The 231,336-nt window shown below is 45.2% G+C and overlaps 1 protein-coding gene across 4 annotated transcripts; it reads left to right on the forward strand.

The window, feature by feature from the left end:
* The first annotated feature begins 28,363 nt into the window (after positions 1-28,363).
* DEPDC1B (DEP domain containing 1B) lies at positions 28,364-217,879 on the forward strand. 4 transcript variants are annotated; one of them, XM_068271827.1, is made up of 12 exons: positions 28,364-28,467; positions 66,763-67,028; positions 70,016-70,151; positions 80,248-80,375; positions 88,182-88,312; positions 102,211-102,258; positions 105,334-105,474; positions 125,523-125,689; positions 126,919-127,095; positions 130,060-130,242; positions 133,450-133,646; positions 201,910-202,064. In XM_068271827.1, exons 1-11 carry the CDS (start codon positions 28,420-28,422, stop codon positions 133,609-133,611), a joined length of 1,587 nt encoding a protein of 528 aa, XP_068127928.1. In that variant the 5' UTR covers positions 28,364-28,419; the 3' UTR covers positions 133,612-133,646; positions 201,910-202,064. The 4 variants fall into 4 exon arrangements, with proteins under 4 accessions (XP_068127928.1, XP_068127930.1, XP_068127929.1 ...); XM_068271829.1 differs by lacking the exons at positions 133,450-133,646; positions 201,910-202,064 and adding an exon at positions 217,809-217,879; XM_068271828.1 differs by lacking the exons at positions 133,450-133,646; positions 201,910-202,064 and adding an exon at positions 135,126-135,356.
* The last annotated feature ends 13,457 nt before the right edge of the window (positions 217,880-231,336 follow it).

Raw genomic sequence — 231,336 nt, forward strand, 5'->3', positions numbered from 1 at the left:
CCCTCCGGGATCCATGCCTCATTCATTTTGATAAAGGTGAGGTACTGAACACTTTTGTGACTTAGGCGGCTTTTCTTCTCAGTGATAATGCCTCCAGCTGTGCTGAAGGCCCTTTCTGACAGGACGCTTGAGGCAGGGCAAGACAGAAGTTGGATGGCAAATTGGCACAGCTCTGACCACGGGTCAAGCCTGCGCACCCAGTAGTCCAAGGGTTCATCGCTGCTCAGTGTCTACATCCACACTTAAGGCTAGGTAGTCGGCTACCTGCCAGTAGAAGCATTGGTAGAGGGTGGATTTGGAAGGGCTAAGGCGAGGCATTGGACTAAAGAATGTCTGCATGTCTGACATCACGATGAGATCGCTGGAGTGTCCTGTCCTTGCCTGCGTGGACATGGGAGGATTACTGGCAGTGGTACCTTTTTATTCCGTTGTGCTGTGACATCACCCTTAATTGCACTGTAAAGCATAGTTGCCAGCTTGTTCTGCAATTGCTGCATCCTTTCTGCCTTCTGGTGACTTGGAAACCTCTCCGCCACTTTGTGCCTATACCGAGGGTCTAGTAGCGTGGCCACCCAGTACAGCTCATTCCCCTTGAGTTTTTTTTTTATGCTGGGGTTCCTCAACAGGCTGGGCAGCCATCTGCACAAATTTGGATCCAGCCGTATCATCCATCTCCTCTTGCTCTTCCTCAGTGATGTCAGGTAAGTTCTCCTCCACCCCCCAGCCACGAAAAATACCACGGGAACTTTGAGCAGCACAAGGATCTCATGTGGCATCCGTATCATCATAATCCTCCTCCCCAGCTTCGCTTGCTTTAGACACCTCATAAACTGCACCAACAGCAGGTACTTCATCATCATCCTACTCCTCCTCCATATTGTCGCCTAACTCAGACATATGAGGTGGTGTAACTAGCGCCTTTATCTTGTTGTAACAGTAGAGGCTGTGAATCCGTTAATTCCCCACCAAATAACTCCTGCGACGTGTCAAATGCAGCGGATGTGGTGCTTGTAGTAGCGCTGGTGGCTGCGGAAGATGAGGCGTTCTGTGTTAGTCAACCACGTCCTGACAATCTTGGGAGTTGATGGGACGTGCCTTCTTCTGAGCACTGTACTTTGGTCCAGGGCCACACGAAATCACATCAGCACGACCTCGAACAGACCTGCCGGGTGGCCTTCCTCTGTTCCTGGTTTGTCCATATTGAGGGGGATGAAGTGAAAGGTATGCACTGACTTGACTAATACAATGAGCAGTCACATAGGTGCAGTGAAAGGTATTACAATACAATGTGCAACTGTCACACAGGTGCAGTTAACAGGTATGCACGGAGTGGTATATTACACATAGATCGCAAGAACACACAGATCACAAGAACAACATTAGCTCTCAAAAGAGCTGTTGAGGATGAGGAGTGCTTTTTAGCAATAAGTATCTGCAAGAAAGAGCAACCTAACAAGCCTAACTGTAGCCTAACTAAGCTTTTTCTAATGTCTATGCAGCACCTCTCCCTTCTCTAATTACTGCAGCCACACGAGTGAGTTAAATGGCAGACGCTGCCTGCCTTTAAGGTGGGGGTGGGGGGGGCTCCATGAGGGAGTGTAGCCTGATTGGCTACCCTGTGCCTGCTGACTGACGTATAGGGTCAAAGTTGACCCTAATGATGTAGTATAGGGGGCGGGTTGAACCGCCATAAAGTTCGCGTTCGTTACCACCGAAGTTCGCGCGAATAAATTTGCACGCGAACCGTTCAGGCCATCTCTAGTCTCAGCATGAGGGGAGAACATTGCACATCTGTGTGGAGGGGGGGGGGGGGGGACAGTCTAAACCCCCCTCCCCCCTCTCCTCACCTCGTGCTTTCCCCTCTGCACTCCTCTCCTGCATCTATTACTGGCATCGGCAATACATATATCTCCATTCACCGCTGGAGGTCTCCGATCTGTAAGTACTTCACATTACTTCACTAAGAGATTGGAGACCTCCGGCGGTGAATGGAGGTATTGATTGCTGATGCCGCCAGTAATAGACGCAGGAGGGGAGAGCCCGAGGTGAGGGGGACTGTTCCCCCCCCCCCCCCCCCCCCCCACCGATGTACAATGCTCTCCCCTCATGCTGCGACCCCTGCTGCCCCCCCAAAATGACCCTGAGTGGGCCCCAGAGGGGGCAGGGGCTGCATCCCCGATTGTTACGCCCCTGGATCAGTCATGGTAATGAACTTCAAGATAAGCTATTGTGCTTGATCATAAAAGGCCATAATGTGCGAGACCGCAGTAATCCAGCTTGGATCTATTGATGCTCTACTAAAGGTAACCGTAAGTGACATGATGAGATAGAAGAGTATGTACAGTGCAGAGCGCACAAATATGTTATGCTTTTCTTATTTCTCTGCCTGAAAAAGTTATTATTCAGCTGTGCAACTGGCAGTTTTTCTCTGGTCAGAACCCAGTCGGACTACTGATGAGGAATTACAGCCGAAAAATCCAGTTCTCTACCAGGAGAGGATAGATAAACATCAACAATTCATATTTGAGCAACTGAGACACAGACTGTTTCATTCAGCTGAGACAAAACAATAAATCTGCTTTTTATGTTTTTAAACGTAACACAAAGCTGTGGTATCGTAAAGTCATAGTTAGGAGTGGAAGGATAGAGTACGAATTAGATCGCTGGGAGACTTGGGCGCAGGATACAGCCGATATACGACTTACCCTGCTGCAGCACATGTCCCGGCGGTGTTAAATACTATTGCCCCCCCCCAGGTCCTCTTGGATGATGGGGAATGATGTAATTCGGCTTCCAGCCACTGCTGGCGGCCGAATTACAGGGTTTTAAACGTAACTTCAGCTCCATCTTCTGACGGCACTGAAGTAACTCCCTGTGCGCCGCTATAGCCGTAATTCCTATGAAGGTCTATGGTGGCGCCGGCTGCGATCCAACGTGTTTGATAGATACAATTATTTCTCATCAATTTGTTTTTACTTAAGTTTCACTTCAAAGGGGCACTATGGCAAAAAATTGTAAAATTTAAAATATGTGCAAACATAGACAAAACATAGACTAGAGATAGACAAATAAGAAGTACATTTTTCCCAGAGTAAAATGAGTCATAAATTACTTTTCTCCTATGTTGCTGTCACTTACAGTAGGTAGTAGAAATCTGACATTAGCGACAGGTTTTGGGCTAGTCCATCTCTTCATGGGGGGGATTCTCAAGGAATTTTTTATTTTCAAAAGCACTTTGTGAATGGCCGTTGCTCTGTCCAACTGCCAAAACACTGTGTAGCGAGCAGGGAAACTGGCCAGCATCATTGTTTAACTCCTTTTTAGGGAATATCTTCATAAAGAATAAAAGTCTTGCTGAGAGTCCCCTATGAAGAGATTGGCTAGTCCAAAACCTGTTACTTCTGTCAGATTTCTACTACTTACTGTAAGTGACAGCAACATAGGAGAAAAGTCATTTATGGCTCATTTTACTCTGGAAAAAATGTACTTCTTTGTCTGTTTGCACATATTTTAAATTTTACAATTTTTTTTGCTGTAGTGCCCCACTGCCCCTTTAAGTTGATGAGCAGCATCAAAGAAAATGTCATAAAGGGATGCTCCTGAACCGTAGCCAGAGTGATAGACAGCAACAGTGCTTGAGCTCAGAGTCTCTGGCAGTGGTAAAAGTGAAGTCTGGTGTGATATGTTTTAAATATTGTCAGCTTCTATCATTGGTCACAGTGCAGTCACAATTTGTCATTGGTCAGAATCTTTGTCAGGGGTCACTGCAATGTAATGGAGACAAAGTACATGGGGCACTACAAACTTGGATCATCATATCGGGAACTGGAAAGGCATTAAATCCTTGTCACACACTGTGGGAGCACATTTTATCTGATTTAAGCGATCTAGCCAGATGCTTCTTTTGACCACTTTACTTCTCATGCCATTGGCTCCCTCGCCATCCTCCCGGGCTGCCTCAATCCTCTGCTAGCCGGTAAATCCGCATGACTGCTTCGGTCGGACCCGTGCTCAGTCCGGTCGTGCGTGGGCCGGCACCACGCTCCCATATCAGTAGGCTCGGAACCCTCCCGGCCACGGGAGCATGACAAAAGCGCACACAGCTAGCCCACGCATGCACTGCAGATTGCGGCTTCTCAAATGTAACGGGCCGTCCAGCAAAGGAGGATAGCAAGAGAGACTACGTCCTGAAGGGGGCTGAGGGAAAACCCAGGTACGTATCGATTTTGTTTTTCCCATCTCAGATTTTCTTACAATTCACTAAACGTCACTTTTATAACGGTTCTGTGCTGCTTTTATTGTTATCACCATGGTGATAAATCATGTAGCCATGCCTGGCTACAAATCCTTAGAGAGAGCTCATTTTTCTCTTGGATTAATCATAATGGTACATGCTAGTCTGGCTTCAGCATGTAGTGTGGTTGGTGGTATAGGGGTTAAGTCAGATACCTACCACACACTGAGACCTGGGTTCAATTCCCAGCCCAGCCTGGGTTCAATTCCCAGCCATGATATGTAAGCTGGCTTTTGAAATACTACAAATCCTTAAGCACGCTACTTTTTCTTTTGATCATAATGGTACATGCTAGGCTGGCTTCAGCATGTAGTGTGGTTGGTGGTATAGGGGTTAAGTCAGATACCTACCACACACTGAGACCTGGGTTCAATTCCCAGCCACGGTATGTAAGCTTGCTTTTGAAATCATACAAATCCTTAAGCATGCTACTTTTTCTCTTGGATTGATCATAATGGTACATGCTAGGCTGGCTTCAGCATGTAGTGTGGTTGGTTGTATAGGGGTTAAGTAAGATAACTACCACACACTGAGACCTGGGTTCAATTCCCAGCCACGGTATGTAAGCTGGCTTTTGAAATACTACAATTCCCTGGAAGATGAGACCTTCCTCCCTCCGGGAGGAGGGAGGAAGGGAGGAAAAAAGGACTAAGTGAACAGTTAATGGGGACTATGGGCTACCATATAGGATAAACAAGGTCACTTTATCGATTTTTTTCAATTTTTCCGACGGAATCCGGAATCCCGCGGAATTTTGTAGAAATCCGGCAGAATTTTCATAGCGACGGAATTTAACACTGACGGAATCCGTGATTTCCGGCGGAACGGATTTTGCTGGTTCCGATCATCCCTACTCTCAACCCCACAGCTTGGCAGTGCGGCGGCAGCCATGTTTCCGAGGAATGACAAAGGACTTTGGAAACCTCACTTGCGTGGTTGTGGCCCTCTACCAGCTCAGCTAGGGGTGGGCCATGGCCACACTGGTGGGCGTGATCAGTGCCCGGGAGGTGTTTTTTTTTTTTTTTAAATCATCACGGCCTGTTCTGATAGGGAGGTGGAGCGATCACCTGCCTGGATGAATGACATCAGGACAGGTGAGCATTCCCCCCCGACCCCATCATCCTCAGTCACTCAGATGGAGCCTATCATTACAGGCTCTGTCTATTAACCCTCCTGGCGGTCTAGGAAAAACTGCCAGGGGCAGCGCAGCCGTTTTTTTGAATTTTTTTTTTTAAATCATGTAGCGAGCCTAGGGCTCGCTACCTGATAGCCTCTGTGCAGCGGCATCCCCCTACCCTCTTCGATCGCCTTCGGCGATCAGGAAATCCCGTTCAAAGAATGGGATTTCCTGGAGGGCTTCCTCCGTCGCCATGGCAACGGGGCGGGGTGACGTCACCGACGTCATGGACGTCGTGACGTCTAAGGGAGTCCCGATCCACCCCTCAGCGGTGCCTGGCACTGATAGGCCAGGCAGCGCGCGGGGTCTAGGGGGGGGGGGGGGGTTCCGGCACGGCGGATAGCGGCGAATCAGCGCGGGCGGCGGCGAAAATTACGCAAATCGGCCCAGCAGGGCCTGAGAAAACCTCCTGCGCGGCTCACCCCGAACTACGTTCGGGGTTACCGCCAGGAAGGTTAGTACTGTGGGGGGGTAAGAGTTGAACTTACCTGGGGTTTCTAATGGTCCCCCGCAGACGTCCTGTGCCCACACAGCCAGTCACCGATGCTCTGGTTCCCGCTGCCGGTTCACTTCCGGAGTTTGGGACTTTAAAGTTGCAAACCCACTGCGCCGCATCCTCATCCCCGCTAATGTCAAGGGGAGTGTACCGCACAAGCGCAGACCAATCCGATGACTTCAGCGGGAGTGAAGACGCGAAAACTGCTGTTGAAAACAAAGAAAACCCTGAAAATCCCCCATGAGGAGATAGACTGGCCCAAAACCTGTCGCTTCTGTCAGATTTTAACTGCCTACTATTTTCACAATAGTGGTTCTTTAAGTGAGAAAGTGTGGTTTCCCATGATGCATCACTGCTGAATATGTACAGTAGAGGGTAAAGAGGCGCCCAATGTATACAAAAAACACTTTAAAATCAATAAAATGAAAAAAGATTGAGGTGGCTTACCTCACAGATGACAAACTCACTTTAGGTAAGGAGGTTTGATTGAATATTAAGCAGAGGCAACGCGTTTCGTGGGACCACGCCCACTTCCTCAAGCCAAATAAAAGTGCCCTAGCAGTCTGTATGCCGCATTCGGGGTGCCTCTAGCTAGAGTGAGTTTGTTGTCTGTGAGGTAAGCCACCTCAATCTTTTTTCATTTTATTGCGCACCTATGCATAGGTGAGTCTTGCGCACCTATGCAAGGGGCGCAAGGTTTTTTTGCTCAGAGAGCGACCGAGTCCAGGACTGCTGGTAGACTTGAGTGGAATCAGGTTCAAAACACTCCATCTGCCTGAAGTGGTCGGTTGCCCCTTTTGCAACCCACCTTTGTGAGTACCCTTCTATAGAAATATTTTTTAAACCCAATACTTGTGACATACTGCACCATTTGGGCTCCCGTTTGTCTTTGTTTCTTTCCCTCCAGTATTGTACATGCTGAATATGTAAATCATCTCTTTATGCCCCTGAAAGTCAGGTACACCTCCAGAATAATACTGTTCTCAAACATGCCCATACCCATGTCTATACTAATCTTCCCCACAGCAAACTATCCTACAACCTGTGCGTTTGCTAGTTCTATTAATAAGTTGTGAAAGAGAATTGAGGTTATTGATACCAAAATGTTACTTTAATTTGAATATGGCAAGTATTTGTAGCAAATATAATTGTACTTGATGGCTATTATGACCTGCTTCAGCCTTGGTTTGATGAGGCTCATTGTCCTCAGTAACTGAGCTGGAAAGCATTTGCACAGCACTCAGCTTTTGCCAAGTACTCTAACTACTGTCTGCTGTCCTGATGCGACCTCCAGTGGACTTTATTAGTTATTGCAGGGTTTTCTGCTATGATGCTGTAAAAACAGTTTACCTTTAGGAAGTACAAAAACAATTGTCCACAACACCAGCAGTATAGGCAATGAAATCGCCAAACATCAAAGGGATACTGTAGGGGGGTCAGTGGAAAATGAGTTGAAGTTACCCAGGGCTTCTATTGGTCCCCCACAGACATCCTGTGCCCCCGCAGCCACTCACCGATGCTCCGGCCACGCCTCCAGTTCACTTCTGGTATTTCAGACTTTAAAGTCTGAAAACCACTACGCCTGCATTGCCGTGTTCTCGCTTCCCCTGATATCACGAGGAGCGCACAGGGCAGACACAGACTATACTAGGCCTGTGTAGTACGCTCCTGATGACATCAGCGGGAGCGAGGACACGGCAACGCAGGCGCAGTGGTTTTCAGACTTTAAAGTCTGAAATTCCAGAAGTGAACCAGAGGCGGGGCCGGAGCATTGGGGAGTGGCTGCACGGGCACAGGATGTCTGTGGGGGACCATTAGAAGCCCCGGGTAACTTCAACTCATTTTCCCCTGACCCTCCTACAGTATCCCTTTAAGTGTGCTGAGGCTCAAAATATATATGCACATAGTAAGAAAAAGAAAGCCCCCATAACAAGCACCACTTAAGAAAGAACAAAAAGTTTATTCAATATTCAACATCAATGGTTAAGGACACAATAAGATTCATGAATCTTATTGTGTCCTTAACCATTGATGTTGAATATTGAATAAACTTTTTGTACTTTCTTAAGTGGTGCTTGTTATGGGGGCTTTCTTTTTCTTACTATGTGTTTACCTTTAGGAAGTCTGAAGGGAAACAAAACAAAACAAAAAAACAGATAGTTGCCTAAGGAGAGGGAAGGCTCTGGGTCCTATAGAGCCTTCCTGCTCCTCTCAGAGTCCCTGTGTTCCACTGCTGGCTCACCCATTTAGCAATCTCCGACCGATGGCATGTGCAGTACAGACAGAGTACTTCCTCAAGTGCAGTGGGCAGCATTGCAGGGAGTGACGAGTGGTGGAACGCAGCGCTGGAACATAAGGAGGTGAGTCATCCCATTGCCTGATACTTGTACACAGTATTAACCCCCCTGGCGGTATGATTGCTGCGGCTGCGCGGCCGCCAGGGTTTTTTTTTTTTTTTTTTTTTTTAAGCATGTAGCTAGCCTAGCGCTAGCTACATGCTTCCCCCCTCCCTGCGGCATCCCCGCGTTACCTCCGATCGTCACCGGTGCCGCTTGCCCATAAGGAAATCCCGTTCTGAACAGGATTTCCTTGAGGGCTTCCCCCGTCGCCATGGCGACGACTGGAGCGTCACTCGGAGTCCCGATCCACCCCATAGTGCAGCCTGGCGGCGATTGGCCAGGCTGCCCAAGAGGTATGCGGGGGGCCCTGTTTAGCGGCGGGTAGCGGCGCATCTGCGGCGGGCGGCGGCGATCAGGCCAAACACGCAGCTAGCAAAGTGCTAGCTGCGTGTTTGAAAAAAAAATTATGCAAATCGGCCCAGCAGGGCCTGAGCGGCACCCTCCAGCACGGGGTTACCGCTGAGGAGCTTAATAGCTGGAGGGGGAGCGCAGACCGAGGCGACCCAGGTGAGGGAGCGGGGGTCGCTGTGCCCGCTGCCCCCCTTCCTGGCTGCTACCCCCTCCAGCTCGGCGGTAAACCCACCCACCCTTGGTCGGGCGTGCGTCAACCCCACCACCACCACTACCGACGCCTGAGGAACATGCCTCATCCTGCTTCAAGGGTGGCCCGGGGCTATGTTTAGTTTTCAGGGACAACAAGGGAATGATTTGAATATTTAGCAGAGATGCATTGTGGGACACATCATATGCTGACTCCAACCTGAATAATATCAAGTGCCTTCTGTTTTTACAGTATCAGAGCAGATAACCATTGCAATAACTAATATTGTCCACTAGAGGTCGCACCAGGACAGCAGACTGTACTTGGCAAAAGCTCAGCCTGTTATTATTATTATTTATTGTATTTATAAAGCGAAAACATATTAGGCAGCGCTGGACAATGAATTGGGAAACATACAATGTAAAGAAGGGGTGACAGAGTGGTAGCAAATTGTTATACAACATAGCACAAGGTTATACATGCAAACGGTATAAGATGCATGATCATGTGATTTTACAGAGACCCAGCAAAGTCGGAAGTCGTTGGGAAGGGTGTCATTGCTGGGGATGCAAGATCAAGAAGGACACACTGGAGGAGTGAACACAGTGAATTCCAACGCAGGAGACTTGGGTGCAGCCAGCGCCACCATAGGCCGTAATAGGAATTACGGCTATAGGGGTGCACAGGGAGTAACTTCTGCGCCATCAGAAGACGGAGCTGAAGTTACTTTTAAAACACTATAATTCAGCCTCCAGCAATTGTTGGAAGCCAAATTATTTAATTCCCCACTATCCATGGCGGCCTGGAGGGGGAATAGTATTTAACACGGCCGGGACTTGTGCAGGAGCAGGATAAGCCATATATCGGCTGTATCCTGCGCCCAAGTCTCCAGCGCCGATACCTCTCGTATGCTGGAGGAGGGGCGATGAAGACCCTGCCAATGGCTTACGATCTGAAGGGTGGGGGAGGGACACATAAGGTAGTACTGTGGAAAAGGTGCTCATCTGAAAAAGTTAAAGTGTGGTAGATGGTTCCCAGCTCAGTTATCAAGAAGGCTGCCATATTTATTTCTACAGTGACTACATGTCCCTGTTTACCCAGGACAGGTCCCAAGTACAAATATGTCCCAGCCAATGTCCCAGATGGGGACACCTGACTCTGTGGCCGCACAATTGGCTCCAGTGCTCAGTGCCCGCTTTTTGAAAACATTGATCCACCCACAGATCAGAGACATATCTGGGAGGGAGGAAAGGGGGACATCTGTCCCTGGGCACAGCATCTGGGGATTAGGGGGCGGCGCAGGACAGTCATTAGAGGGTCTTCTTCGATCCCTCCTCCTCCTCCAATCATGTGCAATAAGTGGCTGTGCCCCCTAGCCAATCACCTGGTCACTGCAGGGCAACAGGCCTTGCTATTTGCTGCCCGCTGTCCAGGGGGCATGGCTTATTCAAGGTAAACCATTGAGAGGGATCAGTTTATGCAGGGGTGCCTCTAGTCATTTTGTCACTCCAGGCGAGAAACCCCCCCCCAACCCCCCCCCCCCCCCCTTCCCGGGAAAATAATCATAATGCAGCATCGTTTCACCAGAAAAGAATCATAATGCGGCAGTGTTTCATCAGAAAATAATACTAATTATCGTAATTTAGAATTGTAATTCACCAGAAAATAATCGTAATGTGGCAGTGTTTCACCAGAAAATACACTTATTGCAGCAGCAGTTCACCGGAAAATATTCGTAAGGTGGCAGCGTTTCACCAGAAAATACACTTATTGCAGCAGCATTTCACCAGAAATTAATCATAGGGCAGCAGCGTTTAACCAGAAAAGAATCGTAATGGGGCAGCGTTGTCAGAAAATAATCGTAATGTGGAAGCGTTTCACCAGAAAATACACGTAATCCGAGCAGAGGGAAAGAGTAGAGAGGGAGAGGCAGCATAAGATGTAAGAGGGGGTAGAGGAACAGAGAGAGGGAGGGATAGACAGCATAAGATGGAAGAGGGTGCAGAGAAACAGAGGGGAGAGGGAGAGACAGCATAAGATGGAAGAGAGTGCAGAGGAACAGAGAGGGGTAGAGACAGCATAAGATGGAAGAGGGGGCAGAGGAACAGCGAGGGGAGAGACAGCACAGCACTAAAGCACAGGTTTACAGCTTTACAAGCCTACAGCCTAACCAGCTTTCAAAGAAGACTCTAGTATCAAAAGAGCAGGGCACATTCTAGCAGTTATAACAGTACTAGGAGTCTGCACACAGGACAGGAAGTGTTCTTAGCAGCCTGCCTGCATACCTTCTCTTCTGCCTGTGCATGCAGCTTATCATCTCTGGAGTAGTGATGGGTCGTTCGCGAACGAGCCGGCTCTAAGAGCCGGCTCTTTGCTGCGAACGACAAGAGCCGGTTCTCAGTTTTGAAAGAGCCGATGCCTCAGCCGCCCCACAGAGCTCTGCTTTGCTCTGCAATAAAGGGCGCTGAGGCATGTTGGGAGATGTAGTCCTCCTCTTGCAGCTTGTAGGAGTGTATGGGGCAGAGAGCAGTAGCAGGAGGGATTGCCCCAGTCAGAGAAGCAGTCTGGAATTGTCATGGAGACGGGGGCGGGGCTTTTACTCCGATTCTGAGTGGCGTTTAGTGATATTTAATGAAGAGCCGATTCAGAGCCGTAAGAGCCAGCTCTTTAATGGGAGCCAATTCAGAAGAGCCGATTCTCTGAAAAGAGCCGGAATTCTCATCACTACTCTGGAGCAGAAACTTCCCTTCTCCCGGGCTGTGTTGCTGTCTTGTGCGGGGGCGGGGCTCCAACACGGACACATCACATTCTTCTCTCTGTGACTGCATCTGTCCCCTGGCTGTCTCGCTCCAGTGTCTGTGTGCAGCCAGTGACACAGGTGGGGGGGTCAGACTGTCGGGGGCATTAGCTGGCTGGCCGCTGGCTCCTGGTTTGACTGGTGTGGGGCGGAGTTAAAGGCTGGGCCACACGAGGTAAACACTTTACCTGTGTGGCTACTGAGAAGAAGGGGCGGGCTTTAAAGAAGGAGCCTGGCAGAGAAGAGCAGTATTGATTGCTCTATTGGCTGGGGAGAAGTGGAGGTGGAGGCACTGCTGAGCACATGGTAGCGTGCCGAGCACCGGAGACTGAGTCGGGAGGTAATGTAATATAAAAAAAAAACAAAAAAAAAACATGGTCACGGTAGCAGCGGCGGGGGAATGCGCCTCACCACCTCATGGCGCCCCAGGCAACTGCCTATACTTGCCTGGTGGGTGAGACGCCCCTGAGTTTATGTTTGAAGCTCTGTGCCCTGTGGAGATAATGCCTGGCACCAGTCAGCTATATGGTGAGGGACCCTGCAGATAATGTCTACCTTTTGCTCATAAGCTAGATGGTGAGGGACCCTGCAGATAGTGCCTGTCAGAATCTCCCCACCCATCCCTGAATTAGCCAGGTAGCCATGCATATGTGCACATAGCACAGGTAGCCAGGTATAGGTGCCTTTAGCATAGGTTAGCCTGGTATAGGTGCCCCCAGTAAAGATAGCTAGGTATAGGTGCCCCCAGTATAGGTTAGCTTGGTATAGGTGCCCCCAGTAAAGGTAGCCAGGCATAGGTGGCCCCAGTATAGGTAGCCAGCCATAGGTGCCCCCGGTATAGGTTAGCCAGGTATAGGTGCCCCCAGAATAGGTAGCCAAGCATAGGTGCCCCCAGTATAAGTAGCCAAATATAGGTGCCCCAAGTACAGGTAGTCAGGCATATGTGTCCCCGGTATAGGTAGTCAGGAATAGGTAGCCAGGTATAGGTGTCTCCAGTATAGGTAGCCAGGTATAGGTGTCTCCAGCATAGGTAGCCAGGTATAGGTGTCTTCAGTATAGGTAGCCAGGTATAGGTTCCACTTGGTGGGAATAGGTGGGTGACACTGCATGGAGGGGGGCTGACATAATTCCTCCCTCCCTCTCCATAGGTCCCTCCTGTCAGTGGTGCAGTTTGTAATTCATTCAGCTGCTTGCTCGCTCCATGCGACGTGTCCACTCTGGCAGCTGCTTCCTCTCTGGCAGCCCGATCTCTGTATGCATGCAGGGGTATAGGAAGTAGAAGAGAGAGCTGACTGCTGGAGCAGACACATCCCATGGAGCAAACAAGCAAGTGAGTTAATTAAAAACTGCACTGCTTGGTGACTCTCTGTAGGGGGGACAGGAGGAGGGGCCATGGAGAGGGATGGAGGAATGATGTCAGCCCCCCTTCCTGCAGTGTCACCCACATCCTCTCACCCAGTGGCACCTATACCTGGCTACCTATACTGGGGACACATATACCTGGCTACCTATACTGGGGACACATATGTCTGACTACCTGTACTCGGGGGAACCTATACCTGGCTACCTGAAGAAAACCCTGACACCCCACCCCCCATGAGGAGATGAGCTAGTCCAAAACCTGTTGGTTCTGTCAGATTTATTCTACCTACTGAAAGTGACAGCAACATAGGTGAAAAGTAATTTATGGCTCATTTTCCTCTGGAGCAAGCATACTGCATGTTTGTATGTGTTTTAAATTTTATGATTTCCCGATAGTGGTCCTTTAAGGTACTATGAACAAGCAAATTTGTACTGGGCATGTGCAAGTTCATGAACTGCGTACACCCAGTTAAACAAACTGCTGGTACATCAAGGAAAGAAGATGTGCGCGAGTGACTCTTGTTATTAGGCATACATTGTCTACAACTCACGCATGCTTGGCTACATAAGGGAGGGCTTTTCTGGGCAAGTGGATTCAAATGCCCGGCAGTCAAATAAATGAATGACAAATAATTAGGAACAGGAAGAAAAAAGAAAGAGTACAGAAAAGTAAGGTAATGGGACAGGCCAGTACAACATAATTACCGGTACATCCTTAGAACAGGTACCAACATGTTTTGTCTGTATAAAACACAAATCCAGCCATAGGGAAAAACTTCATCTGCTCTAATCTTTCATAAAACAAAAAAGTCCTGTGACGGGTGAGGATAAAAACATAATAATACAGTATTACTTATAAAATAAGCTAAACTGTGTGCAAAGAGCAACTTCAACATTTTTTGACAAATACTACAGGCAGTTTTGTATAAAGTCCGGTCGTAAACTAGAAAAATATTCCCTGCCCCCACTACGCTCATAACTACAGGGGTGCTGCTAAGGTTGTTTTTTTTTTTTGCCCAAAATAGCATATCATTTTGCATAACTTGTCGTCTTCGGGCGCACTGCAGAATGGCAGAATTAAGGCAGTTCTGATGGCAAAAATGTCCAACTCAGTACTACCAAGATGTACCTAATAAAGTGGCGAACAAAATACATTGATTTTCTGTTCATTGTGTTTCTCTTAGTTAATGTATTACAAATGCATCAAACATTGCAGCCTATATGAAATGCAGCAAACATTATGCTCCATATGAAATGCAGAAAACATGACACAAACATTACTTCACATAGGAATTGCATGAAAATGCAGTAAACATATGAAATGCAGCAAATATGACACCACATGCGAATGCAGCAAACATTACCCCAAGTAAGAGATGCAGTAACATGACCCCAGATATGAAATGCAGCAAATGTTACCCCACATAGGAAATGCAGCAAATATTACCCTAGATAGGCATAGGTAGCCAAACATGTACCCCAAGTATAGGCAGCTAAAGATGTCCTCCCCCCGTATAGGTAGCCCCCCCAATACAGATAGCCAAAGGTGTCCCCCCCATAGGAAGCCAAAGATGTCCCCAAGTGTAGATAGTCCTCACAATATGTAGCCAAAGGTTCCACCCTAAAAGGTAGACAAATGTGTCCTCCAGTACAGGTAGTCCTCCCACCCATGGGTAGCCAAAGGTCTCCCCTAGTAAAGGTAGTTCTTCCCACAGGTAGCCAAAAGTTTCCCCCAGTATATGTAACCCCCCCACCCCCACCCATAGGTAGCCAAATATGTCCCCTAGTATAGGTTTTCTCCACACCCATAGGTAGCCAAAGGTGTCCTCCAGTATACTCTCACCTAAAGGATTATTAGGAACACCATACTAATACGGTGTCTGACCCCCTTTCGCCTTCAGAACTACCTTAATTCTAAGTGGCATTGATTCAACAAGGTGCTGAAAGCATTCTTTAGAAATGTTGGCCCATATTGATAGGATAGCATCTTGCAGTTGATGGAGATTTGTGGGATGCACTTCCAGGGCACCAAGCTCCCGTTCCATTACATTCCAAAGATGCTCTATTGGATTGAGATCTGGTGACTGTGGGGGCCATTTTAGTACAGTGAGCTCATTGTCATGTTCAAGAAACCAATTTGAAATGATTCGAGCATTGTGACATGGTGCATTATCCTGCTGGAAGTAGCCGTCAGAGGATGGGTACATGGTGGTCATGAAGGGATGGACATGGTCAGAAACAATGCTTAGGTAGCCCGTGGCATTTAAACGATGCCCAATTGCACTAAGGGGCCTAAAGTGTGCCAAGAAAACATCCCCGACACCATTACACCACCAGCCTGCACAGTGGTAACAAGGCATGATGGATCCATGTTCTCATTCTGTTTTGACCCAATTCTGACTCTATCGAGAATCATCAGACCAGGCAATGTTTTTCCAGTCTTCAACTGTCCAATTTTGGTGAGCTCGTGCAAATTGTAGCCCCTTTTTCCCATTTGTAGTGGAGATGAGTGGTACCTTGTGGGGTCTTCTGCTGTCGTAGCCCATCCGCCTCAAGGTTGTGCATGTTGTGGCTTCACAAATGCTTTGCTGCATACCTCGGCTGTAACGGTTATTTCAGTCAACGCTGCTCTTTTATCAGCTTGAATCAGTCTGCCCATCTCCTCTGACCTCTAGCATCAACAAGGCCTTTTAGCCCTCAGGACTGCCGCGTACTGGATGTTTTTCCCCTTTCACACTATTCTTTGTAAATCCTAGAAATGGTTGTGCATGAAAATCCCAGTAACTACACAGATTGTGAAATACTCAGACCGGCCCATCTGGCACCAACAACCATGCCACGCTCAAAATTGCTTAAATCACCTTTCTTTCCCATTCTGACATTCAGTTTGGAGTTCAGGAGATTGTCTTGACCAGGACCACACCCCTTAATGCATTGAAGCAACTGCCATGTGATTGGTTGATTAGATAACTACATTAATGAGAAATTGAACAGGTGTTCCTAATAATCCTTTAGGTGAGTGTAGGTACCCCCACATAGGTAGCCAAAGGTGTACCCCAGTATAGGTAATTCCCTCACCCCCCCCCCATAGGTATCCAAATATGTCCCCCAGTATAGGTTTTCTCCCCAAACATAGTTAGCCAAAGGTGTCCTCCAGTATATGTACCTCCACATAGGTGGCTAAAGGTGACCCCCAGTATAAGTAGTTGCCCCCATAGGTAGCCAAGGGTATCTCCAGTATAGGTAGTCCCCCAAAGGTGTCCCTCTTTCCCATGTCCCCATTATTTACTAAGTCATAACTCAATGACACTGTCAGTCATACCAACAGAACAGCACGGCGAGTTGGCGATGGACTTGAAGATCAGTGCTAGACCTGAAGGGAAAGTGGTGCACAGTTACTGTGCAATCTTCAAAAATGATTGGGACGTCAATTCTGCACCTGAAGTCCATGGTCACTGTACGCTACTCTTCTCCTCTCTGCACTGATCTGCTGGTCTGTCGCCAACTCGCAACTCAGATCTACAGGTCTGTACAGGGAGGGCATCAGCACCGGAGGGAGGCCCCTGTAGTCGGCGGGGCCCCAATCGACCACTTGGGTCGCTTGTACCTAGCATGGCCTTGTATAACTATAGATCAAATAGAACCCTTAGGCCAGTTTCACACTGGAAACTGGTGGTTTTGTTGCGGTGCGATGGCAAGATTGCATCGCACCACAAGGCCAAAAAAAGCTTTTGGGGATTATGGCGGCAGCTTGTGGTAATCTCTATTCTGGCTGCAGGCCAATCAGTAAGTGCGGCTCTCTAGCGTTCACTTCCTGTGGCCGAAATAAGAATTGCGCAAAAGTGTATTGAAAAAGTACGCATCCGGGCATTCACATCGCAATAAAATTGAAAATAAGTGTCGTCATCGACTTACATGATTTCTGGTCGCCGCGCAGGTTGCTCGACAACGCACTATTGCTTCCACATTAAATCAGGCACTTCCAGTGGAGCGCATTGCACCAGGTATGAAATATCCCATAGACTTTCATATCATTGGTGTAGCTGTAGCATTACCCTACGGCAAAACAGGGTAACGCAACGCGCTAAAGGGGCCTCAATCCAGTATAAATATGATCATTTGCTCACACACCAATGCATTTTTTCATTTAGGCTTTTCTAAATCAAACAAAATCTGATCTAGTTTGACCTGTGATGATGTCTGATTACCGCTTAATGTAATCTTGAAAAATGAAAACAGGCAACACGAGATAACTATCTAATCTATTTAATCAGCAAACTAGAGAGATATAGCTAGATGAAACAGTTGTGTCTTGGAGGCATCAGGATGGGATAACCTCTCTGACCTCAATATGGCAGTGTGATTGCTGGGAGATTAATCTTCCATGCCTTGACCTGTAGGGGGAAAAGGTTTCTAGGTCTGTGTCTGGCTGTATTAAACACAGTGACCTTGACAGTAATTGTCACAGAGCGTTTCTCAAACCTTATTCAGTGTATTTGGCAGAAATGCCTTCTTGCACCTTGTTAAACTACTATACTATACAAGATGAAAAAAAAGACACAGGAAGCTCTGAAACAGGAATTGGTGGTAGCTGCGTACCTATGCATTGCGTCAAAACCACAGAATAGGGGATCGGCTGCTGCCGGATAAGTGTGGTTTCTGATTGCTTGAGACTCAATGTTAATAGGCTTAGCTAATACAGTACTATATACCCCACCCTATATACATACCATGAACTCTGTATGTTAACCACGTCACCTCCAAGAGGTGTTCCCCTTAAAAAACCAGAGCAATTTTCACCTGTTAGCGCTCCATCCATTCATTCGCCTATAACTGTATTACTACTGTAAACCACTAAAAGAGGGTTCCAAAAGTTTTGCTAATGTATTTCTATGTGTGAGGTAACTTTAGCATCTAAGGCTAAGTTTCGCCTTAGATGTTCGCCTGTGGAACCAAAACGGTGCATGGGAGAGGAGAGGAGGCGCTGTAATGGTTGCATAGACGGTTGCTAAGCGACCAAAGCACACAAAGCAGTGGAACTTTCCAGAAGCCCCGCGCAGCCTGTCAGACACTGCAGTACAGACGCGAAGGGGCATAGCTGGAAGGTTGTAGCCAGAGGGAACTGGCTGAAACTAGCCAGAGCGCGCCAGAGAGGGGAAGAGAGCAGAGCTTAGCAAAAGTCAGGAGGCGGTCGGAGAGAGTGGGTAAGAGGCCACGAGGAGGGCGTCCGCAGCAGTCACCCCAGAGCTTAAGAGGGGACCCGGTGCCCACGCAGCTACCTGAGCAGAGCAGAGAGACAGCGGCAACCAGGCCAGACAGCGACTGGAGACCAGAGGCAGTGTACACAGAGCCAATCTGAGCTAGCCCCGACAAAGGAAATCTGGCAGTCAGATGAGTATGGGCCCTAGAGCCAACTACAAGTACAGTGTGTGTTCAGTTAGTAGCCAGTGTCCAGCGGAGGCTTACTGAGATAGAAATATAGCAACTCTGAACCTGGAGAGGCCAGGCCTGTTCATATTGCTGTTACTAGAGACTGTCTCTGTGCAAAAGGCCTTGAATATACCGACACATTGCGTTGATGATACAGTTGTTGCTGCCATCTAAAGTGAAGGAATCTGCCTCTGACTAAGTGAAGTGTATTGAGTGTGAAGTATTTTCTGTTACAAGAGACATTATCAGCCTCCATTAAGTACCCCGCTGAGCTGACACAGCCACCGCTTGCTTAAGGCCTGATTCAGAGACAGTGTGCCTGTCAAGTCCGTTTCAAGTCAAGAGTTAAAGTTCAAGTATTCTTCTGTGTTATGTTCTGAAGTGTTACAAAGAGAGTGATAGAAGAAGTGAACCAAAGTGTGATTTATGCATATTACTTAAGTACACGGTCCTAAAGAAACCGGAAATCACTAAGTTCATGATAGTAAAGAGAACCTTTCAGTATTAAAAGAAGATAAGTGAAAAGGGAGGAGTTGCATTGCGTCTTGTGATACTAAAGTGTGCTACAGTAGGTAGTGAACTGTCATCTGACCAAGATACAGAGTTAACTCACTTGGAGTACAAGTTTTGCATCAACTCTAAATTAGAGCTTATTCAGCCTAAAAGTCAAAGTGCACTAAAAGAGAGTTATATTGTGGGAGAGTGATTTGGGTGGCATAGCTAGGTGCATTGGTCACTTTATATTTTATTTTGTTTACTTTTATTTTCCTAACCTTTTTGTTTATTTGATTTATATTTGATTTTGTTTGTTATTTTGGGAGGCCCTATACAGACAGGTGTGTTAAAAGTAAAGTGGGTTTGAGATGAGATCTTATCAAGGGTAAAGAGTCTGAGAGATCTTTGAGCAAGGTGAACATCCTTTTGGGATCAACCAACGAACTGTGCAACTATACAGTACCATTTTGAGAACTGTCACGAGTTCCCCCAAGGTTTTGCTGAGCAATATAGCTTGGACTTGGTTGCAAGGGACTGAGAACTGTTTAGGAACTGAAATTGCTCAGTAGACCATCCCCTTTCCCCAGCCCACGCCCCAACAGTGGTACTGTGATGTAAACATGCTGTAAAGTGATTGATTATTGTACAAGGAGACCTTTGTAGCTCAAATTTCTTGCATAATTTGTACGTAATTTAACCTTTTTATTCCACAGCTTTTACCGGTGCACCGGCTGTGAAGACTTGGGAATTGTGTATGATGTGCAAAGGAGGTGTATTGAGTTGTTGAAGTGTTACAGGTTGATTCAAGCTGACAGTGACCACCATTAGGTCACAAATAAATCTTTGATAATTTCATCTGAGTCAGTGTCTGGTGGATTCCCCTCAGCCGGGGCCTGGTGCTAACGTTTAAATCGGGTTACACTACTTATCGGAACGAAACAATCTATATATTGAGGTTTTTTTGCCACCAATTAGGCTTTCTTTGGGGGGAGGGTACTTTTTGCTAAGAATTATTTTATTCTAAATGTGTTTTAACAGGAAAAATAAGAAAAAAAATAGAAAAAAATATTATTTCTCAGTTTTCGGCCATGATAGTTTTAAAATAATACATGCTACTGTAATTAAAACCCATACATTTTATTTGCCCATTTGTCCCGGTTATTGCAACATTTAACATTTTTCCCTAGTACAGGGTAGGGCGCCAATATTTTATTTGGAAATAAAGCTGCATTTTTTTCGGTTTTGCATCTGTCCCTAATTACAAGCCCATAATTTATAAAGTAACAGTAATATACCCTCTTGACAAATATATTAAAAAAAGTTCAGTCCCTTAGGTAACTATTTATGTATTTTTTTTATTGTAATTTTTTTTATTTAATTTTTTGTTGTTTTTTTACAAAAAATGTTTTGGGGTAACTATTGGGGAGTGTGGGAGGTAGGGGTTAATTTCAAATGTTTGTCTTTTAATGAAAAAAAAAAGTGAGTAGATGTAATTTTACTATTTGGCCACAAGATGTCCTCACAAGATGTACGCAATAAATGCGTGGATGTGTAAATATCGTTTTTTATGAATGGTGGCGCCATCTAATAGATGGCTGCGGTCATTCACACAGGGACTTAGATCAATGAATGAGAACTGTTACCGCCAGCTAACGATTGGCGACGGTAAAGTTTGCGGGAGCGTGTATGTGTGTGTGTGGGGGGGCGAGCGGGAAAGGACATAGTAGCTACGTCCCTGCAAGGAGATATGGGAATTTGCAGGGACGTAGTTGCTTGTCCCAGGGGAGGGGAAGTGGTTAAAATACAGTAATAATAATTTTAATGAGACAGCGCTCCTCTTCTCATAGCATGCCACCTGTAAATCAAGCAAAACTGCACATAGTGTATTACTGATACAATGACAACATAATAAAACACCCAAAAGTGCCAAAGTGCTCCGTTAGTGCTCCACTGCAAGTGCCAATAATCCACGAAATCCCCTTAAGAATTGCACGCTCACCAGAGCCAGGAGCGTCTGATGTCACAGAAAGCAAGGAGGACATCGCTCGGAGGAAAGTTTGAGTGTACAGCGGAAGAATCACAGCGGGCACGGGACGCCGGTAGCCGCAACAGGAGGAACACCGCTGGGTATTGGACCCGATAGGCGCTTGATAAACTTGGATGACGTGAGTGCGCACTCAGCGCAGGGCAATTGATTTTATGTCAAAGATTTTATGCTATTTTCGATTTTACTGTTTTTTTTATGAGGTATTGGATTAAAACCTTTGGATTTCATCTGCTGCTGAGTCGTTGGTTGTTAAGCCTAAGCTCTAGATCCACCTGGATTTGAGGTGGTCTGAATCTGGTGAGCGGGCAATTCTTAAGGGGATTTCGTGGATTATTGGCACTTGCAGTGGAGCACTGACGGAGCACTTTGGCACTTTTGGGTGTTTTATTATGTTGTCATTGCATCAGTAATACACTATGTGCAGTTTTGCTTGATTTACAGGTGGCATGCTATGAGAAGAGGAGCGCTGTCTCATTAAAATTATTATAGACTTTCAAATGTGGACTTGATAGATAGCGAATACTCTGAGTTCCTTATATATATATATCTATAATACAGTGTGCGGAGTAAATTTAGTGGGCGCAGTTTGCGATAATATTAAGGTTAAAATACAGTACTTTGGGGGAGCCGTGGAACCCAACCATGGAACCCAGTATTTAAAGAGACTCTGAAGCCACATAAAAAACGGGTTTTTACCTTTTATTTAGGTTAAGCATGTTTGCCCCTGCTAAAACGCCACTATCCTGCAGCAGAACGAGGGTTTTTTACCTTCCAAATCCCCTGAGGCACATTGCGGGGCTCCTTCCGCATAGAGGCAGAGCTTTGGGCTGTAGCTCTGCCTTCATGCGCGTCAATGGGCGCTGATCGCCGCCTCTCCCCACCCCTCTCAGTCTTCTTACACTGAGAGGGGCGGGGAAAGGCGGAAATCCACGGGCAGATTGACGCGAATGGAGGCAGAGCTACAGCCCAAAGCTCTGCCTCCCTGAGCAGCAAAATCCACAACCAGGAACGTCGTGGATTTGTGCCCTAGGATTTGGGGGGTAAAAAACTGTTTTGCTGCAGAATAGTGGCGTTTTAGCAGGGGCAAACATGCTTAACCTAAATAAAAGGTAAAAACCTGTTTTTTAAGTAGCTTCAGAGTCTCTCAAGCTAACTATTTTGTTCTAACAATGATCCCTTTCAGTTCTGATAAGATTTTGTCAGAACCGAAATATATCAGTTGCTGTCAGTTATATATCATTTGGTGTCAGTTAAAGCGGTCGCAGTGGTGTAGCTAAGGAGTTGTGGGCCCAGATGCAAGTTTTACAATGGCCCCCCCCCAAGCACTCTATACATAACAATTGATACAGTGCACCAAATCCTGCCAATGGCAACTACAGTGTCAGAGGTGCAAGAAGGGGATGGGGAACAGCTTGTTGATGATTACCACTATTCAAAGTATCTATAGAAGTGTTTATTATGAACACAGGACCAATAGAGAGCTAATACTGTAGTTGAGGGAGGCCTCTGGCCCAAGGGCCCTGATGCGGTCGCTACCTCTGCAACCCCTATTGCTACGCCCCTGAGCTGTCGTCATCGGCCGCCTCAGCCAGCTTTACTTTAGCGTGTGTACAGGGCTTTAGACTTCATTTTAGATTGTGTCGCCTTATTTGACACATTTACTTCACACCAATGAAGCTGCAATGAAACAATATAGACCCAGCAGAAAGTGAAAGTTTCCTGTACCCATGAGCAGAAATGTCTCCTGCCTCTTGCAGCTGTGATCTCTGTCATATGGCAACACAGGAGAAGTGTAAAGCCTGAGGAATGAACTGAAAGCTAATGACATCATCTGGTAGGCAGGAGGTCCTTGCATACGTTTTCTCTCTGTAGTACCTTCATCACCAAAGGCTTTCATCTCCACACAACTGTACATTTGCACAGATGATGGTGACACTTGGCAACCTTCTGAAAAAACAGCTTAGTGACAATGTGTGACAGACCGCTTAGTGGTTATGTGTGACAGACAGGTGGAAAGTTGCCAAAAAGGGGTGTGCTTACTGATGACTGCCACTGTGACTTCAGATATCAAGTGTTTTCAATTAAAACCTATGCTAGCCTAGCAGTGGCTGATTGTAATGGTTGATTTGGGGTAGATGGTGTTTTTTTTAATCATATAAACTATCAATATTTATGTGATATTGATTGTTTATGTGTTCTACCATTTTGCACTAGTAGCTATGATAATTGCTATTCTGTATTTATATAGCGCTGATATAATTCACGGTGCATTACAGTTTACAGCGGTTCAGATGGATAGCGTACTGGTTAAAGGGACTCAGAGTTCAGGACAAGAAAAAGATGTATGCATACCTGGGGCTTCCTCCAGCCCCATTCGCTCGAATCGCTCCCACGCCGCCCTCCTCGGCTGTCCGCAGCGTCGATACCAGGTCCCCACACTTCCGTCAGTCGGCTCCAGTCTATGCAGGAGAAGTGCGTTTTTTGCATAATTCTCCAGCAGCTGCTGGAGAGGTACGTAGAGGGCGCACTTCTCTTACGCCAGACTGGCTCCGACTGATGGAAGTGACGGGACCCGGTACCGGAGCTGCAGACATCGGAGGACGACGGCGTGGTAGCGATCCAAGCGGATGGGGCTGGAGGAAGCCCCAGGTATGTATAAAACTTTTTCTTTTACTGAGCTCTGGTACACTTTGGCCTCAATTCACTAAGCAGTTTAGACTAGTCTACTGATGGTTTTTAGTCTACTGATGGTTTGGTCAGTTGCATCAAAGGGGAATTCACTATTACCAAATGTTTTAGACCTGTTTTTAGACCTGGTCTAAACCATTTGGTAATTAGGTGGGTAAAGCAGGGGAAATTATCAAAAGATGCAATTCACAAACGAGTAGCTATGACTGACATCCTTCTCCTTTGATGAGCTCTCCTCTGCATACAATTAAACTCCTGCATAATTAATTCAAAAGGTTCCATCCTCACATCTAATATACCTCACAGAATTATTTACCAACAAGAAATCAGCTGGTCTAATCTGTGTCAGAAAAAGCGGGCGTGGTTACTCCTTGTTTGCCTTTGTGAATTGTGTCATTACTAGTAGTGTCTGAGTCAAAACCCTGGAACAAGAATAAGGCTAATCCAGTAAAAGCTTGAGTCAGCTGAGTCAGAGTGCCTGATCTGCATATGCTTGTTCAGGGTCTATGGCTAAAAGTATTAAATACACAGGATCAGGACAGCCAGGTAACTAGTATTGTTTAAAAGGAAATAAATATGGCAGCCTCCATATCACTCTCACCTCGGGTTCCTTTTAAGGATATTTCCTTTGATGTGAGATTTGAGCTTTTGACCAGGGTTTGAATCCAGGCTCAAGCCAGTATGTAAAAGAGTAAGGGGTCCCTAATGGTTATGCTCACCCGTGGAGCATGTCCTAAGTAGCTGCTGCCCTAATGTGCTTTAAGTCCACCAGGAGAAAGGTGAGATATAAATGTTCTGTGTCATGGCCCTTAGCGTGCTTTGTAAAGCAGCTTACTGAAATGCACCACCTATGTGACAGTCACAATGTGGCCGTGGCGGTTGCGTTGCAGTATAACAGCGTGCACCATCATAACACAGTGCGCTATGACAAAACGCAGCCAGTGACAGTTAAGGTGGATCGGAGATGGAACACTAACTATAACAAGTAACTTGTCTATATATCTAATCTAAAGTGTATTCCTGTGATACATTGAGGGCAGCCATGCTCTGTTTGTCACAGGCTGAGGGCTGGAGATGCTATCAGCTTGCCTGTGTGTAATGTGACAAATTCAGTCCCCTCTCCTCCTACTTCCTCCCCACTGCCTCTGAAATCTCTGGCTAGTAACCTCCTCCTCCTCCTGCCCAGACTGAGCTCCCATAAGCCCTTGCTACAGTGCCAAGGCACTCTGAAAAAGCTGTGGGCAGGGCTTGTTTAGTTTATAGAGAATTACAAAAAAAGTGTTTGGCTTGAGGAATGCCCTATAAACTATATGAAAGGAACACAATTATGCAATGAGTAAAAGTTTATCTCGGATCCACTTTAAAGAGAACCCGAGGTGGGAATTTATCATGCTAGTGGGGCACAGAGGCTGGTTGTGCACACTAAGACCAGCCTCTGTTGCCCCATGGTGTGCCTCAAAGACCCCCCTGCACACCGCTATACCCCCGCAGTGCTGGCGACACGCAGTGTGTCGCCAGCACAATGTTTATCTAAGCGCTGTCTGTCAGCGCCGCTCCCCCGCCTCCTCCGTATCGGCGCTACCCGCCCGCGTCACTTCCCTCCAATCAGCGGGAGGGAAGGGACACAGGCGGGTAGCGCCGATAAGGAGCAGGCAGGGGAGCGGCGCTGACAGACAGCACTTAGGTAAACATTGTCGCCAGCACTGCGGGGGTATAGCGGCGCGCTGGGGGGTCTTTGAGGCACAGCATGGGGCAACAGAGGGTTCTCTTTAAGCATACTTTTTATTGACTGTATACTTCACTGTATGCAGATAACGAGTAGTGCCGCTTTCCTGATCTGTTGCTTTTCGTTCCTGCAGTTGCAAGGAATGCAACAGCCACTGTGAACCTAGCCTCAGAGATTGTTTCCACTTGTGCTGGCATCCATCTCCATGATGTACACCACCAGTCTGATGCAATTACACATCTAAAGATGCCCATAGATCTAGCAACTATGGGCAGATTTGACCAAGAGACAGATCTCTCTCTGATTGAATCTGATTAGAGAGAGATCTGCCGGCTACCCCTACACTGCAGGCCGATTCCCAAATAATTTCAGCATTAAATCTCTCAGGAATCGACCCAATCCGCCGCTCTCACCTCTTCCCACCTAGTGTATAAATGTGACCCTTGAGTGTGCATTTATACATTACCTGTCCTATGTCGCCCACCCACAGAGCCCATCTTCAGAATACCGCTCCTCCATTGGCGTATAGCATGGGTGATGACACACACAAGGGGGGGGGGGGACATTTGTACACTAGGGACAGGGCCAGTCCGCCCATGAGGCGGGGTGAGGCGGGTTACTCAGGTGGCAGAGTCGGGGGGCCGCCGAGCTGGAGGGGGTAGCGGGCAGGAAGGGGGTATTGGGCACAGTGGCGGGGAGGGGGGGTCGGACCTCCCCTCCCTCACCTGGGTCCCCCGATCTGCGCTCCCCCTCTCTCATAAGTTTGCCTCAGGCTGCAAGAAGTCTAGGACCGGCCCTGACTAGGGAGAACAGCACCAGGGGTTTTGTCGCTCGTCTCTATATCGCTTGCCGTTACCACCGTGCTTCCAATTGACCATGACAGCCCAACATCTTGCAGTATGTACGATCAATACATGCGACCAATTTCGGCCTATTGTGATTTGCTGAATAGTGTGGCTGTAGTTTACAAGCATACCTCCAAACTGTTTTAGATAACAAAGAGGGACACCCCTAACCTCGCCCTTTGCACAACCCTAATCACATAGACCGTAAAATATGTTGTGTTATAATTCAAACCACACCGGTCCTTTCTATCCTTGTTCATTGACCTTCATATTAACATGTGAAAATATGAAATACATCGATTTAAAAGATGGGAATAAAGTTTGCAGTCAATTAAACACATTTTGCAGTAGTAAAATACATATATTTACATAGATCTGTACATCAGCCCTAAAAGAGGGACAAATGAGGAAGAAAGAAGGACAGTGGGGCAGGGCAACTAGAAATCACTGGGCCCCCTTGCAAAACTTTGGATGGGGCCCCCCTACCTCCTGTCATACTGAGTAGGGACTGTCTACAAATCTCTATCTGCAAAACTTTGTATAATTCGTTATCAGTGCCTGTGCAGATGCCGTCATTAGAACAATTGTGCAGAGATTAGAAAGCTTTTTTTTCTCTTTGTGCCCTTAATGTAAAGGTCCAAGGAGAATTAAAAAAAAAATCCACTTACCTGGGGCTTCTTTCAGCCCCTGGCAGCCGTCCTGTGCCCTCGCCGGAGCTCCCGGTCTTCTCCACTGCAGAACTCAACCTCGCCAGGTCGAGTTCCGGGTCGGCGTCTTCTGCGCTCCACCGGTCGGGTCACGTGGTCCGGCCGACGTCATCAGGACGGTACTGCGCAGGAGCAGTTCTGCGCTTGCACAGTGCCATCCTGATGACGCCGGACGGACCACGTGACCCGAGCAGTGGAGCGCAGAAAACGCCGTCCCAAAACTCGATCTGGCGAGGTTGAGTTCTGCAGTGGAGAAGACCGTGAGCCTCCGGAGCTGCAGCGAGGGCACAGGACAGCTGCCACGGGCTGGAGGAAGCCCCAGGTAAGTGGATCGTTTTGTTTTTTTATTATTATTTTTCTTGGATGTTTCCTTTAACTTTCAGTCTCTCAGGACAGGGAAAAGAAACTTCTTCCCACACAGGAACCCATGCAGCTTCTGTGGCTGCATCTCTTGCAGGGTCTATTGTTACACCCCTGCAGTGGGGCATGGCTCCCAAAGAGGGACTGTCCCTCCAAAAGAGAAACAGTTGGTAGGCAAGCTACAAGCTAGCAGTTAGAGAGAGTGCCTTCCACCCAATCACTTTAGCTGAATTTCCCTACAAGGTTTCCCGCTGGGTCCCCTACTGTAGACTAGTTCCTGCTCAGTGGCTGAGCCTTATCACAACCCCTTGGTGTTGGGGAAGTCTCTGGATTATGGACAATCTGGATAGGTAAATACCCACTTGGGGCATATATTTCCCCTTCAGGTACATTAATACTACTTTTATTGTCTGTGCAGCCAACACAAACCTGCATGCATGAAGACTAGAATGTAATGGAGAGCCCTGGCTGTACTGGGGTGTAATGGGGGAACCATGGCTGTACTGGAATGTAATGGGGAACCCTGGCTGTACTGGAATGTAATGGGGGAGCCCTGGCTGTACTGGAACATAATGGGGGAACCCTGGCTGTACTGGAATGTAATGGGGGAACCCTGGCTGTACTGGAATGTAATGGGGGAACCCTGGCAGGACTGGAACGTAATAAGGAACCCTGGCTGCACAAGAAACAGGACTATCGCCATGGCTGCGATGAAAAACAAACCCCCAGGCGATTTCAGCAGCCTACTACACGGAATGGGAAATAATATTAAAGTGACCTTATAATATAATACAGCCTGTGTAATAGGAAGGTCACAGTCACAGGGGGTTTGGGGGCTGCACAGGGGGAGTATCGGAATGCAGTGTGAGGGCAGGTGACCCCTGCTGGCATCACACGCAGACGCTCCCTGTACAGAGGAAATCACTGTCACCCCGTCCCCTCCCTCCTCCCCAGGGACGCCGTCACGTGGTGCCACATGCTGCCAATAGCCGCCCAGCATTCAACAGGTACAAGATTCAAACTCCTCCGTCTCCTGGAGTACCGGAGAGAGCGGCATGGAGCACCGCATCATAGGACCGGGACCCTACCGGGCCACCAAGCTGGTGAGGAGGGGTCTGGCTGCTAACTGCACTCTCTTATACTATACAGAGTTTACGTTGTCATGCTACTAATCTATTACATAGAGAATGCAGTTATATAGATGTGCATGTTACTGCTTCTCTCTCTCTCTGTTTCTCTCCACTCCCCTCATTCTCTTCTACTCTCTCTCTTCTACTCTCTCTCTCTTCTACACTCTCTTTCTCTCTCTCTCTCTCTTCCCCCCCCCCCCCCCCTCTCCCGCCCCCCTTCTCTCTCTCTTTCTCTCTCCCCCACTTCTCTCTCTCTCCCCCCTTCTCTCTCTCTCCCCCCTTCTCTCTGTCCCTTCCCCTTCCACTCTCCCTGCTCCCCCCCCCTTCTCTCTCTCTCTCTCTCTCTCCCACTTTTCTCTCTCCCCCCCTCTCTCTCCCCCCCCCCCCTCTCTCCCATCTCCCCCTTCTCTCTCTCTCTCTCTCTCTCTCTCTCTCTCTCTTCCTCTTCTACTCTTTCCCCCCTTCTCTCTCTCTCTCTTTCTCTCTCTCTCTCTCATCTCGCCTATCTCTTCTCTCTCACATCATACTATTAAATAAAACTGAGAAACTGTACATATTCATGTAACTGCTTAGAATATTATGCATATTACTTCCAGGACCCAGTCCTATCTATATCTATTTGTCTATCCAGATTCTACTTTTTAATATTTCATTTTAGTTAATGATCAGTCCCTGATCAGTCCAATACTTTTCTGTAAGTCCCCCTAGTGGCACTGCACAATTCAGAACTGCGCAGTTGTGAGTTCCGAACTGCACATGGACAGCGAACGTAAGCACTCCTGCACAGCTCACATAGGCTTCTGGGGGCGACGTGTTTAGCTAATGCTAAAAACTTTTCTGCAACTGGGCAGAAAAATGGCATCAGCTCCTGTTCCATTGTCTTGACATGTTTTGAGCCCTGTCGGGGACGCGGGACCACTGAACACAACCGCCTCAGGATGCTACATGCAGCGTTCCAAGAGTTTTGATTAACCGCAAGCGAAATTGCATTGCGTTCAATTCCATTCATCTCAATGTGGGTGGTAAACGATAACTGTGCAAACCCGCAGAAGCCTGTGTGAACTCAGCCTGACACTAACCTTACCCTCTTGGACTCCAACACCAACCTACCTCCCCCCCCCCCCCCTGCTTTCTGATGCATAAATGTGCGTACACTCCTTTGATGGATGATGCCCATTGGGGATTGGGACCTGAGCCCCTTGGGTGACATCACTGGGCCGGGCTGCACAGACGCGTGTCAGCTGTGTGGCAGACGACATGCTCTGTTGCTATGTAGCGGGCAATGGAGCGGCTCATGCATGATGTCATGTGGCGGAGCGGCGTAGACAATAGAATCATCCATCGGCCGACTTTAGTCAGGCATGTGTACGAGCCTTAAAGTGAGTGTAAAGTTCCCCCCCCCCCCTCAAGTTAGATACTTACCAATGGACAGGGAAGACTGGATCCTATAGAGTCTTCTCTCGTACCCCTCGTTCCAGCGCTGTCACCCCCATGTCATTTGCCGACTTTGGAAGCACTTGTGTACCCGACCGCTTCCGAAGACTGGTGGATCCGTACTGCATGTGTGCGCTCTTACATGCTCGATACGGAGCCACCCATCTTCCGAAGCACTTGTGTATATAAGTACCATACCGCAATGCTACCATCACACTCTGGACTTTACATAGGTGGTGTGTTGCAGTGCGGTAAGCCACATTACAATGTGGCTTCTGCAACGCATCTCAATGGAGGGTAAAAATCATATTGCACTTTTTACGTGTGCTGCGACACATACGGTACATACAAAGTAAGCTTCACTGCAAATCCCGCATGTTATGCGGTACCAAACTGCATGCATCACATTATGGCAACACACTGCTAACGTCTTCATAGATGTCAGCATACTATTGCAATATAATTGAATCGTGTAAGCAATGCGACTGTATTGTGTGACTCAACGCACTCCAACTCCCCACTGTAAATGTAGTTTAACCGGCCCTCTTTAAAGTGAATGGGAACCGCATTTTAAAAAAACTGAAGCAAATACTTACCTAAGGAGAGGGAAGGCTCTGGGTTGTATAGAACCTTCCGTCTCCTCTCTCGGTGCTGTCTATCCTGTGCTGGCTCCCCCCGTTTCAATCCCCCGCGAAAGGGTATTTGGAAGTCTTCGGGAGCCGTGTCCTCCCGAAGACGTGCGGCTCCATACTGCACAGGCGTGAGTGTGCAAGAGAGCGTGCTTGCGCAGGCGCAGTACAGGGCCGCCCTTCTTCAGCAGCACTCAGGCTCCCTGAAGACTTCTGAAGCCTCCTTCGGCCGGATAAAGCAGTATTTGACTAATTTAGTCAAATACTGCTACCAGGCGAGCCAGCACTGGAACGAGGGGACCAGGAGAGGAGCCGGAAGGCTCTATAGGACCCAGAGCCTTTCCTCTCCTTGGGTAAGTTTCTGTCTCATTTTTTTAAAGGCGGTTCCCATTCACTTTAAAGGGAACTCATCTCAAGTTCCATATTTGCCTTTGGCTTCCTTAGGCCCCCTTAAAGTGAACCTTAAGTCAGAAAAAAAATTAGTTTTACTCACCTGGGGCTTCTACCAGCCCCCTGCAGCAGTTCTGTACCCTCGCAGCCACTCACTAACCCTCTAGTCCCCCGCTGCCAGCTAGTTTCGTTTTTGCCGACAGGCCCGTCAGGACTGGCCACGCATAGCTTTTTCCGCATTCCCGACTGTAATTAGCGCTATTGCGGGCCGCAACGCGTACAAAAATACTTGTTGCTACATATCTATTCATTCGTAATGCGGCAACGCATATTTTTGTTCGCATTGCGGCCCGCAATAGCGCTAATTACAGTCGGGAATGCGGAAAAAGCTACGCGTGGCCAGTCCTGACGGGCCTGTCGCCAAAAACGAAACTAGCTGGCAGCGAGGGACCAGAGGATTAGTGAGTGGCTGCGAGGGCACAGGACTGCTGCAGGGGGTTGGTAGAAGCCCCAGGTGAGTAAAACGCATTTTTTTTCTGACTTAAGGTTCACTTTAATGCCGCTCGTCCTTCGCCGTCTCCCCGTGTTGCTCCTGTCCCCGCTTCTTGTCTTAGGAACGCTTTAACCTACTGTTATGTGTAGTGTGTTTCCATGTATGCAAACTAGTAGCTTTTGCAGTTTGTTTTGCTGTTTGTTTTGGAGCTTTAGTAGGAAAGCGTCTCATTGCTTTAAAACCGGTTACGCTGTTCTAGACTTTGATCTCTGTCCAAGAACTATTGTTCCTGCCGGCGTTTACATGTTTGTCTGTCCTGATTTAATAGCTGTGGTTTGATTGTTTTATTTAGTAATAGTTGGGGTTAGTGTTTGACAAAGTGAAAAGCCCCTGTAACACATTAGTGCTGTGGGATTTTACCTCCTCCTATGCCCTCTTTAGGATGTAGGTGGAGGTGTGGTCTGCCTGCTGCAACCTGTTTGGAATACAACTGGAAAGAGTTATTTACTATGACAGTATTTGTATGTTTCTCTGTCTATATTGTGTTTGGACTCTTACCCTGGCTATCGGAGTAACATCTTTTGATATACCGCTGACATAAACGTTAGCTACTATTGTTGTGTTTTTTCCCACTCATTCTCCGTGTTTACCCAGCTTAATGCTAGATGTTTAAAGTGGATCTAAACACAGAACTTCCTCTCTGCTCTAAAAGATAAGCAACAGCAGAATAACCTTTACAGAAAAACATTTCTTTGTTACAGCTGATACAAATCCTGCAATAAATCTGCAGTTTGTCTTCTTCCTGCTTTCATGGAAGTAGACAAAGGGTTAACATGCTGTGTTTCCATATTAGCTGTGTCTGCTGAGGACTGCCACATTTCTGGGCTGACACAGCTGAGAGATTAAATTACACTTGTGATTACTTACAGATGAGAGGGAATTAGACAGGCTCTTCTCTCTAAAAACGCACAGGTTGCATTTCTCTCTGTTTTCCTTGTGTCCTGTGCAAGAGTTCAGGTCCACTTTAATCTTAGCTCTTCTCCTAGGTCCAATGCATTAAAGAGACTCCGTAACAAAAATTGCATCCTGTTTTTTATCATCCTACAAGTTCAAAAAGCTATTCTAATGTGTTCTGGCTTACTGCAGCACTTTATACTATCACTGTCTCTGTAATAAATCAATGTATCTTTCCCCTGTCAGACTTGTCAGCCTGTGTCTGGAAGGCTGCCAAGTTCTTCAGTGTTGTGGTTCTGCTATGAACTCCCCTTTCCAGGCCCCTCTATGCACACTGCCTGTGTGTTATCTAGGATTAGAGCAGCTTCTCTCTTCTCTCTTATCTTTTACAAGCTGGATAAATCGTCCTCTGAGCTGGCTGGGCTTTCACATACTGAAGAATTACAGACAAGGGCAAAGCTGTTTGCAGGAAGAAACGAGCAGCCTGAAACTTCAGTGCATGAGAACAGGGGGAAAGAAACACACAAATGATCTCTTGAGATTCAAAAGGAAGGCTGTATACAGCCTGCTTGTGTATGGATGTATTTTCTATGTGTGGACATACTGTACATCAATCTACTTCCTGTTTTGGTGGCCATTTTGTTTGTTTATAAACAAACTTTTTAAAACTGTTTTTAACCACTTTTAATGCGGCGAGGAGCGGCGAAATTGTGTCAGAGGGTAATAGGAGATGTCCCCTAACACACTGGTATGTTTACTTTTGTGCGATTTTAACAATACAGATTCTCTTTAACCACTTCCGGATACCGGGTGGTTTGGCTGATCTGTGCTGCGGGGGCTCTTCAGCCCGCAGCACAGATCAGAAATCGTGCAGGGCGATCAGACTTCCCCCCTTTTTTCCCCACTAGGGGGATGTCCTGCTGGGGGGGTCTGATCGCCGCCGCGCTGCTGTGCCTAGCAGGGGGGGCTCCTCAAAGCCCCCCTCCGCAGCGCTAGTCCTCCCTCTGCCGCCTTCCCTCCCTCTCCCGTCCCCTGTGTGCGGCGCAGGACGGAAAGCCGTCCTGCGCCGGATAGGATAGGCTTTAGCCTATCAGATGCCGGCGATCCCCGGCCAATCAGAGGCCGGGGATCGCCGATCTCCGTCACGGCGCTGCTGCGCAGCAGCGCCGTATGTATGTAAACAGCGGGGAAGATCTTCCCCGCCTGTTTACATTTACCCTGCGAGCCACGATCGGAGGCTCGCAGGGTGTTCACGGAGACACCCTCCGTGAACTGACATGGAACGGCCGCTCATTCGAGCGGCCGTTTCCATGGAAACCGCTTCAGGATTCAGGGGCGTACATATGCGTACGCAGAATCCTGAAGTGGTTAAAGGACAACTGAAGTGAGAGGTATATGGAGGCTGCTATATTTATTTCCTTTTAAGCAATACCAGTTGCCTGGCAGCCCTTCTGATCTATTTGGCTGAAGTAGTGGCTGAATCTCACCAAAGAACAAGCATGCAGCTAATCTTGTCATATCTGTCAAAATTGTCAGAAAAATCTGATCTGCTGCATGCTTGTTCAGAGGCTATGGCTGAAAGTATTAGTGGCAGAGGATCAGGAGGATAGCCAGGTAACTGGTATAGCTTAAGGCTGCTTTCACAGTGGGACGTTACAGGCGCACGTTAGTGCAGCCTGTAACGCTCCCCAACGCACAGCAATGTAACTGCAATGGGCTGTTCACAGTGCCCACTTTGCGTTACATTGTAACGCTGCACGTCAATCTAAGGTGCAGCATGCTACGGCGTTAGAGCGGCTTTGCCGCATTAGCCTGCTTGCACAGGCGCAGTGATTAGCCACATGGCTAATCAGTATTCACTGCACTGTGCTGACATCACTGGCAGGACCACGTGATGCGGAGTGTTCCGCTCACGTGGTCTCCACCAGCGCATGCGTACTATAGTACGCATCACGGACACATCAAAGAGCCGCCTAACGCGACTCTTTGCTAACGTCCTCTGCCACCACCACCATGCGTTGCGTTAGGTGCACGTTATGCGACCTTAACGTAGCACCTAACGCAACGTCTTAGTGGGAAAGAAGCCTAAATGGAAATAAATCTGGCAACCTCCATTCACACCTCTCTACAGTTCTCCTTTAACCAGTTCGCATTCAGTCGTTTTTCGCTTCATGCATCCGAACAATGTTCACCTCCCATTCATTAGCCTATAACTTTATTACTACTTATCACAATGAACTGATCTATATCTTGTTTTTTCCGCCACCAATTAGGCTTTCTTTGGGGGGTACATTTTACTAAGAGCCACTTTACTGTAAATGCATTTTAAAAGGAAGAATAAGAAGAAAACGGAAACAAATCATTATTTCTCACTTTTCGGCAATTATAGTTTTAAAATAATACATGCCTCCATAATTAAAACCCACGTATTGTATATGCCCATTTGTCCCGTTTATTACACCATTTAAATTATGTCCCTATCACAATGTATGGCGACAATATTTTATTTGGAAATAAAAGTGCATTTTTTCCGTTTTGCATTCATCTCTATTTACAAGCTTATAATAAAAAAAAAAAAAGAAATATTTCATCTTTACATAGATATTTAAAAAGTTTAGACCCTTAGGTAAATATTTGTGTTTTTTTTTTTTTTTAATTGTAATGTTTTTTTTTTTTTTTAATTAAACATTTTATGTGGGTATTTTTGGGAGGGTGGGATTGAAATTGTATTTTTTTTGTAAATATATGTGTATTTTTATTTTTATTTAACATTTAGATGTAGTTTACTTTTTGGCCACAAGATGGCAGCCATGAGTTGTTTACAGTGACGTCACTCTAAGCGTACCACGTACGCTTAGAGCGACATAGGAAGCAGAAAAAGCGTAGCTTCCGAGAGAAGCTGTCGCTTTTTCTGCGGGGGAGAGGAATCAGTGATCGGGCACCGTTGCCCGATTCACTGATTCACTGGCTAACAAACCGCCGGCCGGGAGCGCGCGTGCACGCGCGCGATCGGCCGCGTGGACGCGCAGGAGCGCACATGGCTTCCTGGACGTGAGTTTCACGTCCAGGAATGTCAAATAGTTAAAGGACAACTGAAGTGAGTGGGATATGGAGGCTGCTATATTTATGTCCTTTTAAGTAATACCAGTTGCCTGACAGCCCTGCTGATCCTCTGCCTCTAATACTTTTAGCCATAGACCCTGAATAAGCATGCAGCAGATCAGGCGTTTCTTACATTGTCAGATCTGACAAGATGATTCAGACACTACTGCGGCCACATACAGTGATGTGAAAAACTATTTGCCCCCTTCCTGATTTCTTATTCTTTTGCATGTTTGTCACACTTAAAAGTTTCTGCTCATCAAAAACCGTTAACTATTAGTCAAAGATAACATAATTGAACACAAAATGCAGTTTTAAATGATGGTTTTTATTAATTAGTGAGAAAAAAAACTCAAAACCTACATGGCCCTGCGTGAAAAAGAAATTGCCCCCTAAACCTAATAACAAAGCACTGGATGAGTTGAGGGAGGCACCGGGCATCATTATTAGGCCCAGTGATAAGGGGGGCAATGTGGTTCTCCAGGATGAAAAAGACTATGTGAAGGAGGTGGTGAGACAATTGGGTGATGTTTCTACTTATCGAAAGCTTATTGGGAATCCTTTCCCTGAGATTGTAGCAAGGGTGAACTCACTTCTTGATGATGGACTTCATTTACGGGTCATCACTAAAGAAGAGTGGGAATACCTTCGGGTTGTCACCTATAACATCCCCTTCTTGTATACGCTGCCTAAACTTCACAAGTCCGCTACGGAAGCATCGGGGAGGCCCATTGTCTCCAGCATCGCTGGGCCTACGGAGAGACTTGGAAGATTTATTGATAGGAAGCTCCAATCTCTTATGCGTGGTCTTCCATCTTTCGTCCAGGATTCGCGGGATGTTCTACGGTTTGTAAGTGATCTAGTGATCCCACAGGGGTCTCTCCTAGTGGCTATCGACGTAGAAGCATTGTATACGTCGATCCCACATGAGGAGGGACTTCGGGCGATCTCCCATTATCTCGGGACATGTTTTCCTCAGGCACATGAGCACAATGACTTCATTGCTCAAGCAATGAAGTTCATTTTGGAATTCAATTGCTTCACCTTTGACGGACGCTTTTACCAACAAATACGGGGTACCTCGATGGGGGCGGCGTGTGCCCCGGCATATGCATGCCTTCATTTGGGACTCTGGGAGCACGAAGTGGTGTCCCAGAATGCACAGTTTCGGGCTCGCGTCGCCCTCTGGATCCGTTTCATTGATGATGTGCTGGTGGTGTGGACGGGGTCGCGAGAGGAACTTGACTCCTTCATAGCAGTACTTAATGATAATCAGAGGAATATTAACCTCACTTACTCTGTAAGTGATGAGAGTCTTCCGTTCCTTGATCTACTAATAGGAATAAGAGGTGATGGGCTAACTACCTCCTCTTATAGGAAACCCACTGCGGGCAATACTCTGCTCCATGCCACCAGCCATCATCCCGGATCCCTAATTCGGGGTATCCCGTATGGACAATTAATCCGCCTGCGACGGAATTGCTCACGTGATGAGGACTTCAGGCGTGAGTCTTTGGAAATGTATAAACGTTTTCGGGCAAGGGGATATTCTCATAGGATGTTGCGAAGTGCTTTGAGGAAGGCATGGGCCTGTAACAGATCTGACCTGCTGGGAAATGACGCTGGCAATATGAATCATAAGGAAACTAATATTACTAAGATTAATGATGCCCCTAATCAGTATGTGCGCTTGGTTACTAAATTTGGTGACCATTGGGATGAATTACGGGACTTACTGACCCGCTTCTGGCCTATTCTAACGTCCTCTCAAGAAATTGGTGAAATAGTGGGCCCTCGCCCTCTACTCACAGCAAAACGAGCTACAAACTTAAGGGATCAGTTGGTGCATGGAGAGTTTGTTCTATCACGAACCACATGGTTGAATAAATTTACCTCGCCCGGGATGTACCGGTGCCCAGGTTGTAAAATGTGCCCATATGTTGATAAGACAAAGGTTTTTATGATAGCTCGGGAGAAAATAAATTTACAGTTAATTCATTTATAAATTGTACTACAGAGCGAGTTGTCTACATGCTCCAATGTCCATGTGGACTTAAATATATTGGAAAAACCATCAGACCCCTAAAGGAGAGAATTTTGAGACACTTTAGGGATATTGAAGGAGGAGAGGCTAATACATCCGTGGCTAATCACTATAGGGAAGTCCATGATAATAAATTACAGGGGACTCGGGTTAAGGGTATCTATAGGCTTGGCATCTCGGGACGTAGGGGAGATTTTGATGATATATTATATTGCAAGGAAGCAATGTGGATCTATAAGCTTAATACTGTGGCCTCAATGCGGAACTGGATCTGTCACCATTCCTGAGATGCCAGGTCTATGGTACCTGACCTGATTTGGTTATCCCCTGCGTTCGTGTCCATCCTTGACACTAGTTGGGCTACTCTTTATGTGTTGCTAGGTCCCTTTGAGTAATTAAGTTTGTTAAAATTAATGGCTGCTATTGGTATGCCTGCTAGTAAGAGTGATGTGCTGTATGTTTGGCATAAATTTGCTTAATAATGCTATTTGTTGTGAGGCCTTACCTAAAACCTGTGAATAATGGAAGATGCCCACTGATCTAAACATCGATGTGACAAGTAAAAACGTTTCTCCCTAAGATAAGTAATCCATGCGCAAGGCCAACCTGCTGCTCTTTGTTTGCCTCTGACATCTGAATGCTTTTTCCTCTTGGAGGGCGGTACATGTCACGGAAGAATGGTGAGGCGGGCTGAGGGCCGCCCCCAGGGATAATTTAAATACACGGTTTTGACGCTACCAAGTAAGCCACACCCTGAAGAAACGTCTGCCCTTGACGTGAAACGCGTAGGGGGCCTAGCCTACGTGCTGTCATGGCTGCTAACTAACTACAGCCCGCATGGAATGCTGTTGCTGGCGTCCTGAGCCGCTGACCGGTTTGGCTGGAATTTTAACTGCATGCTATCTATTGACACACTACGGGATCCCTTCTTGCTCGAGTTGTAGTCCACACCAAACGGAGCCTGACGGACAGTGACATCTGGGGACATCTGTGTTTGGAAGAAGCGTGGGTGAGAGCTTTCCTGCTTTGCCTCTGCCTGTCATATATGTCGCCTTGCTTGCTTAGCTGAACTTGGCCTCCCCCGCTCCCTAGCATTGTCCTATGTGCACAACAAGCCTTTGCACGCTCTATTAATGGCTATGCAATTTGCCTGAGAGCCTGGGAACAAATGTGCTTTATCAACCGGCTCATGTTCTGTCTGTGGATATGTACTGTGCCTGTGATCTCCGGAAACAGTGGTTTGCTTTAAATTTTTCATGCAGACAATAATAATTTTCCTTTAGGAGAGCAAAGGAATCATACAAAATAGACATATAGTCTCTCTACTTCCTCCATTGACTCTTAATTTTTTGCCGGCCTAGGTGATTTGGGTGAAGTATGTATGTACAGGATGGTCTGTGTGTGTACAGTGGCCACTGTATCTTACTATAGCAGCCATTTACATATTGACAGCAGGGATAGGCTGAGGCCTTTTAACATTGTTTTATTGTATTTTGTACCATTTTTGTATGCATAGAGATTATCTTTATCTCACCAACTTTTCCAATTTAATAAAGTGATTGAATTTAAACAGTGCTATAAACCAACATTTCTTCATATGCGCTAGCACGGTTGCACTGCCCCCCATGTGGAGGGACACAACTTGGTCAGATTCTTAATCAGAGTTGACAGTTGGAGGGTTTTGGAAGTTTTTTTTTGTTTTTTGTGTATAAACCTAATAACTGGTTGGGCCACCCTTAGCAGCAATAACTGCAATCAAGCGTTTGCGATAACTTGCAAAAGTCCTTTACAGCGCTCTGGAGGAATTTTGGCCCACTCATCTTTGCAGAATTGTTGTAATTCAGCTTTATTTGAGGGTTTTCTAGCATGAACCACCTTTTTAAGGTCATGCCACAACATCTCAATAGGATTCAGGTCAGGACTTTGACTAGGCCACTCCAAAGTCTTCATTTTGTTTTTCTTCAGCCATTCAGAGGTAGTTTGCTGGTGTGTTTTGGGTCATTGTCCTGCTGCAGCACCCAAGATCGCTTCAGCTTGAGTTGACGAACAGATGGCCGGACATTCTCCTTCAGGATTTTTTGTTAGACAGTAGAATTCATGGTTCCATCTATCACAGCAAGCCTTCCAGGTCCTGAAGCAGCAAAACAACCCCAGACCATCACACTACCACCACCATATTGTACTGTTGGTATGATGTTCTTTTGCTGAAATGCTGTGTTACTTGTACGCCAGATGTAACAGGACACGCACCTTCCAAAAAGTTCAACTTTTGTCTCGGCGGTCCACAAGGTATTTTCCCCAAAGTCTTGGCAATCATTGAGATGTTTTTTTTAGCAAAATTGAGACGAGCCTTAATGTTCTTTTTGCTGAAAAGTGGTTTGCGCCTTGGATATCTACCATGCAGGCCGTTTTTGCCCAGTCTCTTTCTTATGGTGGAGTCGTGAACACTGACCTTAATTGAAGCAAGTGAGGCCTGCAGTTCTTTAGATGTTGTCCTGGGGTCTTTTGTGGCCTCTCGGATGAGTTTTCTCTGCGCTCTTGGGGTAATTTTGGGCGGCTGGCCGGCCACTCCTGGGAAGGTTCATCGCTGTTCCATGTTTTTGCCATTTGTGGATAATGGCTCTCACTGTGGTTCACTGGAGTCCCAAAGCTTTAGAAATGGCTTTATAACCTTTACCAGACTGATAGATCTCAATTACTTTTGTTCTCATTTGTTCCTGAATTTCTTTGGATCTTGGCATGATGTCTAGCTTTTGAGGTGCTTTTTGGTCTACTTCTCTGTGTCAGATAGCTCCTATTTAAGTGATTTCTTGATTGAAACAGGTGTGGCAGTAATCAGGCCTGGGGGTGACTACAGAAATTGAACTCAGGTGTGATAAACCACAGTTAAGTTATTTTTTAACAAGCGGGGGGGGGGGGGCAATCACTTTTTCACGCAGGGCCATGTAGATTTGGAGTTTTTTTTCTCATTAAATAATAAAAACCATCATTTAAAACTGCATTTTGTGTTCAATTATGTTATCTTTTGACTAATAGTTAACGGTTTTTGATGAGCAGAAACATTTAAGTGTGACAAACATGCAAAAGAATAAGAAATCGGGAAGGGGGCAAATAGTTTTTCACATCACTGTAGATCAGCAGGGCAGTCCAGCAACTAGTATTGTTTAACAGGAAATAAATGACAGCCTCTATATTCTTTTCACTGCAGTTGTCCTTTAAATGCAACACACAGTTTCTGAATGGGGATTATGTAGGTCGCCGGATAATTAATACAAAGAATAAATTCAGCGGTTGACTATAGCTGATGATTCGCGCTCTGACAAGTGGCAGGGATAATTGAAGCCTGTCTGGTCAGATAGTGCCTTGTAATAACAGGAAATGTATTTTATTTTTATTTTTTTGCTCATATTACAAAGAGCACCAGTCGTGAAGGTGGAATATCTTTTTGTTTTAGTCCTGTGTGTGTGTGTTTGTGGCCGGGATACCACCCAGTTTTATTGGCTGTGGGCATGAGTGATAATCATGTTGGAGAAAAGCATTTTATGAATGAGGGTTTTGATAAATGAGGTCACACTGCACAATTCCACGCTGATACAGTAGTAGCATTGTCATTAGCACGCATTGCACCATGTTGCACTGATGCTGTTATTATGGACACTGGTGGTGGCTTGCTCTGCCGATGCAAAACGCTTTTCTGCTACCACCGTCCTGACGTCTGTTGTGGTTTGGCCTACAGAACCATTGCATTTGGCCCTCAATTGGTTTACCCCTCGTTGCATTATGTTGTGTTCTAGGTGAAGACCTAGAACACTAGGGAAACCATATGGGGGAGGTAGGGGAAAAGCCGTATACACCAAGGACCTGTATAGGGAAAGGATGACCACTAGACTCCAAGGAACTGTATAGTAGTTGGAGAGTGGCCATCAGACACCTGGGAACTTTATAAGAGAGGAAGGTGGCCAGTAGACATTGAGGTTGGCCCAGGACTAGGTCCCAGTGTACAATTTTGGCCCACTTTGTATTTGAGTTTGACACACCTGCCTTAGGGGGATAAGAAACCGTGAACGCAACTGTTGCTAGAAGGTACACATAGCATCTCGGTAAATTCGATCGACCACTGCGTTTGCATACAGTCCACCATCTTCTTCAGAAGACCTGCAGTTTCAAGTTCCCGGGGCTGTGTCGAACTCTTCCTGACCGCCGTAATGCTGCATGCCGAGAGATGTAGTTCATTTTGATGGGAGTACATTAACTGGCTGGGAAATGTACTCACGTTGAAGTACTACATCTCTCAGCATGTATAACAGCGGGCAAGAAGGCACAACACTGCAGTGGGCACTTCAAGCTATTGCACCTGCGGGTCTACCTAGAGAAGATGGAGGAGCCGTCACAGCTAGGGAACTATAGAGCGCTGTATAGAGAAACAAGCATTCGCACATAAAAATACAGACATTGATAAATCATGTAGAGCTGAAACAAAATATAAATATAACCGTGAACAATATAGGGAGAGAGCCTGCCCTTGTGAGCTCACAATCTAAGGCCTGGTACGGACTAGAGCACTTTCAGCAGCAATTTATGCATGCTAGGAATCTCAGGCGATTCTAAAAGTGCTTTGCTACTGAAAGCCTGTAGACATGATCGCACAGGAGAGATTGCAATATACTAAAACCCATTCGCCCTGCATGCAGTATTTTCATAGCGATTTCATAGGGAGAAGCAGGGCTCAAAATCCCTTTCCCTAAAATGACTCCAGAAATCACAAATCACTCCGCTTTTAAGCAGGACTGTGGAGTCAGTACAAAAATCTTCCGACTCCAACTCTGACTCCTCAGTTTATGAAACCACAACTCCAACTCCGACTCCGGATACCCAAAATGGCTCAGACTCCTCGACTCCGACTCCTTAGTCTAATACTTAACAGGGCTGTGGATTTTGTACAAAAATCATCCGACTCCGACTCCTCAGTTTATGAAACCACAACTCCGACTCCGGGTGCCTCAAAATTGCCCCAACTCCTCGACTCCAACTCTTGACTCCACAGCCCTGCTTTTAAGCAGGGCTGTGGAGTCGGAGTCATGGAGTCGGGCAATTTTGGGTGCCTGGAGTCGGAGTCGGGAAAAAATGCACCGACTCCGACTCCTAATGAATTTGTAACTGTAATTAAAATAGAAAATATGATAAAATGTTCTATTTCTCAGATAATAGTCATTAAAAATAATGTATATATACAGTATATATACAGTAATAGCTGTGCTTAGTCCACAAAAATGAAATAAACCAATCAAAATGAGTTACTTGTGCTGCTTCAATAAAGCAGTCCCCGGGTTTTTAAGGTCAGATATACAGATCTGATTGTGACTGTATATATGATGTGTACACAGGAATCTCTTATATATACTAAATAACATCTATGCTGTAAGAATAAAGCCTGATGTGTAGCTGTGTCACTAATAGAGATGGTCAATGAGATGGAAATAATTCTGCATTGATGCTGATTTATGCAAATGTATGCACTCCCTTTGCTGATGAAATCAAATAATTTGATATGTTGTTAAAATTTGGTTTGGTGACTACAAATTAAAGGGTACCTGAGACGGATGAAAAGTAAAGTTTTATACATACCTGGGGCTTCCTCCAGCCCCCTTCAGGCTAATCAGTCCCTCGCTGTCCTCCACCACCCAGATCTTCTGCTATGAGTCCTGGTAATTCAGCCAGTTAGCGCTGTCCGGCCGCATGCCGCTCCCACAGCCAGGAACATTCTGCACCTGCGCAATAGTGCTGCACAGGTGTAGTATGCTCCTGGCGGCGGAGTGTGTGCATGCGCACTACGCCCGACTGGCTCAAGTACCTGGACTCATAGCAGAAGATCCAGGTGGTGGAGGAGGACAACGAGGGACTGATTATCCTGAAGGCGGCTGGAGGAAGCCCCAGGTATGTATAAAACTTTAATTTCATCTGTCTCAGGTTTACTTTGTTACACAGTAGTACTATACTCTACATATGCACTCCCCACAGAGCTGCAGGGAATCCACTGAGAATGCTGTGCACATTGAACACAGAGGTGTTGTCTGTCACCCATAAACCTTGTTCAGATTGTGCATGAAGAATGTGTAATAGAGGAAGAATCTCCTCATTCCCCTGCAGAGTACCTGCACATCATTCTTACATGTATCCACACTTACATTGCCTAGGGCCTGATAGATGTTCTTTGTTCCGGTTTGTACCTTTTACAAGTACTCTTACCAAGGACTAGTTTTAGTCTAAAGGGAATAAATATAGTAGTCTACATATCCTTCTCACTTCAGTTGTCTTGTAAAATTCCTAAGCGTTGGCAGTTAAGAGACGAATTTCATGTTACATACTTTTAATCAACAAAATTGTAATATGCAAATTAGAGGAGTTGGAGTTGAGGAGTCGGAGTCGGTGGAATCCTAAACTGAGGAGTCGGAGTCGGTGGATTTTTGGACCGACTCCACAGCCCTGCTTTTAAGTTCCAAAATCGCTCTCAAAAATGTTTTTGTTTTTTCTTTTTGAAAGCATTTGTAAAATTGAAAGTAGGTGCCTGGCCTAAAGTGTGTGTGTGTGTGTATAGATAAATAGATAGATAGATAGATAGATAGATAGATAGATAGATAGATAGATAGATATATTATATATACTTGTATAACTAGCATCATTATTTGAAATGGCTCAGTGTTTTCCCCAGAATTTTTTTCCAGGCAGGTGGCATGAAAAAGTAGACGGGTGGGGCGAGATGAGAATGCAGGGCCGGCGCTACTCTGCTTACAGCAGGGGACGAGTTGGCCAATGACAGCCGGGTGGTCAACAAAACTAGCCGGATGGAACACCCAGCTAAAATAGCCTGGAGAGAACACAGTGGCTGTATTGTCCTGTATCTATCTTATTTAAGAATTATTAATTTTAAAGAAAACCCGAGGTGTGTTTAAAGAATGTTATCTGCATACAGAGGCTGGATCTGCCTATACAGCCCAGACTCTGTTGCTATCCCAAACCCCACTAAGGTCCCCCTGCACTCTGCAATCCCTCATAAATCACAGCCGTGCTGTGAGGCTGTGTTTACATCTGTAGTGTCAGTCTCAGCTGCTCCCCCGCCTCCTGCATAGCTCCGGTCCCTGCCCCCATCCTTTCCCTCCAATCAACAGGGAGGGAAGGGATGCAGGCGGGGACTGGAGTTCTGCAGGAGGCGGGGAGAGCAGCAGACTGACACTATAGAGATAAACACAGCCAGCTCTGACAAGCTGTTTGTCAGCAGCGTGGCTGTGATTTATGAGGGATTGCAGAGTGCAGGGGGACCTTAGGGGGGTTTGGGATAGCAACAGAGGCTGGGCTGTATAGGCAGATCCAGCCTCTGCATGCAGATAATATTCTTCAAACCCACCTCGGGTTCTCTTTAAGAGTTGGGGCTGGTGCACACCAGAGCGGTTCTAAAGCGTTTTTTAAAATGCTTGCAGGGGGAAAACCGCTTGGCTAATGAAAGTGAATGGGATGGTGCTCACCAGAGCGATTAGTTTTTTCCACAAATGCAAACTCGGGGCTGCAGCAGTTCTTAGATTTCTGAGGCGTTTCTTCCTCAATGTTAAAGTATAGGAAAGTGGAAAACCGCTCTGAAAAACACTACATCAGAGCGTTTTTCCAGGCATTTTGTTACAGAAGCTGTTCAGTAACAGCTTTACTGTAACAATATTTGTAATCTGCCACACAAAAACGCTCCAAAAACCACTACGCATGTATAGAAAACGGTCTCTAAACATGCCTAGAATCTCTCTGAAATCTGCTTCAAAAACCTCTGGCGTTTTGCAGATCTGGTAGAGGTTTTTGGTGTGCACTGGGCCTCACAGATTGCCCAGCAAACTCACAGTGAACCAGAACTTCTAGGAGTGTGAAAGGGATCAAAATGTCTCCTAAGATGCTATGCAAAACTCTGGGTGTTTCAAGTCCCACCACATAGAGCCACATTAATCAATGCCATGCACTGATGAGGATCAACTAGTCTGAAACAGTCTGTATGCATGTTGGATTATTGTGGCTCTGTACAATTAACAAGCTGACACATCATTGCATCCCAGAGGTTTTGAAGGTGTGTTTAGCTATCAAGGACAATAAAGGGATGATTTGCATGTTTATTTATTTTATTTACTTAAAGAGAACCTGAACTGAAAATAAAAAGTCAAAATAAACATACACAGGTCATACTTACCTCCTGTGTAGTCTACTACTCAACCTCTTTCTCCTCTCCTGCGTCCCATTCATCCACTGTGATCAATGGATTTCTCCGTCCTCCATTTTAAAAATGGCCATTATCCCATAACAGCTTCCTGGTCAGCACACTGTTAAACTGTAATATCACCCACTTGAGCCATAGGGAAACATGGACATTACCTTGCACATTCAGTTGTAACTGACAGCTGCTGATATATACGGTAACTGACAGCAACTGGTATATTTCTGTTCTGACAAAATATTGTCAAAACTGGAAGGGATCACTGTAAAAAGAAAATGGTGAGCTTCTGAGAGGAACTGACGGCGAGGTAAGTATGTACTATTCATTTGCAGCTACATCATGTGTTTATTTTAAATAATTGACCTCGCTTCAGGTTCCCTTTAAGTATTTATATAGCGTCGACATATTATGCAGCGTTGTACAGAGTGTATTGTCCTTTCACATGTTCAGCAGTGATGCATTGTGGGATATCGCATATCCTCACTCCAACCTAAATACTGTATATACGCGCAAATAAGCTGACCCGTGTATAAGCCGAGGTACCCACTTTTCCCTCAGAAACCAGGAAAAAGTGATTGACTCATATATAAGCTCCTCCCCAATATAGCCCCCTTCACAGTAGTCAGATGTTCCCCCAGTACAAGTCAACCCCCTCCCCATAGCCAGATGTGCCCCAGGATCAAACAGCTCTCATGAGGCTACTAGATGGTGTCATAGATATGAAAAACAGCGATTGCCACAGTAGAATCCCCAATCATTGCACCACTTACACATTACTTGCATGCTCTGCTCCACAAGCCAGGGGACACGGGTAGTCTTGAGCAGTGCACTCTGCACACCATGTTGCGGGGGATGGGGGGCATGGACACTGCAGGGCGCAAGCTGGTAAGAGCAGGATCACTAGTGCACAATCATTGCGCTCCTCTGCCAGTAACAAAACCTGCTCCACTATCCGGTGTGCTCCACTGATTCGCATTTAAAGGAGTTCTGTGGACTGTTTAAACAACAACCGCCTCTTACTTGGGGCTTCTATCGACCTCCCTACAGCTGCAATGTCCCGCGCCGTCCTCCTCCGATGCTTCGCTCCCCGCCACTGGTCCCGTTGTAATATACGTCTAATAAGACGAATAATGCTCGCTCCCGAGCATGTCATCGGGAGCTTACTGCACAGGTGCAGAGCGTCGCGGACAACGTGGCCATGATTGACAGCGGTACCTGGCGCAGTAAGTACCGTGCGGGGAGCCCGGGACGGAGGGGTCGGCATGTGACAGTCTGCTGAAAGGGGCTGGAGAGAGCCCCAGGTGAGTAAACCTCGTTATTTACATTTTGCCTGATGATTCCTTTAAACGAAGGGGGTAACTTTTCAGCACATTTTTTATGCTGAAAATTTAGGCTGATATGTGAGTATATACAGTAATCGCAAATACTTTTTGTTTTAAAGGGAAGGTCCAAGCAAAAAAAAAAATGAGATTCACTTACCTGGGGCTTCTACCAGCCCCATGCAGCCATCCTGTGCCCTCGTAGTCACTCACTGCTGCTCCAGTCCCCCGCTGGCAGCTTTCTGACCTCGGAGGTCAGGGCCAAATTGCGTACATTTTTACACATTCCCGCTAGTGCAGGAACATTAACACATACATTTTTACGTGTTAGTGGTGAAACGCGTAAATTTTTGTTCCTGCACTAGCTGGAATGCGTAAAAATGTATGCAATGTGGCCCTGACCTCCGAGGTCAGAAAGCTGCCAGCGGGGAACTGGAGCAGCAGTGAGTGACTACGAGGGCACAGGATGGCTACATGGGGCTGGTAGAAGCCCCAGGTAAGTGAATCTCATTTTTTTTTTTTTGCTTGAACCTTCCCTTTAAGAAGGCAAACTTATGTTTTGCTTAATTTTAAAAGCCAGACTAAATTTATCTTTAAAATAGGTTCTATATGTAAAGAGCTGTGACCTTTTGAAGTAACCCTCATTTGTCACTCGTCTTGTGACAAGCTGCAGACAGTCTGAGTATACACAAATCCGCAACATCTCCAAGCACTGTCTGGCACAACGCATATCCGACACTAAACAATCTTTAACGGTAATCCAAGTCCATTATATGTGCTCTTATCTCTATCATACTTCTGGCGTCTCTTCCAACAGGAGGATGTCTTTAAAACTTGACAGTCTGCTAATATGCACTTAATATTATGTATACTAATCTATGCTATTGAAAACATCTGGGTTTGTATGAGGAGGGCGGGCACATCCTATTTGCTAGTTTAGAGTTTAGCAATTATTATGCTCAGCCAAAGTTCCTGTTCAGACCAGCTGACTTTCGAAATGAGAAGTTAAAAAGTTCCCCTTTTATAAACCTTTGTTTTTCAAAATGAAAACTGAAGAGTGACTAGGCAACAAGTGCTGTCAAAGTTTAACAAGCTTATCTTCAGTATTCTGTACTGTTCTGCCGACAAAATCATCAGGCTGAGGTGCTTCAGGGTAAAGCTTTACAAAAGTCGTTGGAAATGTCCAAACGACCGATTTTTGCCATATTGGGCGATTTATATCGGGCATTTTGTCTTATCCAACCGACGGATCAGCTCAGACTGTTGAGTAGATATCGTGAAGTCAGCCAGGGGTGTACAAGGCTGTTCAAACATTGTTCTACAGCATGTCACTTGTGTGCAAAATATTTACATGACACAGTTGTTTGAAATATCTGAGTGTGGAAAACGTTTAAAAGTCTCGCTCTTTATGTGGGGTAAAGTCATTTGCGTATCATTGTTTATTTGTTCGCATCGACTTTAATCTAGCATAATTGGAGACCTTAAAGGACCGCTATCGTAAAAAATTGTAAAATTTAAAATACGGTACATGTGTACACATACTTATAAGAAATACATTTCTCCCATGGTAAAATGCAGTATAAATTACTTTTCTCCTATACTCCTGACACTTACAGTAGGTAGCAAAAAATCTGTCGGGTTTTGGACTACTCCAGCTCCTCATGGGGGACTCTCTGTGTTTTCTAAATTTTTAAAAGCACTTCCTTAGGCTACTTGCACACCAAGACGTTGCGTTAGGTGCTACGTTAAGGTCGCATAACGTGCACCTAACACAACGTATGGTGCTGCAAGAGCCGACGGTAGAGTGAGCCGCGTTAGGCGGCTCGATTCCTATAATGTCTCCTAGAGTGGCGCTGATTGGCCAGCGGGTCCACGTGATGCGGAGCGAGACACTCCGCATCACGTGGTCCCGCCGGCCAATCAGCGCCCGCCAGTGCAGTGAATATTAAGTAGCCATGTGCGCGGCTACTGTAGCTGGCTCTCCCCGCCTCCTCTCCGCCCCCCACTGCGCAGGTGCAAACAGTCTAACGCGGCTATAGCCGCTCCAACGCCGTAGCATGCTGCACTTTGCGGAGAACGTGCAGCGTTACATGTAACGCAACGTGGGCTGTGTGAACAGCCCACTTGTGTTACATTGCTGTGCGTTGGGGGAGCGTTACAGGCGCACTAACGTGCGCCTGTAACGTCTTGGTGTGTAAGCAGCCTTAGTCTAACTTCCAAAATAGTGTACAAACGAGTAGGGAGGCTGGCTGACATCCTTGTATAGATCCTTTCCAGGGAATGCTTTTTGTAAAGAATGAAGGAAATACTGAGAATCCCCCCCATAAGGAGATGATGATGTCACTAGTCCAAAACTGACAGATCTGTCAAAATTTTTATTACCTACTGTACATGACAAAAACATAGGAGGAAAGTAATTTATAGTGTATTTTACTCCAGAAGAAATGTTTTTCCGTAAGTATACATTTTTAAATTTTACAATTTTTTTTTGCGATAGTGGTCCTTTAACACCTGAACTGAAAAGGATATGGACGTTGCCATATTTATTTATTTTTTAAACAATACAAGTGTCCTGGCAGTCCTGCTGATTTTTTAAATTTTTTTTTGGCTGCAATAAGTACCCGGATCCCAAAGCCTCATCTACACGATACGATTCTTTGTGCGATTCGATTACGATTCTATTTACGATCTGAATAAATCCCACATGTCCGATCGGGATTCGATTCAATTCGATTTGCCATTGTTTTGCAATGGCAAATCGAATTGAATCGAATCCCGATCAGACATGTGGGATTTAATCGGATCGTGAATAGAATTTTAATCGAATCGCACAAAGAATCGTATCGTGTAGATTGGGCTTGAAACAAGCATACAGCTTGCAACTGAAGTCCTACTAGATTAAAGTCAGAAACATCTGATCTGCTTGCTTGTTCTATGGCTAAAAGTATTTATTAGAGTCCGTTTCCACTATGTACAGATTTGCAACGTTTCCCTACTTGCGAGGTGCATGGGGAAAGACAGCCAATCTGTAACATGGCTTGCTGTCCAGATCGCACTTTGGGCTGCAGCTGATTCTAATGGCAATAAGCCCTTAGAGCACAGGTGTTAAACACAAGCCCCGTGGGCTGAATTCGGCCCTCTTTGCCATTTTATCTTGCCCTCCAGACCTTCAAATGTGCATCCTTGTAAGCAGTAAAACAACACACTGCCTTGCCAACCAGAGGAGCACAGCGGAGACATTATTTCTGGTTAAAACATCGTCCGGTTGAGCTGGGGTGCAGCTCAGCAAAATGAACTTGGAGCCCCCTTGGGGATCCAAACCCCTTTGTGTGGCTGGTAACCCCCCCCCCCCCCCAACTTACAAATACCACTAAGGCTAGCAACTTGCCTTGGGCCACATTTCATCTTGATCCTTTTCTGCCAAAGCAGCAGTGGGGCAGGTAAATATTAGACTGCTCCGCTGCGCTACTCTGCTGCAGAAGGGGGAGGAGCTGTTTGCTATAGTAACGCCACTTAGTTTGAGACAGTCTAATTTGGAGCCCAACTTAGACAAGGTTTTAGATTTTGGCCCCTTACGTGATTGTTTGATACCCCTGGCTTAGAGGCAGATGATCAGCAGGACAGCCAGGCAATGTGCATTGTTTAAAAGTAAGTAATTATGGCAGCCTCCATATCTATCCAGCGTTAGACTGCAGCCTCCTGTTGTATGATTCCGTTATGCTGGGAATACACGTTACGTTTTTTTGCGGTCGATTCTCCGTGCGATCTATTAACCTTTCGATTCTCTGCTTGGTTCTCTTATCTACTGCTCATTTCTCCTATCTTTTTTTCCATTCATTTCTATGAGAAAGCAAGCGGAGAATCGGACGTGACGACATTGTAACTATCGAAGGCATCTATCGGAACGATTCTGCTGCGAAAACGTAACGTGTATTCCCAGCATTATGCTGCACTGCTTGTGCCTCAGTGGGCTGAAAGCTAGTGCCAGGGTTCAAGGCCATCCGGTTGATAAGAGCTGCAGGGATGGATCTATAAGGGCACCCAGGTGCATGACTGAATGTTCAGTATACACAGCTCAGCCTCTTGTGCCTGGTGAAGTCTAATCTTATGCAGCTGTTCGTTTCCCCGCTGCTCCTTCTTCAGAACCATTTTAATAAACTCCTAAATAGACAGGACAACTCTCACTGAAAAACAACTACTGTATCTTCTCTGGCTACAATACTTTTTAGTTTTTTGTGAGGCTTCAAATATTAAAATGCGATGTAAGTGTGGTAATATGTTATCATGTTCAGGGCCCGTTTCCACCTGTGCTGTACGAATTCATTGCGGAAAACGCAATTCGTACCCGAATGTTAACGTGAATTCGCGTACGTTTTCGCGTTTGTTAGGCACTGACATGGTTAAATTCATAAACTTACTGCGTGCTTTTACATTGATTTTATGCAAAAACGTACGCAAATTCGCATGGAAAATTTGCATAGTGAAAACGCATGTGAATTTCCTATTAATTACATTGTATGCGAATCGATGGCTCTGCTGTGCAGATTTTTCCCACACAGAAAAACGCTGTTTTCCTGACAAGTGGAAACAGGCTAACCAAGTTGTATTGGTTGTGCGAATCTGCTCGATAGTGGAAACGGACCCTCACTGAACTGGAAATGCTCCAGCATCTTCATTATAAATCTGCAAGCGCTGAGCGCTTTTGTGAGTACTTTTTAAAGCGCTTTTCCCGATGATTGTTGAGCAATTAGCGATTTTCTAAATCGCTTTTGTTTGGCGATTAGCATTAAACAGAAAAGACAATCAGGAAGTGAACTCTGGAACTGAATCAATTTAATGTACTTTATGAGGAAAAGCGCTCACAAGATTGCTTAGCCAATCACTTTTTCAAGTGTTTTGCGCTTTTCCCATACTGTGCATTGAAGTGCAAACATCCAGAAAATGGTGCACGTCCTGCAGTTGGAAAGAAAGCTCAACGCTCATGTGAGAATACTCACATAGAAAATCATTGCACAAGCGTTTTTAGAGATTTACAAAATCGCCAACGCTTAAACACGAAAATGCTCACAGTGTGGACAAGCCCTTACACATTGTGACATGCTCAGTTTGCACTGTGTTCATGTAAAAAGGATACAGACTGAATACATTTAAAGCAAACCTGAAACGAAACAAACCTTATCGTATGCAATAAAACCCCAACTGTCCCTGCGTCGTCATCCTGTCCCTGTGTCCCGTTTGTTTTGGCTACTGTGCATGTGTAGCCATTGGGACAGGAGGAGGATGGGGCTCGGGGGTGCGGGCGGAGGGCGGCGGGTGAGTGCACACTGACACGTGTCGGCGGTGAGAGAGACCTAGAGCCCGTTTTTAAACGGGCTTAGGTCTACTAGTGATCTAATGAATTGTATGTGTAGTACGGATAATGAATAGAACATTGCGGACGATTGCTCCGATCCCCATAGACTCCTGCTCTAACTACCACAATTGTTTAAAGTCGTGTTGGTGCACGTCATTTGTTCACGCAGTACTTGATTGCGGAAGATGGATCAGGAACCGTTCGTATGTTGCGTCACCGTGGATCCCCCGATCCATCTTCCGGTGAGTATGTAGCTTTAGACAGCTTGTTGTGTTTGGTAACATGTCAGTGTCAGTCCATTCTGTGGTGTTCTCATGTGACATTGCAGAGTACCGTTAAACACAAGGCAAATATGGTATTCACACAGCACAGGCTGCTAAGTGCTATTGTACCATTTTTGAGAGCGATTCTGCTTAACCACTTCAGGACCACAGTGCTAACCCGTGGCGGGTTAGGCCAAGCTGCAGGGCCAAGCTTTAAGGCCAAGTTGCAGGGCCGCACAACCAGGGCTGTGGAGTCGGAGTCGTGGAGTCGGGCAATTTTGGGTGCCTGGAGTCGGAGTCGGGAAAAAATGCACCGACTCCGACTCCTAATGAATTTGTAACTGTAATTAAAATAGAAAATATGATAAAATGTTCTATTTCTCAGATAATAGTCATTAAAAATAATGTATATATACAGTAATAGCTGTGTTTAGTCCACAAAAATGAAATAAACCAATCAAAATTAGTTACTTGTGCTGCTTCAATAAAGCAGTCCCCGTATTTTTAAGGTCAGATATACATATCTGATTGTGACTGTATATATGATGTGTACACAGGAATCTCTTATATATACTAAATAACATCTATGCTGTAAGAATAAAGCCTGATGTGTAGCTGTGTCACTAATAGAGATGGTCAACGAGATGGAAATAATTCTGCATTGATGCTAATTTATGCAAATGTATGCACTCCCTTTGCTGATGAAATCAAATAATGTGATATGTTATTAAAATTTGGTTTGGTGACTACAAATTAAAGGGTAACTGAGACGGATGAAAAGTAAAGTTTTATACATACCTGGGGCTTCCTCCAGCCCCCTTCAGGCTAATCAGTCCCTCGCTGTCCTCCACCACCCGGATCTTCTGCTATGAGTCCTGGTAATTCAGCCAGTCAGCGCTGTCCGGCCGCATGCCGCTCCCACAGCCAGGAACATTCTGCACCTGCGCAATAGTGCTGCACAGGTGTAGTATGCTCCTGGCGGCGGAGTGTGTGCATGCGCACTACGCCTGACTGGCTCAAGTACCTGGACTCATAGCAGAAGATCCAGGTGGTGGAGGACAATGAGGGACTGATTATCCTGAAGGCGGCTGGAGGAAGCCCCAGGTATGTATAAAACTTGAATTTCATCTGTCTCAGGTTTACTTTGTTACACAGTAGTACTATACTCTACATATGCACTCCCAACAGAGCTGCAGGGAATCCACTGAGAATGCTGTGCACATTGAACACAGAGGTGTTGTCTGTTTACAATCTCCTCATTCCCCTGCAGAGTACCTGCACATCATTCTTACATGTACCCACACTTACATTGCCTAGGGCCTGATAGATGTTCTTTGTTCCGGTTTGTACCTTTTACAAGTACTCTTACCAAGGACTAGTTTTAGTCTAAAGGGAATAAATATAGTAGTCTACATATCCTTCTCACTTCAGTTGTCTTGTAAAATTCCTAAGCGTTGGCAGTTAAGAGACGAATTTCATGTTACATACTTTTAATCAACAAAATTGTAATATGCAAATTAGAGGAGTCGGAGTCGGTGGAATCCTAAACTGAGGAGTCGGAGTCGGTGGATTTTTGGACCGACTCCACAGCCCTGCGCACAACACAGCACAATAATGATTCCCCCACCCCCCTTTTCTCCCCACCAACAGAGCTCTCTGTTGGTGGGGTCTGATCGCTCCCCCAATGCTTTTTTTAAATACATATTTGTCAGTATTTTCTTATTATTTTGTACTTTTTTTTTTTTTTCAAACTCCTCCCCTCAGCTAGCCAATCCTGGCCATCAGCTGTCATAGGCTTCTGCCTATGAGAGCCGATCGCTTTCTAGTGTCCCAGGGGGACAGCTGTGTCACATGGCTGCTGCAGATCGCAGCGCTGTACTTAGTAAAAAGACAAACGGCGATCGCCGCTTGGAGACTGAAGCGCAGCATGCTCTATCTCCTGCAGTAGCCGACCCCAGGACTTGACGCCAATTGGCGTTAGGCGGTCCTGGGGCTCCCGCCGCGGTCACGCCCATTGGCACATGACATGATGAGATGGATTTGTGTACTATGCCAACCACACAAATAAATAGGCTGTGTTCCTTGTTTTTCTTTCTCTGTCTGAAAGAGTTAAACATTGGGTATGCAAGTGACTGTTTCTTATTTAGGGACCTGGTTGGGCTATAGCATAACCCTCACTGATGAGGAATTTTTAGGAGTAGGAGGATAGATACAACTGTCTATTCTATAAGTTCATTTCCACCTCTTTGATAGAATAGAAAAAGGGACGGGAGGAAAAACCAGGAGCCCAATCAAGTGCAGTATTGTGAGTTTTAGATGGTTATATCAATGTAGGCCTCTCATTTTAAAAATGCCCAATAAAGTTAATTTCGCTTTATACTGCATAATGGATGGACTGCTTCATTAAGGTAGGACCATCCTTTACTTGTCATTACCAGATTTTTGCTGGCAATTAATGCTTAAAGGGATACTGTAGGGGGGTCGGGGGAAAATGAGCTGAACTTACCCGGAGCTTCTAATGGTCCCCGGCAGACATCCTGTGTTGGCGCAGCCACTCCCCAATGCTCCGGCCCGCCTCCGGGTCACTTCTGGAATTTCAGACTTTAAAGTCAGAAAACCACTGCGCCTGCACGCCCGTGTCTTCGCTCCCGCTGATGTCACCAGGAGTGTACTGCGCAGACACAGACCATACTGGGCCTGCGCTGTGCGCTCTTGATGACATCAGCGGGATCGAGGACACGGCAACGCAGGCGCAGTGGTTTTCAGACTTTAAAGTCTGAAATTCCAGAAGTGAACCGGAGGCGGGGCCGGAGCATCGGTGAGTGGCGGCGCCAACACAGGATGTCTGTGGGGGACCATTAGAAGCCCCGGGTAAGTTCAACTCATTTTCCCCCGACCCCCCTACAGTATCCCTTTAAATAGTCGTACAACACAACATTTGTTCATCACGGGGGCCTCCTACCCTATCCTGTTTGACACTCACCTCTTTTTTACTTTAAGGAATGTGTAAAAACTCACACTCCTTTTAAAAATAGCATTGCAAAATCGCTCAGCAATTGCGTTTTGCCGTTTGAACCAAGCGTTTCAGTAAAGAGCTCTTTAACTTCTTAACGACCGCTCCACGCCAATTGGTGGGGATGCAGCGGCAGCCCCAGGGCCACTCACTGCCAATTAGTGTGAAGTCCTGGAGTGGGGTTTTGCAGGAGATCGCTTGTGCATCTCCGCTTCAATGAGCTATGCTATGCTATCAGTCTCCCAGCGGCGATCGCTGTTCTGTTAGACAGCAAAACCGCCGTCTTACACTGTACATGTACTGGGGACAGCCGGGTGACACGGCTGTCCCCCTGGGAGGCAGGAGAGCGATCGGCTGTAATAGGCTGTTGCCTATGACAGCCGATCGCTGTGATTGGCTGGTGGGGGGAGGGATGTAGAAATATTTTTTTTAAAAAGGTAAATTTATTTAAAATAGAAACAAATATTTAAAAAAATAAACAAACATGCCGGCAGACATCAGAGAAAAGGGGGGGGGGGAATCACTTGTGTGCTACTAAGTTGTACAGCCCTGCAGCGAGGCCTTAAAGCTGCAGTGCCCAAATTAGTAAAAAACATAGCCTGATCACTGGGGTGGGGGGGGGGGGGGACTCTAAAGTCTCTTAAAAATCAGCTTTTTGCTTCAATAATCTGTTTCTCATCCCTGCCCTACCTAAAACGCTGCATCCCCACGACTGTAATCTAACTAAATCCCCCCCAAACTCCCCGGAGGGCAATTCTGGGCAGCGCTTCCATGAGAGGCAGAGCTTTCAGCCGCAGCTCTGCCTCTCGGTGCATCTATCAGCCCGGATCGCCGCCCCTCTCAGTGAAGGAAGACAGAGGGGCGGGGGAGAGGCGGAGATCCGCCGCTGATAGACGCGAATGGAGGCAGAGCTGCGGCTGAAAGCTCTGCCTCCTCCAGCAGCAAAATCCACGACCAAGAAAGTCGTGGATTTTGCGGGGGAGAGAGAGGGGGGAGTTAGGGGGGATTTAGTTAGATTACAGCCGAGGGGATGCAGCATTTTAGTTTGGGCAGGGATGAGAAACAGATTTTTGAAGTAAAAAAAGGATCTTTCCTTCAAGCCTGGTGTGACAGACCAAACTCTAACTATAAACGCCTGCTTATGTGAACTACAGCAATGGATGAATGACAACTGTCTGAAACTAAATGCAGACAAAACTGAAGTCCTTCTGATTGGAGGGCAGAGCATGACAACAAAACAACTTCACTTGCAGTCTTCACCACTGGAAATAGGAGGCACAGATTTACGCAGCTCTAATCATGTGCTTAGCCTGGGAGTTCTAATTGATGAGGATTTAAACTTCAGAACTCAAATCTCTGCTGTGGTGAAATCATCCTAATTTTACTTTAAGAACATCGCAAAAATCAAGCACCTCATCCCCCAGAAGATCTACCAACTTTAGTTCATGCCTTTATTACTTTCCAACAGGACTACCGCAATACTCGCTACACTGGCCTTCCAAAAAAGGACTTGTACAGCTGATAAAGAATACTGCTGCCAGACTGCTAACCAACCAACCCCGTCACTGCCACATAACGCCAGTCCTGCATTCCCTTCACTGGCTACCTATAGAATGGAGGGTCCTATTCAAGATCGACCTACTGACATTTAAATCCCTGAATAATCTGGGCCCTGGATACATGAAAGATATGTTACAGCTGCGTAGCAATCCCCGCATTCTCAGATCCACAGGTTCTAATAATCTAGTCATACCCAGAGTCCACTTGGAAACTATTGGTCCCAGAGCCTTCTGTCATGCTGCCCCTTCGTTTTGGAACTCCTTACCTCAACAGATCAGGATAGCTCCATCCCTGGACGTGTTTAAATCCAGACTGAAAATCCACCTGTTCAGTTTGGCATTTGCAGAAATATAACTTTTGTTGTGTGAATACTTCATCCTACTACCAATTACTGAATCTGAGAGAGCCTAAACGCTTTGAGTCCTATGGGAGAAAAGCGCTATAGAAATGTTATTGTATTTATGAGACTTTAGTGTCTCTTTAAGTGGTTAAGTCAACCTTGGTACAGTGGTGCAGACTATATACAGTGCTGCCCATAATTATTCATACCCCTGGCAAATTGTGACTTAGTTACTTTCAACCAGCAAGTAATTTTTGTTGGGAAATGACTTCGGTGTCTCCCAAAAGATCTGCAAAAAAACCTGAGAAATGTCTTTTTCCACTATAATGCCTTTTGTACATCGTCTTATTATCTTATGTCATTTCCCATCAAAAAATTACTTGCTGGTTGAATAAAAGTAACTGTAAGACAAAATTTGCCAGGGGTATGAATAATTATGGGCAGCACTGTGTGTGTATATATATATATATATATATAATTATTTAGGCTACTTACACACCAAGACGTTGCATTTTACGGGACGTTATGGTCGCATAACGTGCCCCTAATGCAACATATGGTGGTGTTGAAGTTGGACGTCAGATTGAGCCGCGTTATGCACCTCTCAAAGCAGCCGCTCCAGGTTAGTAGGAAAATAAGAAAAAGACACAGAGAGCCCAATATGGTGTAGTATGCTCAGGACAATAGTGGATAATGTAATGTGAGAAGGTTATACTCACAAACAAGGGTTACCACTGAGGCAACTACTGTGAATGCAGGTGAGGAGATTAGACCTGTCCTCACTCAGGGTTAAGAAGTCGCTCTCTGTAGATAGAAGAAAGGTAGGGGTGGGTCCCCCTTCCACCAAGGGAGGACACTATAATGACTTTGATGAACAGAGGCGCCAGCAGAATAAAAACAACAATTAAAAGTTTTAAAATATGCTGGGGAGGCAGTGGTGGACTTACCTCCGAAAGCAGACTAGACTACTTGTCTGACATAAATAAACAATTTATTAGTACCCCAATAGATGCAACGCGTTTCGCAGGACCAAGCTCGCTTCATCAGGCAATAAAACAGGGGACAAAACAGTAGCTCTCAGGTAGCACATATAGCGCCTCTGGGGCTCCAGGTTAGTGATAGGAAGTCCGGATCTTTTTAAGGATTCGGATCATTTGAATCGGATCATTGAAAAGATCTGGATCTTTGAACCGAATCATTTGAATCATTTTACTAGGGAAGCAGACTTAGTGAAATGACTAGCGGGACAGGACTTTCCCTGCACTGTACATTCTGTATGTTCCTGTTTCTTCCAGACAGACTTCCACTGTGAACCGAATCTTTCATTGTGATGATCCGGATGATTCGACTCACAAAAAAGATCCGGATCAAATGAACGATTCGTTCATGATCCGGACAACACTACAGTCCTACCACGAGTCTCTGCAGTGCAGTGAATATTAATTAGCCATGTGGCTGGCGGCGGAGGAGGGGAGACCTCCTCCTCCAACATTACTGAGCATGTGCAGTCTAACGCTGCTTAGCCCAGTATAACATACAGCATGCAGCACTTTGTTTAAACGTGCTGCGTTACTATGTAACGTAACGTGGGCACTGTGAACAGCACAATTGATTTTACAGTGCTGTGAGTTAGGCTGCGTTAATGGCTGCTGTAACGTGGGACTTTAACGCCCCACTGTGAAACCAGCCTTACCGTACGTGTTGCTTCGGTGCTGCTTTTCCTGAATTACTGAAAATTTTGCAAACAAAACCGATTCTTAAAAATGTCACATTTACAGTGGTTTGCAAAAGTATTCGGCCCCCTTGAAGTTTTCCACATTTTGTCATGTTACTGCCACAAACCTGAATCAATTTTATTGGAATTCCACGTGAAAGACCAATACAAAGTGGTGTACACGTGAGAAGTTGGACGAAAATCATACGTGATTCCAAACATTAAAAAAAAAAAAAAATAACTGCAAAGTGTGGTGTGCTTAATTATTCAGCCCCCTGAGTCAATACTTTGTAGAACCACCTTTTGCTGCAATTACAGCTGCCAGTCTTTTAGGGTATGTCTCTACCAGCTTTGCACATCTAGAGACTGAAATCCTTGCCCATTCTTCTTTGCAAAACAGCTCCAGCTCAGTCAGATTAGATGGACAGCGTTTGTGAACAGCAGTTTTCAGATATTGCCACAGATTCTCGATTGGATTTAGATCTGGATTGAGACTGGGCCATTCCAACACATGGATATGTTTTGTTTTAAACCATTCCATTGTTCCCCAGGCTTTATGTTTAGGGTCATTGTCCTGCTGGAAGGTGAACCTCCGCCCCAGTCTCAAGTCTTTTGCAGACTCCAAGAGGTTTTCTTCCAAGTTTGCCCTGTATGTGGCTCCATCCATCTTCCCATCAACTCTGACCAGTTTCCCTGTCCCTGCTGAAGAGAAGCACCCCCCCCCCCCCCCCCCCCCCCGAGCATAATGCTGCCACCACCATATTTGGCAGTGGGGATGGTGTGTTCAGAGTGATGTGCAGTGTTTTCTGCCACACATAGCATTTTGCATTTTGGCCAAAAAGCACCATTTTGGTCTCATCTGACCAGAGCACCTTGTTCTACATGTTTGCTGTGTCCCCCACATGGCTTGTGGCAAACTGCAAACGGGACTTCTTATGCTTTGCTGTTAACAATGGCTTTCTTCTTTCAATTCTTCCATAAAGGCCAACTTTGTACAGTGCACGACTAATAGTTGTCCTATAGACAAATTCCCCCACCTGAGCTGTAGATCTCTGCAGCTCATCCAGTCGCCATGGGCCTCTTTACTGCACTTCTGATCAGCGCTCTCCTAGTTCGGCCTGTGAGTTTAGGTGGACGGCCTTGTCTTGGTAGGTTTACAGTTGTGCCATATTCCTTCCATTTCTGAATGATCGCTTGAACAGTGCTCCGTGGGATGTTTATGGCTTTGGAAATCTTTTTGTAGCCTAAGCTTGCTTTAAATTTCTGAATAACTTTATCCCTGACCTGTCTGGTGTGTTCTTTGGACTTCAAGGTGTTGTTGCTCCCAATATTCTCTAAAGCCGCATCTACACGCGTAGATGTGGCCGCGACGTTCCTTATCAATCGAGCCGCTGATGCGGCTCGATTGATAAGATCCGACAGGACGGATCTCCCCACCGCCGATACCCTGCTCGCTCCCCGCGAGGGGACAATGGCAGGGAATCGAGCGGAAGATAAGTGGGGACGAGTGGGGAATCGAATCCGGCGCACGAACGTGGACGCGGCGGGTACGTGCGGGGACGCGGAAGAGGCGATCTGGCGGCTAATCGAGACGTCGGATCGCCGCCTCATCTACACGTGTAGATGAGGCTTTAGACAACGTCTGAGGTCATCACAAAGCAGCTGTATTTGTATTGACATTAGATTACACACAGATGCACTCTATTTAGTCATTAGCACTCATCAGGCAATGTCTATGGGCAACTGACTGCGCTCAGACCAAAGAGGGCTAAATAATTACGCACACCCCACTTTGCAGTTATTTACCGGTATTTGTAAAAAAAAATGTTTGGAATGAAGTATGATTTTCGTTCCACTTCTCACGTGTACACCACTTTTATTGATTCATGTTTGTGGCAGTAATCTGACAAAATGTGGAAAACTTCAAGGGGCTGAATACTTTTGCAAACCACTGTATTGGGCATGCGGCGGGAGCCTCCGGGTTCAGTTTCATCAGGCTACTAGTTAACAATTAAACAAAAGGAAGAGGTGACACAGTGACCCTTGACAGAAACTAGTGCATAGAGCAGTCTTTAGTATTCATGGCTCAGTCTCATGTCACACTAAAAGACTTCACTGTTTGTCCTACAGGAAATGAATCGTGTGGTGCTAATGCTGGTGTCGCTTATAGGAATACTGTTAGCTCAGCAATGAAACTGTCATAGTTTAACCACAAAATGTAAACTGCACAAACAAACAAAACCTTAAAAGGAACCTGAACCGGGTAAAATTATCCTACTAATATAATAAATGGGAAAGTTCGGATGTTTGGATGTTTGTTACTCGATCACGCAAAAATGGCTGAACGGATTTGAATGAAATTTGGCACACACATAGTACATTACCTGGAATAATAGGATACTTTTTATTCCCATAACAAAAAAGAGACAAATACAAATTTCACTGGAAAATGTAAACTGCAGCCATTCTTACACTGTTACACTGGAGGTGTGTTTAGCTTCTAAGGGTACAATGGTTAATTTGCATATATTCAGCAGTGATGCTCTGGGAGACATCTCAAGCTCACTTCAACCTGAATGATCACAATTTCTTTCTGTTTTAGGAAAGCAAACTTTTGTTTTTCTTAACATCTTAGTAAGGGGGCTTTTAGGACCATTGTAGTCCCTTACACACTCCAATGAGTTCTGGGTCACCATGAGCTTGCTGGTTAGTCTGTACCTCTCGGTGTTACAAGCCCTACTGCATAGAGCCAAATTAATCCATGCTATGCACTGATGAGGATCAAACAATCCAAAACAGTCTGTATGCATGTTGGATTATTATGGCTCTGTACAAATTAACAAGCTGACACATCATTGCATTCCAGCGGTTCTGGAGGTGTGTTTAGCTTCTAAGGGTAACAATGGTTAATTTGCATATATTCAGCAGTGATGCACTGGGAGACATCTCAAGCTCACTCCAACCTGAATTATTGCAAATTCTTTCTGTTTTTAAGAAAGCAAACTTTTGTTTTTCTTACACTGTTAATGGTAGGGCTCTCAAACTTTGCACAGTTGGTCGTTGGGTGACTGACTAGGATTATTATTCAGAAAAGTGTTTGGAGCCTTTAAAATCCAATCAAAATTCACCTATTGATTTTCAAGGGTAATATTTACATTTCTGCCATTCTTGCACTGTTAATGGCACAAGCCTCAAACCTGGTATAGTTGATCATTGAGTGACTGGGGTTCAATTTCAGAAAGGGGGTGGAGCCACAAATAGCCAATCAGATTTGTTTCATTCCAATGCAAATTATTGTTGCCAAACACCGCAAAGCTCACAAACTTGGTAATTGAGTAATTGATTAATTGTGTGTTAGGGTTAGGAAAGTGGGCACAGCCAACACCAGCCAAATACATAAGCGGGCAACGCAGGGTCATAAGTGGGCAGAGACAAATACAAATTTTACTGGGAAAATGTAAACAGCAGCCATTCTTACACTGTTAATGGTAGGGTTCTCAAACTTTGCACAGTTGGTTACTGGGTGACTGGGGTTAATATTCAGAAAAGTGGGTCGAGCCTACAAAAAACAATCAAAATCCACCTATTAATCTTCAAGGGGAATATTTAATTGATTCCATTCTTGCACTGTTAATGGCACAAGCCTCTTGCACTGTTAATCACCTGTACCTGGTACAGTTGGCCGTTGGGTGATTGGGGTTCAAATTCAGAAAAGGGGTGGAGCCACAGCCAATCAAATGTATTTTATTTCAATGCAAATTATTTGATGCCAAAGACCGCAAAGCTCACAAACTTGGTCATTAAGTAATTTTGTGTTAGGGTTAAAAAAAATAGGCGGAGCCAGCACCAGCCAAATACATACCTGGGCAATGCCGAGTCTTCAGCGGGCGGAAAAAAACAAATTTCACTGGGAAAATGTAAACTGCAGCCCTTCTTACACTATTAATTGTAGGGTTCTAAAACTTTGCACAGTTGGTCACTGGGTGACTGGGATTAATATTCAGAAAAGTGGGTGGAGCCTACAAAAACCAATCACAATTCACCTATTGATTTTCAAGGCAAATATTTAATTGCTGCCATTTTTGCACTGTTAATGGCACAAGCCTCAAACCTGGTACAATTGACCATTGGGTGACTGGGGTTAAATATTTAGAAAAGGGGTGGGGCCACAAACAGCGAATCAGATGTGTTTCATTTCAATGAAAATTATTCATGCCAAAGACCACAAATCTCACAAGCTTGGTCATTGACTATTGACAATTGTGTGTTAGGGTTAGAAAAAGTGGCCACAGCCAACAGAAGCCAAATACATACCCTGGAAACATTAGGACATCAGTGGGTGGAGAAAAATACAAATTTAGCTGCCAGAATGTAAACTGCAGCCATTCTTACACTGTCTGTCAATGGCAGGGTTCTTAAACTTTTCACAGTTGGTCACTGGGATTAATATTCAGAAAAGTGGGTGGAGCCTACAAAAGCTAATCAAAATTCACCTATTGATTTTCAAAGGAGTGGAGCCACAGCCAATTAGATTTATTTCATTTCAATACCAATTATTGATGCCAAAGACCGCAAAGCTCACAAACTAGGTCATTATTGAGTAATTGTCTGTTAGGATTAGACTAACCAGCAAGCTCATGGTGACCCAGAACTCATTGGAGTGGGTAAGGGACTACAATGGTTCCAGCGGTTCTGGAGGTGTGTAACGGTACAATGGTTAATTTGCATATATTCAGCAGTGATGCACTGGGAGACATTTCAAGCTCACTCCAACCTGAATTATCGCAAATTCTTTCTGTTTTAGAAAGCAAACTTTTGTTTTTCTTAACATCTTAGTAAGGGGGCTTTTAAGGACCATTGTAGTCCCTTACACACTTCAATGAGTTCTGGGTCACCATGAGCTTGCTGGTTAGTCTGTACCTCTCGGTGTTACAAGCCCTACTGCATAGAGCCAAATTAACCTATGCCATGCACTGATGAGGCTCAAACAATCCAAAACAGTCTGTATGCATGTTGGATTATTATGGCTCTGTACAAACTAACAAGCTGACCCATCATTGCATTCCAGCGGTTCTGGAGGTGTGTTTTGCTTCTAAGGGTAACAGTGGTTAATTTGCATATATTCAGCAGTGATGCACTGGGAGACATCTCAAGCTCACTCCAACCTGAATTATCGCAAATTCTTTCTGTTTTAAGAAAACAAACTTTTGTGTTAGGATTAGAAAAAGTGGAGAGAGCTAACACTAGCCAATTACATACCCGGGCAACGCCGGGCGACCAGCTAGTTTAAAATAAACACATGATGTACCTGCAAATGAATATTCTATAGTTACCTCACTGTCAGTTTCTCTCAGAAGCTCACCATTTTCTTCTTACAAGATTCTGTCAGAACTGAAATATATCGGTTGCTGTCAGTTGTATATCAGTTACTGTCAGTTATAACTGAAATGATAACTGATTAGCAAGGTAATGTCCATGTTTCCCTATGGCTCAAGTGGGCGATATTACAGTTTAACAGTGTGCTGACCAAGAAGCTGTTACACGGTTATTGCCATTTTTAAAATGGAGGATGGAGAATTCCATCAATCACAGTGGACAAACAGGACGCAGGAGAGGAGAAAGAGATTGATGAGTAGACAACGTGGGAGGTAAATATGACCTGTGTATGTTTATTTTTGACTTTTAATTTTCAGTTCAAGTTTGCTTTAAGGGTATGTTTCCACTAGAGATGTGAGTTTTCATGCAAAATTTGCATGTGAAAATGCAAATTTTCTTTACCGTGCATTTTAACCCTTTCAATCACTAAATGATGCAGGAAGGAAGTCAGAATATGTAAAACACACAAAAAATCACACTTTACAACATACACAAATTTCCTATCAAAAACATTACGAGCGATTCACATTAACCTGCAGCGTTTAGAAATTAGCAACAATGTTGTGCAGATTTTTTTTTCTGCATGCAAATTCTGGATCCAATGGAAACTGGCCCATTGAAAGTCATTGCTATTCAAATTCATGTGCAGAAAATGCACACTAATTTGCATGTACTAGAAACAGTCCATGAAAGCCAATTGCAGGTAAAGCAGTTTTCCCAGTCCTGTGAAGGCACCATGTGACCTGCCTTGTTTATCTGTGTAGAAGCTCATTCTTTAGTTGGTCTCACATAAATCACTTTTTGAAGTATTTAAGCAGGAGCTACTTCCTGCAGGAGAGACTTCATTGCTGCAGGCTGCACATTTCTCAGAGTCCAGGGTTTACCACATAGCCTTGCAGTGTGAGGAGGTTGGTGATGCAAGCCGACTGGCTTTCCTATAGAACCTGCTTTTAACATCTTAAAATTGTAACATTCTCCCCCCCCCCCCCAAATAGCACCATAAATATATATGTTAACCCCCCTCACCCTTTGCTTTACCTGGTCTGTGTGCCTACAGGCCCATACACACGTCGGATTTCAGCGAACGACGGGTCGTTTGAACGTCCCGTCGTTCGCCCGCTAAATCGGGCGTGTGTACAGGCTGTCGTTCGCTTGATAAGGGTGAGTTTGAGCGATCCGCCGGGCTGATCGCTCAAACTCGCCCTTATCAAGCGAACGACAGCCTGTACACACGCCCTATTTAGCGGGGGAACGACGGGACGTTCAAACGACCCGTCGTTCGTGGAAATCCGACGTGTGTATGGGCCTTTTGCCTTACTTTTAGGACCTGTGCAGTGCCGCTGGAATTGTGGGTATATTTTCATTTTCTTATCTCAGCATGCAAATAACAGAAAGCTTCCCATTTTGATTAGATAATGATACTATGACCAGAGGGTAATATAATCAATCCTCTTTTGAAGGGTTTACACAGTGATGTAAGCATATTGTCTAGGTGACGTTTGCTGAAGCTGAAGCCTATGACAGCTGATCACAGTGATTGGCTAGCGAGGGGAGGGAGGGTTTAGTGAAAAGAAAAATAAAGAAAGAAATGTATTTAAAAATAAGTGAAAAAAAATACAAAATGAACACTGTGGGGGAGGGGATGGGATCAGACCCCACCAACAGGAAGCTCTATTGGTGGGGAGAAAAGGGGGGGGGGAATCACTTGTGTGCTGTTTTGTGCTGCCCTGCAGCTTGGCCTTACAGCTGCAGTGGCCCAATTAAAAAATGGCCTGGTCACTAGGGGGGTTTGACACTACGGTCCTTAAGTGGTTAACCTGTGGTCAGCATTTGTATCCATCATCAGTTGTAGTATAGCACGGATATTTTGTTAGACAAAGCTCTGTGTTACAGCCTGGTTCAGGCCATTTGATAATCCAGGGTTCTGTGTGAACAGGGCTCGTAGCAGCCGAGTCTCGGGTATGTCATGGTTTGGCCCAAGGGCTCTTTATTTATGGAAGCATGTAAATGCCAAACACCTTCTTGCTGTTTTATTTCAGTGGAATGAGACCATTGAGCTGTTCCGTGCCGGCATGCCACAGAGGAGACATCGGGTGCACTTCAAGACCTATGATAACTGTTTCACAGCCGCGGATGCCGCGGACTGGCTGCATGAGCTGCTCCAGTGCAATCAGAACTTTGGGCCAGAAGTGACCCGAGCCCAAACCATTCAGCTGCTAAAGAAGTTCCAGAAGAACCACGTCATAGAGGATGTGAAGGGCAGGTGGGGGAAAGAAGACTTTGAAGATAACGGCAATCTTTACAGGTGAGCTCTACAAATCACAGTCCCGTTCTGTGTGGTTGTCATTCATCATTAGCGATGGGCTGTATAGGTTAGGGAAATTCTCCTACTGGAGAAAAAACAGAGAACAATGTGATTGATTTGATCAGATTGATTTAGCTGGCCACAGTCATGTCATCTTGTCCTTTGCCTGGTTTAGCCTATTGAAAGAACATAATCAAGTGAACACAATCAGCCAGATGTAAATGTAGCCAGTATATGACCTTGTCAGACAGATCACAGGCCTCTCTGTGTATCCTTCTTAACCGCTTTTGGGCAGCATTAGTTGAAATCTACACCCTGTTTGTGTCCATCTAAGCCTGTCAGGGCGTAGATTTCAACTTCTGCATTCTGCAAGGACCCGCCGCTACTGCCATTTGCGCTGCTGTCCCACAACTGCAGCTGACTCACCCTGCTGAGCTCCGTGAGACGTTCAATAGCTGATTTAATTGGCTCTTAACTCCTTGATCAGTGTGAGCCAATCTTATTGGCTCATAGTGATCACAGGGTCAGGAGCCAATGAAATCGGCTCCTGACCGGCTAACAAAACTCTGCTGTCATAGCGATGGTAGAGTGAGTGAGCTTTAGTGATTGGTGACGTCAGTAAGCCCGGTTTTGGTACCAGCGGTCTCTGGTACTTGAAAGGCCAGAGACTGCTGGTACTGAAGTGGCTAAAGTGGTCTAAAACGCTGACATAATATTAAATAAAAAACAGGTTTTCTTACTTTTTATATACCATAGAGTTTTAATACTTAGGCACAAATGCAAATATGATTATTCATTTAGAAATTACAAGTTCCCAAAGTACAATTTTTTTGCTCTAAAAGCTGACATTGCATTTTATTCATAACTGGTGTATTCATATTGTAATTTACCGAGCAATGTTTTCTGAGTAGCTGTCTGTGTTCTGGAGTGTCTGAATTGCCAGAGAATGTTTACATTCCTCACCTGATACAATTAAGTAAACGCAAGATAATGTTATCTCCAGTTAGGATGTGTTCAGCTTTCCCTGCAGGGAGCTTGTAAGTCCTGCAGGGAGCTTCCAAATCTTGTGTTTAACTAGTTGAATGCTGTAGTAAAAAAAAATGGTGGTAGTATATAATATGCTGTAAATAATCTTTTAGAGCAAAGAAGAATTGCTGTGTTTCATACCACTTTAATGTGGGATAAAACTCTGTCATAACATTCAATAAAAATGTGTTTCCTACTTTTTATTAACCTTAAAGAGAGACTGAAGCCAATTTAAATAGCAGTTTTTACCTCTTATTTACTTTAAGGATCATTGCCAGGCCTAAAACGCTGCATTACCTCACCCGAACGAGGCTTTTATAACCCCCAAATTCCTCGGGGTAAAAACCAGCTTGCGCTTCCTGGTAGAGGCAGCGCTTTCTGCAGTAGCTCTGCTTCTCCTCGCATCAATCGCTGCCTCTCCCCGCCCTCTTCTTTCACTGAGAGGGGCAGGGGAGAGGCAGAGATCTGCGGTGGATTGATGCGAATGGAGGCAGAGCTACAGCGGTAAGCTCTGCCTCCCCGGGCAGCAAGATCCATGATTTTGAAAGTCGTGGATTTTTGCTATAGGATTTGAGGGTTACAAAACCCTTGTTCTGCCGCGGGATAGTGGCGTTTTAGTTCTGGCAATGATCCTTAAACTAAATAAAAGATTAAAAACTGCTTTTTAAGGTGGCTTCAGAGTCTCTTTAAAGTTACCATATTTGGTTTTGTGCACAAGAAATATTGTCTGTTTACAAATTATAAGTTCCCAAAGTACCGTTTATCTGCTCTGCAATCTGCCACTCCATTTTATTGCATAGCTGCTGTATTCATACATTCAAATCTATCTAGTGATCATTTCTCAGCTATTTTCTGCTTTTACTATGTATGGCAGCTCAGTTACAGCGCACTGATGTGAACTGACCGCAATACGTGTTAGGCTCAGGCTGTCTGCATGTATAGATTCCTTTGTCATGCACACCTGTAAACTCACCTATTGATTGCTGGGTTTGTGCTCCCGTCTACTCCGTTATGTTATTGCCATGTGAGCGCATGTCAAGGCTATTATTCTCTTCCTTACCCCTCCTAATTCATCATGCACTGCACCATTGTCCCTCCCCCAAATCACAGCAGAAGGCTCTGTCTTAATGATGGGGGGAGTTGCAGGTTAAAATACACGCCTGTCTTGACTTCTTTGGGCCACAGGTGACTCCACCCCCTCCTTTGCAGTGCATGTTTCTGAGGATTGCCAAAGCTCTAGGGCAGGAGTAGGGAACCTATGGCTCAGGAGCCAGATGTGGCTCTTTTGATGGCTACATCTGGCTCACAGACAAATCAGTAGGGGTTGATTCAGTCACTAGTCACTAAACTACACTGCTCAAGCAGCACAGCTTGGTGTGGCAGTGCAAGTGAAATTTTCAATGTAGGCACGCTACTGCTGTAGCATGCCCTACTAACTTACTTGCGCCACCCCAAAAAGAACAGCCGCTCCAATTGACCCACTCTGGACCTGTCAAGTCCAGTGACTTTGTAGGACGAGATCCCCACACTTTGATTGGCTCAATAGGCTGCCTGTCACTTGATGGCAATGGCAAATCGAATTGAATCGAATCGAATCCCGATCGGACATGTCGGATTTAATCGGATCGTAAATAGAATCGTAGACGAATCGTAAATAGAATCGTATCGTGTAGATGGGGCTTTAAACAATACCAGTTGCCTGTCAGTCCTGCTGATCTCTTTGGCTGAAGTGGTGGCTGAATCACACACCTAAAACAAGCATGCAGCTAATCCAGTCTGACTTCAGTCAGAGCACCTGATCTGCATGCTTGTTCATGGTCAGTGGCTAAAAGTATTAGGCTGAAAGACACAGGATCAGCAGGAGAGTCAGGCAATTAGTATTATTTTAAAAGGAAAAATCCATATCCTTCTCAATTTAGGTTCCCTATAAGACAAGTATAACTCTCTGACTTTCTTTGCAGGTTTCCACCAACTTCTCCACTTAAACCATACCCCAAAAGACCCCCACAGAAGCTGGAGCCGCTTCCATTTCCAGGGTGGAGTGATTTGGATTCGCTACCTTCCCATGGTCATATTCCAGTGAAACCCCTCGTCATGGTATGTGTTGCTTTTTTCTATTTAAAGTGAACCCAAGGTGATAATAAACTGATTATAAAAGATTTTATTTATCCTCCTACTCCTAAAAAATGACTTGTTTTAGATATCCCACGGTTTTATTTTATATGTAAACATTTACAAAGTAGATTTTGTTGTCTCTGCTCACTGGCAGCCTATTAAGTGTCCCATGGTTAAAATACATGAACTATTGACCTTTATCTCCTGCTCTCAGAAGTTGTATTCTGCCAGGAAAACTTTTATGGCTGTAATCTGCTTATTAGTAAGATTTACTATTTCCCTACACGGTACCCAGAAGACAGAAGCTGTCACATTGCATGCCTACAAATTAACTTTCAGGCAGCAAAATACAACAAGTAAATCAGCCTGGCTATTAATGTTTTGTACTGTATATACACATGTTTATCTCATCGTGTCACCTCGGATACACTTTAATGTCTTCTAACACAATCAAATAAGTTGCTAGATTTCCTCCCCATCTCATACAGTTGCCATTTGCATTCCTTTGTAGTTGTCAGATGGCAGTTTAGTAGGGAGCTCACTGTAGATGCTGCTTGGTTCTTTGCTGAACAATCCATTCTGTTCTGTGGAGGAGGCGATGAGTGGAAGGCTCCGCCCTGCAGGGTCTTCAGTATAACTTCCAAAACTGCCATGGCAATTTCCATATGTAGGTCATTAATGATACTGTTGACGATATCAAACACAGGTACCAGTGCAAGGTTTTCACCTGAGCCCGTCACAAATAATATTCCGAGGTGGGGAAAATCTAGTTTGGGTAAGCTTTAGGCTTTTTTCACATATAGGGCTTGATTCACTAAACCGTGATAACTCATAGCTATGGCTATGATATGGCTGGATAGTGTAATGGTTAAGCGTTCTGCCTCTGACACAGGAGACCAGGGTTCGAATCTCGGCTTTTCCTGTAAGCCAGCACCTACTGCCTTTCCCCTAACATAAGACCTAGCTGCGCTCCCCCATTCTCCCCCGCCCGCTGCTGCTGCAGCCGATTTACCCCTCCTGCTTCTGCCCCTATTCTCCAGAAAGTTGGATCCCCCTACGGGCCGCGGCTTACGCTGTGCATAATTCAGATGGATCAGCAGTTAAGGCAGCTAAACTTGGACAATAACGGAGTCCGTGTACAGGAAGTGATCTCTGTTTACTTCCTGTAGAAGGCAGAGCTGTTACTGTATAACTTTAGCAGCCTTCACCGCTGATCGGAGCCCGGGCTGAATTATGCACAGCGCTAGCCGCAGCCCGCAGGGGGAGCAGAGTTTCTGGAGGAGAGGGGCAAAAGCAGGGGCAGTAAATTGGCCACAGCAGCGGCTGTGTGGTGGCGGGGATGGTTATCTGCTACTACTAACTAGGGGATCTGGCTATATACGTGGGGTGAGGGGGATCTGGCTATATACGTGGGGTGAGGGGGATCTGGCTATGTACTGGGGGATCTGGCTATATACGTGGGGTGAGGGGGATCCGGTCTATGTACTGGGGGATCTGGCTATATACGTAGGGTGAGGGGGATCTGGCTATGTACTGGGGGATCTGGCTATATACGTAGGGTGAGGGGGATCTGGCTATGTACTGGGGGATCTGGCTATATACGTGGGGTGAAGGGGATCTGGCTATGTACTGGGGGATCTGGCTATATACTGGGGGGATCTGACTAAAGTGGGATCTGGCTACCCCCACATATGTAAGACCTCTCAAAAATAAGCCCTAGCACATATTTTTAATGAAAAATTAATATAAGACACTGTATTTTTTCGGGGAAACACGGTATTCAGTGAGAACAAGACTCCCTGCTACTGGCACTAGAGCGCACCCTGGTGGCTGCAGCTCTGGCACTTTGAGTCACCGAAGCCACTGTGTTGTGTTAAAAACAGGAACAGAATGGAAAGAAGAATGGCGCAGTCCTTTGCACGACTATTGTGAAGCATGCAGTTAATGAAAAGTATGCGTGCATTTTGCAGTAATGCAGTGCATTGGGATGCCGCACACCATTAGGCCGCACTGTGAACATCATGTAGGTTTTGCATTGCAGTGCGACTTTCCGGGCTATAATGCGGCCATTACGTCGCACCACTGTGAACGTAACCTACATCTTCTGTCTCTTGCCTTATGATTACCATTAGTGATATCCTAGGCCTTTTTAATATGCCTCACCTCCTGTCATTTTTATTATTAGTCTGTGATGGTGATAAATATTTACAGTCTTCCTCTTTCCACTTATTCATGCAAATGTTATACTTTTTTGTGTTTGTATAATTTTCCAAATGTATTCTAATAGGCCACCTGCTGCACTTCAGTCTCCATGGCTGATGTGCTTTTATGCTAATTTATTCCCAGGTTGCATAATGGAGAAATGTTAATTAAGCTTGCTTCCTCTTATCCTGTATCGCCAGCTCTTCAGTTCTCAAGCACTGTAAGAATTTCTGCAGCCGAGAGTCGAATTTTTGGCTCGAGTGTTTGTCAGGCGGTATGTGAAGGCTGCTCCTCAGTGATTGCTGGAGATGCTGGCTCATTAAATGAAATGAAAAGGGAACCAGAGACGAAGCACCCTTGTGTATTTTACCATATATATCAGTAAGAACATTAGAGAAAACACTTGCCCTGCTCTCTGTGTCATCCTCCCTGCTAAAAGTGTCCGTTATCAGCTGTGATAAGAATCCCGGACAGAGCATTCAGTCTGGCTTTGCAGGAAATAATTATAGCTGAGTCATTATAGCGGAGCCACAAGGGGGCAGGCTTGGGCTTGAAAAGACACCAGAGAAGACAGACTCAGCTATAATCTTTCCATAGCAAAGCTAGACTGAGTGCTCAGTCTGGGATTCTTATCAGAGGTGATAACAGTCAGATTAAACAGAGAACAATGAAACTAAGAGCAGATTAGGTGTTTACTGTCATGTTCCCACTGATTTATAAGGTAAAATACAAGAGGGTGCTTCATCTCTGGTTCTCTTTAAGCAATGCAGATTGTCTGGCTGTCCTGCTGATCCTCTGCCTTTAGTACTTTTAGCCATATACTCTGAGCAAGCATGCAGATCAGGTGTTTGACTTAAAGAGAATCTGTATTGTTAAAAATCGCACAAAAGTAAACATACCAGTGCGTTAGGGGACATCTCCTATTCCCCTCTGTCACAATTTCGCCGCTCCCCGCCGCATTAAAAGTGGTTAAAAACAGTTTTAAAAAGTTTGTTTATAAACAAACAAAATGGCCACCAAAACAGGAAGTAGGTTGATGTACAGTATGTCCACACATAGAAAATACATCCATACACAAGCAGGCTGTATACAGCATTCCTTTTGAATCTCAAGAGATCATTTGTGTGTTTCTTTCCCCCTGAGGGGGGAGTGCAAAGCAGAACCACAACACTGAAGAACTTGGCAGCCTTCCAGACACAGGCTGACAAGTCTGACAAGGGAAAGATACATTGATTTATTACAGAGACTGTGATAGTACAAAGTGCTGCAGTAAGCCAGAACACATTAGAATAGCTTTTGGAACTTGCAGGATGATAAAAAACAGGATGCAATTTTTGTTACGGAGTCTCTTTAATGGGGTCCTAAAGAGGTACCCACTTTTTCCTCAAACCAAGAAAAAGTAATTGACTCATATATAAGCTTCTTCCCAGTATAGCCCCCTCCACAGTAGTCAGATGTGCCCCCGGTACAAGTCAGCCCCCTCTCCATAGCCAGATGTGCCCCAAGAATGATTAGCTGTGTCTCAAGATGCCGCTAGATGGCATCATAGATATGAGGCACAGCAATTGCCACACAGGAAGAATCAGGTTGCTTGCACGCTCCACAAGCCAGGGGACACAGGTAGTCTTGAGCAGAGCACTCTGCACACCGTGTTGCAGGGGATGCGGGGTACGGACACAGCAGGGAGCCAGCTGCCAAGAGCAGGATCACTAGTGCACAATCATTTCGCTCCTCTGCCAGTAACAAAACCTATTCCACCACCTGTTCTGCTCTACTGACCCGCATATAAGCCGAGGCATTTTTTTGTTCTGAAAAATTAGGCTTATATACGAGTGTATAAGGTAACTAATCTTGGGCTTCATGCAGCCCCCTGGAGTCATCCTGTGCCCTCGCCATCCTTCCGAGACCTTGGGCCAGCAGTGGCCACCCCTCCAAAGCTTGCTGGTCACCACCAGTTAGCAGCTACTGCACCCTGGTGGGAGCGCCTGGCCCACTGCATCCTGCCTGACCCTGCCCACATATCTGGGTGCTGAAGTGTGGTGACGGGCGAATTCGAGCTTCCAAATTTCCATAACTGGAATTCGAACACCAACAGTAATACTGTCCGAATTTCACCGGCATGTGATTCAGATGGCAAGGCTATTGACGGAATAGGCAGCATTTCCCCGCTAGAATCGCATGCGGGGAAATGCTGCAGATTCAGCAGTGGTGGAAACAGGCTCTCAACGGCCCTATAAAGTCTGCATATTATCCTAACTGTGGGCACTTATTCTGTGTCTGTACACAGCTTAAAGAGAAACTCCAACCTAGAATTGAACTTTATCCCAATCAGTAGCTGATACCCCCTTTTACATGAGAAATAGAATGCATTTCACAAACAGACCATCAGGGGGCGCTGTATGATTGCTTTTGTGCTGAAACCCCTCCCACAAGAAGCTCTGAGTACCGCGGTACTCTGGGCAAACTGCCACAATGTAACAATGTTCACAGACAGGAAATGGCTGTTTACAGCTGTCTGTAACAGCCAGAACAGCTAGGAGCAGCTACATAACCTGCCCACAGTAAAAATGTCACCATGTAATAAATGTCAAAATGTAAATCAGGGATTTTAAAGATTTTACAATGAGCAAACACTGACTAAATCATTTATACATAATTATGGTAAAAATGAAGCACTTTTTTTACTACATTATTTTCACTGGAGTTCCTCTTTAACATTTTACAGTGGTAGGCCCAGGCTTCATGGATTATGCATGCTTTCTGCTGATCTCCAACCTGTATTAATCCAGGCCATATGTCTCACTGGGCCAGATTTATCAAAGCATTACTGACCTTTTTTTCTTCTTAAACAGTTCTAACCGACAGGGTGAACTGTTCTGCATGATAATAAGAAACTTTTAAAATCCGCCTTAACCTCCTTGGCGGTAACCCCGAACGTAGTTCGGGGTAAGCCGCCGGAGGGTGCCGCTCAGGCCCTGCTGGGCCGATTTGTTTAATTTTTTTTTTTGCTGGACGCAGCTAGCACTTTGCTAGCTGCGCCAGCACCCCGATCGCCGCCGCGCGCCCGATCGCCGCTATCCGGTGCGGCGCGTGGCCCCCACCCCCAGACCCCGTGCGCTGCTTGGCCAATCAGTGCCAGGCAGCGCCGAGGGGTGGCCCAGGACTCCCAATGACGTCCCGACGTCAGTGACGTCATCCCGCCCGTCGCCATGGCGACGGGGGAAGCCCTCCAGGAAATCCCGTTCTTTGAACGGGATTTCCTGATCGGAGATCGCCGAAGGCAATCGAAGAGGGCGGGGGGATGCCGCTGAGCAGCGGCTATCATGTAGCGAGCCCTGGGCTCGCTACATGATATAGAAAAATTTTTTTAAAAAAAAACTGCTGCGCTCCCTCCTGGCGGATTTTTTTATACCGCCAGGAGGGTTAATAGTGGCAGTTTAGTGTGAATTTCTAGAACTGCACTACAGTTAAGAAAAGTGCAAATCCATTCCTAAACTGCTGCAGATTTTTGCAGCAGTGCAGGCTAGGAAATTATTTGTGAAGTGCCCCCCCTGCTGAATTCCTCACTCAGAGCCTGCTAGTATCAATACAGCCGATGTGTTGGTTACCTCAGCAACAGCAATTTCCCTCACACACTGCACTGTCTGAGAAACCTTCTTAAAGTGGTTTAAAACCCTGACATAATATTCAATATTTGCACGTGCCGTCCTCTCACCCCCTGGTCACACTCCCGCATCCGCCCTCCACACAGGTCAGAAAGATCTACTGCATGTATGTATCAAGATATGTGACGTATGTTTTCTTGCCGTAATGGTGAAAATCTATGGGAAATAAAAGCGTTCTTAGGAAGCTGTGCGCAGACTGTCTTTCATGTACTGTGGAACCTGTTTGTCTATGCCATAGTCTGGATGCACGCCTCCCTGCTTGTGCCATAGTAGCAGTGAAGTGGATCAGGACGGAGGTCCTACATTGAGGTGCAGATGACCTATGCTGAACTCCCCCTTTTGCTGAGTGCCAGGCAAATCAGTTTCTTTTGTGTACATTAAAGTGGTTTAAAACCCTGACATAATATTCAATAAAAGCACGTTTACCTACTTTTTATATGCCATACGGTTATCATATTTGCATTTGTGCAGAAGTATTATTATTCATTTAGAAGTTATAGGTTTCCAAAAGTACAGTTATTTTGCTTTGTGAGCTGACTTTGCATTTTAGTAATAACTGGTTTTATCCGTTGCTGTTTTGCAGGCAGACATGCTTTCAGTGTCTCTCTGTCTCCAGCAGCTCCTGCACAGTCAGAGAATGTGTCACATTCCTCACTTGATACATTTAAGTAAACACGAGATAACATTATCTAAAGTTCGGATTCGTCTGCAATTCACTGCACTCAACTTTTAAGCTCTGTGTGTAACCCTTCGAATGATGGTCTAGTAAAAAAAAAAAAAATGCTGGTTGCATATAATATGCTGTAAATAATATTTTAGAGCAAAGATTAAATGCAGGGTTATAGTCCACTTTAACTCCTCCTATTTTAGAACAATTTAAGAAGGAAACTGCACTGTCTACTGGTTTCTTAAAGAGAACCAGAGACGTTGGTAAAAATTTTTTATACATACCTGGGGCTTCCTCCAGCCCCATAAGCCTGGATCGCTCCCACGCCGCCGTCCTCCGCTGCCTCTATCCGTCGGTACCGGGTTCAGTTCGGCCAGTCGACGCACGCGTAGTGCGTCACTGCCGGCGGACACGACCAATTTTCCGCATGCACAGGGGCTCCCTCCATACTACGCAGGCGCATGATTAAGGATATGGAGGGAGCCCCTGTGCATGCAGAAAATTGGTCGCGTCGGCCAGAAGTGACGGGACCCAGTACCGGCGATAGAGGCAGCGGAGGACAGCGGCGTGGGAGCGATCCAGGCTTATGGGGCTGGAGGAAGCCTCAGGTATGTATAAAAGCTTGTCCTATTTTGTAATTTGCCTCGTCTCTGGTTCCCTTTAAAGGACTTCCGAGTCCTAATAGGAGACCTCATTCTTTTTTTCTTTTACTCACCTGGGGCTTCTACCAGCCCCTCTCTGCCATCTCAGTCCCACGCTGCAGCCCCAGTCCTCCTCCATGTCCCTACTGGCCACTCGCAATGATGGCGACTCGCCGGCGGGGTTGGCCCTTCTGTGCCTGCGTGTCCACTTCATCTGGCGGGTACTGCGCCTGCACAGTAGGTGTGTGTGCAGGTGTAGTACATGCCAGATGATGTGGACGTGTGGGCACCAGTGCAGGTGCTGAAGAGCTGCCCCCGCCGACAGGTCACCATCATTGCGGGCGGCCAGAGGGGACAACAAGGAGGACTGGGGCTGCGGCGAGGCACTGAGGCGGCCAGAGGGCTGGAAGAAGCCCCAGGTGAGTAAAAAATATGATTTCCTATTTAAACAGAGGAACACCAAGAGCCCCAATAGTGTAGTATGTATTGACAAAGGGGGTAATGACAAAGAGTAATAGTTGTTATACTCACAAACATGGGTCACCAATAGGCAACCACTGTAAAGGCAGGTGGGGAGATTATCCTGACCCCACTCAGGAATAAGAAGTCGCTCTCTGTAGATAGTAGAAAGGGTCGCAACCCTCCACCAAGGGTGCATACAATATTATATAAGAGAGAACAGAGGCGCCAAAAGGCGCTGAGTGTCGTTTGTTTTGCTAAATGCTGTAACTCCTTTTTCTATTGTCTGAGGAAGCGGGCGCTGACCTGTGAAACGCGTTGCTTTGTTTTATCTGGAGTTCGTTAATAAATAGACTGAATGTACAGTCGTGTTGTGCCTGCTTGGAGGGGGTAAGTCCACCACTGCCTCCTCTAATTACCAAGTTTTGGCTTTTAAGCTCCTTTAAAACCCCTTTTATCCTTTTGGCGCCTCTGTTCTCTCTTATATAAGATTTCCTATTTGGCCTTGGAAGTCCTTAAAGATGTGTGAGACAGTTCTGCAGGGATTTCTAAAAACCTACCAATATTTTGTCTGACACTCTTGATAAATGTCCCACGTGAAACCAGATGTGTCTCAGGTCATCTGTGTGTCTTGCTATTTACAGTTTCTGGCAGTAATGGTAGTAGCTAATAAATCAATAAATCAATAAAACATAACTTTTATTGTGCATTTGTAAAGTCCCACATCAATCAAACATTCTTCATATACAAATCGACATCCCTCTTGATGCGTAACTCTGAATTTGTTCTTACAACTGTTAGCCCTACACATCAAGATGTCTGTTCATCTTATATGAACAATGACTGATTTTTTTATGGGTGCGCAATAAAGTTATGTTTTATTGATTTATCTGATACTGTCTTGTTAACCTCAGATGTTATATGCAGCTACCGCTGCCAGTTATCTGTGAAGGGGCAGACTCTTGTCTGTATATGTAACTGCTGGTTTTTCTAAATATGTAAGATGGCTACAGTTTATACGACGCTATTTACAAAAATAGGGCTAGATTCACAGATTAGGCTACAGAGTTGAAAAGGAATAACCGCAAACTCCCCTCCTCCCCCAAAATGTAACAAATAAGAAATAAAAAGTGCTAAAATAAATTGGCTTGGAGCACTTTCAAGCCTCTTAATAAATTGGCTGGCAAAGGGTTAAAGATATAATAGGTGAAAATGTATATTTATTTATTTATTTTTAACTTTTTTCCTTATTTTCCCTTTAAAATGCATGGAAAATAATGTAATCACTCAAAAAAAAAAAATAAGAATCACCCCACAAAAAGCCTAATTTGTCCTGAAAAAAAAAACAATATATAGATCATTTAGGTATGATAGATAGTGATAAAGTTATTGCAAAGGGGTAAATCTACTTTGCAAACATTTATAGAGACTCTGTAACAAAATCTTCAGCCTTATTTCTTTTATCCTATAAGTTCCTATACCTGTTCTAATGTGGACTGGATTACTGCAGCCTTTTCTAGTTGCACTGTCTCTGTAATATATCTAATCTTCTTTTCTTTGTCAAGCTTTGTCGACCCAAGAAGGAATGTGCTGCCTCTGCTGTGATAGGGAGAAGTTATGCACTCCCCCTTCAGGCTCTGTGTGTGTGCTGTGTGTATGAGTCACAGGCAAGGTCTCTGCTCACAGCTAGCCTGTCTGAGGCTTAGGGAGCTGTGACCTTGTGAACAACTGTGAGTGCAGAAAGATCAGTTCAAAGCCCAGACAAGCAGCAACACTGGGAGTAAGTGTAAGCAGCAGTCAAGTCAGGCTTGAGAGGAGCCACTGCAAACGGGCACCTGCTCTGATGATGTTTATCCTGTTTGACGGCCATCTTCATTGTTTACAAAAAATAATGAATAAAACAGTTTTATCACCAAGAAAGCAGCGGGGAGTGGCGAAAATGTCACAGAGGGGGCTAGGAGAAGACAACAAACAGGCTGGTACGTTTATTTATGTAAGATTTTCACAATACAGATTCTCTTTAAACATAAAATAAAACTATGGTATATCTAAAAAAACAAACAAAACAAAAACACATTTTAAGAGTAGGAGGATAGAAGAGGATAGATACAATTGTTAATCTCATCCGTTTATTTTCACCTCGGCTTAACCTTGGTAAGCAGAATAACGTGGGTAAAGTCTTATGCACGATGAGTAGAGTAATGCATTGTATGTAATGTATTTCATTACGCAAAGCTTGACTCATTGTGCGGTAAGACTTTACCCATGTTATTCTGCTTACCGCAGCGCAGTGCATACTTCCCTTAGAATGGTAACTACACTTCAGGTAACATGTTATGCACAGACATGGCTTATGATATGAAGTCCATGTATAATATAGAATATAAAGTTACCGTATTTGAAATATCTTAACCTTTCTATGATTTGCTTTTCTACTCTCCCAGAACTCTGAGCTGTGGTATAAACGTCACAGCATTGCTATCGGAGAGGTCCCCACCTGCCGCCTCGTGTATCGCAGAGAGCTGACTGCAGCCAACATTGAGGAGATCTGGAAATCTAAGACCCTATCACGGTAAGTCTGTTCTAACCTCTGTACTAAGAAATTAGTGTACCTGAAGTGAATTCAGGGGGCCATATTGGAAATAGAGGCATGTTCCCTGCTCTATGCCATGCCTCTCTGCCCCCCCCCCTTCCACACTGCGCTCTCATCCCCCTCCCCCCAATCTGCGCTGCAACCCCCCCATGCAGCTTGTTTGTAACCTCTAGGGAAAGGGGCGTCCCTTGCAGGAGAGGCACTCCCTTCCCTCCTCTCATTGGCCCTTCGCCGCTTACTCCCCTCCCTTTTCCCGCCTTTCTGAACTCCAAGCTTTCAGATGAGCGCACAGAGCTCTATCTGCAGCGTCATGACCCCTGAAAACAAAAGTGAGCTGTTACAGGCTTCGGGGGGGTCAGGGAGCGGCAGTGGTGGATGCAACCTGATCTGGATTGTGCCCCCGAATACTTAAAGATGCCGCCAGGGGTTCACTTTTAACACTTCCTTTTTATACCTCAGAGTGTGGAAGATCAGTGATATGCTAAAAATTCTGCGAATATGCAAATGTTATGCAAATTGATGCTGCTTAGTAAAACATCCAGCAACTGCTTTTGATTGGTCCATTTACAAGCTATGTAAAATTTAAATCTCATGAACCATCCCTACAGCTAACACATTTACTGAGCATTCTTCAGTATTGTGTGTGTGTGTGTGTGTGTGTGTGTGTGTGTGTGTGTGTCTCTGAGCGCGCGCGCGTGTGTGTGTGTGTGTATATATGTGTGTGTGTCTGAGCGCGTGTGTGTGTGTGTGTCTGAGCGTGTGTGTGTGTGTGTGTGTGTGTGCGTGTGTGTTTTCTTAGCTCGATCCCTTTTTATTTCAGATTTTGATTCGTACTGAATGAGTACAGGAGAAATTGTTAGGAAAATTGTCCCCAACCAGATAGTAGCTGGCAGTCAGCCATTGTATGGCACACAGCAGCCTCAGAAGAGGAGCAGCAGATGCCAGGGAGGCTGCATTGCAATCTTTTGCCCATCAGAATTACTTTGTCTCGTTTCACACTGAGCATAAAAATATTATCAGAACTGAACAGAACAGATGCAAACTGTCCCAAAGCAAAAGTCCACATCAGTCCATTAAGAACATCTCCGTTTGACCCATCCTGATGAACGGAACGTTAGTGTGGGTCCTGCACAATTTTTCTGGAACGACCAGATGAAGTAACGGCTACAGACTCTGTGCTATTCTATGACACTGGACTGGTGGAAAGCTATAAAGCTGGCCATACTTCAGGCAACTTGGCGGCTGATTGACCATCAGATGAAAATGTGTGCCGCCAAGAGTATGCCTGATCAAGGATGGAACCGATTTGGGGCTGAAATTGGTTACATGACATTGGACATGCTGCAAGATGTAGGGCCGATTTGCTCGATCGAATGTGCGGCGGTAACGGCGAGCGATATCGTGATGATCGACAAACGCGATGAAACACGCGCATGGGTTACTCAGGCAATTACGTGAGGCACGTGTATGAACAAAGGACAGAGCCCAGAGCCAGCAGAGGACGAGCAGCAGCCACGGACAGGTATAGTGCACCTGGGACCAGGGGGGCACATTGACCATTAGGGGGGACAGCGTCTGGCCAGCGAGGTGCCGGATGCGACATCACAAGGCAGATTCCGGATCGATTTCAGCATGAAATTGATCAGGAATTGGCTTGCAGTGTATGGGCAGCCGACAGACCTCTCTAATCAGATTCGATCAGACAGAGATTTTTCTCTTGGCCGACTCAGCCCAACATCGCTAGATGTATGGCTAACTTTATAGATTTCCACCCAATGTTACAAAATAATCGATTCCTTTCTGAATGGAATCGATTCCCACCAAACACTGTACATCAATTTCCATAAGATTCCAGCAGATAATCTGTTGAAAATCGATCGAACTGCAGAGCTCCACTGTTCCATGCAGTGCAAAGCTATGGGCGATTTCCAACCAATTGATCAAAAATCGATCGATCTGACATTTTGGGGTATTGATTCCCAAAAAAATGAATCAAATCTGCAAGGGATGGAATATGAAAATTGATAAGCGTGTGGCCCGTTTAACTTGTATGGATTTTAGAAAGAAGTTAAAGAATGTGCTACCATGAGGGGTGAAATCAGTTTATCGAAAATGATAGAAAACAGATCTGTGCCTGCTGGTATCAACAATGCGTAGTTCAACAATGACTTCAATATTCGAGAGGGAAAGCTGGTATAAAGCCCATCCAACGGGCATAGCTGATTAATAAATCATAGTCGCAACAACATGAGAAAGAGAACAGGGCTACAAAAAGTGCACTTTACAAATGCCAAGTATAAAGAATCCTTTTGTAATGAGATCCACAACAATACTACAAACAGGTCATCGTAACCCCCAGCATGATACCATAAGAACAAACCTTGATTTATAAGTTACAAATATGAGCTTCTCTATGGCAACCTAGCTTATAAAGAGAGGTACTGACTGTATGCATGGCTGCTGCCAGGGCTGTTTCTGCGAACACGGTAAATCCAGCGCTGGAGACTTGGGCGCAGCAGCGCAGGAGACTTGGGCGCAGCCGGCGCCACCATAGGCCGTAATAGGAACTACGGCTATCGCAGGCACATGGAGTAACTTCAGCGCCGTCAGAAGACGGATCTGAAGTTGCTTTTAAAACAATAATTCGGCTTCCAGCTATTGCTGGAAGCCGAATTATTTCATTCCCCCACTATCCATGTCGGCCTGGAGGGGGAATAGTAATTAACACGGCCCGGACTTGTGCGGCAGCAGGATTAGCCATATACTGGCTGTGTCCTGCGCCCAAGTCTCCGGCGCCGTTCTCTCTCGTACGCTGTTTCTGGCCATTTTCGCACCCCAGGCAAGACACCTTTTGTCTCCCTACGCCAATCTCGTGAACAAGAAGATCATTTCCTACATGGAAGATCATTTCCTACATCACGTTTTGTGGGCACCAATAAGACATTGATAGTTTACATAATGTTTTTTCCCCAAAATAAGTTTATAAAGGATACACAAATTATGAACAGGACATATACAGGTAATCCACGGTTAATGAACGAGATAGGAACGGTGGGTTCGTTCTTAACCTGAACCTGTTCTTAAGTCGGAACACTGTGCCATCTCTGTCTCCTGTACCTCCTCTGTGCCTCCAGTGTCCCCCTCTGTGCCACCTCTGCCCTCTGTACCTGCTTATACAAGTTTTAAAGCCATTTTTTCCAACCAATAATGGTTTTAAAGTGGATCCGAGATGAACTTTTACTCATTGCATAATTGTGTTCCTTTCCTATTGTTTATAGGGTGTTCCTCAAGCCAAATACTTTTTTGTTTTTGTTTTAATACTCTAAAGCCCAATCTACACAATACTTTGTACGATTCGATTACGATTCGATTCAATCCGATCGGGATTCGATTCTATTCAGTTCGATTTGCAATTGCAAAACAAAGGCAAATCGAATTGCATCGAATCGAATCCTGATCGGACATGTTGGATTTAATCGAATCGTACAAAGAATCGTATCGTGTAGATTGGGCTTAATTCCCTATAAACTAAACAAGCCACGTCCACAGGTTTTCAGAGAGCCAAGGCACTTTCAGACAGTAGCAAGGGCTCATGGGAGCTCAGTCTGGGCAGGAGGAGGGGGAAGTGTTACTAGCCAGAGATTGCAGAGGGCGGAGGAGGGGGTATTAGGTTTTTTTTGCTCAAGATACAGATAAGCCTGCCTCTGTGTAATGTTTACAAACAACATGGCTGCTGTTATTGTATCACAGGAAGAAATAATCATATTCTATTAAAGCTGTTTGCAGTAGATTTGCTGTGTAAAAATCTAAACTTAAGATAAGATATATAGACAAGTTACTTCTAGTTAGTTTTTCATCTTGGATCCGCTTTAACCCCCTTGCCGGTCCAATTCCCGCCGGCAAGGGGGCGGGGCAGCGCAGCACTTTAAAAAAAAAATTAAATCATGTAGCGAGCCCAGGGCTCGCTACATGATAGCCGCTGAGCAGCGGCAGCTCTGCAGCCACTCCGATCGCCTCCAGCGATCGGAGAAAGCAGGAAATCCCGTTCAGAACGGGATTTCCTGCTGGGCTTCCTCGGTCGCCAGGGCGACGGGGCGGGATGACGTCACCGACGTCATGGACGTCGGGACATCAGAGGGAATCCCGATCCACCCCTCAGCGCTGTCTGGCACTGATTGGCCAGGCTGCGCGGCGGATCGGCGACGAGCGGCGGCGATCGAATGTTACAAGCAGCTAGCAAAGTGCTAGCTGCATGTAACAAAAAAAAATTATGCAAATCGTCCCAGCGGGGCCTGAGAAATCCTCCTGCGCAGTTTGCCCCGAGCTGAGCTCGGGATAACCGGCAGGGAGGTTAAGGGGCATGTATCCACTTTATAAACATTATACTGCTTATGTACAGAATGGGCCTTTACAGGTTAGAACGTTGTACTGGAAATCCTGGCTACCTATAGGGAAGGGGGGGGGGGGGGGGCATCTGTCTACCTATAGCAGGGGGAGAAGCATCTGGATACTGCAAGAAAAGGGGGGGAGCACTTGGCTAACTATACTCCGAGGGGTCGCTATCTATACGGAAGTAAGGAGCCCTCTGCCTACCTGTATTGAAAGGAAGGAATGGGGAAGGGGGGTGTTAGTGGAGATGATGTTGATCAGGGGGCGGCTGGTGACAGTTGGGGTTGGGCGGGAAAAAGTAGAAATCTGGCCTTATGGCTACCATAGACTGTTAGGTTGTTGCATGATATGTACATCTTGCTGACTTGGCTTGTCCCAGTCTTGAGCTACAAAGAATTTACATGAAATTTGCATACAAGCTGGAATTGGTAGCTTCTCATTGGTCATTTCTAATTATGAGTAAGAAGTGACTTCAGATATAGTTACAGTAGCTGAGAGTCCTTCCATCCTGGCACAAACCGAAAACTGGTAAAACTATCCAGTTACTCTATATACTGACAGATAAGCTAAACACTTTGAATAAAACCTGAGGTGAGAGGGATATGGAGGCCGACACATTTATTTCCTTTTAAACCATACCAGTTGCCTGGCAGCCCTGCTGATCCTCTGCCTCTAATACTGTAAGCCATAGACCCTGAACAAGCATGCAGATCAGATGTCTAAGGCAAATCTGACAAGGTTAGCTGCATGCTTGTTTCAGGTGTGTGATTTAGACACTACTGACCAGAAAGATAAGAAAGACTGCCAGGCAGCTAAAACATAATATATATGGCAGCTTCCAAAGCAGGGCTGTGGAGTCGGAGTTTGAGTCGGAGTCGGGGCAATTTTGGGCTCCCGGAGTTGGAGTCGGAGTCGTGTTTCATAAACTGAGGAGTCGGAGTCGGGTGATTTTTGCAACAAAATCCACAGCCCTGTTAAATATTAGACTAAGGAGTCGAGGAGTCGGAGTCGGGGCCATTTTGGTTACCCGGAGTCGGAGTTGGAGTCGGAGTCGTGGTTTCCTAAACTGAGGAGTCGGAGTTGGAGTCGGAAGATTTTTGTACCAACTCCACAGCCCTGTTCCAAAGTCTCACACCTCAGGTTCCTTTTAAGCTTAAAATTCGAATTTAAAAATGAAGGTCACCTTATCTGTGAGTAGAGCACATGCACACCTTTCTCTGAGTCGCCGTATGCAAAATGTGTTAAAGCACATGACCTGATGCAGAGCTCTGATTGGAGGGTGAGTCGGTAGACTAGAATTATCTACTCCACATGATAGCAGAAGTTCCAGTTTCTTCTGAGTAATTGTAATAGCTCCAGCACACTTGCTTTGGTCATGTGTCAGGACATCATGCCGTTCTCCAGGATATTCACAGCCAAATCTTGAGGTCACCTTCTCCGCTACTGACCTTTTTCAAGAGTTCTGTAAATATTTCTCAATAACGAAGCAAAACGCAGATCGGGGTTAGTAAAATGTACTAGTTACATCAGTGCTGTCTGTCAAGAACCAGCCCCACGGCACGCCTGCAGAAACGGTTCCCGACTGGGGGTTGGACCAGATTGAGAGGGGAAGCAGCCTTATTCAAGCTAACACAAGGCTGTCACCCCACAAAACACTTCTCACTGCCACCACTAGCTGCTGCTAGACACCTCAACAATTCCCACTCTGCTGTTGAGGGGCCTGCACTCAGTCCAGCGTTTTCGTATTTGGGTCAGCTGTGCGCTTAGGCCAAAATTCGGGAACGCCACACACACAATACAATCACACAGTAGAAAGGCACAATCAGGCACTGAACTTGTAACGCAAATTACACTGCAGTCTCTCCAAGACTATAAGCTGTTAGTACATCAGAAGTCAAACTTATTAAATAAATATTTAATATTCCAGAAAAAAAGTGGAACAGTGCAGACAGGAATATATGCAAAAGATTTACAAAAACAAAGTAAAAATGACAAAGACACACAACAAGACAGTTTGCTCATAAACCAAATAAAAACGGGAATAAATCGTTACCAGCATGAAGGTCTGAACGTTGTTTGCGGGAGCATGCAGTCGCTGGTCAGAAACCAGGATGGTCCTAGCGTCTTTGCTAGCTCCTGGGAACTACGAGGTTTGAGTGTTCTATACTGGCTCTTATAGGCCGATTGGTAGCCCGGGGAACTTAATGTTCAGTCCCAAAACTAGTGCAATTTCCCCCAGATTGTGACATTACCGTCTGCAGAGCCCCCTTTCACATCTGGGCTTGCTGTGACATGCAAATTTCAAGGGTTTCCTGTCCCACTTTTGAACTTTGCAGACTTAGTCAGTCCAATTGTATATTGAGGACAGGTAGCTGTTTACATGCATACAAAGTTCAAAGCAATGCAACACCTTTTCAGCAGATTCAGGATAAAAGAGTGGGTCGTCGTCTAATTACCTGTTTTGTTGCTGGATGCCACGGTGTCCAGAGGAAACTGAATGCAAATGTACTTTACACTGCCATACAGACAATCAAATTAGCAGCTTCCTTCAGCCTGGTGCCCAATTATACCCCAAAGCCAGCTTAACATACATACACATCTGAAATAGTAAACAGCAGATAGAAAAATGAAAAATATGGCTTCTGTATTATATGCAATATCACAAATGGCTACTATATTATGATACTGTCCAACTGGCAGGCGGCATTCACTTGCCCGGACTATTTTTTTGTCCCACCTCCTCTCACAGGCCCACCTTTTGTCCATGCTTGGTTCCGCCCCTGAAGCCAGGACATTGATGCTCTACCCCCTGCAGACAAAAAAAATCTAGTGCTGGCCACGCCCCCTGTCCATGAAGTTGGACAGCACTGCTTTTAGATCAACTTTAGAGCGGTAGATTCTGAATAGTTCAAAGGCATGTTTGTGACAGGTACTCGTTTTTTTAAACAGATGGGCTGCCTATAAATCTGAATTAAATATAAAAAAAAATTGCTCGACAAACAAGTGAGAAATATTAAAAGCTGTTACTTTCACTTAAGTTTCACCAGAAAAGCATAAAAGAACTGCCTGATAACTGATAAGGTAAAATGCACTTTCACTGATATGTGACTAATGCAAGCAAAGCTCCTATTAATTCCTAGCGGATCCTGTGTGAGATGGGTCTGTTCTTATGAGGTCCCAGGAGGGATCAGCTGCGCATAGACTGCTGGAGGCTGAGCCAATTTGTTAAAAGATTTGCCCCGCAGCACTTTATACTGGTGACTTGTCCCTTTTACCCTTTACAGTCATATTAGCCATGTTTGTTTTTAATGAGCGAGGCCAGAACTATTCTGATGGAACACACTGTGCTGCTGCATTATTAATGAACTTCTTTCTCTTCTTCTTCCTGCTGTACAGTTTACAGAAGATTATGGGGCTCAGTTCTTTGAATGACGTTATGGATCCAACGCAGGCGAAAGGGAAGCACATAATGCACAATGTATACAACGTCAGCAAGCATGGCATAGTGATCATGGACGACAGATCAAGTTAGTGTTATTCTTTTCTACACCTTTTCCACTAGAAGAGCGTATGGTGATCACCCAACAAAGAGGTTTATTCACAGAAGGGCGTAAGGCTGGGTTCACACATGAATCTGTAAATTCCTGGGCCAATCCAGTCCTGTCTGTTTTTTTTTTTTTTTTGTTTTTTCATCAGTTTCCCCTGACCGGATTGCAACTGTACACCTTTTATGTGTGAACCCATAGAAAACTGATACAAAGCTGACAGGACTGGATTGGACTGGAAATGTACAGCTTTTATGTGTGAACACAGACATAGAAGCACATACACAACTGACAGGACAGAACTGGACCAGAAATGTACAGATTTATGTGTGAACTCAGCCACAGAAATATATACAAAACTGATGCAAACGGACAGGACACCTTTTATGTGTGAACCCAGCCTGAACGGAACATGTACAGCGCACCTTGAGTTAATGCAGTTTTATTTAGGGAGTAGCGGGACCTTGACCAGCTGGTGCAACCCTTGCGTTACTTGTTTAACATTGAAGGTAAGCGCTCGTACCCAAAGCAGGAGGTACTTGGACAATGCAATTATTAATAAAAGGGTACAGGCTATAATTTTGAGGAAGATTCTAACAATAACATTTCTATTACGCTTTTCTCCCATAGGACTCGATGCGCTTAGGCCCTCTCAGATTCAGTAATTCTGAGAATCATTGAGAATCCTCATGTCTTGCTCTTTTTTTCATGGTGCCGTTTACTGTGATTAGGTTCCCTGGTCCATTGGCTGAAAAACGCCCACAAAGCATTAGGACCCACCACTGTTTGACAGTGTGGATGGTGTTCTTTGGGTTGAAGGCTTTTCCTTTTTTACGCCACATGAAGGAAACCTCATTGTGACCAAATAATTCAATTTTTGTTTTCTCTGACCATAACACAGAAGACCAGAAGTCTTCTTCTTTGTCCAGATAAGCATTTGCAATGGCCAAGCGAGCTTTTGTGTGCCTTATCTGGAGAAGCGGTGTCCTCCTTGGTCTGCATCCGTGAAACCCAGCAGTGTGCAGTGTCTGTTGGATTGTCTGCCTTGAGACATTGCCACTAGCAGAGCCCAGATTCACCAGGATGGCCTTAGTGGTGATCCTTGGATTCTTTTTCACCTCTCTCACTATCCTCCTGACCAGCACAGTTGTCACTTCTGGCTTCCGACCACATCCTCTGAGATTTTTCACAATGCGGAACATCTTGTATTTTTTAATAATACTTTGCACTGTAGCCACTGGAACGCGAAAACCTTTAGAAATGGCCTTGTAGCCCTTTCCTGACTTGTGAGCAGCCATAATGCACAGCCGCAGTTCCTCACTGAGCTCCTTTGTCTTAGCCATGACTGTCCACAAACCAACTGCAGAGAGCCTGTTGTTTTTCACCTGTTGAGTTGATTAACTTCTTGAGCACTGCAGGGCTAAACCTCCCTAGTGACCAGGCCATTTTTAGCAAAATAGGCCACTGCAGCTTTAAGACCAAGCTGCAGGGCCGCACAACACAGCACACAAATGATCCCCCCCCCCCTTTTCTCCCCACCAACAGAGCTCTCTGTTGGTGGGGTCTGATCGCTCCCCTCATGTTTATTTTTTTTTAAATAAATATTATTGTTGTTTGTTTGTTTTTTTAAACCCCTGTTTCTTTAACCCCCTTGCCGTTACATTTCTGGTGGCAAGGTGGCAGCGCAGAACTTTTTTTTTTTTTTTTTTTTTTTTTTTTTTAAATCATGTAGCGAGCCGAGGGCTCGCTACATGATAGCCGCTGACAAGCGGCACCTCCCTATCCACTCTGATCGCCTTCGGCGATCAGAGTAAGCAGGAGATCCCGATCAGAACGGGATTTCCTGCTGGGCTTCCCCGGTCGCCATGGCGACCGGGCGGGATGACGTCGGGACGTCAGAGGGAATCCCGATCCACCCCTTAGCACTGCCTGGCACTGATTGGCCAGGCTGCGCAGGGGGTCTGGAGGGGGGGGGGGGCGGCGCAGCGGGCAGCGGCAAATCGGTGGCGAGCGGCGGCGAGCGGAAACTGCACGCAGCTGGCAAAGTATTATATTATATATGTGTGTATATATATATATATATATATATATATATATATATATATATATATATATATATATTATAATTTTTATTTTTTTAATTCACTGTAGAGTGCAGTGCAGGCTTGCTGATCTCTGGTTTACGGCAATCATTGCTAGCCGGGAAACGCTCTCTGCTAGTGTCTTGATTCTGCCCCTTCCTCTCTCGCTCTACAGAATACACACAACAGCATGACAACAGCTGAGTCACTTCAGTAGAAAAGGAGGGGGCAGAGTAAAGACACAAAATTAGTTTCCTGGCCAGCAATGATTACATTTGCCGATTAGTTAGGGCAGTGTTTCTCAAACCTGTCCTCGTGACTTCCCATGTTTTGCAGGAAACCTCCCCTATGCACAGGTGGGCTAATTAGTGTCTCAGCTAGGTGGATTACATGTAGCTGAGACACTTGTACTGGTGACTTGTTGACACCACCTGTGCATAAGTGAAGTTGCCTGCAAAACATGCATCGTTGGGGAATCACAAGGACAGGTTTAAGAAACCTTGAGCTAGAGATAAGCAAGCTTGCACTGCTCTCTGAAGTGAAAATAAGCATTTTTACACACGGAATGCTTTCTAATGTTCTTTTATGCACATAAGAGTACGGTAGTTACTAAAATTTTAGTTTTGGTATTAAAATACCACTTTAAATTATCACTATAAGAAAAATGTTCATGTCCCATATTTTGTTCATTGATCGTGAATACATTGTTACCTGAAGCCATCATACAATATTGTTTTGATGATGTTTACACTTAGTTAATATGCAGTTTAAAGAATTCTAAGAAGCATTAAAGAGACACTGAAGCGAAAAAAAATATATGATCTAGTGAATTGGTTGTGTACTATGAATAATTACTAGAAGATTAGCAGCAAAGAAAATATTCTCATACTTTTATTTTCAGGTATATAGTGTTTTTTCTAACATTGCATCATTCTATAATATGTGCAGATTACACAACACTCAGCATTCAAAATGAGTCTTTCAGAGCAGTCTGTGAAGTAATGACCTCTCCTCTAGCAGAGGAAAAGTAAATAGTCCAGGAACAGTTGAGATAATAAAAGTCAGATAACAGCCCTCTCCAGGACTAACTTAGTCGGAGAGCTTAATGGCTTGTTTGCATAGAGATAACAACTGGAGTTTCTCAACTCTTCCTGTACTGGAAACAATTACACTGATGTATCTGATCTTAATGTTTTATTTCTTAGCTGTGCTACACATACAAATCATAATATCATCATTTTTTTTCGCTTCAGTGTCTCTTTAAAGAGTAACTGTCAGGCTGCAGAAGCTAATTTAAACCTCTATTCTCCTGTGTTAAACAGTTTAGAAGGAAGCCCAAAAGCCATTAGTGAAGATAAAAATCTCAGTTACCTTTGATGTGTGCTTATCAGCAAGTCTGTTATAGACCCATAGGGCCCTTTTCCACCTGCAATCGCTAGCGTTCATGCGGAACGCTAGCGATTGCTGAATCGCAAAACCGGCGATTCCCCCGACGTTTGCGGCCGCGATTTTGCTATGCTATGCACTGCATAGCAAAATCGCGGCAATTATCGCTCCGCCTCGCGTTCCCGACAAAAGCGAATCGCGGTAGTGGAAATGACCTACCGCGATTCCTATGTTAAAAAGCAAACCGTAGCGATTGTAAAATCGCTAGCGGTTTGCGGTTTTGCGATTCAGCCAGCGCAAACGCGCTGGTGGAAAAGGGCCCATAAGGACGCAAGCCGCATACTAAACTGCAAAGCATTCTGGGGCCCTCCCCTCGGCTGCTAATGAGACGTTACAGAAGCTTGTAATCAGTCCAGCGTGTAGCACTGATAAATCTCGGGGCAGAGTACTCTGCAGGAGTCAGCTATTGTTCCTAGCCACATGGCTCATTAATATTCACTGCACACTGTGTTGTTCAAGTAGGAGCTTATCTGTGATCAGGAAGCAGGCAGGACATGACGACACATTTGACAGAAAAACATGGAGCCTGCCATGAGCTGTCAGGAGCATCTATCTCTGCATATACTATATACAAATTCTGTGAAATCCAAACGTGGACAGTGAAATGCATATGTAATGTAAGTACAGCCAATATTTAGCTACTGATATGTGTTTATTTTCTCTGAGACCTTATACCTAACAGCTCCTCTTTAAAGGAAAGTCCCCTCCTTAGTTATATTGGCTATTGCAATCTATTTTCAAACATGTATTTTCCCTAGTTGATAAGCTGATGTAAAAGATTGCTGAAATGGGCTCTTTTTTTCTACCAGAAGGTATTTCTTGCTGAGCTAACCAAGATAAGGAAGTTCTCCCAAGTGTGTGTATTGATTGTTCCTCAAGGTGACCTCTAGGTGTCAGTCAAGCTATCTGTTTCTCCAATTACCTCTCCAACTTCTTCCCAAACATGAATCGGAATGGTGACTAAAGAAATCTATTCAAATATTAAAGCGGATCCGAGATGAAAAAGTTTAGATAGTTTACATAGCAAATCTAGCTGCAAACAGCTTCAGCAGATGACAGCAGCCATGTTGTTTGTAAACATTACACACCAGCAAGCTGATCTGCATCTCCAGCACTCAGCCTGTGAAAACCTAATTCCCCCTCCACCTCCCTTCTCCTTTCTGCCTCTGAAATCTCTGGCTAGTAATACCTCCCCCTCCTCCTGCCCAGTCTGAGCTGCCATAAGCCCTTTCTACTGTTTGAAAATGCCAAGGCACTCTGAAAAGCTGTGGGTGAGGCTTGTTTAGTTTATAGGGAATTAGAGTATTAAAAACTAAAACAAAAAAGTATTTGGCTTGAGGAATGCTCTATAAACTGTATGAAAGGAAAACAATTATGCAATGAGTAAAAGTTTATCTCGCATCCACTTTAATTATAAACTATAGATTATTTATTAATGTCACTTGATTCCCAGTTCATAATACTTTGGGAGTTTACCTTGAAGTTGATGTTTTAAAGTAAACCTGAGAGATTAAAAAAAACAAACAAAAAAAAACCTCAGGAGGGGGAAGCCTCTGGATCCTAAAGAGGCTTCCCCCGTCCTCCTCAGCAGAGGGGATCCAGGTTTAGCTCCCCCGAAAGTGTGCTTGTTGCCGCTCTAGCGCAGACGCACTACTGGCTTTTAATCCAGCTCCAGCAGAAATCATTCGGCTAAGACAGTACAAACATTAAACTTAGATTTTTATATTTTACATGCAAAATAACTGGGATTTCAGGAAAATCCTATTTAGGATTAGAACTATGACTGCAGTTTTTGTCGACCATCCAGAGGTATGTATTTACCTCTCAAATCGACTTGTGTTGCTACAAAATCACTTAACCTCCCTAGCATTAAATTTTTGCTGAATTTCTGTTCAAAGAGTGGTTCAATTTATTTCAAAACATTTTCAAGCATTTTTATAATACTTTTTTTAAAATATTAAATTCGATACAGGTTAGTGTGTTGAATTTAATAAAAAAAAAAAAATAGTTTGCCGGTAGATGTCATCCACACCGATCGCCGGGTAAGTCTCCCCATGTGTTTGACGCAGGGTGAGCTTCCAGTCAGGGCAGTTTCTAGACTAAATTGCTTCTTGGGGGGGGGGGGGGGGCTGCAAATAATTGCACCCCTCCAACCCCCCCACCTGTGTGCTTGAGAACATGATTTGTGATGCAGTATTTACCGTAGTTTTCGGACCATAAGACGTACCGGACCATAAGACGCACCTAGGTTTAGAGTACAAAATCCATTAAAGAAAATTATATATACTAAACCTGGTATGTCTATGGTCAGGGGCGTCATGTGGACCTTTGTTACCAAAGCTAATTCTATCTACGTGACACTGCAAAGCTAGACTAAGCCCTGCTGCCCCACCAGCTACACTTAGTACCCTAAACTAATCAATGTTTACCCAGAAGGTTTCTCCGCATTGGCAGACAAGCAGAGAAAAGTGAAACAACATAGGACAACTGTCAGGAAAACTGAACATTGTGGTATGCTTCAGTTCACCATCAAAATTCTCAGTGGTCAGTCTCAGCCTGCCCTACAACACATGTTGTGCTGATATTTACATCCCCTGGCTGCCTGTGTATGCAATACACAGCCCTTAGCTTCGCCCCCCTGAGACGGGACTTACCGTAAACGTAGCCAGCTAAGAAGGGATTGCAGCTGCCAGGGATGCTGCAGCCTTGGTCAGTGCGATCCTAAGCAAGATAGATAACTCGCTGTCAGCGCTAAGGGCACCGTAGTTGTACAGCAACCCTTAAGTAAAATATAGCACTGGGAGAGTGCAGCGTGCTGATCCGCTGAGCCGCAGATGCCATGTACCCATATCCAATCAGTGAATGGCAATGCTGCAGGCTGCGGTGATAGGTTGCCGACAGTCCCGTGGGCGGGATCACAACGCTGTCATTGGGGTCAATCAGTGCACTCACGGGACCGTCGGCAACCTATCACCGCAGCCTGCAGCATTGCCGTTCACTGATTGGACATGGGTACATGGCATCTGCGGCTCAGCGGTTCAGCACGCTGCACTCTCCCAGTGCTATATTTTACTTAAGGGTTGCTGTACAACTACGGTGTGTGTGACCTTAGCGCTGACAGCAAATTATCTATCTTGCTTAGGATCGCCCTGACCGAGGTGGCAGCATCGTGGACATGGGTACATAAAGTTAGTGTCTGCAGCTCAGCGGTTGGCATGCTGCACTCACCCATCACATAGGGGGAATTGACAGAGTAAGCGCGCCTCCCACTTTTGACCACCAAGCTGGACATTGAGGAGTGAAGCTGATGAAGGCAACCCCGTCAGAGTGAGCCTACATGCCCCCAGCTCTGGCGTGGTTGCCATATTTATTTGTTTGGGGGGACCTGACACTATATTTGGACTATAAGACGCACTGACTCCCCCCCCACACACACACACTTTTGGGGGAGGAGAAGTGCGTCTTATGGTCCGAAAAATACGGTAGCTCCCCAGTATAGGTAGTCAGGTATAGATTAGCCAGTCATAGTTGCCCCAGTATAGGTTAGCCAGGTTCAAGTGCCCCAGTATAGGTTAGCAAGCTATAGATGCCCCAGTACAGGTTAGCAAGGTATAGGTGCCGCAGTATAGGTTAGCCAGGTATAGGTGCCCCAGTATAGGTTAGCCAGGGATAGGTGCTGTAGCAAAGATTAGCCAGGTATAGGTGCTGCAGTAAAGGTTAGCCAAGTATAGATGCCGCAGTATAGGTTAGCTAAGTATAAGTGCGTCTCTTCCCCGCCCCCAGAGATCCCCCGCACTGTGCAGGAAGTGATTACTCAACGTGCCTCTGTCCAGCCGATCCCACATCCTCCTCCACCACACAGCTCAGTCTACTGTCCACAGTACTGGGATTCGACTTGATGTCGTCATCAACCGAGTCCCGAGGCTGTAGACAGCAGACAGAGTTGTACGCGGAGAGGATGTGCGACTTCTGCTGGACCAAGGCCCGGTGAGTAATCCTCACTTCCTGCAAGTGCCAGGGATCGGGGGAGGGAGAGGCGGGGGATCTCTGCAGGGAGAGTGGGAAAGATAGAGGGGAGGTTGCTGCGGGTGGGGAATCGCTGCAGTGAAGCTGCTGCAACATCTCTGCTCCGACTGGTTCACTTGTGGGATTCCCTAGGATGGCTGGATGGATGTTAGCACACCGTGGGTAGCACAGATCCCTACGCACAGTGTGCCGACAGGCATCCAGCCATCCTAAGGAAGCCCATATAAGTGAAAAAAGCGGAGCAGAGAAGTTTTAAATCTCCTTGGTGGCATGGACGAGCATTACTCGTTCTTACCGCTTTCAGCATCTTTTAACTGGGAGAGTCATCTCGTCGTTACCCAAGTGTTGTCACTTTTGGCATCACAGAGAAACAGTTGAGATGGAAACTAGCAGAAATATTCTATTTTGTTTTTTTCTCTTTTCATTTCACATTTCCCCTTAATCTGACACGGAACACTAAAAACAGGATAGATAAGCTAAATAAAATATTTGTTACTGGATGATTTATTTTAATTTTCAGTTAATATGGAGTTTTATCCCACTTAAAAAGCTGTGCAAAATAGAGGGCTTCTCCTCTAAAACGCCACATTATAAACTAAATATCCTCCATGTCAGTACCATGATGGGAACGCTGGGATTTGCAGTATTTCAATAGTTGTGACTGTCAGGGGATTATGTAAATGAAACCTGCGCATTCAGCTGCTGCCTTGTAATCGATACAGCAGAGCATTCTTGTAGCAGTGTAGGTATGAAAACACTGATTTAATTTAAGATAGCACACTCAATTATGCGGTCAATTAAATACGCAAATAATAAAAGCAAAGCGTACCATCAGAGACTGTGAAATGTGTGTGATTAATATGTAAATGTTCCATGTAACCCCAAGGAGTGCTTCACTTATGTATGGTTTAGTTAATGTATGCTGGTCTGTAACTATGTCCCCATGAGGTCCAGAGCAGTGCTGTTATGTGCAACATTTATGCAAAGTGCCTCAAGCTAATGGAAGAAATGCCATACTAACACAGAGTTACTTACATTGTCTGTGTCTAAGACTCCCACGCATTATTACAAGGTCAAGTGTAATGTTATATTATGGGGGGTGGAGCCAAAGGTGGACAGGAAATGTCCCAGATGGCTGAGAGAAGCAAATGATGTTGCGCTTGTGTCTTCTGGCACGGGATGTTGCACTTGTTTCTTGGGGCACGGGATATTGTGCTTGGGGCATAGAATGTTGCGCTTGTATCTTGGAGCACGGGATGTTTCACTTGTGTCTTGGAGCATGGGATGTTGCGCTTGTGTCTTGGAGCATGGGATGTTGCGCTTGTGTCTTGTGGCACGGGATGTTGTGCTTGGAGCATGGGATGTTGCGCTTGTGTCTTGGAGCATGGGATGTTGCGCTTGTATCTTGGAGCACGGGATGTTTCACTTGTGTCTTGGAGCATGGGATGTTGCGCTTGTGTCTTGGAGCATGGGATGTTGCGCTTGTGTCTTGTGGCACGGGATGTTGTGCTTGGAGCATGGGATGTTGTACTTGTGTCTTGGAGCATGGGATGTTGCGCTTGTGTCTTGGAGCATGGGAAGTTGCACTTGAGTCTTGGAGCATGGGAAGTTGCACTTGTGTCTTGGAGCATGGGATGTTGCGCTTGTGTCTTGGAACATGGGATGTTGCGCTTGTGTCTTGGAGCATGGGATGTTGCGCTTGTGTCTTGGAGCATGGGATGTTGCGCTTGTGTCTTGGAGCATGGGATGTTGCACTTGTGTCTTGGAGCATGGGATGTTGTGCTTGTGTCTTGGAGCATGGGATGTTGCGCTTGTGTCTTGGAGCATGGGATGTTGTGCTTGTATCTTGGAGCACGGGAAGTTGCACTTGTGTCTTGGAGCATGAGATGTTGCACTTGTGTCTTGGAGCATGGGATGTTGTGCTTGTGTCTTGGAGCATGGGATGTTGTGCTTGTGTCTTGGAGCATGGGATGTTGTGCTTGTGTCTTGGAGCATGGGATGTTGCACTTGTGTCTTGGAGCATGGGATGTTGTGCTTGTGTCTTGGAGCATGGGATGTTGTACTTGTGTCTTGGAGCATGGGATGTTGCACTTGTGTCTTGGAGCATGGGATGTTGTGCTTGTGTCTTGGAGCATGGGATGTTGCGCTTGTGTCTTGGAGCATGGGATGTTGTGCTTGTATCTTGGAGCACGGGAAGTTGCACTTGTGTCTTGGAGCATGAGATGTTGCACTTGTGTCTTGGAGCATGGGATGTTGTGCTTGTGTCTTGGAGCATGGGATGTTGTGCTTGTGTCTTGGAGCATGGGATGTTGTGCTTGTGTCTTGGAGCATGGGATGTTGCACTTGTGTCTTGGAGCATGGGATGTTGTGCTTGTGTCTTGGAGCATGGGATGTTGTACTTGTGTCTTGGAGCATGAGATGTTGCACTTGTGTCTTGGAGCATGGGATGTTGTGCTTGTGTCTTGGAGCATGGGATGTTGTGCTTGTGTCTTGGAGCATGGGATGTTGTGCTTGTGTCTTGGAGCATGGGATGTTGCACTTGTGTCTTGGAGCATGGGATGTTGTGCTTGTGTCTTGGAGCATGGGAAGTTGCACTTGTGTCTTGGAGCATAGGATGTTGCGCTTGTGTCTTGGAGCATGGGATGTTGAGCTTGTGTCTTGGAGCATGGGATGTTGTACTTGTGTCTTGGAGCATGGGATGTTGCGCTTGTGTCTTGGAGCATGAGAAGTTGCACTTGTGTCTTGGAGCATGGGATGTTGCGCTTGTGTCTTGGAGCATGGGATGTTGCACTTGTGTCTTGGAGCATGGGATGTTGTGCTTGTGTCTTGGAGCATGGGATGTTGCGCTTGTGTCTTGGAGCATGGGATGTTGCGCTTGTGTCTTGGAGCATGGGATGTTGTGCTTGTGTCTTGGAGCACGGGAAGTTGCACTTGTGTCTTGGAGCATGGGATGTTGTACTTGTGTCAGGGAAGTGGGTGGAGCCTATAATAGCCAATCAAAATGCATTTGTTCATTTGCAAGGGGAATATCTGAATTGCTGCCATTTTTACACTGTTAATAGCCGAGGTCCCAAACCTGCTACAGTTGGCCATTGGTTGACTGGGGTTCAAATGCTGGAGAGGGGCGGAGCCACAAAAAGCCTTTCTGATTTGTTTGATTTCTATGGGAATATACAAATTATTGATGCCAAAGACCCCAAAGCTCACAAACTTGGTCATTAAGGGCCTGATTCACAAAGCGGTGCAAACTTTTTCGCTGACTTTTGCGCGCGCAATTTGCCGCGACTCGCGGCAAAAGTCCGCGATCGCGCGAATCGCGGCAAATTGCGCGCGCAAAAGTCCGCGAAAAAGTTTGCACCGCTTTGTGAATCAGGCCCTAAGTGTTTGTGTGTTAGGGTTAGGAAAAGTGGATGGAGGCAACACCAGCCAAATACATACCCGGGCAACATCGGGTCATCAGCTAGTTGTTTATAAAATATAAGTTTATTATTTTAATATTTCATACATGGGAAAAGTGTTTGGTATCAAAAAGTTGCAGGTTTTTCATGGGTCATGAATATGCTATTAGTGTACATGGGCAATGAGCAATGCCTGGAATATGGACAAACAATACATTCATAAATCACAATAAGAAAAGGCTTATTCTAAGTATGTTACCACTTTTTAAGCAGCATACCAATACAATATGTCATGTGAAAGCATTAAGGAAAAAATATATTAAACATTGGTAGCGCTAAAATAAGTAATTATATCTTTATTAAAACATAAAAACGTACAATCAAGCCTTAATAAATATTTAATACTTAAAAATCAATCAAATTCTGTCCTAGATCCTGGCTTATATTGAACACTATATAGATAGTGTTCAGTTGTTTGTCTTAAAGGGGGAACTTCCATCGCTAGTGTCCAATTATACTGTAGATCTTAAAGGGAAACTCCACCGGAGGAAACTCCCAGTCAAGCCATTAATACCCATAACACTCTTAATTTCCCCCCAAAAAAGCAAATAGCTCCATTTCATTATTTAGTCCATGGGGTACCAAAGTGCCCAGGTTGTAAATCCACTTGGATTCACACATGGACTACAATACATTCATGACCAGCTTTGCCCCTTGAAATGCAGTGAGAGGATCAGTTTGAGCAGGAGGCAGGACTCAGAATCCCTCCTCCCAAACCAGATTTCTTATAAGGAATCATAGCCAATTGCCTTTTTAATCTCCCAATTTCCATTGAACAAACAACTTCTTGGTAAAAAAAACACATCACATATTCACCGTCCCCATCCGAAGTGGTCCGGCCACGGCTGCGTGTATTCCTTCCTGGTTCCTTCACAGAGCTTAGAGAGACGCGCTGAAGGAACCAGGAAGGAATACACGCAGCCGTGGCCGGACTGCTTCGGATGGGGACGGTGAATATGTGATGTATTATTTTTTTTTACCAAGAATGCTTAATGTACGCATATAGATTGTAGGAAAGCAATTTTTAATTAACTTTTTTTTTATACATGAGAAGTTCTTTTCTTTGAGGTATTACTGGCTTACTGAAAGGAACAGCATTAGATGTGCCATACCTAAAGAGACGCTCTGGTGAGCGGGGAACTAAGGGGGGGGTGTGACCCCGATACCCTGGTAAAGGTTGTTGTGCTTACACTCCTCGGAATTTAGTGTGTGGTTTGGGCAGGGCTGTGGAGTTGGAGTCGGGGCAATTTTGGGCACCCAGAGTTGGAGTCGGAGTCTTGGTTTCAGAAACTGAGGAGTCGGAGTTGCATGATTTTTGTACAAAATCCACAGCCCTGTTAAGTATTAGACTAAGGAGTCGGAGTTGAAGTCGGAGTCTGAGCAATGTTGGGTACCCGGAGTCGGAGTTGGCGTCGGAGTTGTGGTTTTAGAAACTGAGGAGTCTGAGTTGGAGTCGAAAGATTTTTGTACCGACTCCACAGCCCTGGGTTTGGGTACACACAGGTGGAGTAGAAGTGGCTATTCATCCTACACTATGATGTGTTTTTTCTTTGTTTCTATTTAAAGGTGTACATGTGTTTGAGGAGGCGAGCGATTGCTGGTGTTTGCTGCAATCCTGAGCACTGAGCGCTAGTAGAATGGATTAGATACAACTTTAAACTTTGGGTGGTTTATTGCTACAGCGCCTCGCCATAGTAGAGACTTGAAGGGCACGGAAGGACTTAACCTCGGATTATACATTTGTTATTTACACTAAATATGTTGCAAGTATCAGCCCCTCCAGTTTTTGATCACCACACGGCTCCTTCACATTGGTCAAAATAAAATTTGGGGCAGAACACTGACAACTGTGACCTTTCTGTACGCTCAGGTGGCTTTCTTTACTTTTTTTTTCTAAAGTTTTAACAACTTTTTTTTTTATATCCATTTCTATGGTGTAACGGCTGTTTGATCTTTAAACAAAAGGAAAAGCAGCCCTACATTAATATGCAGCTGCTGTCCAGTATTATCTCTTATTTTGTTTGAAAACAGAGCAGGACAAGGACTATGCATAGTAGTGTTGTAAACTGATATGCAGGTATTATTTTCTTTTACTAAGAGGTAAGTTTGTGTTCCTCAAATACCCAGTGTAGTTGTTTTGCCATAGCTGCCTGTTTGTGTGTATTGAACACGTACGTAATTAATGTTTGTGTATTAGTAGGTATGATAATCATAGTTTTCCTGTATGTGGACAAAGCAGAACTCCAGGGTACATCTAGAATGGGGTGTGGAAGAACTGTGAGATCCGTTACCTGTCCTAACAGTTGTTGCTCTACTTTGTTCTCACATGTTGCTGAATGTGGCAATGTTTACTATAGTAGGGTAACATAAACCGCTCTTGCTCTCCATGGCAGCTGCTTCTACATCCAAGTTTGCACATGCTCAGTAGTGCATCAATCTATCGCAACGCAAAAAATGACAAACCTATGTCCCAGCAGCAGAATGCGCGGACACGGTCACATGCATAGCGCCGCCCCTGTAGGGTGAATATGCACATTTATTCTTAGTATTACCGTGTGAAAATATCACTTAGGAAGAAAGAGAGAAAGTTATAGAACATAATGGAGTAATTTTCTGGTAAGCGGAGACAACTATTAAGTTTTAGTATCTGAAGGTTTCAGAGTAAGGACAGTAGGGGCATTTGTTGGATCTGTTGCTTTGTGGCTTCAATAAATAGAAAAATTCCTATGGAGTGCCGGAGTCTGTGCTTTACTTTCATGGACAAAGGGCTGAAAATATATTTGCCTTACCGCCTGGTAAAGCACTTGAAACCGAGTTCTACTAAACCCTTATTATGCATGTTGCTAAAATGTGTCTTGTTTTTCTGCAGAAGAACTTCCACACTGGCTGTTGTCTGCAATGAAGTGCTTAGCAAATTGTAAGTATCTCTTATTTATAGTAAACTTGTAAGAAAAAAACGTACCACTAGGGGGATACTAACCTCAGGAGTGGGAAGCCTCTGGATCCTAATGAGTCTGCCCCGTGCTCTTCGGCCTGCCCGATCTGCGCTGGGACCCCGCATACACCAAAACAGAAACATCATCAAGCGCCGCTGCGTACAGGCGCAGTAGTGGCTTTCCGCTCACGCTCCCAACGGATATAACTGAGCCTGATCGTCTCCGCTCTACTGTGCAGGCGCAAGCTGTCTGCGTGTGGCAGTAGAGTACACCTGATCGGGCTCAGCTATTTCCGCCAGTGCCCATCCAAAAGTTGTCATTCCCGAGCAGAGCGATAAATCACCGCCTTCTGCGGTGACTATCGTAACAAATGTAACAAAATATTAATTCATAAAGATTAACGCAAGCGGTATGAGGTCGGGAAGTACCGCTCCCTCTGATGTGGCGATAACCATGTTAAGTTAATGGAGACACAGACCTCCCAGGCAGCTGCAGTAGAGCGGAACACAGAGAAATGTATCAACTCGGCAGCTTCCTGTGTTGCCGCAAGCCTATCGCCAGCCTACCGCCAGCCTAGTTCGGGGAATCTCTGCACTGCTATCGCAACTGTGCACTTTTTTATGAATGACCACACAGAAGTGTAAAATACCGAAAGCGGTGTTTTCCCGCACTGATTTGCATTACCAACCACACTTTTATGAATGATAGCCAATGTGTACATATGTGCATATTTTTTACCTAGGAATAGTTTACAGCCAAAGCAGTTCTCAGCAATGCTATGCTGCGCGCCACGCGTAACAGTAATTCAGGTATCCAGCGATCGTCAGATCCTGAATTACACCTCCCCCCGAGTTGCTAAAATTTGGAGGGGGAATAGTATTTAATGCCGCCAGGGAGTTTAGCGGCAGCAGGGTGAGCCGCCATTCAGCTTGCCCTGCGCCAAAATAATATGTACCCTTTAAAGCTGGTCATACACACATCAATTTTTCTGTTAGATTCCTGGCTAATATGATCACTTCAAATGAATCTGCCAGTCATCTATTGCCCCAACACATCTGATAGATTTCCCTGTGATCAATTCTGTGCAGTTTATTGCTCGAAAGTCTGATGTGAGATTTTGATGAATTTCTGTAGTGTAGTATCTTCAAAAGACCGGCACCACACATTGGCCTCAATTCACTAAGCTTATCTCCTGTCTTTAATAACTCTTCTAGAGTTGTTACCATGGTGATAAGGCATGTAGTATTCAGGAAACATTTTACCTCAGGCAAGCCTAAAGTTAACTCTTCTGTCTTTAAATTAACTCTCCAATCCTTAAAATAACTCCAGAGTTAAAGACAGGCTGTTAATTAGCTGCATGTGAAAATAACTACAGAGGAGGTAAATTAACTACAGAGGAGGTAAATTAACTACAGGAGAGGTAACTTAAGGAATGAAGAGGTAAGATAACTCTCTCACGTGTGGAGGTAAGTTTTCTATTGCCTTATTATCTCTAGCATGATCTTAGTGAATTGAGGCCAATGTATTATAGCTCAGTAGTAATTTATTGCAGCATCAAAGGAAACATCAGCAACGACAGCCCGCTGTTTCGGCCATAGGGCCTAGGTCAAGTTGCACAAAAGATTATCAGCCCACACAAGTGCAAAAGCCTCATATATATAAAAAAAAACACACCCACTGGGTGACCTGACAAGCAATCCAGGCAGGGAGACAGAACGGACCTGATGGCTCAGCAACATGCTGACCAATAAAATTCATTGGTCAGTGTGTTGCTGAGCCCGTTTCCCATCAGGTCCGTTCTGTCACCCTGCCTGGATTGGTTGTCAGGTCACCCAGTGGGTGTGTTTTTTTATATATATATGAGGCTTTTGCACTTGTGTGGGCTGATAATCTTTTGTGCAACTTGACAAGGGCCGTATGGCCGAAACAGCGGGCTGTCGTTGCTGATGTTTAAATTACTACTGAGCTATAATGCATTGTGTGGTGCCGGTCCTTTGAAGATACTACAATGCTGTGACCTGTGGTGCCGGGATGAGGAGCTAGGCACACCACATTCTTTACGATTTGGTGGGCGCTCCTGGATTCACGTTTCTGTGATGAATTTCTGTAGGTGCCCATTAACGGTACAATTGTTGGTGCGTGATTGTATTTATCAGATTTTTCAGATTGTATTACTGTATATGACAGGCGGCTCCATTCTGCGCTCGCGCGAGAGAGGGCGCTCATGCATGCGCAGTACAGAGGGGCATGTCTTCGGGAGCACTCGGGCTCACAAAGACTACGGATGCCTCCCACAGCGGAAGAGAGAGTAGTGTCCGACCCATTGTTCGGAGACTGCTAAAGGGCAAGCCAGCACTGGAACATGGGGACCATAGGAGGAACGGGAAGGCTCTATAGGACCCACAACCTTCCCTCTCGTTAGGTAAGTATGTTTTGTGTGTGTGTTTTTTTTGTTTTTTTTTAATTTTAACTTCAGACTCCCTTTAAAGTGAATCAGAGATGAAGCACCCTCGTGTATTTTACTATATATATCAGTGGGAACATTAGAGAAAACACCTACTCTGCTTTCTGTTTCATCCTTCACTGTTCAGCCTACTTCTAATCAGCCCTGATAAAATCCCTGACTGAGCATTCAGTCTGGCTTTGCTTAGATATCATAGCTGAGTCATTATAGCAGAGCCACAAGGGGGCAGGCTTGGGCTAGAAAAGACATCAGAGAAGACAGACTCAGCTATAATGATTCCTGAGCAAAGCCAGACTCGATGCTCAGTCTTGGATTTTATCAGGGCTGATAAGAAGCAAGCTGAGCAGTGAAGGATGAAACAGAGAGCATGGTAGGTGTTTTCTCTAATGTTCCCACTGATACATATGGTAAAATACATGAGGGTGCTTTGTCTCTGGTTCACTTTAAGCCTCATCTCACCATTTTAATAGAAGATTCAAATTATTATAAATACTTTATTTGTGACAGAACCTGTTTAAGGTCTGTTTAGATTGGTTTGGTAAGAGAAAGTAGTAAAATATGATGAATAAATTGTTCTTTTCCCAACACTTAGGGCCAAACTGCTCAGATGTGAAGCAGCCAATGTATATGGGGTTTGAGCGAGACGTCTTCAAAACGATTGTCGATTTTTATAGTTACCTTCAGGAACCTCTACTGACCTTTCAGCTTTTTGATGTGTTTGTGAATATCTTGGGTAAGTAAAGAAAACAATAACTTTATTCAGAAAGACAACCTCAAATGCAACTCATCCGTCAGTACTATAAAGCAGACCTGTCATTTCTATAAGATTTATGATCCTTACACTATATAGAGAGGACAGAAATAGATGGTATTTTTTTAAGATATGGCTTTAAAACTTTAAGGACAACTGAAGTGAGAGGTGGTATATGGAGGCTGCCATATTTATTTCAATTTAAACAATACCAGCTGCCTGGCAGCCCTGCTGATTTATTTGGCTGCAGTAGTGTCTGAATCGCACCAGAAACAAGCATGCAGCTAATCTTGTCACATCTGACAATAATGTCAGAAACTCCTGATCTGCATTCTAGTTCTGGGTCTATGGCTGAAAGTATTAGAGGCAGAGGATCAGCAGGATAGCCAGGCAACTGGTATTGCTTAAAAGGAAATACATATGTCATCTTCCATATACATCTCACTTAATTTGTTCTTTAACCAAGCCCATTTTTCCAAAGGTTTGAAAATGTGGGCAAGGGTTACAACTACTATCAGTTTGTTACTGCTGTCTTTTGGGGATCATTTGATCTATCAGTCATGGTAGAAAATACTGAACGATTTTAGAAATATTGAATACTGTATGGTGCATTGGTTGGACTATGCAATTTGAATTGAGGCTATGACTAAGGGCCAGCTTTAAGCCTCATCTACACGCGTAGATGAGGCGGCCATCCGGCGGCTCGATTAGCCGCCGGATCGCCTCTTCCGCATCCCCGCCCGCCGCGCGTGCGCCGGAATCAATACCCGCTCGATTCCCGCTCGTCGCCGCGCCGCTTATCCTCCACTCGATTCCCTGCCATTGTGCCCTCGTGGGAAATGAGCAGGGAATCGGCGGTAGCAAAATCCGACCTGTCGAATCTTATCAATGATAAGGAACATTGCCGCCGCATCTACGCGTGTAGATGCGGCTTTAGGCCAGAAACATGCAAGTCTTTCTGTCACAGATGTTTTGTATTTTTGAATAAAACAAACAAATGTTGGCATTGACTGTGTGCTGCAGACCTCACTCTGTGTGTGGACTTTTTCAGTGGTTGCAAGTCTGCACCACCTGCACTAGGACCTTTGAGTCAGGAGGTGTGTAAAGAGCAGACTTTCAACTACAGTCTTACTTTAAAATAAAACTGATTACATTTGAAAGATTTTAATGCTTTATGCTAGAGGGAAAATGTAGTTGAGATTTCAGGAGACTACTGAAAGACAGAAGTATGAAAAAAAATCTATATATTGGGCTTGATTCACAAAATGGTGCCAACGGTTCCGTTCGCGCGAAACCGCAAATTTATCATGCGAAATTTCACGCGAAGCACTTTTCACGGCGTGCTAACAGCACTATTTTGTGAATCAAGCCCAATGTGAGAAGTGGGGATAAAAAAAATCAAGAAATTATTGATACTTGCCATGTAATTCATTCATGTTGTATGATCCACCGTGAGCCCACAGGTCATCATCTTAATTGCTGGTAGACAAAAAAAAAAAAACGCACCAACTGCCATTATCGATAAGCTGACCCACTAACAATGTGATGGGGTAAAAGAGATACACGCACACACACACACTATACACTATACACACACACACACTATACACACACACAGATGCTGCTAGGAACAGATGTTTTTCCCCACAATGCAACAAGGTTCACAGACAGGAAACTCTCAGGGCCATGGCCCTGACATCACATTGCGCTGTGGGGGGGGGGTTTGCCTCAATATCAGCTATACAGGTGCCTGAAGATCTATTCAAGAAAAGGTAAAGCTTCTTAATGCCTCCCTGATCCTCCACGACCTCCCTACTGCTGGCCAGTATTCTTAAAGAGACACTGAAGCGAAAAAAAAAAATATATGATATAATGAATTGGTTGTGTACTATGAATAATTACTAGAAGATTAGCAGCAAAAAAAATATTCTCATATTTTTATTTTCAGGTATATAGTGTGTTTTCTAACATTGCATCATTCTCTAATATGTGCAGATTACACAACACTGCATTCAAAATGATTCTTTCAGAACAGTCTGTGAACTAATGACTTCTCCTCTTTCAGATAAAAAGACAACTGTTCACTTACAGTTGAGATAATAAAAGTCAGAAAACAGCCCTCTCCACGACTTTGAAAGTCGTAGAGATTAATGGCTTTTTTGCATAGAGATAACAACTGGAGTTTCTTAACTCTTCCTGTACTGGGAACAATTAGACTGATGTATCTGATCTTAATGTTTTATTTCTTAGCTGTGCTACGCATACAAATCATAATATCATAATTTTTTTTTCGCTTCAGTGTCTCTTTAACCTCTTTGCGGTTGTGGTCCTTTCTGTAGGAAGGGGGAGGGGGCTGTACTCCGTGCCTGCGTAATGCGGGTACGTTTTTACATACAGGTGTGTCCGCTAGCTATCTTTCTACATTAATGTTAAATATTGCAAACAGGATCCCAACGGAGGGCGTAGGAGGATCGGGGAAGCCTCTGGACTATCCCTTGCTTTAAAGAGACACTGAAGCAAAAAAATATATATGATATAATGAATTGGTTGTGTACTATGAATAATTACTAGAAGATTAGCAGCAAAGAAAATATTCTCATATTTTTATTTTCAGGTATATACTGTTTTTTCTAACATTGCATCACTCTATAATATGTGCAGATTACACAACACTCAGCATTCAAAATGAGTCTTTCAGAGCAGTCTGTGAAGTAAGGAACTCTCCTCTAGCAGAGGAAAAGTAAACCGTTCAATTACAGTTGAGATAATAAAAGTCAGATAACAGCCCTCTCCACGACTAAGTTAGTCGGAGAGCTTAATAGCTTTTTTGCATAGAGATAACAACTGGAGTTTCTCAACTCTTCCTGTACTGGAAACAATTAGACTGATGTATCTGATCTTAATGTTTTTTTTCTTAGCTGTACTACACATACAAATCATAATATCATCATTTTTTTTTCGCTTCAGTGTCTCTTTAAGGAACTGGAAAACCTCTGTGTATCCAAACCTTTCCTTGCTCTATCTTAATTCCCCCCCACCCAAAAAAAGGGCTGTCTTTGGTTGTCAGTTGTGAAGCTACTGCATTTAATTGGTGGAAACTGGTAAGCTCTGAACAGTCTGTGAGAGAGAGCACCATTTATTCTGCTACCTCCATCCAGAATTAAATCATCCCTCAGGGCTGGAACCCACTAGAGCGATTTTTTTGAGCGTTTAGGGAGCGTGATAAATCACTAGCGATTTCCCTAAACGCTCTGCCAATGTAAATGGATGGTGCAAGTTCCACAGAAGCGATTGCAATTAGAAAAATCGCAAACGCAGGACATGCAGCATTTTGTTAGCGTTTGCGCTTCAATGTAAAGTATATAATCACTGCTCATCAAAAACTGCACGGAGCGATTTTGGTAGCGTTTTAAAGTTAATCTACACTAACAAAATGAAAATTAATTGAAAGGACCAATCAGACTTTAAAACGCTAATCGCTACACAACCGCTGGCAAATTGATACACTTTTTAAAATCGCTCCCTAAAACGCTCATGAAATCGCTTATTAACTGCCCATACAAAACGCTAGCGATTGCATAGTTACATAGTTATTTTGGTTGAAAAAAGACATACGTCCATCGAGTTGCGATTAGCGATAGCGTTTTGTAGTGGGTTCCAGGCCTTAATGAAGGTTAGAAATGTGCAAAAATTACAGGCGGACCCTTTAAAGCCAGCTCAAGAAGGAAGTCCTGTAAGTGTTCAGTTGGCGCACTGTAAATATTTCCTCGACTCATTCGCCATCCAGGGTTCACGTCTTCTAAAGGTCCATGTCAGCTATTTATAGCAGCAGCCTGTGGGCTTCTTCGGGGAATTATTACAGCCATTCTTTTCTCTAATAACGTCAACAATAAAACGCAGCAGGCTTTGCTGTCGCCTCTCCACTGCTTCGGCTATTTAGCCTACTATCCTCCCGGTCCCTCTAATCACATCAAAGCGCAATAAAGAGAAACTTGGCAAGCAGAGCCATAGAGAGATAGTTATGTTTAGTTTCATGTAAAACAGTTGGTTAGAAAAAATACCCCCGTTGCCTATGTTGACCAATTGAGTTATGGCATTTATTTGTTCACTGCAGACTAGAAATGAGACATGAGTCTGATTCATAGGCAACACAGGGTGGGATTACAGCTGCCCAGAATCCCCCTCAGACCAGGGCTGGTGCAGTGTCTGGGGACAGGCACAAGGTGAGACACCAGAATATCTGCAGGTAGCTCACAGCACTGCCCCCTTCTTTCTTTCCCTGCTACAGTTGACTTTGAATGTAGCAGCAGCATGTGTGTACAGAGCATGGAGCAGCAGTGTGTGTACAGAGCATGGAACAGCAGTCTGTTCAGAGCATGGAGCATCTCTAGGGAACTTAACAGAGCCAGGGATGAGCACAGCCCAGTGCCCTGCTGTGTGAATGCTTCACTTTCCCCTTCATTAGCAAAGTTGGCTGTCCTCATTATTATCTGTATCCAAACTGCTCCTGACCCATTGTCGGTCGGAGAGGAAACTGCATTATGTGTACCCAGCATGATGTCCTATCATATTATGCTGTATTGTGTGTAGCTGAGGGAGACTTTTCGGGACCCCCCCCCCCCCCCCTTCCCCCAACAGACACTCATAAGGTACATAATAAATTATCAGGACTTAACAGTTAGGGGGACATTTCCTGGCATGAAGGATGTACAGACACTCCGAGCAGCATGTACTGTTCAGTGGAGATGTGCAGCGCACAAGTGGGTGGCGTCTGGGAGGGTTGGGGTGAGTATAAAAACAGTGCTCTTCTTCATCCTAGTTTGTCGGTTTACGACACCAGATCATTAAATGTGCCCACTAATGATAACATCTTGATTGTACAATCTTAGCAAATCTATGTAGTATAAACTTCCATTGAATACTTTAGGTAGTCCCTCATATTACATAGAAGTGGTATATGATCGTACAATCAATCATTAGTAGGCACCTTTAACATCAATATGAAAGCGGACCCGAACGCTAGCATAGCACACAATTAAAAGGTTTTTTTTATTACACATATGGTTGCTGAATAAATTCACTGGACTGCTCTGTGCTTTTGTAGCTAAATCGAACTGTCAGTTAGCTCTTATCAGTAGATGCCAATCACAGCTGTGACCTCTGTGTATAGCCACATACACACGTTGGATTTTTCCAAACGACCGGTTGTTTGGTACAGTCGGTCGTTCAGCTGATAGCGCTAAAACCAGCGTTATCAGCTGAATGACCGACTGTACACACGCCCAATTTGACGCCCAAACGACGGGTCGTTTGGAAAAATCCAACGTGTGTATGTACCTTAAGGACTGTGCCTAGACAGCTCTCTACCCTGTGTAAACACAAGCATTTTTTTTTAGGATTTGCTCGGCCTCTGACACAGGAGACCAGGGTTCGAATCTCGGCTCTGCCTGTTCAGTAAGCCAGCACCTATTCAGTAGAAGACCCTGGGCAAGTCTCCCTAATACTGCTACGGCCTATACATCGCGTCCTAGTGGCTGCAGCTCTGGCGCTTTGAGTCCGCCAGGAGAAAAGCGCAATATAAATGTTATTTGTCTTGTCTTGTAAGCCACTGTACAAGGCTTTAGGCCACATTCAAATTGATATTTAAAAAGAAAAGGAAAACTTTCAAGGAAAACTGTCATTTAGACCTCTCTGGCGCTCAGTATGTACAAGTAAAGCACATTTCTGTTTTAGCTCCCCTCAACTAAGCTAACACTATACCATGCAACATGCCCCATACTTTGGCTTGAAGGTCTGCAGCTCCAGGGTCACACAACTTTACCAGACAGCCATGTAAGACAACGTTTGGTTTCACTTTGGTTTTGAGTGGTGTTGTCCCAATGCCTCTCCCTCCCACAACCCCCCAACATCATTGGCTTGTCCCCTTCTCAATTGTGATGCCACAACCACTGCTGCTCCACTTAGTTTATGGGAAGGAGGGAGAGGGGAGAAGAGCTAAACTGTAGAAACTACAGACGCTGTAGGCTTAAAGAGAATCTGTATTGTTAAAATCGCACAAAAGTAAACATACCAGTGCGTTAGGGGACATCTCCTATTACCCCCTGTCATAATTTCGCCGCTCCTCGCCGCATTAAAAGTGGTTAAAAACAGTTTTAAAAAGTTTGTTTATAAACAAACAAAATGGCCACCAAAACAGGAAGTAGGTTGATGTACAGTATGTCCACACATAGAAAATACATTCATACACAAGCAGGCTGTATACAGCTTTCCTTTTGTATCTCAAGAGATCATTATACACAGGCAGTGTGCATACAGGGGCCAGGAGGGGGGAGATGCATCACAGAACCACAACACTGAAGAACTTGGCAGCCTTCCAGACACAGGCTGACAAGTCTGACAAGAGAGAGATAAGTTGATTTATTACAGAGATGGTGATAGTAGAACGTGCTGCAGTAAGCCAGAACACATTAGAATAGCTTTTGGAACTTGTAGGATGATAAAAAACAGGATGCAATTTTTGTTACGGAGTCTCTTTAAAGGGATACTGTAGGGGGGTCGGGGGAAAATGAGTTGAAGTTACCCGGGGCTTCTAATGGTCCCCCGCAGACATCCTGTGCCCGCCCAGCCACTCCCCGATGCTCTGGCCCCGCCTCTGGTTCACTTCTGGAATTTCAGACTTTAAAATCTGAAAATGCCTGCACCTGCGTTGCCGTGTCCTCGCTTCCCCTGATGTCACCATCCTGTGCCTGCGCAGTACGCTCCTGGTGCCATCAGCGGGAGTGAGGACTTGGCAACGCAGGCGCAGTGGTTTTCCGACTTTAAAGTCTGAAATTCCAGAAGTGACCCGGAGGCGGGCCGGAGCATCGGGGAGTGGCTGCGCGGGCACAGGATGTCTGTGGGGGACCATTAGAAGCCCCAGGTAACTTCAACTCATTTTCCCCCGACCCCCCTACAGTATCCCTTTAAAGCTGACCTGAGCTCAGAACTTTCTGCTCTGAAAGATACACAACAGAATAATAACCATAAGAAAGAACAGGTCTGTGTTACAGCTCATACAAATTCCAAAATAAATCTGCAGTGTTTCTATTTCCTTCTTCACAGAAGCCGACCTACTGTTTGCAGCCTGTGCTTTCAAATGAGCTTATTTTCCATCTCTGCCATGGCAGTCAGGTGACACAGCAAGAGATCAAATTACAACTTGTGATTAGACACAGATGAGGGGGAATTAGACAGGCTAAACTCTGTAAATACATACAGGGTGCATTTCTCTAGGTTTTCCTTCTGTCCTGTGCAAGAGTTCAGGTCCACTTGAAAGAAGAACTTTAGCGAAAAGGGGATATAAATAAATCCAAAGCATTGCAAAGTGAGAAGTTCAAGAAGAGAGAGAGATCAAGAAATTATTAAAATTCGGCATGTAATTTTTGAAATCTATAACCACACCCCTCAATGCGATGGTGCTACATGTGCACAGAGGGAGATAATGGTTGCTTGGCAGTTGGAAACAGCTTCCCACAATAAGGTTCACAGACCGGAAACTCTCAGGACCTACCATAGGTCATGACATCACACTGTGGGAGGGGTTTCACCACAATATCAGCCATACAGAGCCACCTGATGATCCGTTTGAGAAAAAGGAATAGATTTCTCATGGGAAAGGAGGTATCAGCTACTGATTGGGATGAAGTTCAATACTTGGTTACAGTTTCTCTTTAAAAATTATTCAGTAAGGCCTGGTGCACACCAAAAACCGCTAGCAGATCCGCAAACTGCTAGCAGATTTTGAAAAGGTTTTTCTTCTTTTTCTGCAGCATTTCACCTAGCAGTTTGCGTTTTTTGTGAAGCAGTTTTGGTGTAGTAGATTTCATATATTGTTACAGTAAAGCTGTTACTGAACAGCTTCTCTAACAAAAACGCCTGCAAAACCGCTCTGAACTGTCGTTTTTCAGAGCGGTTTGCGTTTTTCCTATCCTTAACATTGAGGCAGAAACGCATCCGCAATCCAAAAAATGCCTCACCCCGGGAGTATGCGTTTCTGCAAAACGCCTCCCGCTCTAGTGTGAACCACCCCATTGAGATACATTGACCAAGCGGATCCGCAGCCGCAAGCGGCTGCAGAAACGCTGAAAAGGCCGCTCGGTGTGCACCAGCCCTAAGCATTTATACTATTTCTGAAATTTCCCCCAGCAGCCCATTCTAGTTCCCCCCCCCCCCCCCTGAAGTTCCTGCATTCTGGTACTCTAGAATGCCAAAAACTTCTCCAAACACTTGTAGAATAAAGAGTGGGCTTTTCATAGGCAGTTGGAGAATGCTTCTATCCATTCAGTTATGATGCACAAGCCCAAGAATTATCCTCCTGACGTTTCCCAAACACGATCTCTCAAACTCTGAAAACAAATCCTTATCTGACCCCCTGAGCTTTGTCATTCCCCCTATTGAGAAGTATTGACGAAGACGCTTTGTAAGCCTTCACTATTGTCCAAGTGCTATTTTCAGACTTCACTTGGAACAATGCCTTCTTGACATTTCGCATAACCCAGATTCACAATTTCTCCACACAGTGGGCTTGATTTACTTAAAGTGGATCCGAGATGAAAAACTAAGTAAAACAAGTAACTTGTCTATATATCCTAACTAAAGTTTTTAGATAGTTTACACAGCAAATCTAGCTGCAAACAGCGTCAACAGTAGATAATTATTTCTTCCTGTGATACATGTTCTGTTTGTCACATTACACACAGGCAAGCTGATCTGTATCTCTAGCCCTCAGCCTGTGAAAACTTTACTCCCCTCTCCTCCTCCCTCTTCCCCTCTGCCTCTGAAATCTCTGGCTAGTAACACCTCCTCCTCCTTCTCCTGCCCAGACTGAACTCCCATAAGCCCTTGCTACTAAGGCTCAGAGTGCCAAGGCACTCTGGAGAAGCTGTGGACGAGGCTTGTTTAGTTTATAGGGAATTAGAGTATTAAAGAGAACCCGAGGTGTGTTTAAAGAATGTTATCTGTATACAGAGGCTGGATCTGCCTATACAGCCCAGCCTCTGTTGCTATCCTAAACCCCACTAAGGTCCCCCTGCACTCTGCAATCCCTCATAAATCACAGCCGTGCTGTGTTTACATCTGTAGTGTCAGTCTCAGCTGCTACCCCGCCTCCTGCATAGCTCCGGTCCCTGCCCCCGTCCCTTCCCTCCAATCAGCAGGGAGGGAAGGGATGCAGGCGGGGACTGGAGTTCTGCAGGAGGCGGGGAGAGCAGCAGACTGACACTATAGAGATAAACACAGCCAGCTCTGACAAGCTGCTTGTCAGCAGCGTGGCTGTGATTTATGAGGGATTGCAGAGTGCACGGGGACCTTAGGGGGGTTTGGGATAGCAACAGAGGCTGGGCTGTATAGGCAGATCCAGCCTCTGTACGCAGATAATATTCTTCAAACCCACCTCGGGTTCTCTTTAAAACAAAACAAAGAAAGTATTTGGCTTGAGGAATGCCCTATAAACTATATGAAAGGAACACAATTATGCAATGAGTAAAAGTTTATCTCGGATCCACTTTAAAGGATAACTATTGTGAAAAATTGTAAAATGTATAATGTATGCACAAAAAAATGTACATTTCTCCTAGAGTAAAATGCACTATAAATTTCCTTTGTCTTATGTTGCTGTCACTTATGCTGGGTACACACGATGCGTTTTTTCGGTTTATTTTCCGTCCGATTTCCGATTCAATTTTCTGATCAATTTCCCGCTCAATTCTCTTATTTTTTTTCCTATGCCGCCCATACACGCGCCCCATGTGGTTGCCTAGTAACGTGGCGCATGTGTGACAGCGTTGGGTTGGCAGTGCACCGTCACATGGCTGATTCTGGATCAATTTCAGCATGAAATCGATCAGGAATCGGCCTGTGGTGTATGGGCAGCCGACAGATCTCTCTCATCAGATTTTCTTAGAGAGAGAGATTTGTCTCCTGGTCCATTCTGCCCATCATCGTTAGATGTATGGGAAGCTTAAAGTAAAATAGAGACGATTAAATGTAAACATTCGATACTTAACAGGGGCTTCCTCCAGCCCCATAAACACGTGCGAGTCCCTCGCCATCCTCCCGCGGTCTGCCGTTCAGCCGCAATCAATCCCGGTAATTGCTTCAGTCCCGTCAGCCTGGGGCTTCTGCGCATGCGTGGGAGGTTATCTTCTGCGCATGCGTGGGAGGTTATCTAAAGAACAACTGCCATCTACTTGTTTACTATTTCCCTGCATCAGTGTTTTACTTCAGCTAACCTCTAGAAATATGCCTGAAGAAGGGGACTAGATCCTAGAAAACTTGCATAATTTAACTTTATCAGTTAGCCATTAAAAGGTATTACTTTTACAAGACTTGTTTTTTTTCTACTTACAGTTGATACAAATCCTGCAATAACTCTGCAGTGTGTCTACTTCCTGCTTTCATGGAAGCGGACTTAGGTTTAACATCCTGTGTTTACAAATTAGCTGCTCTGCCGAGGAAGCCAGCTGACACAGCTGAGAGATTACATTACAGTTGTGATTAGTCACAGATCAGGGGGAATTAGACAGGCTAAATTCTCTAAATACATACAGGGTGCATTTCTCTGTGTTTTCCTATGGTCCTGTGCAGGTCCACTTTTAAAGGGATCCATATCTGAAGGAGAAAAAGAAGTTATACATACCTGGGGCTTCTTCTAGCCCCATACGCGCTGATCGGTCCCACGCCGCCATCCAGCGCTGCCCGCAGCTATGAGAACCGGCTCCCCGCTGTTCCGTCAGTCGGAGCCAGTCTAAGCGTAGTAGAGGTGCGCTCTTTGCGTAACTCTGCAGGAGTGTATGGAGAGATACATAGAGGGCGCACTTCTCCTGCATTGCCCGGCTCCGATGATGTCAGCGACTAGAGCCCGTTCTCGTTGTTGTGGGCAGCTCTGGATGGCGGCGTGGGATCGATCAGCGCGTATGGGGCTGGAGGAAGCCCCAGGTATGTATAACTTCTTTTTCATATCACCATCTCTGGTTCCCTTTAAAGGCTCTGATTCATCCAGAATGTGGAATCCGAACTGTGGAGCTAATGCCTGATTCGGAAGACATTTTATAGCGGCCCTGTGCATGCCACTGCAATAGTACAGACACTAATCTGCTAACCTTTGTGCAATCCTTGCATTATTTTTATTTGCACCTTGTGGGTGTTACTAATGTTTAAAACCTTTGAGAACAATTTAAAAAAAAGTACCTGTGTGCAAATGGGCTAAATAGAACTACCGTAAATATTTTTTGTATAATTTTTGTACTGTATTAGTTATGAGATTTCAACAGTGTTTTTATCCCAATTAACCACTTCCATACCATGAAATTGTGTGCTGATCTGTGCTGCGTGGGCTCTCCAGCCCACAGCACAGATCAGCTAGCAGCCAGGGCGATCAGACTTCCCCCCCTTTTTTCCCCACTAGGGGGATGTCCTGCTGGGGGGGTCTGATCGCCGCCGGCTGCTTGCGCTTGCGGGGGGGGGGAGCTCTTCAAAGCCCCCCTCCGCAGCGCTTCCTGGCCTCCTTCCCCTTCCCTTCCTCTCCCTCCCCCTGTGAGCGGCGCAGGACGGATCGCCTGATGGGATAGGCTTTATCCTATCAGATGCCGGCGATCCCCGGCCAATCAGAGGCCGGGGATCGCCGATCTCCTCTACGGCGCTGCTGCGCAGCAGCGCCGTATACATGTAAACACCGGGGAAGATCTTCCCCGTGTGTTTACATTTACCCTGCGAGCCGCCGATCGGCTCGCAGGGTGTTCACGGAGACACCCTCCGTGAACTGACATGGAACCATGGTATACACTTCAGGATTCAGGGGCGTATATATACGCACCGAGAATCCGGAAGTGGTTAAATATGTTGCAGAATTTGTTGCACATTACTCCAAGTCACAGTCCAAGTGATACAGTATTTGTATAGATAGTTCTCCACAGAAATGATGTCAGTCTACACAGTGATCACTTTAATAGAGATGTATCATTATTGTTGCAGAAACAAGTCTGCACCTAGTGAGGACAATTTGTTAGGGCGTAACCCGCTAATCAGCAAAGTTTTAGGATAAGCATGGGCAAAGTGCCCAGGTACCCTATCCGTGGAAGCAGGAGCCAAAATGAAGTGCCAGCTTCTGCTTTCTGCCCTGTTTGATGTTTTACACAGCATGAAGGAAAAATGAACCTACCACAGACATGGGGGTGTATCACCTGTTTGCTAGAACGAGATCAGGCTTTCTCAACCAGGGTTCCTAGAGTACTTTGTATTGGTTCCTTGGCATTTTCCCCCTCGTGGGGGAAGTATAATAGAGCACATTGCAATAGAAGTATCAGAATAATAATAAGTACATTAATGAAAAGCACTAGAATAAGAAGACAGTATAATAAAGGGAAGTGTATTAGGGGGTAGTGAAATAAACAGCCACACCTACTTTTAAAGACCATGCCTCCTGCAAAATAAGTGCAGGGGTTCCTCGAGATCCACAAATTATTTGCAGGGGTTCCTCCCGGGTAAAAAGGTTGAGAAAGGCTGCTGTAGAGCATCCCCAACATGGATAGATCAGCCTGACCAATTCTGGGGGTGAATTTTATTCTCCCAGGACTGCAATAAAAACATTTTATTGGTGACAGATGACCATGTGGTGGACATTACAGCACACAGATAAGTGGTGCAACAGACCTCTGAACCTATGTTGGCCATATTTATTTCCTTTTAAAGAACAAGCGACACCCATGCTATCCTAGAAATAAAAAACACATATATAAGTAGATAAATACTAGTTCTACTTACATAACAGATGTATTGTACTATCCACGTAACGATTCGTGTGAATTTTATAAAGGAAAAGCAGAGAATCCTACTCTAGGCAGTGGCCATCTTGGCAAGCTAATGCTGACATCATATCCTCCCTGACTCGTTTTCCCCCCTCCCTTCTCTTGCTCATTGTGTATTTATTAGCTGCCCTCCTCCCAGAGTCTTTTTTTTATGTACACATCCAATCACCAAGTCACCTCAGCCTTGCTTGTAAACACAAATGATCAGCTAGGCAGGGAAATAAATGGAAGAGGAGGAATACATTATAGATAAAAAGAACTCCCAGCATTCAACTGTTTGGCACTAGGGCCAGTGCTCCTAAAGTATGTGATAACTCCAAACCATAACAGCAGAAAAAGTTTTGAATGCAGGATTAGCATCTTTATCACTTAATACACTCAGACCAGTTGCTGTTGAAATTTGATTTTTATGGTGACAATACCGCTTTAAAGACTACTAGTTACCTGACTGTCATGCTGATCCTCTGCCTCTAATACTTTTAGCCATAGACCTTGAACAAACATGCAGCAGATAAGGTGTTTCTGACAAAAACCTGATCAGGTTAGCTGTTCAGTGGTTCTGGGTCAGTCCGACCTCCTTGGGTATTCTGTTGCAAAGGGAGGGGATGATTGAATTACATTCAGGTCACAGTGTCCTAATCTTATTAAAAAAGGAAGTGTCCTGTTATTTACATGCTGGCACTACACAGTTCCTACAGTTTGGCAAAAGCAACCAGACCAGGTAAAAAGAAAAAAAGATGGACATGTAGGGGACCTTTGTAGTTCCACAGCAGCTTTTTGTGTTTTCAGATTGCGCTGAGCTATTTCTGCATATAGCGACCTATTTTAGAAACTAAAAGGGTTTACATATATTTTTTTTGTGAAGTGGGGGGTTTTGGTGCTTAGCGACGAGCACTGAAACTAGACACCGTTACAGCAGTAAGGCTGCGTCCACACTAGGTCAGGAAACGTATCCGTGGCTGCGTTTTTCAAACCTGATGAAAAACGGAGTCCCGGATACTAATGTTTAAAATAGCAGCCAGCCTCACCCAAGTAAAAAACGGATCTGTCTGCGTTTGCGGGGACCCGTTTTCGAAACCTGAACGGAAGGTCCGGACCTGCTGCATTTTCACGCAACGGATCAGGACCACGGATACACGCAGGGGTAGTGAAAAGCAATGAGAAAACGCATCTCCAGCTCCACAGGCAAAAAACTGATGTGAAAACGGATAGCCTGAGCTTTATGATTGGCCCAAAAAAATCCTCCCACTCCTTCCTAATGATAGAGACGTTTTCTGTCAGGAAAAAACTGAACGGAAACTGATGCAAAACTGATGCACCTTCATCAGTTTGCAGTACGGATATACTTCCCCTAATCTTCCCCTGATCCGGACTGCAGTGTCCGTCCTGCAACTGTGTCTAGTGTGGACCTAGCCTTAAGCTATAGGGGCACGTAAGGATAATTTGGAGTTCCACTGATTGCCGGTGGGGGAAAAGTATTTAACGCAACTGGGAATTTCACTCACCTTGTGCCCCACCCACCGGCGGTGTAACTATACATACACATTTTTGGGGCACTGTTTTTTGGCATTTTTTTTCATTTATAGATGTTGCAACTCCCTTTACATCTTCTCCAGGCACCTTTTTTTCTGTTATCTTCTATGTACAGATTAAAAAAAAGTTATATTTTAGTATTTTTGTTGTTTTTTACTTGACCCTTTATGATAAACAGAGGATCGTGAATGATACCTTCAACAGGACCCATTTACATGGGAAGGGGTGGATATCTAGGGATATTCATACTGTACTTAAAGGGACTTCCAGGCTACACTGTAAAGGTGGCCATACACTTATAGATTTGCAGCAGATTCGACCATCAGGCAGGCATTTCTGTCAGATGCCTGTCAGGTTGAATCTGACAGGAATCTATCTGATGTGTGCCACACACACTAAGAACAGATTTCCAATACATTTCATAATGCTTTCTGATCGTTCGATTCTATAGAATCGATCGATCAATGGTTGAAATTGACCAATGTAGGGGCCCCTTAAGCCCCCCCAAACTGTCACTCCGATCTCCCCAGTACTGGATGGACAATGGTGATCTGCAGAGAGAATATTTAAAGTAGACCTGAACTCATGCAGGGGACACAAGGAAAACACAGAGTAATCCACCCTGATTGTGTTTAGAGCGAAGAGCCGGTCTAATTCCCCCCTCATCCGTGACTAATCACAACTGTAACTTGAGTTCTTAGCTGTGTCAGCACAAGAATCTCGGCAGCCTCAGCTAATTTGTAAACACAGGATGTTAACCCTTTGTCTGCTTCCATGAAAGCAGGAAGTCGACAAACTGCAGATTTATTGCTGGATTTGTATCAGCTGTAACAAATGGATGTTTTTCTTTCTGAGTTCAGGTCCGCTTTAACAGACCATCCCTGCATACACAAAAAGCCCCGCCTCCATGGTTTGTAATCTAGAGAGGCTAGGAAGCATTTAGTGAGATAACACGTATAGTTTTTGTTAGTTAACGTGGGACTGTCGGTTTATGTTAGTGAATTGCCCTCCTATATGTGTGGCAAGCCTATGCATGTCCCTCCACCAGTCTGATGTCCTCAGTCTATTGGTGTCCTGTCTGGCTGTATGAACTACAATGTACACAAGGTGTAATGCTGCTACAGAACACTAGAGGGGGGAATTTACCAAAGAAGCCAGAAGAACTTATAACATGCTCATCCTCTCTTGTGTTACATTACATTACAATTATATTATACACAGAAACAACAATCTTTTACAGAATCTAAGTCATACATGTCAAACTCCAGCCCGCGGGCCAAATCTGGCCCTCGGAGCCATCAGATTTGGCCCTCGGGTGGTTTCCCCACTTTGCATTATGTTTGGCCCACTCTAGACCACCAGAGAAGTTATATTGGAGGGTAAAGCCTAGATCAGGAGGGAAGCCATATGGGGAGGGGGACAGCACTAAATACTAGGGAATTGTATAGAAGAGGGAAGGGGGGCACTAGACACCAGGGAACCCTATAAGGGAAAGGGGGGGGGCACTAAACACCAGGAAACTGTATAGGGAAGGGAGGACCACTTAACATCAGGGAATTGTATAGGGGATGGAGAGGTGCTATTAGACACCAGGGAACTGTATAAGGGAGAGGGGTGGCCGCTAGATATAGAGTTCAGGCCCTGAATTGGTCCCAGAGCTTAATTTCAGCCCACTTTGTATTTGAGTTTGACACCCCTGATCTAAAGGCTCAATTAAATTGCAAAGAATCTCCATTCATCCTTTTTAGCAGATTTCACACTATGGCAGAATGATACCATATGCGTATTACACGCATGTGCTATAAAAGTGCCCATTAATGGTACTATTTTTTTTCACTAAATGCGATCTTTAGATGCGTTTTTTTTACAATTGAAAATAATCGGTAAGGTAATTATCTGTTGTTCACTCACTCCCGCTGATGGCACCAGGAGCGTACTGTGCAGGCCCAGTACAGTCTGTGCCTGCGCCGTGCGCTCCTGGTGACATCAGGGGAAGCGTGGACACGGCAACGCAGGTGCAGTGGTTTTCAGACTTTAAAGTCTGAAATTCCAGAAGTGAACCGGAGGCGGGGCCGGAGCATTGGGGAGTGGCTGCCCGGGCACAGGATGCCTGCGGGGGACCATTAGAAGCCCCGGGTAACTTCAACTCATTTTCCCCCGACCCCCCTACAGTATCCCTTTAAAGCATGTCAGTTTATTGGCTGCAGTAAAATGCAGGACATAGTATGAAGGAAGGTGAAAGCAGTCAGCTCTCTATACAGGGATTTCTTTACAATGTTATTATGGTCACTTCAGGTTCGTGTGAATAAATCCAAATGTTTTATCAGCAGGTGTGAAGGGGCCCATACACTGGTCGATTTCAGCCATCGATCGATTCTATAGAATCAATGGGAAATCGATTCTATTAAATCTATTGATCGATTTGCAGCCGATTTCGTTCGATTTTATCTATCTGACAGGATGGAAAATCTAGGTCAATCTGTTGCTGGCAGCAGATCGATGGCCCGTAGAGTTGCATTGGATCAAATGATCCAATAATGCATTAAGATCGATTTCCAATAGATTTCATTTTGAAATCTATTGGAAATCTGTTCCTAGTGTGTGGCACACATCAGATTCCTGTCAGTTTCGACTTGACAGGCATCTGACATAAATCTATCTGATGGTCGAATCTGCTGCAAATCTATAAGTTGCAGAATAACTATTCACCTGCAAGTATCTGATTGACCTCAGTTGCAGACAGATTTCACCTTTAGCACACGCAAATTGTTCAAAAAGAAATGGGATTTGTTTACCACATATACTGTAATTGTTCATTTTTCATCCAAATCTATATATACAGTATTGTGCCATGCTTGCTTATCTTTTACCATCAGCTCTCCACATGTATTCCCTTGTGATGTAACCTCATTTCAGGGCTTCCATGAAAAGTACACGGTGCTGTTTACTAAACTGAACTCTATCTGTCACTTGTGTACAAGAAGGAGGTCTGGGTCACACAGTACACAAGATTATCCCCTTAGACCATGGGTCAGGGACCTTTTTGGCAGAGAGAGCCATAAATTCCACATATTTTAAAATGTAATTGTGTTAAAGCCATACAATATGTTTCAAACTGAGGCAGTGCGTATGCGCAGCAGCAGGCTCACGTCCTTGTTGCCATGGTGATGTGTATACAGTTGATACGCCGAGCAGCAGAAGTGTCAGACATGTCTTCAGCTTCTCTTGGGTTTCAGCAACATCAGCAATTTCCCAGACAGGCGAAATACCGACTAACAGCTTGTACAATTAGCTAGCTGACTTGGAGGTTGATTCACATTGTAGGATGAGATCCCCGCACTTTGACCCAATAGGTTGCCTGTCAAGTGACAGGCAGCTTATTGGGCCAATCAAAGTGAGGGGATCTTGTTCCACACAGTCACAGGACCTGACAGGATCCAGAGTTGGACAGTTGGAGCAGCTGTTCGTCATTTAAAACGCCTATAGTTTGAACTGAGCCATTGGGAAACATGGCCATTACATTGAAAATCAGTTGACCTTTCGGTTATAACTGAGAGCAACTGATTAAAGGACCACTGTCGCGAAAATCTTAACTACCTGAAGACTGCGTCACGCTAATGGGCGTGACCACGGCGGCGGCCCCAGGACCGCCTAACACCAATTGGCGTCAAGTCCTGGGGCTGGCTTTTGCAGGAGATCACACGTGCTGATCCGCCTTCAGTCTCTCAGCAGCGATCGCCGCTCGGAGACTGTTAGACAGCGAAACCGCAGTCTAATTAGGCTGTACAGCGCTGTACTGGGGACAGCCGTGTGACACGGCTTTCCCTGGGGGATACGGGAGCGATCGGCAATGATAATTCAGGGGAGGTAGGGAGGGTGAGTGGCAAAAAAAAAAAAATAGCACAATTTAACAAAATATTTATAAAAAATAAACAAACACACCTGGGGGGCGGGCCATCTGACCCAACCAACAGAGAGCTCTGTTGGTGGGAAAAAAAAGGGGGGGGGGGGGGGGTTGGGGGGGATCACTTGTGTGCTGTGTTGTGCGGCCCTGCAGCGAGGCCTTAAAGCTGCAGTGGCCCTTTTTAAGAAAAAAGGCCTGGTCTTTAGGGGAGTTTAACACTGCGGTCCTCAAGTGGTTAAGCTGTAAAATATATGTAAACATATACAGATAAGAAGTGCATTTCCCTCGGTGCCATACATTGAGCCATACATTACTTTTCTGGTATGTTGCTGTCACTTACAATAAGCAATAGAAATCTGACAGAACTGACAGGTTTTCGACTAGCCCATCTCCTCATGGGGAATTCTCAAGGATTTCTTTTTTTTCAAAAGCACTTAGGAAGGTAGTTGCTCCGGTCCAAACAGGGAGGCTGGCCAGCATCTTTGTACAAATCTTTTTCAGGGAGTGTCTTTATAAAAAATAAAGGCCATGCTGAGAATTCCCTATGAAGAGATGGACTAGTCCAAAACCTGTCGCTTCTGTCAGATTTCTACTACTTACTGTAAGTGACAGCAACATAGGAGAAAAGTATGGCTTGTTTTACTCAGAAACAAATGTACTTCTTATTTGTATATGTTTAAATGCATTTTAAATTTTAAGATTTTCATGACAGTGGTCTTTTAAGTGTCAATGGGGCCTGAGCTTCATACCGCACAGCTAGACATAGCAGCTAATGCAGTAAGGGCAGCACGGTGGCGTAGTGGTTGGCGCTCTCGCCTTGCAGCGCTGGATCCCTGGTTTGAATCTCAGCCAAGGCACTTTCTGCACTATATGTATGTTCTCCCCGTGTCTGCGTGGGTTTCCTCCGGGCACTCTGGTTTCTTCTGACATCCCCAAAAAAACAGCTGACATGATGCCAGTTTCCTGGCAGCCATGCTGATCCCTTTAACTGCAGTAGTGTCTGAATCACACACCTGAAACGAGCATTTCTGAGAAAAGATCTTATCTGCATGCTTGTTCAGGGTCTATGGCTAAAAGTATGAGGCAGAGGATCAGTAGGACAGCCAGGCAATCTGCATTGTTTAGAAGGAAATAAACGTCAGCCTCCATATCCCTCTCACCTCAGACTTCCATTAAAGTGGACCTGAACTCAAAACTTCCTCTCTGCTCTAAAAAAAATAAAAATAAAAAACTAAACAACATAATTATCTTTAAAGAAAAAACATTTATTTGTTACAGCTGATACAAATCCTGCAATAAATCTGCAGTGTTTCTACTTACTGCTTTCATGGACAAAGACATAGTTAACATCCTGCGTTTACCAATTAGCTGCTCTGCCGTGGCAGTCAGCTGACACAGCTGAGAGATCAAATTACACTTATGATTAGTCACAGTATGGTGGGGGTTAGACAGGCTAAAAATAAAAATGGGGTGCCTTTCTCTCTGTTTCCTGTCTGTCCTGTGCAAGAGTTCAGGTTCCCATTAATGAAGTTTCCCTTTCTATAGCAGAACATGAATGTTTCTGAAATGAGATTGTATCCCTCTTGGATCCTTTTTCCTTGGTAAATCACCCTGCAGCTGTGTGTGAAATAAGCCATGCCATGTCATTGCTAGAATAGTATGCATGTGTTACCATTGGGAATACAATCGCTGTGCTCTGCCGGTCGGACGAGCTCTCCCCCTCTGATCCCTTGTAATTTATGCTGTCACAGGCCTTCAGCAGAAGAAAACGGTCGCCGTTGAAGCCCTCCAAGTTTGCTGTCTACTTCTGCCACCAGAAAATCGCAGGAAGCTGCAGCTGCTAATGAGGATGATGGCAAGGATAAGCCTGAACCGGGAGATGCCACCTCTGCGCGACAGCACAGGGAACCGCGCGCTGGTATGTTATTAAAGAGGCTGACGATAATTGGACCTCCTTGACTGCTGAGCTCAGCACTACAGGTGTCTTCGCTCTCAGGGGACAGTTTTATCTGCCTAATAAAAGATTGCCGCGCCGCTGCTTGCTTTTGTTGCACATCGTGTATTTTCTTCCCAAGGATATTCGAGCCATCAGATTCACGCTGTGCTTGACATGAGAGAGGGAGAGCATGGATTAGGAAATGTAAAATTTATAGCTAGACACAGAGAGCACGCAAATATTTTTGTTCTAATACCTAACAGGCAGAGCACTGATCAGCAGTTTTTACATCTATACTGGTTGACTACAAAGAGAACCCGTTTCACCTGTCTTGAACCTAAGTGAAAAATATAGCTCTCATACTCCAGGTACCTCACCGATACTTGGACAGATTGCGCACATTCGAATTGAATTCACAGACAATAGACAGACAATTCACAGATATTTCCCGATGACTATACTAATACCTGGTACATACATCCAATTTTGATTGCCCAATTTTACCAACTCCACGAGGTATAAACACAATGGGCTTGATTCACAAAGCGGTGCTAACCTACTTAGCACGTCTAAAGTCTTAAGGCGCGCTAACCAGGGTGCTAAGTAGGTTAGCACCGGTTTTCTCAATTGAGAAATCCGGTGCTAACCTACTTAGCACCCTGGTTAGCACATCTAAAGACTTTAGACGTGCTAAGTAGGTTAGCACCGCTTTGTGAATCAAGCCCTATATGTTCATAGCATTCAAAATCTGTTGGCTGACATACAACTCGAAAAATTTGAAACTTTTTTTTAATTCTAATGGCCTGAGATTTTAGTCTTCTCATAGCTGTAATGTTGCATTGTCTGATACAGTCTTTCAGTGTCCCAGAAGCTAAACTATATGAACTATTGACCTTTTATCTATCCCCTGCACTCAGAAACTGTTCTCTTCTAGACAAGACTTTTATGGCTATAATTCCTTATTGGTGAGGGTTACCCTATAGTCTGACTGAAGAGAGCCTATCACTTGCATACCTGATGTGTAACCCTTTCTAGTAGAAAAAGAAAGGAGCACTGCATAGTTATTTGTATGCTTAGAACTGTACACACACGTCTATCTCCTCATGCCACATGTCACCTCAGGTAGCCTTTAAAAGCAATGCCATTTATTATTCCTCAGATCGCCTTTATGTATTGTGGTCTTACGCCCTATTGTGTGTTGTTGTGATCAGATGGTTCAGACCTTCTCCCGATGTATCCTTCGCTCTAAAGAAGAGGTGGACCTGGGGGAACTTCTCTCCACCCAACTGGTGACGTTCATGATGGACAATTTTCAGGACATCTTGAATGTTCCATCATCGTTGAAGACCTCGGTGGAAGACTACATCACACACCAGAGAAGAGTACAGGTACTGTGCTCTGTATTCCAGATATTGCCTAGCTTCTCAAAAGTCCTATCTGTTCACTAGTGTGCCATTGCTCACATGTGGTCTGAGGGCCATGTCACGGGGAGTACTTACCTCGGAAGGGGGAAGCCTCTGGATCCTAATGAGGCTTCCCCTGACCTCCTCTGTCTTTCTGTTCCAGTGCTGTCAGCTGCCGAAGATCCTTCCCGGGCTCCAGGATCGACACAATCCTGTGTGAGCCTCATGCAGGTGCAGTAGCTGCCTTTGTCAGGCTCAGGATGATTGTATAGCTGAGCCCGATCAGATCCGTTCTACTGCCCCTGTCCAAGGCCAACATAGGATTGTTTTGATCCTGGAGCCCGGCAGGATCTTCATCGACTGACAGTGCTGGGACATAAGAGGACAGGGGAAGCCTCATTAGGATTCAGAGGCTTCCCCCTCCCGAGGTAAGTACCACCCTGGGGCACTTTTTCTTACAGATCATCTTTAAGGTGCCCATACACAACTTGATGTTGCAAGCCGATCAACCTCCTGATAATTTTATTGAATCGGAGAAAAATGAGTGCCTCGGAACTCCCTTAAAGGATACCCCAACTGAAATGTGACATGATGAGATAGACATGTGTATGTACAGTGCCTAGTACACAAATAACTATGCTGTGTTCCTTTTTTTCTTTCTCTGCCTGAAAGAGTTAAATATAAGGTATGCAAGTGGCTGACTCAGTCCTGACTCAGACAGGAAGTGACTACAGTGTGACCCTCACTGATAAGAAATTACAACTATAAAACACTTTTCTAGCAGAAAATGGCTTCTGAGAGCAAGAAAGAGATAAAAAAAAGGGGAATTTCTTATCAGTGAGGGTCACACTGTAGTCACTTCCTGTCTGAGTCAGGACTGAGTCAGCCACTTACATACCTGATATTTAACTCTTTCAGGCAGAGAAAGAAAAAAAGGAACACAGCCTAGTTATTTGTGTACTAGGCACTGTACATACACATGTCTATCTCATTATGTCACATTTCAGTTGGGGTATCCTTTAATGGGCATGACCAATCGTTTCTGATTACCTCAGAAACGATTGATCGGCCGTGGAATGATATCAATAATGGGCACTTTAAAGAGAATCTGTATTGTTAAAATCACACAAAAGTAAACATACCAGTGTGTTAGGGGACATCTATTACCGTTAGGGGACATCTATTACCCTCTGTCACAATTTCGCCGCTCCCCGCCGCATTAGAAGTAGCCAAAAACAGTTTAAAAAAGTTTGTTTGTAAACAAACAAAATGGCCACCAAAACAGGAAGTAGGTTAATGTACAATATGTCCACACATAGAAAATACATCCATACACAAGCAGGCTGTATACACCCTTCCTTTTGAATCTCAAGAGATCATTTGTGTGTTTCTTTCCCCCTGCAGTTCACTGAGGAGTTACAAGCGGATTGTTTCTTCTTGCAGACAGCTCTGCCAGGTTGTCTGTAATTCTGCAGTATGTGACTCATCAGTATGTGAGCAGAGAAAAGCTGGCTAATGTAAATAACACAGGCACACAGGGGAGTGTGCATAGAGGGGGCATGCATAGCAGATTACACTGAAGAGTTGGCAGCCTTCCAGACACAGGACGACAAGTCCGACAGGGGAAAGATAAGTGATTTATTAAAGAGATGGTGATAGAAAGTGCTGCAGTAAGCCAGAACACATTATAATAGGTTTAGGAACCTGCAGGATGGTAGAAAACACAATGACATTTTTGTTACAGAGTCCCTTTAATGCTAGGTACAGACCATACAATTTTCTGGCAGATTTACCTACCAGAACAATTTTTTCCAACATGTCTGACCTGATGTTCAATTGATTTTCCGATCGATTTCCGTTCACTTCTATAGAAATAAATTGGAAAATTGATCGAAATTCAGATCAGACATGTTTAAAAAAAAAAAAATCAATCTGGCATGGAAATCTGCTAGAAAACTGTATGGTGAGTACCTAGCATATGAGTCTGGAAGAGGGGAGAGGAGCTGATGAAGGGTTGGAAAGAGAAAAAGAAAACAGAAGACAGAAAAGAGTGTGTGGGTGTGAGTCCCCTCTACTACCTGCTTGTTTTCACACAGCACTTCAGCTGTCTCTTCTTTCTCCCCAGCCTTCAGAAACTCCACAAATGCAGGGAATCCCAGTGCTGTGTGTGTAACCTGGAGACTACATTTCATTTCTGCAGTATTGGGGTCTCCATGATTTAACACTCGTCAGGCAGCTACTGAACTTTAATTCCAGGAGCGAACAAAACATAGTACATCAAATCTTAGTATCATCTTTAATACAGTGTGACAGCTGGTAGGAAGGTGATAAGGAGTTTTCAAAAGTTGAGTTACCTTATCTGAATGAGGAAGCACACGCTGCTCAGCACAGAAGCAGCAGCCACAGCAAAGAGACTCTCACTCTCCTGTCGGCTCCTCCCTCTCCACGAGTCCTCACCAGCCAGCGTGTGGGGAGAAAAACAGCTTGCAGCACTTACTGATGATTGGCCGGCAGTGCCCGGCGGCCAGCCAATACAAGGAGAGAGAGAGCTGAGTGACAGATTTACCGGCAAATGACGTGCCGGTACAAACATAATTCCGGCACCAGCTTCATAGACTATTTATCCGGTCGTGCCGGCCAGATACCGGCTGGGTGGCAACCCTAGAAGTGGGTGTTGGAGGGTTTTTGAAGAACTGACTTCCTGAACTGGAAAAATAGCCAGTGAAGCACACGTGTTTGGACAGGTGTATGGCTGCAGGAAAGCACAGCAGTACAGAAAACGTTGTGCTAAAACCAATAGTTAAAATTTACGCCAAACAAAGAGGGTTCTCAAACTTGGGTATCTTCGGTTCTGGCTTTAGGTGGAACTGTTTTATGCCTACATGTTTTGTCTCTGAGCAGTATGGCTATAACAAATCTAAAACAACTCATTACCTTTCCATCTTTTAGATTAAGTATCCTGGGGCAGACATGGATGCCACGCTACATCCCACCTTCCTCCAGCCCCAACCACCAAAGCACCAGTATGAATTTGAAAAGCTCAGACCTCAGGATCCAGCAAAAATTGTCTTGGAGGATATTATAAAAAACAAAGATATGTCTTCCAAAGAGAAGAAGAAGAAACTGAAGCAGGTAAAAATTATTTGATAGTTCTGTACTTCCTTGGTGATATTACAGGTTTGCCTCATGTCCCACAGGTGACTCACCACAGGTAGTAGCTGTGAAGGGAACTTTAAAGAGATACTTAAGCCAGGGTAAAAAAACCAAACTATTTTACTCACTCCAGGCTTCTACCAGCCCCTTGCAGCCATCCCGTGTCCTCGCAGTCACTCACGGATCCTCATGTCCCCCGCCGCCAGCTAGTTTTGTTTTCGCTGACAGGCTTACTGCGCTTGTGCAGGCCTAGCCATGCGTGTGCTTCTTCACATTCCCGTCCTCAATATCGTCCTGCGCAGAAGGCTACGTGCGGCTGGGCCTGTTGGTGAAGCGAAACTAGCTGGCGGCACGGGACTGGAGGATCCATGTGGGAACGTGGGGGGCTGGTAGAAGCCCCAGGTGAGTAAAATTGATTTTTTTTTCTCCCTGGCTTAGGAATCCCTTTATTCAATAAAAACAAATCCTCTGGGGTGATATTTACCATGGGAGGGGGAAGCCTCTGGATCCGTATGAGGCTTCCCCTGTCCTCTCCAGCTTTGGAGATCCAGCGCTGGCAGCCCCTGAACGATACACACAGCAATATTTACAACCTGGGAAGAGCGGACCCGATCAGGCTATTTCCGCCGGAGCCTGAGGGGAAGCTTGTACTATGCCAGCATAGCGTAAGTGGTAAATATTGCCAGGAGCTGCAGTCCCTTACTGCGGTTGCACGCACCGCTGACAAGATCCCAAAGGATGAAGAGGATGGGGAAAGCCTCGTTAGGATTCAGAGGCTTTCCCCTCTCACAGTAAGTACCCCGTAGGGGCACCTTTTTTTTTTCATTACAGGTTCACTTTAACTGACGATAGGATAGACCTGTATGTACAGCGGTAAGCATATAAAAAAACTAGGTAGTGTTCCTTCTTTTTCTGAAAGAATTATCAGCTATGCAACTGACAGTTTCTCTCCAGTCGGGGCCGTAGTGTAACCGTCACTGATAAGGAATTATAGACATAAAACCCTTTCCTTGCAGAGAACTGGGCTTCTGAGAGCAGGGGATATTTTACATTACATATTTTAGCTTTCTGGGACACAAAAACACTGTTATAGAGCAAAGACAAAACAATAAATCAACTTTATACTTTTTTAAACATAACATAAAACTATGGGATGTCTTAAAAAAGCCATTGGTAGAATGCATACAATAATGCTGTAGCTGAGCAAAATATCTATATTCAACTTTTCCCTGCAGTGTTGCCCTAATGGTCAAGCCACGATCATTACAGAAGACACGACTATTTGGGTGTGTACACACCCTAAAGTAAACCTTAAAGCAGAGTTCCCCAACATACATTTCTGATCTTACTCAGAGATACACACCAAGTCGCTCACTCCGCTCCTCCAATGAACTTCGCCTGACCGTCCCCCGCATCACCCAGTCCCATGCACGCCTCCAGGACTTCTCAAGAGCTGCTCCAACACTATGTAACTCCCTACCTCCACCCGTTAGGGCAGCCCCCTCCTTCAACACCTTCAAGAAGGCCCGCAAAACTCACTTTTTCACTCTGGCCTACCACCCCTCACAATTGCTCTAAACCCACAGCTGAACTCTGGTCTTCCTACCTCTCGTGTCCCTACCTCTCCCTCTAGATTGTAAGCCTTTGGGCAGGGTCCTCCTCCTTTTGTGTTCTACCTGATCATGCACCTCCATTACTGTGCACCCATGCTATGCATTTGAGTGAACCTAACTTGCCTAATCTCCATGCTCCCCTCCAGTGACTGACTAAGCACTACCTTGTACTCATACTGTGCTGTGTGATCTGGTTTTCTTGTATTCCTGTATTGTCATATTGCTGTATGTCACCCCTAAATATTGTCTATAACCTAAATTAATGTCCAGCGCTGCGTAATATGTTGGCGCTTTATAAATACAATAAATAATAATAATAACCCTGTCCTCGTGGCCCACCAACAGTACATGTTTTGCAGAAAACCACAAACATGCACAGGTAAGGTAATTAGTGTCTCAGCAGAGCTCATTAACCCTCTGGGCGATAATCCCGAGCTGAGCTCGGGGTATGCCGCCGCAGAGGATTTCTCAGGCCCTGGTGGGCCGATTTGCATAATTTTTTTTGTTGCACGCAGCTAGCACTTTGCTAGCTGCGTGTATATACCGATCGCCGCCGCTCCGTGCTGATTTGCCGCTACCCGCCGTGCTGCGCGCCCCCCCCCCCCCAGACCCTGTGCGCAGCCGGGCCAATCAGTGCTAGGCAGCGCTAAGGGGTGGATCGGGACTCTCTATGACGTCATCCCGATCGTCGCCATGGCGACGGGGGGAGCCAAACAGGAAATCCCGTTCCTGTTTGCTTTGATCGTCGGAGTCAATCGGAGGGGGTGGGGGGATGCCGCTGCATAGCGGCTATCATGTAGCTAGCGCTAGGCTAGCTACATGATTTAAAAAAAGAAGTGCTGCGCCGCCCCCTGGCGATATTATTGTATCGCCCAGGAGGTGGTTAACTACCTCTGTGGATTTCCACAAAACATGCACTGTTGGTGGGCTTTGAGGACAGGTTTGGGGAACTCTGCCTTAAAGGAAACCAGAGACAAACGCTTATAACAGTTTTATACATACCTGGGGCTTCCTCCAGCCTCCTTTGCAACGATCCCTCCTATGTCTTCCTCAACCTTCTCCTGGTCCCTGTAGAAGCCCTGTAAGCTTGGCGAGTCAGCTCCCAGCCACGGGAAGGGGGGCGCAAACGCACTGCGCATGTGGCGACTGTCCAAACTTACGGGGCTTCTACAGAGGAAGACATTGTGGGAACGATTGTCTCTGGTACAGTTTGAGTGGGAAAAGTTAAGCTTTGTGGACTTTGCCGGGGCTGACAGCGGCATACAGGAGAAAACCAGGAGGACACAGAGGGAACTCCGATATTACGGGGGAGATGGCAAAAGCCCTAGGTAAGTAGAGCTTAACTACCAGCTTCCACCATCCCAAGGTTAGGGAAGTCGAAGCCTAGTAATGTTTCCACCTGTGTTTTTAGGGTTATCCCAACTACCACCAGCAATAAAAAAAACATCTTCTCACTAACAGAGTCTGGGACATTTCCACCGCAAGCTCTGCTGCGTCCTTCAAGCACAAGTTTGTTAGTCTGTATAACACTTGCCTAGGTTAACGTCTTGCATAGTGAAATGTTTCTCTTCAGTTTCAGAGATGTCACCCCCAAATCTACAGGGAGCGGCTCCCCACCCCAGAGAGTGAAGCTGCGGTATTCCCAGAAAAACAAACCCTAAAATCTCAGCTCTCGTTCTTCACCCTGAAGAGGCCATTCCAGTCCTTTCAGAGGACCCGGAGCTTCCGCATGTAACCAGACATTCTCAGGCCCACGTCACAATCACTGCGGTTAGTTTACAATTTCCTGCAGAACTACTGACTGCAGGCAGTTAAGAGGCAGAACTACTGACGCTGCAGAACTACTGACGCTGTAGAACTGCTGACGCTGTGTTAAGAGGCAGAACCACTGACGCTGCAGAACTACTGTTGCTGCTTTAAGATGCAGAGCTACTGTCGCTGCTTTAAGACGCAGAACTACTTTCGCTGCTTTAAGACACGAGATATTCATTAACATTTGTTATCAGTATTTCTGTGAATATCACCACTAAGTAGGTCAATTTTTAACCTGAACTTGGAGGTTTTTAAGCACACGGAACATTTCATGTTTTTTAATAATGATTAGCCTGTGGATTTTGGCTACTGAATTTATGGAGACTACTTGAAACACACTGGAAGGACCATTTCAACGTTTCCTACGTCCTGAAACGCTTCTCCTAGCTTTGTATATACTTGAATGTCTTCAATACACTGTATTGTCTCTTTCGGAGAATCCTTGTAGCGAGCGATCTACATATCCATTTTTAACAAAAATGTGCGTTGTTTTTATATGTAATGTTGTGTCGCTGAACCAGTGTCTGAATGAAAATACTATATGTTTGCTTACAAAAATTTCATTTATCATTTTAAACTTTTCTGTTTTGAAGCGGCCCATTTATTATCTTATAGTAGGTTGTCTAATCTACTTAAAGAGAGACTGAAGCCTAATAAAATCCTTGTTTTTACCTTCTAGTTATGTTCAGCAATATCAGGAGTCCTGAAACGCCGCACTCCCGTGGCTAATCGAGGTCTTTATATCCCCAAAATCCCCGGAGCAGAAATCGGGAGCGCTTCCTGTAAGAGGCAGAGCTCAATGCTGTAGCTCTGTCTCTACTGAAGTCAATCTGCACTGATTGCTGCCTCTCCCCGCCCCTCCCAATCTTCTTTCACAGAGAGGGGCGGGGAGAGCCAGAGATCCGCGCACAGATTGACTCCAGTAGCGGTGTTCAGCTCTGTCTCCCAGGGAAGCAAAATCCACGATCTGGAAAGTTGTAGATTTTTGCCCCGGGATTTAGGGGGTATAAAAGCCCTTGTTCAGCCACGGGAATGCAGCGTTTCAGGACTCCTGGTATTACTGAACATAACTAGAAGGTAAAAACAAGGATTTTATTAGGCTTCAGAGTCTCTTTAAAGGACCACTGTCGTGAAAATCCTAACATTTAAAGGGAACCTGAACCGAGTAAAATTATCTAAAATAAACACATGAGGGAACGTCAAATGAATATTCCATACTAACCTCACCGTCAGTTCCTCTCAGAAGCTCACCATTTTCTTATGATAAAGATCCCTTCTAGTTCTGACAAGTTCTGAATTTAAATATATCAGTTGCTGTCAGTTATATATCAGTTGCTGTCAGTTATATATCAGTTGATGTCAGTTATAGCTGAGAGGACAACTGATGTGCCAGGTAACATCCATGTTTCCCTATGGCTCAAGTGGTCGATGTTACAGTTTTAACAGTGTGCTGACCAGGAAGCTGTTATGGGGTAATGGCCATTTTCAAAATGGAGGACGGAGAATTCCATTTATCACAGTGGACAAACAGGACGCAGGAGAGGAGAAAGACACTGAGGAGTAGACTACGCAAGAGGCAAGTATGACTTGTGTATGTTTATTTTGACTCTTAATTTTCAGTTCAGGTTTTCTTTAAAACACGTGTAAACACATACAAATAAGAAGTATGTTTCTTCCAGAGTAAAATGAGCCGTAAACTACTTTTTGCCTCTGTTGCTGTCACTTACAGTAGGTAGTAGAAATCTGACAGAACTGACAAGTTTTGGACTAGCCCATCTTCTCATGAAGGGGGGGGGGGGTCTTAGGGTTTATTTTCAAAAGCATTTAGTGAGTGGCAGTTGCTACATCCTACTGCCAAGAGTGTGTGCAGGGAGGCTGACTAGTATCTTTGTATAAATCCTTTTTGGGTAGTGCCTTTATAAAGAATAAAGGCTATAAGCAGATGGACTAGCCCAAAACCTGTCTGTTCTGTCTGATTCCTACCTACGGTAAGTGACCGCAACATAGGATAAAATAGATGTATGGCTCATTTATAGTAAGTAAGCTCCCGAGTAGTAAGCTCCTGATGACGCACATGGGAGCGAGCACTATTTGTCTAGTTAGACGAATATTAGACCGGGACCGGCGGTGGGGAACCGAGGAACGTAAGAGGACGGCACGAGACGTTACAGCTGCAGGGGGCCGATAGAAGCCCCAGGTAAGTGTCAGTTTTTTGTTCTTTGAACCCCTCCACAGAACCCCTTTAAAAACACTGAAAATGATAGCTACATAAAAATGAATTTACAGTACATTTTACACTGGAACAAATGTGCATCTTCAGTGTTCTCCCCAGAATTTCTAACCAGCCGGGTGGCATGAAAAAGTAGCCGGGTGGGGAAGTAAGGTCACGTTGGGTGGAGTTGGAGGGTGATGCTGAGTGCCACTACTAGGTAGGGAGGGGCAGGGTGGATCGTGTTGGGTGCTACTTGGTAGGAAGGAGTGTAGGTGGATCATGCTGGGTGCTTTTGAATGAGGAAGTGGGTAAGGAGGAAACACACTGGGAACTACTGATGAGGAGTTACACTGGATGATCTCACATGCACACAAGCATGATGTACACATGCTTGTTGCTTGTCTATGTGCTAAACAGCGTGTACTACAGAGGGGGAAAAAAGGACTGGGAAAGAAAAAACAAGGAGGAATGTGTGAGAGACAAAAGGAAATGTGTGAGAGGGAGAGACAGACTAAAGGTAGAAGAAAACATATGTATATCAGTGTGGAAAAGGAAGGAGGGGGGGGGGGGGGGCAATAAAAACAACAACACTGTGTGGGTCAGAGAGGAGAGGATTGCAAGCAGTACCATCTAAATATGAATGTAATACAAGAATGCAGCACTCTCACAGCTCCTGTAACTTGCACAGCACACTGCAGGTCTGCAGACAGGTTTACATCAATGTAACATCTCCAGGCAGAGCAGTTGGGGGAAGGACAGCAATAGGAGCTGTAAAAATGTCTGTCTCCTCTCCTCCCAGCAAAGTGCATCTGAAAGGGGGGCATAGAGGTGACGCTACACCAGGCACAGCACGCAGAGGCAGCTAATAGCTATCAGTCACCATCTTACCAGGGATAAACAGATAACCATCTGCCCTGCAATGCTGTCTCCCCGGCATGAGCGAGCGCTGATCCACACTCTTCCCTGTGCTCTGACATCTGACCTGCGAGGTTGGAGGTGAGGCTGGAGCACATGCTGGGACGTTTGCTGTAATGTGAAGACTTGCTGTAGGAAGGAAGAGAGCCCGTCCTCTGCATAATAGTCATGCAGATCGGGATGGGATTCACTAGCTCCAGCTCCTTTGAAGTTCCCGCGGTGCCTGTGTGTAACTTCAGTTACCACCAGGCTCTCCCCGCCCCTCTGCATCACGGCTATGCAGGAGCTGAGGGGAGGGCGGAGATAGTGTAAGTGACAGCGGCTGGCTCCAATAACACACAGCCGCTGCACACTGCATTGAATGTGGAGGAAGAAAATCTGATGCACGCTGTAACCACAGGCGGGCGGGAAGCTGAGACCAGCCGGGCGCTCCGCCCGGGTAATAGGCTCTGGGGAGCCTAAAGGTGAAACTCGAAAAATTAGAATATCTTGCAAAAGTTCATTTACGTCAGAAATTGGTAAAACTAATATATGAAATAGACTCATTACATGCAATGCAAGATATTTTAAAGGGGTTCTGCGGAGGCTATTAAAAACAATAAAACTGACACTTACCTATGGCTTTTATCAGCCCCCTGCAGCTGTCATGTTCCGCGCCGTCCTCCTCCGATGCTCCGTACCACGCCGCCAGTCCCTGTCTAATTATGCTTCTAACTAAACTGCAGCTCCGTGGCTGTGGCCGCGCACATGCATCGGGAGCTTACTGCGCAGGCGCAGTACAATAAAACTGTGTACTGCGCCTGCGCAGTAAGCTCCTGATGACGCATGCAGGAGCGAGCAGTGGTCATCTAGTTAGATGAATAATTAGACCGGACCGGCGACGGGTAACGAAGAATCGTAGGAGGACGGCGCGGGACATTACAGCTGCAGGGGGCCGATAGAAGCCCCAGGTAAGTGTCAGTTTTATTGTTTTTATTAGCCTCCACCGAACCCCTTCAAGCTTTATTTTTTTATCATTTGATGATTATGGCGTACAGCTTATGAAAACCCTCAGCAAATTTGAATATTGTGAAAATGTTCAATATTCTAAGCTCAAAGTGTCAGACTCTAATCAGCTAATTAATTAATTTTAACCCATTAGCAGCTTCAAAGGAACTACCTCATTTGGAAAAAGTGCACTGCTTTTGACCTCAGCTGGCAGAACTCGTCATGCTGTAAATTCTTAGAATGCTTTGATCTCTCTCTAGTAGCAGAACATCCAGAAACTGATAGAAGAAGTCCTCTGTCATTTTCCCACACTGCCCCCTAGTGACAAGTGGCCATAAATACACATTGTGGCAGTACTAATTAGTAGCAAGGAAACAAAAAAAGAAATAAAAAATGTGCTAAATAAATTGGCCTAAAGCACTTGCAAGCCTCTAAATAAATTGGTTGCTAAAGGGTTAGATGGTCTCTCAGTCTGGTTCAGCATTACTGACATAAAGTAACTTTTTCAAGATCATCTAATTTTTCGAGTTTCACCTGAAAATGCATTTAATTTTATAGCTTTTTGCAATAGTGCCCCTTTAATGCTGTGCATAAGGAGATGCACAAATCTAAAAACAGATCCCCTTTTTTTCAGTGGTGCTTTAACCAGCTCAGGACCACAGTGAGTAAAATCTACTGCCGTCAAAGTGAACCTCCGGACTAAAAATCTACTCAGCAGTACTGAAAATGCTTGGTGTTTCTTTAACAGTTTCACAGCTTTAGAACTTTGTTTTTCTTACCAAAGCATCATTTTTAGCTGCATTTTTAGCTAAGCTCCACCCATCAAAGAAAACCGCCCGGACTTTTTTCCCCTGATGCTGTGCAAAGCATGATGGGATTTCCTATGTTGCCTAGCAACTGGGAGGAGTGATCAGCACACAGGACAGTTGGAACTGTGTCTCATGCTCCCTGTCACCTCCTTTCAACCAAAAAGATGGCTGCCCTCATGAAATCATAAACATTTGCCTGTTCTTTTAAAACAGGGTGGGTAAGAGATTATATTACCTATCTATTTTAAGCAAGAAGTTATAAATCAGGATGATACCATTTATTTACTAACTAAAAATGTATAAATAGTTAGCCAATAAATGGTATCATCCTGATTTATAACTTCTTGCTTTTACTGATGGCTAACACGGTACAATACCCTACTGCTACTACTATCTGTTTTCATTAACATAACTAATGTAACTTAATGACAGTATGTTTGTTTAGGCTGAATTTCCTCTTTAAGTGGTTAAACTATCAATTCTATACCACGCAGCTTGTCCTTCTAGTCAGAAATGTTTTTACTTTTTGCAAACCAATTACAATATCGCCCACTCTTCAGTCAGGCATTGTAAAGCCAGTAATCTACATCTGTTAATGTGTGTTTTAAATATTTATGTATATTTTGACATTTTTGTATTGTGAACATGCTGCTGATTCAATGTAATAATTCCTAATGTATTCCATACAGATAACTCCTACAGGTTCAGCTTTTCTTCTGCAAGAATGATGTATCAAATTGCCATCTGTAGTGTGGGTTTTGCAGGGATGTTAGGTGTAACGTTTAAAAGGAAGAAACGGTTATTGGCTGGATAGAGTGCTGGTTAAAGCATTGGTCCTCAAACTAAGGCCCGCCGACCGAATGCGGCCCCCCAAGGCCTTTTTACTGGCCCCAAACACAATGTATAACTTATAGATGCGGCCCACTGCACCTTTAAAAATCGGTGGCCCACATATAGAATAGCAGCGCTGCCACCATCCATCCACATACTGTACCTGCATCAGGTGACACTGCTTTCCAACTGGATGGCAGATTGTCACCTGGGTATGCTTCACTGTCTGGTGCACAAAGACATTGTTCAAGCACCGCATGACTGAATGGCTGCTGCTGGGAGTTCTCCAGGCATGATTGGGGGGAATCAATACCTAGATTCAATGCAATGTTTTTCCACATCATTTTATGTGTGTTCCGGCCCCCCAGCAGTCTGAAGCATATTGACCGGGCCCTTAACCGAAAACGTTTGGGGACCCCTGGGTTAAAGGCTCTGCCTCTGGCACAGGAGATTAGAGTGTGAATCTTGGTACTTCCTGTTCAGTAAGCCAGCACCTATTCAGTAAGGAGATCTTGGGCCTAATACTGCTTGGACCTATAGAGCACACTGTAGTGGCTGCAGCTCTGGCGCGTTGATTCGGTCAGGAGAAAAGTGTGATATAAATGTTCTGTGTCTAACCCAGGCATGGAAAATGTAATTCCATGCCTCCCAGCTTTTTGAGGTAAGAAAGAGGGACACTTAAGCCATGCCCCGGTCACGCCCCCAGCACACCCCTCATCATGCATATCACAAAGATTTCATAAGAAAAATATGTTTTATAATTCAAACCACACTGGTCCTTTCTATCCTGGTTCATTTTCCTTCATATTAAAGAGAACCCGAGGTGGGTTTGAAGAATGTTATCTGCATACAGAGGCTGGATCTGCCTATACAGCCCAGCCTCTGTTGCTATCCCAACCCCCCCTAAGGTCCCCCTGCACTCTGCAATCCCTCATAAATCACAGCTACGCTGCTGACAAACAGCTTGTCAGAGCTGGCTGTGTTTATCTCTATATTGTCAGTCTGCTGCTCTCCCCACCTCCTGCAGAACTCCAGTCCCCTCCTGCATCCCTTCCCTCCCTGCTGATTGGAGAGAAGGGACGGGGGCAGGGACCTGAGCTCTGCAGGAGGCGGGGGAGCAGCTGAGACTGACACTGCAGATGTAAACACAGCCTCACAGCATGGCTGTGATTTATGAGGGATTGCAGAGTGCAGGGGGACCTTAGGGGGGTTTGGGATAGCAACAGAGGCTGGGCTGTATAGGCAGATCCAGCCTCTGTATGCAGATAAATACTTTAAACACACCTCGGGTTCTCTTTAACGTTTTTAAAATTAGTAATATATCAATTTAAAGGCTGGGAACAAAGTAAAGAGTCAATCAAACACATTTTTAGTAGATGAGATATATATATATATATGTATATATATATATATATATATACATAGAAAGAGGGACAAAGTCCTGAAAGAGGGACAAATGAGGAGGAAAGAGGGACAAAAGGACAGGGCTCCCAAAGAGGGACTGTCCCTCCAAAAGAGGGACAGTTGGGAGCTATGTAGTTCACATATCGCTATACTATAGAGAAAAATTAAGATCAAGGTTACATGGCTTCCCCGATATTAGAAAAACCACGAAAACGTGTGTTATTTGATATTACCCTACAAATACTCCAAGCCATTTAAATGCAGCTTTTGTAACACCACGCGTGTTAGAGGTTGGCACGCAGTGGTGTTACCCGGCAGCTGAGAGATGCAACATATCACATCTCAGCACAGGTGCGCTCAGATGCCATTCAGTGGGGGTTTGGGGCGCGCCTCTTCACTGATAATATGGAGAGCTAGCAAGTGCCCAGTCGGTGAAAAGGAGCAACTTATAGGCAGTGAATTCACCGCTGTCAGCTGCTCATGGAAAATATGATATGTGGGTTTTTTTAAATTATAATTCCAGAGGACACCATGGATCAGGCTTAAAGAGACACTGAAGCGAAAAAAAAATATGATATAGTGAATTGGTTGTGTACTATGAATAATTACTAGAAGATTAGCAGCAAAGAAAATATTCTCATACTTTTATTTTCAGGTATATAGTGTTTTTTCTAACATTGCATCACTCTATAATATGTGCAGATTACACAACATTCAGCATTTAAAATGAGTCTTTCAGAGCAGTCTGTGAAGTAATGACCTCTCCTCTAGCAGAGGAAAAGTAAATAGTCCAGGAACAGTTGAGATAATAAAAGTCAGATAACAGCCCTCTCCACGACTAACTTAGTCGGAGAGCTTAATGGCTTGTTTGCATAGAGATAACAACTGGAGTTTCTCAACTCTTCCTGTACTGGAAACAATTATACTGATGTATCTGATCTTAATGTTTTATTTCTTAGCTGTACTACACATACAAATCATAATATCATAATTTTTTTTTCGCTTCAGTGTCTCTTTAATGCTTGCAATGCTTGCGTAAAGGTAGCATCAAGCAAATGAGCCTCCCCATGATATACTTACCCGGGAGCTTCCTCCAGCGCGCATGAGAGAATTTGCAGCCGGGAGACTTGGGCGCAGGACACAGTCGGTATATGGCTTATCCTGCTACTGCACAAGTTCCCGGCAGTGTTAAATACTATTCCCCCTCCAGGTCCACGTGGATACTGGGAAATAATGTAATTCAACTTCCAGCTATTGCTGGACGCCGAATTATAGTGTTTTAAATGTAACTTTAGCTCCGTCTTCTGACAGCACCGAAGTTACACTCTGTGCGCCGCTATAGCCGTAATTCCTATTACAGTTTATGGTGGCTCCGGCTGCGCCGAAGTCTCCTGCGCTGCATTTGCAGCGTCCGTCCTCCAGCCCTTTGCAGCTGACATGTCCCACGCTGACAGCACAGTTCGCGGCCGCTGGCCCAGGGTCCCCGCATGAAACAGAGGCCGACCTCCTCTACTGCGCCTGCGCGAGTGTCGCTGTCAATCAAGTTCACTTTGTCCGTTGCGTACTACGCAGGCGCAGTAGTTCTTCATCTGCAGTACACCGCAGACACTGGCCTCCATTCATAAAGCATTACCGCATGCGTTCTCGCCCAAGTGGTAAATTACTGCATGGTATGTTGTTGTTAGTGGATTCATAAAATTTAACACGTGTTTTACCGCATGCAGTAATAGTGCGGTAATGAAAACGTTGTTTGTGTCGGTAAACTGAATGAAGTGTATTCATAAAAAAAAAAGGGGGGGTAAGGAAGCGATAAATAACATGTTGTTATCGCCAACGAAGACCTGGCGAGTTTGCTCTACACAGTAGCATTTTAGGTGACAATAGAGCCCTTTGAACTTAATGTTATGGAATTTTTAAGGATACAGAGGAGGACGGGTGGCTATAATACCAGGGTTTTAGAAATCGCACAGAGTTAGATTATATATATATATATATATATATATATATATATATATATATATATATATAACATATAATAATAATTTATAATAAATAAGTCACGTGTCTAAAACTGCCCACTTCTACCCAGCATGCACCTTGTCATTAGGGAGTCATTAGGGAGTCATTAGGGAGTCAGTGGCAAACTACAGCACTCAGCAAATTATACCGTCAGCTTTCCGCACCACACCACACACTATAGCAATCGCCTCGCACTCGTTTTTTTTTTTTATCGAATTCACTGCAAAAACCCTCATTTACCGCTAGCGGTAATTCCCTGTCCTTCTCTGAACTACCGCACTCACTTTTATGAATGGAGGCCAATGTGGGCTTGATTGACAGCTGCGCTTCACGCAGGCTCAGTAAGGACGACCTCGAGGTCGGCCTCTGCACCGTGCAGGAACCCCCGGGCCAGCGCCTGAGAGCGGAGCTGTGGTGTGGGATATGTCAGCTGCAAGGGGCTGGAGGAAGCCCCAGGTAAGTAAATTGGGGGTATGTTATTTTGCCCGATGACTCCTTTAAAGAGTAAGGGCCCGTTCAGATCACAAATGCGGATGGCCATGCGTGCGGAACACGTGCGGACCGCAACGCGTACGAACGCATGGCCATCCGCGTTTGTGTGCGTTGTGTGGCTGATCCCATCACTGAAAAGTGAATGGGACAGCCACGCGTTTTCGCAAAATCTGCGTGCAGCATGCGTTCCCGGACCGCACAGGTCCGGAACGCATGCAGTGTGAACATCAGACATTGCACTCTATGCAATGTCTGATGTCGTGCGTATCGGCCACCTGCACGCGTTTCCAAAACGCGTGCAGTGTGAACGGGCCCTTACTCTAACCAAGGCTAGTAATTCATCCCAATCAGTAGGTGATGCCCCATTTCCCATGAGAAATCTTTACCTTTTCTTGGATAGATCATCATGTGGATCTGTCTGGCTGATATTGTGGTGAAACCACTCCCACAGTGTGATGTCATGGCCATGGTCAGTTTCCTGTCTGTGAGCCTTGTTGCATTGTGGGAACTAACAGCTGTTTCCAACTGCCAAGGAACCAGTATCTCCCTCAGTGCATATGTATATCTATAAAAAAACAACCTTGTAGCCTATCGCAATGTTAGGGGGCGTGGTTATTAATGATGACAGTTGGTGTTTTCTGTTTTTTTTTTCATGTCTGCCAGTAGTAAAGATGATGACCTGCAGGCTGATTGTGGATCAAACAATATGAGCAAATTACATGGCGAATATCAATTATTTCTTGATCTCTCTTCTATTGTTTGGCTTCTCTTTTACAATATATTGATGTATTTGTTTCCCCCTTTTAGCTAAAGTTCCTCTTTAAATAATCCATAACTGATTCCCAAGTCTGCTACTGGTCTGTGTTTTTATGCCTGTAAAACAGCAGAATGGTACAATGTGCACTTAATAAAATCTGTATTTTTTGTTTACTGCCTTAGTGAAATGTTTTCATTGCAGGAAAATACATCATTTATTTACTATGGTTTCAGGCTAGTGGACTGAGTTGAGCAGAACATTTGCTGAATGTGCACATTTCTGTCCACTCTCCATATTTTTCAGACTATAAGAGGCACTTTTTCTTCCCCAAAACTGGAGAGGGAAAGTGGGTGCTTCTTATATTCTGAATGATGAACGAAGAAAACTGCATCTGGCAATGCTGTGTGCTAAACTTTATTAATTGAAATGATTAACATCATCCGCCAGGAAAATACAATACAGTCTTAAAGTGTACCTGTCACGATCTCTCCTGTAGCATGTTCTGTCGGTTGCTGTGGGACTGCAACCGGGCAGTTCTGACTTATCTGCTTGCATTCAGTTGCACATTCGCGATAAGTCCCATTGTCATTTGCAGTCACTCTGCAGTTCAGAGCAGTTCAGGATGTTGTCATAACTCTTCCCTTTGCTTGCTGCAGTTGAACTGCAGCCAAATATCCCTGGATTTTCTACATGCATGTCGTTGCATGGTATTGCATGTATTTGTTATGATAGTCTTTTTAGCTAGCAAATGGTAATCAATGCAGCTCAGTATTAAATGATTACCATTCAGCTGTGTGGGTATTTGCATACCTGCATCCATTGGCTGATGCCGGCATAAAAGTCTGCCTCCCATTTCAGACCCTGCCCGACATAGCATTCAGCTCTCTGAGTTGTCGTTGGGTCTATGCTGTGAAAGTTGTTGTTAAAATATATAATGCCTTGCTCTGTATTGTCATGTCTGCTGGACGTTTGCTGACCTGCGGGGGTCAGTGAAGTCCTTCTGATCCTGATAGTTAGATTTTACCAGCACCACGTTGGTGACTGGTAGTATTCCTTCTAGCCTTGTTCTTGCCTTATTCTTGAGGACGAACTATAGCAGCGGTTGCCATTAGTTACGCTCTTATCTCAGTATGAATGTTGCTGTCACTGAAACAGCGGCTAGATTGGCTGAGCATTCCGTCTGTCTGTCTGTTGTCTGTCTTGTTAATTGTCATTACTTGTGCTTTAGCTAATGAGTTATTTGAGCGCTACATTTCATATATTGCGCATCAGCACGATATATATGTACTCTATTCAGTCAGTATTGTATTATTTGTAATATTGTATATTGTATTGTGTACCGACCTTTGCCTGCCTCTCGACTACGAATCTGCCTAATCCTTCCAATACGACTGACATCTGAATTAACGTGTGTGACCCAAGCCTGTTACCGACTACGTCTGTTGTGTATTGTATCACATAGCATCTAGCCTGATAGGCGGCCCAGAGCTGCAGTTGCTCTGGGCAATCTTGCTCCCTTGTTCATTACCCCTGTGTCCATGTGTGGAGCCTCTTCCATTATCCAGCTACTTAGCCTTGTTGTGCTGGGTGGTCAGAAATTATGCCTTCCCCCCCCCCCCCCCCGCCAGCATAACAGTACCTGAGATCTTAACCACTTAGTGACAAGCAGACTTATAAAAATGTCCTGCTAGGGCCTCTTAACGGCTCCAGGACGTATTTATAAGTCAAACAGCGCTGCTGCCGCTGTGCTCGTGCACGTAAGATTAGTGAAAAATTTAAAAACGCCATAGAAAAAAAATACACCTTTATTTCCAAATAATATATTGTCACCATACTGTGTACTAGGGACATAATTAAAATCTTTTGATGACCAGGACAAATAGGCAGATCAAATGTGTGGGTTTTATGTACAGTAGCAGTGTTTATATTAAAATTATAGGGGATGAAATTGGAGAAATAGTGTATTTTTTCATTTTTCCTGAAAACAAATATCAACCCCAAAAAGCCTAATTGGTGGTGAAAAAAACAAGATATAGATCATTTCATTGTGATTAGTAGTGATTAAGCTATTGGCAAATGAAAGGTTAAAATCGCTCTTGTCCGTTAGTGTAAAACCGCTTTGGGGTGAAGTGGTTAAACATCAGTGTATTTATATTTACCCGGGGCTTCCTCCAGCCCCAAGAGGTGCGTAGGCCCTCTTGCCATCCTCTCCGGCCTCTCCATTGTCTTGTTACCGCCGCTGGTAATCTGGCCAGTCGCGGCCAGTCTTGCGCATGTGCAGCCTGGTCACATGCGTGCCCACGGCACAATACTACAATGCTCCCAGAGGAAGCCCCAGGAAAGTATAAATACACCGATATTTAAGAACTGTACAGGAGCCTGATGTCTGTTTCACACTTGCTTCGCCCAAGGCTTATCCACAGCGCTATACACTAACGTTTCCGGTTATACTAACTGGAAGGGGCGGGGTGCATGACACTGCCTTCATGTATCCCGTCTACCCCAGTGCACATAGATACATTGCAAAGATGTATCCTAACTTCCTGAACAGCTTGCGTTTCATGCTGCAGCGCTTGTGATGTGTGTTTTCACACGTCACTGAGTTTATTAACCCTTCTGCATTGGCGATCCCGCCGCAAGTCACAACAGGCTTTAGTGAATACAGTACATCTAGTACAGAAGGATATAGAGTAAAGTGTTGAATAGGACAAAAGTGTTAAATTAAGGTGAAATTAGATACAGTGGGTTGCAAAAGTATTTGGCCCCCTTGAAGTTTTCCACATTTTGTCACATTACTGCAACATACATGCATCGATTTTATTGGAATGCCACGTGAAAGACCATTACAAAGTGGTTTACATGTGAGAAGTGGATCGAAAATCATACATCATTCCAAACTTGTTTTAAAAATAAATAACTGCAAAGTGGGGTGCACGTAATTATTCGCCCCCCTGAGTCAGTACTTTGTAGAAACATCTTTTACTGCAATTACAGCTGCCAGTCTTTTAGGGTATGTCTCTACCAGCTTTGCACATCTAGAGACTGAAATCCTTGCCCATTCTTCTTTGCAAAACAGCTCCAGCTCAGTCAGATTAGATGGACAGCGTTTGTGAACAGCAGTTTTCAGATCTTGCCACAGATTCTCGATTGGATTTAGATCTGGACTTTGACTGGGCCATTCTAACACATAGATATGTTTTGTTTTAAACCATTCCATTGTTGCCCTGGTTTTATGTTTAGGGTCATTGTCCTGCTGGAAGGTGAATCTCCGCCCCAGTCTCAAGTCTTTTGCAGTCTCCAAGAGGTTTTCTTCCAAGTTTGCCCTGTATTTGGCTCCATCCATCTTCCCATCAACTCTGACCAGCTTCCCTGTCCCTGCTGAAGAGATTCCCCCCCTCCCCAAGCATGATGCTGCCACCACCATATTTGACAGTGGGGATGGTGTGTTCAGAGTGATGTGCAGTGTTAGTTTTCTGCCACACATAGCGTTTTGCATTTTGGCCAAAAAGTTCCATTTTGGTCTCATCTGACCAGAGCACCTTCTTCCACATGTTTGCTGTGTCCCCCACATGGCTTGTGGCAAACTGCAAACGGACTTCTTATGCTTTTCTGTTAACAATGGCTTTCTTCTTCCCCCTCTTCCATAAAGGCCAACTTTGTACAGTGCACGACTAATAGTTTTCCTATGGACAGATTCCCCCACCTGAGCTGTAGATCTCTGCAGCTCGTCCAGAGTCACCATGGGCCTCTTGACTGCATTTCTGATCCGCGCTCTCCTTGTTCCCCCTGTGAGTTTAGGTGGATGGCCTTGTCTTGGTAGGTGTAAAGTTGTGCCATACTCCTTCCATTTCTGAATGATCGCTTGAACAGTGCTCCGTGGGATGTTCAAGGCTTTGGAAATCTTTTTGTAGCCAAAGCCTTTTTAAATTTCTCAATAACTTGATCCCTGACCTGTCTTGTGTGTTCTTTGGACTTCACGGTGTTGTTGTTCCCAATACTCTCTTAGACAACATCTGAGGCCCTCACAGAGCTGCTGTATTTGTACTGACATTAGATTACACACGGGTGCACTCTATTTAGTTATTAGCACTCATCAGGCAATGTCTATAGGCAACTGACTGCACTCAGATCAAGGGGGCCGAATAATTATGCACACACCACTTTGCAGTTATTTATTTGTAAAAAATGTTTGGAATCATGTATGATTTTCGTTCCACTTCTATGTGTACACCACTTTGTGTTGGTCTTTCATGTGGAATTCCAATAAAATTGATTCATGTTTGTGGCAGTAATATGACAAAATGTGGAAAACTTCAAGGGGGCAGAATACTTTTGCAACCCACTGTATATAAGTGAAGAATTCATTCCGTCCCACACATTGTCCAATTTTGGGCAGATTCAACATGTGTGATGGATGAGCGGTGAGAACAGTGGCCTCCCGTGGCCCAGTGTCTGTCTCCGTTTTTCTAAAAAAGCTCCCAGTACAAAGGGTTTGGCACAGCCGCAGTATGTCCACAGGAGTAGGCGCGCACTCCGCAGGAAGAATCTGCCAGCGTGCGTGCGTGCGTGCTCTCTGACCCAAATGTAGTGCGTGCACATGTGCAGTATGTCAGCTTGGGCACCAGAATGTACACTTGCTGTCTACGTCTTTCTGCGGGAGTGTACACCTACTCCTGTGGACATACTGTGGCGGTGCCGACCCCTGCTTTGTACTGGGAGCTTCTTTAGAAAAACGAAGACAAGACGCCGGGAGGTGTGGTAAGCCTATGCGCTCCTCCCCACACACACACACACACACACACACACACACACACACACACACACACACACACACACACACACACACACGGTATTAATTACATAATTAAGGGCTAAGGCAGGGGTAGAGAACCTATGGCTCGGGAGCCAGATGTGGCTCTTCTACATCTGGCTCACAGACAAATCAGTAGGGGTTGAGTCACTAAGCTACACTGCTCAAGCAGGACAGCTTAGTGTGGCAGCGTGAGTAACATTTTCAAAGTAGGTACGCTTCTGCTGTAGCATGCACTACTAACTTACTTGCGTTCCCCCCAAAACTAACAGCCACTCCAAATGTCCCGCCCTGGAGCCTATCAGGTCCAGTGACTTTGTAGGATGAGATCCCTGCACTTTGATTGGCCCAATAGGCTGCCTGTCACTTGACATCAGCAAAATCATGCAGCACCAGAACTCGCATTAATGATAAGTATTTTATTCATCGTTGGTTTGCAACAGCAAAACAATGTTATTAAAATAATTTAGAGACTTATTGTACTTTAAAAAGTGTTGGTCTTATATAAAATGCACACATTTATAGTTTAGTTTGAAACATATTGTATTTATGGCTCTCACGGAATAACATTTTAAATTATGTAGCGTTCATGGCTCTCTCGGCCAAAAAGGTTCCTGACCCCGGGCTAAGGTATCCTTTAAACTATTTGGTGCATCCAACATAATGAATTCTTATAGACTAAGAGAACATCCGAGTGTACACATCTATACACACACAGGGAGTCTCAAAGGAATATAGGAAAGCCATGATATTACATTTTAATCAGTCCTAAGCAGACAGATGATGGTTATGTCAATTACGAATGAAAGTACCCAGGGAAATATAGTATGAATACGTATCCCTATCGGGAAAGGCCTCTTAGCGCACTCAGGGTTAAAAATTAACTTTTATTCAGTTCAATTAAAATATAAATAGCAGCGCACTACACATATAACAGGACAGTGCTGTACATTCATGTGTTCATGTATAATGACACAATGTATATGAGCGAGGGGCACGCAGGTGTCATGTAAGCAAACCTGCTACCCTTCCTCTGTTGCAGGTGTCCACACAGGCCCGATCTATATCACACTGGGAGGAAACACGACTATGCAGACTATGCACTCCCTATCAGAAGGTGTAAATACACCTGGCCTGTCTGGGACACCAGAAACGCTCACATACACTTCAGGCAGTTAGGTGAGATGGGTGCATCACCCCCTACACTGCACACAAAGTCAACATGTTTCACCCCAAAAAGAAAAATGAGCTTCATCAGGAGAAAATATACATACAGTGATATCTATTATTTATTGAGCACTCTGAAGAAGCAACCTGGTCATTGATCACAAAACGTGTGTTAGGCTATTGATATTATGACCAACGTGTATTAAAGTGTACCAGAGCTCTCATAACTAAAAAGATTTATAAATACCTGGGGCTTCCTCCAGCCCCATACGCTCCGACGCTGCCGTCCTCAATCTTCTGCAGCGCCGATATTGGGTCCCCGCACTTCCGTCAGTCAGCTCCAGTCTAACGTAAGAGAAGTGCGCCCTCTACGTGCAGCTGCTGGAGATACCTGTATACACAAAGAGCGCACTTCTCCTGCGTAGACTGGAGCCGACTGACGGAAGTCCAGGCTAATGGGGCTGGAGGAAGCCCCAGGTATGTATAAATCTTTTTAGTTATGAGAGCTTTTGTTTCCTTTAACTGCTTTAGGTTCCAGGACGTAGATTCTATGTCTTAATTAGTCCCCCTGTGTGTTTTAAGACATAGAATCTACGTCCTGTATTAAATCCCGCCGTCTGCTGCCGCTGTGTGTGCACGTGATCGTGCACAGTCACGTGAATGGTCCTGTGAATGATTGTTGCTGTTAGCTAGCAACAATCATTCAATAAAGTTAGGGTGAAAAAAATTTGTAAAAGTAAAAAAAAAAAAAAAAGTAAAGTGACATGGGCCCAATAAAATAGTATTTTTTTTTTAATTCCCCATTACTTTTTAACCCAAAATTTGCCTATTAACCTCTGCAATACCTATGCCTGTTTATAAACGTTTAATGACTGCCGCCAGTAGCAATCGGATGCCATCGCTAGGGCGAAAGTTTCAGGCCCCAATGCACTAGAGATGTAACGCTCTGCCATTGCCTAGTGATGCATCTATACCGCGCTATGCCCTCTGAACTGTCGCCCTAGCGAATGCATTCGATCACCACAGACGCACAGACTGGGAATAACGGTCCGCCACATGCTCAGCTAGAAGTAAAATATGGCATGTGGGTTATCATTTTAATTGGGAAGGGCCAAATAATTTATTTGTAAATGTTTTATAACTGTGGGACGTGTAATGAGAAAATTAGAGAGGGGGGGGGGGGGGGGGATTCAAAAAAATGTTTTCTGCATTTACGTCTAATTTGGTCCCATATATGGACTATAAAAAAAAATAGTTTTGGGGGAAAAATATTACCCAAAGAAAGCCTAGATTGTACTGAAAAAAACAAGATATGTATCACTAAAATGACATAGAATAATTAAAAAGTTACTGCTGTATCAAAATGACACAGCTAAAGTGTCAAATGTCAGGAACTTTAAGTTGTAAAAACCGTGGAACGTGAAAGGGTTAAGGACTTTTTTATGCTCTATCACTTGTATGACTTTATTGGCGGTGCATTAAAAGATATGTTTTATGAATAAAATGACTGGGCCATGAAACCCTCAATGTGTATTTTGTTTGTTTTTGATTCTGTATTCAGGATGTGGCCTCCTTTCTTCCTCCAGATAGGAGTACCAATATTTAACATACTTACCATGTGATCACTGTGAGCCAATCAAAGTGACCACGGACAGCAAAATTAAAAAAAGGCTCTGGTCCTTAAAAGGGCCAAAGCCTGCCTGCCATCCCTAATGAGTTAATGAAGCATAAAAAAAAGAATTATTTGTCTTAATACGGTGTTTAAACTAAACAAGAATAAAATAATATCACGCTGTTAAATGGGGTCTCATTATGCTAATCTAGTGGCGTAATTTTTTATGTCTATAAATATTACACTTGATCTTGGATTTCCAGCAGAGGGCGCCATTGATAGGCATTTGGGAGTAGAATTTAAACTAAGCTTTTTTGGAAGCACAGCTGATGACATTTTTAATGCAGTCGGATTATGGGTATAATTATTCATGTCTGGGTGGCACAGTAAAGAAAGAGGGAAATACATGAAAGCAGCATAGTTTTAACAGAAGAAAGCAGAATGCAGAACTTGGGAAGTGCTGAGAATATTTAGAACATTTGTTTTCAGAAAAGCAATATTAAAGATGAACTCTGGCCGCGATCCAAACCTGTATGCAGTCTAATACAGTTACTTACAAAGTCCTGCATCAATAAAGGGAAACTCTAGTAGCGATGATCATAATCTGCTAATTACCATTACGCAAAATTTCACGTGAGTTTTCGCAATTTGGCCATACGCAATTACGATTTGGACATTCAATGAATTGTGTGCAATCCATGAGTAATTTTCACATCATTTCTTGCCAACTTTAGCGGTTAATAGCAAAGCCAACACACACGTTAAGGAGCGATTACAGCAATTAAGCCGTGGGGAGATTTGAGAGCCAGTATGCCGCTAATGTAATTTATCCGCTATAAGGACAATGCTGCTGCATACTATTACATTGGGGCACAGTGCACCATTTAACAAATCAAAATTTTGTTAAATGATGTTGCACAACATCACAAAAAAAAAATTGTTTGTCGCAAAAAATCATTCGGTGGGCATGGGCCTTTAAAGAGAACCTGAAATAAGTTTTTTTTTTTTCTATAAAAAAAAAAACAGTTTCACTTACCTGGAGCTTCTGCCAGCCCCCTGCAGAGTCCCTGTGCCTGCGCCAACCTGGAACGATCCTCCGGTCCCTCTCTTATTACTGTCGACTTGCAAATCAAAAGCCACTGCGCCTGCGCAGCCCTGGCCGTGTACGTCCTCGTTCATGCTCCCGTCACCAGGAGCGTCCTGTGCAGGTTCAGTACGAAAAAAACCTCTTCTGCAGCTGCACAGGTGCTCCCGGCTACGAGAGTGCGAACGAGGACGTGCACGGCCAGAGCTGCGCAGGCGCAATGGCCATCGACTCCCAGAATGGAAACTGCACCGCGGTGGGAGAAAGGAGGATTGGTCAGTACCAATGCGGACACAGGGCGGCTGCAGGGGGCTGACAGAAGCCCCAGGTAAGTGAAACCCTTTTTTTTTTTACTTAGGACCACTATCGTGAAAAAAATAGGCAGTTAAAATCTGACAGAACCAACACCTTTTGGGCCAGTCCATCTTCTCATGGGGTATTCTCAGGGTTTTCTTTGTTTTCAACAGCATTTCCTGAACAGCAGTTGCAAAGTCTAACTAACAAAAGAGTGTGCAAATGAGTAGGGAGGCTGGCTGCTATCTGACTATTTTGGCAGTTAAACCACTGTTCAGGAAATGCTGTTGAAAACAAAGAAAACCCTGAGAATCCCACATGAGGAGATGGACTGGCCCAAAACCTGTCAGTTCTGTCAGATTTTAACTGCCTACTTTTTTGGCGATAGTGGTCCTTTTAACTCAGGTTCCCTTTCAAGAAATTAACCCTGGCTGTTCAGTAGCAGGAGCAATGCTGAAGCTGAAATACTTTGGACATAAAATAGGATTGCGGGATTCATTGGAGAAGACCCTGATGCTGGGAAAGATCAAGGGCAAGAGGAGGCAGGTATGGCAGAGAATGAGACGGGTAGATAATATCATGGAAGCAACAAACATGAGATTGGACAAGCTCCGAGAGGCATTAGAGTAAAGAGGGGTCTGGTCTGGTCTATGGAGTTGCAAAGAGAAGAACATGAATAAATACGGACTGAACAACAACAAACAATCCATTCAAATTAAACTTCAAATACCCAAAACACTCATGACATGTAATAATGATTAAAAAAATTCACACCAAACTACAAATGTTAAAGAACTGATTGTTGTAAAAGTAGACCGAAAATATATTATAACAACAGAGGCTGGTCCTCATGCAGACAAGAATCAAAATCATCCATCTGTATCCAAAAATAGTAACAATGCAATAAAATAAGATGAGCATATAAAGGAACATGCAGAGCACAGGCAGCCAGGACCACATGGCCAGATAATCTTTGTGACTCTGCATATCACACAGGGATCATCTTCCTTATTTTTGCATAACTTTATATCTGATTGTGACAAAAATGTGAGTTTGGAACTTAGGTTGTCATCAAAGAGGCACTATAGTGACATGTAGTGGAATACAGGAACTTCTTCAGGATTCCCAATATTAAGGTAATTTTCTTGGTTTCAGCTTCAGAAACCCTTCCTATATCTATGATTAGCCAAGACCAGGCATGGGCAAACTCGGCCCTCCAGCTGTTACGGAACTACAAGTCCCACAATGCATTTGCCTTTATAAGTCATGACTGTGGCTGTCAGACTCCTGCAACGCATTGTGGGACTTGTAGTTCCTTAACAGCTGGAGGGCCAAGTTTGTTCATGCCTGGCCTAGACTGTTAAGCTTTGCAGATTTCTCCTCCCAGAGCATCCTGGGAGACCAGGTATACTTTCTACTGATTTTAGAACTTTCACTAACCAAACATTCTACAGAGATCACCTGACAGTTCTAAAGATGTCCCCACCTGTGATAAATTTCAGAATGTACATCTAGGAGAGGAAAGATTTTACAATGGGCAATCACTGACTAATGTATAAAGAAATATTGCAAAAAAAAAAACAATTTTATTCATTATCTTATTTTCACTACAGTTCCTCTTTAACCCCGCTGTGATTGCAGTACCTGTTCATCAATACATACTGTATATTTCAAATCACATGATATTTGATCAGCTTGTGTCCTGAGTTACGTGTAATATATTGTTGTTATGGACAGCTGTCTGGGCATCTTGTGCTAAAAGGATTGTATTTCAATGCTAAATTAATTTCAGCATTTTCATTGCAGGCTTGACGTAAGCATGGCGGAGCGTTACAATCTGCTGAGAGCAGGAGGTGAAGTAGGCTGGTGACTTCTTCTGAAAAGGGTCTGTATTCCACAAAAATCAGCACACTCAGGTGCATAATGCAAAACTTCAAGCTCTTTAAATGCAAAAAGGTTTCCACATAGTGCAATGGGTGTTAAAGGAGTTCTTGGGGGGGGGGGGGGTTGTTAAGAATAAAAACGGACACTTACCTGGGACTTCTACCGGCCCCGTGAATCGGTAATGTCCCGCACCGTCCTCCAACGATCCGCCGTTCTCGGCCGCCGCCGGTCCCGGTCTAAAAGGCATCTGAGACCCACTGCAGCTGTGCGGTGCTCGCTCACGCACGCATCATCGGGAGCTTACTGCGCGGGCGCAGTACAACAAAACTTCGTACTGCACCTGCGCAGTAAGCTCCCGATGACACACGCCAGAGCCAACATTATTCGTCTTGTTAGACGAATATATTGCCGGGACCGGAGGCGGGGAACCGAGGAACGTAGGAGGACGGCGTAGGACATTACAGCTTCAGGGGGCTAGTAGAAGCCCCAGGTAAGTGTTTCCATTTTTATTTTAAAAAAAAAACCCACGAGAACCCCTTTAAACAAGGACCCGAAATTTGCAGTAAATAGGCGTCAATGACGTCTGTTCCCTCATGGACTTTTTATACAAGGTGGCCAGCAGGCATTTGATGGACTGTGGGTGTCTATTGCGAGTTGCTGGTCCTTGTTTAACCACCTGAGGACAACGGTGTTAAACCCCCTTAGTGACCTGGACATTTTTTACTAAAATGGCCACTGCAGCTTTAAGGCCTAGATGCAGGGCCGCACATCTCAGCACACAATCAGCGCACAAGTGATTCCCCCCCCCCCCCTTTTCTCCCCACCAACAGAGATCTCTGTTGGTGGGGTCTGATCGCTCCCCCAATGTTTATTTATTTTTTTGTAAATATTTTTATTATTTATTTTTTAATAAAAATGCTTCTTTTTTTTCTTATTTTTACAACCTCCTTCCCTCTCCCAGGCCAGCAAATCACTGCGATCGGCTGTGATAGGCTTCAGCCTATCACCGCCGAACACTTCTTTGTCCCCAGTACAGTGCTTAGATCGCAGCGCTGTACATGTATATTAGACGGCGGTTTCACCGTGTAACAGTCTCCGCCGCTGGGAGACTAAAGGCGAAGCAGAGCTCCAAGCAGGGATGCGCGCGATCTCCTGCTAGCTCCATAGAAGGACGTTCACTCTAATCGGGGTGGTGCGGTCGGCAAGAAGTTAACGCGCATTAAAAGAGCTTGAAGTTTTGCTTTTATACATCTGAGTGTGCTGATCTTTGTGGAATACAGATGTACGTGTGCCACCTGGTGCTCTGGTGACTGGATCACTTTGCACCTCAACTGCGATTAGGTGAGTGCGGCTGGGCGGGCCAGTATAAAAGGGTGTACATGGCTAATGGACAAAAAAGGACGCCACTATAGACTGCAATGCAAAATATCGGCTATTGGGCGCCCGACAGGAAATAAGGGCGCCCGAGAAACAGCGGTTACAGGGATCGTGTCAACAAAAGTTTTCGTTTACAGAATAAGGTTTATTACAAATATTGTTTACAAGTTCGTTTCAACTTTGTGGTTTACTTATTTTTTCGTTTTTAAATTTCGCTTATAGGAGCTTTTACTTATTTTTCCGGTTTTAAATTTCGCTTTCAGGGCTGTAACAAGTAAATTTTCGTTTACACTTATTTTATCATTTAAAACTCGTTTTCATATGTATAATGCTTAAATATTGTTTTCAACCTTGTTGTATTGGAAATACATCGCTTTTGGTATTAACTTTGTTTTTTACACTTATTATGCGTTAACCTCCTTATCGGTATGGACGAGCTCAGCTCGTCCATTACCGCCGGAGGGTGCTGCTCAGGCCCTGCTGGGCCGATTATCGCCAAATAAAAAGCAGCACACGCAGCCGGCACTTTGCCAGCCGCGTGTGCTACGTGATCGCCACCGCTCTGCGGCGATCCGCCGCGAGCAGTGGCAAAAGAGGGTCCCCCCAGCCACCCGAGCCCTGCGCAGCCGGACCAATCTGTTCCGGCCAGCGCTAAGGGCTGGATCGGAGGCGGTTGACGTCAGGACGTCCGCCATGGCAACGAGAAAAGCAAAACAAGGAGGGCCGCTCATCTTTTTCTATTTATAATATTATTAATGTGTACGTGATTTTAACGCTATTTATTCTATTCCAAATATATAAATTATTCTATTCATGTTATTTATAGTGAAGTATTTCAAGGATTGAATATATTGTTTATATGTGTGTAAGGGTGTTTGTGCAGTGGGAAAGGTTAGGGTTAGGCATCACCAGGGAGGTCTTAGGGTTAGGCACTACCAGGGGGGTCTTAGGGTTAGACACCACCAGGGTGGTCTTAGGGTTAGGCATCACCAGGGAGGTCTTAGGGTTAGGCACTACCAGGGGGGTCTTAGGGTTAGGCACCACCAGGGGGGTGGTTAGGCACCACCAAGGGGGTGGCTAGGGTTAGGCACCACAGGGAGGGGTGGTTAGGGTTAGGCACCACAGGGGGGTCGTTAGGGTTATGCACCACCAGGGGGGGGGGGTCTAGGAGTTAGGGATAGGTACAGGGAGGGTTCTGTGTGAGAGTAGGGATAGGTATAGTTACAGTACAATATACACCACCAGGGGGGTGGTTAGGGTTAGACACCACCAGGGGGGTGGTTAGGGTTAGGCACCACCAGGGGGGTGGTTAGGGTTAGGCACCACCAGGGAGGTCTTAGGGTTAGGCACCACCAGGGGGGGTGGTTAGGGTTAGACACCACCAGGGGGGTCTAGGGGTTAGGGATGGGTACAGGGAGGGTTCTGTGTGAGAGTAGGGATAGGTATAGGTTACAGTACAATATACACCACCGGGGGGAGGTTAGGGCTAGGCACCACCAGGGGGTCTAGGGGTTAGGGATAGGTACAGGGAGGGTTCTGTGTGAGAGTAGGGAATAGGGATAGGTATAGTTACAGTACAATATTTGTAATATACACAATTTATTAAATTATGTATATTTACGCAAAGGGGGGGGGGGGTCTAGGGAATAGGGATAGGGAGAGCCTACAGTTAGGTATAATTGCAGTAAAATACCTGTAAAATCTACCATTGTATTACTATGCTTAATACAAGGGCAAAAATATCGTTTTTTGTCTGTAAAGTGAAACCTATTTTTATACACAATCCAAAGACAAAGAAGTGTTTAAAGAGAACCCGAGGTGGGTTTGAAGAATGTTATCTGCATACAGAGGCTGGATCAGCCTATACAGCCCAGCCTCTGTTGCTATCCCAAACCCCCCAAAGGTCCCCCTGCACTCTGCAATCCCTCATAAATCACAGCCACGCTGCTGACAAACAGCTTGTCAGAGCTGGCTGTGTTTATCTCTATAGTGTCTGTCTGCTGCTCTCCCCGCCACCTGCAGAACTCCGGTCCCCGCCTGCATCCCTTCCCTCCCTGCTATGCAGGAGGCGGGGGAGCAGCCGAGACTGACACTACAGATGTAAACACAGCCTCACAGCACGGCTGTGATTTATGGGGGATTGCAGAGTGCAGGGGGACCTTAGGGGGGTTTGGGATAGCAACAGAGGCTGGGCTGTATAGGCAAATCCAGCCTCTGTATGCAGATAACATTCTTTAAACACACCTCGGGTTCTCTTTAAGATCTTTTTTTTTTACTTTCGACTAAATTATGACTAAATTATCTCATGCATGCTTGCTTGCTTACACTACCCAATCCGCAGGCCGCTACCCGCAATCCGACCCACAACACGATTAGAATCAAAACGGGTACCCGAACCCAACCTGCAATATGGGTAACCCGCAGGGACCCAACCAGATGCAGGCCTCTAAGGTACACACACATTCCACTGCAAGTCAGCTGTCAGTTTTCTGCAGCCTAGTGCCACTTATGTGTCTTTCACTCAAAGGCAGGTAATTTGGGCACCACCATGGTTAATTGTGGTTAAAGAAGTGCCCACTGTGTAATAGCCGAAGCCCATATTACATTAAGAAGAGGCAGGTAGAGTTAAGTGTAGGGTCAGGGCCAGACTTCTGAATATGAAAAATGGGCTGCTTCATATAGTTACATAGTTATTTGGGTTGAAAAAATACATATGTCCATCGAGTTTAACCAGTATAAAGTACAACACCAGCCTGCTCCCTCACATATCCCTGTTGATCCAGAGGAAGGCAAAAACCCTTACAAGGCATGGTCCAATTAGCCCCAAAAGGGAAAAAATTCCTTCCCTACTCCAGATGGCAATCACATAAAATCCCTGGATCAACATCACTGGGCATTACCTAGTAATTGTAGCCATGGATGTCTTTCATCCCAAGGAAAGCATCTAAGCCCCCTTTAAATTCAGGTATAGAATTTGCCATTACTACTTCCTGTGGCAATGCATTCCACATCTTAATCACTCTTACTGTAAAGAACCCTTTCCTAAATAAATGGCTAAAACGTTTTTCCTCCATGCGCAGATCATGTCCTCTAGTCTAGTCCTTTGAGAAGGCCTATGGACAAAAAGCTCATCCGCCAGGTTTTATATTGCCCTCTGATGTATTTATACATGTCAATTGGACTGAAAGAGAAGGCTGAAAATGGAGGGCAACACATCAAGAAGGGAAACTGGTGCTCAAGGGAGTTGCTCAAAAAAGAGAGGGCTGCATACAATTATGATACACATGGAAGAGGGGGCTGCACATGGAATGGGAGGGGACTGCTGTATATGGATGATACACATGGAAGAGGGGGCTGCACATGGAATGGGAGGAGCTGCTGTACATGGATGATACACATGGAAGAGGGGGCTGCACATGGAATGGGAGGGGCTGCTGTATATGGATGATACACATGGAAGAGTGGGCTGCACATGAAATGGGACGGGTTGCTGTACATGGATGATACACATGGAAGAGAGAGCTGCATATGGAATGGGAGGGGGCTGCTGTACATGGATGATACACATGGAAGAGGAAGCTGCACATTGAATGGGAGGGGCTGCTGTACGTGGATAATACACATGGAAGAGGGAGCTGCACATGGAATGGGAGGGGCTGCTGTACATGGATGGTACACATGGAAGAGGAAGCTGCACATGGAATGGGAGGGGCTGCTGTACGTGGATGATACACATGGAAGAGGGGGCTGCACATGGAATGCGAGGGGGCTGCTGTACATGGATGATACACATGGAAGAGGGGGCTGCACATGGAATGGGAGGGGGCTGCTGTACATGGATGATACACATGGAAGAGGGGGCTGCACATGGAATGGGAGGAGCTGCTGTATGTGGATGATACACATGGAAGAGGGGGCTGCACATGGAATGGGAGGGGCTGCTGTACGTGGATGATACACATGGAAGAGGGGGACATGGAGTGGGAGGGGGCTGCTGTCTATGGATGATACACATGGAAGAGGAAGCTGCACATGGAATGGGAGGAGGGCTGCTGTACATGGATGATACACATGGAAGAGGGGGCGGCACATGGAATGGGAGGGGCTTCTGTATATGGATGATACACATGGAAGAGGGGGCTGCACATGGATTGGGAGGGGCTGCTGTATATGGATGATACACATGGAAGAGGGGGCTGCACATGGATTGGGAGGGGCTGCTGTATATGGATGATACACATGGAAGAGGGGGCTGCACATGGAATGGGAGGGGTGCTGCTGTATATGGATAATACACATGGAAGAGGGGGCTGCACATGGAATGGGAGGAGGGCTGCTGTACATGGATGATACACATGGAAGAGGGGGCTGCACATGGATTGGGAGGGGCTGCTGTATATGGATGATACACATGGAAGAGGGGGCTGCACATGGATTGGGAGGGGCTGCTGTATATGGATGATACACATGGAAGAGGGGGCTGCACATGGATTGGGAGGGGCTGCTGTATATGGATGATACGCATGGAAGAGGAAGCTGCACATGGAATGGGAGGGGACTGCTGTATATGGATAATACACATGAAAAAGGGGGCTGCACATGGAATGGGAGGAGGGCTGCTGTACATGGATGATACACATGGAAGAGGGGGCGGCACATGGAATGGGAGGGGCTTCTGTATATGGATGATACACATGGAAGAGGGGGCTGCACATGGAATGGGAGGAGCTGCTGTATGTGGATGATACACATGGAAGAGGGGGCTGCACATGGAATGGGAGGAGGGCTGCTGTACATGGATGATACACATGGAAGAGGGGGCTGCACATGGCATGGGAGGGATGCTGCTGTATCACCCCAGTACTGCAAACTCTTCACTGGTTGTCAGTAAAATGGAGAATCAATTTTAAGATCTGCCTGCTGACATTCAAGGCTCTACACCACATGGGACCCAAATACATAGCGGATCTATTGGAACTTTATGCCCCTCCACGCACCCTCCGCTCTGCCAACAAGATGAAGCTGGTTATTCCCAGGATACACTTAACATTTGGTGCTCGGGCCTTTTCCTACGCAGCCCCTACTCTATGGAACTCACTTCCACAATCAGTACGAGAGGCTCCTTCTCTGGACAGCTTTAAAAAAAGGCTAAAAACTCACCTCTTTTCCCGAGCCTTTGAGACTGCATAATGCAGGGTCACAGCGCTTTGAGTCCCCAGGGAGAAAAGCGCTATATAAATATTATTGTTATTGTTGTTATATGGATGATACACATGGAGGAGGGAGCTGCACATGAATTGGGAGGGGCTGCTTTATATGGATGATACACATGGAAGAGGGGGCTGCACATGGATTGGGAGGGACTGCTGTATATGGATGATACACATGGAAGAGGGGGCTGCACATGGATTGGGAGGGGCTGCTGTATATGGATGATACACATGGAAGAGGGGGCTGCACATGGATTGGGAGGGGAGCTGCTGCACATGGAAGGGGAACCACAACATACTTTGCCTAGGGACACACAAAGTGTAAATCCGGCCTTGCGTAGAGCTTACAGATGGGGCTAGATTAGGAATTGGCTACAGGTAGAATAAGTGCAGGTAAAAGCCTTATTGCCAATATTCTGCTTCACCAAAATTTCTCCTCCTCCTCATTTGTTTTGTCAACTCTGACTCTTTTTAACCATCTGAACTTTTGCACGCCAGATGTGTCTGTCATCACTGCTTCTTTCAACTGTTGCATAGGCATATTCATAGCTTCACATATACTGTCCATCCATCTTACCCTCCGCTGTCCTCTTCTTCTTTTGACCTCAGTTTTTCCAAGCATCACAAATGTCTCCAAAGAATCCAGTGTTCTCATTATGTGACTAAAGCATTTGAGTTTTAATAGTAGTATCATCTCTTCTAGTGAACACGTTGGCCTTATTTCTTTAAGTACAGACTGGTCAGATCTTCGAGCATTCCAGGGAATTCTCCAAACCTGCAATTCAAAAGCATCAATTTTTCTTTGCATGACCTTATTTATAGTTCACAGGTTATCTCTAGGAAGACCATAGCTTTAACTATCCTGATCTTTGTTGGTGAGGTGACATCTCTATCCTTTAGTATCAAATTTGCCATAGCTTTTCTCCCAAGTAACAAGTATCTCTTAATTTCATGGCTGCAGTCATCATCTGCAGAGATCTTCAATCCCAGAAAGATTCAATCTTCTACAACTTCTTTTTTTCTCCATCTATTTGCAAATGGTTCATTGGAGCAGATGATATGACTTTTCTTGATAACAAGCAGTAGACCAGCTTTGGCACTTTCTTGTTTGACACTCATAATTAGGCTCTTCAGTTCTTCTCCATTCACCCAAATTACCCAGTGCCATTTTCCTATTTACGCTTTTCCCATTTCCTCTTTATACAGCTTCTGTGTTAGTGCTTGTTTGTGATAGTAGGTGAAATAGGGGTGAAGTGCAATTGTCCTTTGGGACTTTGGATACAAGTGCCTGATATAAACTACAGTATTTTATATTCTAGCCTCTTCTGTGAACATCTTGCCCCCTACTTGTGCCAATCTTTTATTCCATACCTTACACCATGTAACCAGCAGTTGATTATATTAATTCCATAAACAATACTACACTTAGTATGTATCTTTGGAGCCCCTCCCCCCAATCGTGTAACTACAATTCATGGGGCCCCCCAGCGACATGTTGATGGGGCCCCTCATTGTTCGCACCCCTTCCCTTGCCTCCCCTTGGTGCCCCTTACTGCCTTGGGGCCCCATCTCACAAGGGTCATAAAACAAGTGTAAACATTGTGATCTTCACACCCATAACGTGAGTAGCCACAAAAACACCTGATGTGAAGTATAGTCTCCTGTATCGGAGGAAGGAAAGGTTAGTAGTTGGGGCCCCCTTACAGCTCTGGGCCCCCTGAGATAGCAGAGGCTGCTCCCCTCTAGTTACACCCCTGACTTTGCATGGTAGGGCTGGATTTACTATAAGGCACTGCAGGCACACGCCTACAAGCGCCTGATGGTGGAAAGGCGGCTCAGTCCCCTCCCCTAGTGCCTCCTCCCTCCTTCTTTATGCAGAGTCCTAAAGAGAGTGTAAATGAGTTTACTCACCCTGCTCTCTGCATTCCACTGACGAGATCTCCCTGACAAGAGTCAGGGGCACCACTAGCTTCCTAATACTGAGGATATCCCTGGCTACCTACTAAGGGGCACCTCTAACTACCTATGACGGGCAAGGGAAGTAAGAGAGAAGTGACAGCTGCGCGGTTCGTTGAGGGTTTGAAGGTTCACGGAGGGGTAAGTCTAGGGTGCCAGGACATCTGTACCTATAGGCTCCTTTGATGTAAATGCGGGCCTACCACCAGGCAACAGCCCCATTACAGGTACCTAAAAATAGCCTACAATTTCCCACAGCAATCAGATACTTTCCTTTTCTTGAAACATCAGAAAAAGACATAAGGGAAATCAGGTCTGGATTTGCTATAAGTAGCAGTACGTGTTGTTCTTTTTCAGGCTTTCTTACATGCATGAGTAACAGTTACGAGAAATGACATTCAGGGGATGAATGGTGTCAGTACTGTTCATACGTAGTTATTTCAGCACTACACAGTCATTGTGCGCAGCTATCTCATCACTGCTCATAGATGTTACTGGGCCTCACACATGATCATTCCCAAGACTTACTCAGTGATTCAGGAGAATAAGTAGTCACGTCTATAAGTAGCCTGTGGGAGGAAAAAAGCTTTGAATCATCAAGGTGATTTGCTAATGTATTTACCCGTAATTTGGTGCTATTTTTGAACAGAAAACTACCACTGCATTTCAAGGGGGTCACTGAAGTATGAAGACCTGCTGGTCCAAACGTGGGCGGCCCTCAGCTGTACACGTGACCCTCCGTAAGACTGTCTCCTCTGTCTTTAAAGAGAACCTGAACTGAAAGTAAAAAGTCAAAATAACCATACACAGGTCATACTTACCTCCTATGTAGTCTACTCCTCAATCCCTTTCTCCTCTCCTGCGTCCCATTTGTCCACTGTGATCAATGGAATTCTCTGTCCTCCATTTTGAAAATTGCCATTATACCATAACAGCTTCCTGGTCAGCACACTGTTATACTGTAATATTACCGACTTGAGCCATAGGGAAACATGGACATTACCCTGCACATTCAGTTGTAACTGACAGCTGCTGATGTATAACTGACAGTAACTGGTATATTTCAGTTCTGACAAAATCTTGTCAGGACTGGAAGGGATCAATGTAAGAAGAAAATGGTGAGCTTATGAGAGGAACTGCTGGTGAGGTTAGTATGTAATATTCATTTGCAGCTATGTCATGTGTTTATTTCAAATAATTTTACTCACTTCAGGTTCCCTTTAAAGCAGGGGTCTCAAACTCGCGTCCCGCGGGCCATTTGCGGCCCTCGATACAATATTTTGTGGCCCGCGCCGGCAAAAGCTTCCTTATAGTTCGCTTCAGTGCTCCCAAGTAATCTGCCGCATCCCCGCCGCTAAACGAGGTCTGCAGAGCCCCCAAATCGCCCGGGGGGCAATCTGCCGGCATCTCCTGGAAGGGGCAGAGCTTTCAGCTTCAGCTCTGCCCCTCCCGACGTCAATCGCGGCGCATCGCCGCCTCTGCCCGCCCCTCTAACTCTTCCTTCACAGAGAGGGGCGGGGAGAGGCGGCGATGCGCCGCAATTGACGTCAGGAGGGGCAGAGCTGAAGCTGAAAGCTCTGCCCCTTCCAGGAAATGCCGGCGGATTGCCCCCCTGATTGACTTTTTTTGTGAAATCCCTTATGCAGCCCAGCCTCATCCTGACTTTGCCTCCTGCGGCCCCCAGGTAAATTGAGTTTGAGACCCCTGCTTTAAAGTAAACCTGAAGCTAAAAAAAACATGAGAAAATTAATTGTGTGTGTAGTACAGATAATCAATAGAACAATAGTAGCAAAGAAAAGAGTCACTTATTTTTATTTTCAGTTATATAGCTTTTTTTTTTTATAACATTGCAGTTTACAAATCACACTATACTATATAATATTTATAATATTTGCAGTTTACAAACCATACTCTATATTTTAAAGGAAGCCTGCTAAAAAAAGTATCAAATAAAAAAATACCTTGAGCTTCCTCCAGCCCCCTTCGCGCTGATTAGTCCCTTGCTGTCCTCCTCAGCTGCCTGCAGCCTCCGTACTCCGGCCCGGTAACTGTGGTACTCGGGGTCTTACTGCACATGCACAGCCTGGCCGAGGGCACCCCCGGCGCTGGCACGCTCCCATCACCGGTAGAGCTCTGTGCAGTACTACTAAGCAGGCACAGAACGTTCCTAGCCGAGAAGTGAGACAGGGGAGGGCACTTGGCCGTACTGCGCCTGCACCGAATGGCCCGACTTGTCAATTTACTGTGCCCGATTGCAGAGGCTGCAGGCGGCGGAGGAACGCAACAAGGAAAGAATAAGGCCGAAGGGGGCTGGAGGAAGCCCCAGGTATGTACAAAACTTTTTAACCTTTGCCTTAAGTACACTTTAAACAATAAAACAAAGCAGAGCTAATGACCATTTGAACTTTCCTGCAGTAAAACATTATCTCAACCTGTCTCTCACTGTTTCTTAGCTGTACTACCCATATAATTCATTATATCATGAGTTTATTTTCGCTTCAGGTTTGCTTTATATAGTACCCGAGCCAAAGCTCAGGTACAAAATTAGATGCTTGCCTAAAGAGAGGGAAGCCTCAGGATCCTATTGAGGCTCCCCTTAGTGCTCTGATGTCCCCAATCGCTGAGCGCGGCCCCCAGAAGTTTAGCGACAATGCATTGTTGCTAATCCTATTGGGACAGCGCAACTCTTCTTCCTCCAGCATGGCCGCGTGATAGTCGACCCAGCCCGCCCTGCGCATGTGCAGTAAGCCAGAGGCGCGGGCTCCGTGGGACTGTGCATGCACGGGCGGGCTCGTGGGGATACTGCACGGCGCAGGAAGAAGAGCTGCACGGCCCTGATGTGGAGGGGAGCCGCGCTTAGCATTGGGCAGCTTAGATCAGCAAGGGAAGCCTCAAAAGGATCCTAAAGCTTCCCTCTCTTAACCACTTGCCGACCGCACGCTTATACCGTGCGTCGGCAAAGTGGCAGCTGCAGGACCAGCGACGCAGTACTGCGTCGCCAGCTGCAGGCTGATTAATCAGGAAGCAGCCGCTCGCGCGAGCGGCTGCTTCCTGTCAAATCACGGCGGGGGGCTCCGTGAATAGCCTGCGGGCCGCCGATGGCGGCTCGCAGGCTAAATGTAAACACAAGCGGAAATAATCCGCTTTGTTTACATTGTACGGCGCTGCTGCGCAGCAGCGCCGTAAGGCAGATCGGCGATCCCCGGCCAATCAGCGGCCGGGGATCGCTGCCATGTGACAGGGGACGTCCTGTCACAGGCTGCACAGGACGGATAGTGTCCTGTGCAGCCCCGATCACCGGGGGGACAGGTAGGAGAGGGAGGGGGGTGAATGTCGCCGCGGAGGGGGGATTTGAGGTACCCCCCCCCACCAGCCACACGCAGGCAGGAGAGATCGGACCCCCCCAGCACATCATCCCCCTAGTGGGGAAAAAAGGGGGGTGATCTGATCTCTCTGCCTGCACCCTGATCTGTGCTGGGGGCTGTAGAGCCCACCCAGCACAGATCACATAATACAATGCTGGTCCTTAAGGGGGGGTAAAGGGTGGGTCCTCAAGTGGTTAAAGAGGAACTCCAGTGAAAATAATGTGATCCAAAAAGTGCTTACTTTTTACAATAATTATGTATAAATGTTTTAGTCAGTGTTTGCTCATTGTAAAAGCTTTCCTCTCCCTGAGTTACATTCTGACATTTACCACACGGTGACATTTTTACTGCTGGCAGGTGATGTCACTGGAAGGAGATGCTGCTTGCTTTTTTGGCAGTTGTAAACAGCTGTTATTTCCCACAATGCAACAAGGTCCCCACAGGGTGATATCAGGACCTCAGAGCTGTGAGATGCTGACATCACACTGTGGGAGGGGTTTCACCACAAAATCAGCCATACAGGCCCGCCTAATGATCCATTTGAGAAAAGGAATAGATTTCTCATGGGAAAGGGGGTATCAGCTACTGATTGGGATGAAGTACAATTCTTGGTTACGGTTTCTCTTTAAGGCATGTATCTGTTTTTGATCCCGAGCTGTTATGCGGTTTTTAGTTTAGTCTCTGTGCAGAGTTATTTTATGATTTCTGGCAGCGATGGTCGGCTGAACGGGGGACTGAAAAGCTAATCGTGCAGCCAAGTTTGCAACATTAATTTTTCTGTCTGCGTTTGGATGAAATGAGAACTGCCCCTTTGTCGGAGAGTGTTATGATAAGGTTTGCTTGCTGGCGCGAGTTCAGATTATTGAGAAAACCCAGTGAGGACATAAGCTAGGATAGCATGTGCTCCAACAGCTGCTGATAAATCTCTGGTGAGAGATAAAAGCGGGATTTTTGGCTCTCACATACTTGTACGCAGTTAGCTGCCCTTTGTTGACTGTAAAGATGGACCACACATAAGATGGCTAGATGCAAGCAATACAGGTGCATAAACAGGCATGCTAATACTGCATATGTGTACAGACAACCTCCCGGGGGGGAGGGGGGGTAATACAATGTTTTGTTTGTTTTTGATAAGTAGTAGTAGGGATTGGTTATAAATGATGGCAAGTTTTTTATTGCTTCCATGAACATAACTAAAAAAATCACTGAATCCCTGACAGACATTGAGCAGGACCCTACCAGGGGCATAATGCCAAATCACACGGCGTCCCAGCAAAACATCACAGGTACTAACCCCGCCCACCTCCCAATCCCACCCTTTTCCCCAGCGCCGAGGCCTTGGGAATCCCTCTTTAAGGGCCGGTTCAGACGGACGTCTTGCAGCGTCACGTCCTGCGGCGTCTCGTTCGGGAGCTCACACGGGCTTTCTGCAGCGATCGGCGACATCCCGTTGTGATCGGCATTTTTAGTTCCCACAGGGGGACATGAAGACACAGCGGTTAATCGACTCTGGAAGCCGCATGAGGCTTCCAGGGTCACCTGAAACGATGGAGAAAATCGGGATCTGAACGCCACGTTCGCACAAACGATACCCACCGCCTGATACAAATGTTCCCATTCGCTTGAATGCGTCAAGCGCCCGTGTGAACCAGCCCTAAAGGATACCAGAGTTCAAATTTGTTTTAGAAACGGGGGAGCAGGCATATACTGTTGTCTGTGCTGATGCCTGCCGCTCCCTCCTAGAAGCCTCGATCCTCGTCTGATCGGCCAGATCGGGACTTAATGCGCAGGCGCCGGCCGGGCTGCGCACTTCCAGCAGCACGCGCGTGGCTGGGAGCACACTGCACATGCATATGACATCATGCGCATGACGCAGTGATGTTGTGCGTCCCGGGCCATGGGCGTGTGCTGTAGGACGAGCGCAGCTTGGCCGGCGCCCAATCCGGCCGACCGGAAAAAGATCCCAGGGGGCTTTTAGGTGAGTTATGGGGGCTGAGAGGAGAATGGGCGGAGCGATGGGCATCAGCATAGGTAACAGTATATTTTTACTTCCCCCATTTCTCAAAAAAGATTTGAGCTCTGGTATCCTTTAAAGGAACCAGAGACAAGACCAAGTACAAGTGTACATACCCGGGGCTTCATCCAGCCCCATCCGCATGGGATGAACAATGCCCAGTTCGCTCCCTCCGTCTCTCTCTGGCCGAGAATAGTATTGCGCCTGCACTGCGCATGTTCAGACTGGCCGCGCCTGGCTGATGTAACATGATCCGGTAACGAAGAGGGAGAAGACTGAGGACGGCGGCGTGAAAGCAATCCGTGCGGATGAGGATGAAGGAAGCACCAGGTATGTATAACCAGAGCTGCTCAAATCTGGAACCGGAGGACATCCGGATAGTTGCTATCCAGATATCTCCCAGTAAACCTGTGCGGGGGCAATCTTACCTGTCTGACATCTTCTTCGGTCAGTCCCTCGGCACCTCCCACGATGCGGTCCAAGTGGCGGTCATGTGATTACAAACACTTCCTCCTTCCGGGTTGAAGGAGGAAGTGTTTGTAATCACGTGCCGCACGTGGAGTGCATCGTGGGAGGCACCGAGGGACGGACGAAGAAAACGTCTGACAGGTAAGATTAACCCCCCGCCCTCGCACAGGTTTACTGGGAGATATCCGGATAGCAACTATCCGGATGTCTCCCGGTTCCGAATTTGAGCAGCTCTATGTATAACACTTGTACTTTGTCTCGTCTCTGGTACACTTTAACCTTTCTGTCACAGCTTGTCTGTCGCACAGCAACTCTCTATGACACCCTCTAGTGGTGTCTCTCCTTTACAATCCTAAAATCCTTCCTTCCTGATGCCTAAACCTAAAATCCTCCTTTCAAAAATGAATACATTCTGAATACTGAACCTTTAAAATTGTCAAAAACGATATGGTTTTCATTTTTAAAATAAAAAATTTCAGAAACTATAACGTTGTCATTTTCAAACGATAATTATTGCACCCCCAATTTTCTGCTTTGGGCACCTTATAGCTAATTTGCATTAGTCCCTATGGAGCACCCAAATCGCCCATTAGCCACAGGCGTCCAAATTTAATGCTCCAGTTTTATAAATCCAGCCTATAACCATTGCAGAACAAGTTCACTCTTTCACCAAGAGTTAAAGTTGACCTGTAAAAGCAAAAAACTCCTCTAGGGGGGACTTGCCTCAGGTGGAGAAAGCCTCTGTGGAAATAGCCGAGCCGATCGGTTCTGTAAAGCTACCAGCCTGACAAGCGGAATTAGGAGGGTCCCAACGCTGGAATGAAGAGAGGGAAGAGGACGGGGGACAGCCTCTTTAGGATCCAGGAGCTTCCCCCTTCCAAGGTGAGTACCCTATAGGGGCACGTTTATTCATTACAGGTACACTTTAAAGTCAATTTCAAGTTAAAATAAAAAAAAATCACTATGGAGAGGGAAGGCTGTGGGTCCTATAGAGCCTCCCGCTCATCTCACGGTCCCCTCATCCCAGCGCTGTCACCCAGTAGTAGTATTTGACCAATCAGTGGAATACTGCTCTGTGCGGCCACAGGAGGCTGTGGAAGTCTTCGGTAGCCTGAGTGCTCTTGAAGATGGGCAGCTCCATACTGCACTTGCGCGGGCGTGCTCTCTCATGTGCTCACGCAGGCCCACTGCGGAGTTACCCGTCTACTGGAGCACTCAAGGGCTCCCGAAGACTTCTGAAGACTCTCGTGGCGACAGATGGGAATGAGGTGACAGCGCTGGAACATGGGGACTGTAGGAGGAACGTGAAGGCTCCATAGGACCCAGAGCCTTGCTTCTCCATAAGTACCATCTTTCCCCTAAAATAAGACCTCCCCGAAAATAAGATCTAGCTTATATTTCAAGCATGCTTGAAATATAGGCCCTCCCCCGAAAATAAGACCTAGCTGCTCACAAATCGAAGCCCAAGAGCCAGTCTGCTGACAAAAGTTGGGGTAATGTTCGCCTGCTCAACCCCCCACGCTCCTCAAATCCCCCCTCCACCGCTGCTGCGGCCGATTTACCTCCCCTGTTCCTGGCCCCTCCTCCATAAAGTCAGATCCCTCTGCGTGCTGCAGCTAATGCTGTGCATAATTAACCTATTGCGGACCGCCGCAGTATAAATCTACGGCGGGCAGGGGGCGCTGCGGTTCTAACCGGACGTAATCTCTACGTCCCATTGACCGCGCGCCCCCGCCCGTCCACGCCGCTGTCCGCACTCCATCTGCGACAAAATCAGCTGCCCTGCCGCCTCTATGACGGCAGAGCACTGTGAGCCGGGCAGGAGCCGTTTTCATTGGCTCCTGGCCCTGTCATTCATGTAAGCCGTTCCCATTGGCTTACATGGAGTGACAGGGTCAGGAGCCAATGAAAGCGGCTCCTGACCGGCGCACAGCTCTCTGCCGTCATAGTGATGGCAGAGAGAGCAGCCTGCGGCGGGGACAGAGCGGTGTGACCGTCAGGAGTGGTGGATTTTAGCGGCGATTCGTCGGGAAGCGGCGCTTTACTGGACCAGCACCCTCTGGTCCTTAAGGGGGCAGAGTTAAGCTCTTAGATCAGCAGTGAAGGCAGCGAAAGTTGAACAGTAACAAAGCCTGCATACAGGAAGCAATCTCTATTTACTTCCTGTTAACGGCGGGGCTGTTACTCTACAACTTTTGCTGCCTTCACCACTGATCTAAGTGCTGAATTATGCACAGCATTAGCCGCAGCCCGCAGAGGGATCTGACTTTATGGAGGAGGAGCCTGGAGCAGGTAAATCAGCAGCAGGGGTGGAGGGCGGAGCGCGGGGGGGGTAATCTGCCTACTTACACTGGCTATATACTGGAGGATCTGGCTATATACTTGGGGGGGGGGGGGGGATCTGGCTATATACTTGGGGCGTGGGGAATCTGGTTATATACTAGGGGGATCTGGCTATATACTAAAGGGGATCTGGCTACCCCCACAAATATAAGACCTCCCAGAAAATTAGCCCTAGCACATTTATTGATGGAAAAAATAATATAAGACAGTGTCTTATTTTCAGGGAAACACGGTAAGTATCTGTTTTGTTTTGGTTTTTTATTTCAATTGACATTGGCTTTCATTGTGGTCAGGTGTTTTTGACGTTCTTACAAACCTCTCATGACAGTTAGAATGTTTTTATTACAAACTCTAGAAATGAGCAGCACATGTGCCGATGCCGCGGCGCTCATGAGAATAGACTGTTGTTGGAGGAAAACACAGGCATGTGGTAATTGTACAGCAAAGCACAAATATGATCCCCGTGGATCAGTGAGTCATTGTGCGTAATCCTGGAAGAACCGTAGGAGACAGGCTCCAACTCGTTTACTGATGTGTTCATAGCTGGGCAATTATTGCTTTACTCTTCAGCTTCATCACTTCTCAGCTTTTGTCTTCTAGATCCATCTCTCAAGGGAGTTCTGCGCTGAGCAGATCAAATAATCTGTGAGTTTTGCAAACAATATATTTGCTTTCATAATTGATCAAAGCCAGCTACAGACAGGATGGATGGACAATGCATTTTAATCAAAGTCTTCCCCGGGCATTGACCGCTGTCCAGAAGCAACAGAACCGCTTGGGAAAGCAAATCTATCTCGTTTCTAAAAATATACCAGATGGGAGTAATCATTCACAGCATACTGCTCGGAAGTATTGAAGTTAAGTACAGGCGGTCCCCACCTTACAAACAGGCAGGGCCGGATTTACCATAAGGCACATGCCTATAGGCGCTTGATGATGGAAAGGCGTCCTAATGAGAGTGTAAATGAGAGGTTACTCACCCAGCTCTCAACATTCAACTAACGAGATCTCCCTTCAGTCAGGGGTACCTCTAGCAACTTAATACTGAAATTCCTCTATCTACCTTATAGTTGGGGCACCTCTAGCCACTTAGTATTAGGTAGCCAGAATATTAAGGGGCACCTGTAGCTACCTATGATGGGCAAGGGAAGTAACCACTTTATTTTTCTGGAGGTGTGTTTAGCTTTCAGGGATAATAAAGGGACAATTTGCATATTCAACAGTGATGCATTGTGGAGACATTATATGCTCACCCCAACCTGAATTATCAGTAATACCTTCTGTTTTAAGAAGGCAAAATTCTGCTTTTTATAGCATCTTAGTGAGAGGGCTTTTTGGTCTCTTTCAGCCCCTTACACACTCCTAGGAGTCCTTGTTCACCATGAGCTTGCTGAGCAATTTGTAACTATAGATTGCCATTTAGAATGATGTATTGCAATGAAAACAGTGGCCACCCAATAGGCAATCTTAAAGAAAACCTGTAACTTTAAAAAGATCCCCTGGGGGGTACTCACCTCGGGTGGGGGAAGCCTCCGGATCCTATCGAGGCTTCCCCCGTCCTCCTGTGTCCCACGGCGGTCTCACTGCGCCCCTCCGAATAGCAAGGATGTAAATATTTACCTCCCCATCTCCAGCGCAGGCGCAGTATCGGCTCTCCGCTCGGAGATAGGCGGAAATAGCTGATCTCTGTCGGTCCCCTCTACTGCGCAGGAGCAAGTCTCCTGTACCAGCGCAGTAGAGCGTACCCGACAGAGATCGGCTGTTTTCGCCTATCTCCGTGCTGAGAGCCCCAACAACGCCCCCGCTGGAGCCAGGAAAGGTAAATATATATATTGTCAGGCTTGTCGAGGGAGAATTGATGGACACATTGGGGGAGCCTGCGCTGGATTGCCTGCAGCTACAGGGGAGGGGGAAGCCTCATTGGGACCCTGAGGCTTCCCCCTCCCGAGGTGAGTATCCCCAGGGGAACTTTTTTTTTGTTACAGGTTCCCTTTAATTCAGCCTCCCAACGTTGCAAATCATATGAAGCACTATTCTCCATAAGTTTGTTCTCGTTATACTATAAAGAAGAAAAGGAAAAATAAAAGAGAAAGAGAAGAAAAAATTATGCACCCTGAAATCACTCCTTCAAAGCTGCACACCTCACTACCCCAAACAGTGACGGCCAAAGGGTAACCAGGGGGTTTGACCCAAGAAAGAAAAAGGAAGGAGAGAGGCAAACAAGTAGCCCCATGCCTGCGTACAGAAGAAAAGACAACGAGGCACTGTAAATGCACAAAGGGTACCTTTACTCAATGGTGATCACACATCGGGTGAGCGGTGGGGGTGACAGAGGCCTGACAGCCGTTTCGCTTACAACTAAGCTTCCTCAGAGGTCAATAAAGAGTACAACAGTACCCAAGTGTGTCAGGATTTAAATAGGTCTCTCTTACCGCAGTGTTGCGGCTGACGCCGTCCTCTCGTGCTGGCCGTGGCTTCCGGCGCAGAAGCTCCGCCCCCCGGAAGTGATGTAGACGCCGCTCTAACCAATTGGTGAGCAGTGGGTCTCCCTGCTCGTACGTGTCATCATCTTCCTTATGGGGGCGTCATCATCTTCCTTATGGGGATGTCATCGCGCGCCTGCCCATTGGTCAGCAATGGCGGCGGGTTGTCATGGTGATCATTGACCTTATCGAGACACACAAGGGGACACAGCCGTCTGTCATAAATAACATAGTGAAGTTAGAAAACTTTAAAACTACATATAGAAAGAAAGCACTCATGCAATAAATGGACATAGAGAGGTAGTTAAACATTAATATTTAGAAAGAAAGCAATGCAGCTCATTCCTTTCATTTAGCCCTAATGGGCCACACGCTTTTGTCTCAGAGATCAATCTGGCTTCATGTTGCAGCAGAATTTGTTCATGGTTCCCACCCCTATTTGGGATGGGGACTTGCTTTAAACCCAAAAATCTCAGATGATCTGTATTCCCATTATGGAAATCCGCATATGCGCTATAAATCTTCCTGCCCCGATTCCTGTCTGGACAGAGTGCACATGTTCCTGGAATCTAGAACAGATCCTATGTGTGGTTTGTCCTATGTAAAATCGTCCGCAAGTGCAAATCAACGCATACACAGTGTACTTGGAGCGGCAATGCCAAAACTGTTTAAAACGAATAGCTTTAGCACCCAACGCACACTTTTACCAGTCAAAAAGTGTGCGCAGTGATTGCAATTTCCGCATCTAAAGTTACCCACTGGTATGTTTCTTTGCAGCCAACTCTGCTCAGGTTGCACTTTAAACTCACTATGTGTGACATAGTCGCCAATCGTTCTAGCTTTTCTAAAAGAAATTAAGGGTCTAGAGCTGGGCCGGCCACTACAGATGATCTAGTGCTCGACTGAAACTCACACCAATGTTTATGAATTATAGCTTTAATTCTCTCGGCCATAGGGGAATAGTCAAAGATACAGGTTAAGGTTTTTGTTTTTTCTCCCTGTCTGGGATTACGCTTTTGCTTGCTTTTATTAGTCATTAGCTCTACACGATCTAGGGCATCTGCCCTCCTGAAAGCCTGATTCAAGTCAATCATGGGATACCCCCTAGTGGACAGTCTGATTGCCAGCTCTCTACTTTGGAGGATAAAATCCTCCCTTTTGTAGTTATTGCGTTTAAGTCTGACAAACTGTCCATAGGGGATAGCCTTTAGCGTATGAGGGGGGTGGAAGCTGGTCTGGAGGAGCACGGAATTAGTGGCCGTGGATTTTCTGTGTCCTCTGCTGAGGACCCTATGATTCTCAACATACAGCTCCAGGTCAAGAAAGGACAAACTGTTATCCGCTAGTTGCCCCGTGAACTGCATGTTGAGATCGTTACCATTCATATATTTGTAAGAACTGTTCAAATTCACCCACCATGCCTCTCCAGGTCAGCACCACATCATCCACATACCGGTTTCAGTGGCCAATCTTCTGTTTGAATGGATTTTCGTCCCCAAAGGAACAGATTGGAAAACGTGGGTGCTACCAGTGTCCCCATGGCAACCCCGGATCTCTGATTGTACCATCTGTTGTTGAAGAGGAATACATTATGGATCAGCACAAAATGTAAACATTGCATCATATAGTCAATCCATAACTCATCTTTTCTGCATTCCAGCAGTATTTGTTTGATAACACAGATACCTAAGGCTTGTGGGATCCTGGTATAGAGACTGACCACGTCAATCGTGGCCAGTCTCTTGTTCTCCCCAAGTTCCACACCCCCGACCTTCCCCAAAGCATCCAAGGTGTCAGCTAGGTGGGTGGACACCACCCTAAGAAAAGGTCTTAATTGGTAGTCCAGAAATCTGGACAGAGGTTCCGTCAAAGAACCCCTGGCTGACACAATCGGACGCCCAGGGGGGGAGATCGGGTCCTTGTGGACCTTGGGGAGAAAGTACCACACTGGCTTCCTAGGGTACTCAGGTAACAAACCCTCCCCCATGCGTTTGGTGAGGAAGCCAAGCTCCACCCCTTTTCTGAGTAAACTGTGTAACATGGCCTTATGCTGATGTAATGGGTTATTTTTTAGCTTTACGTAAAACCCATCATCCCCTTCAAGTTGTCGAAGGGCTTCTTGTATATAGTAGTTCCTAGACATGACAACGAGGTTTCCCCCCTTGTCTGCCTTCTTTAGTACTATTTGGTTATTATTTTTCAGCCATTCTAAAGCCTGTTGTTCTTCCTTGGTGATGTTGGATTCAACCTCAGGGTAAATGAGGGCCTGCATGTCCTGCAAGACTTTGCGATTCAATATGTTCACTGCTGACCCTGGATTTGTGTGGAACTCCTTAATGGATTTACAGAGACGAAAAAGTTCCTCACTTGGGTTGTCCCTATCCTCTGCTGTTTCAATTTCCACATTCCCTTCAAGCCATAGTGTCTCCAAATTAGCAAGTGTTTCTTGATCAGTGGGATTGTCCAGACTTGGAACAAAAAAGCCTAAATTGCTAATGGTGGTGTGGCTGTTAAGGCGGAAGTCCTCTGGAGTATCAGTCCCTTTTCCTTCCTGCCACAGTGCAATGTTCAGCTTTTTAATTGTCTTATACCAGTCTACCTCAAAGTTGAACTGGTTAAAGCTACATGTTAAGGAGAAATTGAGGCCCTTTTTTAAGATGGATTCACACCCAATGGAAAGGGAGACTCCCGATATAATAATAATCTGGAGGTTTTTTCCCATTTTAACTGCCTGAAGTTCTAATATCTCTTCCTGCGTTGCCCCCTCCCATAGGTCCCCCTCCCCCATGTAACTTTTTGGAGGGTGTTTTTCTGATGGTGACGGGACCTTCCTCCTCGTCCTCGTCTGATACTTCCCCTAAAGGGATGTCGACACATCTTCTCTTGGGCCCCATGCCCATGGCACCTGAGGAAAGGGGTGGGGGGTAGGCTGTTATTATTATTTATTGGATTTATATAGCATCAACACATTACACAGCGTTGAGTATTTTCCGCCTTCTCTTCAGCTTTCAGTAGGTCATCTGCTTCAATAGTATCCTCAGTGCTGTCTATTGACCAAACAAAACATGTAAATTAGTGTAAGGTAGCCTAAACATCTAATTACAGTCTGTGATGCAAATACTTACACTATCCCTTCAAAGCAAGGGCGTAGAAAAGACAACATGTCAATGTGCCAGTAGTGGCTTGTGTATGGCTCGTTTCCACTTTTCTAATGCTTGTTTATCTTCACGATTTAGTTTCGATGATGGACCTCCATATTTTCCTCATCTCTAACTGTAATGATCGCTGCTGCAGCAGGTGTTGCTGGAAGTAGTAGTGCTGCAGCTCAGGCAGTTCTGATCTCTTTCCATGCAAGCTGCATAGCTTTGTCTGCCTTTCCCTGCTGTCAGCTTGTGACTGATTATCATTCACCTGTGTGGGAATCTGCATGTCTGCTCCCATTGGATGACCTCAGTATAAAGATCTGCTTCCTGCAGGACTCCTCGGGTTTTCATAGCTTCAGTTTAAGCCTGTCTTGCTGTCGCTTCAGCCCCCGATCGTGTTTCTTGTTCTAAAAGATACTTTGCTGGTTTTGCATCATATATTGGTTCATTGCCCATATATATGCATACCAGCACGTTTATTATTTTCCTTGTATTCGTGTTACGTTGATACATCAGTGTCGCTGATGTATACGTACACGAACTGTTTATATCCTGTGTGCAGTTAGTCAGCTTTCCAGCACGTTTTGGTAGTTTGCGCGTATCGTGAGCACCCGTGCTGAGCTAGTATCCTGCTCCTGGTCCTGTTCGTGGATTGCGTTCATCTCTGCGAGGAGATAACGAATCCTTCTGAATCCTGTCCTGTTACCGTTTGTGGATTGCGTTCATCTCTGCGAAGTGATAACGAATCCTTCTGAATCCTGTTCTGTTACCGTTTGTGGATTGCGTTCATCTCTGCAAAGAGATAACGAATCCTTTTGAATCCTGTTCTGTTACCGTTTGTGGATTGCGTTCATCTCTGCGAAGAGATAGCGAATCCTTCTGAGTCCTGTTCCCTGTATTACTCCAGTCCTAGTCAGCGTTCCTGCTTATGTCATATATCGGTTCATTGCCGATATATACATATGTTAGTCAGACGTTACAAATAGTTTCGTTGATAGCTGTAATTGTAATACGCTAGGAAAACATACTTATTGTATATTTGTCTGTGTTACGTTCATCTATCTTGATCTTGCTATTTCCTGACTATCCTGTCCTGTCTTTGTGAGGCACGCCATCGCTGCAATCGCATTGGCTGCCTCATTCCAGTCTGTCTTGTTTTGGACGCTTGCTGTCGCTAAGTAGCCGCTAGCTAGCAAGCGTTCATTCTGTCTACCTGTCCTGATCTCCTCAGTTCTGGTTTATGCGCTCAGCGCTACTTTGCGCTGAGACGTTATAACGAAAGCATTGTTTGTGGCTGTCAGATCTGCACCGGCTCTGTGCGCCACAATCTCCTATTGGAGTCAGTCCTCCCCTCCACTATACTAGGGATAGCCTGTTTCCTTGTGCTGGTGTGTGTACCTCCTCCACGCCAGCTCATGCGTTGCATGCTGACTGTGGAGAATACACCACCAAGCCTTACACTAACATTGTATAATATAAAAACAATACTTTTTTAATGTTCTATTGAAGATTCCTGGCTACAGGTGAGTCTTGCATGTCACTATTCTTTTCATTTTGGATTGGAAGAACCACTGTAGGCTACAATATTTCGGGACAATACTCATATTCGATGGGACAAGCTTCTCACTAGTACATGCCTGTACCAGACCAGCAGAAGTGGCAGTATATCAAGGATGAGGAATGCAACTTCAGGAGGTGCCCAGTTAGTAATAAAACAATTAAAAAACTGTTTAAAAAGCGGTACATTATCAGACATTTATTGCAATATTGTACAAAAATGGGACAACACGTTTCATGGCTCAAGGCTGCTTCCTCAGGCCGCTAAAGTGCCTTTTAAGAGAAAAGGTAATACTTTTAAGGATGCCCCACAAATGCTCAATAGGGATACATGCTTGGCCAGTCCAGGTACAACTTTACCCTCAGTTTCTATAGCAAGGCAGTGGTTGTCTTGGAGGTGTGTTTGATGTTGTTATCCTGTTGGAATACTGCCTGCGGTACAGTTTCTGAATGAATGGGATCCAGCTCTGTTTTTATGTCACAGTACATGTTGACATTCATGGTTCCTTCAATAAACTAGCGCTTTCCAGGGCTGGCAGCACTCATGCAGCCCAAAAACATGACACTCCCACCACCATGCTTGACTGTGGGCAAGACACACCTGTCTTTGTACTCCTCACCTGGTTGCTGCAACACATGCTTGATACCATGTGAACCAAATAAGTTTATCTTAGTCTCATGAGACTATGCCTCATGAGAGGCTTTCTTCTAGGATGACTGCCACACAGACCAATTTGATTCAGAGTGCGGCATATGGTCTGAGCACTAAAAGGCTGACCCTCCACCCCTTCAATTTCTGCAGCAATGCTGCCAGCACTCATATGTCAATTTGCAAAATACTACCTCTGTATAGAATGCTGAGCACATGCACTCAACTTCCTTGGTTGACCATGGCGAGGCCTGTTCTGAGTGGAACCTGTCCTGTTAAACCAATGGTGTTGGCCATTGTGCTGCAGCTCAGTTTCAGGCTATTGGCAATTTTCTTATAGCCCCGGTTATCTTTATGTAGTAAAACAATTCTTTTTTTTTTAAAATTAACAGAGTCTGTGTGCATGGATAGGGAACTGGCTAATGGACAGAAAACAAAAAGTAGTGGTCAATGGATCGTACTCAAAATGGGAGACCGTTAGCACTGGGGTCCCACAGGGGTCTGTACTGGGTCCAGTGCTCTTCAATTTATTTATTAATGACCTAGTAGATGCAGTAGTGAGCAATGTTGCTATTTTTGCAGATGATACAAAATTGTGCAGAATCATCAACTCTCAGGAAGATAGTGTCATATTGCAACAGGATCTGGATAGGGTGGCTATATGGGCACATACATGGCAGATGAAATTCAAAGTTCAAAAATGTAAAGTCATGCAAGTTGGTCGTACCAATGATCTAGCACCATACAAAATAAATGGGATACAGTTGGGGACATCAAACTTGGAGAAGGACTTAGGAGTATTCATCGACAACAAGTTAAATAATTGTACTCAATGCCAAGCCGCTGCAGCTAAAGCTAACACAATTTTGGGATGCATTAAAAGGGAAATAAAAACTTGAGATGCTAGCATAATATTGCCCCTGTTTAACTCTCTAGTAAGGCCACATCTGGAATATGGAATTCAGTGCTGGGCACCACATTACAAAAAAGATATTGCAGTTTTAGAGCAGGTGCAGAGACGAGCAACAAAATTAATAAGTGGGATGGAAGGTCTCACTTACCAAGAAAGGTTAGATAAACTGGGTTTATTTAGTCTAGAGAAAAGACGCCTTAGAGGGGATCTAATTAACATGTATAAATACATCAGAGTGCAATATAATAGCTTGGCGGATGAGCTTTTTATCCCTAGGCCTTCTCAAAGGACTAGAGGACATGATCTGCGCATGGAGGAAAAACGTTTTAGCCATTTATTTAGGAAAGGGTTCTTTACTGTAAGAGAGATGTGGAATGCATTGCCACAGGAAGTCGTTATGGCAAACTCTATAACTGAATTTAAAGGGGGCGTAGATGCTTTCCTTGCGTTGAAAGACATCCATGGCTACAATTACTAGATAATGCCTAATAATGTTGATCCAGGGATTTTATCTGATTTTATCTGATTGCCATCTGGAGTCGGGAAGGAATTTTTTCCCTTTTGGGGCTAATTGGACCATGCCTTGTAAGGGTTTTTTCGCCTTCCTCTGGATCAACAGGGATATGTGAGGGAGCAGGTTGGTGTTGTATTTTGTTCTCTGGTTGAACTCGATGGACGTATGTCTTTTTTCAACCAAAATAACTATGTAACTATGTAACTATGTAAGAGAGTCATCTGGCATGAGGTGCCATGTTTAATGTCCAGTGGACAGTATTCGAGAGTGACTACTTTACATTATATCAAAGTTTCATATTGTCAGTGTTGTCCTATGAAAAAAATATAAAATATTTACAAAAATGTGAAAGGGATTCTTACTTTTGTGAGATACTGTATGTTTATATTGTACAGCTTTCTAGCAGTGTAGCTTGCACACAGAAGTTTGCTTAAGCCTCATCTCCCACACTAACAAAAGAGTATTTTCCTGGCAGCCTGAAGAGCTCAGTGTGGTTCTGCACAGTGATGGGCAAAGCTCTCAGGAGAAAATGAAAGCAAACTTGTTACCCTTTTCAGGCACTTAAAACAAAACAAAGAACAAAGGACACGTTTAACTTTAATTCCACTTCAAGGAAGTTATTAAGGAATAATACCAGATTCAGCCTTGTGAGTCCTCTAAGTATTCTGTAAGATAAACAAGAAATATGGAAGCATTTGATATTGTTCTTTATCATTTCAAGGAATTTTTTTTTAATCGTAATGGTTGACCTGTGAGTGTGACGCAGGCATTCATCTTATTGGTTGACTTGACCTGTGAGAGTGAGGTAGACATTCATCTTATTGGTTGACCTGTGAGTGTGAGGCAGGCATTCATCTTATTGGCCGATCTGTGAGTGTATGAGGCAGGCATTCATCTTATTGGTTGACTTGTGAGTGTGAGGCAGACATTCATCTTATTGGCTGATCTGTGAGTGTTAGGCAGGCATCTTATTGGTTGACCTGTGAGTGTGAGGCAGGCATTCATCTTATTGGTTGACCTGTGAGTGTGAGGCAGGCATTCATCTTATTGGTTGACCTGTGAGTGTGAGGCAGACATTCATCTTATTGGTTGACCTGTGAGTGTGAGGCAGGCATTCATCTTATTGGCTGATCTGTGAGTGTTAGGCAGGCATCTTATTGGTTGACCTGTGAGTGTGAGGCAGGCATTCATCTTATTGGTTGACCTGCGAGTGTTAGGTAGGCATCTTATTGGTTGACCTGTGAGTGTTAGGCAGGCTTTAATCGTATTGGTTGACCTATGAGTGTGAGGCAGGCATTCATCTTAATGGTTGACCTGTGAGTGTGAGGCAGGCATTCATCTTATTGGTTGACCTGTGAGTGTTAGGCACGCATCTTATTGGTTGACCTGTGAGTGTGAGGCAGGCATTCATCTTAATGGTTGACCTGTGAGTGTGAGGCAGACATTCATCTTATTGGTTGACCTGTGAGTGTTAGGCAGGCATCTTATTGGTTGACCTGTGAGTGTGAGGCAGGCATTCATCTTATTGGTTGACCTGTGAGTGTGAGGCAGACATTCATCTTATTGGTTGACCTGTGAGTGTTAGGCAGGCATTCATCTTATTGGTTGACCTGTGAGTGTTAGGCAGGCATCTTATTGGTTGACCTGTGAGTGTGAGGCAGGAATTCATCGTACTGGTTGACCTGTGAGTGTTAGACAGGCATTCACCTTATTGATTGACCTGTGAGGGTGAGGCAGGCATTCATCTTATTGGTTGACTTGTGAGTGTGAGGCAGACATTCATCTTATTGGCTGATCTGTGAGTGTTAGGCAGGCATCTTATTGGTTGACCTGTGAGTGTGAGGCAGGCATTCATCTTATTGGTTGACCTGTGAGTGTGAGGCAGGCATTCATCTTATTGGTTGACCTGTGAGTGTGAGGCAGACATTCATCTTATTGGTTGACCTGTGAGTGTGAGGCAGGCATTCATCTTATTGGCTGATCTGTGAGTGTTAGGCAGGCATCTTATTGGTTGACCTGTGAGTGTGAGGCAGGCATTCATCTTATTGGTTGACCTGCGAGTGTTAGGTAGGCATCTTATTGGTTGACCTGTGAGTGTTAGGCAGGCTTTAATCGTATTGGTTGACCTATGAGTGTGAGGCAGGCATTCATCTTAATGGTTGACCTGTGAGTGTGAGGCAGGCATTCATCTTATTGGTTGACCTGTGAGTGTTAGGCACGCATCTTATTGGTTGACCTGTGAGTGTGAGGCAGGCATTCATCTTAATGGTTGACCTGTGAGTGTGAGGCAGACATTCATCTTATTGGTTGACCTGTGAGTGTTAGGCAGGCATCTTATTGGTTGACCTGTGAGTGTGAGGCAGGCATTCATCTTATTGGTTGACCTGTGAGTGTGAGGCAGACATTCATCTTATTGGTTGACCTGTGAGTGTTAGGCAGGCATTCATCTTATTCGTTGACCTGTGAGTGTTAGGCAGGCATCTTATTGGTTGACCTGTGAGTGTGAGGCAGGAATTCATCGTACTGGTTGACCTGTGAGTGTTAGACAGGCATTCACCTTATTGATTGACCTGTGAGGGTGAGGCAGGCATTCATCTTATTGGTTGACCCGTGAGTGTGAGGCAGGCATTCATCTTATTGGCTGATCTGTGAGTGTTAGGCAGGCATCTTATTGGTTGACCTGTGAGTGTGAGGCAGGCATTCATCTTATTGGTTGACCTGTGAGTGTGAGGCAGGCATTCATCTTATTGGCTGATCTGTGAGTGTTAGGCAGGCATCTTATTGGTTGACCTGTGAGTGTGAGGCAGGCATTCATCTTATTGGTTGACCTGCGAGTGTTAGGCAGGCATCTTATTGGTTGACCTGTGAGTGTGAGGCAGGCATTCATCGTATTGGTTGACCTGTGAGTGTGAGGCAGACATTCATCTTAATGGTTGACCTGTGAGTGTGAGGCAGACATTCATCTTATTGGTTGACCTGTGAGTGTGAGGCAGACATTCATCTTATTGGCTGATCTGTGAGTGTTAGGCAGGCATCTTATTGGTTGACCTGTGAGTGTGAGGCAGGCATTCATCTTATTGGTTGACCTATGAGTGTGAGGCAGGCATTCATCTTATTGGTTGACCTGTGAGTGTGAGGCAGGCATTCATCTTATTGGCTGATCTGTGAGTGTTAGGCAGGCATCTTATTGGTTGACCTGTGAGTGTGAGGCAGGCATCTTATTGGTTGACCTGTGAGTGTGAGGCAGGCATTCATCGTATTGGTTGACCTGTGAGTGTGAGGCAGGCATTCATCTTAATGGTTGACCTGTGAGTGTGAGGCAGACATTCATCTTATTGGTTGACCTGTGAGTGTTAGGCAGGCATTCATCTTATTGGCTGATCTGTGAGTGTTAGGCAGGCATCTTATTGGTTGACCTGTGAGTGTGAGGCAGGCATCTTATTGGTTGACCTGTGAGTGTGAGGCAGGAATTCATCATACTGGTTGACCTGTGAGTGTGAGGCAGGCATTCATCTTATTGGCCGATCTGTGAGTGTGTGAGGCAGGCATTCATCTTATTGGTTGACCTGTGAGTGTGAGGCAGGCATTCATCTTATTGGCTGATTTGTGAGTGTTAGGCAGGCATCTTATTGGTTGACCTGTGAGTGTGAGGCAGGCATTCATCGTATTGGTTGACCTGTGAGTGTTAGACAGGCATTCACCTTATTGATTGACCTGTGAGTGTGAGGCAGACATTCATCTTATTGGTTGACCTGTGAGTGTGAGGCAGACATTCATCTTATTGGTTGACCTGTGAGTGTGAGGCAGGCATTCATCTTATTGGTTGACCTGTGAGTGTGAGGCAGGCATCTTATTGGTTGACCTGTGAGTGTGAGGCAGACATTCATTTTATTGGTTGACCTGTGAGTGTTAGGCAGACATTCATCTTATTGGTTGACCTGTGAGTGTGAGGCAGACATTCATTTTATTGGTTGACCTGTGAGTGTTAGGCAGACATTCATCTTATTGGTTGACCTGTGAGTGTGAGGCAGGCATTCATCTTATTGGTTGACCTGTGAGTGTTAGGCAGGCATCTTATTGGTTGACCTGTGAGTGTGAGGCAGGCATTCATCTTATTAGTTGACCTGTGAGTGTGAGGCAGGCATCTTATTGGTTGACCTGTGAGCATCCATCTTGTGTTGTACTCTGCTCTGTGCGCTCAGTGCTACACGCACAGCTTCTCCGTAAGGCGATGAACCAAATATTTATACATAAGATAATCCTAAAGATCCACACTGCACAAAACTTCATTCTGAATGGATTAGCAGAATGCATTAATAATACTTGGCCGACTCTGTGTGTCATTTTTTTTATTAAATGGTAAAGGAAGAATAGTATGAGAAGAAGTAATGTTCACAGGTAAGAATAAGAAATGGCCTATAAAATGCATTGGGTCTCCTTTCTCTTTTCCTACTTCCTCTTGCACAGGGCACAAGGAAAACAGAAAGAAATGCATTCTGTGTGTTTTTAGAGAGAAGAGCCTAATTCCCCCCTCATCTTCAAGTAATCACAAGTGTAATTTGATCCATCAGCTGTGTCAGCACAGAAATACGGCAGTCCTCAGCAGACATAGCTAATATGTTAAAACAGGATGTTAACTTTTTGTCTGCTTCCCCGAAAGTAGGAAGTAGACACACTGCAGATTTATTGGAGGAGTTCTGTAAGCTGTAATATAGACATGTTTTTCTTTAAAGGTTATTATGTTGTTGCTTATCTTTTAGAGCAGTGAGGAAGTTCTGAGTTCAGGTCCGCTTTCAAGTAACAAACATTTTTCTATGAATCTATCAAATTTTTACCTCTTTTAACATGTTTTAACTTAATAATAGTTTTTTTTTTATTTCTTTTTCAACCTAAAACATTTGATAACAGCTTTTCCTGTGCAGCTGCTGCAGTGTCCTCTGCTTTCTGTCCCTTTTGTGAGCACATGAGACTCCTCACTGATTGGTCACACCCAGAGCAGGGACAAGGTCGGTCCTCCAGCACCCAAGGCTGAGACACCAAAGTGCGCCCCTCCATCCCTCCACCCCAGCTGTCACACACTGATTGCTATTAGACTAAGAGGGCCACAGGGCCCACAACCTCCCCAACACCTTAATATCTAGTTATCTGGCTTGCAGTCACTGCTATGTATCCCACTTTCTTATTTCTTTCTGCTTCATACACAATTAGGAATGACAACTGAATGAATTGTGCGCCCCCTCCTACACTGCGCCCTGAGGCTGGAGCCTCTCCAGCCTATGCCTCGGCCCGACCCTGGTCACACCACACAGGTGAGGGGAGGAGCACACAGAAGACTGTCAGTAGTGCTGCCAGTCTTCTGTGTGCTCCTCCCCTCACCTGTGTGGCGTGACCAATCGGTGAGGATTCTCATGGAACAGGAAGCTGGAAGTTGGTAGGGGAACGTGACAAGTAAGGTGATCTGACTAGCATCTGTCACTAAAACTAGCCATACAATTATAGATTGCCATCAGATGTGGCAAAACAATTGATTCCTCTTTAAAAGGAATCAAATTAGGCAGGAATTGATTCCTACCACACACTGCGGCAGGGAATCTATTGACAATGGATTGAACTGCATTGTTGGACTGTTTGATGCAGTGCAATGCTATGGGCCGTCGATCTACCAACCCCAATCGACCTAAATCTTCCATCCTGCCCGATTTATACTTTCGATGGGTTTTTGGTCAAAATCGATTGGAATTTGATTGATCTGGCAATTTGGTGCAATTGAGTGTAAAGGTGGCCATACACTTAAGGTCCGTACACACGCCGGACTGGAGGCAACGACGGGTCCGTCGTCACCTCCCGCTGGGTGGGCGTTCCGACGACAGTACGGCATGTGTACGCACTGTCGGCGGACTGATACGGCTGCTTCTGAGCGATCCGCCGTCGTTGCCTCCAGTCTGGCGTGTGTACGGACCTTTAGAAATACATTTGCAGCAGATTCGACCATCAGATAGATTTCTGTCAGATGCCTGTCAAGTCGAAACTGACAGGAATCCATCTGATGTGTTCCACACACTAGGAACTGATTTCCAATAGATTTCAGAATTAAATCTATTGGAAATCGATCTAAATGCATTATTGGACCATTAGATCCAATGCAACGCTATGGGCCATCGATCTGCTGCTAGAGATGGCTCGAACCTCCGATTTTCGGTTCGCGAACCGCAATTGATTTCAATAGGGAGGCGAACTTTGAAAACTACAAACATTTATGCTGGCCACAAAAGTTATGGAAAAGATGTTTCAAGGGGTCTAACACCTGAGTTTTTGCATTGCAGAGTGGGATAGACGCCAAAAATCCCGGGGAAAAATCTGGATTTGACGCACAGCAGCATTTTAAGGGCAGAAATCACATTGAATGCTAAATTGGAGGCCTAAAGTGCTTTAAAACATCTTGCATGTGTATACATCAATCAGGGAGTGTAATTAGTGTACTGCTTCACACTGACAGACCAAACTCGCTGTGTAACGCACCGCAAACAGCTGTTTGTGTAGTGATGGCTGTGCTGGACTGGTGAGCACCATGGCCAGATTGCAGGCCGTGGCGGTTTTCAAGCCCATATGGTCGCCGGGCTGAGGTAGCTCAATGACAGAACAACAGTGACTGTCCAGCTGATCGAATTTGGTCTGTCCACAATGAAGCCACAACCTTATTATCTTGGGTGGGCCCAACCCCCACCAAACCTTCGAGACACTCATATAGCCGGCGGTCATTGCTTCTTTGTGATACACAAGCCCCTTCACCGCGGCAAGGTAACGATCATGAAGGGGAATTGACACATGTACATGCCGTTTGTTTTGTTGTTGCAGCTGCAGTGCAGCCAGAAAAATTAGGCAGGCATGTACATGCACCAGAAAAATTATTATAGCGGCCGTTGCTAGCAGCAGCTATAAAAAAATTCAGTAATCCGCCAGGAGTTCTGGACCCTGTTGGTGGTGGTGGTGGAGAAGGCAGTCAAGTGGCCTGCAGGCAGAGATGCTGTGTGGGGAGCGATTTAGTCTTGGGGCAGGCAGTCACACGGCGTGCAGGTAGAGATGCTGTGCAGGGGACTGCTGTGCAGGGGACCTCTGGGATCCATGCCTCATTCATTTTGATAAAGGTGAGGTACTGAACACTTTTGTGACCTAGGCGACTTCTCTTCTCAGTGACAATGCCTCCAGCTGCGCTGAAGGTCCTTTCTGACAGGACGCTTGAGGCAGGGCAAGACAGAAGTTGGATGGCAAATTGTGACAACTCTGGCCACAGGTCAAGCCTGCGCACCCAGTAGTCCAGGGGTTCATCGCTGTTCACAGTGTCTACATCCACACTTAAGGCCAGGTAGTCAGCTACCTGCCGGTCGAGTCGTTGGTGGAGGGTGGTTCCGGAAGGGCTAAGGTGATACGTTGGACTAAAGAATGTCCGCATGTCCGACATCACCATGAGATCGCTAGAGCGTCCTGTCCTTGCCTGCGTTGACATGGGAGAAGGATTACTGGCAGTGGTACCTTTATTCCGTTGTGCTGTGACATCACACTTAAACGCACAATAAAGCATAGTTGCCAGCTTGTTCTGCAAGTGCTGCATCCTTTCTGCCTTCTGGTGATTTGGAAACATCTCTGCCACTTTGTGCTTATACCGAGGGTCTAGTAGCGTGGCCACCCAGTACAGCTCATTCCCCTTGAGTTTTTTTATACGGGGGTCCCTCAACAGGCTGGAAAGCATGAAGGACGCCATCTGCACAAATTTGGATGCAGACGTACTATCCATCTCCTCTTGCTTTTCCTCAGTGATGTCATGTAAGTTCTCCTTCTCCCCCCAGCCATGAACAATACCACGGGAAAGTTGAGCAGCACAAGCCCACTGTGACGCCTGCTTTGGTTGTTCTTCCGCCTCCTCCTCCAAAAGAAAAAAAACACCTTCCTCATCATCTGACTCCTTTTCCCCACACGACTCTTCCTCCTACTCCTCCTCCCCCCTCCTCTGTGCTGCTGCCGCAGGTGTTGAGGAAACATCTGGTTCTGAGAATTGATCCTGCAACTCTTCCTCCTGTTCCTGTAACTGTTCCTGTTCACGCTCCTCCACAGCTTGATCCACCACTCTACGCACGGCACGCTCCAGGAAGAAAGCATATGGGATCAAGTCGCTGATGGCACCTTCACTGCGACTCACCAGGTTTGTTACCTCCTCAAACGGCCGCATGAGCCTGCAGGCATTTCGCATGAGTGTCCAGTACTTCGGCCAGAACATCCCCATCTCCCCAGAGTGTGTCCTTCTACTGTAGTTGTAGAGATAACGGTTGACGGCTTTCTCCTGTTGTAGCAGGCAGTTAAATGTAAGGAGGGTTGAATTCCAGTGAGTCTGGCTATCGCAAATCAAGCGTCTCACTGGCAAGTTCTTTCTCCACTGAATATTGGCCAAGCATGCCATGGCCGTGTAAGACCGCCTGAAATGCCCACATAACTTCCTGGACTGCTTCAGGACGTCCTGTAAGCCTGGGTACTTACACATAAATCTCTGAATTATTACATTCAGCACATGTGCCATGCAGGGTACATGTGTCAACTTTCCCAAATTCAAAGCCTAAATGAGATTCCTGCCGTTGTCACACACCACGTTGCCAATCTCCAGTTGGTGCGGGGTCAGCCACTGATCCACCTGTTTGTTAAGAGCAGCCAGGAGAGCTGCTCCAGTGTGACTCTCCGCTTTGAGGCAAGACATGTCTAAGATGGCGTGACACCGTTGTACCTGGCATGCAGCATAGGCCCTGGGGAGCTGGGGCTGTGTAGCTGGAGAGGAGATTGCAGCACCAGTAGAATTGAACTGCCACTCAGCCAAGGAGGAGGACGACAGTGAAGAGGATGTAGCAGGAGGAGTAGGAAGAGAAGGAGAGGAGGTGGCAGCAGGCCTGCCTGAAAGTCGTGGAGGTGTCACAACTAGGTCCGCTGTACAGCCATGTACTACCTGCTTGCTAGCGGTCACCAGGTTGACCCAATGGGCTGTGTAAGTAATGTACCTGCCCTGACCGTGCTTGGCAGACTAGGCATCCGTGGTCAGATGGACCCTTGACCCAACGCTGTGTGCCAGAGATGACATCACTTGCCTTTCAACTTCACGGTACAGTTTAGGTATTGCCTTTTTGGAGAAACAATTGCGGCCTGGTATCTTCCACTGCGGTGTCCCAATGGCCACAAATTTTCAGAAGGCCTCAGAGTCCACCAGCTGGAATGGTAGCAGCTGGCGAGCTAACAGGTCCGTCAAGTCAGCTGTCAGACGTCGGGCAAGGGGGTGACTGGCAGACATTGTCTTCTTCCGCTCAAAGATTTCCCCCACGGACACCTGGCTGCTGCTGTGGGCAGAGGAGCAGGAACTGCTCAAGGTGAGAGGCGGAGTGGAAGAGGGTGACTGTGAAGGTGCAGGGGAGAAAGTGGCTGAAGATGATGCACCTGAAGGAGGAAGAGGAGAATGAGAGTGGCTTCGCTTTTGTGTGCTGCTTTTCCTCAGGTGGTCTTGCCATTGCAGTTTGTGCCTTTTCTCCATGTGCCTTCGTAAGGCAGTTGGCCTTTCCACGGCTCAATTTTTGGTGGCAGAGAGAACAGATGGCATTGCTCTGATCTGAGGCAGACACACAAAAAAATGTCCACACCGCTGAGCCCTGGGGTGTGGGCACTATGGTGGCGTCAGCAGCTGACGTTGAAGGGCATGTTGGCTGGCTGTACATGTGGCGATACATGGCGCCAGACACTGCCACCAGCTGTTTCTGACGATGAGCTCCCCCTGCTTCTTTCAGGAACTCGTCTCCTCCTACTCCTCTCTGACTCCCCCTCTGAACTGTCCCCCTGTTCATGTCCTCTGTTGGGAACCCACGTGAGATCCGTATCATCATAATCATCATAATCATCCTCCCCAGCTTCGCTTGCATCAGACACCTCCAAAACGGCACCAACAGCAAGTACTTCATCATCCTCCTCCTCACACGTTACGTCCATAGTGTCGCCTAACTCAGACATATGAGGTGGTGTAACTTGCTTAGCGCCTTCATCTTGTTGTAACAATAATGGCTGTGAATCAGTGAATTTCCCACCAAATAACTCCTGCGAAGTCTCAAATGCAGCGGATGTGGTGCTGGTGGCTGCGGAAGATGAGGTGTTCTGTGTTAAATAGTCAACCACGTCCTGACAATCTTGGGAGTTGATGGGACATGCCTTCTTCTGAGCACTATACTTTGGTCCAGGGCCACATGAAATCCCGTCAGCACGACCTCGAACAGACCTGCCGGGTGGCCTGCCTCTGGGTCTGCCTGTTATTTTGTCCATATTGGGGGGGATGAAGTGAAAGGTATGCACTGACTTGACTAATACAATGTGCAGTCACACAGGTGCAGTGAAAAGTATGCAGAGGCTGGAATTACAATACAATGTGCAGCTGTCACACAGGTGCAGTTAACAGGTATGCACGGACTGGTATGTAAAACAGCGTGTGGTCACACAGGTACTGTGAACAATTATGCAATGACTAGTATTACAAATGAGCAGCTGTCACACACACAGGTACCATGAACAGGTGCAGTTACTGGTATATAATACAGGTCCTTCTCAAAAAATTAGCATATTGTGATAAAGTTCATTATTTTCTGTAACTCTGGAATCGGTCCTTCTCCACAATCTTCCTTCACCTCTTCTTGTTGTGCAGCGTTTTCTGCCACACTTTTTCCTTCCCACAGACCTTCCACTGAGGTGCCTTGATACAGCACACTTCTTTCTGTGTCTTACCCTCTTGCTTGAGGGTGTCAATGATGGCCTTCTGGACAGCAGTCAGGTCGGCAGTCTTACCCATGATTGCGGTTTTGAGTAATGAACCAGGCTGGGAGTTTTTAAAAGCCTCAGGAATCTTTTGCAGGTGTTTAGAGTTAATAGCTTGTTTAGAGAACCTTTTCATGATATGCTAATTTTTTGCAGGGCCGGATTTCTGGAAAGGCCAAAAAAGGCCACGGCCTAGGGCGATAAAATTAGATAAGATAAGAAGGGCGGCATGACTTGGAGAGAGAAGAGGTCATATGTCAAAGTAAATCATCTCTTCTGGTCCCGCAGCACAGCCATCCAGCGCCCTGCTCTGCACTAATAGCTGAATTCCACAGTTCCTCAATCCCTGCATCTCTCTCTCACTTCCTGATGTGTTAAAACAATCAGGATCAATCATATCGGTCATCTGATAATCCATTCCTTTCTTTGTATGATAGACTTACAGATCGATGTGAGAAATACCAGGGATTTACATTACAAAGCAGATAGAACTAAGTTCCGCTGAGTTTTAATGCCAAGCATTCCCAAACATCAGAGAGCTCTGCAGTTTCTTCACCACTTTTACAACTTTGACACTGACCTCAGCTAATTTATCTAATCCTAATTTATGACTGTTTTAGCAGTGGTCGCTTCTCTTCCTTAGTTAACTCTTTCCTGACTCATTTTCTGTCTTCCAGCTCCTACCATCTATGAGACTGCAGGATAAAAAATGCTGTTTTCTTCCCTTTCATTGCTAAATTGTCATTTTAAATGACACCTGAGCAGTGGTGCTCATCCAATATTTGGGTATCCGAACTACCCAGATAATCTGAACTTTTTCCACTATCCGAACTTTGAATAGCAATTCGGATATTTTTTTAAAATCTGCACTATCCGAGAAAACTCGGATTTCCCATCTGAGAGAGAGATTTTAAGTCCCCACATCATTAAAAAAACATGATGTTACATGCCTCATTTACCCTAAAAAACGTTTTAAAGGCAATTTAAATAAGCCTTCTTTGTTCCCGTATACTGCCAATATGTTAGAGCACACCACCATATGTACATTCAGCATTCAAAAGAGATGCATAGATTTTTCAGCAAATATAAATAAATGTCATTCAGATGCTTTAAAGTGAAGCTGAACTCTTGCACAGGACAGAAGGAAAACAGAGAAATGTACCCTGTATGTATTTCGAGAGCCTGTCTAATTCCCCCTCCTCTGTGTCACAAGTTGTAATTTAATCTCTACACTGTGTCACCTGACTGCCACAACAGCTAAGCTCATTTGAAAGCACAGGATGTTAAACATATGTCTGCTTCCATAAAAGCAGGAAGTAGACACACTGCAGATTTATTGCAGGATTTGTATCAGCTGTAACAAAAATGTTTTTATTGAAAGGTTATGTTGTTGCGTATCTTTTAGAGCAGAGAGGAAGTTCTGAGTTCAGGTCCACTGTAATTACAACAGAACATCCAAAGTGGGTCTTGACAGGATGTTTTCTACTTACCTGTTCTCTGTTTTGGATGGGCTTCTCTCCATTGCACTGCCCTGCCACCTGTTGGTGGCTCCGACTGCAGCCAGTCGCACAGAGGACAAAGAAGCAGCGCATGCTCTGGCCACTCGCGCTCCCTGTCAGTCACCTGTATGTGGCTCTGACTGCAGCCAGTCGCACAGAGGACAAAGAAGCAGCGCATGCTCTGGCCACTCGCGCTCCCTGTCAGTCACCTGTATGTGGCTCTGACTGCAGCCAGTCGCACAGAGGACGAAGAAGCAGCGCATGCTCTGGCCACTCGCGCTCCCTGTCACCTGTATGTGGCTCTGACTGCAGCCAGTCGCACAGAGGACAAAGAAGCAGCGCATGCTCTGGCCACTCGCGCTCCCTGTCAGTCACCTGTATGTGGCTCTGACTGCAGCCAGTCGCACAGAGGACAAAGAAGCAGTGCATGCTCTGGCCACTCGCGCTCCCTGTCACCTGTATGTGGCTCTGACTGCAGCCAGTCGCACAGAGGACAAAGAAGCAGTGCATGCTCTGGCCACTCGCGCTCCCTGTCACCTGTATGTGGCTCTGACTGCAGCCAGTCGCACAGAGGACAAAGAAGCAGCGCATGCTCTGGCCACTCGCGCTCCCTGTCACCTGTATGTGGCTCTGACTGCAGCCAGTCGCACAGAGGACAAAGAAGCAGTGCATGCTCTGGCCACTCGCGCTCCCTGTCACCTGTATGTGGCTCTGACTGCAGCCAGTCGCACAAAGGACAAAGAAGCAGCGCATGCTCTGGCCACTCGCGCTCCCTGTAATATCTCGCTCCTGCCCAGATGTGCTCAGCAACTGAGGCCGGTACAGTGTTATGCATTCTTGACAAGTACTGGTCATACATCAGCGTCATTTCTCAAGTATGCATGCCCAGAACACTATCGCATGCTGTGCACATTCGGGCAGGAGCGCAAATTACAGGAATTATTTGTTGAATGGGAGACAGAGCAGCACAACTGAGATGAGCCCATTCAAACCAATGATCGCTAGTCAGAGTGTTGGACAAATTTTTTTTTTGTGGGGGGGGGGGGGGGGGCGCTTGGTGACAGCAGGCCTAGGGCACTGGAAAGTACAAATCCGGCCCTGATTTTTTGTAATAGGAATTATGGGTTTTCATGAACTGTATGCCAAAATCATCAATATTAAAACAATAAAAGGCTTGAACTACTTCAGTTGGGTGTAATGAATCTAAAATATATGAAAGTCTAATGTTTATCAGTACATTACAGAAAATAATGAACTTCATCACAATATGCTAATTTTTTGAGAAGGACCTGTATAACACTGCATGCGCTCAAGTAGGTAGGTGCACTGAACAGGTAGATATGCAGTGATTGGTATTACAAATGTGCAGCTGTCACACACACAGGTACCGTGAACAGTTGCAGCGACTGGTTTTATATAACACTGCATGCGGTCACGTAGGTAGGTGCACTGAACAGGTAGGTATGCAGTGATTGGTATTACAAATATGCAGCTGTCACACACACAGGTACCGGGAACAGGTGCAGTGACTCATAGATAATATAACACCTAGTGCAGTCATGTAGGTCGGTGCACTGAACAGGTGCGTATGCGGAAGCAGGAGATTTGGGCGCATGAGACAAGTGGACAAAAAGGGCGCCCCATTCACTTCCATTATAAATATCGTTTAATGGGCGCCGAACAGGGAAAAAAAGGCGCCGGAGATTATTAACGTTTTACAAACGGCGCCCGGAGATTTTTAAGGTTTTGCAACTGTGCTTGTGATGATTGAACTTTACAAAATGAGCTCGTGACGAATAACGTTTATAAAGATAATAAATCACTATTTCTAAAACATTTCTAAAACCTTATTATCCACCCAAAATAATTATTTACATTTTTTTATTTACATTTTTTATTTATTAATGTTTGTAAAACATTATTATCCATAGGGGGTCTTAGGTTTAGGCACCACCAGGGGGGTCTTAGGTTTAAGCACCAACAGGGGGGTCTTAGGTTTAGGCACCAACAGGGGGGTCTTAGGTTTAGGCACCACCAGGGGGGGTCTTAGGTTTAGGCACCACCAGGGGGGTCTTAGGTTTAGGCACCACCAGGGGGTCTAGGGGTTAGGGATAGGTACAGGGAGGGTTTTTAACAAACGTAATTATAAGTTTCAGTTTAGAAACAGGGAAGATTAACGTTTTAAGAATTGCCGATCTCATACACATTATTTAATGATTTATAAATTCTTAAAACACTATTTGTAAACGAAATTCTACACAATATTTCTATAAACGATAATACTGCTTATCGTTTACACCACGCGCTCTTTTTTCCCGACGCCCTTTTTTGATGTACGCATATGACACTGCATGCGCTCACGTAGGTAGGTGCACTGAACAGGTAGGTATGCAGTGATTGGTATTACAAATGTGCAGCTGTCACACACACCGGTAGTCACTGAATGTGCTGGGCCTGACAGTGGCACAGTAGGAATTACCAAGGGGCCAAGGGCCAGCTGCGACTGACTGACAGGGCGCTGTATATGCAACACAAGTGTCTATGGAACGCACACACAAGAAAAAAATAGATCACAAGCACAACAGAGCTGTTGAGGGGTGCTTTTTAGCAATAAGTATCAGCAAGGAGCAAGCTAACAAGCCTAACTAAGCTTTTCCTATGTCTACAGCAGGTTCTCTCCCTTCTCTAATTACTGCAGGCACACGAGTGAGTGAAAAGGCTGACGCTGCCTGCCTTTTATAAGGGGGGGGGGGGGCTCCAGGAGGGAGTGTAGCCTGATTGGCTACCCAGTGTCTGCTGACCGTGATGTAGAGGGTCAAAGTTGACCCTAATGATGTAGTATAGGGGGCGAGTCGAACTTGCATACAGTTCACGGTTTACCGCGAACGCGAACCACCGAAGTTCGCACAAATAAATTCGCGTGCAAACCGTTCGGGCCATCTCTATCTGCTGTCAGCAGATGGACCTAGATTTTCCATCCTGACAGACAGATCTAATCCATCGAAATTAATCGCAAATCGATCGATCGATAGATTTGATAGAATCGATCGATGGCTGAAATCGACCAGTGTATGGGCCCCTTAAGTGTATGGGCACCAAAAGGGGGTTATATCACAAAGGGGGCTGTGTCAGAGGATTAGAAAGAACCTGAGGAATTGCAGATAGTGGGCACTGCAATCGAGAAGCCATGGAACTGTGCTTGGGAAGGGAGCGAGGAAATAATTGGTAGGTCATTGGAGGAGCTATGCGGGTGGTTAGCGGTGTATTTACGACTAAGGTCAGAAATGTGACTTGTGCTGGAAAACATAGTGGAGTTTAGTGGAAGCATTTCCCATCATTCACTTTCCCATGGAACATAATTATAGAAGTTTCAATTGACTCTAATTAGAATTTGTTTAAATAATGCAAACATTTCATAACATGCCTATTTTTAAACTATGACCCCGGCATAAACTGGGACATCGCTGTAATGATAGCTGCATGGAAAGGCTCATTCCTTCATTCAGCCATATAAAATATTAAAGGGGTCAAATAGGCTTATGGAACACAGCCATAGCAATAACTATGATTTCCAGTGGAAACCAATGTTTAGCATATGTGTAATTTGATCTGAATCTGTCTGATGAAAACTGAGGAGCCTCTGTATGAAAAAAATATTTTTTTAAAGAATATTTTAGTGTGGTTTTTCACAAAATAGAACATTTTTTTCTCTCTCAGATTAGTAACCTGCTCAACAAGTAGAATACATGGCTTCATTGCTGCGCTCCTGCGTTGAGCTCTACTATCATCATTGTTTGTCTTAACATGACATTTTTGTATATTACACTGTTTTCCATCGTCCCCAATTGGGAAGAAATAACAAACAACTTTGCTCTTGCACACACAACCTGTTCAGCAGACAATCTTCCTGATTTACAGTGGGATGCGAAAGTTTGGGCAACCTTGTTAATCGTCATGATTTTCCCGTATAAATCAATGGTTGTTACGATAAAAAATGTCACTTAAATATATCATATAGGAGACACACAGTGATATTTGACAAGTGAAATGAAGTTTATTGGATTTACAGAAAGTGTGCAATAAGTGTTTAAACAAAATTAGGCAGGTGCATAAATCAGGCCACCACATAAAAGAAATGAAATCAATATTTAGTAGATCCTCCTTTTGTGGAAATTACAGCCTCTAAATGCTTCCTGTAGGTTCCAATGAGAGTCTGGATTCTGGTTGAAGGTGTTTTGTATCATTCCTCTTTACAAAACATCTCTATTTCATTCAGGTTTGATGGCTTCTGAGCATGGACAGTTCTCTTTAATTCACACCACAGATTTTCAATTATACTTAGGTCTGGGGACTGAGATGAACATTCCAGAACATGTTCCTCTGCATGGATGCCTTAGTGGATTTTGAGCAGTGTTTAGTGTCATTGTCTTGTTGAAAGATCCAGCCCCGGAGCAGCTTCAGCTTTGTCACTGATTCCTGGATATTCGTCTCCAGAATGAGACTGAGTGCTGATACTAAGTGGAATCCATGCGTCCCTCAACTTTGACAAGATTCCTAGTCCCTGCACTGGCCACACAGCCCCACAGCATGATGGAACCACCACCATATTTTACTGTAGGTAGCAGGTGTTTTTCTTGGAATACTGTGTTGTTTTTCCTCCATGCATAACTCCCCTTGTTATGCCCAAATAACTCAATTTTAGTTTCATCAGTCCACAGCACCTTATTCCAAAATGAAGCTGGCTTGTCCAAATGTACTTTAGCATACCTCAAGCGGCTCTGTTTGTGCTGTGGGTGGAGAAAAAGCTGCCACTGCATCACTCTTGCATACAGCATATCCTTGTGTAAAGTGCGCTGAATGGTTGAACGATGCACAGTGACTCCATCTGCAGCAAGATGATGTTGTAGATCTTTGGTGCTGGTCTGTGGGTTGACTCTGACCGTTCTCACCATTCGTCACTTCTGTTTATCCGAGATTTTTCTTGGTCTGCCACTTCGAGCTTTAACTTGAACTGAGCCTGTGGTCTTCCATTTCCTAAATATGTTCCTAACTGTGGAAACAGACAGCTGAAATCTCTGAGACAGCTTTCTGTATCTTTCCCCTAAGCCATGATGGTGAATAATCTTTGTCTTCAGGTCATTTGAGAGTTGTTTTGAGACCCCCCATGTTGCTACTCTTCAGAGAAAATTAAAAGAGGAGGGAAACTTACAATTAACCTCCTTAAATACTCTTTCTCATAATTAAATTCAGCTTTGTATATAGGTCAGGGGTCACTGAACTTAGCAAGCCAATTTGAGTTCCAATAATAAGTTCTAAAGGTTTTGGAATCAATAAAAAGTTCCCAAATTTATGCACCTGCCTAATTTTATTTAAACAATTATTGCACACTTTCTGTAAATCCAATAAACTTAATTTCACTTCTCGAATATCACTGTGTATGTCTCCTATATGATATATTAAACAGACATTTTTAATCGTAACAACTAACGATTTATACAGGAAAGTCATGACGATGAACAAGGTTGCCCAAACTTTCGCATTCCACTATATTTGTCACTATGGGCTTACTTAGCTTGGAAAAAAATGTGACTGAGGGGTGACCTGATTAGCATGTATAAATACATCAGAGGGCAATACAAAAGCTTGGTAGATTAGCTTTTTGTCCCTAGGGTTGAACAACAGACAAGGGGACATGATCTGCATATGGAGAAAAACGTTTTTGCTATCTCTTCAGAAAGGAGTCTTTCACTGTGAGAGTGGTCAGGATGGTGGTGTGTTTGTTTTTGTTTTCCTTTCATGCACAGTTCCCTTGAGCATCAGCTTTCCTTTTTCGTGTCTTGCTCCCAATTTGCAGTCCTCTCTTTCATATGTAGCAACCCCTATTTCACACCCAGGGCCTGGGCCTTTGGGACCTTTCCAGAAATCAATAAACTAAATGGGTTAAAAGCGCTGCATACAATTTGTAAACAAATGTCAAAAAGTTCATCAAAGTGCTGCATCCAATTCATAAGCAAGCACCATAAAAGTTCATTACAAATATAAAAATCAGTTGGTCGTTAGACAACAAGATTCAGTCCAATCATCTGGGACATTCGCTGCTAGGGATTAAAACCCCCCTTCTTGTCCCCACTCACCGGATGTAGCGGCCTGGATGGGCCCGTTAGAGCGTCTGAGGTATTGGCCACCTCACAGCCACTCGATCAGATATCTGTCTGGCGTGTATGCAGTGGCGTAGCTAAGGCGCTGTGGGCCCCGATGCAAGTTTTACAATGGGGCCCCCCAAGCACTCTATACATAACAATTGATACGGCGCACCAAAACCTGCCAATGGCAACCACAGTGTCAGAGGTGTAAGAAGGGAATGGGGAGCAGTTTGTTAATAATTACCACTATTTAAAGTATCTATAGAAGTGGTTATTATGAGCACAGGACCAATACAGAGCTAATACTGTAGTTGAGGAAGGGCCCTTCGGGGCCCCTCTGGCCCAAGGGCCCCGATGCGGCCGCAACCTCTGCAACCCCTATTGCTACGCCCCTGCGTGTATGGATTAAGATCCTTCACATCCCGATACAATCCGGTAGTTGTGGCGACATGAGTGTTCTTGGGATTTGTTGATATGGCTTCATTTTCTGGGAAAGCTCTAGTTGCTTGTATTTACTTGCAGGAAATGAGTGGATAGTCCTTTGCTTCAGAAGGTAGTGGGCCAAACATTGTCAGCACCAGCTAGTCAGATGTGGATCTAACACCAGACTGCTCCTGAAATCAGGCCCTGCCAGTTTTAAAGGAGAGAGAGAGGTTGAGACCAGGGACCAGGAAGACTTTAGGGTGTTGGAAGAAGCCCCAGGTAAGTACTGTAAATAGGCATACTTTTCACTTAAAGGACACCAGAGGTTAAATAAACGAATAAACTCAATGATTTTATCGATCTTCGTTCTCCTAAAAATGACTTTTTAAGATATTCCACAGTTTTATTTTATGTTTACACCTACTTTTTAAGTTGTAACTGTTTTATTGTTTTTGCTCAATGACACATTCATCGAAGTATGCCAGAGCTAAAATCTATGAACTATTGATGCATTTGATCTCTTTCCTGCTCTCAGAAGCCATTTTTTTGCTAGGAAAGTGTTTTATAGTTGGAATTTCTTATCAGTGAGGGTCACACTGTAGTCACTCCCTGTCTGAGTCAAGACTGAGTCAGACACTTACATACCTCATATTTAACTCTTTCAGGTAGAGAAGGGAAAAAAGGAACACAGCCTAGTTATTTGTGTGCTTGGCACTGTACATACACATGTCTATCTCATTATGTCACTTGTCACCTTGGGTATAGACGCAGAACAAGCATGCAGATCATTTGTCTATGATAAATCTGACTAGCTGCATGCTTGTTTCAGGTGTGTGATTTAGACCCTACTGGCCAGACTGCCAGGCAACTGGTATTGTTTTAAAGGAAATAAATATGCATATCACTCTTTTCTTTTACGTTTCCCAGAAGCCGCTCAGATCTTGGGAACCGGCAAGGTGAGAAACTCAGGCAGGGAAGGATTCAAATTCAAATTATTTACATAAAAAAAACTAATTTAGGTAAACACTATTTCAGCCATGGAGAATTTTCACATTTGGATTTTTTGCCAAGCTGATGCTGCTATCGATGTGTTCAGATAATGTAATTCATGACCTTAGTGCAGAGGTTGCCTGTATACACCTCAATAAAATGTCTGTGATCTTCACTATTCCCTGAAGGGAAAACCACCCACTGCATTAGATAAAGGGATTAGCCATCCACTCTGATTCATCTCAGCCAGGCTCTGCTAAGTCCCTACATTAGGCCACACAATGAGTTTATTCAAACCAGCTAAAAAAGAAAAAAAACAGCTTTGCAGACAGGCGGTTGCTAATTATGTCTGCATTATCCTGCGTCTGTTGGGTTACATTTGTGAAAAACAGGAAGATAGGATGTCCTTTTTTATAACATATTCTTTTATGATTAATTCATATTTTATATAGCGCTAACATCTTCCACAGCACTGAATAGAGCAGGGGTTCCCAAACTTTTTCGGTCAAGGGCCGGGTCAACATACTTTAGACTGCTGGGAGGCCGGAACATACATCCATACAATAATGTTGAAAAACATTACATTGAATCTAGATATTGATTCCCCCCCTCCCAATCATGCCTGGAGGAGAACTCCCAGCAGCAGCCATTCAGTCATGCGTTGCTTGAAGAACGTCTTTGTGCACCAGACAGTGAAGCATACCAAGGTGACAACCAGTCGTCTAGTTGGACAGCAGTGTCACCTGATGCAGGATTGGATTTGAAACCAGCGAATGACTGATCACTGACTGCTATTCTATATGCGGGCCGCCTATATTGAAAGGTGCAGTGGGCCACATCTATAAGATATACATTTTGCATTTGGGGGCCAGTGAAAAAGCCTCGGGGGTCCGCATTCGACTCACGGGCCGTAGTTTGAGGACCACTGGTACAGAGTATATATATTTGTGTCACTAACTGTCCGTAGGAGGAGCTCACAATCTAATCTCTATTCTAGTCATATGTCTATTGTAGTCTCGGGCCAATGTTTAGGGTGAAGCCAATTAACTTATCTGTATGTTTTGGGGATGCAGATGGAAACCAGAGTGTTGGGAGAAAACCCAAGCAAACATGGGGAGAACATACACACTGCTTGCAGATGTTGACCTGGCTGGGATTCGAACCAGGGACCCAGAGCTGCTAGGCAAGAGCGCTAACCACTAAACCTTCATACTTTAAAGAAGAAGTGACAACCATGCTAACCTAGAAATAAAAACACATATATAAGTAGACAAATACTAGTTCTGCTTACATAATATATGTATTGCACTGTCCACATTATGATTCCTGTGAATTTTATAAAGGAAAAGCAGAGAATCCTATTTCAGACAGTTTCCATCTTGGTTACCTTTGAATGAAGCTAATCCTGACATCATTTCCTCCCTCACTCTTTTTTCTTTTCTTGCTAATTGTGAATTTGTTACCTGCCCTCCTCCCAGAGTCTTCAGACACTCCCACTGAGGTCTAGACTAGGAAGTTCACTGTCTTATGTCATTAAAAGGAGGGGGAAATAAAGGGAAGATGAGGAATATATTATAGATAAAAAGACCCCCACCATGCAACTGTTTTGCCAGTGGATGGCAATGGCAATTGAAGGGCCAGTTCTCCTACGGTATGTGATAAATCCAAACCATAACAGCAGAAAAAGTTTTGAAAGTTTTGAATGCAGGATTAGCATCTTTATCACTTAATACACTCAGACCACTTGCTGTTGAAATTTAAAGCTATCACTTCCCTTGAATGAGTACCTGGGGCCATATGCAGTTCCAGGTGATAATAAGCTTGCAATGTGACATCACTCAGTATTTCCTGGCAAATTTAATTGCTGGCTTCACCTGAGTGAGGTCTGAGCGAGAATGGCATAGATCAGACAAACAATAGCTATTCACATGAGCGTTGATCGTAGCTGTTGGGAGATGGCGAGAGAGGTTTTGTGCTGTGGAGCTGTCTTTCAGCACCATGGCACTGCTACCTATGCTCCCCCAAGAGATCTGCTGCTTCTGCTGATCTGACCCAACGTCCAACACTTGCCACTGCTACATGAAGCCATGAAATCCCTCAGTACTCCCTCGACGTCTGCCGATACATGCCAGGCACTGTTGCTACCTGCCGCTTGTCCTGGAACTGCCACCAGATTGGAGCTTCAGCAAAAGCATCTTCAAAAGCTCCTGCCGGGGCTTCCCATTGGTCCTCCTCCTCAGAATCCCTGAGAATTGTCACTGTAGTGGCAGAGAGTGTCAGGTGTGGCAGTGGTAGCAATGGAGAGCGGTGGCCGGGGCAGATCTTCAAGCAAGATGTCAGATGATAAAAGAAGGAAGACAGAAGTGTACAGAATAAGGTGACAGGTAAGTCAAAAGTCATCCTCTATACCTATTTACCTGGAAGGGGATAGACATCTTGGGGCTCTTTATGAAAGGAGGCTCCCAGATTCTTTGATAAGCCCCTGTGACCTATCCCCACATGCATGGGGGCAGTTACCCCCTCCTCCTCCATTGCACCGGAGGTGGGGATGAGCCTCTTAACATGGACAGGGGTTTTCCATGAGAGGGGGAAGACTTTTGCCCCTCTCCCTCAAGGTTCACTAATGTCATAAACCCAATAGGCTGATATAGCTTGGATGGACCCCTTTATCGGAGGGAGTGAAGTAGTAGTTGGGACTCCCTTACAGCTATAGGCTGCTCCTCTGTAGTTATGCCCCAGCGTGGAAGGTAAAATGTTCCAGTGGTGTAACTACAGGGGAGCAGCCTCTACGACCGCAGGGGGACCCAGAGCTGTAAGGGGACCCGAACTACTACTCCCCCCACCTTGATAAAAGGGTCCAGCCTTCAGATCAGGTTTTTTTGTGGCTACACTTGTTATGGGTATAAAGATTACGATGTCCACACCTGTTTTATGACCCTTGTGAGATGGGCTCCAGGCTGTGAGGTCACAGTTACTTTGCAAAGGAAAGGGTGTAAACATTGAGGGGCCCCATCAAAGTTTTGCTGGTGTGGGGGCCAGAGGCGTAGCTAGGCTTTTCAGTGCTCGGGGACAAAGACAAAGACAGTTTTTACACATCCCCCTGGACAAATTGGGCATGGCTATGTATCAGAGGGGGTGTGGTCATGGGTGGAGCCACATGTACAAATACTGTTTTGATAGCCAGATGTGCCCCCTATAGTTAGCCAGATGTGCCCCCCCTTGTTTTGCTGCTGTTAACACTTCTGCACTCCTCTGCAGAGGGAGAGAGAGAAGCAGGGGTATTTCGGGAAGCCAGCGAGCTGCCTCTAACTTACTGGGGGGTGCAGTGACCAGTGCTGCGCCCAGGGACATGTGTCCCCCTTTGCCCACCCATAGCTACGCCTCTGGTGGAAGCACGAATGATTTGTACTTACACCCCTACAGGGTTCGATTTTCCCTTAAAAATGTAATCCCCTTTAAATGTGTCCATAATTCTTATGTTTTTTTCTCTTTTGGATCTGAGTTTAAATATTCAGACCCTTTGCTATTGACAAGCCTCGTGTAATGAAATTTACATCAGGGCGACAACTGCTTCAGCACAGACTCCATTCAGAACACGGAGGCAGGCATTACAATTTTCATGAGTACCATATGCCGGCGGCTGGTAGTCACTTTATTTGCATATGACTCACAGCTAAGTAGGACATTAAACATGCTCTTCAGAAGCACTGATATAATTCCTCTATTATAAGGACACCTAACAAGACTGCCCACTCTGAACTGAACTTTAATGGAGAGTGTGGCTTAATTGCCTTACACTGTAAATGTGTTATAAAAAATGTATACATGCAGCACATCCTTCAGTTAAATGAAAAGCTCCTTTGAAAAGCTCCTTTGGTGCCTCCCCCGCACCCCCATCTTGGAGGAAAAGGCATTTGTCAAAAAAAAAAGTAAAATATACATTTTACATTTTAATACACCTTATACAAGCATAAATCACAAATAATTAGCGTCCACTCAGCACTGTAGAGCTATAAAACACATGGTAACGGTACATTATTATTATTATTATTATTATTATTTAGTATTTATATAGCGCCGACATATTACGCAGCGCTGTACAATGTATATATATATATCTTGTCACTAGCTGTCCCTCAAAGGAGCTCACAATCTAATCTCTACCATTGCCATATGTCTATATTATGTAGTGTAAGTACTGTAGTCTAGGGCCAATTTTAGGGGTAGCCATTAACTTATCCGTATGTTTTTGGGACACATTTACATGACACATTGTACGTAATTCATAAGTGGTGTGAAAGGTCCCTAACCCCTCACATTCATATGTTTTTACCCCGTACGTTCCTGACAATTTTGACACTCCACCTGTATCACTATTGAAACACCAATGACTTTTTCATTACTTATCACATCCAAGTGATGTCTATTGTTTTTTTCAGGACAATCTAGGTTTTCTATTAGTAATATTTTTTTCCAGGCATTATTTTATTTTATAGGAATTTTAAGTAGCGAAAATTGGACGTTAATGCAGAAAATACTTTTTTTGTCAGTTTTCACTTTTCGTAGTTTTCATGTGACAAGTCCCACAGTTATAAAACCAATAAGAATATATTCTTTGGCCATTCCTGATTCAAATTACACCACTTATGCTATATTTCTCTACTAGCTTGGCATGTGGCGGACCATTGTCCCCAGTCTGCATGCAGGCTAAGGAGCTGTGGGCCCGATGAAAGTTTTACATTGGAACCCCCCAAGCACTCCATACATTACAATTGATACGGCACACCAAAATCTGCCAATGGCAACTACAGTGTCAGAGGTGCAAGAAGGGGATGGGGAACAGTTTGGTAATGATTACCACTATTCACAGTATCCATAGAAGTGATTATTATGAGCACAGGACCAAGAGAAAGATAATACTGCAGTTGAGGGAGGGCCGTTTGGGGCCCCTATGGCCCAAGGTCCCCGATGCGGTCGCAACCTCTGCAGCCCCTGCCTGCACATCTGTAGTGATCGGCTATGATCGCTAGGGCGACAGTTCGGGGGCCTTAGTTGAAGTGCATTGGTAGGCAACGACAGAGCAGTACATCTGTAGAGCATTGGATTCCCGAACTGACGCCCCATTCGCAACCGATCGCGATAGGCAGCAATCATGAAAGGTGTATTATCATGTAACTGTATTACAGGGGTTAAAAGGCTGTGTAGGTGTTAGAAATGAACTGACGGAGAAAAAAAAAACACTTCATTTTTTTATTGTGACACTGTCACTTTAACTTTGTTTTTTCTAAACTTTTTTTTTTAAACTTTATCGAATGATTGCTGCTACAAGTGAACCTCAAAAGATTAGAATATCATGCAGAATTTTCCGATTATAAGCTTCTGCATTTTGCAATTTTTCAGTTTTGTTCTGGGGAGGCGTGACTACAGGGGAGGAGCCTCTGCTACTGCAGGGGGGGGGGGAGGGGCAGAGATGTGAGGGTCCTCAACCACTAACTATCCCTCCCTCTGATACTTCCAGATCAGGTGTTTTTATGGAGTTTTCCTGGGGTGCCCCATTTTCCCCTCTGAGATTTTCCGTTTTTGTGCATGTTTTGTATGCAATTTTTTTTATTGCGTTTTATTTCTCTGCATACCAATGAAGTTAATTTACATGAGAATGTATCTGATGAACTTCAAAACTGGTTGAAATTTAGTAATGAAATCAAATGATGATTTCCTGGCAAATGGTGATGTTTGTATGTGAATCATACACTGGGCTTGGTTCACTAAGCATAGTGCCGCGTAACAGCGCGAGTTAGCTGCCATTACACTAGTGAATTAGCATGCCTTCATTTAGTTTATATTTGGGTGCAGCACCGTGGTGTAGTGGTTAGCGCTCTAGCCTTGCAGCACTGGCTCCCCGGTTCGAATCCCAGCCAGGTCAACATCTGCAAGGAGTTTGTATGTTCTCCCTGTGTCTGTATGGGTTTCCTCCCACATCCCAAAAACATACAGGTTAGTTAATTGGCTTCCTGCTAAATTGACTCTAGACTACAATACATACACTACACAATACATACATAGACATATGACTATGGTAGGGACTAGATTGTGAGCTCCTCCGAGGGGCCGTTAGTGACTATATACTCTGTACAGCGCTGCGGAACATGTATAAATACTTTTAAAAAAATTTAGTGTCCCTGCACACTATGTGCGCTATTGGCAGTGTAGCGTGTGTAATTGGGGAGCGGGCACTCTATACTGCTGAATTGCAGCATAGCGAAGCGAACGCTAGTAACTTAATGTTGGCTGTCGCCTATTGGGCCAATCAGAGTGCGGGGATCAGTTCCTTTAATGTGATTGGACCTGCTGGGACTCGGGGTGTGAGGAGTGGAGCCGACGTTAAAGTGGTCTGAAAGTCAGCATTTCTACTTTGCTCTGAAACATTTCTCACAGCTTGAAAGCTACTATGCCAGAAATTTTTTTTTTAGCAGAACACCACTGAAATTGTTAAACAAAAGCACTCTGTCCTGCTATTCAGCTTCAAATCCACATCCAAACTGGAGATAACAGTATCGTTGTTTACATTCCAATCTTGTTACATTGTGTGTAAACACAGGCTAACAAGTGAAAAGGAACTCTCTGTGCTACACACACACACACACACACACGCACGCATGCACGCACACACACACTTAAGAAAAGCTCATTAGAAGATGTTAATATATAATAAAAAGCAGTTTGAATAAAATGCAATGCCACCTTTCAGGGTACGATAAACTACACTTTGGAAACGTGTTATTTGTAAACAGACAACATTACTTATGCACAAAAGCAAATATGATAACGGTATGAGTAATAAAAAGTATTATAATAATTCCTTTTTTTGTATAGCGCCTTTCTCCTGTCGGACTCAAAGCACTTGTGAGGCAGCCACAAGAGCGCACTCAGTAGGCGCTCTACAGTGAGAATATTTTCATTGACTGTTATGTCTAGTGTTCGCTATGCTGCAATTCAGCAGCATAGTGTGCGCAGAGTGGTGGCTCCCTGATTACTCACACTACGCAGCCAATAATGCACGTAGCATGCAGGGACACTAAATTAAGGCCCTCTGATTCACTAGCGAGCGTAACAGCAGCTAACTCGTACTGTTACGCTGTGCTATGCTTAGTGAATCAAGCCCAATGCCATATCTTTCTCTAGTAGAGAAAAAAATGTACAAAACTCTGAACTGAGCAGCATATTCCTGTAATGGGCCTCATTAGTTCTCCTAGATAGTTTATCCCACAGAAATTCCAAGTTCAGATTGTAGTGTGACATTTTCAGGGCTGAACTGGTAACTTAATTTCTCAGAGTCTTGTCTCAGCATGGGATTCCAGTCATATCCAGGGATAAAGCACTGCTAGAGTCAAATGTCCACAGTTCAGTGATCCCTGACTGCGCACAGTATTCTGTCCCTCTGACAAGGCATCTGGTAGCGTTTCACTGTCCTGCTGTTCTGCTTGTGCAAAGTATTATATACAATACAATACAATAACATTTCTATAGCGCTTTTCTCCCATAGGACTCAAAGCGCTTAGGCTCTCTCAGATTCAGTAATTGGTAGTAGGATGAAGTATTCACACAACAAAAGTTATATTTCTGCAAATGCCAAACTGAACAGGTGGGTTTTCAGTCTGGATTTAAACACGTCCAGGGATGGAGCTGTCCTGATCTGTTGAGGTAAGGAGTTCCAAAACGTAGGGGCAGCATGACAGAAGGCTCTGGGACCAAAGACCTTCTTTTACTCCTGCATAAGAAATATCAGCAGATCAGGTGCTTCTGACATTATTGTCAGATCTGCAGTGGTATACCTAGAGTATTTGACACCGGTGCTGATTTGTTACAGATAACCCCCCCCCCCCCCAGCCCATGCTAAGTATGTTTATTGCGGCAACATTTTCAGGAAAAAGAATGCGTCATGCAAAGGGCGCCATGGAAAAAATGGGCATGGCCATCATAGGATATGTGTTGAGCTAACGGTATTCTAACAGTGTGTACCTCAAAGGCTGTGGCCAGATGTCCCCCTCCCTTATTAGGCAGTCCCCAACGTAGCCAGATTCCCGCCTTGTATTAGGCAGCCCCCCCCCCCTGTAGCCAGATGTCCCCCCTTGTATTAGGCAGCCCCCCAGAGTAGCCAGATGTCCCCCCATTGCATTGGGCAGCCCCCCCCCCCCCAGAGTAGCCAGATGTCCCCCCATTGTATTAAGCAGCCCCCCAGAGTAGCCAGATGTCCCCCCCTTGTATTAGGCAGCCCTCAGAGTAGCCAGATGTCCCCCCATTGTATTAGGCAGCCCCCCAGAGTAGCCAGATGTCCCCCCCATTGTATTAGGCAGCCCTCAGAGTAGCCAGATGCCCCCCCCCCCCCCTTGTATTAGGCAGCCCCCAGAGTAGGCAGATGTGCTCCCTTGTATTAGGCAGCCTCCCATGTAACCAGGTGTCCCCCTTGTATTAGGCAGCCCCCCAGTGTCGCCACATGTCCCCCCCTTATAGTCCCCCCATGTAGCCAGGTGTCCCCCTTGTATTAGGCAGCCACCCAGGGTAGCCGGATGGTGGAACAGTGAGGAAGATGGATTCTTGCTGGGTGATTAAACCAGCTCGCTTCCATCTGCGCACAGCTCTGCATATCACCAAGCCAGGGGAGGCACAGGCGAGCCTCTGCCTGGTCCTGGCGACACCCCCCTCTTACCTGAGACACAGGGGCAGAGCACACTGGCTTGCACACCCCTGGAGACACCACTGCAGATGACAAGATTAGCCGCATGCTTGTTTCTGATGTGATTCAGACACTACTCCAGCCAAATAGACCAGCAGGGCTGCCATGGCAGCCTCCACTATAAAGAGGAAATGCTGAGTTTCATGCCACTTTAAAGGGAAGGTTCAGGGACACCTTGAAAAAAATAAAAATCGATATCCACTTATCTGGGGCTTCCTCCAGCCCGTGGCAGGCAGGAGGTGCCCTCGCCGCCGCTCCAGAGGCTTCCGGTCGTCTTCGGTGGCCGACCTGACCTGGCCAGGCCGGCTGTCAGGTCGGGCTCTTCTGCGCTCCAAGGACGGGCTCTTCTGCGTCCCACGCGGGCGCGCTGACGTCATCGGACGTCCGCCGGGCTGTACTGCGCAGGCGCAGAACTACTGCGCCTGCGCAGTACAGCCCGGCGGACGTCCGATGACGTCAGCGCGCCGGCGTGGGACACAGAAGAGCCCGTCCTTGGAGCGCAGAAGAGCCCGACCTGGCAGCCGGCCTGGCCAGGTCGGGTCAGCCACCGAAGACGACCGGAAGCCTCTGGAACGGCGGCGAGGGCACCTCCTGCCTGTGCCTGCCACGGGCTGGAGGAAGCCCCAGGTAAGTGGATATTGATTTTTATTCTTTTCAAGGTGTCCCTGAACCTTCCCTTTAACACGAATACATATAGCAGTAAGCATGCCTGTTGCTTTAAAAAGCTGATAATGTCAGGTTGATTTGAAATATGCATAAAGTAAGGGTTTGCTTTTTACTGCAAAACAGAAACAAAGGCCATCTATATATATAATAGAGTAAGTGCCTCAACCTTCAAACAAGAAGAAGAAGTATCGCCCTGCCCCCAGGGCCGGTCCAAGCAAGAAGAAGAAGTAGTGACATATCAAACCAAGGGCAAAGAGGGATAATTTGCATATTCAGTAGCAGTGCATTGTGGGTAACCACAAATGTTCACTTATAGCGGAATTATTGCAGATTTGCTTCTGTTTTAAGAAGGAAAATTACACCAAACTTTGCTTTTTTTAGTAGGAGGGATTTTTGGTCTCTTTTATTCCCCTATACATTCTTAGAAGTTTGGGTCACCCTGAGCTGCTTGGTTACTCTGTTGTACTGGTCCAAGCCCTATCTCATACAGCCTTATCAATCTCTGCTATGGCTATCATTCATGAAAGTACTGTCGGTATGGAGAATCAGTGTGGGTGTTTTAGACTTCTGGCTGCTGATTCTTAAAAAAGTATCCAGGTGCGGTAGCAGTGCGGAGATTCCCTGAACTAAGCTGGCGGTAGGCTTGTGGAGACACGGAAGCTGCCGAGTTGATACATTTCTCCGTGTTCTGCTCTACTGCAGCTGCCTGGGAGGTCTCTGTGTCTCCATTCACTTAACATTGTTATTGCCACATCAGAGGGCGCAGTACTTCCTGACCTCACACTGCTTGCGGTGATCTTTATGAATTAACGTTTTGCTACATTTTTTACAACAATCTCCGCACAAGGCGGTGATTTATCGCTCTGCTCGGTAATGTCAGCTTTTGATGCAGAAGGAGCCTTTATGAATGCAGATTTTGCTACATGTGCGGGAAAGTCAGCTGTTTTAAGCATTTCCGCATGCGGAAATGCTTTATGAATGATAGCCTATGTAGTGATGAGAACCAAAGGTCTGAAATAGGCTGTCACATGTGGGTTTGATATGACTGGTTAAAACTTAAAGCTATAGGCTTGCTTGGTTTACTAAGGGTGAAAAGGAATAATTTGCATATTTAGTAGCGGTGCATTGTGGGTAATCACAAATGTTCACTTATAGCTGAGTAATTGCATATTTCTTTCTGTTTTAGGAAGGCAAATTACACCAAGCTTTGCTTTTTTTAGTAGGAGGTCTTTTTGGTCCCTTTTATCCCCCTATACATTACGAGTGGTTTGGGTCACCCTGAGCTGCTTGGTTACTCTGTTGTACTGGTCCAAGCCCTATATCATTCAGCTGTATCAATCCCTGCCATGTACTGATGAGGACTACAAGTCTGAAACAGGTTGTCTACATGTGGGATTGGTATGACTGTGTAAAATTTAAAGCTAATGCTTGCTATACACCAGCGGCTCTGGATGCTTGGTTGGCTTACCAAGGGGGAAAAGGGGTAATTTTCATATTTAGTTGCAGTGCATTGTGGGTAACCACAAATGTTCACTTATAGCGGAATTATTGCAGATTGCCTTCTGTTTTAAAAATGCATATTACACCAATACAGTGTGCGGCATTGCAGGAAGTGACGACAGTGGAACGCATGATGGAACATGGAAGAGGTGAGTCATCCCTGCCCGCTGCCTCTTACTAATAGTGTTGGCTGCTACTGTGCTTAAGCAGAAGGGGGAGTGCACATGGGGGACCAAGGTGAGGGGGGGGCACATGGGGGACCAAGGTGAGGGGGGGGCACATGGGGGACCCAGTTGAGGGCGGGTCCAACCCCCCTCCCCACCGCTGTGCCCAATACCCCCTTCCTGCCCTCTACCCTCTTATGTGGCGTATGCTACGCCGCGGGTCGGCTAGTAGAAATATATTCAACCAAAGGCAACAGGAATATTTCGTGAGACTTTCTGAACAGCAACAGGTGTAAGTAATCCTGGCACAGGTTATGTCATCAGAATTTAATTCATATATTATCAATGAACCTATTGCCTAAGGACAAAGCAAGACAAAGAGACCTTCTGTTGCTGTTATCCTTGTGTCTGATACTATGCAAATGAATCTGAAAAGACATTTCCTCTGAATTATGTATCACACCAATGTTTGCCTTATTTACTCAGATATGAGATGCTTATGAATTCAAATAGGTGACACTGTTATCCTCGCTATTGTGCTCACTTTTATAGAATTTACATCTGTCAACAGTTTACATCATCTGTCATTAGAGAGGAAAGAAATTACCAGAGTTTTGTTACATCCCTAAAGACATTCACAGACCCTCCAGTGATGCATAATATTTCCGGAAACAGTAAATTCGGGCGCCTGAGGCTAGTGGACAAATCGGGCGCCGCCATTCACTTCTATAATAAATATTGTTTAATGGGCGCCCGGTAGGAAAAAAGGGCGCCGGAGAAAACTAACGTTTTAAAAGCGGCGCCCGGAGACTTAATGTTTTATTACTGTTTCTCATGATTACACATTATTTAATGATTTATACATGTTTAAATATTATTTTTAAACGAAAACCAGTACAATATTTTTCCCAAACATTATTTTTAAACGAAAAACATTACTTTTTTTTTTTTTTTTTTTACATTATTTTTAAACGAAAACAATTACAGGGGGGTCTTAGGTTTAGGCACCAACAGGGGGGTCTTAGGTTTAGGCACCAACAGGGGGGTCTTAGGTTTAGGCACCAACAGGGGGTCTTAGGTTTAGGCACCAACAGGGGGGTCTTAGGTTTAGGCACTAACAGGGGGGTCTTAGGTTTAGGCACCAACAGGGGGTCTTAGGTTTAGGCACCAACAGGGGGGTCTTAGGTTTAGGCACCAACAGGGGGGTCTTAGGTTTAGGCACTAACAGGGGGGTCTTAGGTTTAGGCACCAACAGGGGGGTCTTAGGTTTAAGCACTAACAGGGGGGTCTAGGGGTTAGGGGTAGGTACAGGGAGGGTTACTTAGGCACCAACAGGGGGGGGTCTTAGGTTTAGGCATCAACAGGGGGGTCTAGGGGTTAGGGGTAGGTACAGGGAGGGTTACTTAGTAATTTTTTTTTTAAACGTTATTATGCGTTTCATTATTGAAACGAAAGATTAACGTTTTTACAATTGCCGATTTAATACACATTATTTAATGATTTATAACGTTTAAAAACATTACTTTTAAACGAAATACATTTTTAAACGTAATCCATGTTTATCGTTAAAAACCCGGCGCCCTTTTTTCCCATCGCCCCTTTTTAACGTACGCAATATTTCCTGCTTGCATGGGTGGTATGGTTAGATCGAGTGGCAAGGACTGATTTATACTTTTTGTGCCCGTAGGCCAAGTATGTTGTGACCCCCCCCTCCATGTGCAGCAGGCCCTCCCATTCTATGTGCAGCTACCTTTCATGTGTATCAGTCATGTACAGCAGCCCTCTCTTTCATGTGTATCATCCATGTACTGCAGCCCCCTCTTTCATGTGTATCATCCATGTACTGCAGCCCCTTCTTCCAATGTGTATCATCCATGTACAGCAACCCCCTCTTCCATGTGTATCATCCATGTACTGCAGCCCCCTCTTCCATGTGTATCATCCATGTACTGCAGCCCCCTCTTCCATGTGTATCATCCATGTACAGCAACCCCCTCTTCCATGTGTATCATCCATGTACTGCAGCCCCCTCTTCCATGTGTATCATCCATGTACTGCAGCCCCCTCTTCCATGTGTATCATCCATGTACAGCAACCCCCTCTTCCATGTGTATCATCCATGTACTGCAGCCCCTTCTTCCAATGTGTATCATCCATGTACAGCAACCCCCTCTTCCATGTGTATCATCCATGTACTGCAGCCCCCTCTTCCATGTGTATCATCCATGTACTGCAGCCCCCTCTTCCATGTGTATCATCCATGTACTGCAGCCCCCTCTTCCATGTGTACTATCCATGTACTGCAGCCCCCTCTTCCATGTGTGTGATCCATGTATTGCAGCCCCCTCTTCCATGTGTACTATCCAGGTACTGCAGCCCCCTTTTCCATGTGTATCATCCATGTACAGCAGCCCCCTCTTCCATGTGTATCATCCATGTACTGCAGCCCCCTCTTCCATGTGTATCATCCATGTACAGCAGCCCCCTCTTCCATGTGTATCATCCATGTACTGCAGCCCACTCTTCCATGTGTATCATCCATGTACTGCAGCCCCCTCTTCCATGTGTATCATCCATGTACTGCAGCCCACTCTTCCATGTGTATCATCCATGTACTGCAGCCCCCTCTTCCATGTGTATCATCCATGTACTGCAGCCCCCTCTTCCATGTGTACCAGTCATGTACAGCAGCCCCCTCTTCCATGTGTATCATCCATGTACAGCAGCCCCCTCTTCCATGTGTATCATCCATGTACTGCAGCCCACTCTTCCATGTGTATCATCCATGTACTGCAGCCCCCTCTTCCATGTGTATCATCCATGTACTGCAGCCCCCTCTTCCACGTGTATCATCCATGTACTGCAGCCCCCTCTTCCATGTGTATCATCCATTTACTGCAGCCTACTCTTCCATGTGTATCATCCATGTAGAGCAGCCCCCTCTTCCATGTGTGTGATCCATGTACTGCAGCCCCCTCTTCCATGTGTATCATCCATGTACAGCAGCCCCCTCTTCCATGTGTGTGATCCATGTACTGCAGCCCCCTCTTCCATGTGTATCATCCATGTACAGCAGCCCCCTCTTCCATGTGTTTCATCCATGTACTGCAGCCCACTCTTCCATGTGTATCATCCATGTACTGCAGCCCCCTCTTCCATGTGTATCATCCATGTACTGCAGCCCACTCTTCCATGTGTATCATCCATGTACTGCAGCCCCCTCTTCCATGTGTATCATCCATGTACTGCAGCCCCCTCTTCCATGTGTATCATCCATGTACTGCAGCCCCCTCTTCCATGTGTATCATCCATGTACAGCAGCCCCCTCTTCCATGTGTATCATCTATGTACTGCAGCCCACTCTTCCATGTGTATCATCCATGTACTGCAGCCCCCTCTTCCATGTGTATCATCCATGTACTGCAGCCCCCTCTTCCATGTGTATCATCCATGTACAGCAGCTCCTCTTCCATGTGTACTATCCATGTACTGCAGCCCCCTCTTCCATGTGTATCATCCATGTACTGCAGCCCCCTCTTCCATGTGTACTATCCATGTACTGCAGCCCCCTCTTCCATGTGTATCATCCATGTACTGCAGCCCACTCTTCCATGTGTATCATCCATGTACTGCAGCCCCCTCTTCCACGTGTATCATCCATGTACTGCAGCCCCCTCTTCCATGTGTATCATCCATTTACTGCAGCCTACTCTTCCATGTGTATCATCCATGTAGAGCAGCCCCCTCTTCCATGTGTGTGATCCATGTACTGCAGCCCCCTCTTCCATGTGTATCATCCATGTACAGCAGCCCCCTCTTCCATGTGTGTGATCCATGTACTGCAGCCCCCTCTTCCATGTGTATCATCCATGTACTGCAGCCCCCTCTTCCATGTGTATCATCCATGTACTGCAGCCCCCTCTTCCATGTGTATCATCCATGTACAGCAGCCCCCTCTTCCATGTGTATCATCCATGTACAGCAGCCCCCTCTTCCATGTGTACTATCCATGTACTGCAGCCCCCTCTTCCATGTGTACTATCCATGTACTGCACCCCCCTCTTCCATTTGTATCATCCATGTACAGCAGCACCTCTCCCATTCTATGTGCAGCCCCCTCTTCCATGTGTATCATCCATATACAGCAGCACCCCTCCCATTCCATGTGCAGCCCCCTTTTCCATGTGTATTATCCATATACTGCAGCACCCCTCCCATTCCATGCACAGCCCCCTCTTCCATGTGTATCACCCATGTACAGCAGCACCCCTCCCATTCCATGTGCAGCCCCCTCTTCCATGTGTATCATCCATATACAGCAGCACCCCTCCCATTCCATGCACATCACCCTCTTCCATGTGTATCATCCATATACAGCAGCACCCCTCCTATTCCATGTGCTGCAGACCCCTCTTCCATGTGTATCATCCATGTACAGCAGCCCCCTCCCATTCCATGTGCAGCCTCCTCTTCCATGTGTATCATCCATGTACAGCAGCCCCCTCCCATTCCATGTGCAGCCTCCTCTTCCATGTGTATCATCCATGTACAGCAGCTCCTCCCATTCCATGTGCAGCCTCCTCTTCCATGTGTATCATCCATGTACAGCAGCCCCTCCCATTCCATGTGCAGCCCCCTCTTCCATGTGTATTATCCATATACTGCAGCACCCCTCCCATTCCATGCACAGCCCCCTCTTCCATGTGTATCACCCATGTACAGCAGCACCCCTCCCATTCCATGTGCAGCCCCCTCTTCCATGTGTATCATCCATATACAGCAGCACCCCTCCCATTCCATGCACAGCCCCCTCTTCCATGTGTATCATCCATATACAGCAGCACCCCTCCTATTCCATGTGCTGCAGACCCCTCTTCCATGTGTATCATCCATGTACAGCAGCCCCCTCCCATTCCATGTGCAGCCTCCTCTTCCATGTGTATCATCCATGTACAGCAGCTCCTCCCATTCCATGTGCAGCCTCCTCTTCCATGTGTATCATCCATGTACAGCAGCCTCCTCTTCCATGTGTGTGATCCATGTACTGCGTCTGCAGCCCCCTTCCATGTGTATCATCCATGTACTGCAGCCCCCACCTTCATGGGTATCATCCATGTACTGCAGCCCCCTCTTCCATGTGTGTGATCCATGTACTGCAGCCCCCTCTTCCATGTGTATCATCCATGTACTGCAGCCCCCTCTTCCATGTGTGTGATCCATGTACTGCAGCCCCCTCTTCCATGTGTACTATCCATGTACTGCAGCCCCCTCTTCCATGTGTATCATCCATGTACAGCAACCCCCTCTTCCATGTGTATCATCCATGTACAGCAGCCCCCTCTTCCATGTGTATCATCCATGTACTGCAGCCCCCTCTTCCATGTGTATCATCCATGTACAGCAGCCCCCTCTTCCATGTGTATCATCCATGTACAGCAGCCCCCTTTCCATGTGTGTGATCCATGTACTGCAGCCCCCTCTTCGATGTGTACTATCCATGTACTGCAGCCCCCTTTCCATGTGTGTGATCCATGTACTGCAGCCTCTCTTCCATGTGTATCATCCATGTACTGCAGCCCTCTCTTCCATGTGTATCATCCATGTACAGCAGCCCCCTCTTCCATGTGTACTATCCATGTACAGCAGCCCCTTTTCCATGTGTGTGATCCCTGTACTGCAGCCCCCTCTTCCATGTGTGTGATCCATGCACTGCAGCCCCCTCTTCCATGTGTACTATCCATGTACTGCAGCCCCCTCTTCCATGTGTACTATTCATGTACTGCAGCCCCGTCCTTCATGTGTATCATCCATGTACAGCAGCTCCTCTGTTTCATGAACAGCTCCCTTTAACATCTGTTTCCTTTTTCATGTGTTACTCCTGATTTTCACCCTTCTGTTTTATATGCAGTAGCCCCTCCTTCATTTCTTGGTTCCCCTTGGCCTGCTGCTGCCCAAGGCCTGGGCCTTTGTGGCTTTTCCAGAAATCTGGCCCTGTCGAGTGGTGGAATCTCCTCCCTGATGACATTTTGAGTGCGACTCCAAATCCAGACCTCCATGGGTTGATACATTTGATTTCCATTGATAATCTTGTATGATTTTGTTGTCAGCACATTAAAATTTGTAATGAACAAAGAATTTAATAAGAATATTTAACCACTTGAGGACCGCCCCCAGCCGATGGGCGGCGGCAAAGTCCGGGCCCAAACGACCGCAATACGCCCATCGGCGGGGGCGGCTGCGGGAGTGGCTATGCGGCGATCGCGTCATTCGTGACGCGATCAGCCGCCGGGGACTGGCTCCGCCCACCGCTCGTAGTAACCCGCCGGCCGTTCGGAAGCGCCGGCGGGTTACTACCACCCGGATCGCCGCTGCACATATGTATAATAGGCTTTGTAATGTATACAAAGCCTATTATACTGGCTGCCTCCTGCCCTGGTGGTCCCAGTGTCCGAGGGACCACCAGGGCAGGCTGCAGCCACCCTAGTCTGCACCCAAGCACACTGATTTCCCCCCCCTGCCCCCTGATCGCCCACAGCACCCCTCAGACCCCCCCCTGCCCACCCCCCAGACCACTGTTTGCACCCAGTCACCCCCCTAATCACCCATCAATCACTCCCTGTCACTATCTGTCAACGCTATTTTTTTTTTTTATCCCCCCCCCCTGCCCACTGCCCCCTCCTGATCACCCCCACCCCTCAGATTCTCCCCAGACCCCCCCCAGACCCCCCCCCCCCGTGTACTATATGCATCTATCCCCCCTGATCACCTGTCAATCACCTGTCAATCACCTGTCAATCACCTGTCAATCACCCGTCAATCACCCCCTGTCACTGCCACCCATCAATCAGCCCCTAACCTGCCCCTTGTGGGCAATCTGATCACCCCCCCACACCAATAGATCGCCCGCAGATCCGACATCAGATCACCTCCCAAATCCATTGTTTACATCTATTCTCTCCTCTAAACACCCACTAATTACCCATCAATCACCCATCAATCACCCCCTATCACCACCTGTCACTGTTACCCATCAGATTAGACCCTAATCTACCCCTTGCGGGCACCCAATCACCCGCCCACACGCTCAGATTGCCCTCAGACCCCCCCTTATCAATTCGCCAGTGCAATATTTACATCTGTTATTCCCTGTAATAACCCACTGATCACCTGTCAATCACCTATCAATCACCCCCTGTCACTGCCACCCATCAATCACCCCCTGTCACTGCCACCCATCAATCAGCCCCTAACCTGCCCCTTGCGGGCAATCTGATCACCCACCCACACCAATAGATCGCCCGCAGATCCGACATCAGATCACCTCCCAAGTGCAGTGTTTACATCTCTTCTCTCCTCTAAACACCCACTAATTACCCATCAATCACCCCCTATCACCACCTGTCACGGTTACCCATCAGATTAGACCCTAATCTGCCCCTTGCGGGCACCCAATCACCCGCCCACACCTCAGAACGTCCTCAGACCCCAGCCCTGATCACCTCGCTAGTGCATTGCTTGCATCTATTTCCCCCCTCTAATCACACCTTGAGAAACCCATCAATCACCTCCTGTCACCCCCTAGCACACCTACCCATCAGATCAGGCCCTAATTTGCCCTGTGTGGGCTCCTGATCACTCGGCCAAACCCTCAGATCCCCCTCAGACCCCCTTCCGATCACCTCCCCAGTGCATTGATTGCATCTATTTTCCCCTCTAACCGCCCCCTGAGACACCCATCAATCACCTCCTGTCACCCCCCTAGCACTCCTATCCATCAGATCAGGCCCAAAACATCCTGTCATCTAAGAGGCCACCCTGCTTATGAAAGGTTCCACAAAATTTGCCCCCTCATAGACCACCTGTCATCAAAATTTGCAGATGCTTATACCCCTGAACAGTCATTTTGAGAAATTTGGTTTCCAGACTACTCACAGTTTTGGGCCCGTAAAATGCCAGGGCAGTATAGGAACCCCACAAGTGACCCCATTTTAGAAAGAAGACACCCCAAGGTATTCTGTTAGGTGTATGATGAGTTCATAGAAGATTTTATTTTTTGTCAAAAGTTAGCGGAAATTGGATTTTTATTGTTTTTTTCACAAAGTGTCATTTTTCACTAACTTGTGACAAAAAATAAAATCTTCTATGAACTCACCATACCCCTAAAGGAATACCTTGGGGTGTCTTCTTTCTAAAATGGGGTCACTTGTGGGGTTCCTATACTGCCCTGGCATTTTAGGGGCCCTAAACCGTGAGGAGTAGTCTAGAAAACAAATGCCTCAAAATGACCTGTGAATAGGACGTTGGGCCCCTTAGCGCACCTAGGCTGCAAAAAAGTGTCACACATGTGGTATCGCCATACTCAGGAGAAGTAGTATAATGTGTTTTGTGGTGTATTTTTACACATATCCATGCTGGGTGGGAGAAATCTCTCTGTAAATGGACAATTGTGTGTAAAAAAAATCAAAAATGTGTCATTTACAGAGATATTTCTCCCACCCAGCATGGTTATATGTAAAAATACACCACAAAACACATTATACTACTTCTTCTGAGTACGGCGATACCACATGTGTGACACTTTTTTGCAGCCTAACTGTGCTAAGGGGCCCAAAGTCCAATGAGTACCTTTAGGATTTCACAGGTCATTTTGAGACATTTGGGTTCAAGACTACTCCTCACGGTTTAGGGCCCCTAAAATGCCAGGGCAGTATAGGAACCCCACAAGTGACCCCATTTTAGAAAGAAGACACCCAAGGTATTCTGTTAGGTGTATGATAAGTTCATAGAAGATTTTATTTTTTGTCACAAGTTAGCGGAAATTGATATGTATTGTTTTTTTTTTCACAAAGTGTCATTTTCCGCTAACTTGTGACAAAAAAAAAAATCTTCTATGAACTCACCATACTCCTAACAGAATACCTTGGGGTGTCTTCTTTCTAAAATGGGGTCACTTGTGGGGTTCCTATACTGCCCTGGCATTTTAGGGGCCCTAAACCGTGAGCAGTAGTCTAGAATCCAAATGCCTCAAAATGACCTGTGAATAGGACGTTAGGCCCCTTAGCGCACCTAGGTTGCAAAAAAGTGTCACACATGTGGTATCGCCGTACTCAGAAGAAGTAGTATATTGTGTTTTGGGGTGTATTTTTACACATACCCATGCTGGGTGGGAGAAATCTCTCTGTAAATGGACAATTGTGTGTAAAAAAAAAATCAAACAATTGTCATTTACAGAGATATTTCTCCCACCCAGCATGGGTATGTGTAAAAATACACCCCAAAACACATTATACTACTTCTCCTGAGTACGGCGGTACCACATGTGTGGCACTTTTTTGCACCCTAAGTGCGCTAAGAGGCCCAAAGTCCAATGAGTACCTTTAGGATTTCACAGGTCATTTTGCGACATTTGGTTTCAAGACTACTCCTCACGGTTTAGGGCCCCTAAAATGCCAGGGCAGTATAGGAACCCCACAAATGACCCCATTTTAGAAAGAAGACACCCCAAGGTATTCCGTTAGGAGTATGGTGAGTTCATAGAAGATTTTATTTTTTGTCACAAGTTAGCGGAAAATGACACTTTGTGAAAAAAAACAATTCAAATCAATTTCCGCTAACTTGTGACAAAAAAAAAAAATCTTCTATGAACTCACCATCCTCCTAACGGAATACCTTGGGGTGTCTTCTTTCTAAAATGGGGTAATTTGTGGGGTTCCTATACTGTCCTGGCATTTTAGGGGCCCTAAACCGTGAGGAGTAGTCTTGAAACGAAATTTCTCAAAATGACCCGTGAAATCCTAAAGGTACTCATTGAACTTTGGGCCCCTTAGCGCAGTTAGGGTGCAAAAAAGTGCCACACATGTGGTATCGCCGTACTCAGGAGAAGTAGTATAATGTGTTTTGGGGTGTATTTTTACACATACCCATGCTGAGTGGGAGAAATATCTCTATAAATAGACAATTGTGTGTAAAAAAAATTAAACAATTGTCATTTACGGAGATATTTCTCCCACCCAGCATGGGTATGTGTAAAAATACACCCCAAAACACATTATACTACTTCTCCTGAGTATGGCAATACCACATGTGTGGCACTTTTTTACAGCCTAACTGCGCTAAGGGGCCAAAAGTCCAATGAGCATCTTTAGGCTTTACAGGGGTGCTTACAATTAGGCACCCCCCAAAATGCCAGGACAGTGAACACACCCCACAAATGACCCCATTTTGGAAAGTAGACACTTCAAGGTATTCAGAGAGGAGCATAGTGAGTCTGTGGCAGATTTCATTTTTTTTTGTCGCAAGTTAGAAGAAATGGAAACTTTTTTTTTTTCTTTTTTTTGTCAGAAAGTGTCATTTTCCGCTAACTTGTGACAAAAAATAAAATCTTCTATGAACTCACCATGCCTCTCACTGAATACTTTGGGATGTCTTCTTTCCAAAATGGGGTCATTTGGGGGGTATTTGTACTATCCTGGAATTTTAGCCCCTCATGAAACCTGACAGGTGCGCAGAAAAGTCAGAGATGCTTGAAAATGGGAAAATTCACTTTTGGCACCATAGTTTGTAAACGCTATAACTTTTACCCAATCCAATAAATATACACTGAATGTTTTTTTTTTTATCAAAGACATGTAGCAGAATAACTTTCGCGCTCAAATGTATAGGAAATTTTACTTTATTTGAAAAATGTCAGCACAGCAAGTTAAAAAAGTCATTTTTTTGCCAAAATTCATGTCTTTTTTGATGAATATAATAAAAACTAAAACTCGCAGCAGCAAACAAATAGCAGCAAAAGAAAGCTGTATTAGTGACAAGAAAAGGAGGTAAAATTCATTTAGGTGGTAGGTTGTATGACCGAGCAATAAACCGTGAAAGCTGCAGTGGTCTGAATGGAGAAAAAGGCTCTGGTCCTTAAGGGGCGAAAAGACTGTGGTCCTGAAGTGGTTAATTCATTTAGTTCTAAAATGTCGTATTTTTGTGTTCTCTTTATTTTTTTGAGCAGTGTGTACCGTGTATACTCGCATATAAACTGACCGGCATACAAGCTGAGGTACCCACTTTTCCCTCAAATACCAGGAAAAAATTATTGACTCAGTATAGCCATCTCTACAGTAGCCAGATGTGCCCCCAGTACAAGTCTCTCCCCCTAGCCACGTGTGCCCCAAGGATGATACAGCTGTGTCTCAAGATGCCACTAGATGGCGTCATAGATATGAGACACTTGCTCCACCATCCGTTCTGCTCCACAGACTCGCATATAAGCCAAAAGGGTAATATTTCAGTTTACAAAGTGTAGTTTTTCTTGCCCTAAAAGCTGCCATTGCATTTTATTTCAGCTGCTTTTTATTATATATTAAAATCTTCTAGTGAGCTGTTCTGAACTGTGTGTATGCTTTAAGCATAGAGAGCTTCTCAGAGAGTGTTTTCAGTTGTTTACACACAAATGTAATCAACATTGGAATGTAAACAAAGATACTGTTATCTCTGGTCTGGAAGCAGATCTCAAGCTGAATAGCCTTTCCATGGCAGGGCAAGGTGCTGTGTTTAACTGTTTAACTGTTTAAATGATGTTCTGCTACAGAATATTTCTGGGATAGTAGCTTTAAAGCGGTAAGGAATCTTTTAGAGCAAAGTAGAAATGCTAACTTTCAGCCCACTTTAAAAGGAACCTAAGTGAGAGGGATATGGAAGCTGATATATTTATTCCCTTACCAGTAATCCCCTGAATCTATATAGATTCCACCACAATCACATCCGCCGCACACGCAAACACATACTCACACTCCCCCGTCATACAGGCAGTTGTAATATGCGCATGCAGCACCAAACCATGTCCACACAACGTGCATATTACAACTGCCTTTTAGTCATATAGATAAACAATGCAAATTGCCTGCTGTACTGCCGATCACATGGCTTGAGCACAATGCAGAGCCGCCCCAGTCACTATAGTTGAATGGGGTTAGCGCTACAACAAAGAGCAACACTGGTGCGAGGACAGACACCTGCAGTGTAACAGTGTGACCAATTATGTTTAATAAGATGTTTTATGAGGGAAACGTGGCTAATTGTGATGTTTGCTGCACACACTGCTGAACTGCTGAACACATTTTTTGTGCTGAAAAATTAGGCTTATACGCGAGTTTATAAGATATATATAGATGTATATATACACACATACTGTATATATATGTGTTTCCGTGGGGGGCATATCCTCCAAAGTTTGCTACAGGCAGCAGAAAGTCTAGAACCAGCCCTGCTTAGATTATAATTAGAAAGACAGATCCTCTGCATAATAATAAGGCAGCATGTTACACCGGAACATAGAGTTCAGCAGTGTGTGCAGCAAACATCACAATTAGCCGTGTTTCCCTCATAAAACATCTCATAAAACATAATTGGTCACACTGTTACACTGCAGGTGTCTGTCCTCGAACCAGTGTTGCTCTTTGTTGTAGAGCTAACCCCATTCAACTATAGTGACTGGGACGGCTCTGCATTGCGCTCAAGCAATGTGATCGGCAGTACAGCAGGCAAATTGCATTGTTTATCTATATGACTAAAAGGCAGTTGTAATATGCACATTGTGTGGACATGGTTTGGTGGTGCATGCGCATATTACAACTGCCTGTATGACGGGGGAGTGTGAGTATGTGTTTGCGTGTGCGGCGGGGGTGATTGTGGTGGAATCTATATAGATTCGGGGGATTACTGGTAAGGGAATAAATATGTCAGCTTCCATATCCCTCTCACTTAGGTTCCTTTTAAAGTGGGCTGAAAGTTAGCATTTCTACTTTGCTCTAAAAGATTCCTTACAGCTTTAAAGCTACTATCCCAGAAATATTCTGTAGCAGAACATCATTGAAACAGTTAAACACAGCACCTTGCACTGCCATGGAAAGGCTATTCAGCTTGAGATCTGCTTCCAGACTGGAGATAACAGTATCTTTGTTTACATTCCAATGTTGATTACATTTGTGTGTAAACAACTGAAAACACTCTCTGAGAAGCTCTCTGTGCTTAAAGCATACACACAGTTCAGAACAGCTCACTAGAAGATTTTAATATATAATAAAAAGCAGCTGAAATAAAATGCAATGGCAGCTTTTAGGGCAAGATAAACTACACTTTGAAAACTTGTAATTTGTAGACAGATAATATTACTTGTGCACAAAAGCAAATATGATAACTATAGAGTAATAAAAAGTAGGAAAAAAACATTTTTTATTGAACACCGGAGGTGAAAATAAACTAATTAAATAAACAATTGTGTCTATCCTCCTTCTCCTAAAAATGACTTTTTAACCCTCCTGGCAGTTGATTTTTTTTTTCAAATGGGCAGAAATCTGTTTTTTTGGGGGAATTTTTTTTGTTTCATGTAAAGCTACCAGAGTGGTAGCTACATGAAATACCACTAGAGGGCGCATGTGTCCCTCTAGTGCGATCGTCGCCGGCATCTATAGCAAACAGGGGAACGCATATATAACGCGTTCCCCTGTTTGGCTTCTCCTGTCCATGGCGACGATCGGAATGACGTCATGGACGTCAGCCGACGTCCTGACATCAGACGCCTCAGATTCAGCCCATAGCGCTGCCTGGAACTCATTGGTCCGGGTAGCGCAGGGCTCTGGCGGGGGGCCCTCTTCCGCGGCTGCGTGCGGGCGATCGCCGCAGAGCGGCGGCGATCAAGCTGTGCGCGTGGCTTGCAAAGTGCTAGCTGCACGCACAGCACTTTAAATGGGCAAAATCGCCCCACCAGGGGCTGAGATATCTTCCTGCGCGGCATAGCCCGAGCTCAGCTCGGGCTTACCGCCAGGAAGGTTAAGCTATTCTACAGTTCTATTTTATATTTAAATCTACTTTTTAAGTTTTTACTGTTTTATTGTTTTTGCTCAATGACACATTCATTGAAGTATGCCAGAGCTAAAATCTATGAACTATTGACACTTTTTATCTCTTTCCTGCTCTCAGAAGCCATTTTTTGCTAAGAAAGTGTTTTATAGTTGTAATTTCTTATCAGTCAGGGTTACACTGCAGTCTGACCCAATCCTGACTCAGACAGGAACTGCCACTTACATACCTGATGTTTATCTCTTTCAGGCAGAAAAAGAAAAAAAAGTAATACAGCATAGTTATTTGTGTGCTAGGCACTGTGCATACACATGTCTATCTCATCTCATGTCACCTCGGGTATCATTTAACTGAAAAAAATATATATTAAAGTGGTATAAAACTCAGCATTTCCTCTTTGTTCTAAAACATAACAACATTCAAACTGTTAAACACAGCACTTTGTTCTTCAGTGGAAAGCTCCAGAGTTTTTGGCAGCATCCGAAGAGGTGATAACATTATCTTTTGTTTACATTCCTCTGTTGCTACAATTAGTATACAGCCAACAGCATGCCGAAACAGAACTGTGCTGAGCTGAGAAGCAGAAAGACATGAAAAATGATCACTTGATAGATGTTAATATATAAATACAGCAGCTATGCAATAAAATGTAATGGCAGTTTTCAGACCAGATTAACTGTACTTTGTGAACTTTGTAAACAGGCAATATTACTTGTGCACAAAAGAAAATACGATAACTGTACGGGTAATGAAATTTGGGAAAACACATTTTTATTGAATGTTATGTCAGAGTTTTTTTTCCCACTTTAATGGTGGAATTTTGAAAAACTGGTTTTGTCAGTTTCAAACAAATATAAATACTGCATATTAATACTAATATGTTTTGTAGTTAATTTTTCAGTATATTGTAAGTTAACTGCAATAGTGCAAAGGTGCCCTGATTTCTGCCATGACTGTATATAGGACAAATACAGATTACTTCTGGAACTTGGTATTTCCATGGTGCATCCTCCTCCTGTTCATGCTACTGCTCAGAGAGGAAGTTGGCAAGTGCAAATGTAATTGATTGGCTGAACCTTTTCCTTCCTGGCTCTGATTGTATACCAGCATCAGTGAACTATATGCCAGTATTCTCTGAATAAACAGGCACTGCTTTATATGCTGTGGGAGAGCTTTCTGGGTCAGCGAAAGAGATGCGCAGCAATTCATTTAAGGAAGAAATGCTTAAATCAGAGTCCTATCTGCATTCAATATTTTCTTACATTTTGGCGGGTGTCTGTCCACCTACGGGCGTCGGGCAGTCTACTGCATACAGTAAATAAGGGCACATGGGAAAAAAGGAGCGGAGTGAAGACGAAATTGCAAAATAGCGTATATAACAATGTTTATTGGTTTTTTATGAATATCTCTGTTAGACTAATAAATAAGGTAAAATAATGGTGTTAAAAGGCCACGAGGTGAAGCTTAAATTAGTGTAAACAATAAATACCGTTGTATACTGGACGCCGAATAAACACGAAAAAAATATTTACAGTGGTAATGATGATAGTAAAACACTGGTATATATTATATTACCAATATTTTACTTCAATTAAACTTAACCCTACTCTCACACAAAACCCTCCCTCCTCTGATGCTTAACCCTAAAACCACCTTCCTGACGCCTAACCCTAAAATCACCTTCCTGAAGCCTAACCCTGAACCCCACCTTCCTTATGCCTAACCTTAAAATCCCCCTTCCTCCACCGCAAATAACGTTAATTAAAAAAATGATACATTTCTAAAACAATACATTTCAAGATGCTAATTTACTAAATGATAATTCTCATTTTCAAAATGAAACATTTTGGACAAACGTTTGCTTTTGACACCCAATAGCCGATATTTTGCATTAGCGCCTATGGGGTGCCCAAATAGGTGTCCAAATTTCCTGGTTCCCAGTCTACTACCGTAACTTTTACCGTACCGTAACTTTAACTGATTCGCAAAGTTACACATAAGAATAATGATAATAAATAATATCATTTAAATGGATTCACAGATTATTAATAACTTTCCACTTACACACAACCTTTCATATAATTTATTTTTTCAATGAAAAAGAAAATTACAATCCACTCACTTGCTACATATTTACATCCATTTTTACAAAAAAGAAAAAGAAAAAAAGTATAAAACAAAAACCTATTCCCTATTCCCATCCTCCTCCTGTATCCACAGACAGATTCCTTATCATGTCAATATGTCATTATAAACAATTTCATCATATCAATTCCCTTCTCTCCCATAATCCTCCTTACACCCATCTGAGAGCTCCTCCTCCTTACATATCCATCATATCCCCATCTTCTTTTGTGCCCTGAAATTCACTCCATTTCTCCCACTTATCATTATTAAACCCTTCTAACTTATCTTGCTGTAATGCAATTTGATTCTCCACCCCCTTCACCATATTAAATCTACCAACCCAATCTTTAAAGAGAACCTGTACTGAGTAAAAATATTTAAAATAAACACGAGGTAACTTCAAATGAACATTACATAGTTACCTTTCCATCAGTTCCTCTCAGAAGCTCACCATTTTCTTCTGATAATAATCCCTTCCAGTTCTGACAACATTTTGTCAGATCTGAAATATATCAGTTGCTGTCAGTAAAATATCAGTTGCTGTCAGTTATAGCTGAGAGGAAAACTGATGTACCAGGCAATGTCCATGTTTCCCTATGACTCAAGTGGGCGATATTACAGTTTAACTGTGTGCTGACCAGAAAGCTGTTATGGGGTAATGGCCATTTTCAAAATGGAGGACGGAAAATTCCCTTGATCACAGTGGACAAACAGGACACGGGACAGGAGAAAGACACGGAGGAGTAGACTACATGGAAGGTAAGTATGACTTGTGTATGCTTATTTTGACTTTTAATTTTCAGTTCAGGTTTTCTGTAAGGGAGGGAGAACTCTTGCATCTCCATTTAACCGGAATCAAACTCTTAGCTGCAATCAATAATTGAGGTACCACAGATTTCTTATACCTACTAATAGATGCACACGTTCCATTCAACAATACTTCCACCGCATCGAGCTTACCCACATCTTCACACACTTTTCCAATACACTCCAACACACCCTTCCAATACTCTGTAATGCCAATTACACACAACCTAACAGTGAACTATAGAAAATAGGCAGACATTCTGCAGTTATGCAGGGCTGTATTTAGGGTTTGGGCTCCCCTAGGCACCCCAAACCTTTGGCGCCCCCCTAGGAGGACGTTGGCGGCGCGCGAAGCGCGCCGCGGCAAAAAATGGGCGTGTCCACATAATGCAGTGGGCGTGTCCATAACATACAGTGGGTGGGACCAATTAAAATTTCAGTGCAGCCCAAAGTCTGTGGGGCCATGTTTTCTCCCCGGGTATGAGTAAAGTGACCCTAAAAAAGCAAGTAGGATATTTCCCCCCCCCCCCCCAAAAAAAAAAAAAACACACAGCCAGTGTTCTCTCGCGCAAAATAGTGGTAGGTATTAGATTGTGAGCTCCCCTGAGAAAAGTCAGTAACATGACTATGTTCTCTGCAAAGTGCTGCAGAAGAGGTCAGTGCTGTATAAATACATAATAATAATATGGTAGGACATTAGACTATGACTATGGTAGGATTAGATTGTGAGCTCCTCTGAGGACAGTCAGTGACATGACTATGTACTCTGTAATGTGCTGCAGAAGATGTCAGTGCTATATAAATACATAATAATAATATGGTAGGACATTAGACCATAACTATGGTAGGATTAGAGTGTGAGCTCCTCTGAGGACAGTCAGTGACATGACTAAGTACTCTGTAATGTGCTGCAGAAGATGTCAGTGCTATATAAATACATAATAATAATATGATAGGACATTAGACTATGACAGGATTAGAGTGTGAGCTCTTCTGAGGACAGTCAGTGACATGACTCTGTACTCTGTAATGTGCTGCAGGAGATGTCAGTGCTATATAAATACATAATAATAATATGGTAGGACATTACACTATGACCATGGTAGGATTATAGTGTGAGCTCCTCTGAGGACAGTCAGTGACATGACTATGTACTCTGTAATGTGCTGCAGAAGATGTCAGTGCCATATAAATACATAATAATAATATGGTAGGACATTACACTATGACTATGGTAGGATTAGATTGTGAGCTCCTCTGAGGACAGTCAGTGACATGACTATGTGCTCTGTAATGTGCTGCAGAAGATGTCAGTGCTATATAAATACATAATAATAATATGGTAGGACATTAGGCTATGACTATGGTAGGATTAGAGTGTGAGCTCCCCTGAGACAGTCAGTGACATGGCTATGTACTCTGTAAAGTGCTGCAGTTGATGTCACTGCTATATAAATACATAATAATAATAATAATAATAATATGGTAGGACATTACACTATGACTATGGTAGGGATTAGATTGTGAGCTCCTCTGAGGACAGTGACATGACTATGTACTCTGTAATGTGCTGCAGAAGATGTCAGTACTATATAACTACAGAATAATATGGTGGGACATTAGACTATGGCAGGATTAGATTGTAAGCTCCTCAGAGGATAGTCAGTGACATGACTACGTACTCTGTGAAGTACTGCTGAAGATGGCAGTACAATATAGTACAGTAGTATGGCAGCACGGTGGTGTAGTGGTTAGCGCTCTCGCCTTGCAGCGCTGGGCTTCAATCCTAGCCAGGTCAACATCTGCAAGGAGTTTGTATGTTCTCCCTGTGTCTGTGTGGGTTTCCTTCAGACACTCCGGTTTCCTCTCACATCCCAAAAACATACAGATAAGTTAATTGGCTTCCTCCTACACATTGGCCCTAGACTACGATACATACATACACATATGACTATGGTAGGGATTAGATTGTGAGCCCTCTGAGGGACAGCTAGTGACAAGGCAAAATACTCTGTACAGCGCTGCGTAATATGTTGGCGCTATATAAATAATTAGCATAAGTACAGTATAAGTAGCCAGGTCTATAGGTATCCCCAGTTTAGGTAGTAGTCAGGGGCGTAACTAGAAATCACTGGGCCGCCTTGCGAAAATTTGGATGGGCCCCCCCCCCCCCCAATAGGTGCCAAATAATCATAATGGGGCAGCGTTTCACCATAAAATAATCGCAATGTGGGCATCATATCACCATAAAATAATCGCAATGTGGGCAGAATTTCACCATCAAATAATCGCAATGTGGGCATCATATCACCATAAAATAATCGCAATGTGGGCATCATTTCACCATAAAATAATCGCAATGTGGGCAGAATTTCACCATAAAATAATCGCAATGTGGGCAACATTTCACCATAAAATAATCGCAATGTGGGCATCATATCACCATAAAATAATCGCAATGTGGGCATCATATCACCATAAAATAATCGCAATGTGGACATCATATCACCATAAAATAATCGCAATGTGGGCATCATATCACCATAAAATAATCGCAATGTGGGCAACATTTCACCATAAAATAATCGCAATGTGGGCATCATATCACCATAAAATAATCGCAATGTGGGCATCATATCACCATGAAATAATCG

The sequence above is a fragment of the Hyperolius riggenbachi genome, chromosome 1 (assembly GCF_040937935.1).
Source record: "Hyperolius riggenbachi isolate aHypRig1 chromosome 1, aHypRig1.pri, whole genome shotgun sequence".
NCBI lineage: Eukaryota > Metazoa > Chordata > Amphibia > Anura > Hyperoliidae > Hyperolius > Hyperolius riggenbachi.

Coding starts and splice junctions, on each gene's coding strand:
- DEPDC1B (XM_068271827.1), top strand. CDS start 28,420: ATGGAGCACCGCATCATAGGACCGGGACCCTACCGGGCCACCAAGCTG. Junction 67,029..70,015: donor GATAACGGCAATCTTTACAG/GTGAGCTCTACA, acceptor CTTTCTTTGCAG/GTTTCCACCAACTTCTCCAC. Junction 125,690..126,918: donor GCACAGGGAACCGCGCGCTG/GTATGTTATTAA, acceptor TGTTGTGATCAG/ATGGTTCAGACCTTCTCCCG.